Below are 243,793 nucleotides of genomic sequence, written 5' to 3' on the forward strand. Positions count from 1 at the left end.
TATGGAAATCATTTGCTGTCATGTAAATATCGACTCTCTGCTTGAACTCTTTATAGTTCTCTGCGATATTTTCACTGAATTCCAGTGGTGCTGGAATTTTTGTTTCCATCTTAGCTGCGAGGTTCGCGTTTACATACGACTCTCCTAACCTTTCGTCGTGAGTACGATTTTATTCTCTGTTTTGCTGGCTATCAGTACTATTATTGACTTAACGACTGCGCCAAGTTATGTCGTGTATACTAGTATATGTTTAACAATAAACAAGACTGATATAGACTGATATTAAGTTTATAAATATATTAAATAAATATACATAAGTGATGTCAACATAGAGCGCGTCCAAAAGCTAAAACAGTTCAGTGCCTCGTGCTCACACTCACAAACGCACTAACTATACTTCATACGGCGCCACCTATCTATCTTACTTCTACAACACTTTCTATTTTCACTTTAGTGATTCGATCCATTATGATCAAAATTAGAACCTTCGGGGGACTTTTAGTACACAGAGATATTGGAGATATTCGCAAAAAAAATTTTACTAAAAAATTTCGAACTTTGACTGATATAAGTCTTTCGTCTTTTACTTTAGCGACTCGATTCATTATGATAAATGTTATAACTCTTCTCGGGGCTATCAAAACACAGAGATATTGGAGAAATTCGCAAAAAAAATTTTCCTCAAAATTTTCGAACTTTGACTGATATAACCATTTCGTCTTTCACTTTAGCGATTCGATCCATTATGATAAAAGTTAGAAATCTTCTCTGGGCTATCAGAACACAGAGATATTGGAGAAATTCGCAAAAAAAATTTTACTCAAAAATTTTGAAATTTGCCTGATATAAGTCTTTCCTTTTTCAGTTCAGCGATTCGATACATCATGATAAAAGTTATATCTCTTCTGTGGGCTATCAGAACACATAGATATTGGAGAAATTCGCAAAAAAACCTATTTTACTAAAAAATTTCGTACGTTGACTGATATAACACTTTCGTCTTTTACTTTAGCGATTCGATCCATTATGATAAAAGTTATAACTCTTCTCGGGGCTATCAGGACACAGAGATATTGGAGAAATTCGCAAAAAAAATTTTACTCAAAAATTTCGAAATTTGCCTGATATAAGTCTTTCCTTTTTCAGTTCAGCGATTCGATACATCATGATAAAAGTTATATCTCTTCTGTGGGCTATCAGAACACATAGATATTGGAGAAATTCGCAAAAAAACCAATTATTCTAAAAAATTTCGAACTTTGACTGATATAACTTTTACGTCTTTTACTTTAGCGATTCGATCCATTATGATAAAAGTTATAACTCTTCTCGGGGCTATCAGAACACAGAGATATTGGAGAAATTCCCAAAAAAACCAATTTTACTAAAAAATTTCGAACTTTGACTGATATAACTTTTTCGTCTTTTACTTTAGCGATTCGATCCATTATGATAAAAGTTATAACTCTTCTCGGGGCTAACCGAACACAGAGATATTGGAGAAATTCGCAAAAAAAATTTTATTCAAAAATTTCGAAATTTGCCTGATATAAGTCTTTACTTTTTCAGTTCAGCGATTCGATACATCATGATAAAAGTTATATCTCTACTGTGGGCTATCAGAACACAGAGATATTGGACAAATTTGCAAAAAAATCAATTTTACTAAAAAATTTCGAACTTTGACTGATATAACTTTTTCGTCTTTTACTTTAGCGATTCGATCCATTATGATAAAAGTTATAACTCTTCACGGGGCTATCAGAACACAGAGATATTGGAGAAATTCGCAAAAAAAATTTTACTCAAAAATTTCGTAATTTGCCTGATATAAGTCTTTACTTTGTCAGTTCAGCGATTCGATACATCATGATAAAAGTTATATCTCTTCTGTGGGCTATCAGAACACAGAGATATTGGACAAATTCGCAAAAAAATCAATTTTACTAAAAAATTTCCAACTTTGACTGATATAACGCTTTCGTCTTTTCTTTAGCGATTTGATCTATTATGATAAATGTTATAACTCTTCTCGGGGCTATCAGAACACAGAGATATTGGAGAATTTCAAAAAAAAACAATTTTACTAATGAATTTCGAACTTTGACTGATATAACACTTTCGTGTTTTACTTTAGCGATTCGATCCATTATGATAAATGTCATAACTCTTCTCGGGGCTATCAGAACACAGAGATATTGGAGAAATTCGCAAAAAAAATTTTCCTCAAAATTTTTGAACTTTGACTGATATAACTATTTCGTCTTTCACTTTAGCGATTCGATCCATTATGATAAAAGTTAGAAATCTTCTCTGGGCTATCAGAACACAGAGATATTGGAGAAAATCGCAAAAAAAATTTTACTCATAAATTTCGAAATTTGCCTGATATAAGTCTTTCCTTTTTCAGTTCAGCGATTCGATACATCATGATAAAAGTTATATCTCTTCTGTGGGCTATCAGAACACAGAGATATTGGAGAAATTCGCAAAAAAACCAATTTTAATAAAAAATTTCGAACTTTGACTGATATAACTTTTCGTCTTTTACTTTAGCGATTCGTTCCATTATGATAAAAGTTATAACTCTTGTCGGGGCTATCAGAACACAGAGATATTGGAGAAATTCGCAAAAAAAATTTTACTCAAAAATTTCGAAATTTGCCTGATATAAGTCTTTACTTTTTCAGTTCAGCGATTCGATACATCATGATAAAAGTTATATCTCTTCTGTGGGCTATCTGAACACAGAGATATTGGAGAAATTCGCAAAAAATTCTATTTTACTAAATAATTTCCAACTTTGACTGATATAACGCTTTCGTCTTTTCTTTAGCGATTCGATCCATTATGATAATTGTTATAACTCTTCTCGGGGCTATCAGAACACAGAGATATTGGAGAAATTCGCAAAAAAGATTTTCCTCAAAATTTTTGAACTTTGACTGATATAACTATTTCGTCTTTCACTTTAGCGATTCGATCCATTATGATAAAAGTTAGAAATCTTCTCTGGGCTATCAGAACACAGAGATATTGGAGAAATTCGCAAAAAAAATTTTACTCAAAAGTTTCGAAATTTGCCTGATATAAGTCTTTCCTTTTTCAGTTCAGCGATTCGATACATCATGATAAAAGTTATATCTCTTCTGTGGGCTATCAGAACACAGAGATATAGGTGAAAATCGCAAAAAAAATTTTACTCAAAAATTTCGAAATTTGCCTGATATAAGTCTTTCCTTTTTCAGTTCAGCGATTCGATACATCGTGATAAAAGTTAGATCTCTTCTGTGGCTAACAGAACACAGAGATATTTTACAAATTCGCAAAAAAATCAATTTTACTAAAAAATTTCCAACTTTGACTGGTATAACGCTTTCGTCTTTTCTTTAGCGATACGATCCATTATGATAAATTTTATAACTCTTCTCGGGGCTATCAGAACACAGAGATATTGGAGAAATTTGCAAAATAAATTTTCCTCAAAAATTTCGAAATTTGCCTGATATAAGTCTTTCCTTTTTCAGTTCAGCGATTCGATACATCATGATAAAAGTTATATCTCTTCTGTGGGCTATCAGAACAAAGAGATATTGGAGAAATTCGCAAAAAAACCAATTTTAATAAAAAATTTCGAACTTTGACAGATATAACTTTTTCGTCCTTTACTTTAGCGACTCGATCCATTATGATAAATGTTATAACTCTTCTCGGGGTTATCAGAACACAGAGATATTGGAGAAATTCGCAAAAAAAAATTTACTAAAAAATTTTGAAATTTGCCTGATATAAGTCTTTCCTTTTTCAGTTCAGCGATTCGATACATCATGATAAAAGTTATATCTCTTCTGTGGGCTATCAGAACACATAGATATTGGAGAAATTCGCAAAAAAACCAATTTTACTAAAAAATTTCGAACTTTGACTGATATAACAATTTCGTCTTTTACTTTAGCGATTCGATCCATTATGATAAATGTTATAACTCTTCTCGGGGCTATCAGAACGCAGAGATATTGGAGAAATTCGCAAAAAAAATTTTACTCAAAAATTTCGAAATTTGCCTGATATAAGTCTTTCCTTTTTCAGTTCAGTGATTCGATACATCATGATAAAAGTTATATCTCTTCTGTGGGCAATCAGAACACAGAGATATTGGAGAAATTCGCAAAAAAACCAATTTTACTAAAAAATTTCGAACTTTGACTGATATAACTTTTTCGTGTTTTACTTTAGCGATTCGATCCATTATGATAAAAGTTATAACTCTTGTCGGGGCTATCAGAACACAGAGATATTGGAGAAATTCGCAAAAAAAATTTTACACAAAAATTTCGGAATTTGCCTGATATAAGGCTTTACTTTTTCAGTTCAGCGATTCGATACATCATGATAAAAGTTATATCTCTTCTGTGGGCTATCAGAACACAGAGATATTGGAGAAATTCGCAAAAAATTCAATTTTACTAAATAATTTCCAACTTTGACTGATATAACGCTTTCGTCTTTTCTTTAGCGATTCGATTCATTATGATAAATGTTATAACTCTTCTCGGGGCTATCAGAACACAGAGATATTGGAGAAATTCGCAAAAAAGATTTTCCTCAAAGTTTTTGAACTTTGACTGATATAACTATTTCGTCTTTCACTTTAGCGATTCGATCCATTATGATAAAAGTTAGAAATCTTCTCTGGGCTATCAGAACACAGAGATATTGGAGAAATTCGCAAAAAAATTTTACTCAAAAGTTTCGAAATTTGCCTGATATAAGTCTTTCCTTTTTCAGTTCAGCGATTCGATACATCATGATAAAAGTTATATCTCTTCTGTGGGCTATCAGAACACAGAGATATAGGTGAAAATCGCAAAATAAATTTTACTCAAAAATTTCGAAATTTGCCTGATATAAGTCTTTCCTTTTTCAGTTCAGCGATTCGATACATCGTGATAAAAGTTAGATCTCTTCTGTGGGCTAACAGAACACAGAGATATTTTACAAATTCGCAAAAAAATCAATTTTACTAAAAAATTTCCAACTTTGACTGGTATAACGCTTTCGTCTTTTCTTTAGCGATTCGATCCATTATGATAAATTTTATAACTCTTCTCGGGGCTATCAGAACACAGAGATATTGGAGAAATTTGCAAAAAAAATTTTCCTCAAAAATTTCGAAATTTGCCTGATATAAGTGTTTCCTTTTTCAGTTCAGCGATTCTATACATCATGATAAAAGTTATATCTCTTCTGTGGGCTATCAGAACACAGAGATATTGGAGAAATTCGCAAAAAAAACCAATTTTAATAAAAAATTTCGAACTTTGACTGATATAACTTTTTCGTCCTTTACTTTAGCGACTCGATCCATTATGATAAAAGTTATAACTCTTCACGGGGCTATCAGAACACAGAGATATTGGAGAAATTCGCAAAAAAAATTTTACTCAAAAATTTCGTAATTTGCCTGATATAAGTCTTTACTTTGTCAGTTCAGCGATTCGATACATCATGATAAAAGTTATATCTCTTCTGTGGGCTATCAGAACACAGAGATATTGGACAAATTCGCAAAAAAATCAATTTTACTAAAAAATTTCCAACTTTGACTGATATAACGCTTTCGTCTTTTCTTTAGCGATTTGATCTATTATGATAAATGTTATAACTCTTCTCGGGGCTATCAGAACACAGAGATATTGGAGAATTTCAAAAAAAAACAATTTTACTAATGAATTTCGAACTTTGACTGATATAACACTTTCGTCTTTTACTATAGCGATTCGATCCATTATGATAAATGTTATAACTCTTCTCGGGGCTATCAGAACACAGAGATATTGGAGAAATTCGCAAAAAAAATTTTCCTCAAAATTTTTGAACTTTGACTGATATAACTATTTCGTCTTTCACTTTAGCGATTCGATCCATTATGATAAAAGTTAGAAATCTTCTCTGGGCTATCAGAACACAGAGATATTGGAGAAAATCGCAAAAAAAATTTTACTCAAAAATTTCGAAATTTGCCTGATATAAGTCTTTCCTTTTTCAGTTCAGCGATTCGATACATCATGATAAAAGTTATATCTCTTCTGTGGGCTATCAGAACACAGAGATATTGGAGAAATTCGCAAAAAAACCAATTTTAATAAAAAATTTCGAACTTTGACTGATATAACTTTTTCGTCTTTTACTTTAGCGATTCGATCCATTATGATAAATGTTATAACTCTTCTCGGGGCTATCAGAACGCAGAGATATTGGAGAAATTCGCAAAAAAAATTTTACTCAAAAATTTCGAAATTTGCCTGATATAAGTCTTTCCTTTTTCAGTTCAGTGATTCTATACATCATGATAAAAGTAATATCTCTTCTGTGGGCTATCAGAACACAGAGATATTGGAGAAATTCGCAAAAAAACCAATTTTACTAAAAAATTTCGAACTTTGACTGATATAACTTTTTCGTCTTTTACTTTAGCGATTCGATCCATTATGATAAAAGTTATAACTCTTGTCGGGGCTATCAGAACACAGAGATATTGGAGAAATTCGCAAAAAAAATTTTACTCAAAAATTTCGAAATATGCCTGATATAACTATTTCGTCTTTCACTTTAGCGATTCGATCCATTATGATAAAAGTTAGAAATCTTCTCTGGGCTATCAGAACACAGAGATATTGGAGAAATTCGCAAAAAAAATTTTACTCAAAAATTTCGAAATTTGCCTGATATAAGTCTTTCCTTTTTCTGTTCAGCGATTCGATACATCATGATAAAAGTTATATCTCTTCTGTGGGATATCAGAACACATAGATATTGGAGAAATTCGCAAAAAAACCAATTTTACTAAAAAATTTCGAACTTTGACTGATATAACTTTTTCTTCTTTTACTTTAGCGACTCGATCCATTATGATAAATGTTGTAACTCTTCTCCGGGTTATCAGAACACACAGATATTGGAGAAATTCGTGAAAAAAATTTTACTCAAAAATTTCGAACTTTGATATATGGTGTCCCATTTTAATTCCTCCACGCAAATATTTCCGTTCCCTCGCATTTTACAAGAAAATATTTAAGACAAAAGTTGTATGGTTTCGAGGGGGACATAAGATGGTGTCATTAATTTGACCTCGAATAGTTTCTTAAAGGTCACTTGAAGGTCAACTACAATTTTTTAAATGGACCTCCCTATTTTTTATGGCATATTCTTGTAGCTTATCTCGAGACGTTTCCAAAACACTATAAACAAATGTCTTTCCGTTAAGTATTTTGCGAGTTGTGAAGTTTGAATGTTGGTGGGCCATTTTAATCCATCCACGCAAATATTTCCGTTCCCTTGCATTTTACTAGAAAATGTTTCAGACAAAAGTTGTATTGTTCAAAGGGGGCCAACTATTGATGACCTTGAACTTGACCTTGAAGTCGATTTTCAAAGTCATTTTAAGATTAACAAGTGTTTTTTCATTGGGAACCCCTATTTTTGATCCCGGATTTGGAAAGAGCACAAAGTTTTGCGTAAAAAATATGTACCCATGGTAGGGCCTAAAAGTGGACTATAGAGGACTTTTAGACGAAAACATGTGATTTTATTTTAGCACTACTTTTAGCATAACCCAGGAACAACGACGTGGACGTAGTAGATTTCTGTTCCCCTTGGGGTGCTTGATTAAAGTGTGTAGTGCTAAATACTTTACCACAAAAAGTAGTGCTAAAATAAAATCACCTGTTTTCTTCTAAAAGTCCCCTATGGTCCACTTTTAGGCCCTAACATTGGTACATATTTTTTATGCAAAATTTTGTGCTCTTTCCAAATCCGTGATCAAAAATACGGGTTTCCAATGAAAAAACACTTGTTAATCTTAAAATGACTTTGAAAATCGACTTCAAGGTCAAGTGCATGGTCATCAACGGTTGGACCCCTTTGAACCATACAACTTTTGTCTGAAACATTTTCTTGTAAAATGCAAGGGAACGGAAGTATTTGCGTGGATGTATTAAAATTACCAACAAAATTTCAAGCTTCACAACTCGCAAAATTCTTAACGGAAAGACATTTGTTTATAGTGTTTTGGAAACGTCTCGAGATAAGCTACAAGAATACGCTTTAAAAAATAGGCATTTCTATTTAAAAAATTGAAGGTGGCCTTCATGTGACCTTTAAGCAACTATTCGAGGTCACATTAATGACACCATCTTATGTACCCCTCGAAACCATACAACTTTTGTCTAAAACATTTTCTAGTAAAATGCAAGCGAACGTAAATATTTGCGTGGACGCATTAAAATGGGACACCCTGTATAACTCTTTCGTCTTTCACTTTAGCGATTCGATCCATTATGATAAAAGTTAGAAATCTTCTCTGGGCTATCAGAACACAGAGGTATTGTAGAAATTCGCAAAAAAAATTTTACTCAAAAATTTCGAAATTTGCCTGATATAAGTCTTTCCTTTTTCTGTTCAGCGATTCGATACATCATGATAAAAGTTATATCTCTTCTGTGGGATATCAGAACACATAGATATTGGAGAAATTCGCAAAAAAACCAATTTTACTAAAAAATTTCGAACTTTGACTGATATAACTTTTTCGTCTTTTACTTTAGCGATTCGATCCATTATGATAAATGTTATAACTCTTCTCGGGGCTATCAGAACACAGAGATATTGGAGAAATTCGCAAAAAAAATTTTACTCAAAAATTTCGAAATTTGCCTGATATAAGTCTTTTCTTTTTCAGTTCAGTGATTCGATACATCATGATAAAAGTTATATCTCTTCTGTGGGCTATCAGAACACAGAGATATTGGAGAAATTCGCAAAAAACCAATTTTACTAAAAAATTTCGAACTTTGACTGATATAATTTTTCGTCTTTTACTTTAGCGATTCGATCCATTATGATAAAAGTTATAACTCTTCTCGGGGCTATCAGAACACAGAGATATTGGAGAAAATCGCAAAAAAAATTTTACTCAAAAATTTCGAAATTTGCCTGATATAAGTCTTTCCTTTTTCAGTTCAGCGATTCGATACATCATGATAAAAGTTATATCTCTTCTGTGGGCTATCAGAACACAGAGATATTGGAGAAATTCGCAAAAAATTCTATTTTACTAAATAATTTCCAACTTTGACTGATATAACGCTTTCGTCTTTTCTTTAGCGATTCGATCCATTATGATAAATGTTATAACTCTTCTCGGGGCTATCAGAACACAGAGATATTGGAGAAATTCGCAAAAAAAATTTTACTCAAAAATTTCGAACTTTGACTGATATAAGTCTTTCGTTTTTCACTTTAGCGATTCGATCCATTATGATAAAAGTTATACCTCTTCTCGGGGATATCAGAACAAAAAATTTCGAACTTTGACTGATATAACTTTTTCGTCTTTTACTTTAGCGATTCGATCCATTATGATAAAAGTTATAACTCTTCTCGGGGCTATCAGAACACAGAGATATTGGAGAAATTCGCAAAAAAAATTTTACTCAAAAATTTCGAAATTTGCCTGATATAAGTCTTTCCTTTTTCAGTTCAGCGATTCGATACATCATGATAAAAGTTATATCTCTTCTGTGGGCTATCAGAACACAGAGATATTGGAGAAATTCGCAAAAAAACCAATTTTACTAAAAAATTTCGAACTTTGACTGATATAACACTTTCGTCTTTTACTATAGCGATTCGATCCATTATGATAAATGTTATAACTCTTCTCGGGGCTATCAGAACACAGAGATATTGGAGAAATTCGCAAAAAAAATTTTACTCAAAAATTTCGAAATTTGCCTGATATAAGTCTTTCCTTTTTCAGTTCAGCGATTCGATACATCATGATAAAAGTTATATCTCTTCTGTGGGCTATCAGAACACAGAGATATTGGAGAAATTCGCAAAAAATTTACTCAAATTTTACTAAAAAATTTCGAACTTTGATACAGGGTGTCCCATTTTAATTCCTCCACGCAAATATTTCCGTTCCCTCGCATTTTACAAGTAAATATTTAAGACAAAAGTTGTATGGTTTTGAGGGGGACATAAGATGGTGTCATTAATTTGACCTCGAATAGTTGTTTAAAGGTCACTTGAAGGTCAACTACAATTTTTTAAATGGACTACCCTATTTTTTATGGCATATTCTTGTAGCTTATCTCGAGACGTTTCCAAAACACTATAAACAAATGTCTTTCCGTTAAGTATTTTGCGAGTTGTGAAGCTTGAATGTTGGTGGGCCATTTTAATCCATCCACGCAAATATTTCCGTTCCCTTGCATTTTACTAGAAAATGTTTCAGACAAAAGTTGTATTGTTCAAAGGGGGCCAACCATTGATGACCTTGAACTTGACCTTGAAGTCGATTTTCAAAGTCATTTTAAGATTAACAAGTGTTTTTTCATTGGGAACCCCTATTTTTGATCCCGGATTTGGAAAGAGCACAAAGTTTTGCGTAAAAAATATGTACCCATGGTAGGGCCTAAAAGTGGACTATAGGGGACTTTTAGACGAAAACATGTGATTTTATTTTAGCACTACATTTAGCATAACCCAGGAACAACGACGTGGACGTAGTAGTTTTCTGTTCCCCTTGGGGTGCTTGATTAACGTGTGTAGTGCTAAATACTTTATCACAAAAAGTTTTTGTGATAGTTTATGTGATAGTTGTGACAAAAAACTTTTGTCTAAAACATTTTCTAGTAAAATGCAAGCGAACGTAAATATTTGCGTGGACGCATTAAAATGGGACACCCTGTATAACTCTTTCGTCTTTCACTTTAGCGATTCGATCCATTATGATAAAAGTTAGAAATCTTCTCTGGGCTATCAGAACACAGAGATATTGGAGAAATTCGCAAAAAAAATTTTACTCAAAAATTTCGAAATTTGCCTGATATAAGTCTTTCCTTTTTATGTTCAGTGATTCGATACATCATGATAAAAGTTATATCTCTTCTGTGGGATATCAGAACACATAGATATTGGAGAAATTCGCAAAAAAACCAATTTTACTAAAAAATTTCGAACTTTGACTGATATAACTTTTTCGTCTTTTACTTTAGCGATTCGATCCATTATGATAAATGTTATAACTCTTCTCGGGGCTATCAGAACGCAGAGATATTGGAGAAATTCGCAAAAAAAATTTTACTCAAAAATTTCGAAATTTGCCTGATATAAGTCTTTCCTTTTTCAGTTCAGTGATTCTATACATCATGATAAAAGTAATATCTCTTCTGTGGGCTATCAGAACACAGAGATATTGGAGAAATTCGCAAAAAAACCAATTTTACTAAAAAATTTCGAACTTTGACTGATATAACTTTTCGTCTTTTACTTTAGCGATTCGTTCCATTATGATAAAAGTTATAACTCTTGTCGGGGCTATCAGAACACAGAGATATTGGAGAAATTCGCAAAAAAAAATTTTACTCAAAAATTTCGAAATTTGCCTGATATAAGTCTTTACTTTTTCAGTTCAGCGATTCGATACATCATGATAAAAGTTATATCTCTTCTGTGGGCTATCAGAACACAGAGATATTGGAGAAATTCGCAAAAAATTCAATTTTACTAAATAATTTCCAACTTTGACTGATATAACGCTTTCGTCTTTTCTTTAGCGATTCGATCCATTATGATAATTGTTATAACTCTTGTCGGGGCTATCAGAACACAGAGATATTGGAGAAATTCGCAAAAAAGATTTTCCTCAAAATTTTTGAACTTTGACTGATATAACTATTTCGTCTTTCACTTTAGCGATTCGATCCATTATGATAAAAGTTAGAAATCTTCTCTGGGCTATCAGAACACAGAGATATTGGAGAAATTCGCAAAAAAATTTTACTCAAAAGTTTCGAAATTTGCCTGATATAAGTCTTTCCTTTTTCAGTTCAGCGATTCGATACATCATGATAAAAGTTATATCTCTTCTGTGGGCTATCAGAACACAGAGATATAGGTGAAAATCGCAAAAAAAATTTTACTCAAAAATTTCGAAATTTGCCTGATATAAGTCTTTCCTTTTTCAGTTCAGCGATTCGATACATCGTGATAAAAGTTAGATCTCTTCTGTGGGCTAACAGAACACAGAGATATTTTACAAATTCGCAAAAAAATCAATTTTACTAAAAAATTTCCAACTTTGACTGGTATAACGCTTTCGTCTTTTCTTTAGCGATACGATCCATTATGATAAATTTTATAACTCTTCTCGGGGCTATCAGAACACAGAGATATTGGAGAAATTTGCAAAATAAATTTTCCTCAAAAATTTCGAAATTTGCCTGATATAAGTCTTTCCTTTTTCAGTTCAGCGATTCGATACATCATGATAAAAGTTATATCTCTTCTGTGGGCTATCAGAACACATAGATATTGGAGAAATTCGCAAAAAAACCAATTTTACTAAAAAATTTCGAACTTTGACTGATATAACTTTTTCGTCTTTTACTTTAGCGATTCGATCCATTATGATAAATGTTATAACTCTTCTCGGGGCTATCAGAACGCAGAGATATTGGAGAAATTCGCAAAAAAAATTTTACTCAAAAATTTCGAAATTTGCCTGATATAAGTCTTTCCTTTTTCAGTTCAGTGATTCGATACATCATGATAAAAGTTATATCTCTTCTGTGGGCTATCAGAACACAGAGATATTGGAGAAATTCCAAAAAACCAATTTTACTAAAAAATTTCGAACTTTGACTGATATAACTTTTCGTCTTTTACTTTAGCGATTCTCTCCATTATGATAAAAGTTATAACTCTTGTCGGGGCTATCAGAACACAGAGATATTGGAGAAATTCGCAAAAAAAATTTTACTCAAAAATTTCGAAATTTGCCTGATATAAGTCTTTACTTTTTCAGTTCAGCGATTCGATACATCATGATAAAAGTTATATCTCTTCTGTGGGCTATCAGAACACAGAGATATTGGAGAAATTCGCAAAAAATTCTATTTTACTAAATAATTTCCAACTTTGACTGATATAACGCTTTCGTCTTTTCTTTAGCGATTCGATCCATTATGATAATTGTTATAACTCTTCTCGGGGCTATCAGAACACAGAGATATTGGAGAAATTCGCAAAAAAGATTTTCCTCAAAATTTTTGAACTTTGACTGATATAACTATTTCGTCTTTCACTTTAGCGATTCGATCCATTATGATAAAAGTTATAACTCTTGTCGGGGCTATCAGAACACAGAGATATTGGAGAAATTCGCAAAAAAAAATTTTACTCAAAAATTTCGAAATTTGCCTGATATAAGTCTTTACTTTTTCAGTTCAGCGATTCGATACATCATGATAAAAGTTATATCTCTTCTGTGGGCTATCAGAACACAGAGATATTGGAGAAATTCCAAAAAACCAATTTTACTAAAAAATTTCGAACTTTGACTGATATAACTTTTCGTCTTTTACTTTAGCGATTCGTTCCATTATGATAAAAGTTATAACTCTTGTCGGGGCTATCAGAACACAGAGATATTGGAGAAATTCGCAAAAAAAATTTTACTCAAAAATTTCGAAATTTGCCTGATATAAGTCTTTCCTTTTTCAGTTCAGCGATTCGATACATCGTGATAAAAGTTAGATCTCTTCTGTGGCTAACAGAACACAGAGATATTTTACAAATTCGCAAAAAAATCAATTTTACTAAAAAATTTCCAACTTTGACTGGTATAACGCTTTCGTCTTTTCTTTAGCGATACGATCCATTATGATAAATTTTATAACTCTTCTCGGGGCTATCAGAACACAGAGATATTGGAGAAATTTGCAAAATAAATTTTCCTCAAAAATTTCGAAATTTGCCTGATATAAGTCTTTCCTTTTTCAGTTCAGCGATTCGATACATCATGATAAAAGTTATATCTCTTCTGTGGGCTATCAGAACAAAGAGATATTGGAGAAATTCGCAAAAAAACCAATTTTAATAAAAAATTTCGAACTTTGACTGATATAACTTTTTCGTCTTTTACTTTAGCGACTCGATCCATTATGATAAAAGTTATAACTCTTCACGGGGCTATCAGAACACAGAGATATTGGAGAAATTCGCAAAAAAAATTTTACTCAAAAATTTCGTAATTTGCCTGATATAAGTCTTTACTTTGTCAGTTCAGCGATTCGATACATCATGATAAAAGTTATATCTCTTCTGTGGGCTATCAGAACACAGAGATATTGGACAAATTCGCAAAAAAATCAATTTTACTAAAAAATTTCCAACTTTGACTGATATAACGCTTTCGTCTTTTCTTTAGCGATTCGATCTATTATGATAAATGTTATAACTCTTCTCGGGGCTATCAGAACACAGAGATATTGGAGAATTTAAAAAAAAAACAATTTTACTAAAGAATTTCGAACTTTGACTGATATAACACTTTCGTCTTTTACTTTAGCGATTCGATCCATTATGATAAATGTCATAACTCTTCTCGGGGCTATCAGAACACAGAGATATTGGAGAAATTCGCAAAAAAAATTTTCCTTAAAATTTTTGAACTTTGACTGATATAACTATTTCGTCTTTCACTTTAGCGATTCGATCCATTATGATAAAAGTTAGAAATCTTCTCTGGGCTATCAGAACACAGAGATATTGGAGAAATTCGCAAAAAAAATTTTACTCATAAATTTCGAAATTTGCCTGATATAAGTCTTTCCTTTTTCAGTTCAGCGATTCGATACATCATGATAAAAGTTATATCTCTTCTGTGGGCTATCAGAACACAGAGATATTGGAGAAATTCGCAAAAAAACCAATTTTAATAAAAAATTTCGAACTTTGACTGATATAACTTTTTCGTCTTTTACTTTAGCGATTCGATCCATTATGATAAATGTTATAACTCTTCTCGGGGCTATCAGAACGCAGAGATATTGGAGAAATTCGCAAAAAAAATTTTACGCAAAAATTTCGAAATTTGCCTGATATAAGTCTTTCCTTTTTCAGTTCAGTGATTCGATACATCATGATAAAAGTTATATCTCTTCTGTGGGCTATCAGAACACAGAGATATTGGAGAAATTCTACTCAAAATTTTACTCAAAATTTTACTCAAAATTTTACTCAAAAATTTCGAACTTTGATACAGGGTGTCCCATTTTAATTCCTCCACGCAAATATTTCCGTTCCCTCGCATTTTACAAGTAAATATTTAAGACAAAAGTTGTATGGTTTTGAGGGGGACATAAGATGGTGTCATTAATTTGACCTCGAATAGTTGTTTAAAGGTCACTTGAAGGTCAACTACAATTTTTTAAATGGACTACCCTATTTTTTATGGCATATTCTTGTAGCTTATCTCGAGACGTTTCCAAAACACTATAAACAAATGTCTTTCCGTTAAGTATTTTGCGAGTTGTGAAGCTTGAATGTTGGTGGGCCATTTTAATCCATCCACGCAAATATTTCCGTTCCCTTGCATTTTACTAGAAAATGTTTCAGACAAAAGTTGTATTGTTCAAAGGGGGCCAACCATTGATGACCTTGAACTTGACCTTGAAGTCGATTTTCAAAGTCATTTTAAGATTAACAAGTGTTTTTTCATTGGGAACCCCTATTTTTGATCCCGGATTTGGAAAGAGCACAAAGTTTTGCGTAAAAAATATGTACCCATGGTAGGGCCTAAAAGTGGACTATAGGGGACTTTTAGACGAAAACATGTGATTTTATTTTAGCACTACATTTAGCATAACCCAGGAACAACGACGTGGACGTAGTAGTTTTCTGTTCCCCTTGGGGTGCTTGATTAACGTGTGTAGTGCTAAATACTTTATCACAAAAAGTTTTTGTGATAGTTTATGTGATAGTTGTGACAAAAAACTTTTGTCTAAAACATTTTCTAGTAAAATGCAAGCGAACGTAAATATTTGCGTGGACGCATTAAAATGGGACACCCTGTATAACTCTTTCGTCTTTCACTTTAGCGATTCGATCCATTATGATAAAAGTTAGAAATCTTCTCGGGGCTATCAGAACACAGATATTGGAGAAATTCGCAAAAAAAATTTTACTCAAAAATTTCGAAATTTGCCTGATATAAGTCTTTCCTTTTTCTGTTCAGCGATTCGATACATCATGATAAAAGTTATATCTCTTCTGTGGGATATCAGAACACATAGATATTGGAGAAATTCGCAAAAAAACCAATTTTACTAAAAAATTTCGAACTTTGACTGATATAACTTTTTCGTCTTTTACTTTAGCGATTCGATCCATTATGATAAATGTTATAACTCTTCTCGGGGCTATCAGAACGCAGAGATATTGGAGAAATTCGCAAAAAAAATTTTACTCAAAAATTTCGAAATTTGCCTGATATAAGTCTTTTCTTTTTCAGTTCAGTGATTCGATACATCATGATAAAAGTTATATCTCTTCTGTGGGCTATCAGAACACAGAGATATTGGAGAAATTCCAAAAAACCAATTTTACTAAAAAATTTCGAACTTTGACTGATATAACTTTTCGTCTTTTACTTTAGCGATTCTCTCCATTATGATAAAAGTTATAACTCTTGTCGGGGCTATCAGAACACAGAGATATTGGAGAAATTCGCAAAAAAAAATTTTACTCAAAAATTTCGAAATTTGCCTGATATAAGTCTTTACTTTTTCAGTTCAGCGATTCGATACATCATGATAAAAGTTATATCTCTTCTGTGGGCTATCAGAACACAGAGATATTGGAGAAATTCGCAAAAAATTCTATTTTACTAAATAATTTCCAACTTTGACTGATATAACGCTTTCGTCTTTTCTTTAGCGATTCGATCCATTATGATAATTGTTATAACTCTTCTCGGGGCTATCAGAACACAGAGATATTGGAGAAATTCGCAAAAAAGATTTTCCTCAAAATTTTTGAACTTTGACTGATATAACTATTTCGTCTTTCACTTTAGCGATTCGATCCATTATGATAAAAGTTAGAAATCTTCTCTGGGCTATCAGAACACAGAGATATTGGAGAAATTCGCAAAAAAAATTTTACTCAAAAGTTTCGAAATTTGCCTGATATAAGTCTTTCCTTTTTCAGTTCAGCGATTCGATACATCATGATAAAAGTTATATCTCTTCTGTGGGCTATCAGAACACAGAGATATAGGTGAAAATCGCAAAAAAAATTTTACTCAAAAATTTCGAAATTTGCCTGATATAAGTCTTTCCTTTTTCAGTTCAGCGATTCGATACATCGTGATAAAAGTTAGATCTCTTCTGTGGGCTAACAGAACACAGAGATATTTTACAAATTCGCAAAAAAATCAATTTTACTAAAAAATTTCCAACTTTGACTGGTATAACGCTTTCGTCTTTTCTTTAGCGATTCGATCCATTATGATAAATTTTATAACTCTTCTCGGGGCTATCAGAACACAGAGATATTGGAGAAATTTGCAAAAAAAATTTTCCTCAAAAATTTCGAAATTTGCCTGATATAAGTCTTTCCTTTTTCAGTTCAGCGATTCGATACATCATGATAAAAGTTATATCTCTTCTGTGGGCTATCAGAACACAGAGATATTGGAGAAATTCGCAAAAAAACCAATTTTAATAAAAAATTTCGAACTTTGACTGATATAACTTTTTCGTCCTTTACTTTAGCGACTCGATCCATTATGATAAATGTTATAACTCTTCTCGGGGTTATCAGAACACAGAGATATTGGAGAAATTCGCAAAAAAAAATTTACTCAAAAATTTTGAAATTTGCCTGATATAAGTCTTTCCTTTTTCAGTTCAGCGATTCGATACATCATGATAAAAGTTATATCTCTTCTGTGGGCTATCAGAACACATAGATATTGGAGAAATTCGCAAAAAAACCAATTTTACTAAAAAATTTCGAACTTTGACTGATATAACATTTTCGTCTTTTACTTTAGCGATTCGATCCATTATGATAAATGTTATAACTCTTCTCGGGGCTATCAGACAGCAGAGATATTGGAGAAATACGCAAAAAAAATTTTACTCAAAATTTTCGAAATTTGCCTGATATAAGTCTTTCCTTTTTCAGTTCAGTGATTCGATACATCATGATAAAAGTTATATCTCTTCTGTGGGCAATCAGAACACAGAGATATTGGAGAAATTCGCAAAAAAACCAATTTTACTAAAAAATTTCGAACTTTGACTGATATAACTTTTTCGTGTTTTACTTTAGCGATTCGATCCATTATGATAAAAGTTATAACTCTTGTCGGGGCTATCAGAACACAGAGATATTGGAGAAATTCGCAAAAAAAATTTTACACAAAAATTTCGGAATTTGCCTGATATAAGGCTTTACTTTTTCAGTTCAGCGATTCGATACATCATGATAAAAGTTATATCTCTTCTGTGGGCTATCAGAACACAGAGATATTGGAGAAATTCGCAAAAAATTCAATTTTACTAAATAATTTCCAACTTTGACTGATATAACGCTTTCGTCTTTTCTTTAGCGATTCGATCCATTATGATAAATGTTATAACTCTTCTCGGGGCTATCAGAACACAGAGATATTGGAGAAATTCGCAAAAAAGATTTTCCTCAAAGTTTTTGAACTTTGACTGATATAACTATTTCGTCTTTCACTTTAGCGATTCGATCCATTATGATAAAAGTTAGAAATCTTCTCTGGGCTATCAGAACACAGAGATATTGGAGAAATTCGCAAAAAAATTTTACTCAAAAGTTTCGAAATTTGCCTGATATAAGTCTTTCCTTTTTCAGTTCAGCGATTCGATACATCATGATAAAAGTTATATCTCTTCTGTGGGCTATCAGAACACAGAGATATAGGTGAAAATCGCAAAATAAATTTTACTCAAAAATTTCGAAATTTGCCTGATATAAGTCTTTCCTTTTTCAGTTCAGCGATTCGATACATCGTGATAAAAGTTAGATCTCTTCTGTGGGCTAACAGAACACAGAGATATTTTACAAATTCGCAAAAAAATCAATTTTACTAAAAAATTTCCAACTTTGACTGGTATAACGCTTTCGTCTTTTCTTTAGCGATTCGATCCATTATGATAAATTTTATAACTCTTCTCGGGGCTATCAGAACACAGAGATATTGGAGAAATTCGCAAAAAAAATTTTACTCAAAAATTTCGAAATTTGCCTGATATAAGTCTTTCCTTTTTCAGTTCAGCGATTCGATACATCATGATAAAAGTTATATCTCTTCTGTGGGCTATCAGAACACAGAGATATTGGAGAAATTCGCATAAAAAACCAATTTTAATAAAAAATTTCGAACTTTGACTGATATAACTTTTTCGTCCTTTACTTTAGCGACTCGATCCATTATGATAAATGATATAACTCTTCTCGGGGTTATCAGAACACAGAGATATTGGAGAAATTCGCAAAAAAAAATTTACTCAAAAATTTTGAAATTTGCCTGATATAAGTCTTTCCTTTTTCAGTTCAGCGATTCGATACATCATGATAAAAGTTATATCTCTTCTGTGGGCTATCAGAACACATAGATATTGGAGAAATTCGCAAAAAAACCAATTTTACTAAAAAATTTCGAACTTTGACTGATATAACATTTTCGTCTTTTACTTTAGCGATTCGATCCATTATGATAAATGTTATAACTCTTCTCGGGGCTATCAGAACGCAGAGATATTGGAGAAATTCGCAAAAAAAATTTTACTCAAAAATTTCGAAATTTGCCTGCTATAAGTCTTTCCTTTTTCAGTTCAGTGATTCGATACATCATGATAAAAGTAATATCTCTTCTGTGGGCTATTAGATCACAGAGATATTGGAGAAATTCGCAAAAAAACCAATTTTACTAAAAAATTTCGAACTTTGACTGATATAACTTTTTCGTCTTTTACTTTAGCGATTCGATCCATTATGATAAAAGTTATAACTCTTGTCGGGGCTATCAGAACACAGAGATACTGGAGAAATTTGCAAAAAAAATTTTACTCAAAAATTTCGAAATTTGCCTGATATAAGTCTTTACTTTTTCAGTTCAGCGATTCGATACATCATGATAAAAGTTACATCTCTTCTGTGGGCTATCAGAACACAGAGATATTGGAGAAATTCGCAAAAAATTCAATTTTACTAAATAATTTCCAACTTTGACTGATATAACGCTTTCGTCTTTTCTTTAGCAATTCGATACATTATGATATATGTTATAACTCTTCTCGGGGCTATCAGAACATAGAGATATTGGAGAAATTCGCAAAAAAAATTTTCCTCAATATTTTCGAACTTTGACTGATATAACTATTTCGTCTTTCACTTTAGCGATTCGATCCATTATGATAAAAGTTAGAAATATTCTCTGGGCTCTCAGAACACAGAGATATTGGAGAAATTCGCAAAAAAAATTTTACTCAAAAATTTCGAAATTTGCCTGATATAAGTCTTTCCTTTTTCTGTTCAGCGATTCGATACATCATGATAAAAGTTATATCTCTTCTGTGGGATATCAGAACACATAGATATTGGAGAAATTCGCAAAAAAACCAATTTTACTAAAAAATTTCGAACTTTGACTGATATAACTTTTTCTTCTTTTACTTTAGCGACTCGATCCATTATTATAAATGTTGTAACTCTTCTCGGGGTTATCAGAACACACAGATATTGGAGAAATTCGCGAAAAAAATTTTACTCAAAAATTTCGAACTTTGATACAGGGTGTCCCATTTTAATTCCTCCACGCAAATATTTCCGTTCCCTCGCATTTTACAAGTAAATATTTAAGACAAAAGTTGTATGGTTTCGAGGGGGACATAAGATGGTGTCATTAATTTGACCTCGAATAGTTGTTTAAAGGTCACTTGAAGGTCAACTACAATTTTTTAAATGGACTACCCTATTTTTTATGGCATATTCTTGTAGCTTATCTCGAGACGTTTCCAAAACACTATAAACAAATGTCTTTCCGTTAAGTATTTTGCGAGTTGTGAAGCTTGAATGTTGGTGGGCCATTTTAATCCATCCACGCAAATATTTCCGTTCCCTTGCATTTTACTAGAAAATGTTTCAGACAAAAGTTGTATTGTTCAAAGGGGGCCAACCATTGATGACCTTGAACTTGACCTTGAAGTCGATTTTCAAAGTCATTTTAAGATTAACAAGTGTTTTTTCATTGGGAACCTCTATTTTTGATCCCGGATTTGGAAAGAGCACAAAGTTTTGCGTAAAAAATATGTACCCATGGTAGGGCCTAAAAGTGGACTATAGGGGACTTTTAGACGAAAACATGTGATTTTATTTTAGCACTACTTTTAGCATAACCCAGGAACAACGACGTGGACGTAGTAGTTTTCTGTTCCCCTTGGGGTGCTTGATTAACGTGTGTAGTGCTAAATACTTTATCACAAAAAGTAGTGCTAAAATAAAATCACCTGTTTTCGTCTAAAAGTCCCCTATGGTCCACTTTTAGGCCCTAACATTGGTACATATTTTTTATGCAAAATTTTGTGCTCTTTCCAAATCCGGGATCAAAAATACGGGTTTCCATTGAAAAAACACTTGTTAATCTTAAAATGACTTTGAAAATCGACTTCAAGGTCAAGTTCAAGGTCATCAACGGTTGGACCCCTTTGAACCATACAACTTTTGTCTGAAACATTTTCTTGTAAAATGCAAGGGAACGGAAGTATTTGCGTGGATGTATTAAAATAACCAACAAAATTTCAAGCTTCACAACTCGCAAAATTCTTAACGGAAAGACATTTGTTTATAGTGTTTTGGAAACGTCTCGAGATAAGCTACAAGAATACGCTATATAAAATAGGCATTTCTATTTAAAAAATTGAAGGTGGCCTTCATGTGACCTTTAAGCAACTATTCGAGGTCACATTAATGACACCATCTTATGTACCCCTCGAAACCATACAACTTTTGTCTAAAACATTTTCTAGAAAAATGCAAGCGAACGTAAATATTTGCGTGGATGCATTAAAATGGGACACCCTGTATAACTCTTTCGTCTTACACTTTAGCGATTCGATCCATTATGATAAAAGTTCGAAATCTTCTCTGGGCTATCAGAACAAAGAGATATTGTAGAAATTCGCAAAAAAAATTTTACTCAAAAATTTCGAAATTTGCCTGATATAAGTCTTTCCTTTTTCTGTTCAGCGATTCGATACATCGTGATAAAAGTTAGATCTCTTCTGTGGGCTAACAGAACACAGAGATATTTTACAAATTCGCAAAAAAATCAATTTTACTAAAAAATTTCCAACTTTGACTGGTATAACGCTTTCGTCTTTTCTTTAGCGATTCGATCCATTATGATAAATTTTATAACTCTTCTCGGGGCTATCAGAACACAGAGATATTGGAGAAATTTGCAAAAAAAATTTTCCTCAAAAATTTCGAAATTTGCCTGATATAAGTCTTTCCTTTTTCAGTTCAGCGATTCGATACATCATGATAAAAGTTATATCTCTTCTGTGGGCTATCAGAACACAGAGATATTGGATAAATTCGCAAAAAAACCAATTTTAATAAAAAATTTCGAACTTTGACTGATATAACTTTTTCGTCTTTTACTTTAGCGACTCGATCCATTATGATAAATGTTATAACTCTTCTCGGGGTTATCAGAACACAGAGATATTGGAGAAATTCGCAAAAAAAAATTTACTCAAAAATTTTGAAATTTGCCTGATATAAGTCTTTCCTTTTTCAGTTCAGCGATTCGATACATCATGATAAAAGTTATATCTCTTCTGTGGGCTATCAGAACACATAGATATTGGAGAAATTCGCAAAAAAACCAATTTTACTAAAAAATTTCGAACTTTGACTGATATAACTTTTTCGTCTTTTACTTTAGCGACTCGATCCATTATGATAAATGTTATAACTCTTCTCGGGGTTATCAGAACACAGAGATATTGGAGAAATTCGCAAAAAAAAATTTACTCAAAAATTTTGAAATTTGCCTGATATAAGTCTTTCCTTTTTCAGTTCAGCGATTCGATACATCATGATAAAAGTTATATCTCTTCTGTGGGCTATCAGAACACAGAGATATTGGAGAAATTCGCAAAAAAACCAATTTTACTAAAAAATTTCGAACTTTGACTGATATAACTTTTTCGTCTTTTACTTTAGCGATTCGATACATTATGATAAATGTTATAACTCTTCTCGGGGCTATCAGAACGCAGAGATATTGGAGAAATTCGCAAAAAAAATTTTACTCAAAAATTTCGAAATTTGCCTGATATAAGTCTTTCCTTTTTCAGTTCAGTGATTCGATACATCATGATAAAAGTAATATCTCTTCTGTGGGCTATCAGAACACAGAGATATTGGAGAAATTCGCAAAAAAACCAATTTTACTAAAAAATTTCGAACTTTGACTGATATAACTTTTTCGTCTTTTACTTTAGCGATTCGATCCATTATGATAAATGTTATAACTCTTCTCGGGGCTATCAGAACACAGAGATATTGGAGAAATTCGCAAAAAAACCAATTTTACTAAAAAATTTCGAACTTTGACTGATATAACTTTTTCGTCTTTTACTTTAGCGATTCGATCCATTATGATAAAAGTTATAACTCTTGTCGGGGCTATCAGAACACAGAGATATTGGAGAAATTCGCAAAAAAAATTTTACTCAAAAATTTCGAAATTTGCCTGATATAAGTCTTTACTTTTTCAGTTCAGCGATTCGATACATCATGATAAAAGTTATATCTCTTCTGTGGGCTATCAGAACACAGAGATATTGGAGAAATTCGCAAAAAATTCAATTTTACTAAATAATTTCCAACTTTGACTGATATAACGCTTTCGTCTTTTCTTTAGCAATTCGATCCATTATGATATATGTTATAACTCTTCTCGGGGCTATCAGAACATAGAGATATTGGAGAAATTCGCAAAAAAAATTTTCCTCAATATTTTCGAACTTTGACTGATATAACTATTTCGTCTTTCACTTTAGCGATTCGATCCATTATGATAAAAGTTAGAAATCTTCTCTGGGCTCTCAGAACACAGAGATATTGGAGAAATTCGCAAAAAAAATTTTACTCAAAAATTTCGAAATTTGCCTGATATAAGTCTTTCCTTTTTCTGTTCAGCGATTCGATACATCATGATAAAAGTTATATCTCTTCTGTGGGATATCAGAACACATAGATATTGGAGAAATTCGCAAAAAAACCAATTTTACTAAAAAATTTCGAACTTTGACTGATATAACTTTTTCTTCTTTTACTTTAGCGACTCGATCCATTATTATAAATGTTGTAACTCTTCTCGGGGTTATCAGAACACACAGATATTGGAGAAATTCGCGAAAAAAATTTTACTCAAAAATTTCGAACTTTGATACAGGGTGTCCCATTTTAATTCCTCCACGCAAATATTTCCGTTCCCTCGCATTTTACAAGTAAATATTTAAGACAAAAGTTGTATGGTTTCGAGGGGGACATAAGATGGTGTCATTAATTTGACGTCGAATAGTTGTTTAAAGGTCACTTGAAGGTCAACTACAATTTTTTAAATGGACTACCCTATTTTTTATGGCATATTCTTGTAGCTTATCTCGAGACGTTTCCAAAACACTATAAACAAATGTCTTTCCGTTAAGTATTTTGCGAGTTGTGAAGCTTGAATGTTGGTGGGCCATTTTAATCCATCCACGCAAATATTTCCGTTCCCTTGCATTTTACTAGAAAATGTTTCAGACAAAAGTTGTATTGTTCAAAGGGGGCCAACAATTGATCACCTTGAACTTGACCTTGAAGTCGATTTTCAAAGTCATTTTAAGATTAACAAGTGTTTTTTCATTGGAAACCCCTATTTTTGATCCCGGATTTGGAAAGAGCACAAAGTTTTGCGTAAAAAATATGTACACATGGTAGGGCCTAAAAGTGGACTATAGGGGACTTTTAGACGAAAACATGTGATTTTATTTTAGCACTACTTTTAGCATAACCCAGGAACAACGACGTGGACGTAGTAGTTTTCTGTTCCCCTTGGGGTGCTTGATTAACGTGTGTAGTGCTAAATACTTTATCACAAAAAGTAGTGCTAAAATAAAATCCCCTGTTTTCGTCTAAAAGTTCCCTATGGTCCACTTTTAGGCCCTAATATTGGTACATATTTTTTATGCAAAATTTTGTGCTCTTTCCAAATCCGGGATCAAAAATACGGGTTTCCATTGAAAAAACACTTGTTAATCTTAAAATGACTTTGAAAATCGACTTCAAGGTCAAGTTCAAGGTCATCAACGGTTGGACCCCTTTGAACCATACAACTTTTGTCTGAAACATTTTCTTGTAAAATGCAAGGGAACGGAAGTATTTGCGTGGATGTATTAAAATAACCAACAAAATTTCAAGCTTCACAACTCGCAAAATTCTTAACGGAAAGACATTTGTTTATAGTGTTTTGGAAACGTCTCGAGATAAGCTACAAGAATACGCTATAAAAAATAGGCATTTCTATTTAAAAAATTGAAGGTGGCCTTCATGTGACCTTTAAGCAACTATTCGAGGTCACATTAATGACACCATCTTATGTACCCCTCGAAACCATACAACTTTTGTCTAAAACATTTTCTAGTAAAATGCAAGCGAACGTAAATATTTGCGTGGATGCATTAAAATGGGACACCCTGTATAACTCTTTCGTCTTTCACTTTAGCGATTCGATCCATTATGATAAAAGTTAGAAATCTTCTCTGGGCTATCAGAACACAGAGATATTGGAGAAATTCGCAAAAAAAATTTTACTCAAAAATTTCGAAATTTGCCTGATATAAGTCTTTCCTTTTTCTGTTCAGCGATTCGATACATCGTGATAAAAGTTAGATCTCTTCTGTGGGCTAACAGAACACAGAGATATTTTACAAATTCGCAAAAAAATCAATTTTACTAAAAAATTTCCAACTTTGACTGGTATAACGCTTTCGTCTTTTCTTTAGCGATTCGATCCATTATGATAAATTTTATAACTCTTCTCGTGGCTATCAGAACACAGAGATATTGGAGAAATTTGCAAAAAAAATTTTCCTCAAAAATTTCGAAATTTGCCTGATATAAGTCTTTCCTTTTTCAGTTCAGCGATTCGATACATCATGATAAAAGTTATATCTCTTCTGTGGGCTATCAGAACACAGAGATATTGGAGAAATTCGCAAAAAAACCAATTTTAATAAAAAATTTCGAACTTTGACTGATATAACTTTTTCGTCTTTTACTTTAGCGATTCGATCCATTATGATAAATGTTATAACTCTTCTCGGGGCTATCAGAACGCAGAGATATTGGAGAAATTCGCAAAAAAAATTTTACTCAAAAATTTCGAAATTTGCCTGATATAAGTCTTTCCTTTTTCAGTTCAGTGATTCGATACATCATGATAAAAGTTATATCTCTTCTGTGGGCTATCAGAACACAGAGATATTGGAGAAATTCGCAAAAAAACCAATTTTACTAAAAAATTTCGAACTTTGACTGATATGACTTTTTCGTCTTTTACTTTAGCGACTCGATCCATTATGATAAATGTTATAACTCTTCTCGGGGTTATCAGAACACAGAGATATTGGAGAAATTCGCAAAAAAAGATTTACTCAAAAATTTTGAAATTTGCCTGATATAAGTCTTTCCTTTTTCAGTTCAGCGATTCGATACATCATGATAAAAGTTATATCTCTTCTGTGGGCTATCAGAACACAGAGATATTGGAGAAATTCGCAAAAAAATCAATTTTACTAAAAAATTTCCAACTTTGACTGATATAACGCTTTCGTCTTTTCTTTAGCGATTCGATCCATTATGATAAATGTTATAACTCTTCTCGGGGCTATCAGAACACAGAGATATTGGAGAAATTCGCAAAAAAGATTTTCCTCAAAATTTTTGAACTTTGACTGATATAACTATTTCGTCTTTCACTTTAGCGATTCGATCCATTATGATAAAAGTTAAAAATCTTCTCTGGGCTATCAGAACACAGAGATATTGGAGAAATTCACAAAAAAAATTTTACTCAAAAGTTTCGAAATTTGCCTGATATAAGTCTTTCCTTTTTCAGTTCAGCGATTCGATACATCATGATAAAAGTTATATCTCTTCTGTGGGCTATCAGAACACAGAGATATAGGTGAAAATCGCAAAAAAAATTTTACTCAAAAATTTCGAAATTTGCCTGATATAAGTCTTTCCTTTTTCAGTTCAGCGATTCGATACATCGTGATAAAAGTTAGATCTCTTCTGTGGGCTAACAGAACACAGAGATATTTTACAAATTCGCAAAAAAATCAATTTTACTAAAAAATTTCCAACTTTGACTGGTATAACGCTTTCGTCTTTTCTTTAGCGATTCGATCCATTATGATAAATTTTATAACTCTTCTCGGGGCTATCAGAACACAGAGATATTGGAGAAATTTGCAAAAAAAGTTTTCCTCAAAAATTTCGAAATTTCCTGATATAAGTCTTTCCTTTTTCAGTTCAGAGATTCGATACATCATGATAAAAGTTATATCTCTTCTGTGGGCTATCAGAACACAGAGATATTGGAGAAATTCGCAAAAAAACCAATTTTAATAAAAAATTTCGAACTTTGACTGATATAACTTTTTCGTCCTTTACTTTAGCGACTCGATCCATTATGATAAATGTTATAACTCTTCTCGGGGTTATCAGAACACAGAGATATTGGAGAAATTCGCAAAAAAAATTTTACTCAAAAATTTCGAAATTTGCCTGATATAAGTCTTTCCTTTTTCAGTTCAGCGATTCGATACATCATGATAAAAGTTATATCTCTTCTGTGGGCTATCAGAACACATAGATATTGGAGAAATTCGCAAAAAAACCAATTTTACTAAAAAATTTCGAACTTTGACTGATATAACTTTTTCGTCTTTTACTTTAGCGACTTGATCCATTATAATAAATGTTATAACTCTTCTCGGGGTTATCAGAACACAGAGATATTGGAGAAATTCGCAAAAAAAAATTTACTCAAAAATTTTGAAATTTGCCTGATATAAGTCTTTCCTTTTTCTGTTCAGCGATTCGATACATCATGATAAAAGTTATATCTCTTCTGTGGGCTATCAGAACACATAGATATTGGAGAAATTCGCAAAAAAACCAATTTTACTAAAAAATTTCGAACTTTGACTGATATAACTTTTTCTTCTTTTACTTTAGCGACTCGATCCATTATTATAAATGTTGTAACTCTTCTCGGGGTTATCAGAACACACAGATATTGGAGAAATTCGCGAAAAAAATTTTACTCAAAAATTTCGAACTTTGATACAGGGTGTCCCATTTTAATTCCTCCACGCAAATATTTCCGTTCCCTCGCATTTTACAAGTAAATATTTAAGACAAAAGTTGTATGGTTTCGAGGGGGACATAAGATGGTGTCATTAATTTGACGTCGAATAGTTGTTTAAAGGTCACTTGAAGGTCAACTACAATTTTTTAAATGGACTACCCTATTTTTTATGGCATATTCTTGTAGCTTATCTCGAGACGTTTCCAAAACACTGTAAACAAATGTCTTTCCGTTAAGTATTTTGCGAGTTGTGAAGCTTGAATGTTGGTGGGCCATTTTAATCCATCCACGCAAATATTTCCGTTCCCTTGCATTTTACTAGAAAATGTTTCAGACAAAAGTTGTATTGTTCAAAGGGGGCCAACCATTGATGACCTTGAACTTGACCTTGAAGTCGATTTTCAAAGTCATTTTAAGATTAACAAGTGTTTTTTCATTGGGAACCTCTATTTTTGATCCCGGATTTGGAAAGAGCACAAAGTTTTGCGTAAAAAATATGTACCCATGGTAGGGCCTAAAAGTGGACTATAGGGGACTTTTAGACGAAAACATGTGATTTTATTTTAGCACTACTTTTAGCATAACCCAGGAACAACGACGTGGACGTAGTAGTTTTCTGTTCCCCTTGGGGTGCTTGATTAACGTGTGTAGTGCTAAATACTTTATCACAAAAAGTAGTGCTAAAATAAAATCACCTGTTTTCGTCTAAAAGTCCCCTATGGTCCACTTTTAGGCCCTAACATTGGTACATATTTTTTATGCAAAATTTTGTGCTCTTTCCAAATCCGGGATGAAAAATACGGGTTTCCATTGAAAAAACACTTGTTAATCTTAAAATGACTTTGAAAATCGACTTCAAGGTCAAGTTCAAGGTCATCAACGGTTGGACCCCTTTGAACCATACAACTTTTGTCTGAAACATTTTCTTGTAAAATGCAAGGGAACGGAAGTATTTGCGTGGATGTATTAAAATAACCAACAAAATTTCAAGCTTCACAACTCGCAAAATTCTTAACGGAAAGACATTTGTTTATAGTGTTTTGGAAACGTCTCGAGATAAGCTACAAGAATACGCTATAAAAAATGGGCATTTCTATTTAAAAAATTGAAGGTGGCCTTCATGTGACCTTTAAGCAACTATTCGAGGTCACATTAATGACACCATCTTATGTACCCCTCGTAACCATACAACTTTTGTCTAAAACATTTTCTAGTAAAATGCAAGCGAACGTAAATATTTGCGTGGATGCATTAAAATGGGACACCCTGTATAACTCTTTCGTCTTTCACTTTAGCGATTCGATCCATTATGATAAAAGTTAGAAATCTTCTCTGGGCTATCAGAACAAAGAGATATTGTAGAAATTCGCAAAAAAAATTTTACTCAAATATTTCGAAATTTGCCTGATATAAGTCTTTCCTTTTTCTGTTCAGCGATTCGATACATCGTGATAAAAGTTAGATCTCTTCTGTGGGCTAACAGAACACAGAGATATTTTACAAATTCGCAAAAAAATCAATTTTACTAAAAAATTTCCAACTTTGACTGGTATAACGCTTTCGTCTTTTCTTTAGCGATTCGATCCATTATGATAAATTTTATAACTCTTCTCGTGGCTATCAGAACACAGAGATATTGGAGAAATTTGCAAAAAAAATTTTCCTCAAATATTTCGAAATTTGCCTGATATAAGTCTTTCCTTTTTCAGTTCAGCGATTCGATACATCATGATAAAAGTTATATCTCTTCTGTGGGCTATCAGAACACAGAGATATTGGAGAAATTCGCAAAAAAACCAATTTTAATAAAAAATTTCGAACTTTGACTGATATAACTTTTTCGTCTTTTACTTTAGCGATTCGATCCATTATGATAAATGTTATAACTCTTCTCGGGGCTATCAGAACGCAGAGATATTGGAGAAATTCGCAAAAAAATTTTACTCAAAAATTTCGAAATTTGCCTGATATAAGTCTTTCCTTTTTCAGTTCAGTGATTCGATACATCATGATAAAAGTTATATCTCTTCTGTGGGCAATCAGAACACAGAGATATTGGAGAAATTCGCAAAAAAACCAATTTTAATAAAAAATTTCGAACTTTGACTGATATAACGCTTTCGTCTTTTCTTTAGCGATTCGATCCATTATGATAAATGTTATAACTCTTCTCGGGGCTATCAGAACGCAGAGATATTGGAGAAATTCGCAAAAAAAATTTTACTCAAAAATTTCGAAATTTGCCTGATATAAGTCTTTCCTTTTTCAGTTCAGCGATTCGATACATCATGATAAAAGTTATATCTCTTCTGTGGGCTATCAGAACACAGAGATATTGGAGAAATTCGCAAAAAAACCAATTTTACTAAAAAATTTCGAACTTTGACTGATATAACTTTTTCGTGTTTTACTTTAGCGATTCGATCCATTATGATAAAAGTTATAACTCTTGTCGGGGCTATCAGAACACAGAGATATTGGAGAAATTCGCAAAAAAAATTTTACACAAAAATTTCGATTTTGCCTGATATAAGTCTTTACTTTTTCAGTTCAGCGATTCGATACATCATGATAAAAGTTATATCTCTTCTGTGGGCTATCAGAACACAGAGATATTGGAGAAATTCGCAAAAAATTCTATTTTACTAAATAATTTCCAACTTTGACTGATATAACGCTTTCGTCTTTTCTTTAGCGATTCGATCCATTATGATAAATGTTATAACTCTTCTCGGGGCTATCAGAACACAGAGATATTGGAGAAATTCGCAAAAAAGATTTTCCTCAAAGTTTTTGAACTTTGACTGATATAACTATTTCGTCTTTCACTTTAGCGATTCGATCCATTATGATAAAAGTTAGAAATCTTCTCTGGGCTATCAGAACACAGAGATATTGGAGAAATACGCAAAAAAAATTTTACTCAAAATTTTCGAAATTTGCCTGATATATGTCTTTCCTTTTTCAGTTCAGCGATTCGATACATCATGATAAAAGTTATATCTCTTCTGTGGGCTATCAGAACACAGAGATATAGGTGAAAATCGCAAAAAAAATTTTACTCAAAAATTTCGAAATTTGCCTGATATAAGTCTTTCCTTTTTCAGTTCAGCGATTCGATACATCGTGATAAAAGTTAGATCTCTTCTGTGGGCTAACAGAACACAGAGATATTTTACAAATTCGCAAAAAAATCAATTTTACTAAAAAATTTCCAACTTTGACTGGTATAACGCTTTCGTCTTTTCTTTAGCGATTCGATCCATTATGATAAATTATATAACTCTTCTCGGGGCTATCAGAACACAGAGATATTGGAGAAATTTGCAAAAAAAATTTTCCTCAAAAATTTCGAAATTTGCCTGATATAAGTGTTTCCTTTTTCAGTTCAGCGATTCGATACATCATGATAAAAGTTATATCTCTTCTGTGGGCTATCAGAACACAGAGATATTGGAGAAATTCGCAAAAAAACCAATTTTAATAAAAAATTTCGAACTTTGACTGATATAACTTTTTCGTCCTTTACTTTAGCGACTCGATCCATTATGATAAATGTTATAACTCTTCTCGGGGTTATCAGAACACAGAGATATTGGAGAAATTCGCAAAAAAAATTTACTCAAAAATTTTGAAATTTGCCTGATATAAGTCTTTCCTTTTTCAGTTCAGCGATTCGATACATCATGATAAAAGTTATATCTCTTCTGTGGGCTATCAGAACACATAGATATTGGAGAAATTCGCAAAAAAACCAATTTTACTAAAAAATTTCGAACTTTGACTGATATAACTTTTTCGTCTTTTACTTTAGCGATTCGATCCATTATGATAAATGTTATAACTCTTCTCGGGGCTATCAGAACGCAGAGATATTGGAGAAATTCGCAAAAAAAATTTTACTCAAAAATTTCGAAATTTGCCTGATATAAGTCTTTCCTTTTTCAGTTCAGTGATTCGATACATCATGATAAAAGTTATATCTCTTCTGTGGGCAATCAGAACACAGAGATATTGGAGAAATTCGCAAAAAAACTAATTTAACTAAAAAATTTCGAACTTTGACTGATATGACTTTTTCGTCTTTTACTTTAGCGACTCGATCCATTATGATAAATGTTATAACTCTTCTCGGGGTTATCAGAACACAGAGATATTGGAGAAATTCGCAAAAAAAAATTTACTCAAAAATTTTGAAATTTGCCTGATATAAGTCTTTCCTTTTTCAGTTCAGCGATTCGATACATCATGATAAAAGTTATATCTCTTCTGTGGGCTATCAGAACACAGATATTGGAGAAATTCGCAAAAAAATCAATTTTACTAAAAAATTTCCAACTTTGGCTGATATAACGCTTTCGTCTTTTCTTTAGCGATTCGATCCATTATGATAAATGTTATAACTCTTCTCGGGGCTATCAGAACGCAGAGATATTGGAGAAATTCGCAAAAAAAATTTTACTCAAAAATTTCGAAATTTGCCTGATATAAGTCTTTCCTTTTTCAGTTCAGCGATTCGATACATCATGATAAAAGTTATATCTCTTCTGGGGGATATCAGAACACAGAGATATTGGAGAAATTCGCAAAAAAATCAATTTTACTAAAAAATTTCCAACTTTGACTGATATAACGCTTTCGTCTTTTCTTTAGCGATTCGATCCATTATGATAAATGTTATAACTCTTCTCGGGGCTATCAGAACACAGAGATATTGGAGAAATTCGCAAAAAAGGTTTTCCTCAAAATTTTTGAACTTTCACTGATATAACTATTTCGTCTTTCACTTTAGCGATTCGATCCATTATGATAAAAGTTAGAAATCTTCTCTGGGCTATCAGAACACAGAGATATTGGAGAAATTCGCAAAAAAAATTTTACTCAAATGTTTCGAAATTTGCCTGATATAAGTCTTTCCTTTTTCAGTTCAGCGATTCGATACATCATGATAAAAGTTATATCTCTTCTGTGGGCTATCAGAACACAGAGATATAGGTGAAAATCGCAAAAAAAATTTTACTCAAAAATTTCGAAATTTGCCTGATATAAGTCTTTCCTTTTTCTGTTCAGCGATTCGATACATCGTGATAAAAGTTAGATCTCTTCTGTGGGCTAACAGAACACAGAGATATTTTACAAATTCGCAAAAAAATCAATTTTACTAAAAAATTTCCAACTTTGACTGGTATAACGCTTTCGTCTTTTCTTTAGCGATTCGATCCATTATGATAAATTTTATAACTCTTCTCGGGGCTATCAGAACACAGAGATATTGGAGAAATTTGCAAAAAAAATTTTCCTCAAAAATTTCGAAATTTGCCTGATATAAGTCTTTCCTTTTTCAGTTCAGCGATTCGATACATCATGATAAAAGTTATATCTCTTCTGTGGGCTATCAGAACACAGAGATATTGGAGAAATTCGCAAAAAAACCAATTTTACTAAAAAATTTCGAACTTTGACTGATATAACTTTTTCGTCTTTTACTTTAGCGAATCGATCCATTATGATAAATGTTATAACTCTTCTCGGGGCTATCAGAACGCAGAGATATTGGAGAAATTCGCAAAAAAAATTTTACTCAAAAATTTCGAAATTTGCCTGATATAAGTCTTTCCTTTTTCAGTTCAGTGATTCGATACATCATGATAAAAGTTATATCTCTTCTGTGGGCTATCAGAACACAGAGATATTGGAGAAATTCGCAAAAAAACCAATTTTAATAAAAAATTTCGAACTTTGACTGATATAACTTTTTCGTCTTTTACTTTAGCGACTCGATCCATTATGATAAATGTTATAACTCTTCTCGGGGTTATCAGAACACAGAGATATTGGAGAAATTCGCAAAAAAAATTTACTCAAAAATTTCGAAATTTGCCTGATATAAGTCTTTCCTTTTTCAGTTCAGCGATTCGATACATCATGATAAAAGTTATATCTCTTCTGTGGGCTATCAGAACACAGAGATATTGGAGAAATTCGCAAAAAAACCAATTTTACTAAAAAATTTCGAACTTTGACTGATATAACTTTTTCGTCTTTTACTTTAGCGATTCGATCCATTATGATAAATGTTATAACTCTTCTCGGGGCTATCAGAACACAGAGATATTGGAGAAATTCGCAAAAAAAATTTTACTCAGAGTTATAACATTCATAATAATGGATCGAGTCGCTAAAGTAAAAGACGAAAAAGTTATATCAGTCAATGATCGAAATTTTTTAGTAAAATTGGTTTTTTTGCGAATTTCTCCAATATCTCTGTGTTCTGATAGCCCACAGAAGAAATGTAACTTTTATCATTATGTATCGAATCGCTGAACTAAAAAAGGAAAGACTTATATCAGGCAAATTTCGAAATTTTTGAGTAAAATTTTTTGTGCGAATTTCTCCAATATCTCTGTGTTCTGATAGCCCCGAGAAGAGTTACAACATTTATCATAATGGATCGAGTCGCTAAAGTAAAAGACGAAAAAGTTATATAAGTCAATGTTCGAAATTTTTTAGTAAAATTGGTTTTTTTGCGAATTTCTCCCATATCTATGTGTTCTGTTAGCCCACAGAAGAGATATAACTTTTATCATGATGTATCGAATCGCTGAACTGAAAAAGTAAAGACTTATATCAGGCAAATTTCGAAATTTTTGAGTAAAATTTTTTTTACGAATTTCTCCAATATCTCTGTGTTCTGATAGCCCCTAGAAGAGTTATAACTTTAATCATAATGGATCGAATCGCTAAAGTAAAAGACGAAAAAGTTTTATCAGTCAAAGTTCGAAATTTTTTATTAAAATTGGTTTTTTTGCGAATTTCTCCAATATCTCTGTGTTCTGATAGCCCACAGAAGAGATAATAACTTTTATCATGATGTATCGAATCGCTGAACTGAAAAAGGAAAGACTTATATCAGGCCAATTTCGAAATTTTTTAGGAAAATTTTTTTTGCGATTTTCTCCAATATCTCTGTGTTCTGATAGCCCAGAGAAGATTTCTAACTTTTATCATAATGGATCGAATCGCTAAAGTGAAAGACGAAAGAGTTATACAGGGTGTCCCATTTTGATGCATCCACGCAAATATTTACTTTCCCTTGCATTTTACAAGAAAATGTTTTAGACAAAAGTTGTATGGTTTCGAGGGGTACATAAGATGGTGTCATTAATTTGACCTCGAATAGTTGCTTAAAGGACACATAAAAGCCACCTTCAATTTTTTAAATAGAAATGCCTATTTTTTATAGCGTATTCTTGTAGCTTATCTCGAGACGTTTCCAAAACACTATAAACAAATGTCTTTCCGTTAAGTATTTTGCGAGTTGTGACGTTTGAAATTTGGTTGGTTATATTAATACATCCGCGCAAATACTTCCGTTTCCTTGCATTTTACAAGAAAATGTTTCAGACAAAAGTTATATGGTTCAAAGGGGTCCAACCGTTGATGACCTTGAACTTGACCTTGAAGTCGATTTTCAAATTCATTTTAAGATTAACTAGTGTTTTTTCAATGGAAACCCGTATTTTTGATCCCGGATTTGGAAAGAGCACAAAATTTTGCATAAAAAATATGTAACAATGTTAGGGCCTAAAAGTGGACCATAGGGGACTTTTAGACGAAAACAGGTGATTTTATTTTAGCACTACTTTTTGTGATAAAGTATTTAGCACTACACACGTTAATCAAGCACCCCAAGGGGAACAGAAAACTACTACGTCCACGTCGTTGTTCCTGGGTTATGCTAAAAGTAGTGCTAAAATAAAATCACTTGTTTTCGTCTAAAAGTCCCCTATAGTCCACTTTTAGGCCCTACCACGGTTACATATTTTTTACGCAAAATTTTGTGCTCTTTCCAAATCCGGGATCAAAAATAGGGGTTTCCAATGAAAAAATACTTGTTAATCTTAAAATGACTTTGAAAATCGACTTCAAGGTCAAGTTCAAGGTCATCAATGGTTGGCCCCCTTTGAACAATACAACTTTTGTCTGAAACATTTTCTAGTAAAATGCAAGAGAACGGAAATATTTGCGTAGATGGATTAAAGTGGCCCACCAACATTCAAGCTTCATAACTCTCAAAATACTTAACGGAAAGACATTTATTTATAGTGTTTTGGAAACGTCTCGAGATAAGCTACAAGAATATGCCATAAAAAATAGGGAGGTCCATTAAAAAAATTGTATTCGACCTTCAAGTGACCTTTAAGCAACTATTCGAGGTCAAATTAATGACACCATCTTATGTCCCCCACGAAACCATACAACTTTTGTCTTAAATATTTTCTTGTAAAATGCGAGGGAACGGAAATATTTGCGTGGAGGTATTAAAATGGGACACCCTGTATCAAAGTTCGAAATTTTTGAGTAAAATTTTTTTCGCGAATTTCTCCAATATCTCTGTGTTCTGATAGCCCCCAGAATAGTTCTAACTTTTATCATGATCGATCGAGTCGCTAAAGTGAAAAACGAAAGACTTATATCCGTCAAAGTTCGAAATATTTTAGTAAATTTTTTTTTGCGAATTTCTACAATATCTCTGTGTTCTGATAACCCCGAGAAGAGTTACAACATTTATCATAATGGATCGAGTCGCTAAAGTAAAAGACGAAAAAGTTACATCAGTCAAAGTTCGAAATATTTTAGTAAAATTGGTTTTTTTGCAAATTTCTCCAATATCTATGTGTTCTGATAGCCCACAGAAGAGATATAACTTTTATCATGATGTATCGAATCGCTGAACAGTAAAAGGAAAGACTTATATCAGGCAAATTTCGAAATTTTTGAGTAAAATTTTTTTTGCGAATTTCTCCAATATCTCTGTGTTCTGATAGCCCCGAGAAGAGTTAAAACATTTATCATAATGGATCGAATCGCTAAAGAAAAGACGAAAGCGTTATATCAGTCAAAGTTGGAAATTTTTTAGTAAAATTGATTTTTTTGCGAATTTCTCCAATATCTCTGTGTTCTGATAGCCCACAGAAGAGATATAACTTTTATCATGATGTATCGAATCGCTGAACTGAAAAAGGAAAGACTTATATCAGGCAAATTTCGAAATTTCTGAGTAAAATTTTTATTGTGAATTTCTCCAATATCTGTGTACTGATAGCCCCGAGAAGAGTTATAACATTTGTCATAATGGATCGAATCGCTAAAGAAAAGACGAAAGCGTTATATCAGTCAAAGTTGGAAATTTTTTAGTAAAATTGATTTTTTTGCGAATTTGTCCAATATCCCTGTGTTCTGATAGCCCACAGAAGAGATATAACTTTTATCATGATGTATCGAATCGCTGAACTGAAAAAGGAAAGACTTATATCAGGCAAAATTCGAAATTTTTGAGTAAAATTTTTTTTGCGATTTTCTCCAATATCTCTGTGTTCTGATAGCCCAGAGAAGATTTCTAACTTTTATCATAATGGATCGAATCGCTAAAGGGAAAGACGAAATTGTTATATCAGTCAAAGATCGAAAATTTTGCGGAAAATTTTTTTTGCGAATTTCTCCAATATCTCTGTGTTCTGATAGCCCCGAGAAGAGTTATAACATTTATCATAATGGATCGAATCGCTAAAGAAAAGACGAAAGCGTTATATCAGTCAAAGTTGGAAATTATTTAGAAAAATTGATTTTTTTGCGAATTTTTCCAATATCTCTGTGTTCTGATAGCCCACAGAAGAGATATAACTTTTATCATGATGTATCGAATCGCTGAACTGAAAAAGGAAAGACTTATATCAGCCAAATTTCAAAATTTTTGAGTAAATTTTTTTTGCGAATTTCTCCAATATCTCTGTGCTCTGATAACCTCGAGAAGAGTTATAACATTTATCATAATGGATCGAGTCGCTAACGTAAAAGACGAAAAGTTATATCAGTCAAAGTTCGAAATTTTTTAGTATAATTGGTTTTTTTGCGAATTTCTCCAATATCTCTGTGTTCTGATAGCCCCCAGAATAGTTCTAACTTTTATCATGATCGATCGAGTCGCTAAAGTGAAAAACGAAAGACTTATATCCGTCAAAGTTCGAAATATTTGAGTAAATTTTTTTTGCGAATTTCTCCAATATCTCTATGTTCTGATAACCCCGAGAAGAGTTACAACATTTATCATAATGGATCGAGTCGCTAAAGTAAAAGACGAAAAAGTTATATCAGTCAATGATCGAAATTTTTTAGTAAAATTGGTTTTTTTGCGAATTTCTCCAATATCTCTGTGTTCTGATAGCCCACAGAAGAGATATAACTTTTATCATGATGTATCGAATCGCTGAACTAAAAAAGGAAAGACTTATATTAGGCAAATTTCGAAATTATTGAGTAAAATTTTTTTTGCGAATTTCTCCAATATCTCTGTGTTCTGATAGCCCCGAGAAGAGTTACAACATTTATCATAATGGATCGAGTCGCTAAAGTAAAAGACGAAAAAGTTATATCAGTCAAAGTTCGAAATTTTTTAGTAAAATTGGTTTTTTTGCGAATTTCTCCCATATCTCTGTGTTCTGATAGCCCACAGAAGAGATATAACTTTTATCATGATGTATCGAATCGCTGAACTGAAAAAGGAAAGACTTATATCAGGCAAATTTCGAAATTTTTTAGGAAAATTTTTTTTGCGATTTTCTCCAATATCTCTATGTTCTGATAGCCCAGAGAAGATTTCTAACTTTTATCATAATGGATCGAATCGCTAAAGTGAAAGACGAAAGAGTTATACAGGGTGTCCCATTTTAATGCATCCACGCAAATATTTACTTTCCCTTGCATTTTACAAGAAAATGTTTTAGACAAAAGTTGTATGGTTTCGAGGGGTACATAAGATGGTGTCATTAATTTGACCTCGAATAGTTGCTTAAAGGTCACATAAAGGCCACCTTCAATTTTTTAAATAGAAATGCCTATTTTTTATAATGTATTCTTGTAGCTTATCTCGAGACGTTTCCAAAACACTATAAACAAATGTCTTTCCGTTAAGTATTTTGCGAGTTGTGACGTTTGAAATTTGGTTGGATATTTTAATACATCCGCGCAAATACTTACGTTTCCTTGCATTTTACAAGAAAATGTTTCAGACAAAAGTTATATGGTTCAAAGGGGTCCAACCGTTGATGTCCTTGAACTTGACCTTGAAGTCGATTTTCAAAGTCATTTTAAGATTAACTAGTGTTTTTTCATTGGAAACCCGTATTTTTGATCCCGGATTTGGAAAGAGCACAAAATTTTGCATAAAAAATATGTAACAATGTTAGGGCCTAAAAGTGGACCATAGGGGACTTTTAGACGAAAACAGGTGATTTTATTTTAGCACTACTTTTTGTGATAAAGTATTTAGCACTACACACGTTAATCAAGCACCCCAAGGGGAACAGAACACTACTACGTCCACGTCGTTGTTCCTGGGTTGTGCTAAAAGTAGTGCTAAAATAAAATCACTTGTTTTCGTCTAAAAGTCCCCTATAGTCCACTTTTAGGCCCTACCACGGTTACATATTTTTTACGCAAAATTTTGTGCTCTTTCCAAATCCGGGATCAAAAATAGGGGTTTCCAATGAAAAAATACTTGTTAATTTTAAAATGACTTTGAAAATCGAGGTCAAGTTCAAGGTCATCAATGGTTGGCCCCCTTTGAACAATACAACTTTTGTCTGAAACATTTTCTAGTAAAATGCAAGAGAACGGAAATATTTGCGTTGATGGATTAAAGTGGCCCACCAACATTCAAGCTTCATAACTCTCAAAATACTTAACGGAAAGACATTTATTTATAGTGTTTTGGAAACGTCTCGAGATAAGCTACAAGAATATGCCATAAAAAATAAGGAGGTCCATTAAAAAAATTGTATTCGACCTTCAAGTGACCTTTAAGCAACTATTCGAGGTCAAATTAATGACACCATCTTATGTCCCCCTCGAAACCATACAACTTTTGTCTTAAATATTTTCTTGTAAAATGCGAGGGAACGGAAATATTTGCGTGGAGGTATTAAAATGGGACACCCTGTATCAAAGTTCGAAATTTTTGAGTAAAATTTTTTTCGCGAATTTCTCCAATATCTCTGTGTTCTGATAGCCCCCAGAATAGTTCTAACTTTTATCATGATCGATCGAGTCGCTAAAGTGAAAAACGAAAGACTTATATCCGTCAAAGTTCGAAATATTTGAGTAAATTTTTTTTTGCGAATTTCTACAATATCTCTGTGTTCTGATAACCCCGAGAAGAGTTACAACATTTATCATAATGGATCGAGTCGCTAAAGTAAAAGACGAAAAAGTTACATCAGTCAAAGTTCGAAATTTTTTAGTAAAATTGGTTTTTTTGCGAATTTCTCCAATATCTATGTGTTCTGATAGCCAACAGAAGAGATATAACTTTTATCATGATGTATCGAATCGCTGAACAGTAAAAGGAAAGACTTATATCAGGCAAATTTCGAAATTTTTGAGTAAAATTTTTTTTGCGAATTTCTCCAATATCTCTGTGTTCTGATAGCCCCGAGAAGAGTTAAAACATTTATCATAATGGATCGAATCGCTAAAGAAAAGACGAAAGCGTTATATCAGTCAAAGTTGGAAATTTTTTAGTAAAATTGATTTTTTTGCGAATTTCTGCAATATCTCTGTGTTCTGATAGCCCACAGAAGAGATATAACTTTTATCATGATGTATCGAATCGCTGAACTGAAAAAGGAAAGACTTATATCAGGCAAATTTCGAAATTTTTGAGTAAAATTTTTTTTGCGAATTTCTCCAATATCTGTGTACTGATAGCCCCGAGAAGAGTTATAACATTTGTCATTATGGATCGAATCGCTAAAGAAAAGACGAAAGCGTTATATCAGTCAAAGTTGGAAATTATTTAGTAAAATTGATTTTTTTGCGAATTTTTCCAATATCTCTGTGTTCTGATAGCCCACAGAAGAGATATAACTTTTATCATGATGTATCGAATCGCTGAACTGAAAAGGAAAGACTTATATCAGGCAAAATTCGAAATTTTTGAGTAAAATTTTTTTTGCGATTTTCTCCAATATCTGTTTTCTGATAGCCCAGAGAAGATTTCTAACTTTTATCATAATGGATCGAATCGCTAAAGGGAAAGACGAAATTGTTATATCAGTCAAAGATCGAAAATTTTGCGGAAAATTTTTTTTGCGAATTTCTCCAATATCTCTGTGTTCTGATAGCCCCGAGAAGAGTTATAACATTTATCATAATGGATCGAATCGCTAAAGAAAAGACGAAAGCGTTATATCAGTCAAAGCTGGAAATTATTTAGTAAAATTGATTTTTTTGCGAATTTTTCCAATATCTCTGTGTTCTGATAACCCCGAGAAGAGTTATAACATTAATCATAATGGATCGAGTCGCTAACGTAAAAGACGAAAAGTTATATCAGTCAAAGTTCGAAATTTTTTAGTATAATTGGTTTTTTTGCGAATTTCTCCAATATCTCTGTGTTCTGATAGCCCCCAGAATAGTTCTAACTTTTATCATGATCGATCGAGTCGCTAAAGTGAAAAACGAAAGACTTATATCCGTCAAAGTTCGAAATATTTGAGTAAATTTTTTTTGCGAATTTCTCCAATATCTCTATGTTCTGATAACCCCGAGAAGAGTTACAACATTTATCATAATGGATCGAGTCGCTAAAGTAAAAGACGAAAAAGTTATATCAGTCAATGATCGAAATTTTTTAGTAAAATTGGTTTTTTTGCGAATTTCTCCAATATCTCTGTGTTCTGATAGCCCACAGAAGAGATATAACTTTTATCATGATGTATCGAATCGCTGAACTAAAAAAGGAAAGACTTATATTAGGCAAATTTCGAAATTATTGAGTAAAATTTTTTTTGCGAATTTCTCCAATATCTCTGTGTTCTGATAGCCCCGAGAAGAGTTACAACATTTATCATAATGGATCGAGTCGCTAAAGTAAAAGACGAAAAAGTTATATCAGTCAAAGTTCGAAATTTTTTAGTAAAATTGGTTTTTTTGCGAATTTCTCCCATATCTCTGTGTTCTGATAGCCCACAGAAGAGATATAACTTTTATCATGATGTATCGAATCGCTGAACTGAAAAAGGAAAGACTTATATCAGGCAAATTTCGAAATTTTTTAGGAAAATTTTTTTTGCGATTTTCTCCAATATCTCTATGTTCTGATAGCCCAGAGAAGATTTCTAACTTTTATCATAATGGATCGAATCGCTAAAGTGAAAGACGAAAGAGTTATACAGGGTGTCCCATTTTAATGCATCCACGCAAATATTTACTTTCCCTTGCATTTTACAAGAAAATGTTTTAGACAAAAGTTGTATGGTTTCGAGGGGTACATAAGATGGTGTCATTAATTTGACCTCGAATAGTTGCTTAAAGGTCACATAAAGGCCACCTTCAATTTTTTAAATAGAAATGCCTATTTTTTATAATGTATTCTTGTAGCTTATCTCGAGACGTTTCCAAAACACTATAAACAAATGTCTTTCCGTTAAGTATTTTGCGAGTTGTGACGTTTGAAATTTGGTTGGATATTTTAATACATCCGCGCAAATACTTACGTTTCCTTGCATTTTACAAGAAAATGTTTCAGACAAAAGTTATATGGTTCAAAGGGGTCCAACCGTTGATGTCCTTGAACTTGACCTTGAAGTCGATTTTCAAAGTCATTTTAAGATTAACTAGTGTTTTTTCATTGGAAACCCGTATTTTTGATCCCGGATTTGGAAAGAGCACAAAATTTTGCATAAAAAATATGTAACAATGTTAGGGCCTAAAAGTGGACCATAGGGGACTTTTAGACGAAAACAGGTGATTTTATTTTAGCACTACTTTTTGTGATAAAGTATTTAGCACTACACACGTTAATCAAGCACCCCAAGGGGAACAGAACACTACTACGTCCACGTCGTTGTTCCTGGGTTATGCTAAAAGTAGTGCTAAAATAAAATCACTTGTTTTCGTCTAAAAGTCCCCTATAGTCCACTTTTAGGCCCTACCACGGTTACATATTTTTTACGCAAAATTTTGTGCTCTTTCCAAATCCGGGATCAAAAATAGGGGTTTCCAATGAAAAAATACTTGTTAATTTTAAAATGACTTTGAAAATCGAGGTCAAGTTCAAGGTCATCAATGGTTGGCCCCCTTTGAACAATACAACTTTTGTCTGAAACATTTTCTAGTAAAATGCAAGAGAACGGAAATATTTGCGTAGATGGATTAAAGTGGCCCACCAACATTCAAGCTTCATAACTCTCAAAATACTTAACGGAAAGACATTTGTTTATAGTGTTTTGGAAACGTCTCGAGATAAGCTACAAGAATATGCCATAAAAAATAGGGAGGTCCATTTAAAAAATTGTATTCGACCTTCAAGTGTCCTTTAAGCAACTATTCGAGGTCAAATTAATGACACCATCTTATGTCCCCCTCGAAACCATACAACTTTTGTCTTAAATATTTTCTTGTAAAATGCAAGGGAACGGAAATATTTGCGTGGAGGAATTAAAATGGGACACCCTGTATCAAAGTTCGAAATTTTTGAGTAAAATTTTTTTCGCGAATTTCTCCAATATCTCTGTGTTCTGAAAGCCCCCAGAATATTTCTAACTTTTATCATGATCGATCGAGTCGCTAAAGTGAAAAACGAAAGACTTATATCCGTCAAAGTTCGAAATATTTGAGTAAATTTTTTTTTGCGAATTTCTCCAATATCTCTGTGTTCTGATAACCCCGAGAAGAGTTACAACATTTATCATAATGGATCGAGTCGCTAAAGTAAAAGACGAAAAAGTTACATCAGTCAAAGTTCGAAATTTTTTATTAAAATAGGTTTTTTTGCGAATTTCTCCAATATCTATGTGTTCTGATAGCCCACAGAAGAGATATAACTTTTATCATGATGTATCGAATCACTGAACAGAAAAAGGAAAGACTTATATCAGGCAAATTTCGAAATTTTTGAGTAAAATTTTTTTTGCGAATTTCTCCAATATCTCTGTGTTCTGATAGCCCCGAGAAGAGTTAAAACATTTATCATAATGGATCGAATCGCTAAAGAAAAGACGAAAGCGTTATATCAGTCAAAGTTGGAAATTTTTTAGTAAAATTGATTTTTTTGCGAATTTCTCCAATATCTCTGTGTTCTGATAGCCCACAGAAGAGATATAACTTTTATCATGATGTATCGAATCGCTGAACTGAAAAAGGAAAGACTTATATCAGGCAAATTTCGAAATTTCTGAGTAAAATTTTTATTGTGAATTTCTCCAATATCTGTGTACTGATAGCCCCGAGAAGAGTTATAACATTTGTCATAATGGATCGAATCGCTAAAGAAAAGACGAAAGCGTTATATCAGTCAAAGTTGGAAATTTTTTAGTAAAATTGATTTTTTTGCGAATTTGTCCAATATCCCTGTGTTCTGATAGCCCACAGAAGAGATATAACTTTTATCATGATGTATCGAATCGCTGAACTGAAAAAGGAAAGACTTATATCAGGCAAAATTCGAAATTTTTGAGTAAAATTTTTTTTGCGATTTTCTCCAATATCTCTGTGTTCTGATAGCCCAGAGAAGATTTCTAACTTTTATCATAATGGATCGAATCGCTAAAGGGAAAGACGAAATTGTTATATCAGTCAAAGATCGAAAATTTTGCGGAAAATTTTTTTTGCGAATTTCTCCAATATCTCTGTGTTCTGATAGCCCCGAGAAGAGTTATAACATTTATCATAATGGATCGAATCGCTAAAGAAAAGACGAAAGCGTTATATCAGTCAAAGTTGGAAATTATTTAGAAAAATTGATTTTTTTGCGAATTTTTCCAATATCTCTGTGTTCTGATAGCCCACAGAAGAGATATAACTTTTATCATGATGTATCGAATCGCTGAACTGAAAAAGGAAAGACTTATATCAGCCAAATTTCAAAATTTTTGAGTAAATTTTTTTTGCGAATTTCTCCAATATCTCTGTGCTCTGATAACCTCGAGAAGAGTTATAACATTTATCATAATGGATCGAGTCGCTAACGTAAAAGACGAAAAGTTATATCAGTCAAAGTTCGAAATTTTTTAGTATAATTGGTTTTTTTGCGAATTTCTCCAATATCTCTGTGTTCTGATAGCCCCCAGAATAGTTCTAACTTTTATCATGATCGATCGAGTCGCTAAAGTGAAAAACGAAAGACTTATATCCGTCAAAGTTCGAAATATTTGAGTAAATTTTTTTTGCGAATTTCTCCAATATCTCTATGTTCTGATAACCCCGAGAAGAGTTACAACATTTATCATAATGGATCGAGTCGCTAAAGTAAAAGACGAAAAAGTTATATCAGTCAATGATCGAAATTTTTTAGTAAAATTGGTTTTTTTGCGAATTTCTCCAATATCTCTGTGTTCTGATAGCCCACAGAAGAGATATAACTTTTATCATGATGTATCGAATCGCTGAACTAAAAAAGGAAAGACTTATATTAGGCAAATTTCGAAATTATTGAGTAAAATTTTTTTTGCGAATTTCTCCAATATCTCTGTGTTCTGATAGCCCCGAGAAGAGTTACAACATTTATCATAATGGATCGAGTCGCTAAAGTAAAAGACGAAAAAGTTATATCAGTCAAAGTTCGAAATTTTTTAGTAAAATTGGTTTTTTTGCGAATTTCTCCAATATCTCTGTGTTCTGATAGCCCACAGAAGAGATATAACTTTTATCATGATGTATCGAATCGCTGAACTGAAAAAGGAAAGACTTATATCAGGCAAATTTCGAAATTTTTTAGGAAAATTTTTTTTGCGATTTTCTCCAATATCTCTATGTTCTGATAGCCCAGAGAAGATTTCTAACTTTTATCATAATGGATCGAATCGCTAAAGTGAAAGACGAAAGAGTTATACAGGGTGTCCCATTTTAATGCATCCACGCAAATATTTACGTTCCCTTGCATTTTACAAGAAAATGTTTTAGACAAAAGTTGTATGGTTTCGAGGGTTACATAAGATGGTGTCATTAATTTGACCTCGAATAGTTGCTTAAAGGTCACATAAAGGCCACCTTCAATTTTTTTAATAGAAATGCCTATTTTTTATAACGTATTCTTGTAGCTTATCTCGAGACGTTTCCAAAACACTATAAACAAATGTCTTTCCGATAAGTATTTTGCGAGTTGTGACGTTTGAAATTTGGTTGGATATTTTAATACATCCGCGCAAATACTTACGTTTCCTTGCATTTTACAAGAAAATGTTTCAGACAAAAGTTGTATGGTTCAAAGGGGTCCAACCGCTGATGACCTTGAACTTGACCTTGAAGTCGATTTTCAAAGTCATTTTAAGATTAACTAGTGTTTTTTCATTGGAAACCCGTATTTTTGATCCCGGATTTGGAAAGAGCACAAAATTTTGCATAAAAAATATGTAACAATGTTAGGGCCTAAAAGTGGACCATAGGGGACTTTTAGACGAAAACAGGTGATTTTATTTTAGCACTACTTTTTGTGATAAAGTATTTAGCACTACACACGTTAATCAAGCACCCCAAGGGGAACAGAACACTACTACGTCCACGTCGTTGTTCCTGGGTTGTGCTAAAAGTAGTGCTAAAATAAAATCACTTGTTTTCGTCTAAAAGTCCCCTATAGTCCACTTTTAGGCCCTACCACGGTTACATATTTTTTACGCAAAATTTTGTGCTCTTTCCAAATCCGGGATCAAAAATAGGGGTTTCCAATGAAAAAATACTTGTTAATTTTAAAATGACTTTGAAAATCGAGGTCAAGTTCAAGGTCATCAATGGTTGGCCCCCTTTGAACAATACAACTTTTGTCTGAAACATTTTCTAGTAAAATGCAAGAGAACGGAAATATTTGCGTTGATGGATTAAAGTGGCCCACCAACATTCAAGCTTCATAACTCTCAAAATACTTAACGGAAAGACATTTATTTATAGTGTTTTGGAAACGTCTCGAGATAAGCTACAAGAATATGCCATAAAAAATAAGGAGGTCCATTAAAAAAATTGTATTCGACCTTCAAGTGACCTTTAAGCAACTATTCGAGGTCAAATTAATGACACCATCTTATGTCCCCCTCGAAACCATACAACTTTTGTCTTAAATATTTTCTTGTAAAATGAGAGGGAACGGAAATAATTGCGTGGAGGTATTAAAATGGGACACCCTGTATCAAAGTTCGAAATTTTTGAGTAAAATTTTTTTCGCGAATTTCTCCAATATCTCTGTGTTCTGATAGCCCCCAGAATAGTTCTAACTTTTATCATGATCGATCGAGTCGCTAAAGTGAAAAACGAAAGACTTATATCCGTCAAAGTTCGAAATATTTGAGTAAATTTTTTTTTGCGAATTTCTACAATATCTCTGTGTTCTGATAACCCCGAGAAGAGTTACAACATTTATCATAATGGATCGAGTCGCTAAAGTAAAAGACGAAAAAGTTACATCAGTCAAAGTTCGAAATTTTTTAGTAAAATTGGTTTTTTTGCGAATTTCTCCAATATCTATGTGTTCTGATAGCAAACAGAAGAGATATAACTTTTATCATGATGTATCGAATCGCTGAACAGTAAAAGGAAAGACTTATATCAGGCAAATTTCGAAATTTTTGAGTAAAATTTTTTTTGCGAATTTCTCCAATATCTCTGTGTTCTGATAGCCCCGAGAAGAGTTAAAACATTTATCATAATGGATCGAATCGCTAAAGAAAAGACGAAAGCGTTATATCAGTCAAAGTTGGAAATTTTTTAGTAAAATTGATTTTTTTGCGAATTTCTGCAATATCTCTGTGTTCTGATAGCCCACAGAAGAGATATAACTTTTATCATGATGTATCGAATCGCTGAACTGAAAAAGGAAAGACTTATATCAGGCAAATTTCGAAATTTTTGAGTAAAATTTTTTTTGCGAATTTCTCCAATATCTGTGTACTGATAGCCCCGAGAAGAGTTATAACATTTGTCATTATGGATCGAATCGCTAAAGAAAAGACGAAAGCGTTATATCAGTCAAAGTTGGAAATTATTTAGTAAAATTGATTTTTTTGCGAATTTTTCCAATATCTCTGTGTTCTGATAGCCCACAGAAGAGATATAACTTTTATCATGATGTATCGAATCGCTGAACTGAAAAGGAAAGACTTATATCAGGCAAAATTCGAAATTTTTGAGTAAAATTTTTTTTGCGATTTTCTCCAATATCTGTTTTCTGATAGCCCAGAGAAGATTTCTAACTTTTATCATAATGGATCGAATCGCTAAAGGGAAAGACGAAATTGTTATATCAGTCAAAGATCGAAAATTTTGCGGAAAATTTTTTTTGCGAATTTCTCCAATATCTCTGTGTTCTGATAGCCCCGAGAAGAGTTATAACATTTATCATAATGGATCGAATCGCTAAAGAAAAGACGAAAGCGTTATATCAGTCAAAGCTGGAAATTATTTAGTAAAATTGATTTTTTTGCGAATTTTTCCAATATCTCTGTGTTCTGATAACCCCGAGAAGAGTTATAACATTAATCATAATGGATCGAGTCGCTAACGTAAAAGACGAAAAGTTATATCAGTCAAAGTTCGAAATTTTTTAGTATAATTGGTTTTTTTGCGAATTTCTCCAATATCTCTGTGTTCTGATAGCCCCCAGAATAGTTCTAACTTTTATCATGATCGATCGAGTCGCTAAAGTGAAAAACGAAAGACTTATATCCGTCAAAGTTCGAAATATTTGAGTAAATTTTTTTTGCGAATTTCTCCAATATCTCTATGTTCTGATAACCCCGAGAAGAGTTACAACATTTATCATAATGGATCGAGTCGCTAAAGTAAAAGACGAAAAAGTTATATCAGTCAATGATCGAAATTTTTTAGTAAAATTGGTTTTTTTGCGAATTTCTCCAATATCTCTGTGTTCTGATAGCCCACAGAAGAGATATAACTTTTATCATGATGTATCGAATCGCTGAACTAAAAAAGGAAAGACTTATATTAGGCAAATTTCGAAATTATTGAGTAAAATTTTTTTTGCGAATTTCTCCAATATCTCTGTGTTCTGATAGCCCCGAGAAGAGTTACAACATTTATCATAATGGATCGAGTCGCTAAAGTAAAAGACGAAAAAGTTATATCAGTCAAAGTTCGAAATTTTTTAGTAAAATTGGTTTTTTTGCGAATTTCTCCCATATCTCTGTGTTCTGATAGCCCACAGAAGAGATATAACTTTTATCATGATGTATCGAATCGCTGAACTGAAAAAGGAAAGACTTATATCAGGCAAATTTCGAAATTTTTTAGGAAAATTTTTTTTGCGATTTTCTCCAATATCTCTATGTTCTGATAGCCCAGAGAAGATTTCTAACTTTTATCATAATGGATCGAATCGCTAAAGTGAAAGACGAAAGAGTTATACAGGGTGTCCCATTTTAATGCATCCACGCAAATATTTACTTTCCCTTGCATTTTACAAGAAAATGTTTTAGACAAAAGTTGTATGGTTTCGAGGGGTACATAAGATGGTGTCATTAATTTGACCTCGAATAGTTGCTTAAAGGTCACATAAAGGCCACCTTCAATTTTTTAAATAGAAATGCCTATTTTTTATAATGTATTCTTGTAGCTTATCTCGAGACGTTTCCAAAACACTATAAACAAATGTCTTTCCGTTAAGTATTTTGCGAGTTGTGACGTTTGAAATTTGGTTGGATATTTTAATACATCCGCGCAAATACTTACGTTTCCTTGCATTTTACAAGAAAATGTTTCAGACAAAAGTTATATGGTTCAAAGGGGTCCAACCGTTGATGTCCTTGAACTTGACCTTGAAGTCGATTTTCAAAGTCATTTTAAGATTAACTAGTGTTTTTTCATTGGAAACCCGTATTTTTGATCCCGGATTTGGAAAGAGCACAAAATTTTGCATAAAAAATATGTAACAATGTTAGGGCCTAAAAGTGGACCATAGGGGACTTTTAGACGAAAACAGGTGATTTTATTTTAGCACTACTTTTTGTGATAAAGTATTTAGCACTACACACGTTAATCAAGCACCCCAAGGGGAACAGAACACTACTACGTCCACGTCGTTGTTCCTGGGTTATGCTAAAAGTAGTGCTAAAATAAAATCACTTGTTTTCGTCTAAAAGTCCCCTATAGTCCACTTTTAGGCCCTACCACGGTTACATATTTTTTACGCAAAATTTTGTGCTCTTTCCAAATCCGGGATCAAAAATAGGGGTTTCCAATGAAAAAATACTTGTTAATTTTAAAATGACTTTGAAAATCGAGGTCAAGTTCAAGGTCATCAATGGTTGGCCCCCTTTGAACAATACAACTTTTGTCTGAAACATTTTCTAGTAAAATGCAAGAGAACGGAAATATTTGCGTAGATGGATTAAAGTGGCCCACCAACATTCAAGCTTCATAACTCTTAAAATACTTAACGGAAAGACATTTATTTATAGTGTTTTGGAAACGTCTCGAGATAAGCTACAAGAATATGCCATAAAAAATAGGGAGGTCCATTAAAAAAATTGTATTCGACCTTCAAGTGACCTTTAAGCAACTATTCGAGGTCAAATTAATGACACCATCTTATGTCCCCCACGAAACCATACAACTTTTGTCTTAAATATTTTCTTGTAAAATGCGAGGGAACGGAAATATTTGCGTGGAGGTATTAAAATGGGACACCATGTATCAAAGTTCGAAATTTTTGAGTAAAATTTTTTTCGCGAATTTCTCCAATATCTCTGTGTTCTGATAGCCCCCAGAATAGTTCTAACTTTTATCATGATCGATCGAGTCGCTAAAGTGAAAAACGAAAGACTTATATCCGTCAAAGTTCGAAATATTTGAGTAAATTTTTTTTTGCGAATTTCTACAATATCTCTGTGTTCTGATAACCCCGAGAAGAGTTACAACATTTATCATAATGGATCGAGTCGCTAAAGTAAAAGACGAAAAAGTTACATCAGTCAAAGTTCGAAATTTTTTAGTAAAATTGGTTTTTTTGCGAATTTCTCCAATATCTATGTGTTCTGATAGCCCACAGAAGAGATATAACTTTTATCATGATGTATCGAATCGCTGAACTGAAAAAGGAAAGACTTATATCAGGCAAATTTCGAAATTTTTGAGTAAATTTTTTTTGCGAATTTCTCCAATATCTCTGTGTTCTGATAGCCTCGAGAAGAGTTATAACATTTATCATAATGGATCGAATCGCTAAAGAAAAGACGAAAGAGTTATATCAGTCAGAGTTGGAAATTTTTTAGTAAAATTGATTTTTTTGCGAATTTGTCCAATATCCCTGTGTTCTGATAGCCCACAGAAGAGATATAACTTTTATCATGATATATCGAATCGCTGAACTGAAAAAGTAAAGACTTATATCAGGCAAATTTCGAAATGTTTGAATAAATTTTTTTTACGAATTTCTCCAATATCTCTGTGTTCTGATAGCCCCTAGAAGAGTTATAACTTTTATCATAATGGATCGAATCGCTAAAGTAAAAGACGAAAAGTTATATCAGTCAAAGGTCGAAATTTTTTATTAAAATTGGTTTTTTTGCGAATTTCTCCAATATCTCTGTGTTCTGATAGCCCACAGAAGAGATATAACTTTTATCATGATGTATCGAATCGCTGAACTAAAAAAGGAAAGACTTATATCAGGCAAATTTCGAAATTTTTGAGTAAAATTTTTTTGCGATTTTCTCCAATTTCTCTGTGTTCTGATAGCCCAGAGAAGATTTCTAACTTTTATCATAATGGATCGAACTGCTAAAGTGAAAGACGAAATAGTTATATCAGTCAAAGTTCGAAAATTTTGCGGAAAATTTTTTTTGCGAATTTCTCCAATATCTCTGTGTTCTGATAGCCCCTAGAAGAGTTATAACTTTTATCATAATGGATCGAATCGCTAAAGTAAAAGACGAAAAAGTTATATCAGTCAAAGTTCGAAATTTTTTAGTAAAATTGGTTTTTTTGCGAATTTCTCCAATATCTCTGTGTTCTGATAGCCCACAGAAGAGATATAACTTTTATCATGATGTATCGAATCGCTGAACTGAAAAAGGAAAGACTTATATCAGGCAAATTTCAAAATTTTTGAGTAAATTTTTTTTTGCGAATTTCTCCAATATCTCTGTGTTCTGATAACCCCAAGAAGAGTTATAACATTTATCATAATGGATCGAGTCGCTAAAGTAAAAGACGAAAAAGTTATATCAGTCAAAGTTCGAAATTTTTTAGTAAAATTGGTTTTTTTGCGAATTTCTCCAATATCTATGTGTTCTCATAGCTCACAGAAGAGATATAACTTTTATCATGATGTATCGAATCGCTGAACTGAAAAAGTAAAGACTTATATCAGGCAAATTTCGAAATTTTTGAGTAAAATTTTTTTTGCGAATTTCTCCAATATCTCTGTGTTCTGATAGCCCCTAGAAGAGTTATAACTCTTATCATAATGGATCGAATCGCTAAAGTAAAAGACGAAAAAGTTATATCAGTCAAAGTTCGAAATTTTTTATTAAAATTGGTTTTTTTGCGAATTTCTCCAATATCTCTGTGTTCTGATAGCCCACAGAAGAGATAATAACTTTTATCATGATGTATCGAATCGCTGAACTGAAAAAGGAAAGACTTATATCAGGCAAATTTCGAAATTTTTTAGGAAAATTTTTTTTGCGATTTTCTCCAATATCTCTGTGTTCTGATAGCCCAGAGAAGATTTCTAACTTTTATCATAATGGATCGAATAGCTAAAGTGAAAGACGAAAGAGTTATACAGAGTGTCCCATTTTGATGCATCCATGCAAATATTTACTTTCCCTTGCATTTTACAAGAAAATGTTTTAGACAAAAGTTGTATGGTTTCGAGGGGTACATAAGATGGTGTCATTAATTTGACCTCGAATAGTTGCTTAAAGGTCACATAAAAGCCACCTTCAATTTTTTAAATAGAAATGCCTATTTTTTATAGCGTATTCTTGTAGATTATCTCGAGACGTTTCCAAAACACTATAAACAAATGTCTTTCCGTTAAGTATTTTGCGAGTTGTGACGTTTGAAATTTGGTTGGTTATATTAATACATCCGCGCAAATACTTCCGTTCCCTTGCATTTTACAAGAAAATGTTTCAGACAAAAGTTATATGGTTCAAAGGGGTCCAACCGTTGATGACCTTGAACTTGACCTTGAAGTCGATTTTCAAAGTCATTTTAAGATTAACTAGTGTTTTTTCAATGGAAACCCGTATTTTTGATCCCGGATTTGGAAAGAGCACAAAATTTTGCATAAAAGATATGTAACAATGTTAGGGCCTAAAAGTGGACCATAGGGGACTTTTAGACGAAAACAGGTGATTTTATTTTAGCACTACTTTTTGTGATAAAGTATTTAGCACTACACACGTTAATCAAGCACCCCAAGGGGAACAGAAAACTACTACGTCCACGTCGTTGTTCCTGGGTTATGCTAAAAGTAGTGCTAAAATAAAATCACTTGTTTTCGTCTAAAAGTCCCCTATAGTCCACTTTTAGGCCCTACCACGGTTACATATTTTTTACGCAAAATTTTGTGCTCTTTCCAAATCCGGGATCAAAAATAGGGGTTTCCAATGAAAAAATACTTGTTAATCTTAAAATGACTTTGAAAATCGACTTCAAGGTCAAGTTCAAGGTCATCAATGGTTGGCCCCCTTTGAACAATACAACTTTTGTCTGAAACATTTTCTAGTAAAATGCAAGAGAACGGAAATATTTGCGTAGATGGATTAAAGTGGCCCACCAACATTCAAGCTTCATAACTCTCAAAATACTTAACGGAAAGACATTTCTTTATAGTGTTTTGGAAACGTCTCAAGATAAGCTACAAGAATATGCCATAAAAAATTGGGAGGTCCATTTAAAAAATGGTATTCGACCTTCAAGTGACCTTTAAGCAACTATTCGAGGTCAAATTAATGACATCATCTTATGTCCCCCTCGAAACTATACAACTTTTGTCTTAAATATTTTCTTGTAAAATGCGAGGGAACGGAAATATTTGCGTGGAGGTATTAAAATGGGACACCCTGTATCAAAATTCGAAATTTTTAAGTAAAATTTTTTTCGCGAATTTCTCCAATATCTCTGTGTTCTGATAGCCCCCAGAATAGTTCTAACTTTTATCATGATCGATCGAGTCGCTAAAGTGAAAAACGAAAGACTTATATCCGTCAAAGTTCGAAATATTTGAGTAAATTTTTTTTTGCGAATTTCTACAATATCTCTGTGTTCTGAAACCCCCGAGAAGAGTTACAACATTTATCATAATGGATCGAGTCGCTAAAGTAAAAGACGAAAAAGTTACATCAGTCAAAGTTCGAAATTTTTTAGTAAAATTGGTTTTTTTGCGAATTTCTCCAATATCTATGTGTTCTGATAGCCCACAGAAGAGATATAACTTTTATCATGATGTATCGAATCGCTGAACAGTAAAAGGAAAGACTTATATCAGGCAAATTTCGAAATTTTTGAGTAAAATTTTTTTTGCGTATTTCTCCAATATCTCTGTGTTCTGATAGCCCCGAGAAGAGTTAAAACATTTATCATAATGGATCGAATCGATAAAGAAAAGACGAAAGCGTTATATCAGTCAAAGTTGGAAATTTTTTAGTAACATTGATTTTTTTGCGAATTTCTCCAATATCTCTGTGTTCTGATAGCCCACAGAAGAGATATAACTTTTATCATGATGTATCGAATCGCTGAACAGAAAAAGGAAAGACTTATATCAGGCAAATTTCAAAATTTTTGAGTAAATTTTTTTTTGCGAATTTCTCCAATATCTCTGTGTTCTGATAACCACGAGAAGAGTTATAACATTCATAATAATGGATCGAGTCGCTAAAGTAAAAGACGAAAAAGTTATATCAGTCAATGATCGAAATTTTTTAGTAAAATTGGTTTTTTTGCGAATTTCTCCAATATCTCTGTGTTCTGATAGCCCACAGAAGAGATATAACTTTTATCATAATGTATCGAATCGCTGAACTAAAAAAGGAAAGACTTATATTAGGCAAATTTCGAAATTTTTGAGTAAAATTTTTTTTGCGAATTTCTCCAATATCTCTGTGTTCTGATAGCCCCGAGAAGAGTTACAACATTTATCATAATGGATCGAGTCGCTAAAGTAAAAGACGAAAAAGTTATATAAGTCAATGTTCGAAATTTTTTAGTAAAATTGGTTTTTTTGCGAATTTCTCCCATATCTATGTGTTCTGTTAGCCCACAGAAGAGATATAACTTTTATCATGATGTATCGAATCGCTGAACTGAAAAAGTAAAGACTTATATCAGGCAAATTTCGAAATTTTTGAGTAAAATTTTTTTTGCGAATTTCTCCAATATCTCTGTGTTCTGATAGCCCCTAGAAGAGTTATAACTCTTATCATAATGGATCGAATCGCTAAAGTAAAAGACGAAAAAGTTATATCAGTCAAAGTTCGAAATTTTTTATTAAAATTGGTTTTTTTGCGAATTTCTCCAATATCTCTGTGTTCTGATAGCCCACAGAAGAGATAATAACTTTTATCATGATGTATCGAATCGCTGAACTGAAAAAGGAAAGACTTATATCAGGCCAATTTCGAAATTTTTTAGGAAAATTTTTTTTGCGATTTTCTCCAATATCTCTGTGTTCTGATAGCCCAGAGAAGATTTCTAACTTTTATCATAATGGATCGAATCGCTAAAGTGAAAGACGAAAGAGTTATACAGGGTGTCCCATTTTGATGCATCCACGCAAATATTTACTTTCCCTTGCATTTTACAAGAAAATGTTTTAGACAAAAGTTGTATGGTTTCGAGGGGTACATAAGATGGTGTCATTAATTTGACCTCGAATAGTTGCTTAAAGGTCACATAAAAGCCACCTTCAATTTTTTAAATAGAAATGCCTATTTTTTATAGCGTATTCTTGTAGATTATCTCGAAACGTTTCCAAAACACTATAAACAAATGTCTTTCCGTTAAGTATTGTGCGAGTTGTGACGTTTGAAGTTTGGTTGGTTATATTAATACATCCGCGCAAATACTTCCGTTCCCTTGCATTTTACAAGAAAATGTTTCAGACAAAAGTTATATGGTTCAAAGGGGTCCAACCGTTGATGAACTTGAACTTGACCTTGAAGTCGATTTTCAAATTCATTTTAAGATTAACTAGTGTTTTTTCAATGGAAACCCGTATTTTTGATCCCGGATTTGGAAAGAGCACAAAATTTTGCATAAAAAATATGTAACAATGTTAGGGCCTAAAAGTGGACCATAGGGGACTTTTAGACGAAAACAGGTGATTTTATTTTAGCACTACTTTTTGTGATAAAGTATTTAGCACTACACACGTTAATCAAGCACCCCAAGGGGGACAGAAAACTACTACGTCCACGTCGTTGTTCCTGGGTTATGCTAAAAGTAGTGCTAAAATAAAATCACTTGTTTTCGTCTAAAAGTCCCCTATAGTCCACTTTTAGGCCCTACCACGGTTACATATTTTTTACGCAAAATTTTGTGCTCTTTCCAAATCCGGGATCAAAAATAGGGGTTTCCAATGAAAAAATACTTGTTAATCTTAAAATGACTTTGAAAATCGACTTCAAGGTCAAGTTCAAGGTCATCAATGGTTGGCCCCCTTTGAACAATACAACTTTTGTCTGAAACATTTTCTAGTAAAATGCAAGAGAACGGAAATATTTGCGTAGATGGATTAAAGTGGCCCACCAACATTCAAGCTTCATAACTCTCAAAATACTTAACGGAAAGACATTTATTTATAGTGTCTTGGAAACGTCTCGAGATAAGCTACAAGAATATGCCATAAAAAATAGGGAGGTCCATTAAAAAAATTGTATTCGACCTTCAAGTGACCTTTAAGCAACTATTCGAGGTCAAATTAATGACACCATCTTATGTCCCCCACGAAACCATACAACTTTTGTCTTAAATATTTTCTTGTAAAATGCGAGGGAACGGAAATATTTGCGTGGAGGTATTAAAATGGGACACCCTGTATCAAAGTTCGAAATTTTTGAGTAAAATTTTTTTCGCGAATTTCTCCAATATCTCTGTGTTCTGATAGCCCCCAGAATAGTTCTAACTTTTATCATGATCGATCGAGTCGCTAAAGTGAAAAACGAAAGACTTATATCCGTCAAAGTTCGAAATATTTTAGTAAATTTTTTTTTGCGAATTTCTACAATATCTCTGTGTTCTGATAACCCCGAGAAGAGTTACAACATTTATCATAATGGATCGAGTCGCTAAAGTAAAAGACGAAAAAGTTACATCAGTCAAAGTTCGAAATATTTTAGTAAAATTGGTTTTTTTGCAAATTTCTCCAATATCTATGTGTTCTGATAGCCCACAGAAGAGATATAACTTTTATCATGATGTATCGAATCGCTGAACAGTAAAAGGAAAGACTTATATCAGGCAAATTTCGAAATTTTTGAGTAAAATTTTTTTTGCGAATTTCTCCAATATCTCTGTGTTCTGATAGCCCCGAGAAGAGTTAAAACATTTATCATAATGGATCGAATCGCTAAAGAAAAGAAGAAAGCGTTATATCAGTCAAAGTTGGAAATTTTTTAGTAAAATTGATTTTTTTGCGAATTTCTCCAATATCTCTGTGTTCTGATAGCCCACAGAAGAGATATAACTTTTATCATGATGTATCGAATCGCTGAACTGAAAAAGGAAAGACTTATATCAGGCAAATTTCGAAATTTCTGAGTAAAATTTTTATTGTGAATTTCTCCAATATCTGTGTACTGATAGCCCCGAGAAGAGTTATAACATTTGTCATAATGGATCGAATCGCTAAAGAAAAGACGAAAGCGTTATATCAGTCAAAGTTGGAAATTTTTTAGTAAAATTGATTTTTTTGCGAATTTGTCCAATATCCCTGTGTTCTGATAGCCCACAGAAGAGATATAACTTTTATCATGATGTATCGAATCGCTGAACTGAAAAAGGAAAGACTTATATCAGGCAAAATTCGAAATTTTTGAGTAAAATTTTTTTTGCGATTTTCTCCAATATCTCTGTGTTCTGATAGCCCAGAGAAGATTTCTAACTTTTATCATAATGGATCGAATCGCTAAAGGGAAAGACGAAATTGTTATATCAGTCAAAGATCGAAAATTTTGCGGAAAATTTTTTTTGCGAATTTCTCCAATATCTCTGTGTTCTGATAGCCCCGAGAAGAGTTATAACATTTATCATAATGGATCGAATCGCTAAAGAAAAGACGAAAGCGTTATATCAGTCAAAGTTGGAAATTATTTAGAAAAATTGATTTTTTTGCGAATTTTTCCAATATCTCTGTGTTCTGATAGCCCACAGAAGAGATATAACTTTTATCATGATGTATCGAATCGCTGAACTGAAAAAGGAAAGACTTATATCAGCCAAATTTCAAAATTTTTGAGTAAATTTTTTTTGCGAATTTCTCCAATATCTCTGTGCTCTGATAACCTCGAGAAGAGTTATAACATTTATCATAATGGATCGAGTCGCTAACGTAAAAGACGAAAAGTTATATCAGTCAAAGTTCGAAATTTTTTAGTATAATTGGTTTTTTTGCGAATTTCTCCAATATCTCTGTGTTCTGATAGCCCCCAGAATAGTTCTAACTTTTATCATGATCGATCGAGTCGCTAAAGTGAAAAACGAAAGACTTATATCCGTCAAAGTTCGAAATATTTGAGTAAATTTTTTTTGCGAATTTCTCCAATATCTCTATGTTCTGATAACCCCGAGAAGAGTTACAACATTTATCATAATGGATCGAGTCGCTAAAGTAAAAGACGAAAAAGTTATATCAGTCAATGATCGAAATTTTTTAGTAAAATTGGTTTTTTTGCGAATTTCTCCAATATCTCTGTGTTCTGATAGCCCACAGAAGAGATATAACTTTTATCATGATGTATCGAATCGCTGAACTAAAAAAGGAAAGACTTATATTAGGCAAATTTCGAAATTATTGAGTAAAATTTTTTTTGCGAATTTCTCCAATATCTCTGTGTTCTGATAGCCCCGAGAAGAGTTACAACATTTATCATAATGGATCGAGTCGCTAAAGTAAAAGACGAAAAAGTTATATCAGTCAAAGTTCGAAATTTTTTAGTAAAATTGGTTTTTTTGCGAATTTCTCCCATATCTCTGTGTTCTGATAGCCCACAGAAGAGATATAACTTTTATCATGATGTATCGAATCGCTGAACTGAAAAAGGAAAGACTTATATCAGGCAAATTTCGAAATTTTTTAGGAAAATTTTTTTTGCGATTTTCTCCAATATCTCTATGTTCTGATAGCCCAGAGAAGATTTCTAACTTTTATCATAATGGATCGAATCGCTAAAGTGAAAGACGAAAGAGTTATACAGGGTGTCCCATTTTAATGCATCCACGCAAATATTTACTTTCCCTTGCATTTTACAAGAAAATGTTTTAGACAAAAGTTGTATGGTTTCGAGGGGTACATAAGATGGTGTCATTAATTTGACCTCGAATAGTTGCTTAAAGGTCACATAAAGGCCACCTTCAATTTTTTAAATAGAAATGCCTATTTTTTATAATGTATTCTTGTAGCTTATCTCGAGACGTTTCCAAAACACTATAAACAAATGTCTTTCCGTTAAGTATTTTGCGAGTTGTGACGTTTGAAATTTGGTTGGATATTTTAATACATCCGCGCAAATACTTACGTTTCCTTGCATTTTACAAGAAAATGTTTCAGACAAAAGTTATATGGTTCAAAGGGGTCCAACCGTTGATGTCCTTGAACTTGACCTTGAAGTCGATTTTCAAAGTCATTTTAAGATTAACTAGTGTTTTTTCATTGGAAACCCGTATTTTTGATCCCGGATTTGGAAAGAGCACAAAATTTTGCATAAAAAATATGTAACAATGTTAGGGCCTAAAAGTGGACCATAGGGGACTTTTAGACGAAAACAGGTGATTTTATTTTAGCACTACTTTTTGTGATAAAGTATTTAGCACTACACACGTTAATCAAGCACCCCAAGGGGAACAGAACACTACTACGTCCACGTCGTTGTTCCTGGGTTATGCTAAAAGTAGTGCTAAAATAAAATCACTTGTTTTCGTCTAAAAGTCCCCTATAGTCCACTTTTAGGCCCTACCACGGTTACATATTTTTTACGCAAAATTTTGTGCTCTTTCCAAATCCGGGATCAAAAATAGGGGTTTCCAATGAAAAAATACTTGTTAATTTTAAAATGACTTTGAAAATCGAGGTCAAGTTCAAGGTCATCAATGGTTGGCCCCCTTTGAACAATACAACTTTTGTCTGAAACATTTTCTAGTAAAATGCAAGAGAACGGAAATATTTGCGTTGATGGATTAAAGTGGCCCACCAACATTCAAGCTTCATAACTCTCAAAATACTTAACGGAAAGACATTTATTTATAGTGTTTTGGAAACGTCTCGAGATAAGCTACAAGAATATGCCATAAAAAATAAGGAGGTCCATTAAAAAAATTGTATTCGACCTTCAAGTGACCTTTAAGCAACTATTCGAGGTCAAATTAATGACACCATCTTATGTCCCCCTCGAAACCATACAACTTTTGTCTTAAATATTTTCTTGTAAAATGCGAGGGAACGGAAATATTTGCGTGGAGGTATTAAAATGGGACACCCTGTATCAAAGTTCGAAATTTTTGAGTAAAATTTTTTTCGCGAATTTCTCCAATATCTCTGTGTTCTGATAGCCCCCAGAATAGTTCTAACTTTTATCATGATCGATCGAGTCGCTAAAGTGAAAAACGAAAGACTTATATCCGTCAAAGTTCGAAATATTTGAGTAAATTTTTTTTTGCGAATTTCTACAATATCTCTGTGTTCTGATAACCCCGAGAAGAGTTACAACATTTATCATAATGGATCGAGTCGCTAAAGTAAAAGACGAAAAAGTTACATCAGTCAAAGTTCGAAATTTTTTAGTAAAATTGGTTTTTTTGCGAATTTCTCCAATATCTATGTGTTCTGATAGCAAACAGAAGAGATATAACTTTTATCATGATGTATCGAATCGCTGAACAGTAAAAGGAAAGACTTATATCAGGCAAATTTCGAAATTTTTGAGTAAAATTTTTTTTGCGAATTTCTCCAATATCTCTGTGTTCTGATAGCCCCGAGAAGAGTTAAAACATTTATCATAATGGATCGAATCGCTAAAGAAAAGACGAAAGCGTTATATCAGTCAAAGTTGGAAATTTTTTAGTAAAATTGATTTTTTTGCGAATTTCTGCAATATCTCTGTGTTCTGATAGCCCACAGAAGAGATATAACTTTTATCATGATGTATCGAATCGCTGAACTGAAAAAGGAAAGACTTATATCAGGCAAATTTCGAAATTTTTGAGTAAAATTTTTTTTGCGAATTTCTCCAATATCTGTGTACTGATAGCCCCGAGAAGAGTTATAACATTTGTCATTATGGATCGAATCGCTAAAGAAAAGACGAAAGCGTTATATCAGTCAAAGTTGGAAATTATTTAGTAAAATTGATTTTTTTGCGAATTTTTCCAATATCTCTGTGTTCTGATAGCCCACAGAAGAGATATAACTTTTATCATGATGTATCGAATCGCTGAACTGAAAAGGAAAGACTTATATCAGGCAAAATTCGAAATTTTTGAGTAAAATTTTTTTTGCGATTTTCTCCAATATCTCGTTTTCTGATAGCCCAGAGAAGATTTCTAACTTTTATCATAATGGATCGAATCGCTAAAGGGAAAGACGAAATTGTTATATCAGTCAAAGATCGAAAATTTTGCGGAAAATTTTTTTTGCGAATTTCTCCAATATCTCTGTGTTCTGATAGCCCCGAGAAGAGTTATAACATTTATCATAATGGATCGAATCGCTAAAGAAAAGACGAAAGCGTTATATCAGTCAAAGCTGGAAATTATTTAGTAAAATTGATTTTTTTGCGAATTTTTCCAATATCTCTGTGTTCTGATAGCCCACAGAAGAGATATAACTTTTATCATTATGTATCGAATCGCTGAACTGAAAAAGGAAAGACTTATATCAGCCAAATTTCAAAATTTTTGAGTAAATTTTTTTTTGCGAATTTCACCAATATCTCTGTGCTCTGATAACCCCGAGAAGAGTTATAACATTAATCATAATGGATCGAGTCGCTAACGTAAAAGACGAAAAGTTATATCAGTCAAAGTTCGAAATTTTTTAGTATAATTGGTTTTTTTGCGAATTTCTCCAATATCTCTGTGTTCTGATAGCCCCCAGAATAGTTCTAACTTTTATCATGATCGATCGAGTCGCTAAAGTGAAAAACGAAAGACTTATATCCGTCAAAGTTCGAAATATTTGAGTAAATTTTTTTTGCGAATTTCTCCAATATCTCTATGTTCTGATAACCCCGAGAAGAGTTACAACATTTATCATAATGGATCGAGTCGCTAAAGTAAAAGACGAAAAAGTTATATCAGTCAATGATCGAAATTTTTTAGTAAAATTGGTTTTTTTGCGAATTTCTCCAATATCTCTGTGTTCTGATAGCCCACAGAAGAGATATAACTTTTATCATGATGTATCGAATCGCTGAACTAAAAAAGGAAAGACTTATATTAGGCAAATTTCGAAATTATTGAGTAAAATTTTTTTTGCGAATTTCTCCAATATCTCTGTGTTCTGATAGCCCCGAGAAGAGTTACAACATTTATCATAATGGATCGAGTCGCTAAAGTAAAAGACGAAAAAGTTATATCAGTCAAAGTTCGAAATTTTTTAGTAAAATTGGTTTTTTTGCGAATTTCTCCCATATCTCTGTGTTCTGATAGCCCACAGAAGAGATATAACTTTTATCATGATGTATCGAATCGCTGAACTGAAAAAGGAAAGACTTATATCAGGCAAATTTCGAAATTTTTTAGGAAAATTTTTTTTGCGATTTTCTCCAATATCTCTATGTTCTGATAGCCCAGAGAAGATTTCTAACTTTTATCATAATGGATCGAATCGCTAAAGTGAAAGACGAAAGAGTTATACAGGGTGTCCCATTTTAATGCATCCACGCAAATATTTACTTTCCCTTGCATTTTACAAGAAAATGTTTTAGACAAAAGTTGTATGGTTTCGAGGGGTACATAAGATGGTGTCATTAATTTGACCTCGAATAGTTGCTTAAAGGTCACATAAAGGCCACCTTCAATTTTTTAAATAGAAATGCCTATTTTTTATAATGTATTCTTGTAGCTTATCTCGAGACGTTTCCAAAACACTATAAACAAATGTCTTTCCGTTAAGTATTTTGCGAGTTGTGACGTTTGAAATTTGGTTGGATATTTTAATACATCCGCGCAAATACTTACGTTTCCTTGCATTTTACAAGAAAATGTTTCAGACAAAAGTTATATGGTTCAAAGGGGTCCAACCGTTGATGTCCTTGAACTTGACCTTGAAGTCGATTTTCAAAGTCATTTTAAGATTAACTAGTGTTTTTTCATTGGAAACCCGTATTTTTGATCCCGGATTTGGAAAGAGCACAAAATTTTGCATAAAAAATATGTAACAATGTTAGGGCCTAAAAGTGGACCATAGGGGACTTTTAGACGAAAACAGGTGATTTTATTTTAGCACTACTTTTTGTGATAAAGTATTTAGCACTACACACGTTAATCAAGCACCCCAAGGGGAACAGAACACTACTACGTCCACGTCGTTGTTCCTGGGTTATGCTAAAAGTAGTGCTAAAATAAAATCACTTGTTTTCGTCTAAAAGTCCCCTATAGTCCACTTTTAGGCCCTACCACGGTTACATATTTTTTACGCAAAATTTTGTGCTCTTTCCAAATCCGGGATCAAAAATAGGGGTTTCCAATGAAAAAATACTTGTTAATTTTAAAATGACTTTGAAAATCGAGGTCAAGTTCAAGGTCATCAATGGTTGGCCCCCTTTGAACAATACAACTTTTGTCTGAAACATTTTCTAGTAAAATGCAAGAGAACGGAAATATTTGCGTTGATGGATTAAAGTGGCCCACCAACATTCAAGCTTCATAACTCTCAAAATACTTAACGGAAAGACATTTATTTATAGTGTTTTGGAAACGTCTCGAGATAAGCTACAAGAATATGCCATAAAAAATAAGGAGGTCCATTAAAAAAATTGTATTCGACCTTCAAGTGACCTTTAAGCAACTATTCGAGGTCAAATTAATGACACCATCTTATGTCCCCCTCGAAACCATACAACTTTTGTCTTAAATATTTTCTTGTAAAATGAGAGGGAACGGAAATAATTGCGTGGAGGTATTAAAATGGGACACCCTGTATCAAAGTTCGAAATTTTTGAGTAAAATTTTTTTCGCGAATTTCTCCAATATCTCTGTGTTCTGATAGCCCCCAGAATAGTTCTAACTTTTATCATGATCGATCGAGTCGCTAAAGTGAAAAACGAAAGACTTATATCCGTCAAAGTTCGAAATATTTGAGTAAATTTTTTTTTGCGAATTTCTACAATATCTCTGTGTTCTGATAACCCCGAGAAGAGTTACAACATTTATCATAATGGATCGAGTCGCTAAAGTAAAAGACGAAAAAGTTACATCAGTCAAAGTTCGAAATTTTTTAGTAAAATTGGTTTTTTTGCGAATTTCTCCAATATCTATGTGTTCTGATAGCAAACAGAAGAGATATAACTTTTATCATGATGTATCGAATCGCTGAACAGTAAAAGGAAAGACTTATATCAGGCAAATTTCGAAATTTTTGAGTAAAATTTTTTTTGCGAATTTCTCCAATATCTCTGTGTTCTGATAGCCCCGAGAAGAGTTAAAACATTTATCATAATGGATCGAATCGCTAAAGAAAAGACGAAAGCGTTATATCAGTCAAAGTTGGAAATTTTTTAGTAAAATTGATTTTTTTGCGAATTTCTGCAATATCTCTGTGTTCTGATAGCCCACAGAAGAGATATAACTTTTATCATGATGAATCGAATCGCTGAACTGAAAAAGGAAAGACTTATATCAGGCAAATTTCGAAATTTTTGAGTAAAATTTTTTTTGCGAATTTCTCCAATATCTGTGTACTGATAGCCCCGAGAAGAGTTATAACATTTGTCATTATGGATCGAATCGCTAAAGAAAAGACGAAAGCGTTATATCAGTCAAAGTTGGAAATTATTTAGTAAAATTGATTTTTTTGCGAATTTTTCCAATATCTCTGTGTTCTGATAGCCCACAGAAGAGATATAACTTTTATCATGATGTATCGAATCGCTGAACTGAAAAGGAAAGACTTATATCAGGCAAAATTCGAAATTTTTGAGTAAAATTTTTTTTGCGATTTTCTCCAATATCTGTTTTCTGATAGCCCAGAGAAGATTTCTAACTTTTATCATAATGGATCGAATCGCTAAAGGGAAAGACGAAATTGTTATATCAGTCAAAGATCGAAAATTTTGCGGAAAATTTTTTTTGCGAATTTCTCCAATATCTCTGTGTTCTGATAGCCCCGAGAAGAGTTATAACATTTATCATAATGGATCGAATCGCTAAAGAAAAGACGAAAGCGTTATATCAGTCAAAGCTGGAAATTATTTAGTAAAATTGATTTTTTTGCGAATTTTTCCAATATCTCTGTGTTCTGATAGCCCACAGAAGAGATATAACTTTTATCATTATGTATCGAATCGCTGAACTGAAAAAGGAAAGACTTATATCAGCCAAATTTCAAAATTTTTGAGTAAATTTTTTTTGCGAATTTCACCAATATCTCTGTGCTCTGATAACCCCGAGAAGAGTTATAACATTAATCATAATGGATCGAGTCGCTAACGTAAAAGACGAAAAGTTATATCAGTCAAAGTTCGAAATTTTTTAGTATAATTGGTTTTTTTGCGAATTTCTCCAATATCTCTGTGTTCTGATAGCCCCCAGAATAGTTCTAACTTTTATCATGATCGATCGAGTCGCTAAAGTGAAAAACGAAAGACTTATATCCGTCAAAGTTCGAAATATTTGAGTAAATTTTTTTTGCGAATTTCTCCAATATCTCTGTGTTCTGATAACCCCGAGAAGAGTTACAACATTTATCATAATGGATCGAGTCGCTAAAGTAAAAGACGAAAAAGTTACATCAGTCAAAGTTCGAAATTTTTTAGTAAAATTGATTTTTTTGCGAATTTCTCCAATATCTCTGTGTTCTGATAGCCCACAGAAGAGATATAACTTTTATCATGATGTATCGAATCGCTGAACTGAAAAAGGAAAGACTTATATCAGGCAAATTTCGAAATTTTTGAGTATAATTTTTTTTGCGAATTTCTCCAATATCTGTGTACTGAGAGCCCCGAGAAGAGTTATAACATTTGTCATAATGGATCGAATCGCTAAAGAAAAGACGAAAGCGTTATATCAGTCAAAGTTGGAAATTTTTTAGTAAAATTGATTTTTTTGCGAATTTGTCCAATATCCCTGTGTTATGATAGCCCACAGAAGAGATATAACTTTTATCATGATATATCGAAACGCTGAACTGAAAAAGTAAAGACTTATATCAGGCAAATTTCGAAATGTTTGAGTAAAATTTTTTTTACAAATTTCTCCAATATCTCTGTGTTCTGATAGCCCCTAGAAGAGTTATAACTTTTATCATAATGGATCGAATCGCTAAAGTAAAAGACGAAAAAGTTATATCAGTCAAAGTTCGAAATTTTTTATTAAAATTGGTTTTTTTGCGATTTTCTCCAATTTCTCTGTGTTCTGATAGCCCAGAGAAGATTTCTAACTTTTATCACAATGGATCGAATTGCTAAAGTGAAAGACGAAATAGTTATATCACTCAAAGTTCGAAAATTTTGCGGAAAATTTTTTTTGCGAATTTCTCCAATATCTCTGTGTTCTGATAGCCCCGAGAAGAGTTATAACATTTATCATAATGGATCGAATCGCTAAAGTAAAAGACGAAAAAGTTATATCAGTCAAAGTTCGAAAATTTTATTAAAATTGGTTTTTTTGCGAATTTCTCCAATATCTCTGTGTTCTGATAGCCCACAGAAGAGATAATAACTTTTATCATGATGTATCGAATCGCTGAACTGAAAAAGGAAAGACTTATATCAGGCAAATTTCGAAATCTTTAGGAAAATTTTTTTTGCGATTTTCTCCAATATCTCTGTGTTCTGATAGCCCAGAGAAGATTTCTAACTTTTATCATAATGGATCGAATCGCTAAAGTGAAAGACGAAAGAGTTATACAGGTTGTCCCATTTTAATGCATCCACGCAAATATTTACTTTCCCTTGCATTTTACAAGAAAATGTTTTAGACAAAAGTTGTATGGTTTCGAGGGGTACATAAGATGGTGTCATTAATTTGACCTCGAATAGTTGCTTAAAGGTCACATAAAGGCCACCTTCAATTTTTTAAATAGAAATGCCTATTTTTTAAAGCGTATTCTTGTAGCTTATCTCGACACGTTTCCAAAACACTATAAACAAATGTCTTTCAGTTAAGTATTTTGCGAGTTGTGACGTTTGAAATTTGGTTGGTTATTTTAATACATCCGCGCAAATACTTCCGTTCCCTTGCATTTTACAAGAAAATGTTTCAGACAAAAGTTATATGGTTCAAAGGGGTCCAACCGTTGATGTCCTTGAACTTGACCTTGAAGTCGATTTTCAAAGTCATTTTAAGATTAACTAGTGTTTTTTCAATGGAAACCCGTATTTTTGATCCCGGATTTGGAAAGAGCACAAAATTTTGCATAAAAAATATGTAACAATGTTAGGGCCTAAAAGTGGACCATAGGGGACTTTTAGACGAAAACAGGTGATTTTATTTTAGCACTACTTTTTGTGATAAAGTATTTAGCACTACACACGTTAATCAAGCACCCCAAGGGGAACAGAAAACTACTACGTCCACGTCGTTGTTCCTGGGTTATGCTAAAAGTAGTGCTAAAATAAAATCACTTGTTTTCGTCTAAAAGTCCCCTATAGTCCACTTTTAGGCCCTACCACGGTTACATATTTTTTACGCAAAATTTTGTGCTCTTTCCAAATCCGGGATCAAAAATAGGGGTTTCCAATGAAAAAATACTTGTTAATTTTAAAATGACTTTGAAAATCGACTTCAAGGTCAAGTTCAAGGTCATCAATGGTTGGCCCCCTTTGAACAATACAACTTTTGTCTGAAACATTTTCTAGTAAAATGCAAGAGAACGGAAATATTTGCGTTGATGGATTAAAGTGGCCCACCAACATTCAAGCTTCATAACTCTCAAAATACTTAACGGAAAGACATTTATTTATAGTGTTTTGGAAACGTCTCGAGATAAGCTACAAGAATATGCCATAAAAAATAAGGAGGTCCATTAAAAAAATTGTATTCGACCTTCAAGTGACATTTAAGCAACTATTCGAGGTCAAATTAATGACACCATCTTATGTCCCCCTCGAAACTATACAACTTTTGTCTTAAATATTTTCTTGTAAAATGCGAGGGAACGGAAATATTTGCGTGGAGGTATTAAAATGGGACACCCTGTATCAAAATTCGAAATTTTTAAGTAAAATTTTTTTCGCGAATTTCTCCAATATCTCTGTGTTCTGATAGCCCCCAGAATAGTTCTAACTTTTATCATGATTGATCGAGTCGCTAAAGTGAAAAACGAAAGACTTATATCCGTCAAAGTTCGAAATATTTGAGTAAATTTTTTTTTGCGAATTTCTACAATATCTCTGTGTTCTGAAACCCCCGAGAAGAGTTACAACATTTATCATAATGGATCGAGTCGCTAAAGTAAAAGACGAAAAAGTTACATCAGTCAAAGTTCGAAATTTTTTAGTAAAATTGGTTTTTTTGCGAATTTCTCCAATATCTATGTGTTCTGATAGCCCACAGAAGAGATATAACTTTTATCATGATGTATCGAATCGCTGAACAGTAAAAGGAAAGACTTATATCAGGCAAATTTCGAAATTTTTGAGTAAAATTTTTTTTGCGTATTTCTCCAATATCTCTGTGTTCTGATAGCCCCGAGAAGAGTTAAAACATTTATCATAATGGATCGAATCGATAAAGAAAAGACGAAAGCGTTATATCAGTCAAAGTTGGAAATTTTTTAGTAACATTGATTTTTTTGCGAATTTCTCCAATATCTCTGTGTTCTGATAGCCCACAGAAGAGATATAACTTTTATCATGATGTATCGAATCGCTGAACTGAAAATGGAAAGACTTATATCAGGCAAATTTCGAAATTATGAGTAAAATTTTTTTTGCGAATTTCTCCAATATCTCTGTGTTCTGATAGCCTCGAGAAGAGTTAAAACATTTATCATAATGAATCGAATCGCTAAAGAAAAGACGAAAAAGTTACATCAGTCAAAGTTCGAAATTTTTTAGTAAAATTGGTTTTTTTGCGAATTTCTCCAATATCTATGTGTTCTGATAGCCCACAGAAGAGATATAACTTTTATCATGATATATCGAATCGCTGAACTGAAAAAGTAAAGACTTATATCAGGCAAATTTCGAAATGTTTGAGTAAAATTTTTTTTACGAATTTCTCCAATATCTCTGTGTTCTGATAGCCCCTAGAAGAGTTATAACTTTTATCATAATGGATCGAATCGCTAAAGTAAAAGACGAAAAAGTTATATCAGTCAAAGTTCGAAATTTTTTATTAAAATTGGTTTTTTTGCGAATTTCTCCAATATCTCTGTGTTCTGATAGCCCACAGAAGAGATATAACTTTTATCATGATGTATCGAATCGCTGAACTAAAAAAGGAAAGACTTATATCAGGCAAAATTCGTAATATTTGAGTAAAATTTTTTTTGCGATTTTCTCCAATATCTCTGTGTTCTGATAGCCCAGAGAAGATTTCTAACTTTTATCATAATGGATCGAATCGCTAAAGTGAAAGACGAAATAGTTATATCAGTCAAAGTTCGAAAATTTTGCGGAAAATTTTTTTTGCGAATTTCTCCAATATCTCTGTGTTCTGATAGCCCCTAGAAGAGTTATAACTTTTATCATAATGGATCGAATCGCTAAAGTAAAAGACGAAAAAGTTATATCGGTCAAAGTTCGAAATTTTTTATTAAAATTGGTTTTTTTGCGAATTTCTCCAATATCTCTGTGTTCTGATAGCCCACAGAAGATATATAACTTTTATCATGATGTATCGAATCGCTGAACTGAAAAAGAAAAGACTTATATCAGGCAAATTTCAAAATTTTTGAGTAAATTTTTTTTTGCGAATTTCTCCAATATCTCTGTGTTCTGATAACCCCGAGAAGAGTTATAACATTCATCATAATGGATCGAGTCGCTAAAGTAAAAGACGAAAAAGTTATATCAGTCAATGATCGAAATTTTTTAGTAAAATTGGTTTTTTTGCGAATTTCTCCAATATCTCTGTGTTCTGATAGCCCACAGAAGAGATATAACTTTTATCATAATGTATCGAATCGCTGAACTAAAAAAGGAAAGACTTATATTAGGCAAATTTCGAAATTTTTGAGTAAAATTTTTTTTGCGAATTTCTCCAATATCTCTGTGTTCTGATAGCCCCGAGAAGAGTTACAACATTTATCATAATGGATCGAGTCGCTAAAGTAAAAGACGAAAAAGTTATATAAGTCAATGTTCGAAATTTTTTAGTAAAATTGGTTTTTTTGCGAATTTCTCCCATATCTATGTGTTCTGTTAGCCCACAGAAGAGATATAACTTTTATCATGATGTATCGAATCGCTGAACTGAAAAAGTAAAGACTTATATCAGGCAAATTTCGAAATTTTTGAGTAAAATTTTTTTTGCGAATTTCTCCAATATCTCTGTGTTCTGATAGCCCCTAGAAGAGTTATAACTCTTATCATAATGGATCGAATCGCTAAAGTAAAAGACGAAAAAGTTATATCAGTCAAAGTTCGAAATTTTTTATTAAAATTGGTTTTTTTGCGAATTTCTCCAATATCTCTGTGTTCTGATAGCCCACAGAAGAGATAATAACTTTTATCATGATGTATCGAATCGCTGAACTGAAAAAGGAAAGACTTATATCAGGCCAATTTCGAAATTCTTTAGGAAAATTTTTTTTGCGATTTTCTCCAATATCTCTGTGTTCTGATAGCCCAGAGAAGATTTCTAACTTTTATCATAATGGATCGAATCGCTAAAGTGAAAGACGAAAGAGTTATACAGGGTGTCCCATTTTGATGCATCCACGGAAATATTTACTTTCCCTTGCATTTTACAAGAAAATGTTTTAGACAAAAGTTGTATGGTTTCGAGGGGTACATAAGATGGTGTCATTAATTTGACCTCGAATAGTTGCTTAAAGGTCACATAAAAGCCACCTTCAATTTTTTAAATAGAAATGCCTATTTTTTATAGCGTATTCTTGTAGATTATCTCGAGACGTTTCCAAAACACTATAAACAAATGTCTTTCCGTTAAGTATTTTGCGAGTTGTGACGTTTGAAATTTGGTTGGATATTTTAATACATCCGCGCAAATACTTACGTTTCCTTGCATTTTACAAGAAAATGTTTCAGACAAAAGTTATATGGTTCAAAGGGGTCCAACCGTTGATGTCCTTGAACTTGACCTTGAAGTCGATTTTCAAAGTCATTTTAAGATTAACTAGTGTTTTTTCAATGGAAACCCGTATTTTTGATCCCGGATTTGGAAAGAGCACAAAATTTTGCATAAAAAATATGTAACAATGTTAGGGCCTAAAAGTGGACCATAGGGGACTTTTAGACGAAAACAGGTGATTTTATTTTAGCACTACTTTTTGTGATAAAGTATTTAGCACTACACACGTTAATCAAGCACCCCAAGGGGGACAGAAAACTACTACGTCCACGTCGTTGTTCCTGGGTTATGCTAAAAGTAGTGCTAAAATAAAATCACTTGTTTTCGTCTAAAAGTCCCCTATAGTCCACTTTTAGGCCCTACCACGGTTACATATTTTTTACGCAAAATTTTGTGCTCTTTCCAAATCCGGGATCAAAAATAGGGGTTTCCAATGAAAAAATACTTGTTAATCTTAAAATGACTTTGAAAATCGACTTCAAGGTCAAGTTCAAGGTCATCAATGGTTGGCCCCCTTTGAACAATACAACTTTTGTCTGAAACATTTTCTAGTAAAATGCAAGAGAACGGAAATATTTGCGTAGATGGATTAAAGTGGCCCACCAACATTCAAGCTTCATAACTCTCAAAATACTTAACGGAAAGACATTTATTTATAGTGTTTTGGAAACGTCTCGAGATAAGCTACAAGAATATGCCATAAAAAATAGGGAGGTCCATTAAAAAAATTGTATTCGACCTTCAAGTGACCTTTAAGCAACTATTCGAGGTCAAATTAATGACACCATCTTATGTCCCCCACGAAACCATACAACTTTTGTCTTAAATATTTTCTTGTAAAATGCGAGGGAACGGAAATATTTGCGTGGAGGTATTAAAATGGGACACCCTGTATCAAAGTTTGAAATTTTTGAGTAAAATTTTTTTCGCGAATTTCTCCAATATCTCTGTGTTCTGATAGCCCCCAGAATAGTTCTAACTTTTATCATGATCGATCGAGTCGCTAAAGTGAAAAACGAAAGACTTATATCCGTCAAAGTTCGAAATATTTTAGTAAATTTTTTTTTGCGAATTTCTACAATATCTCTGTGTTCTGATAACCCCGAGAAGAGTTACAACATTTATCATAATGGATCGAGTCGCTAAAGTAAAAGACGAAAAAGTTACATCAGTCAAAGTTCGAAATATTTTAGTAAAATTGGTTTTTTTGCAAATTTCTCCAATATCTATGTGTTCTGATAGCCCACAGAAGAGATATAACTTTTATCATGATGTATCGAATCGCTGAACAGTAAAAGGAAAGACTTATATCAGGCAAATTTCGAAATTTTTGAGTAAAATTTTTTTTGCGAATTTCTCCAATATCTCTGTGTTCTGATAGCCCCGAGAAGAGTTAAAACATTTATCATAATGGATCGAATCGCTAAAGAAAAGACGAAAGCGTTATATCAGTCAAAGTTGGAAATTTTTTAGTAAAATTGATTTTTTTGCGAATTTCTCCAATATCTCTGTGTTCTGATAGCCCACAGAAGAGATATAACTTTTATCATGATGTATCGAATCGCTGAACTGAAAAAGGAAAGACTTATATCAGGCAAATTTCGAAATTTCTGAGTAAAATTTTTATTGTGAATTTCTCCAATATCTGTGTACTGATAGCCCCGAGAAGAGTTATAACATTTGTCATAATGGATCGAATCGCTAAAGAAAAGACGAAAGCGTTATATCAGTCAAAGTTGGAAATTTTTTAGTAAAATTGATTTTTTTGCGAATTTGTCCAATATCCCTGTGTTCTGATAGCCCACAGAAGAGATATAACTTTTATCATGATGTATCGAATCGCTGAACTGAAAAAGGAAAGACTTATATCAGGCAAAATTCGAAATTTTTGAGTAAAATTTTTTTTGCGATTTTCTCCAATATCTCTGTGTTCTGATAGCCCAGAGAAGATTTCTAACTTTTATCATAATGGATCGAATCGCTAAAGGGAAAGACGAAATTGTTATATCAGTCAAAGATCGAAAATTTTGCGGAAAATTTTTTTTGCGAATTTCTCCAATATCTCTGTGTTCTGATAGCCCCGAGAAGAGTTATTACATTTATCATAATGGATCGAATCGCTAAAGAAAAGACGAAAGCGTTATATCAGTCAAAGTTGGAAATTATTTAGAAAAATTGATTTTTTTGCGAATTTTTCCAATATCTCTGTGTTCTGATAGCCCACAGAAGAGATATAACTTTTATCATGATGTATCGAATCGCTGAACTGAAAAAGGAAAGACTTATATCAGCCAAATTTCAAAATTTTTGAGTAAATTTTTTTTGCGAATTTCTCCAATATCTCTGTGCTCTGATAACCTCGAGAAGAGTTATAACATTTATCATAATGGATCGAGTCGCTAACGTAAAAGACGAAAAGTTATATCAGTCAAAGTTCGAAATTTTTTAGTATAATTGGTTTTTTTGCGAATTTCTCCAATATCTCTGTGTTCTGATAGCCCCCAGAATAGTTCTAACTTTTATCATGATCGATCGAGTCGCTAAAGTGAAAAACGAAAGACTTATATCCGTCAAAGTTCGAAATATTTGAATAAATTTTTTTTGCGAATTTCTCCAATATCTCTATGTTCTGATAACCCCGAGAAGAGTTACAACATTTATCATAATGGATCGAGTCGCTAAAGTAAAAGACGAAAAAGTTATATCAGTCAATGATCGAAATTTTTTAGTAAAATTGGTTTTTTTGCGAATTTCTCCAATATCTCTGTGTTCTGATAGCCCACAGAAGAGATATAACTTTTATCATGATGTATCGAATCGCTGAACTAAAAAAGGAAAGACTTATATTAGGCAAATTTCGAAATTATTGAGTAAAATTTTTTTTGCGAATTTCTCCAATATCTCTGTGTTCTGATAGCCCCGAGAAGAGTTACAACATTTATCATAATGGATCGAGTCGCTAAAGTAAAAGACGAAAAAGTTATATCAGTCAAAGTTCGAAATTTTTTAGTAAAATTGGTTTTTTTGCGAATTTCTCCCATATCTCTGTGTTCTGATAGCCCACAGAAGAGATATAACTTTTATCATGATGTATCGAATCGCTGAACTGAAAAAGGAAAGACTTATATCAGGCAAATTTCGAAATTTTTTAGGAAAATTTTTTTTGCGATTTTCTCCAATATCTCTGTGTTCTGATAGCCCAGAGAAGATTTCTAACTTTTATCATAATGGATCGAATCGCTAAAGTGAAAGACGAAAGAGTTATACAGGATGTCCCATTTTAATGCATCCACGCAAATATTTACTTTCCCTTGCATTTTACAAGAAAATGTTTTAGACAAAAGTTGTATGGTTTCGAGGGGTACATAAGATGGTGTCATTAATTTGACCTCGAATAGTTGCTTAAAGGTCACATAAAGGCCACCTTCAATTTTTTAAATAGAAATGCCTATTTTTTATAATGTATTCTTGTAGCTTATCTCGAGACGTTTCCAAAACACTATAAACAAATGTCTTTCCGTTAAGTATTTTGCGAGTTGTGACGTTTGAAATTTGGTTGGATATTTTAATACATCCGCGCAAATACTTACGTTTCCTTGCATTTTACAAGAAAATGTTTCAGACAAAAGTTATATGGTTCAAAGGGGTCCAACCGTTGATGTCCTTGAACTTGACCTTGAAGTCGATTTTCAAAGTCATTTTAAGATTAACTAGTGTTTTTTCAATGGAAACCCGTATTTTTGATCCCGGATTTGGAAAGAGCACAAAATTTTGCATAAAAAATATGTAACAATGTTAGGGCCTAAAAGTGGACCATAGGGGACTTTTAGACGAAAACAGGTGATTTTATTTTAGCACTACTTTTTGTGATAAAGTATTTAGCACTACACACGTTAATCAAGTACCCCAAGGGGAACAGAACACTACTACGTCCACGTCGTTGTTCCTGGGTTATGCTAAAAGTAGTGCTAAAATAAAATCACTTGTTTTCGTCTAAAAGTCCCCTATAGTCCACTTTTAGGCCCTACCACGGTTACATATTTTTTACGCAAAATTTTGTGCTCTTTCCAAATCCGGGATCAAAAATAGGGGTTTCCAATGAAAAAATACTTGTTAATTTTAAAATGACTTTGAAAATCGAGGTCAAGTTCAAGGTCATCAATGGTTGGCCCCCTTTGAACAATACAACTTTTGTCTGAAACATTTTCTAGTAAAATGCAAGAGAACGGAAATATTTGCGTTGATGGATTAAAGTGGCCCACCAACATTCAAGCTTCATAACTCTCAAAATACTTAACGGAAAGACATTTATTTATAGTGTTTTGGAAACGTCTCGAGATAAGCTACAAGAATATGCCATAAAAAATAAGGAGGTCCATTAAAAAAATTGTATTCGACCTTCAAGTGACCTTTAAGCAACTATTCGAGGTCAAATTAATGACACCATCTTATGTCCCCCTCGAAACCATACAACTTTTGTCTTAAATATTTTCTTGTAAAATGAGAGGGAACGGAAATAATTGCGTGGAGGTATTAAAATGGGACACCCTGTATCAAAGTTCGAAATTTTTGAGTAAAACTTTTTTCGCGAATTTCTCCAATATCTCTGTGTTCTGATAGCCCCCAGAATAGTTCTAACTTTTATCATGATCGATCGAGTCGCTAAAGTGAAAAACGAAAGACTTATATCCGTCAAAGTTCGAAATATTTGAGTAAATTTTTTTTTGCGAATTTCTACAATATCTCTGTGTTCTGATAACCCCGAGAAGAGTTACAACATTTATCATAATGGATCGAGTCGCTAAAGTAAAAGACGAAAAAGTTACATCAGTCAAAGTTCGAAATTTTTTAGTAAAATTGGTTTTTTTGCGAATTTCTCCAATATCTATGTGTTCTGATAGCAAACAGAAGAGATATAACTTTTATCATGATGTATCGAATCGCTGAACAGTAAAAGGAAAGACTTATATCAGGCAAATTTCGAAATTTTTGAGTAAAATTTTTTTTGCGAATTTCTCCAATATCTCTGTGTTCTGATAGCCCCGAGAAGAGTTAAAACATTTATCATAATGGATCGAATCGCTAAAGAAAAGACGAAAGCGTTATATCAGTCAAAGTTGGAAATTTTTTAGTAAAATTGATTTTTTTGCGAATTTCTGCAATATCTCTGTGTTCTGATAGCACACAGAAGAGATATAACTTTTATCATGATGTATCGAATCGCTGAACTGAAAAGGAAAGACTTATATCAGGCAAAATTCGAAATTTTTGAGTAAAATTTTTTTTGCGATTTTCTCCAATATCTCTGTTTTCTGATAGCCCAGAGAAGATTTCTAACTTTTATCATAATGGATCGAATCGCTAAAGGGAAAGACGAAATTGTTATATCAGTCAAAGATCGAAAATTTTGCGGAAAATTTTTTTTGCGAATTTCTCCAATATCTCTGTGTTCTGATAGCCCCGAGAAGAGTTATAACATTTATCATAATGGATCGAATCGCTAAAGAAAAGACGAAAGCGTTATATCAGTCAAAGCTGGAAATTATTTAGTAAAATTGATTTTTTTGCGAATTTTTCCAATATCTCTGTGTTCTGATAGCCCACAGAAGAGATATAACTTTTATCATTATGTATCGAATCGCTGAACTGAAAAAGGAAAGACTTATATCAGCCAAATTTCAAAATTTTTGAGTAAATTTTTTTTGCGAATTTCACCAATATCTCTGTGCTCTGATAACCCCGAGAAGAGTTATAACATTAATCATAATGGATCGAGTCGCTAACGTAAAAGACGAAAAGTTATATCAGTCAAAGTTCGAAATTTTTTAGTATAATTGGTTTTTTTGCGAATTTCTCCAATATCTCTGTGTTCTGATAGCCCCCAGAATAGTTCTAACTTTTATCATGATCGATCGAGTCGCTAAAGTGAAAAACGAAAGACTTATATCCGTCAAAGTTCGAAATATTTGAGTAAATTTTTTTTGCGAATTTCTCCAATATCTCTGTGTTCTGATAACCCCGAGAAGAGTTACAACATTTATCATAATGGATCGAGTCGCTAAAGTAAAAGACGAAAAAGTTACATCAGTCAAAGTTCGAAATTTTTTAGTAAAATTGATTTTTTTGCGAATTTCTCCAATATCTCTGTGTTCTGATAGCCCACAGAAGAGATATAACTTTTATCATGATGTATCGAATCGCTGAACTGAAAAAGGAAAGACTTATATCAGGCAAATTTCGAAATTTTTGAGTATAATTTTTTTTGCGAATTTCTCCAATATCTGTGTACTGAGAGCCCCGAGAAGAGTTATAACATTTGTCATAATGGATCGAATCGCTAAAGAAAAGACGAAAGCGTTATATCAGTCAAAGTTGGAAATTTTTTAGTAAAATTGATTTTTTTGCGAATTTGTCCAATATCCCTGTGTTATGATAGCCCACAGAAGAGATATAACTTTTATCATGATATATCGAAACGCTGAACTGAAAAAGTAAAGACTTATATCAGGCAAATTTCGAAATGTTTGAGTAAAATTTTTTTTACAAATTTCTCCAATATCTCTGTGTTCTGATAGCCCCTAGAAGAGTTATAACTTTTATCATAATGGATCGAATCGCTAAAGTAAAAGACGAAAAAGTTATATCAGTCAAAGTTCGAAATTTTTTATTAAAATTGGTTTTTTTGCGATTTTCTCCAATTTCTCTGTGTTCTGATAGCCCAGAGAAGATTTCTAACTTTTATCACAATGGATCGAATTGCTAAAGTGAAAGACGAAATAGTTATATCACTCAAAGTTCGAAAATTTTGCGGAAAATTTTTTTTGCGAATTTCTCCAATATCTCTGTGTTCTGATAGCCCCGAGAAGAGTTATAACATTTATCATAATGGATCGAATCGCTAAAGTAAAAGACGAAAAAGTTATATCAGTCAAAGTTCGAAAATTTTATTAAAATTGGTTTTTTTGCGAATTTCTCCAATATCTCTGTGTTCTGATAGCCCACAGAAGAGATAATAACTTTTATCATGATGTATCGAATCGCTGAACTGAAAAAGGAAAGACTTATATCAGGCAAATTTCGAAATCTTTAGGAAAATTTTTTTTGCGATTTTCTCCAATATCTCTGTGTTCTGATAGCCCAGAGAAGATTTCTAACTTTTATCATAATGGATCGAATCGCTAAAGTGAAAGACGAAAGAGTTATACAGGTTGTCCCATTTTAATGCATCCACGCAAATATTTACTTTCCCTTGCATTTTACAAGAAAATGTTTTAGACAAAAGTTGTATGGTTTCGAGGGGTACATAAGATGGTGTCATTAATTTGACCTCGAATAGTTGCTTAAAGGTCACATAAAGGCCACCTTCAATTTTTTAAATAGAAATGCCTATTTTTTAAAGCGTATTCTTGTAGCTTATCTCGACACGTTTCCAAAACACTATAAACAAATGTCTTTCCGTTAAGTATTTTGCGAGTTGTGACGTTTGAAATTTGGTTGGATATTTTAATTCATCCGCGCAAATACTTCCGTTCCCTTGCATTTTACAAGAAAATGTTTCAGACAAAAGTTATATGGTTCAAAGGGGTCCAACCGTTGATGACCTTGAACTTGACCTTGAAGTCGATTTTCAAAGTCATTTTAAGATTAACTAGTGTTTTTTCAATGGAAACTCGTATTTTTGATCCCGGATTTGGAAAGAGCACAAAATTTTGCATAAAAAACATGTAACAATGTTAGGGCCTAAAAGTGGACCATAGGGGACTTTTAGACGAAAACAGGTGATTTTATTTTAGCACTACTTTTTGTGATAAAGTATTTAGCACTACACACGTTAATCAAGCACCCCAAGGGGAACAGAACACTACTACGTCCACGTCGTTGTTCCTGGGTTATGCTAAAAGTAGTGCTAAAATAAAATCACTTGTTTTCGTCTAAAAGTCCACTATAGTCCACTTTTAGGCCCTACCACGGTTACACATTTTTTACGCAAAATTTTGTGCTCTTTCCAAATCCGGGATCAAAAATAGGGGTTTCCAATGAAAAAATACTTGTTAATCTTAAAATGACATTGAAAATCGACTTCAAGGTCAAGTTCAAGGTCATCAATGGTTGGCCCCCTTTGAACAATACAACTTTTGTCTGAAACATTTTCTAGTAAAATGCAAGAGAACGGAAATATTTGCGTTGATGTATTAAAGTGGCCCACCAACATTCAAGCTTCATAACTCTCAAAATACTTAACGGAAAGACATTTATTTATAGTGTTTTGGAAACGTCTCGAGATAAGCTACAAGAATATGCCATAAAAAATAAGGAGGTCCATTAAAAAAATTGTATTCGACCTTCAAGTGACCTTTAAGCAACTATTCGAGGTCAAATTAATGACACCATCTTATGTCCCCCTCGAAACCATACAACTTTTGTCTTAAATATTTTCTTGTAAAATGAGAAGGAACGGAAATAATTGCGTGGAGGTATTAAAATGGGACACCCTGTATCAAAGTTCGAAATTTTTGAGTAAAATTTTTTTCGCGAATTTCTCCAATATCTCTGTGTTCTGATAGCCCCCAGAATAGTTCTAACTTTTATCATGATCGATCGAGTCGCTAAAGTGAAAAACGAAAGACTTATATCCGTCAAAGTTCGAAATATTTGAGTAAATTTTTTTTTGCGAATTTCTACAATATCTCTGTGTTCTGATAACCCCGAGAAGAGTTACAACATTTATCATAATGGATCGAGTCGCTAAAGTAAAAGACGAAAAAGTTACATCAGTCAAAGTTCGAAATTTTTTAGTAAAATTGGTTTTTTTGCGAATTTCTCCAATATCTATGTGTTCTGATAGCAAACAGAAGAGATATAACTTTTATCATGATGTATCGAATCGCTGAACAGTAAAAGGAAAGACTTATATCAGGCAAATTTCGAAATTTTTGAGTAAAATTTTTTTTGTGAATTTCTCCAATATCTCTGTGTTCTGATAGCCCCGAGAAGAGTTAAAACATTTATCATAATGGATCGAATCGCTAAAGAAAAGACGAAAGCGTTATATCAGTCAAAGTTGGAAATTTTTTAGTAAAATTGATTTTTTTGCGAATTTCTCCAATATCTCTGTGTTCTGATAGCCCACAGAAGAGATATAACTTTTATCATGATGTATCGAATCGCTGAACTGAAAAAGGAAAGACTTATATCAGGCAAATTTCGAAATTTTTGAGTAAAATTTTTTTTGCGAATTTCTCCAATAACTGTGTACTGATAGCCCCGAGAAGAGTTATAACATTTGTCATAATGGATCGAATCGCTAAAGAAAAGACGAAAGCGTTATATCAGTCAAAGTTGGAAATTATTTAGTAAAATTGATTTTTTTGCGAATTTTTCCAATATCTCTGTGTTCTGATAGCCCACAGAAGAGATATAACTTTTATCATGATGTATCGAATCGCTGAACTAAAAAAGGAAAGACTTATATCAGGCAAAATTCGTAATATTTGAGTAAAATTTTTTTTGCGATTTTCTCCAATTTCTCTGTGTTCTGATAGCCCAGAGAAGATTTCTAACTTTTATCATAATGGATCGAATTGCTAAAGTGAAAGACGAAATAGTTATATCAGTCAAAGTTCGAAAATTTTGAGGAAAACTTTTTTTGCGAATTTCTCCAATATCTCTGTGTTCTGATAACCCCGAGAAGAGTTACAACATTTATCATAATGGATCGAGTCGCTAAAGTAAAAGACGAAAAAGTTACATCAGTCAAAGTTCGAAATTTTTTAGTAAAATTGATTTTTTTGCGAATTTCTCCAATATCTCTGTGTTCTGATAGCCCACAGAAGAGATATAACTTTTATCATGATGTATCGAATCGCTGAACTGAAAAAGGAAAGACTTATATCAGGCAAATTTCGAAATTTTTGAGTATAATTTTTTTTGCGAATTTCTCCAATATCTGTGTACTGAGAGCCCCGAGAAGAGTTATAACATTTGTCATAATGGATCGAATCGCTAAAGAAAAGACGAAAGCGTTATATCAGTCAAAGTTGGAAATTTTTTAGTAAAATTGATTTTTTTGCGAATTTGTCCAATATCCCTGTGTTATGATAGCCCACAGAAGAGATATAACTTTTATCATGATATATCGAAACGCTGAACTGAAAAAGTAAAGACTTATATCAGGCAAATTTCGAAATGTTTGAGTAAAATTTTTTTTACAAATTTCTCCAATATCTCTGTGTTCTGATAGCCCCTAGAAGAGTTATAACTTTTATCATAATGGATCGAATCGCTAAAGTAAAAGACGAAAAAGTTATATCAGTCAAAGTTCGAAATTTTTTATTAAAATTGGTTTTTTTGCGATTTTCTCCAATTTCTCTGTGTTCTGATAGCCCAGAGAAGATTTCTAACTTTTATCACAATGGATCGAATTGCTAAAGTGAAAGACGAAATAGTTATATCACTCAAAGTTCGAAAATTTTGCGGAAAATTTTTTTTGCGAATTTCTCCAATATCTCTGTGTTCTGATAGCCCCGAGAAGAGTTATAACATTTATCATAATGGATCGAATCGCTAAAGTAAAAGACGAAAAAGTTATATCAGTCAAAGTTCGAAAATTTTATTAAAATTGGTTTTTTTGCGAATTTCTCCAATATCTCTGTGTTCTGATAGCCCACAGAAGAGATAATAACTTTTATCATGATGTATCGAATCGCTGAACTGAAAAAGGAAAGACTTATATCAGGCAAATTTCGAAATCTTTAGGAAAATTTTTTTTGCGATTTTCTCCAATATCTCTGTGTTCTGATAGCCCAGAGAAGATTTCTAACTTTTATCATAATGGATCGAATCGCTAAAGTGAAAAACGAAAGAGTTATACAGGTTGTCCCATTTTAATGCATCCACGCAAATATTTACTTTCCCTTGCATTTTACAAGAAAATGTTTTAGACAAAAGTTGTATGGTTTCGAGGGGTACATAAGATGGTGTCATTAATTTGACCTCGAATAGTTGCTTAAAGGTCACATAAAGGCCACCTTCAATTTTTTAAATAGAAATGCCTATTTTTTAAAGCGTATTCTTGTAGCTTATCTCGACACGTTTCCAAAACACTATAAACAAATGTCTTTCCGTTAAGTATTTTGCGAGTTGTGACGTTTGAAATTTGGTTGGATATTTTAATACATCCGCGCAAATACTTCCGTTCCCTTGCATTTTACAAGAAAATGTTTCAGACAAAAGTTGTATGGTTCAAAGGGGTCCAACCGCTGATGACCTTGAACTTGACCTTGAAGTCGATTTTCAAAGTCATTTTAAGATTAACAAGTGATTTTTCAATGGAAACCCGTATTTTTGATCCCGGATTTGGAAAGAGCACAAAATTTTGCATAAAAAATATTTAACAATGTTAGGGCCTAAAAGTGGACCATAGGGGACTTTTAGACGAAAACAGGTGATTTTATTTTAGCACTACTTTTTGTGATAAAGTATTTAGCACTACACACGTTAATCAAGCACCCCAAGGGGAACAGAAAACTACTACGTCCACGTCGTTGTTCCTGGGTTATGCTAAAAGTAGTGCTAAAATAAAATCACTTGTTTTCGTCTAAAAGTCCCCTATAGTCCACTTTTCGCCCTACCATGGGTACATATTTTTTACGCAAAATTTTGTGCTCTTTCCAAATCCGGGATCAAAAATAGGGGTTTCCAATGAAAAAACACTTGTTAATCTTAAAATGACTTTGAAAATCGACTTCAAGGTCAAGTTCAAGGTCATCAATGGTTGGCCCCCTTTGAACAATACAACTTTTGTCTGAAACATTTTCTAGTAAAATGCAAGGGAACGGAAATATTTGCGTGGATGGATTAAAGTGGCCCACCAACATTCAAGCTTCATAACTCTCAAAATACTTAACGGAAAGACATTTGTTTATAGTGTTTTGGAAACGTCTCGAGATAAGCTACAAGAATATGCCATAAAAAATAGGGAGGTCCATTTAAAAAATTGTATTCGACCTTCAAGTGTCCTTTAAGCAACTATTCGAGGTCAAATTAATGACACCATCTTATGTCCCCCTCGAAACCATACAACTTTTGTCTTAAATATTTTCTTGTAAAATGCGAGGGAACGGAAATATTTGCGTGGAGGTATTAAAATGGGACACCCTGTATCAAAATTCGAAATTTTTGAGTAAAATTTTTTTCGCGAATTTCTCCAATATCTCTGTGTTCTGATAGCCCCCAGAATAGTTCTAACTTTTATCATGATCGATCGAGTCGCTAAAGTGAAAAACGAAAGACTTATATCCGTCAAAGTTCGAAATATTTGAGTTAATTTTTTTTTGCGAATTTCTACAATATCTCTGTGTTCTGAAACCCCCGAGAAGAGTTACAACATTTATCATAATGGATCGAGTCGCTAAAGTAAAAGACGAAAAAGTTACATCAGTCAAAGTTCGAAATTTTTTAGTAAAATTGGTTTTTTTGCGAATTTCTCCAATATCTATGTGTTCTGATAGCCCACAGAAGAGATATAACTTTTATCATGATGTATCGAATCGCTGAACAGTAAAAGGAAAGACTTATATCAGGCAAATTTCGAAATTTTTGAGTAAAATTTTTTTTGCGTATTTCTCCAATATCTCTGTGTTCTGATAGCCCCTAGAAGAGTTAAAACATTTATCATAATGGATCGAATCGATAAAGAAAAGACGAAAGCGTTATATCAGTCAAAGTTGGAAATTTTTTAGTAAAATTGATTTTTTTGCGAATTTCTCCAATATCTCTGTGTTCTGATAGCCCACAGAAGAGATATAACTTTTATCATGATGTATCGAATCGCTGAACTAAAAAAGGAAAGACTTATATCAGGCAAAATTCGTAATATTTGAGTAAAATTTTTTTTGCGATTTTCTCCAATTTCTCTGTGTTCTGATAGCCCAGAGAAGATTTCTAACTTTTATCATAATGGATCGAATTGCTAAAGTGAAAGACGAAATAGTTATATCAGTCAAAGTTCGAAAATTTTGCGGAAAATTTTTTTTGCGAATTTCTCCAATATCTCTGTGTTCTGATAGCCCCTAGAAGAGTTATAACTTTTATCATAATGGATCGAATCGCTAAAGTAAAAGACGAAAAAGTTATATCAGTCAAAGTTCGAAATTTTTTATTAAAATTGGTTTTTTTGCGAATTTCTCCAATATCTCTGTGTTCTGATAGCCCACGGAAGATATATAACTTTTATCATGATGTATCGAATCGCTGAACTGAAAAAGGAAAGACTTATATCAGGCAAATTTCAAAATTTTTGAGTAAATTTTTTTTGCGAATTTCTCCAATATCTCTGTGTTCTGATAACCCCGAGAAGAGTTATAACATTCATCATAATGGATCGAGTCGCTAAAGTAAAAGACGAAAAAGTTATATCAGTCAATGATCGAAATTTTTTAGTAAAATTGGTTTTTTTGCGAATTTCTCCAATATCTCTGTGTTCTGATAGCCCACAGAAGAGATATAACTTTTATCATAATGTATCGAATCGCTGAACTAAAAAAGGAAAGACTTATATTAGGCAAATTTCGAAATTTTTGAGTAAAATTTTTTTTGCGAATTTCTCCAATATCTCTGTGTTCTGATAGCCCCGAGAAGAGTTACAACATTTATCATAATGGATCGAGTCGCTAAAGTAAAAGACGAAAAAGTTATATAAGTCAATGTTCGAAATTTTTTAGTAAAATTGGTTTTTTTGCGAATTTCTCCCATATCTATGTGTTCTGTTAGCCCACAGAAGAGATATAACTTTTATCATGATGTATCGAATCGCTGAGCTGAAAAAGTAAAGACTTATATCAGGCAAATTTCGAAATTTTTGAGTAAAATTTTTTTTGCGAATTTCTCCAATATCTCTGTGTTCTGATAGCCCACAGAAGAGATAATAACTTTTATCATGATGTATCGAATCGCTGAACTGAAAAAAGAAAGACTTATATCAGGCAAATTTCGAAATATTTAGGAAAATTTTTTTTGCGATTTTCTCCAATATCTCTGTGTTCTAATAGCCCAGAGAAGATTTCTAACTTTTATCATAATGGATCGAATCGCTAAAGTGAAAGACGAAAGAGTTATACAGGGTGTCCCATTTTAATGCATCCACGCAAATATTTACTTTCCCTTGCATTTTACAAGAAAATGTTTTAGACAAAAGTTGTATGGTTTCGAGGGCTACATAAGATGGTGTCATTAATTTGACCTCGAATAGTTGCTTAAAGGTCACATAAAGGCCACCTTCAATTTTTTAAATAGAAATGCCTATTTTTTATAGCGTATTCTTGTAGCTTATCTCGAGACGTTTCCAAAACACTATAAACAAATGTCTTTCCGTTAAGTATTTTGCGAGTTGTGACGTTTGAAATTTGGTTGGATATTTTAAAACATCCGCGCAAATACTTACGATTCCTTGCATTTTACAAGAAAATGTTTCAGACAAAAGTTATATGGTTCAAAGGGGTCCAACCGTTGATGACCTTGAACTTGACCTTGAAGTCGATTTTCAAAGTCATTTTAAGATTAACTAGTGTTTTTTCAATGGAAACCCGTATTTTTGATCCCGGATTTGGAAAGAGCACAAAATTTTGCATAAAAAATATGTAACAATGTTAGGGCCTAAAAGTGGACCATAGGGGACTTTTAGACGAAAACAGGTGATTTTATTTTAGCACTACTTTTTGTGATAAAGTATTTAGCACTACACACGTTAATCAAGCACCCCAAGGGGAACAGAACACTACTACGTCCACGTCGTTGTTCCTGGGTTATGCTAAAAGTAGTGCTAAAATAAAATCACTTGTTTTCGTCTAAAAGTCCACTATAGTCCACTTTTAGGCCCTACCACGGTTACACATTTTTTACGCAAAATTTTGTGCTCTTTCCAAATCCGGGATCAAAAATAGGGGTTTCCAATGAAAAAATACTTGTTAATCTTAAAATGACATTGAAAATCGACTTCAAGGTCAAGTTCAAGGTCATCAATGGTTGGCCCCCTTTGAACAATACAACTTTTGTCTGAAACATTTTCTAGTAAAATGCAAGAGAACGGAAATATTTGCGTTGATGGATTAAAGTGGCCCACCAATATTCAAGTTTCATAACTCTCAAAATACTTAACGGAAAGACATTTATTTATAGTGTTTTGGAAACGTCTCGAGATAAGCTACAAGAATATGCCATAAAAAATAAGGAGGTCCATTAAAAAAATTGTATTCGACCTTCAAGTGACCTTTAAGCAACTATTCGAGGTCAAATTAATGACACCACCTTATGTCCCCCTCGAAACCATACAACTTTTGTCTTAAATATTTTCTTGTAAAATGAGAGGGAACGGAAATAATTGCGTGGAGGTATTAAAATGGGACACCCTGTATCAAAGTTCGAAATTTTTGAGTAAAATTTTTTTCGCGAATTTCTCCAATATCTCTGTGTTCTGATAGCCCCCAGAATAGTTCTAACTTTTTTCATGATCGATCGAGTCGCTAAAGTGAAAAACGAAAGACATATATCCGTCAAAGTTCGAAATATTTGAGTAAATTTTTTTTTGCGAATTTCTACAATATCTCTGCGTTCTGATAACCCCGAGAAGAGTTACAACATTTATCATAATGGATCGAGTCGCTAAAGTAAAAGACGAAAAAGTTACATCAGTCAAAGTTCGAAATTTTTTAGTAAAATTGGTTTTTTTGCGAATTTCTCCAATATCTATGTGTTCTGATAGCAAACAGAAGAGATATAACTTTTATCATGATGTATCGAATCGCTGAACAGTAAAAGGAAAGACTTATATCAGGCAAATTTCGAAATTTGTGAGTAAAATTTTTTTTGCGAATTTCTCCAATATCTCTGTGTTCTGATAGCCCCGAGAAGAGTTAAAACATTTATCATAATGGATCGAATCGCTAAAGAAAAGACGAAAGCGTTATATCAGTCAAAGTTGGAAATTTTTTAGTAAAATTGATTTTTTTGCGAATTTCTCCAATATCTCTGTGTTCTGATAGCCCACAGAAGAGATATAACTTTTATCATGATGTATCGAATCGCTGAACTGAAAAAGGAAAGACTTATATCAGGCAAATTTCGAAATTTTTGAGTAAAATTTTTTTTGCGAATTTCTCCAATATCTGTGTACTGATAGCCCCGAGAAGAGTTATAACATTTGTCATAATGGATCGAATCGCTAAAGAAAAGACGAAAGCGTTATATCAGTCAAAGTTGGAAATTATTTAGTAAAATTGATTTTTTTGCGAATTTTTCTAATATCTCTGTGTTCTGATAGCCCACAGAAGAGATATAACTTTTATCATGATGTATCGAATCGCTGAACTGAAAAAGGAAAGACTTATATCAGGCAAAATTCGAAATTTTTGAGTAAAATTTTTTTTGCGATTTTCTCCAATATCTCTGTGTTCTGATAGCCCAGAGAAGATTTCTAACTTTTATCATAATGGATCGAATCGCTAAAGGGAAAGACGAAATTGTTATATCAGTCAAAGATCGAAAATTTTGCGGAAAATTTTTTTTGCGAATTTCTCCAATATCTCTGTGTTCTGATAGCCCCGAGAAGAGTTATAACATTTATCATATTGGATCGAATCGCTAAAGAAAAGACGAAAGCGTTATATCAGTCAAAGCTGGAAATTATTTAGTAAAATTGATTTTTTTGCGAATTTTTCCAATATCTCTGTGTTCTTATAGCCCCGAGAAGAGGTATAACATTTATCATAATGGATCGAATCGCTAAAGAAGAGACGAAAGCGTTATATCAGTCAAAGTTGGAAATTTTTTAGTAAAATTGATTTTTTTGCGAATTTCTCCAATATCTCTGTGTTCTGATAGCCCACAGAAGAGATATAACTTTTATCATGATGTATCTAATCGCTGAACTGAAAAAGGAAAGACTTATATCAGGCAAAATTCGAAATTTTTGAGTAAAATTTTTTTTGCGAATTTCTCCAATATCTCTGTGTTCTGATAACCCCGAGAAGAGTTATAACATTGATCGTAAAGGATCGAATCCCTAAAGTAAAAGACGAAAGTGTTATATCAATCAAAGTTCGAAATTCTTTAGTAAAATTGTTTTTTTTCGAATTTCTCCAATATCTCTGTGTTCTGAAAGCCCCGAGAAGAGTTATAACATTTATCATAATGGATCGAATCGCTAAAGAGAAAACGAAAGCGTTATATCAGTCAAAGTTGGAAATTTTTTAGAAAAATAGATTTTTTTGCGAATTTCTACAATATCTCTGTGTTCTGATAGACCCCAGAAGATTTCTAACTTTTATCATAATGGATCGAATCGCTAAAGTGAAAGACGAAATAGTTATATCAGTCAAAGTACAAAAATTTTGAAGAAAATTTTTTTTGCGAATTTCTCCAATATCTCTGTGTTCTGAAAGCCCCGAGAAGAGTTATAACATTTATCATAATGGATCGAATCGCTAAAGAGAAAACGAAAGCGTTATATCAGTCAAAGTTGGAAAGTTTTTAGTAAAATAGATTTTTTTGCGAATTTCTCCAATATCTCTGTGTTCTGATAGCCCACAGAAGAGATATAACTTTTATCATGATGTATCGAATCGCTGAACTGAAAAAGGAAAGACTTATATCAGGCAAAATTCGAAAATTTTGAGGAAAATTTTTTTTGCGAATTTCTCCAATATCTCTGTGTTCTGATAGCCCCGAGAAGAGTTATAACATTTATCATAATGGATCGAATCGCTAAAGTAAAAGACGAAAGACTTATATCAGTCAAAGTTCGAAATTTTTTAGTAAAATTGCTTTTTTTGCGAATTTCTCCAATATTTCTGTGTTCTGATAGCCCCCAGAAGAGTTCTAACTTTTATCATGATCGATCGAGTCGCTAAAGAGAAAAAAGGAAGACTTATATCCGTCAAAGTTCGAAATCTTTGAGTAAAATTTCTTTCGCAAATTTCTCCAATATTACTGTGTTCTGATAGCCCCCAGAAGTGTTCTAACTTATAGCATAATGGATCGAATCGCTAAAGTGAAAAACGAAAGAGTAATACAAGGTGTCCCATTTTAATACATCCACACAAATATTTCCGTTCCCTTGCATTTTACAAGAAAATGTTTCAGACAAAAGTTGTATGGTTCAAAGGGGGTTAACCGTTGATGACCTTGAACTTGACCTTGAAGTCGATTTTCAAAGTCATTTTAAGATTAACAAGTATTTTTTCAATGGAAACCCGTATTTTTGATCCCGGATTTGGAAAGAGCACAAAATTTTGCGTAAAAAATATGTACCCATGTTAGGGCCTAAAAGTGGACCATAGGGGACTTTTAGACGAAAACAGGTGATTTTATTTTAGCACTACTTTTTGTGATAAAGTATTTACCACTACACACGTTAATCAAGCACCCCAAAGGGAACAGAAAACTACTACGTCCACGTCGTTGTTCCTGTGTAATGCTAAAAGTAGTGCTGAAATAAAATCGCCTGTTTTCGTCTAAAAGTCCCCTATAGTCCACTTTTAGGACCTAACATGGGTACATTTTTTTACGCAAAATTTTGTGCTCTTTCCAAATCCGGGATCAAAAATACGGGTTTCCATTGAAAAAACACTTGTTAATCTTAAAATGACTTTGAAATCGACTTCAAGGTCAAGTTCAATGTCATCATTGGTTTGCCCCCTTTGAACCATACAACTTCTGTCTGAAACATTTTCTTGTAAAATGCAAGGGAACGGAAATATTTGCGTGGATGCATTAAAATGGCCCACCAACATTCAACCGTCACAACTCGCAAAATCCTTAACGGAAAGACATTTGTTTATAGTGTTTTGGAAACGTCTCGAGATAAGCTACAAGATTATGCAATAAAAACTAGGAAGTTCCATTTAAAAAATTGTAGGTGACATTCATGTGACCTTTAAGCAACTATTCCAGGTCTATTTAATGACAGCATCTTATGTCCCCCTCGAAACCATACAACTTTTGTCTGAAACATTTTCTTGTAAAATGCAAGGGAACTGAAATATTTGCGTCCATGTATTAAAATGGGACACCCTGTATCAGTCAAAGTTCGAAATTTTTGAGTAAAATTTTTTTCGCGAATTACTCCAATATTTCTGTTTTCTGATAGCCCCCAGAAGATTTCTAACTTTTATCACGATGGATCGAATCGCTAAAGTGAAAAACGAAAGACTTATATCAGTCAGAGTTCGAAACATTTGAGTAAAATTTTTTTTGCGAATATCTCCAATATCTCTGTGTTCTAAAAGCCCCCGAAGGTTTTAACTTTTATCATGATGTATCGAATCGCTGAACTGAAAAAGGAAAGACTTATATCAGGCAAATTTCGAAATTTTTGAGTAAAATTTTTTTTGCGTATTTCTCCAATATTTCTGAGTTCTGATAGTCCCCAGAAGAGTTCTAACTTTTATCATGATGGATCAAATTGCTAAAGTGAAAAACGAAAGACTTATATCAGTCAAAGTTCAAAATTTTTGAGTAAAATTGGTTTTTTTCTTAATTTCTTCAATATCTCTGTGTTCTGATAGCCCTAAGAAGAGATATAACTTTTATCATGATGCATCGAATCGCTGAACTGAAAAAGGAAAGACTTATATCCGTCAAATTTCGGAATTTTTGAGTAAAATTTTTTTTGCGAATTTTTCCAATATTTCTGTGTTCTGATAGCCCTCAGAAGAGTTCTAAATTTTATCATGATCGATCGAATCGCTAAAGAAAACCGAAAGACTTATATCAGTCAAAGTTCGAAATTTTTAAGTAAAACTTTTTTCGCGAATTTTTCCAATATTTCTGTGTTCTGATAGCCCCCAGAAGAGTTCTAACTTTTATCATGATGGATCGAATCGCTAAAGTGAAAAACGAAAGGCTTATATCAGTCAAAATTCTGAATTGTGTGTAAAATTTTTTTTGCGATTTTTTCCAATATCTCTGTGTTCTGATAGGCTCCCGAAGAGTTCTAACTTTGATGGTAATGGATCGAATCGCTAAAGTGAAAAACGAAAGTGTTATATCAGTCAACGTTCTAAATCTTTGAGTAAAATTTTTTTTGCGATTTTCTACTATATCTCTGTGTTCTGATAGCCCCCAAAAGAGTTCTAACTTCTATCATGATTGATCGAATCGCTAAAGTGAAACTCGAAAGAGTTATATCATTCAAAGCACGAAATTTTTGAGTAAATTTTTTTTGCGAATTTTTCCAATATTTCTGTGTTCTGATAGCCCCCAGAAGAGTTCTAACATTTATCCTGATGGATCGAATCGCTAAAATGAAAAACTTAAGTCTTATATCAGTCAGAGATCGAAACTTTGAGTAAAATTTTTTTTGCGTATTTCTCCAATATTTCTGAGTTCTGATAGTCCCCAGAAGAGTTCTAACTTTTATCATGATGGATCGAATTGCTAAAGTGAAAAACGAAAGACTTATATCAGTCAAAGTTCGAAATTGTGAGTAAAATTTTTTCTGCGAATTTTTCCAATATTTCTGTGTTCTGATATCCCTCAGAAGAGTTCTAACTTTTATCATGATCGATCAAATCGCTAAAGTGAAAAACGAAAGACTTATATCAGTCAAAGTTCGAAATTTTTGAGTAAAATTTTTTTCACGTATTTCTCCAATATCTTTGCGTTCTAAACGCCTCCCGAAAGTTCTAACTTTTATCATGAAGGATTGAATCGCTAAAGTAAAATTCGAAAGAATTATATCAGTCAAAGTTTGAAATTTTTGAGTAAAATTTTTTTTGCGAATTTATCCAATATTTCTGTGTTCTGATAGCCCCCAGAAGAGTTCTAACTTTTATCATGATGGATCGAATCGCTAAAGTGAAAAACGAAAGACTTATATCAATCAAAGTTCGAAATATTTGAGTAAAATTTTTTTGCGATTTTCTCCAATATCTCTGTGTTCTGATAGCCCCCAGAAGAGTTCTAACTCTTATCATGACCGATCGAATCGCTAAAGTGAAAAACTAAAAACTTGTATCAGTCAGAGTTCGAAATTTTAGAGTAAATTTTTTGTTGCGAATTTCTCCAATATTTCTGTGTTCTGATAGCCCCCAGAAGAGTTCTAACTTTTATCATAATGGATCGAATCGCTAAAGTGAAAAACGAAAGAGTTATATCAGTCAAAGTTCCAAATTTTTGAGTAAAATATTTTTGCGACTTCCTCCAATATCTTTGTGTTCTGATATCCCCTAGAATAGTTCTAACTTTTATCATAATGGATCTGTTGGGTTTAAGTGTTTGTAGATGGCAATGATGAGTAGTTCTTTGTTAGTTCGTGAGACTATCTAGCGTACTGTTGTATCTCTATGCACTGTGTGTACGGTCGTTCTTTATCTTCTTTGTCTAATCGTAAGTGTGATAAATCAAAATTTTTATACGTGCAAGTGCATAGCGTGCAATATTCTTTTAATTACTAAGTTGCAATATTTTTAGTTTAGTTTGCGAGAAATGAATTACTTGTATTCTTGTTGCAGGCGCTATCCCATTGAATGTACATTGAGTATAATTTTAATAAAATTTCAAGTTTCGTTTCTATCTCAATCGGTCCGATTCAAGATTCCCTGATTTTTGCACGGTTTCCTATACATCAATTGTATCTCATAATAACGACAAATGGCGAGGATGGCGATGATGGTGATGATGGCGATTATGGCCATGTTGGCGATGATGGCGATGATGGCGATTATGATCGGGCAATCGTATTGTCACTATTGTGACGGCAATGGAAATGGTAATGATAGAAATGATAACAATAGTGGGAATGATGGCAATTGTGGCGTTAGTGATAGTCCACTAAATTTCTGCAAAATTAAAAGAACTTGAAAAAAGATTCACTTCTGACATCTATACTTGTCAAAAATTTTACCAAAGTTGGACTATCTTTCACCGTTTTTCCGGTAAAGATCATTCATGTCATTATAGTGGCAAAATATCGGTCACGACGTGTGCAAGACTTACGAGCGTTGAATGGGTATCGGAAAATCTCGAACAAGCCTACCAAAAACAAGTTATGTATTATAATCAGCGTCGGCGTGGTACAGTTTATGTAGTGGGAGCTCGTTTTGAAGAGATACCACGTCCTATCGTCCGCGGCTCATAGCATTACGGCAAAATTGTTACCGAAATTTTATGGACCATTCCGCGTTTTAATAGCCCTTTCGCCTGTCGTATACGAAATGTCAGAAGTTAATTTTTTCCAAGTTTTTTTTTTAATTTTAAAAATATTTATCATTTTTCGTCAAGTTTTTGTCAAAAAATCGACTAAAGGTCTCTGGTCGATTTTCTCACCATTTTCCGCACTTACTGTTCCGCTTAATCTCAAGAACAGTAAGTGAAAATGACATCAAATCTTAATTGATCGAAAAGTGACTTTTAATGATCATTTTGATATTATTTTGATGTAGTGATGACTCCCTGTTCTGCTTGGAATATATGAGATAGTCTCTCATTTACAGCATTCCCATTATTGCCATCATTACCTCTGTAACGCTGGTACTTTCTCGGTGTCGGTTACGGGAATTTGGTTCAGGATCGGATGTTCGGATGTGCTCGCCGGATGTCCGGGTTCGTGTCAAAATGATAACGCCGTGGTTTGTTAGTGAAAACGATATAGTGTAAATATATTTTGAGACGTTGGTCTAATACAAAAATAATCATACAGTTCCGATATCGTTATCGGATAATACTGAACTCCTCGAATAGTATTACGGCACTCAATTGCGCGGTCGTCGGCCCGCGTGAAATCAAGAGAACGATCACAATGTATTCGAATAGTGTTACGGCACTCAATTGCGCGGTCGTCGGCCCGCGTGAAATCAAGAGAACGGTCACAATGTATTCGCGCGGTACTTAATATCTAAACACTTAGAAGAAACGGTCTCGACGGCCAGGTAAACGACTGACGAGTACTTAATATCTAAACGGAACGGACTTTAGAAATTCCGGAAACGGACGGACAGTGACTAGGCGCTTTGCGCTCGGAGGTACCAATCGGGGTTGCTCGGTTCGACAACATATATATATATATACATAACTCGCGGCGGAACGTGCTATATCAGAACGGACTCGCGGTTATCGAAGTGTACGGACTCGGATGAGTCGTGCGATATACGGACGGATTCGGCTTACGCTTTACGCGTATGGTATCCGTATTTAGAGTGGTCGCGCGGCGGTCCACTCTAATGCCGTGCTCGGGGCGCGATTGGCCCGTGCGGTTGACCGGTTACGGTCTCGGATGCGACGGCTCGCGGCGCGACGGACAGTTTCGCGCTGCGCGAGGGTCGTCGCCGGTGTCGGCCTGGGCGGCCTCATCTCGAGGGGAAAACTCCCCCACGAGGTACGGTAGGCGGACACAGGAACGGTGTCGGCGCGGACAGTCCCCGAGAATTCCCGGGGACACTCGGAACGGTCTGGTCGGAGTAGCCGGACGACGAGAATGCCCGTCGCCCGGCTGAACGGAACGGATAAGCCGTGCGGTGAGAATTCCCGCCGCACGGTGCAACGGATGCGGATTGGACCTGACCGGACGCACGAGAATACCCGTCGTCCGGCTGAACAGTCTGATTGGCCGCGCGACAAGAATGCCCGTCGCACGGCTTCCGCGGATTGGATCGTCAGCGCGACGAGAATGCCCGTCGCGCGTCGGAGCGGATCGGAGCGGCCGAGCATACCCGGCCTCGGGGACGACGGTTTTACCCGTCGCGGGAAGGCAGGAACGAGTATGCCCGTTCCCGAGGAGGTGCTCGAGAATCCCCGAGCTAGGAGACGCCGAGTATGCCCAGCGCTGGAGATGATCCGGGGAGATCGGATGTTCGGAAGGATCTCTGGTACGTTGCCCACTGCCGGCTTATATATCGTTCCGCGCGGCTGGACGCACCAATCAGCGCGTGCGGACGGGCCGGCTAGAGTGGGAGCGCTTTCGGAACGCGGCGCGTAGCGCGTCGGTCGCGCGCGGTAGCACGCGGTGGTCTTATGTAGAGTCCCTAGAAGTAGAGAGTCTGGACATTTGTTGATTCCACGTGATTGGATGCACGTGACTGTGCACCTAAAATGGCAGCACCAATACGGATCCCTGTTTAATCCTCTTTAGCCAATGCGATAACAGTATACAATACGTTCAAGTGCACACAATGATAAACATACACACACATAAAGCTCACATACATACACTGACATATTCATCACCGACATTTTAGGGGCAAATGTCCAGACTCTCTACTTCTAGGGACTCTAGTCTTACGTAAGCCGATCGTACGCGCGTGGGTCTTACGTAAGATACACGTGCTCGGCTGCGGTGCGTTCGACGGTTGGTTGGTCTGGAGTGGCGGCACGATGGAGGGGCGTATTGTTACACCACCTCCCCCGTTTAAAGTGGCGAACTTAGGCCACTACGCCGGGAATTCCCGCACGTAGTGGCATTGCCCGTCATGGCCAAAGCGGAGGGTGTATCGCATCCCCCTGATGCGCGCCTTATACTTCCGCGTGATGTGCGCGGCGTGGTACGGTACGCTAATGGTGATGTCGTCGCGTATCGGTACTACTACGGGTAGATGCGTCGGTCGGTTGGTGGCGGTGGTTTCCTTGATTGCAGCTGGAGGTGGCGGTAACGCGGTTGCGTCGGTGGCGACCGTCTGCGGCGCGGTCGCTGGTGCGGTAGTTGTAGTTGTTGATGCCGGTGTCTTTCTGGTGGCCGTGCCCTTCTGGTCCGGTGATGCAGCGGCGGTCGCGTTGGGTCGCTTGATGCTGCCTGGCGTCTCGTCCAGGTCGGATAAATCCCCGAATAGGTCACGTAGCTTGTCCCTGGTCTTCTCCGGTACTATAGGCGGGATCACAGGCCCGTCTGGTTGTTTCGGTGCCAGTGTCGGTCGTGTCTTGACCTTCGTTCGGTCATGCGCTTGTCGGCGGTTCGGCTGCTTTGGCGGTGGCGGCAACACCTCCAAAAGACTCTGCCGTGGTGGCGGATGATCGCTGTATAGCGCAGCCTACCGCCGGGGGCGGACGCTTGTCTGTTGCGGGTGGCCGCGGTCGCGTCGGTTTCCGCGTGGCAGCATCCTCTGCTGGCGGACGGTCGGTGCTCCCTCGGATGAGGCTGGGGCCAGGGGCGCGAATCATCGGCACCTTCCGTCGCCTCCTTGACGGTGCGGTCATCAAATTCCGCAGGCGGTCGGGAGTCATCGACGCGGCTGCGGTTGTTGGGCATGGTGGTGCGTGCGGTCGGAGCGTGCCCCGGGTGTCCCTGGGCCAGCTGCTCGCTGATGGCTGGTGGTGTTGGTCGCCAGTCTCTCTGTGGTGAACAGATGCGCTTGCCCTGTTGCTGTGGCCATTGCTTGTTCCCACAGCAGCTCGAACTCGGCGTCGTCGGCCGGTGCGGTGAGTAGTGCGTCCAGTGTTTCCATGTTTGGAGAGAACTTTCTGCGGTTTGTCGTCCTGCGGAATGCTCCTTATATACTCGTCCTGGACCGGGAGAGGTACCCCCTTCTCCTGGGGGTGCCATGTCCTGGACGCGTGTCGTTCACGAGGTCCGTTTTTTAGCGGTGTCAATGCCCCGGTTAAAATCTGCCGCTTCATCTTTCGCGGCATGAGTGTCGTCTGCTGGAGTCTTCTGCTCTGATGACGTCAGAGTCGGACTTGGTTAGATCGGAACGGTACCCCAGGTGCGCTTGAACTCGGTCAAGTATCCTCGGTGTGTTCGAGTTGACGGTTTTCGGTGCGGCGGTCACGGTTTACCGGTGGAAACTGTCCTGGTCGGTCGGTAAAAGCGGTCACCGTTTTAGCGCGGAGCAACATATGGGACGGAGACGGTCGCGGTTTGCCAGAAAGGAAAAGAAGAGAAAAAAAAATTCGAGGGGAAGGTCGGTTAGGGTTTATTGCCAACAACAAGTAAACCAGGACATGTACGGACGTGAACGGTTGGCGGGAACGGTCAACGGGGACGGTCGTCGGAAGTGGTCGTCGGAAACGATCATCGGAAGCGGTCCATGTTTCCCGGGGGGGGATACAATCAACACGAAACGGTCACGGTTGGCTAAACATAATACACAAAAAAAAATTTTCTAAGCAAATCGGTCGCGGGCAAAGGAAAAAAAAAATACGCGCGAAAGTGACTGGTCATCGGAACTGGTCTCGGTCGGTCGAAAACGGTCCCAGTCTATCTAATCGGCAGAGGCGGTCGGATAGCAAAAAGATCAGTCAAGGTCGGTGGGAACCAATGACGTGGTTCCGTTTTATTAAAAGAACATCGAAGCGAAAAATTGTTCGGAGACAAAGAAAACACGTATGGAATTGAACGGTTATCGAAAAAACGGCCGTCGGAAACGATCATCGGGAATGATCAGACAGTAAGAAACGGTGACGGTTGGACACACAAGATGCACAAAAATTTAAAAGAAAATCGGTGGCGGTTTATCGCGAAAATTATGCACGGAAGTGATCGGTCAACGGACAAACGGTCCCTGTTCGGGCGCCATGTAACGCTGGTACTTTCTCGGTGTCGGTTACGGGAATTTGGTTCAGGATCGGATGTTCGGATGTGCTCGCCGGATGTCCGGGTTCGTGTCAAAATGATAACGCCGTGGTTTGTTAGTGAAAACGATATAGTGTAAATATATTTTGAGACGTTGGTCTAATACAAAAATAATCATACAGTTCCGATATCGTTATCGGATAATACTGAACTCCTCGAATAGTATTACGGCACTCAATTGCGCGGTCGTCGGCCCGCGTGAAATCAAGAGAACGATCACAATGTATTCGAATAGTGTTACGGCACTCAATTGCGCGGTCGTCGGCCCGCGTGAAATCAAGAGAACGGTCACAATGTATTCGCGCGGTACTTAATATCTAAACACTTAGAAGAAACGGTCTCGACGGCCAGGTAAACGACTGACGAGTACTTAATATCTAAACGGAACGGACTTTAGAAATTCCGGAAACGGACGGACAGTGACTAGGCGCTTTGCGCTCGGAGGTACCAATCGGGGTTGCTCGGTTCGACAACATATATATATATATACATAACTCGCGGCGGAACGTGCTATATCAGAACGGACTCGCGGTTATCGAAGTGTACGGACTCGGATGAGTCGTGCGATATACGGACGGATTCGGCTTACGCTTTACGCGTATGGTATCCGTATTTAGAGTGGTCGCGCGGCGGTCCACTCTAATGCCGTGCTCGGGGCGCGATTGGCCCGTGCGGTTGACCGGTTACGGTCTCGGATGCGACGGCTCGCGGCGCGACGGACAGTTTCGCGCTGCGCGAGGGTCGTCGCCGGTGTCGGCCTGGGCGGCCTCATCTCGAGGGGAAAACTCCCCCACGAGGTACGGTAGGCGGACACAGGAACGGTGTCGGCGCGGACAGTCCCCGAGAATTCCCGGGGACACTCGGAACGGTCTGGTCGGAGTAGCCGGACGACGAGAATGCCCGTCGCCCGGCTGAACGGAACGGATAAGCCGTGCGGTGAGAATTCCCGCCGCACGGTGCAACGGATGCGGATTGGACCTGACCGGACGCACGAGAATACCCGTCGTCCGGCTGAACAGTCTGATTGGCCGCGCGACAAGAATGCCCGTCGCACGGCTTCCGCGGATTGGATCGTCAGCGCGACGAGAATGCCCGTCGCGCGTCGGAGCGGATCGGAGCGACCGAGCATACCCGGCCTCGGGGACGACGGTTTTACCCGTCGCGGGAAGGCAGGAACGAGTATGCCCGTTCCCGAGGAGGTGCTCGAGAATCCCCGAGCTAGGAGGCGCCGAGTATGCCCAGCGCGGGAGATGATCCGGGGAGATCGGTTGTTCGGAAGGATCTCTGGTACGTTGCCCACTGCCGGCTTATATATCGTTCCGCGCGGCTGGACGCACCAATCAGCGCGTGCGGACGGGCCGGCTAGAGTGGGAGCGCTTTCGGAACGCGGCGCGTAGCGCGTCGGTCGCGCGCGGTAGCACGCGGTGGTCTTACGTAAGCCGATCGTACGCGCGTGGGTCTTACGTAAGATACACGTGCTCGGCTGCGGTGGGTTCGACGGTTGGTTGGTCTGGAGTGACGGCACGATGGAGGGGCGTATTGTTACACCACTATTACCATCATTCCCATTATTGCCATCATTTTCATCATTGCCATCATAACATTCATTCCATTATTTCCATCTCATTTCCGTCATTTCTACAATTGCCATCATTCCCATTATTGCCATCATTGACATCTTTGCCATCGTCGTCGTCTCATTGCCATCATTGCATTCATTTCAACATTGCCATCCCATTGCCATCATTACATTCATTTCAACATTTCAACAATGCACATGATTGACATCAGTGCCATTAGTCAGCCTATAGCCTGACAATCTTAAGGCAATGTTCTCGATAATTTTAATGATGGCAATGAAATGGCAATATGGAAGTGGAATGGCACATTATGGAATAAATGCTTGGTAACGTTATCAAAAAGATGGCAGTGATAGCAGTAGCAGAAATGATGGCATTTGTGACAATGATAGCAATGATGGCAATTGTGGCAATGGCTTAGTTTACACCGGTTGTTTGATACGCGTACTAAGTACAATATACGTATTAAATTAATTTAATTCGATGGTGTAAACGATGACGTATAGTCTGGTACGATACAAATCAAACAGACGTATCGTATCAAAATAGTACGCATTTTCAGCACACTTGTAACGGTGTAAACATTTCCGTATTATGTAATAGGCGATTTAGGTTTTCTCAAGTTTTCTTCAGTTAATAGTTAATAATGTCTTCGTCTTGTGAGAATAAATCTGCGATAATTAATATAATGTGTTAAAAAAGACAAAATTGGGAAGAAGAGGAGACGCGTGTTTTTTTAGAATTATGCACGGAAAAACAAATATTATCAATAATGGATGGAAAAAGACATAAAATTTTGAAATTTTCCGGCTACTTGTTTCAGAAATGGAACAAAGAGGTTACAATAAAACTGCAAAGCAGATAAAGCTAAAATTAAAAAATTTAAAACTTGCATACTTTAAATGAAAGAGATAATAATGTTAGTAGAGCTGCAATTAAACGTTGTCCATTCTATGATGAAATGGAAATATTATATGGCTGCAGACTAAATACAGCAGCAAGCTCATGTCATTCAGGAATCGATAATTGCATTCCATAATTGCATTCTTTCCATCATTGCCATCCAATGAGATGGCCTACTTTTCATCTTTTCCATCATTGTCATTATTGCCATCGTTGCCATCATTGTCATCCCATTTTCATCATTGCCATTATTATTACGCCATTGCCGCCACTGCCGACATTGCCACCATTTTTATTATTGCCATCATCGCCATCTTTTTGATAACATTTCCATCATTGCATTCATTCCATTATGCGATTCTATTTCCATATTGCCATTCCATTGCCATCATTAACATCGAGAACATTGTCATAATTGCCATCCTTTCCACCATTGCCGTCATTGCCGTCGGGCTATATATATTGTCATTGTCATTATTTCCAAATTGTCATTATTGCCATTCCATTAACATCATTGCATTCATTCCAATATTTCCATCCCATTGCCATCCTATTTCCATCATTTCCACAATTGCCATCGATTAATATCGAGAATAATTTGATTAAAATCCGTTACTTTACTGATTAACACTTTAATATCTTATATCATATATTATTATATAATTCTTTGTTAATTTTTTTTTGTAAAGTTTTGATTAATCTTTACGTAATATTTCGTAAAAGCTGTTGAAAGGTTGTATTAAAATCAGATCAATAATCTTCACGTTTGTAAGTTAGAGAATAAAAATAATACTCAAGTATCCATATATTTCATTGATTTTTATTACATTATTATTATTATTATTATTATTATTATTATTATTATTATTATTATTTATTGTGCCATATTAATCGCGCGTATTGTCATTTGTAAATCATGCGTATGCATGTATATGCCATTGTAACATAATAAAAAAAGAGTGGGCGCTTTCTAGTCTCTCTACGTCCCTGCGCAGAAATCGTCCGAAATCCTCTTTCTAAATTTTACAGCCTAAACGTAGCACGGAAAACGTAACGGGTTCGAGAGAGGAGTGAAGAGGAGGGTATCCATAGAGATAACATCGCCGCTTGCTCCATGTCTATCACCGCGATGCTTTCTCTCTCTAACTGAAGGCCTAAACAATTAAAGGACAATCACGTTAAAAGAGAAAGAGAGAAAGAGAGAGAGAGAGAGAGAGAGTTGCGTCAAGATTTAAAAAAATTAAAAAAGCTAATTTTTTCAAAAGCATAATTTGAAGACATTTAAATAATAAAGAATTATGTAAAAATAAAAAGATGGTATATTTATTTGTGGAAAGACATTTATTTCTTCTTCATCATATGATGCGATGTTAATTACAATTATTTTTTAAGTACTGCGTAAAATGAATGTTTCTTTATTAAAGAACCAAATTCTCTGTTACTATTAAACATCTTTTTTAAGTAAAAATATGAATGTGCAAAATATGGGCATAAACGTATTGATATGTATTAATATCAATGTTAATGTAAATTATTCAGACTATAATAAATAAAAAATTACACGAAAGTAGACGTAATTAATCATTTGTGCACATTCTCGACCCCTGTTCTGGACGCAACACACGCGATACGCGTCATATTTTATTTACAGCAAAATGGATGTTAGCACGGACAACAACCTACATCCATTTCTCGAGAGATGGATGTGGGTTGTTGTGCGTGCTAACATCCACACTGTTTTTAACGGCGGGTTGCAAAATAGATGTGACACGTAGTTCCCATTCTGGCCAGAATAGATGTGCGTCACTAGTACGGGAGTTTCGAAGCGTTATAGGAAAAAGGCCGCTGTGGCCGCTCTCAGGGTGTTTACGATAACTAATCGGATCTCGGATTGGATTGAACAATGGTACTCAACGTAAGTATAGAAAATTTCCCTAGGCTAATCGGATTGACGATTGCTGTCTCAAATGTAATCCGATTGATGACGAAGCGTGGAGACCGAGAAGCATGCTTGAAAAGTAAGTCTCTTTATTTTTTTAAATAATAACACAAAAAATCAAAGATTAAGTTAAAAAGAATGATTTGAATTTAGATTTATTGTAATTTTTTTGGTCTAAACACTGGATTTCGTTTAAATTTCTGTTTGTAAAAATTAATTAATCTATTCTAAAGTTTGTGGTTATATCGGAAACAAATCAAAATTAATAAAACAATTATTAATTATTAGGTACATATTAAAGCATATAATATTTCAAGCATATCATATAGAATTCCTGTTTATTATAAACTTAGTAAACATAACTTTGAAATTATTCAACTACATTATACATTAATCAATATTAATTTATATGTTAAAAATCAATAATGTTTCTAAAAATGTTTTTTTTATTCTTTTCCAGATCGTAAATAAACTTCAATTCTATGAATAAATAAAAATTACTGGAAAATGGATTTATATGAAGAGGGCATTATTGAACAATATATCAATTTGTGCTAACTTAAAATTTGTAAAATCTACTTTTCTTTATTAGTTGTTTATTAGAGAGTAATAATATAAAAATGTAATATACGCATCATATATGCATACAATTATTTTAATTTTATTTATGTATATTCCGTTCTTATATTATTACTCTCTAATGAACAACTAACAAAGAATAGCAGATTTTACAAATTTTAAGTTAGCACAAATTGATAATGTTCAATAATGCCCTTTCAATCCATTTTCCAGTAATTTTTATTTATTCTTGGAGTTGAAGTTTATTTACGATCTGGAAAAGAATAAAAAAAACATTTTCAGATACATTATTGATTTTTAACATATAAATTAATATTGATTAATGTATAATGTAGTTGAATAATTTCAAAGTTATTTTTACTGAGTTTATAATAAACAGGAATTCTATATGATATGCTTGAAATATTATATGCTTTAATATGTACCTAATAATTAATAATTGTTTTATTAATTTTGATTTGTTTCCGATATAACCACAAACTTTAGAATAGATTAATTAATTTTTACAAACAGAAATTTAAACGAAATCCAGTGTTTAGACAAAAAAATTACAATAAATCTAAATTCAAATCATTCTTTTTAACTTTATCTTTGATTTTTTGTGTTATTATTTAAAAAAATAAAGAGACTTTTCAAGCATGCTTCTCGGTCTTCACGCTTTCGTCATCAATCGGATTACATTTGAGACAGCAATCGTCAATCCGATTAGCCTAGGGAACTTTTCTATACCTACGATGAGTACCATTGTTCAATCCAATCCGAGATCCGATTAGTTATCGTAAACAAGGTCCGTGGATTGGCGTTGGAAGGGAAGGAAGGTCGTTGCATAGCCGCCATTTTCGAGACAGCGAGTCAGTGTTAGTGTATGTACGTAGATAGTAAGGTACTACAGCTATTAGTTGTGTGAGTGAGCGAGTGTGCAGTAAAAGTATGGCCGCCGCCATTTTCGTTCCACATCGTTGAAGTGGATGCAACGACCTTCCTTCCCCTCCAACGCCAATCCACGGACCTTGATCGTAAACACCCTCAGGTTCCTCTCTGCCCCTACCTTATTGTAATTAATTCGAGTCGTGTTATCAACTGTAGGATTTATTGACCCAAAAAAAGTTGCTTTATCTTATATTGACTAAGTAGGATCTGTACGCATTTCCGACTGCAAAGGTTTATCGACCTAGGCGAAGCTATACTTTATCTTCGACAATTAAAACTTATCGACTACGAGCGTGTATTATCGGCAGGATACGGCTCACTCTACTTCCGGCAAATTTGAAATGCGAGATTAAATATTTAGGGAGTAATGGTTCTCTGGCGGAACATAACGTTTGATACATCAAAAAGTTTGCAAACTAGCTGCAAACTGGGATCCGACACCCGTGCATGTGTTTCGACTAGCTGGTCATTTTATAGTTTACTGGGCAAAGGCTACGATAAGTTAAGGTGCGTAGATATAATATCCAGATATTTACCCCCACTCTACTGAAATTATGGAGCTTTATGGGGAATTGTGGGAAGTTTCGGTAGAGTAGGGGTAAATATCTGGATATTATAGCTACGTGAAATCGCACCTTTATTCACTTTACGAAAGCAACGTTCATGTTGTCCGATGCTGTTTCGACCAGTCGATCGCTAGATTTTCTCCGATCTTTTTCCAAAAATTTACTCAAGTAATAATTATTACTTCGAGTCAAGTATGCGATAATATACGACTTTACCAATTATTAAATAATTTGTAGTAGCATTTAATAAATAATTATTTTTAATAATCAATTATATTTATACAAAATTTCATCAACTATTTATAATAAATACCTATCGAATTACCTACACGGTTCTCAAAATAGTGCTTTAATTACGACGAGTAAAGTAGCACGTGTCCTATCCTCTACATTTATTATAAAAAGCGTGAAAATAATTGCAGTAAAATTAATCGATTTAATTAGTTTTTCTCTATTTTTAAGTATATAAATAAAAAATTCGTAGTACCACTCAAGTATCGAGAACTTTAAGCGTTGAAATCGCTGGTTATCGACCCAATATAAAATCGCTTTGGTCATTGACCAAGAAATGGTACACAAACGCAGCTTTCTTCTTATCGAAGGTGATTTGAGTCGCGCGACTTCTCTGATGGCGATCGTCCCTACTTCTCGGCGGATCTCTTAAAAATATCGATCCGAACAGCGTTGCTGCAGACACAAATAATATTAAGGTTTTACAGTTGCTTCGTCAATGTTCACACGCATGATTTTGGCGAGTGAAACGATAAATTAAACGCAAGGCAGAAATGGATGATAACAAATATAAAAAGAATTTTACCGAGGGTCTTAGCATCGAGTTCATTATCCTGCGTATGGCTCAATAACTCTTGCAAAAACGAGCTGATATAAAGAAAGACGGTTCTTCTAGTCTCGGGTAGCTGCATTACAATCTGTAGATGAAGAAAATATGATCGGAATTTGATTATAGTATAAAAAAAAGTTACGAGTGCTAAAATGTCAGTTTCCAATTTAACTTACTTGTTTGCATTGTAAATAATTGGTTGCCGCGGACAGACAAACGCTATGCAAATTGTATGGTATCAAGGGTTCAGCGGTAGATTCCAAAAGCAATAGTAATGCCTCTGCTACCGAATGTACACCACCGGCTATGCAAAGAGGAATTAATGTCAAGGAATAAAGAGGGTAGGTATATCGTACATATCGAAATACCAAAAGGATACGCATTGGATCTTGGCTCCACTCATCCAACCAATCTCGAATAGCTATTATCTCACTGTGAAGACCCGGTGTTTCAAAAAGCCCTGACGTTTTAAGACCGTGTCGATACAACCTGTCCACTAAATGCCAGATTTCTTTTGGCACCGGATATGGTTCTTGCGAGAGATTTTTATTATTCTCCTGCAGATTAAAATCGAATTTTAAGTATAGAATGGATTGTAAAAATATACTTTCGGAATGATAGTTATACAAGCCAATTTTTAGATATTTACCAATTCGACTAATCGTCCAATAGGAATTTCTCTAATTGGAACAGAAATGTGAACCAACGCTTCCATGGATGAGCCGAAACAGCTTCTCTCGTAAGTACCTGAAATATATTATTAATTTACATATCACTAATTATTAATATTAAATTAATAAACTCATACAGCACATGGAAAGAATGTTACTTTTTCTCTAAGATGTAGCGATATTGAATGTTCAAGTACGAATGTTTCTTCGAGATTGAATCAATACTGATTTTTCTCATTAATTATTATTGGGCATAGTTGTATGTGCTGTTACTATTACGCGCATTAAATTTACCTGTCACGGTAATAAAAATATCTTTGCCTCCCTCGAGGTGTAACACTAAAATATCGTACAACTTGTCTTCACCGGAATTTAATTTACACGCAGACTTTTTGTCCACATATACTTCTAGTTTAATATCGCATTTTTCACCTACACATGGCGAGAAAAGGAAAATGTATGATTGTAAATATATTCGCATAGAGATATTTAACAGATGTATCGTAAAAAAATATTTAACTGAACATATACCTGGTTTTATAAAGCCTGTATACGGTTCTATATGCAACCAATCCTTGCAGTAGCTCGTATCGTCCAACTTTTTTATAAATTCAAATTGTACTGGTACCTAATTTTCAGAAAATAAAAAACCCCAAAAAATTATACTCTTCCTCTCCCCCCCTCGCTCGCGCGTTTTCTCTTTGTGTAAGCATGTTATAACAAGGATTTACTCTACCTGGCCTGTATTGGCGATAATAAGTTCCTTACTGCTAGGTTCGAGAAATCTCAAAGTGTCAAAGATAATATCGGTGGTGTCAACCATTACTTGAGGTAAAAATTCATTCTCCAATTTATCTAGCTTCTTCATAACTTCCTCATGGATTTTACGATACTTGGCTGTATCTATAATACGTATCTGTTTTGGAAAAATATGCAAGATATAATATATGTCATTTTTTCAAGTAACACATGCATAATTAACCAGGTTAGAAGAATAGTAAATAGTTGAAAAGTTAAAAATTATTAACTTTTATTCACTGATTATTTTTAATAAAATATATTAAACTTATTGATTTCTTTCACCAAAATTTACCCAGGTAAAAAAAAACAAATTATAAAAGAAAAAAATACAATCACAAAACAATATTTTGTTGCTTCATATAAATTTAATTTATACATTAAATATTAAATTTATTTGACGATACTGTAATTATTTTGTTATTTAGAGTAATCTAACATTTAAAAAATATGATATTCTAATTAATATAATCTAATGACATTCTAATTAATATAATCTAATTAATATAATACTCTTCAAAATTATCTTTTGAATTAATTTAATCTTAACGCACTTTTAAGTGAATTAGATTTTTGTTCTTACAACTTTACAATTTAATTTCACATGTTCTTAACTTAGTTTACAAACATATTAACTTATCCTTGATAACTAAATCTTGGTATAGAAAAAATTATTTGCATATTTATTATATACTTACTTGAGAATCAAAACTCGCGGTAACTGGCTTGTGATCAGATATCTTTAACTCTGGGTAACTTTTGTAACTAACCGACTTGATCACATCTCCCTTCCATAATACTCGATCACACCAAGCTGGAGCTCTGCATTTCTCACTATATATCGTAGATATAAAAACAATTATATAAAAACATTAGATTGATTGTTCACTTAATAAATGTTTGAATTTTGGAAATTTAATTGTGTATATATATATATATATATATATATATATATATATATATAAAATAATTATTATTATTATTTATATAGTTGTTATATATACACATAATATATAATTTATTTTTTAGGATACCTTGAATCCCAGTTGTCGGTACCTGGATCATATTTGTACGTAGGCTTAAAATCAATTTCGGCCTCCTGAAATCCTTGAAACACACGTCCCGCTTTGCGTTGGTGTCCAAGCTGATCGTACGCTAGGACGGGAGCGTAATTACCATCTGAAATTAACTGCTTAGCCGTCGCAGCATCCATGTCCGTTATTCGATAATTCAAATCTCCCAACCAATAAATCTGGCTACACAAACACATATGCTTACGTAAATAAACATTATATACATATATATATATATATATATATATATATATATATATATATACACACGCACGCACGCACACATAATATACAGCGTTTCAAAAATAAATGGTCAACCCTTAAGGAGGTTTTCCAGTCTTCCCTTTCACATATTATAATATAAGATCTTGAACAAATTTTTATAAATAAGTTTACGATTGATATATAATAGATATTCCAAAATTTTCTTAAACTTTTTACCGTCCAGTTTTTTTTAAACTTAAAATACAACTTTTTAATAAAATAGCATTCGTCCTTATAGGAAGGTTTCAAGTTCCAAGTAATTGAATCGTAGACTAGTTGTTATCCAACTCTGAATGTAATGTAGTTACGTGTGTAATGATTGATATATAGAATTATAAAGAAAACTTATGTACTCGTGATCCTTGAAACTTTTAGGAGGCACGTATTTCGTGAAAGATAATCTCGCACAAATATCGGCATAATCCTGGTTGCGTCGCTCAAATTCTTCGCAATGTGCAGCTAAATGAGCATTGACGAAGCAAACGGCCGTGTTGTGAATACAACAGCTTACCGCAACACCACCTTTGTTGCCCTGTAAAAATTATAATCGAATAGTAAAATACAAAGTCAATCGTTTATTAAAATTACAAACCAAGAAACACTTTTGCCCTTTTGACAAAATAAGATTAGTTTGTTTTTTTTCTTTTTAAACATTGTGTTCAGTTTTTTCAAAAGTGCTTTCATCATTATTTTATGTCTTTTAAAAAAATTAATATTTTTAATTTTTATTTCACACATATAAACTTTTCTTATTAGGTTTATACGTCTAAATGATACATAATTATTTAGAACGGTACAAAACTCACCAATTTTCCCATAATTCCCGTTCCTACTGTATCGGTACATACGTTCTCAATAAACGGCACATGAGTTTCGAGTGCATATACTAACAACATTATGCCCACCAATCTGACAAGAGCGACTTGCGTATAAATCCCTCCAGGATGAAGCGAATTGACTATAACCTGCCTGTGATAAAATTTTCATCATAAATTTTTGTAAATTTACCTAGAAAATTATTATTAAGCACTAAAATCTGTTTTCGATCGGTATAGCTATTCTTTCACTTTAAATTTGTTTAATACATTTCCGGATCGTTTCGGGATATCGTTTATAAAACTTTTATGTTACGTAATGACGTTAAGTAATTGTTACGAGTTAATGTATTATTTTTCCAAGTTCAGCACAAACGACGAGGATTATACAAGACAATTTTTTTTACCTAAATTAATTTAATGACTAATTGAATTAATTTAGTTACGTTAAAGAAAGTAACTCAGTCAAAAGTTGTGCTGGAATTAAATTAACTTAAAGATAAATTAATTTTAAAAAGTATTTATTCATCCACAGATATCAAATAATTTAATATTTTATTTCTAAACTAAATTTGTATGAAGTAACGAAAAAAGTGCTTGTATAGGAATGTATCATTTCTTTTACACAAATGAATTTTTACTTTCAGAAAAGTCAAGTTTGCGTTTTAAAAACAACTGTCGAATTGAAGTTCAAAAGTAAGTCATTTAAAAATAATCAAATTAAAATTTGTCAACTTTTTATTATTTAACTTTTTAACTAATTATTATCCCCCACCCTGCGAATAACGTACCTCCATTCTTCTTCTCTAGGAGTTTCGTGAAATAAAAATGCTTCTTTGCTCAAATCTAATTCCTGGAATCCGATGGCATATATGTCCGGTGGTGTTTCGTCCGCGCTCAACCATTGATCCAATTTAATACCATTTGGGGGTTGTCCATTTACATTCCATGTGCAAGTAAGTATACTACGAGTGTTGATAATAATTATTATTGAAACAATCGCAATGTAAACGCAATTTTTAACTAAAATATGGGGAATTTTCATTCGGAGTAGAAAATGGAAATTCTTCAAACTACTACCATTTATTTATTGAACGAAATACAAAATTCTAGTTTCGATGACAATTGCAAATGTTTTGATCAAAATAACGTTTGATTTTTCAATTTTAGTTTACTGGGAAATCCGGAATTACGATCGATAGTCGATGCAAACGCGCGCGCGTGTCGAATGGATCTATTAATTATTTGTATTTTGAAAAAAAATCAATTTTCAAACAATAATAAATAAAAAACGATAAGTAATCGAGAGATATTTACACTTTTTCCCCCAAAAATACCTATAAATAAAAAAACGGTGCAACAAAGTAGAAAAACTTGTAAAAAACCTTGGGATATGTATATTCATAATATAGAATAACGAACCGAAATGTTTTACTATACGTATAATCATCTTCCTTACAGGCCATCTGATATCGTACCACTGATTCTCTCGCAGCCACTGGGGATCTACCCGAAGCGATGCTCTGTCTCGGTATCGCTAAATCATGATTCTCAAGATTGAGTAGCTGTAAAGAATAAACATTTATTTACATTAAAAACATTCCATTGTTTCTCTGTTTTACATCGTCCACTGCATTATTGTTATACGCTACAACTTACAGAATCAACAGCATCCTGCGCGTCTTTTCCTCCGGTAGCCAGATTTCTCGTACTTCTCGTTAGTTTTTCAATCCACGAAAATTCCGCTGCTGGACTTTTAGCCGTCTGATATACTAAAATTATTAATTATTCTTCTATTTAATAGATGTCTTCTATGTAAAAATTATATATCAAAGATACATGTATACGCACCTTCGATCGCTCGGAATATCTCTGATACTAAGGAACTAGTCGCTTCTCCGAGTTTCATTTCAAATATCAGACGAAGTTTTCTCGATGTAATATTCATGTATATATCAAGGCCATCCTGTGTTTGTCCATTAGTATCTTTGATTTAAAAAAAATTAATTGAAAAATCAATTACATTTAAATAGAAAAAAAAGCACACGTTTCAATGATTAATTTATAATAATTATTATATTTTAATAACAGTTGTTAATCCTAAATCCACAAAGCCTTTAAAAATACCTATGCTACATTTGAAATCCTGATCGATAGGTAATATTCCTTCCAGGGTGAGATCGCTGTACACTTGTGGTGGCGTTCTTGAAGTTAGAAAAATCGCTAAAGCATGAGTCGTACCTTTGTAAATGAGAGCGATATATCTCGACGACTGTATCCAGCCTTGTATCAAAGACGCTTCTGTAGCCTGAGATTATACAGTTAAGGTATTGCAAAAATGTATTTTATACAATTGAATCGTCGAATCGTGACGATAGGATTTCTAATGAAATAATATCTAAAGATTTTAATCGACACTCGACACACCTTGGAACATGCATGTTGTACGCATACACTTTTTTATACATAATTATAGATACTTGTTAAAGATGTTAAGATAGGTAAGAGTTATTTAATAAGTTTTATATACTTGTAGGTGATGAAAATTGACGATGGACACAATGTGAGTCTCGTCGACTCACGATATGTAGTAATGACGTACGCAAGGTGTATAGTACAACATAAGAAAAGTGTGCTTCGAGTGTTAACGATAAATTGCTGCTGATTACAAAGATAGAATATATCCGCTGTCGAGTTCGGAAAAGGATACGGTTACTACAGTTTCACCGGACACAAATTTTGACTGCACTATTGCTAATGGCTCGGATATTGACATCTTGTTCACCATATAAGAGTTATCGATTAATAAAACGTAACCATCTGAAATATAGTACAATTCGTATATCTGCTCTACATGCCGTAACATGTAGCGTAATGAAAATAAGGAAAATAAATAAAGCCACTTTTGAATAACTCACGACTCTTGATAAAATTTCGAGCGAACAAGGACTACATAACAGGCCTAGTTTACACACCCTTGCCGTCCAATCCCGAACGTTGGTGAACGTTTACACCAGATTGATCTTATGGCTATTGAAAGCAGAAAATTTCAGATAACTCGTTTATACTCATATATGTAATATATATTATGTATTGCTAACGCCAATTAAGAATTGGCGAAAACATCATAGTGTAAACTGCTGCTGGTGCAGACGATCGCTTCTCGCTTCTACAAATCGCGTCCAATCGTGTCTTTCCAAGCCATTTTAAGCGCAATGCGCATGCGCTAATGTGCATGCGCGTTTACATAGCACGAATACGCATTAAAGGGCCTCGCACGTGAAATGCATAACAGGGGGTCAATCAAGTAATTTCACGTGGAACTTTTCACGTTTCACTTTTCACGTTTCACTTTTCACTTTTCATTTTTCATTTTTCACTCATAGAGAATTCACGTGAATCTTTTCACGCACAGCGATTATGTATGAATAATGCGCGGAAGTTTAGTTTGCGTTCCGAAATTCATCATTAGAGGCTCTGTCATTGCAACTATCAAGCGATCGTGAAAAAGGTTTCTACCTGCTTTTACAGTATAACTTTTACTGTAAAAATTTTATTATATAAAAAAAATTGTAAAAAAAATATTCATAAATAAATAGCAATATTTCTTAGTTATATTGCATAAACTTAATTTACAAATATAATATATATTACATTTATTTTTAATGATCCATATATTGTAACAACTATTTTATTATGTAGTAATCTAATACTCAAAATTACATTGTAATTTAATTCAAGCATTGTTTTTCAAAATTAATTTTAATTAGTTTTTTATGTGTGCAAATTTTAAAGTAAATTAATTTCATTAGTCATTAAATTTAACTTTGTTTAATTAAAAAGTATTGAATAATTTAGAATATGGACCTTGATCAAAACTGAATTCACGGCTCACACATGTATTTTCCAAATTTATAAGTTATAAACACTTACATGATTGATTAATATTCTATTTCACAAGGCGCACCTTTCTTATATCATTATGTATCAAAACGCGTTTAAAGTATATTTTTATCTAAATTTGCATTTGATGAAACCTCATTCTATATAATTATCAAAATATCAATTTGTCAAATATAAATATCAAACCTAATTACATCACAAAAGCATTATTTTTATTTATGTATGTATTACTTTATCCTATCAACGCAATGCAATACCAAAAAGGTTAACCTCTTCAATAATTCCTCTTCAAACTGTTACCACACTGTTACCACACTTTCATTCTTATTTCAAAATACATACAATTTATTAATTCCCTAAATTTTCACCTTTTCGCCATCACGGCTGATGGCGAAAAAGTTCACGTGAAAAAGTTCATATTTCCGCTCATGAGTGAGTAAAGCCTGCCGCAGACGATACGTTTTTTCTTACTGGATTTCTAACTGGATTTTCTTGCTTGCTACCGTACGGGCAATGGTACTGGCAGTGCTACTGGCCGTGGCTTCACACGGTGTGAGTTTTCGTATGGGCTGAGCAACTGAAATTTGTTTCATAGAAGCGGCACGCTTAAATATGGATGAAATAAATGAGATGGATGAAATTATTGCAACAGTTGTAAATTGTCGTAAAATTGCTATTGCATTATTTTTAATTATTGAAAAATTGCGACAACAAAATAAATATCGCCGACGTTTATGGAGTCGACAGTCAATACATTCTTTAATGCCTCACTTTTACTGTGCTTATTATGATAATTTGGTGTGTTTATCGCTTATAAACATGGTTCCCATTAGTAGGCCTCTATTAAACATAAAATACTTTTTTTGGACTATTTTGAATTCTTTTCATTTTTGCACGACGTCATGTTTGCGAAGTGAATTCACGTTTGAACTTTGACAACACTTCGACAGTATAACCTGGTATAACCCAGTATAACCTATACAGACTGCGTCCTGATTGGCTTTCACAACCAGTACAGAATCACGTAAGAAAAATAGGACATGATCTATTACGAAAATCCAGTACGCGAGCCAGTAGCGTAGCCCGTAAGCTACCCATTTCCAGTACGGGAGCACGTAAGACTGCCAGTATAGGAGCACGTAAGCAATCCCGTAAGAAAAAACGTATCGTCTGCGGCAGGCTTTACATGATTCCGTGGAATCGTACATGATCGTGCAGTTCACGTGAAACTTTTCACTTTTCACGTTTCCGCCCTAGGGGAAATGTTACATGATAAACCCCCTGAGCGTAAACGTAGCATAACTAGCGTAAGGCCTCTGGACCAATGGGAATCTTATGTAAATCAATATGGCAACTTTACGCTGGATGTTCATTGGTCCATCGGTCTTACGTTGTGCTTATGTTATGTTATGCATTTCATGTGCGAGGCCTTTTATAGGCTTTCTACAATGAGCTTAAAGGTTGGTTTATGCAAACCGTAACCACTAACTTATGCCGGAATCTGTAAGAAATTGACCAATCATAGTTGATTATTCTTGTATAAATTGATTATGATTGGTCATTTTCTTATAGATTCCGGCATAAGTTAGTTGTTACAGTCTGCATAAACCAACCTTTAAGGGCCTCGCACATGAAATGCATAACAGATCATAAGCGTAGCATAAGGCCTCTGGATCAATGGGAATCTTATGTAAATCAATATGGCGACTTTATGCTGGATACTCATTGGTCTATCGGTCTTATGTTGTGCTTATGTTATGTTATGTATTTCATGTGCGAGGCCCTTTAAGGGCCTTGCACATGAAATGCATAACCGAGCATAAGCATAGCATAAGGCCTCTGGACCAATAGAAATCTTATGTAAATCAATATGGCGACTTTATGCTGGATGCTCATTGGTCCATTGGTCTTATGTTGTGCTTATGTTATGTTATGCATTTCATGTGCGAGGCCCTTTAGTCGGTATCATAAGTCAGGCTGTGTTCCGTTTTTACTGGCAGTGCAGTAAATGTGACGTCATGACAGTACACTGTCACAACTGTTCCAATATTACTGCATTACTGCCAGCACTGCTATAGCATCGTATTTCGGAACAGCATAGTAGCCATATTGCACTGTAGCTACCTCACCTTGGAAGCTGCAGTAGCACAGTGGCAATATGGCTACCATTCATGACGTCATTGATGTTACTAGATGCTGTCGCAGTGCGCTGCGTACCAATAACGGAACGGATTTTTCACCACTGCCAGTACTGGCAGTTATATCGGAACACAGCCTCATAAGCCATAAAAATCAATCAATCACAGTCGAATATTCTTTTCATATTTGACTGTGATTGATCAATTTTTATGACTTATGATACCGACTAAGTAACAGCTGTCAGTACTGAAAATCTATAAGTTACATTTCGTATTTTCAGTACCGGCAATGAATTTCGGAACGCAGCTTAAGAAAGCGTGGTGGGAGTATCATAATTTCCCACCACGCTTTCTAGTATTTCTGTTGCGTCTGTTGCCCGCTCTCTTTTCTCTATGTGTATGTATACATATGTATATTCGTACCGGCATCGGAGAAAAATCTAGAAAAATCCGTAGATCTGCAATTTCAACAGGTAATTATTACTGTTTAGTATTAATAATACCGATACGCTTTAAATCAATTTATACAGATTACATTATACGAATGAAATTTTAGTCATGTGTATTTGTTAATTATAAAAATCTATATAAACATCCAACGCTTACTTACGCGTGACCTTTCTGGAAGATAAACTTGAAAACAAAACAGCATTTATCATTTTCAATACGTTAATTGTATTGTAGCGTTACTCAAATTTTCTTCAAATAAGCAAAAAATATGAATTTTAAAATTTAAAGGTTAACTATAGACGCATTTATCTCGTATATTCGAGCTAGACATACATATATTCTATTATAATCATTAGTATGTTCCTAATATGAATTTTTTTTTGTTATTAAATAAGAAATTTACAATAGAGCGAAACAAACGAGAGTACGATACGTGTAACTGTCTGAAGGACAACTTCGAGACGATGCCTTCTCGAGAGGATCATAGCCACGGACGCATAGCAAATTTCAAGTTCAATAATAGACACGAAGTAAGTGTAAACTATAAATTACCCTCAATTTACATCAATTATTTTTATTTTTATTTCAATTCTATTTCATATTATTCTCAAGATATAACTTTCTGTGTAAAAACACCATATACACGCTCTTCTGTGTGTTAACCTTGTAATTTTTCTTAAAATATTTTAATTATTATTTGATATAGATCGCTACATGTATAAGAAACACTTTGTATATTTGATAAATATGTACGTTAGGAGGCACGAGTGAGAAGGAACGCGTTATCGGTAGAGCTACGTAAAGCCAAAAAAGATGATCAATTGTCGAAACGGCGTAATCTCAACAGCGAGCAAGAATCTTCTAGTTTATCGGATAAAGCTATAGTTTCGTCTACTTGCATTTTTTCTATAGAAGAAATTGTAAACCACTTAAATTCATCGAACGAAACGTTACAATTGACAGCGATTCAAACTTGCAGAAAATTATTGAGTAGAGAAAGAGATCCACCTATAAACGACATGATAGAAGGTGGCATAGTACCACTGTGTATTAAATTCTTGGATAATGATGACAAGTATGTATAAGAAAACTGAAACAAAAAAATGATTTATATATCGAAGCAATTTTTTTTTCATTTATGTATGTATGTACATATATATGATTTTTCTTTGTTTCTATTTAGCATTTCTTTGCAATTTGAAGTGACATGGGTATTAACCAATATAGCTTCGGGTACATCCGTACAAACGCAGAATGTTGTAAAACATGGTGCAGTACCGAAATTAGTGAAGCTACTCCAGTCTGCGTCGCCTATGGTTGCGGAACAAGCGGTGTGGGCCTTGGGAAATATAGCCGGAGATGGACCGTATGCGCGCGATCTTGTTCTCGGACATGATGCTCTACCTCGTTTAGTCGATTTAATTAAACCTGACACTCCGGTGAGTAATACAATGCATATTTAACAACATCTGGTTACGTTCGTCTTGCTTGCTTCTACGTTGTCATTGTTATAACTCTCGAAAACAATATTTTTGTTCATTTATCTAGTTCATTTATATAGCGCACAAACTTTATTTACAAGCCTAACGGTAATTAATGTGGCATTAGTTAACGGAAAACGCTTATGTTTTTGTTGCACTACCTCCTTTGAGAAAAAAACAAATGTGAATAGTAATGACATATCTGCTAGGAAATTGTAACGTTATCTTTTCTGTGCTTAAAGTCAAACGATAAGTAGCGATATTTGCAAGTTCTTTCTGCTTAAAAGCAAGACAAACTTGGTCTTTGTGACGAGTAAAATTTAAAACTATGTTTCTTCTCAGAAACAAACGATATTTCAATATTTTCTCATGCTAATGAAATATGTAGATGACGTTCACGCGCAACATCGTATGGACTCTGTCTAATTTATGTCGAAATAAGAATCCTTCTCCATCCTTTGAATTGATTAGACCTCTGCTACCAGTATTTAATCGTCTGCTTAGTTATACAGATCGAGACGTACTTGGTAAGATATTCATGTTTTCGCGATTATCGTTATTTTACACATTATATAATTTATTTTGCGAATCTAAGACACTTATATTATCATTTGTCGTAGCCGATACCTGTTGGGCACTTTCTTACCTTACCGATGGAACCAACGACAAAATACAAGCGGTATTGGAAACTGGCATTATACCGAAACTCGTAGAGTTGCTAGCATCGCGGGAAGGAGCTATCCTTACTCCAGCATTGCGTGCAGTTGGAAATATAGTAACGGGTAACGATGCTCAAACGGATGCTGTAATTTCCGCGGGAGGATTATCGCATTTCGGTGCCTTGTTGCGATATCCTCGCGCCAACATTGTGAAAGAAGCTGCTTGGGCAGTCAGTAATATTACGGCTGGTAACCCGGATCAAATCCAAAGCGTGATAAATGCTGATCTGTTACAACCATTGATACAAATACTACAATTTGTAAGTGTGTTTTCTCATACTTGAAAACATGAGCCAAAGATTCGTTTTAAATTTTCCGATGAGAAATTTTCTACACACGCGCGCGCGCGCGCGCGCGCGCACACACACACACACACACACACACACACACACACACATACATATATCTCCATATTTTTCAGGGAGATTATAAGGCACAAAAGGAGGCTGCATGGGCTGTAACTAACCTGACAACGGGAGGAACGGTTCAACATTTAACTCGATTAGTGGGAGCAGGTGTATTGCCCCCTTTTTGTAATTTACTAGAATCAAAAGATTGGAATATTATTCTTGTTGTCTTGGATGGATTAACTAATATTTTGCACGCTGCGGAGAAAGTGGGACAAGTGGATAAACTCGCCATTATGATCGAACAAGTTGGAGGATTGGATAAAATAGAAGCGCTTCAAAATCATGAGAATGAGGAAGTTTATCAAAGATCTATGGCTATAATCGACGCGTTTTTCTCTCAAAAGGTTTGTACACTTGGTTTATGCTCATAGATCAAAGACATTCTTTCTATATAGAAAAGCTCTATTTTTCTCAACATAGGCCAATTGGCTTACTTGACGCTATAAACGCTTCGAAACATGTCTAGCGTTAAATGTACCGCAGTCAGTTTTACATTTTATGGGTCATATATGATGTATGATATATATTATAAATAAAATTATAATTTGCTCTGTATTAAATTGAACATATCAATTTGATCCGTTTGATTAAATTAGCCATATAATTTAATAAAAATACTCGTATTTCCTGTTCGACGAATAAAAAAAATTATTTTTTCCATAGGACGTCGAAGAAGAGGCTCTTGTTTGTCAGGTTAAAAAGAACGATGATGAACAGTTTGAATTTAATACAACGGAGGATTCGTCGATAAATGAATTTAATTTCTGAATGAATACATCTATGTATTTGGATTGAGACGATGTAAGTTAAAGAATTCATCGATATGAGACTTAATTATCAGTTTGTTGCGACAACTGCGATGCGATAAAAATTAAAACACTTAAACCGACCGATCAAGTTTCAACAAAAAAAAAAGAAAGTTTTAGTATCGCAAATCTATTAATCAATAAACAATGATCTTATCTTTTTCCAAGAATGAAATTGTATTAAATAATTTTATTTCGATAATCGAGTCTCGCATCTTTTATATTAGACGTTTCTATACATATACATTGTGTGTGCGCGTGTGTATGTGTGAAATCTCTTTGTTACATTGGTTTCTTGAAAAAGCTTTTAATGTTAATCATTTGTGTATTTCATAAACTTTAGAAGCATTTTGTAATAAGAATAATCAAGTGTACCACTTTAATGGAAAAAAAGAAAACAATGTGGTTTAATCATGATTTAATTTTTTTTGCAAAAAGAACGATGTGTTTTTCTTGAAATGTTATGTATTCTTACTATTCGATCTTTTTTGTACGACCTATTTATTATTCAAAATTATTGTTATTTTATATGATTTTGCAATAAATATTTTTGTATCCTTATAAATATATATTTTTAGTAATTTTTCTGTATTTTATTATTTTGTTTCAATTTATTAAAAAAAGAAATTATAAATTTAAAACACATTATTTATTAAATTTCACTACATTTGTAAGAGAATATTCAATATGATACAATACATAATTATAAGTGTAGTATATGTATATAAGAAATTTATATCAAAACATTAGACAATAAATGCTGAAAATATATTATTTTGTATTATACGGATAACTTATTTCTATAGTAAGAACTCTCGCGTATAATCTCTATTAGTTATATATTACACAAAGTATTATATATTACCTGTTATATACAACACAAGTATAAATGTTCCATCATTTCTTTCGTATATTACAATTTATTTATATATTTAGAACGTATTAAATTTTTCTTTTAGACATAAAGTATAATCAATAAGTGTTACAAAACGACTCGAGCATTAACAAATCGAAAAATTTAAATAATACATTGGTATAAGAAATTTTACGAAGAAAAAGAAAGCTTGCTCGAGTGAAAAAAAATTTCCTGAAATAAACAATTGCTGTTTTCATGTAACACAAGCTTCCACAGTCTTTTTGACAGCGTCACGAGCGTATGGTATATACGATAGGGAATACCACGTCATAGCCAGCGACTGAATAATTATAAATAAAAGAGCTAGGCCAGGCTTGTGCAGCTGAAAGCAAAAATATAAATTTCGAAAGGCGTATCGAGTAACGGCAAGTAACATGCGAGTACTTACATGTAAAGCAGCGAACAATGTTAAACCGATAGAAACGAGTACTAATATAGTTGCAATTATTCTTGTCGATGCAAACATCTTCTTAAGTTGATTAAATGGACCCATCAGGAAACATGTACTGAAACACGCAGGTTAATACATATGTATTATAAAACACTGTATACATCATAAAATTTATCGCATACAGTAGCCCACGTAAAACGAAAAGTACAAAGAACTTGACAAATAAGCCCTTTACGAAAAAAAATTTGGAATAAAAGTTGTATGTACCTATCGTTCGTTCAAAGGGAGAGGAATCAATTTTTAAGAAAAGTTGGTTTTTTCAAAATCGCATGAGCATCGTTATTAAAAAAAAAAAAATAGAGTTATATGGTCTTTTTTTTACATGACGATTCTCTTTAATTTATTCTGCATATGAAAGTTTGTTAAAGTAGACTTGTTAAAAAGGCAATTTATGAGATACTTTGTTTTGACATATTTCGATGTAAAAAATGAAATATCTCGTAATTAAAAAATATCGATTAATTTGCAATTTATTATTTTTAAGTCGTATTACTTAAATATTCTTCTAAACAGTTGCTTACTAGTGATTAAAAAGTGAATAAGCATATATTGTATGATAAAAAAACAATGATAATTATATCCAGCATTTTACCTGGCTAAAGAAATAATGTTGCCTAAAGTATAGAATACAGCAAACACGGCGAGGCCTTTCTGTAAGAACAAGGCAAAGGATCCAAGGAATGAACATAGTATGCCTACGATGAAACAAATTGCAAAACCTTTTATCCTTGTAGACCAACTCAACGTTGTTTGATCCATGACCTGTCGATCGGTAAAAGTACCACAAATTTTCTATAATCTTTCATGAGAGAAATCAAATTGAATTATATACGCAACATTACATATGATACGATGTTACGAGTATCCAAGATAAGAAATATCTCAGCAAATAAGAACTACTTAATAATTCTCTATAATTATAATTAAAAAATCTTTATAACTTTTTAATAATTTACCGTAAAATCTGCATCAACCTTCCAATGGCGACCGCGTGTAAACATTTATTAAAATGATAATTTTAGTTTACAAATAAAATAAATTCGTTAGGTTATTCATATAAATTCGTTATGTTATTCATATAAAAGTGATCATTGATTGAAACGTTGGTCAACAAAATTTGACCCTTTTTTTGTTATATCAAGTTTTTATGTCCAAATTATTGACAGGTGCAACATATTGATAACATATCGCTATCTTGTATCTTATGAAAATAAAAGCGAGATAAAATTTTTATCGACATATTCGTTATCAGCACCATAAAATTAATAAGAATCGATTATTTTGGCATTATAGGATATATTTGTTTAGTTGATCGGTGTGATTAATAACGCTGTTTACTAAACGTAACATTACCTGGGTAATAATACCGCTCTCCTCATCGTTCCGTTCATTGCCATTCAAGGCTCTCCTCAACTTGTCCATTTTTAATTTAAAAATAAAAACGAATAAACGTGCCGGAGAAATTAAATGTAATATTCATTAAAATATGTACTCAATATGTGAGGTTATCGAGCTCAACCTGCAAATACTTCCTCTGTCACTTTTATCTCTCATTCATGTTTCAGATGTATACTTCTAAATGTTGAATTTATCAACAAATCCGTATACGTTGAATTAATTTTTAAATAAAGATACCTACATCGGCTATCATATCGTATTTATTTACGCGTCTTCGTATACATATGTATAAATTCTATAAAGAAAAGAACGGTCGTAATCAACAGCATGAGCAGCAGGCCAGAGCAGGCTCAACAGTTGGGCAACGTTATTAGATTTCTATTGAATCTGATTAAATCTCGACGTTGATTCATTGGTTCTAAAAGTAAGAGCCAATCACGTTCGATTACTGCGAGAGGCTCGTTCTAGAGACCCTCTCTTATTAGAGGGTCTCTAGCTCGTTCTATCGAATGCATTCAAATGCGGTATGAGGTTACGTTTAACGCACACAACCAGTTTTATGCAAAACTTGTGATACAAAATAAAACTCAATAAAAATTAAAGAATAATTATAAATACTAAAGCCCGTATCAGACTACGCATTGAAGATTGAGATTGAAGATTAAAGATTGAAATTTGACCAATCAAAACAAGGAAATTTTAACTCCTTTTATTTTGATTGGCCAAAGCTCAATCTTTAATCTTCAATCTTCAATTTGCAATGCCTAGTCTGATACGGGCTTAATACTAAAGAGAATGTATACCCACGGAATTTGATTCTGTCCATGGGAAAATTTTCTAAATTGAAAAGTCACCACTTTCTACATACTCGCAGTTTATGATTAATGTAACAACTAGATTTTATTGGTCGTTACGTTAATCATAAACTGTAAGTATGTAGAAAGATAGCGACTTCTTAGTTTGGAAAATTTCCCTACGGACAGAATCAAATTCCATGGGTGTATTGTAATACATAACATACATACCAGAGGGAATTGTCGTTTAAATAAGTTGTCCAATTCGAAGACTAACGATGAAAATGGTTTAAGGCTACCTTATCAGGGGGTCGATCATGAAACTTTTTTCCTAGGGCGGAAACGTGAAAAGTGAAAATCTTTACCATTGAAGTTAATGGAGAAATTTTTCACTTTTCACGTTTCCGCCTTAGGGAAAAAGTTTCATGATCGACCTCCAGCAGCAGAGAGTGGTAGGTTTTGACTTATCGACCGTTCAAAGCAGATATTCTACCTTATTAAGGCTGCGTTCCGAAATTCACTGCCAGTACTGAAAATCTATAGTATACGTAACGTGAACTATAGATTTTCAGTAATTGCATATCGGAACGCAGCCTTGTAACTAACTAATTGACTAACTAACCGCTCTCACGAGTGCGCTGAAGTTCCTCGGGATTTCTCTCTGCCCATCACAGAACATATATATGTATGTACATACACCTAAAGCACAAACCTGCATAAACCGCCCTAATGCCCTAAACTAAACTTGTTTTCGAACGCAAGGATCGTTATAATATTAATATTAAATTCTTTAAAATGTGAGACAATATGAGGATTTGCAAAAAATGTTTAATGAATATATTTAATCTCTATAATATGCTTGAACATTGAAGCGATAATTTTTTTAATCAAGTATCAAGGATATAATAGAGGAAGGGAAGAACCAAGGCGCGAGGTAAGTGTTTTCAGTTGGCGGACATTTATTTATGGATATTAGCATTTAGATATTGTACATTTATTCGATTCCTCTGAAAAACAAAGGTTTCGAAGATTTAAAGTTGCTCAACACTGTGATTAAAAGGATTAGTAGTTATTTTTTTAGGTTATGTTAAATCAGTAAAGTCGTCGTATTCACATCAAATTTCAATAAAAAATTTATTCGCATATAATATTTTTGCATACGAAGTACAAGATTGGAAAAGAATAAAATTTGTTTTTTGACTTTGCTAATATTTTATCTGTGAAAATTTACATTTATTGACACTGGATAAACATTTGTGTTTTCTAAATCCTTACCACTTGTACATCGCACAAATTACTCACGTTTATCGATAATTTTCACATTTTATTCTTATTATTTAAAATTCTTCCGTTTTTCTATGATATATTAGACTGCATTCAGAAACAGAGATATCATTTTAGTCTTTGTAACACTTAATTTTTACAATTTACTTTTTTTGTCTATAGATCGATTAATGCATTATTATTAAAATGTAAACCAAAATTGTTAAAGCAAACATTTTTTCAGATACAGAATCGAAGGTGACATATGTCATATATTTAGACGATGAATTAAAGATATTTGAATAAAAAAAGATCACAGAATGGTGATATATGGAGTTTACATTGTATCCAAATCTGGTGGTTTGATCTTTAATCATGATCACAATGTCCCAAAAATTGAAGTCGAGAAACCCTTTAATTTTCCACTCAATATTAAATTAAATTATGAAAACAAGAAAATAGTAGTAGCTTTCGGACAGAAAGATGGAATACATGGTAAGGATATCCGTTACGATATATATCTATAATATATATATATATTTTTTTTTTGTATATATAATCTATAAAATTGGAATTATATAGATTTAAAGAAAAATAACGGTTAAACTTTGCAACGTTCATCCATACATTCGAATGGTGATTGAAAAAAATTTGTACAAGCAAATATTAATTTTACATGATTCCAAGAATATTATACATCTACTTTAGTAACACTTTTAAATATTTTTCTCATCGTGAAAGTAAAATGTAACGTCCAATACTTTGATATTTGCCAAAATATATTATTGTGAATATCAGATGTATTAAAGACAATTGAACATAAACTAATAATTATAAATAATATACAATTATTTAATTATTAGAGAATACCATTCGAAAGCAGCGATTCGTTGGATTGGAACCGAAATATAAAATATAAATATGTAAACTGTAAAAGTCCCGAAACTTCCCGAACTTTGATAAGATGCTAAGAGAGAAGAGCGAATAAGAGAGTCGAACATTTTTCAGTGGGACACGTATTAACAGCTGTGAATGGAATTGCGATCACGGGACGCGAGCTCGAAGACGGAAGAGACATCTTGGAGATGTTGGAGCAACCAGAAAATTTCCCCGTAACGTTGAAATTTAGTCGGGCAAAAATGACGACGAATGAGAAGATATTTCTCGCTTCGATGTTCTATCCTCTTTTCGCAATAGCGAGTCAACTGAGTCCCGAACCGCGAAGTTCCGGAATTGAGATTCTCGAAGCGGACACATTTCGTTTATATTGCTTTCAGACGTTGACAGGCATCAAGTTTATGATTGTGGCGGAACCGTCACAGCCAGGCATGGAAATTTTGTTAAAGCGAGTGTACGACTTGTATGCGGATTACGCCCTAAAGAATCCATTTTACGCGCTGGAAATGCCTATTCGTTGCGAATTATTCGAAACCAATTTACAAACGCTGTTAGAAACCGTAGAAAAATCTGGGATAAGTAACGTTTAGTTTATATTATAATTTACATGTATTGTGTTAATAAATTTATAGTAATTTAAATAAAAATATTTAAGAAAGTATTTTTAAAAGATTACTTTATTACTCGGTCTGTTTTGTGAAATCTAATTTTATGAATTAAATTTTAAGTTTGCTCGTAAATTTCTATATTTTGTTCGACGATATACTCTCGTTCTTTCTTTGTCGATTAATATTTTTCTCTATCGAAATAAAATCGAAACGATTTATTGGCTACTAACTGAATAAAAAAATTTGTAAACTTTTTATTTGGTCCAACATTAAACTATTATTTTACAGAGGGTATCTCTAAAATCGTATACCTTTCTAATATGATAACTCGGGAGAGATTTGACTCGACGATAAAAACGGATATACAAATAAAATTGTTATATCGACAGCTTTAATATTTTTTATCCTTGAAACAGTCAAAGCGCAACTCGAGGACTCGATTCACGGCACTATATTCCATTGCCGTTTAATATCAGGCTCTGCAACCTGCAAGCAAGAAAAATTTCTCAAGTAAGGATTCGATTGGAAGATTCAACGAACAACTTAATATTTGGATACCTTCGTTGTTAAATCATCTATGCAGGCATTACGTATACGTGAGGCAGTCGCAGGGGCATCGAGTCTAAAATAACCATGAATATTCATATCTCTACGCGCAGCCTTAATTGCCTCCTTAATGGCAAAAAACGTAGATGATGCCAAAAATAGTGGTGGCTCGCCAACAGCCTGTTACATTATATCTTAATATAATGAAATTATTAATATAACGAGTAATATAATAAGTATTGCTTCGCTATAATTTCATCGCCATTTTGTTCCTTTTCTTTGAAAGTAAATTACACGTTTACATATATATATATATATATATATATATATATATATATATATATATATATATAAGGATTATCATTAAAAAAAAATAATATTTAATTCCACTGTATGAAGTAAAATCAAACTTGTGCATTATAATTTAACACGCTTTTATCACTTTACTCATTTACTTGTGTTAATAATGACATAAAACAGTATAAATAATAATAAGTAGTGAAAAGCTAATTTTGTAGATATTTTGTGCTGTAGGATATCCTATTGTATAATAATACCTTGGAAGAGTATACTGCTCTTGGATTAGAAGTTCCTTTTAATAAGGAAACATTAAATTCCTGGGGTATATTGGTAAAGCCTGGTAATTTGTATGCGCCAGGCCCTCTACTGAATAAAATTCCCGTTGGCGAGTAAATCATTTCCTCCAACGTAAATAAACCGTATCCTTGAACGAAAGCACCTTCGATTTGTCCTATGTCAATGGCTGGATTTAAACTCTCTCCCAAATCCATGACAATGTCAGTTCGTAAAACCTATGTAGAAGAATCGTTGAATTATACATTTATAATATATCACCACACGCACATATACATATATATGTATATATACTTTTTTGCTATGATATATTTGGAATCTATAAAGTTATTGCACTGTCCTTTACATCCATTGATGTAAAATCTGCGACAAAAATAACGTGAACCAAGTAATCGTGAAATAAAAAAACGGATATGTCAATTGTACAAGGAAAACGAGAATTTAACTTTAAATAAAATTAAAAAAAAATTCCCTAAAAACAGATAAGATTCCATGATAATCCCTTAGGGCGCGAGACGCGACCGCGCCTCTTGATTTTCGTGAAACATGCATTCTGTAATTATTAGTGACATACCTCATGGTCACCGGTAAGACAATCGATCTCCACCTCTGTACAAGCAACGCCATATGTGAAATAATTAAAGGGATTTCCCGTATTAGTTTCGAAGGAATATCCAATGTTCGGCGTTTGAAAGAAACCAGTAGCGGACAAACTTATCCTTTGGCAATACGCCAGTTTTATCCATTCCTCCCAAGTACCTTCCGGATTACTGTTTATTATCGGTTGTAATCGTTTCATGATTTCCTCGCATGCACGCTGTAAAATGTATTTATATATTATTTAATCTACTTGTATTCGCACTTGTATTTGCGATAAAATATTATCACGCACCATAACAGCCATGCCATTGAGATCGGATCCGCAGCTCGCCGCGGTAGCGGATGTATTGGGGACTTTATCGGTAGCCGTTTCAACAATATGTATCTTGGTAGGATTCACTTTTAACATTCTGCTGGCAATCTGTAACACGATATAATGAATTCATAATCTCAATCACCGTATATAGATTGAGTGTTATTTAACAATTTACTTTAATCGTGTGCCATTAATTTCATAATCGAGCTAATTGCTTATTTCTTTATATGTAATTTTTCTATAATTTTTTTATTTTATTTTATAACTCAACTATCATACACTATTTCATAGTTGAAAAAATCTTTTGTTCATATACAACCATTTATATTTCATACACACTTTATACATGATTATTATATTTTGTAAGAAGAATTTACAACATGCAATTCGAGTTCTTCCTATTCGTTTTTTTACACTTATGGAAAAATCTTAAATAATATAAAGAATAATTTTTAGAAATTTATCACGGCACGGAACATTTTTCAATAATGTTGCAACGGGATGTTACGTGTAAAACAAAAACAAATAAATATAATATAAATATTCATACTTGAATCATTTTTGTATGTAAACCCTGTCCCATCTCGACGCCACTGTGACTGATCAACACCGAACCGTCGGTGTAGATGTGCACCAATGCACCCGCTTGATTCAAGAATAATGCGGTAAACGCTATACCAAACTTCGTAGGCACAATCGCGAGTCCTTTCTTCTTAAACCGATTTTCTCTACAAAATTTATCGTCGATTTATTAATTTAACCATCTAATTTACACGACGTGGATTTACACAAAAACGATTACTTGCCTATTGTAACGTTGAACCTCGACTATTCTTTCGTTATAATGGGAAGACGCTAGACACTCGCGCCAGCAGCGATTTAAAGTACAATTGACCAATTGTTGGTTGTAATGCGTTAAATCGCCTTCCTTGTACAAATTTAATTCGGACAACTGTTGCGAAAGAAAATTTTTTTCGTTTATTAAATTGTTTCCATCCGCGTTGTTGGATGGAAACCGCCCGTACACGGCGACGTACACAGAATGTTCCAGCAACACGATGTAAAAACTAATAACGTTGCAAAGATGCTGCAACGTTGCTGAAACCTTTGATGCTGTACTATTTCACTCGCACAATCTAATATTAAAAATTACCTTGACGATATCCAGATGCAGATAATCGGCGATTTGTCGTATGACGGTTTCAGCTACAAACATTCCTTGCGGTCCACCGAAACCTCGGAAAGCTGTATTCGATGGCAAATTTGTTTTACACACGTACCCATATACTTCCGACACTGGAATTTTATACGAATTTTCAAAATGGAACATGGCGCGTTCCAGTACCTGAAGATATTTGAAATAGAGTCATCTTTCTTTGCGCGGTATATGTATACTACACGTAAAACTAACGTACAAAATGTGTGTAATAAAAAACTTTAATTTAATCTATTTAATTTAATTAGACTTGATCTATTTAATATAATTTTTTTTCAATCTATTACATCTTATCACTTACCGATACTGATAAATCGTGAGAGATGCCTCCATTATTATATATGTATACTTTCGCCACTTTGATACGACCGTCGTTATCAAATCCAACTTTGTACTTGAATAAAAATGGATGTCGCGTTCCACTTATCATCATGTCTTCGTCTCTATCCAGCATGCAACGAACCGGTTTCTGCAATCTACATTTATATTATATACATTAATGCAAATTTAACTCTGATAAACAAACGATATAAAAGTTTAATTTCAATCACTCTTGGAACAATGTAATTTTGTTACAGTCTTATTAACTCGCGAGGCTGAAATATTCTGTACTGTATGGGAAATGCAAACTTTTCATTAGCTCATTCACTTTGCATGTATATGTGCGTGCGTGCGTGCGTGCGTGCGTGCGTGTGTGTGTGTGTGTGTGTGTTTGTATTTTAATCAATATAAATTTGTATACGTACCTGTGTGCTGCGAGTGCCACTGGTATTGCGAGTAACGCCGCGCGAGATTCTTTCCCTCCAAATCCACCTCCTATACGCTTTACGCGAACGTTAACTCTATTCAGGTGTATATTTAAGACATGAGCAATCAATTTCTGAATCTCGGTAGGATGCTGCGTGGAGCAAAATACTTCCAATTCGTTTTCTTCGCGAGGCACGACGATAGCAGCGATTGTCTCCAAGTAAAAGTGCTCTTGTCCGCCTATGCGTACTTCTCCTTCTAAAATATGATCCGCTTCCGCAAAAGCTTTAACCGCATCGCCTTTAATAATACGCTTAGGGAAGCCTGGGAAAAACGATTTATGCGCGATAGCATCCTAGAAGAAAATTGTAAGGTGGAATCAATCTAATGTTCAACGAATACTCTGTCTTGACTATATGCATTTCTAGATATATTCTGTCGATATATAACATTACGGATGGTCCGCGACAAATCTATAGCTTTCCCATCGACACAATTTTTAATAAATACTTTGCGAAATCTTTTCTCGGCAGATTTTACATTTTACTGTGCTGCGTACATGTTAATAGAAATGTAATACGGCACACGTAAAGAATTACGAATAAAAATCTCTTCCAGAAATTTGACGCGAATGATATAGCCATCTCGATGAGCGAGCTATATTACAATTCTATTAATGCGAATAGTATTCTTTCATATTAGTATGAAATACCTCGATAGATATGATAATAGGTTGTAAATCTTCATATTCTATTTCAACCATTCTTGCCGCAGCTTGAGCAATCATCTGATCAACGGCAACAATCGCACCAATTATTTGACCTTGACTAGTAACCTGAAAAAGAAAAAAAGGGAATAAGTTAATAAAAAAAAAAATAATAAATTATTATTATTAAATTTAATTAATAAGAATAATGAAAACATTAAATTTCTTCCATGAAATTATTCGAAATATCTGCGATTTTAATACGTTACTTCATATATAGAGATCACCGATTGAGAAACCAAGTTGTGTATTATCACCATTGTTCGTCATTTTTCAAAAAAGTGAGTTTAGAAATTTCCGATTTAAGTTTTATACATCCGTTAAAACATGAAAATAAATTTAAGTAATTGTAGTTTAGTGATAAATTTAAATCGCTTTCGCATTAAAAATTGCTTTTTGAATGCAATTTTGTCATAAGAAAAGATTGTTTTTGCGTAGAGAATTTCATTTATGCACAAACGTTCGACAAGGATGATTCATACTTATTTTTATTCGACGTACCTTTTCTGACGCAAATACCTCGTCGTCGTGAAATACAGGGCCCACCCATCTTCTATCTTCCGCTATATCTTTCGAAGAGAAAAATGATACAACTCCTTCTACGGCTAGTGCTTTAGACGGATCGATTTTTACAATTTTTGCGTGTGCTCTGGTAGAGAGAACCAATGCCAAGTATAATTCATTTGCAAATTTAGGCATATCGTCGCAATATATCGCTTCTCCCGTCGCTTGCTTGAATGCACTAGCGTGCACAATAGGACGTCCTAATAGATCGTGTGAATCTTGATTTTCAGATATCTGTCCGAGATTAAAGAAATAAATTTAAATAAGAAGAATTTTTTAATTTTGATCGAGAGTTATTGGCATTTGAGTTCAGATATTACCACTTGGTAATATTGCGAGCTTTTTGGTGCTTTGTAATGGAAACAATCCGAAGCGCTTTCCAGTTCCTTCGACGTATACTCTACGTCTGAAACGTGATTCTTTGATAATTCCTTCGAGATGAGAAGGAATCCTTTAAAAAATAAACTGAAAGAAAATATATGAATTTGAATTATTCGTGGCACGTTTTGCTAACTTATCTCTCAATTATTAATGTAACAATGTGATCTAATATGGAACCTGAGAGTGAGAGATCGACGATATTTAATCATTCCTCCTGGTGCATTATCCGCTAATGGTAGTTCTTCGAGTAGGGAATCGTAAACCTCTTCCAAGATCGATTTATTCCATTTCCTGAAATTACAATGTTTAAAAAAAAAGAAAAAAACTAACATTTCTAAACTCCATAAAAAGAAGAGAAAAATTTTCCTTGGTTTCTATATGTTGAACATTTTAAAAGTTTAGCTTTCAAAATGTTCTATTTTACTTAAATGTTTAAAAAGTTTGAAATTAAATCTGTTGAAACAACTATTTTGTATAACGTGCTGCAACTGTGCTTCATATTTGTAATTGATGATATATCGCGCAAGATTTGCAGTTTCTCCTCACAGCTTTTGCTGCTAATTTGTCGTCAAATTGTGTGAGCAAACTAATCGAATAGATAGCTATAAATCTGCAATTAAAATTTGATCGATCTGTTGCTAATCTACTAGCAAATTACCAACACCTATCTCGGTATCCGAGATACAGCACAAAAGCTTGCAGCACAAGACGCTTATGAAACACAAGTGTACGTATAATCATCTGATGACGTTAATAATATTACCTTCCAATTATTTTCTGACAAGTTTGACTCGCCAAGACAGTAGTAGGCGCCATCCCACCAAAAGCAATATGTACCTCTTGAATTACGTTTGTATCAGGAATGAAACGTACATTTAAGGCCATATTGACTATGGCGATATCATCATCTCGCCTCTTCGCTTGTTTATAGGCAATAAAATATTGATTCTGCAAAGATATACGATAAGAAACCAAATTGCTCGTAGCAAATTTATTCATTACTATATTTATTGTATTAATTATTAATAATCTTTTACCTTTTCTGTAAACGGAATATCAATGGAAACTAATATTTCTTCAGGCAATACGATGTTACGTCGGTATCCGACGAAGAAAGTGTGGTCCATCGGTATAGTTCGACTGTCATATTTTAAACTACGTAAATTTAATTTAACACCCGCAGCCATAAAGATTGGATTTAAATCCGATATTGGGCTCCCAGTCATTATGTTACCGCCCACAGCCTGATTATTAATCAATTAATCATAAATATATGTAATACTACGTCATAAATAAATATCAATAATATAACACATCGAAAAGATATACACGTACTTACAGCAACATTTCTTATCTGTTTTCCAGCAAACCAATGTAACATATTTATTATTTCCGTAAAGATTTTTGTAGTATATTCTATTGGGAAACATTACAATTGTATATTATAACCAATATTTAAATAATAGTTATTTACTTATTATTTATTATTAATATTATATAATTGCTATAATTTATTTGTCCTTTTTACGTTAAATAGGATTATTATCAAACAACAGGAACATGTAGCACTAATTAAATCGCAAAATTGTATTATAACGAGTACAATTGTAATTGTCTGCGTAAATCAAATCTTTAATTATAACATTAAAATAAATCTAATTTTAGATCTATTCTAGATCTTACCATGTTTTATATTAACATAACGTCTCAATGTTTCCTCGAGTTCGACTAAAGTCACATTTGCGCCTATTCTCAGTGCCTCTGGTGTTTCAATAATTTCACGCATCTCTTTTACTTGCGTTGGCTGTACGAGTATCGGGTATATTAAATGTTTAAATTTCATTTCGACCCCTGTAATAGAGTATAAATAATTTTTTCTATCTTGATGTGTCTCGCGATATGTACATTTATATATACCTGAAAATAAGAATAAAATATACAAACCAATTTCTGTGTTACCAATGACGAGTTTGGCATTTGGATACTGTTCCTTGAGGGCGAGCAATGTCTTGAGATTCGTTGGCCTGTACCAACTGACATTTTTCCCTTTTATTATCAGATATTGCTTGTCCAGTTTAGATTCAAGCTGAATAAAGAAAACATGTTATTTAAATAAAAGTGCGATATTACATCGTGATACGTCGCAATGTGATATCTTTCTATAGGATATCCGTAATATTTTATTATAATTTGTGATATTACTATAATATTGCTGACGTATTACACGCTGTGTGAATTCTATTCTGTATCTTATGTTATTTGATTCGAAATCTTCTCAGCGGTAACAATTTACTTTTAATTTTGGCGGAAATATTGGTTCCTGAGTGGGATCGTACGGACGGAATTCTTTAGAATTGAAAATCTCGGTTGGTTCAGACGTGAAAGCCTTTTTACAACAAGCATCGCCCATCGAACAAACTCCCACACCATTTGTCTCTTCTCGTATATTAGTCATCAATCGCGATCGTTCCCATTCCTCCGTAAAAGTCTTGAATCCTTCTATAATCGGTCTGTATCCTGTACATCTACACAGATTACCTACGAGATACGTCATTATTATTATCGTGTAATTTATATGATAATATAATACAAATTACAATGTATATATACCATATAATCATAGATGTAATACATTTATAGTTATTATATATTAATTATAATTATTATGTATATAAATATATACAGTTTTATAATAATTATTATTATTATTATATATATGTATATAATCATGTTGTACATTATGCGTTTATATGTCAATGGTATAATAGTCAATTTTATCTATAGAAAATTGTTACACACATACATATACACACACACACACACACACACACATACACACACACACCTTGAAACGCAATTTCTAAATTTTCCATCGTCGGTTTCGGTATGGTACGCAACAGAGCATACATGGACATGACTATACCAGGTGTACAAAATCCACATTGAGATCCGTGTGCCATGGCGATACGTTCTTGTACTGGGTGCAATTTGGTCTTTGTGCTGCCAATACCTTCCACGGTGGTGACAGCTAAGCCGTGTACAGCGCATATTGGTGTTAAACATGCGTTAACAGCCAAATGACTGTTTGAATTTACAACAGGATATTAAGGAGATAGATTTTTTCATCATCGGAAACAGCCATCGAATCATTTTGTACAATGTATCTATTATATAAATTTATTACGTCAACAAGTAGCAGGATGTAGACGACGTAGATCACTAGATCAATCTAGCGGTAATACACCAAAATCATTGCTATGTCACTACGTGATGTATCATTCTATACAACACAGAATAATATATCGGTATAACATTGCAAAAACGTTGCAAAATTGCAACATTGCTGGAAATCTTGGAATGTTCTGTATGTCGACGTATGAGGTCTTTCGACGTACGTTATTCCGCTACTTGTGCCTTATTGTTATATACGATAAAAAGGATACGTAACTTTTCCAGTGGCACGATTGAATTTTGAAATCATAACCGTGCAGGCTCCACATCCTCCTTCCGCACAACCAAGTTTTGTACCAGTCAATCCAACTGAATCGTTATATATTAAGGATGAATAAAGTAATAAAGTAATATCGCCAATAATGTTGTTACAATATAGGCGCGAATAAATTCATAAATTTATAAAAGGATACGTTTGTTGCGAAGATACCACAAAAGCGTCCATTGCGGCTCTATATTCTTATCTAAAATCTGAATCACGAAATACATTATGTACAACGTTTAACGTATAATACGTAATATTTATACAATATACAGAATGCCTCTGACAGTCGAGAAGTAATGAGAAAAATTTATTTTTTTCAAAAGATAATTTTATTATTATTTATTTCCCTCGAAATTTCCTACAACTTTTGTCTGAAATATTTATATATATATATATATATATATATATATATATATATATATACATATTTTTTTTTTCTAAAATTAAATTTCCAGATATTCGAAAATAAAACTGAATGTTCAGAATAAATCAGAATAAATTAAAGACATTCTAGTATTTTATATTTTTATAAGAATTTGTTTATATTTTCAATTTATAAAGATTTCTAAAAAATATCTTAAACTTTTTCAAATTTTGTTATGTTTATTTTTTATTTTATTTTTTATTCTAGAAAATATGTAGACTTTCTGTGCGTTTCTGAAAATTGTTTCAATCCGCATAAAGAGTCTGTGAAATTTTCTAAAAAATTGGAAAATTCTGAAACAATTCTGAAAAATTATATGAAGAATTTGAAAACATACCCGAGTCATTAAATATATAATTTATAAATTGATTAGAATACATTTCTCTGCCATCGTACCTCTTTTCCGTTCACATAAAAGACAAGAGTGTCCGATATTAATGTTTCCTGGGTTTTATCGCCGTTGGAATCATCTTGATAAAATTTGTCGTGATTTACGTTCCCATTGTACACAAGCAGTTTCTCGATAGAGTTCTTTTCCATTTTCTGTCTGTCACAAACTGGCGGTACACTATTGCATTCCTTTGATCCGCTGTAACGCACTCGTATAATATCAATACGATATACAGAGGTATCTATTGTACGAATGTCAGATGTTATTCTACGAGACAAAAATATCGGCAGCAGTTTAGATAATAATATTCAACAATTTTGCCACGTCAAACTGCAATCTTCGATGTAATCTTCATTATACTGCGTAACACTCGATTGAGAACACGAGGCGAACGAATAAAAGTCGTTCTTTTCAGCTTGCGGGAGTAAACAATTGTAATCACAAATATATCACACTCGACAATCGAGCGTACAAATAAGATACGTGATATACGTGTGTCTATTCAGATAATGATTCTTTTCCTCTTTTCAATATAGGCGCATTCGCAATTGTTATTTACGTTAATCGCGATGGACAGCGACCCAGCTTCGCTACTTACAGCAGCTTCCATCACGTTAGAGGCGGATTACAGATGATTAAGTTAATGAACGGTTGCTGCTCTGTACGCTCAACATACATACATACATACATACATACATACATACATGTAATGGTACTCTGCAGAGTAATAGCAGCGAAACGTCTTCCGTCGGAATGACAAGTATGAAACGTCTTTGGATTTATTTTGGTTTATGACACCATTCGATCGAAACTCAAATGCACAAAGCTTCTTTGATTATCATCGGTATCAATATAAGTGATATGTGAATTTCAAATACAAATGACGTATCAATATTAAAAATATATAAATTAATATGTTATTGTTAAAACGTTACTAATATTTTTTAAACATTGTATACAGATTTTCTTGTATTAAAGGTGTATACATATAAATAAAAAATTACGACTCTCCTCTGTAAGAATATTATAATAGAATCAATGTAATATTCGCATTACTCGCGCGCAAAATAAAACTTTCAACCTTATCGTTTAGTACAAATCGTAAAGAAGTGAATACCGTAAAATTTTAAAAATCTTTTTTACGCATCTAAAAATTAACAATTTAAGATTTTTCTTTTTTATGATTTGTACTAAACGTTAAGTTTAAAAGTTTCAAGTTATACGCGCGAATACTGCAAAGATCCCACTGTAATATCCTTCCAATCCACTCGCGATACAATCTTCCCCTTACCAAATAACTTTCAAAGAAACTTTAAAGCTTCTTTTCGACAATATTTAATTAAAAATATCGTTTAGAGTGTTTTGAGTTTATCGCACAATCTGACAAATCCTTCACAGATATTATTATCAAAACACTCTAAACGGTATTTTTAATTAAATACTTTAAATACTTAAAAATATAAATTTGTGAAATTTTTTATTATTCTTGGATACGTATTGAAATGTTAAGGACGAAAGTATTCGTTCGATCCCATCTCAGAGATTTTATATCAAGTTGAAGAAATTAACCTGGAAGCTCTCCAATCTTTTCACATAATATAAGATTTTATGATTAAATGTTGAGAAAAAGTTTATGATTAATATACAAGTATGAATTGTTTCCAATTTTTTTAACTGTACAGTTTTTTTCAAATAACTTTCCAAAGCATTTAGTCTTATGAGAAGAAGAGTAAGTAGTCTCAAGTAAATTTAATCACAAACAAAATATAAGAGTTTTGAAAAACTATTCATAAAGAACAAGAGAGTTTATATAAAAAGAACATTTTGAAATTAAAAAAAAAAAAAATAAACTTTTACATCATCTTCGTGTAAGAGTATTAAAATATTCATAAATTATATTATATACAATTCTCTTTAAATGTAATCACACTAGTAAAAATGTATCGCCTATTTTTTAATCATTAACAAACTTTTTTCAATTTTTTCCATATGAATATTTATTAATAAAAAAAATTTTTTAATAATAAATTATCGTTTTCATTGTTTAAATCTTATTCGTTTTGAAAATAAATGAAAAGTCACGTAACACCACTTTACTTATATAAGATGAAGAACTCTCTTAAGATAAAATTCTATTTACAATTTTGCGCGATTTACAATTTTTCGTGTGATATGACAAAAAACACTTGAAAAATGAAAAAAAAAATATATATATATTTCAAAACATTAAAAACATTAAAAACATATGTATTTCATTAAAATGCGTATGTCAAAATCATATAAAATTACGAATAGAATTTCATCCAGATCGGATAAGAATCATAAATCATGTGTAAAGTGAGTAATATTTACTATCTGATTTCACGTGGAATGTTGAGAGATATATGTATAAAATGTTGCTCGCGAGGCGAGCACGAAAGATTGTTTTCAATTTTCAGTGCATTGCACTTCCTATATTTTTATCTCATTCATACATACGCGTGTCGCGATAAAGTCAAAATTTAAGATGCATTTGAACTACCACTAAAATCATGATAAAATGTACGTCTCATTGCACTTATTTATGTTCGATTTGTTTGCGTTCGAGATACGTGTTGTACGATTTATAGAATGTAAATATAATAGCGAGAAAGAATGTTATTTTAAGCAATTATATCGTACTTTATATCGTACTTTCCTAAACAAATTGTAAGCGATACATCGAGTTCACAAAAGACAGATTTTTAATGAATTAGGCATAAAAAAATTACATAAATGTTTTTATTTTTCTATTAATTGCAAATAAATTTTATTATTAAAAATGCCTTTTATAAATTGTAATATGACTGATGGAATATTCGATAGCAATTTAAGAAACGAGCACACACGGGGAAAATTGTCTCTTAAAATTTTCTCTTAAAATCGTACGTAGGACTACATAAATATCGAAAAATTTTTAAAGTAAAAGTTTTTTCTGAGAAAAATTTTGTATGTGCAATAAACAAACATTTTATTTAAAATTTGCATGAAAAGGAAAACTTGGTTATAATACTGTTAAAAAATATATAGTACTTATGTATTATATATTGCTACCGTTAGGCGTTTGGATGTTTTTCAAATGCATATTACGCATATAAAACAAATATTAAGAATGTAATATGTAATTCTCACGTAATAAATTACATATGTTTATGTAAATGTGTCGCAATGTTATAAAATAACCGATACAAACGCGTATCCGGCGTATCTCTACGAAGTGTAACGAGAACCGTTCAAAAAAAAAAAAACCGAGCTAAAAAAACCGCTTAAATATGACTTTCATCGAACGGACACAAACACGCGAAGCTCGAGGAGGTCGCGATTGCGTCTGATCGTACTTATTGCGACATTTGTACAACGTCAGGAACGATTAGATGAAGTAACGTGTGACGTTCGATAGTAACCGATACACGATAGAACAAATTTTGTATTTATGTTAAAACCGATCCTTATTAAAATAACAAAATTTACGATTAAATCAAATGTATCATTTAAAACTAAATTCTAAAATAAAAACAAATAAAATGTACGAATCGATATATCATAACTGTTAATTTTACTAAAGAAATGTTTTCACAATTTATTTCTAAATTATATCAAAATGTTACTTTTTTACATAATACGTGTTGCTTACCAACATATTCCTGCGTTAAATTTAAATCAATAGAACAATTTGAGTGGAGCGTTTGAAATATAATATAAAAAAATGTATTAAATCTAACACAAATTTTTTAACTGTGTACCCAATGTTCCGTCAAGATCATTCACAATTGAACGATACGTAGCGTGTCGTCGATGTATGCCGGCGTATTGATGCTTGTAGAAAAAAATGTGTACATACCGTTATATTCTGCCTTTTAACGCATAGATACTTGAACTCTAGAACGAACTCACGCACTCGTCCAATGTTACCACGCTCGTCGCACGCGCTAGACTAATCAAACGGATCCTCAGGAAGAATATCGCGAGGGTTATCATCGGAAGATATACTATATCTACCGAATGACGTATTATTGACAAAGATGTAACCTCATGAGAAAATAAGTCGAGGACTCCTTTCGAAATGCGCTTCTCCCACTTTGCCTGCCGAGAGAGAACAAACAACTTTTCTCAGATACTTATCAACGAGTTAAATCGATGGCTATGGGAAGAATTTACGTTGCAAATATCATTTGACAAGGAAACAGCCACAACTGTCCGAAACAAATTCGATTCCATACAATACCGAATATAATGTTAACGTTTCAGCAATATTGCAGAAAAGTTAAGATTTAATGAGAGACATGACTCCTTAAAACTGTAGAAGAAAGAAAATATGTTTTTAAAAAATATTGAATTTTGAAAAAATCTACATTAGTTGTAAAGTACATAAAATAAATCATAAAGTTTTGTCAAAAATATTTTACATATCTTATCGTTTAGTTGATAACTGCTCGATCGAATCAAATATAAGCGATACCATCGATTGTTTCACTCCTCGAATCTCAAATTGGGCCGATAAAAAAAAATACGCGTCTTAAATTCTTGTGTTTAACAATGCTTTTTCATAAATTAAAGAGAATCGGTTCCAGACTGTTACGGTCAGTTCCTCGTGAGAAAAAATCGAGCCGTTTGAGCGTGAGTTACACAATTGTTTTATCGCGAGGGTACTGCAGTGCTAGAGCGCATAACGTTCCAAAACAATAGCCATATCGGTAGCATAATGGCACTGGCGACGTTGTAAAACCAATTGCCATATATCATGGAATCTACAATACTGAATACGAGCGCCTGCTTATTGGCGCGGTAGCCTCTGAGTAGCAAAGATGGCACGGGGTCGGCGGGGAAATTAAGATATGTATAGCCCATCACAACGATCGCCGACGAGATAAACGGATGCAGCATAATCCACGCGATATACTGACTATAGCGAAATCTGAAAAAGCAAAATACTTTTAATCGCGATAGCGAAATAGAGTCATATACAACATAGAGAATATTGAAAGAATATTGCTCTCTAATAAAGTGTCAAAGTTTTTGCAACTAATCTTCATTGATTATTAATGCTGCTGCTACTTTGAAACAACATTGAACAAATTATCTTTTAAAAATTGGAAAGATATATATGTATACATTTTATTAAACAAAAAATTAATTGTTAAACATAAAATATATTAATTTGATTGATTTCCAGCAAGAAAATGTCATCATTTTGATGTTTATAGTTACTCATTGTAAATTATTAACATCATGTTACTTGTGTGAATAATATGCTATAAAAAATATATAATTTTTAAGCAAAAACAATATTACACAAATTTAATTTGTTAATCAAATTAATCCTAATTACATAAAATAAAAGATTCTTAATTTTATAAAGATTTAAGACTATGATTACTTTTATATTATTCATAAAAAAAAAATAAAATAAAATGTTTAAAACATTTTCTAAATTATGAGAAAAAAAAATTTTTTTAATAATATAAACTCTTATTATTTAAAATTGGTTTCTTCAATTTCCTAAAATATACTTAATATATCTAGATATGCATATAATATTGTAATTCAATGTTTCTGAAGTGTCGCTTCAACGTTCGTGTGCCAAATGAAAAAAGAGATGCTTGCAACAAAATGGAATTCAGTCACGCTTACCTAGATGCAGACTCGTGATGCGGCGTTATCAACAATATAATGGGCACATACACAACGGCTGTTACTAAAGCCAATGAAAAATTATGCATGGCTATGCACATTAACGCGGTAGCTAGCTCGATCAGTGCAATGACACAGACGAGTGATATATTTTCGTATTTAATCGACCTACAAATTATATTCATTAGTAGCATACAGTCGAATCGTACAAGTGATATCTTTATTAAGAAAAAAGCTGTTTATTTTCTATATAGTTAAATAAATATTTAAACTGAACAAATTTAATCAAGTTAAATACATTAGTAAAGTTAAAACAGCTTTTTTCCTCAGTGTTTTTACCTTCTTAAATTAAAGCGCCATAACAACGTCAGAATCGTGATTAGAATGAAACTGATATATAGTGAATCTTCTGTACGTAGATTGAACATGTGTGATCCAATTGAGGTAAAAGATCGAGGACAGGCCATTATTAATACTCCAAATATGTGAGCCCACAGCACTTCGGAAGCGATACTTCCGATGTCAAACTCTTCAATCTGTTTAGTAGAATAAAAATCAGTCTTTTCACATAATAGGATATATAAGCTTCCCTAAATTTTTTCAAATATACTTTTAATTATACAGAATTTTGCAAATAAGTATTTTCTCTAAAATAATATTTATAAAAAGCAACATTTTCGCTAACAACACGTGAAAACTATATTTACAAGAATAGAATTTAAAAAACATTTTGAAATTGAAAAAATCAAGTCCCACGGTATCTTTGTGTATCTGTGTAAGAATATGAAATGTTCATAAATTACATAATTCGCTTTAAAGATGATTACACTAATAAAAATATGACAATGTCGTTTGTTATTGTATTTAAATAATTATTACATTTATTATAAATTCTTTTTCAATTTCTTCCGCATCAATATTTATCAAACCTATAAAAATATTTTCAAGTAACGAAATTAATGTTTTTATTGGTTAAATTTATTTATTATTTTGAAGATGACAAGTGCCAAAAGTTCCTGTATTAAAAGATGTATATAAATAAAAAGCCACATGACTTTTCTCCATTTTTTTTTAAGCTGAAGAATCTCCTTAAATATATAGAGGATTACCTTATTTGATGAATCTTGTTTATTCTTCGTCGTTTCATTGGAACTATTTGGTGTTTGTAATCTTTGCCAAATGGAAAATGCCTTTATGAATACACTAGCGATTATTAGTACCAAAGGCCGCATGTATAAACCTGCAAAAAAATTTTTATTTATTTATTTATTCGCGTTTGAAAGATTGGAAACGTGTTTGAAATTTATCTATTTTTCTTACCAATAGAAATATATCGATCGGTGGAAGGTAATAAATAGAAAAAATACGACTGATGAAAACGCTCTAATAAATTATTAAGTGATCTCACTATACTCTCCACTATGCGTCCCACTTGATAAAAATTTGCCTCTGTCTCTTTTCCAGACTTTTTGAAACCTTCCAACGTAATGGCCTCAATACCAAACCTAGTAAATAAAAATGTAGTTAAATATAAAAATTAACATTATTGAAAAACACAAAAAAAACTAGAAAATAGAAATAACATATTAAATCAAAAGTTTCTAATTGACAAGTCTGTTCATAAAAATGTTATATACCTATATACATATAAAGTAATTTATAATTTGTGCGTTTTTTCTTGTCCAATTACACAAAATTGATTAGAAATCTTCAAGTTAAAGATATGATATCTATATTTCAAAAATCTAAAAATCACAATGAAACTTTGCATAAATCATTTTGAATACTTAAATTACTTGTAAAAAAAAATTTAGATTTTTTATCAATGTGTTTTAAAATAATTTAATTTTTAATAATAAATTTAAAAAATGTATTGTTAAATAAAATGTTATTTACATAATCTTGATATGTGTGTAGTTTGTTTAAAGTACAAATACGCGCGCGCGCGCGCACACGTTTCAAATTTCAATTTACTTTGCAAGAATTATTGCACAGGTGACACATCCTTAATTCTGCTAATATAATCTCACTTTATTAATTGTACCTATGAAAGAGTCCATGATTGCCAGTTGGCACCCCAGTGGCCTGTGTCGCTACCATACTCATCAACGTGTTAAAATGATACCACCAACTCTTAAATTTATCCCTGTAGTTGACATCGAATCGACGTTGAAAGGACTGTCGGATTCCTTCTTTAGCTATCATATTTTGTGCCAAGTTAAAGAGATCTAGATTAGGTAGCTGCCCATTTAGTCCTTCTATCTGAGAACAACAATTATTTTGCAGGCAAAAAGTATCGCGTATATATGCACGAACGTATGTGTATGTGTTCACTGTTTATGTACTTTGACGTCGATCGATGTAATCTTCATTGCATGAAACTCGAGATTGATAGCAGCTTGAATAGAGCCAGCCCTTCCCGATAAGTCTCCTGGTATCAAAATTCCATCCTGACCACTAGTAACACCATGATACGCATCTAGCCATGCTTGCATGCCCAACTGCTCATGCTCCGTTACAAGGAATATTATATCCTTTGCCCAATATTTTTGCTCTATACATGAATGACCATTTACAATTACTAAATATAATATTACGATGTTATTTGATATATATAATTTCATATATTAATATATTATTCGATATATTATTTATTATAGAGATTTATAAAAATATACTTCTGCAAAACTTTGCAAAGGCAAGTAACAGAGCTATGGAAGGTGCGGTATCTAAATAAATGCTATTGATGGGTCTATATGGTACGCTGACTACAATTGCTTCGGTACTGGATGCTCGTGGAGCTCTAACAATGCCGTAAATATTTTGCCCTGCAAACTATAAAATTTTGCATATATATGCGCAAAGAGAAAATTAATATAAAAGTTATAATTATTGCTACCTTCTGTTTCTGAAATGGATAGATCAGAGAAAAATTGTGAACGAATACGTCCAAGTGAAGCTGACTGAATTTCGCCGAGAGCCAAGCGTAAGGCGTGCTATCCGGATATCTTTTCATTTCGTGAATTAGTTCGTGGTAGTACTGTTTTGACGTTTGTTCCAGGTTGCTCTCTTTTGTAACCAGCCCAGGTAGCAGAGCATTCTCGGAAAAATAGGTATCTGCACAAATTGATTAATTTTGTTAATTTATATATATTAAAGTCTAAAAATTAAAATTACAAAATTGTGTCTTTAATTCATCTCATTAAGAAAAAAACACACACGTACTGTCATTGAACGCCGGTAATGCCAACAACATTAACCATACGACTCCTCCTACGTACAATACAAAGCACAGAAATTTCTCCCATTTTAATAATAATTTGATTATTTTGCCGGTTCCGGCTCGAGGATCCGTAAGTAAACCCATCTCGTTCGTATTGCAGAGAGATGCAATTCTGAAAACTTAAAAGTCAACAATTTTATTCGCTACGACTTTGACACTTAACCTATTGAAACAACAGCTGATAACAGCCCGCCATCTGGCGGCATCTGGTAAAAGCTTTTTCATCCATTTAGCTCGAATGAGCAAAAATCGATCGATTGATCAATGTTCAATGTTTGTTTCTATATCAAGTAATCGATTAGTTTTCGATGCTTTTAAAAATTTAAAGTAATTATTTATAGAGGCCTCCCCTCGAATTTCGATAAAATTGGGCTCATTCGAGCACTTTTGCGCGAAACGAAAGAATCCAGAATCGTAGAAAATAATAATTGTGTCGCTCTGCTCCACGAATAAATGAAATAAATTGTTAAAGTTGACAACTTATATATATACTATTTTTGTCATACCAACGAAATGTAGCATATGTATAGCGACGTGAACGTGCAGGTCACACGCGCATGGTCAAAAGTGCAAAATAATGTAAATTAAACGCGTGTAAATAAATATTCTCTGCTTTAAAACATAAATCTTCGTCTTAAAAAACACAAAAGTTAAGAAAATAATTTGTATTTTTCAAGTCAAAAATTTTCTGCTTTTTTAAAGCAAAAAATTTTTATTCACACGCGTGTTTCAAATTCTTGCACTTTGTGGCCATGTTCACGTTGTTACATGTTACACGCTGCACACGTATGCTGCTGATATGCTGCATCTCATCGGTATAAGTGGTATAACAACTAGAGGTTTCCTAACCTAAATTTGCTTGAATTGTTGTTAACTTTAACGATATTTTGTTTTGCGAGACAGAGCGACAATTATTTCTGCCGGATTCTTTCGTTTCGTGTAAAAACGCACCGAATGAGTCTTATTTTATCGAAATTGGAGGTGAGACCTCTAAACTGTATAATTACCATTAAAATAATAGAATATTAATTTATTTCTTTATTTAATTAATTCTTCCTACATTGCAGTTTTCAATTAATGGAAGAAATTATATGCAAAACTGAAAGAAATAGATAAATAATAAACCAAAATTTATTATTAACTAAAATCTCAATGCAGTTGACTGCAATGGAAATATGGAATATCGAATGGACAATATTCTCTAAATACAAACTAAAATTATTTTGGAATACCCTCTCACAAATATATATCATTCATTAATTATTCATTAAATTAAAAAAACAAATATGCACGTTGGACAATATTTTGTAGCTCTGATTTTGCAAATTTCAAGTTTAAGTGTTGCAAATTTATGTAATATAATTAAATTAAGACATAAATTTTAAAATGAGAACAATCAATGAAATCATATACCCAACAAGATCATACAGTTAGAGCCTAATGCTCTGAGTTAAATGCGTTAAATGCGTTATGAAATTGAAGAGAGAGACTCGTAGCTTGTATCTCTATAATCAAAGATACTCATAATTATTCTTTAGGTTTTGTCTTTTTTTCTTTAACTTTTACGTTGGAGAGATTAAGCAAATTTATTGAAACTTTCTTATTTCTAGAACAATAAAGGTACAGCTCATGATCGGAAAACGCAATTTACATATGTGTACTGAGATTATGTTTTGCTCTCTCTCTCTCTCTCTCTCTCTCTCTCTCTCTCTCTCTCACTATTTATAATCTTTCGCTTGGTCACACAAGGGCACATAAATTATATCTGATAAAGAACGATGCAAATGAGAAAGTAATAAAGATTACAAAGAGGCTCGCTTGTATTTTTCTGCTTGTTACTTACTGTACTTTCCAATGCAAACATATTGTTTGTTCTCTGTACGATAATCTACAAATCTGCCTAATTGTTATATGTCATTACTTCATTTTTTCCAGTGCGTAATACATCGATAATTGATTTATCCAAGTGTAAGGTATCTCAATTAGGAACCGAATATAGAGGTTTTATTACGACAACCGTTGGTGGTTTTCGTTGTCAATTATGGACGGTTCAACAATCGCTTCATAAAGTTAGTTTACGACATAAATTTGTATTCTGTGACAAGCATAGGACATTAAAACGTAATAAACGACTCAAATTTTGTTTTGCATACAATTTTTTTATATAACAATATTTTTAAAACGTTCAATTCGTAATGAAGGAACTAAGAAATCCAATATTTAATTCTTTTATATTTTTGTATGTAACAATTGTTGCATATACTAATACTACATTACTCATTTGCGTTATTGTAATTTTTTATATTATGCGTAACATTTAACCGTCGTATTTAAACCTGTCTATGCGTAGCTAATTAATATCTAATGTAAATTCCATTGTTATTAGATTACCAATAAGAATATAAGTGACATAGATTTTCCAGAGAGATCTATGAAACTTGCTAAAAATTACTGTAGAAATCCTACTCGAGATCCTAGAGGTCCTTGGTGTTATACGTTAGATCCTATGGTAATTGATGATGAATGTGACGTTCCTCTTTGCAATTACAAAGGTAAATATTGCTGATTTAATGATGAAACATAAATAAACTGTCGGTAATGTGCTAATCCAAATGGCACACAGGATATCCTTAAAACATTTTATGATGGATGTATTTAGGAGATCTATACTACTGGGAAATAGCTAAATAGATAAAAAAAAAAAAAAAAATAGATTTTCGAATAAAAGTTGTAACAGATTAGCTTTAATGACGTGTATATTAAAAATAAGTTCTATTTGCAAATGTAACATAAATGGCACATTGATGATGAAAAATGCATTTTTCATTTCTAATAAGAGCTCAATAGCTATTCGAATCTATGTCACATTGTTCAAGTTTGTTTGATTTCCTTCATTTACACAATTGTATTTTGCTCGTATATTTTTCTGTTATATGCATATTATACATACATATGTATATACGTTGCATATGTATGTATATAATCAATTTAAGAGTATTGTATAACTTTCGTATTAGATAAATAGTTTCTTTTTTTATATAAATTACAACAGATATTTTTCAAATCTGTCTTTGACACGATCTCGATTGTTCAGATATCCCAATTTAATAAATATTCAATTCGTTAATACAGTTTGCAGCGTTTACGCGTCTTATTAGGTCTGGGCGAACGTCTGGGTCTAGCAACTGGGTTTTGTTCATAACAGTTTTCGTAAATAAACAAATATCGAATACAAATGTTTTATATAATTGCGTGGTAGATTGCATCGTAACGGGATTGGGAGTCGAGTATGGCGGAAGTCGTAGCGTCGGTGCTTCCAAAAGAAAATGTAAATCTTGGAACAGAAAATATAAACTTGACGACACAAAAGTGAGAAAATTTAATCAACTAACTACAAAAATTATATATATTTGTGTAAAGATTTGTATTTTACATTTTTAATATTTGTCATTTACTTCTAGAAGTCTGTCAAATTCCATGATAAAAATTTTCCAGATGGATCAAGAGTGAAAGCAAATAATTTCTGTAGAAATCCAAACGGTGACACTGGTGGTCCTTGGTGTTACGTGGAAGAAAAGAATTATGAACTAGTAAAAAGAGAATATTGCGACATTCCATTTTGTGATGCTGAAGGTTAGGATTATCCAATAATATAATAAAAAATCAAAACGTATTACAATAATTACAAATTAACGACAAATTACATAAAAAATTACGCGTAAATTACGTCCACTTTTATTTAAAATAATTAACGTTTCTAGATTGTTTGACATATTCACAAAATTCATTAATCTATACCATATTATCAAGATTAAATACTACTTATGGAAACGTATCTTTTTGGATTAAACTTTGGAATCCTCTCAATGAACAAAACGTATGTCAACGTTGTTAAGTGTATGAACGTTATTACGATAAATCTAATAAATCCAAGCAGCATAAATCACATAAGACAATCGATAAAATAAATCTATGTATATTTAGGCAGAAGCCAAAATATTATTAAGTTTGCTTCCAATCCCATCTTCTGCCAAAAAGATTGCTCAGGATTGGAAGGCAGGAGTTGAACTTTTGATTTCGAATAATGGCAGCGGTCAGACGTATCCAATTACCAACGTTAGTGTGGACAATATAACAAAAAGAAAAGAATAATTATATTTACTTTCTAAATTCTTCTAAATTCGATACTCTTTGAATCTCAAAGAGTGCGGAAATCCCCCTAACCAGAGTCGGGGACACCTTACTTTATTATTTCTAGCTTCGGTTTTCGATTACGGTTTCAAATTTAAAAATCATATGTATATCGGCACCCAGTTTATAATCCTGAAATGTGTTTGTAACAATAATTGACTTAAAGAGAAAATATTATCCAGTAAGATCCACCTTGACTGAAAAATATCTCTATGCTCACTTGTTATTTCTTTCGAAAGCATGTGATAAACGCTTAATTTGATTGTTATATTTTTAGACGTATATTTTCGAAGATACACCTGAAATATTACTCAGTACCGAATGGACTGGCCTGTGGATTGCATGGGGTGGTGGTTTTATCTCACTTGGAATACATGGTGTATCTAAACCGTTAATTATGGATAAGTATAAAATGGAAAATAGTATATCGAGTTTATATCCTGACAGCTTTTTGCACTATGGTATCATGGGCACTGGTATCTTATGGAGAACAGAGTTTTGTCAAAAATGTTTAGTAGCATACTTAAATTTATGTTTGTGTAATACGGAAGCTCGTAGCTACGTTGCAACAACATTGCAATTTTACATATTGCAATACAATGTTTCAGAGACATTATTAAAATATAAAACAAATATGCAGTATGATTTTAGTAACGTGTCAATATTTTAAAAACATTGTGAAAATAAACTGCTAAGATTTTATGTACAATTATATAAAATATGTACTCGTATGTATACGCGTATGCACATTTTTCGATTCTTTGAGCTTACGAACAATTGCATACGATAATCTCGTTGCAACTACTGTTGCGATAAAACGTTGCGATAAAACGTTTCTGCAATCTTTCTTACTATATATTGTGTGGAAAATCATTTGTTCCACAATTACTACGTCTATTAGACTTGTCACTCTGTTTACATACTATTGAATTATTTTTACCAAGTTTTCTTTATTTCTTGGTTATTTAGATTGTGAAAGTCACATAACTTTTGGAAATGAATTTTTAAGAATTTGGCCTATGCAAAAGAGTAATGACACACGGGATATTCATTTTTACGTTCGAGCTAGCCGTAATATAGAGATACGATTGTATCAAAGTCCTGGAGCATTGTTTCCTTGTTTCACAGTAAAATAAATACTTTCATTTCTTTATTATGTTTAATATTCAAACATCAAAATTAGATGTGGAAAGTATAAATGACAGCAAATATTTATTTTAGGTAGAAATTGGACATGAAGATGTTACAGCCTTGTTGTATCAAGAAAATGAGAAATCAGTGAAACAATATTTGAAAGAAATTACAGTTAAAGGCTTGATAGACTATTGGGATTGGAAAGAGTTTACTATTAGGTCAATATATTTTAATATACCGAAACATTTTCGGTTTAATCTATTGAGAAACTTGTATTTTTTTTCCATAATAAATATTTATGTGCAATATTTTTAGTATTTTTGGGACGCATTTGCGTTTATTTTCGCAACGTACGTATGGAAGTGAGAAAATTATAAATGTAAATCATGATTTATTAATTACCTTACGTTGGTTCAGTGTTGGAAGCAATCGAACGATAGCACATTGGACATTCTTTTGTCCACCCGATGGTATATATCTATTTTTTAATTAGTTAATTTTAGGACATTATATCGTGTATTGCAATTTACTAATGTTTTACAAGTTTTCGTTTCAAATTTAATTTTTATCATGTTAGCAACGGATACGATAGAAAGTCCTCAACCTCCAAATTGTATTCACAATATCGCAGATTATCAATATCGAGGAGCACAATGGACGAGTGAAAGGGAACTTCCGTGTATTCCATGGATAGCAGAAGAGGTTTAAATACTGTATTTTTTTTACAAAATATTTCAATAAAACTATAACGCGTTTGCTTTATCATAAATTCTCTATCCGATAAAGTCTTTTTTTAAATTCAATTCTTCCTGTTTTCTCAACGAAAATATCAAGTTATTTATTTTTTCTAGATAATTTGTAATTTTTGAAAACATAGGACTTTTGACAAATTAAAGCTTTAAAAATTATAATGCACGATACTTTCGTATGTAGCAATAAATTTTAATATTTAGGTATTTTTATATAAAATTATTTACAATTTATAATTAAGATCTAATATATTTGAACTATCAGTGACATTGTTGTTACAAAACAAAATATTGTAAAAAAATTTTCTGCGTAAATATTATATATTAAAAAACAAAGAATTATAAAACTTGTGAAAAATTTTGTTTTTTTTCTAAAATGAAAACAAGTAAAATATTTAAAATGTTTACTTTGTATATAATTAGAAATAATTTAACTGTAAACCGTAATTCGTTAATGTTTATTTATTTCACTTTCTGAATTTATCGTATCCAGATTTAGTATAATATTGGAAAGAATGATATGCTTATATTTCTAGTTGTAAGTAAAATTGTATGCTTTTTAGATACCGTACATGGAGAAAATAGCTGATAATTTCGTAGATAGATCCATAGTGAAAGCTTTAAACAAATGTAGGAATCCGACACACGATCCTAACGGACCATATTGCTATACGATTTCTACTTCGTATGCCACTGATGTTACGAAACAATTTTGCCCTGTACGAATTTGCAGATCATCAGGTATTTACAGTAATTTACATTAATATTTTTTATGTGTTGCTTAATTAGTAAATTACGAACAATAGTCTGTTTTTATCTTTCTTTAGGTAGAGATTTTTTTAAAGAATCGAAATATTTCTTCTTGCAGAATGTCGAATGGCAGGAACTGCTAACGACTACATAGGTACATTATCGACCACTCGTTCAGGACGAACTTGTGCAAAATGGTTGAAAGATGATGATTCGAAACAAATACAAAGATTGAATGCAACATTGAAAATAAAACCTCTTCCTAGGTCTTTAAGATTGATTCGCGCAAAATCTCGTAGAAAACGTCATTTGATTACAAAACGAAATATGTTATCGGGATTATCACAATCACTTGTGAAACCATTATTATCAAATTTATCATCGCAGTCAGAATTTATAATTGCCAAATCTATTCATTTTGTCAACCGAGCATATTTAAATGATAGTCTTTATCCTGAACGTAGTGTGCGAGATGCCAGTAATTATTGCAGAGATCCTTCGCGCAATATTGCTGGCACGTGGTGTTACACAACGGATCCACTAGTGCCGCAGGATCTGTGTGATGTAAGGGATTGCGATAAGCCAGGTAAAATTTTAATTGTTAAGCAGAATAAAATATTGTTTAAAAATTGAAAACAATAAAATATTTTTTCAATTGGGACAGATGTACAACTCGAAGAAATTAATACAGACTAAATATTTTCTCCCATATTTGTAACAAACTTGTATTTCAAACATTTTATTCCTTGTTATTTTATTATTTCATGTTCATCATTCGCGTCACATGGTCGCGCATGCGATCATGTAAGTGTGCATGCAAATATGAAAAAAAGATAAATACAATTGATGCAAGAGTAGTAAGAGAAAAAAAGATTTTAGAAGTAAAAATAATATGTTTCTGTTATATTAAAAATATATGGAAATGTTTGTATATTTGTTTAAGTGTGCTTCTTTGTATTTATTTATTTATTTTTAGAAATTTTCCAATTTACGTTTAGAAATAACATTTTTATTACTGAAAAATAAAGAAATTTGCAGAGAGAGAGAGAGAGAGAGAGAGAGTGTGTGTGTGTGTGTGTGTGTGTGTGTGTGTGTGCGTGCGTGCGTGCGTGCGTGTAAATAACCGATTGATAATGTAAATACTTGTTCTATTAATTCATAGAAGAATGTACATTTTTCGTAAAAGGACATGGTATTGGACGACGATTATACGTTTTACCAGAATATCGTACGGAAGGCTTACATTTTTCATTGAAAGCATGGGAACCTGACCAGCCAGATTCCATAACATTTGTGTTCACTGCTGATGACGGATTAAAATCTCGTTACATTCTCAAGATTGGAGCTTTAGATAACGAAAAAGTTCTTCTATATTATCAATCGGAAGAACAAGGTAATTAGAAATTATGTTGCGGTAATGAAAATATTCGTTTACAAGTTAATCTCTTTCTCGATCATTCATTAGATATAATTTTGGTGAAGAAAAAAACATTACCGCATTTATTATATCTTGGCAAGTGGAGTAGCTTTGTTATTCGCATACCTCGTGGACACGTTCTTCTTTATTACGAAGGAGGGTTAAATCCGCTATTCGAATGGAAACATCCCGAACCAGCTAAAGCATTCTTACCAATTTATTACTACTATAACAGCGAGAAAGGGCATGCGATAGGAGTTGCTTTCGATTGTGCTTCGAGTACTGGTGTATCTTGCTATCGAAAATGCGTGCTTACGATTGCTTTGTTTTTCATTAAACTGCTTTCGTTTTATTGTCTTTTATATAGGATGCCATATAGAGAATACACAAACCGATCGCTATACTAGAATATTACCATTGTCGACATGGTCCAAAGAAGAGGTAGTCAGACCAAATAAATTAATGTTGATGATCCGCGCGAAAGGAATCGTTCTAATACCGTTACTTTTAATGCCCGCAACACCAGGGTATAAATAAAAATAATTATTTAAAAAAATCTTTTACTTTCTTCAATCATAAAGCCATTTTCATTTACATTTTGCAGATTTTACGCGCTCACACTCGGCGAACGAAATCAATGGATATATTTTCTGAAAATTACATATCCCAGAGTAAGGATCTATCATAAACAGAAGTCACTCAAGCCTATATTTAATACAAATTTCTGGACAAATGTTACTATAAAGTAATCTAATTAAAAATATATTTATATGCATTGAATCTAGTTTGAATGTGTAATTAAAATTCATTTACGATTTCGTCGAAAAGATGGTCCGAATATACGATTCAAGTATTTTGCAATGAGACGAACGTATTTCATTATGTGCATCGTCAACCGCTCATTTTTTATTTTTTCTCACTTGTCGTGGGTCCGAATGGTGGTTGGGCCACTTGGAGTGCGAATTGCATACCATCAGGTACACAATTGAAAATAAAAAAATTTAATTAAAAAAAATAAAATATATATATTCAAAGATAATTATAATATTGACAATCTCTAATAATTTATTTATTTATAAAATTAGATTTGGATAATTTATTTACAAAAAAATCACAACCACTGTTACTTTATCACTAAACTATTTATTTAGCGCCTTATCGTTCAATCATTTAATTGCATACAGATATAGATGGGCCTCCTTTGGACGGTGGATGGTCCGAGTGGGGGCCATGGACGTGCAGTGCTAGTTGTAACGGAGGCATAGGAACTAGAAGACGTTACTGTAATTCGCCGGCACCCAACGTACGGGGCGAGCCTTGTACAGGACCTAGTAGCATGACGGGTCGTTGTAATACGATTCTTTGTGGCGACATAACCGAAGGTTATTTTTCTGGCTAAAATTAATATTTGTAGTATCGTAAAATTGTTGACGTTCTTTACGAGAGGTAACGATAACTAGGAGAAGGAAGAGAGGATTATTAAGTATTACGATATCTCCTTTAGTTTGCGCTACACTTTTTCGCTAGTAGTCAAAATTCTTATTTAATTCTTTACGTTTATTCACTATATGTATACTTACTTCTTTTTTTTTATGCGAGTCGTTCGTGAGAATGCTCATATAATAATGAAGTTTATATACTTTTTAATTTTTTAATTTTAATAGATACCATAACTTTAGTAAAAAGAGTAATCGCATCTAATCACACTGCTCTTACCGTCAAGGAACATGAGTCAATATCGTTTCCTTTGAATTCTGACATAGTAAATTCCATCAAAATTGAATCACCCGATTCCGAAATACACTGGTCTCACAATGGAATTTTTATTCCAAACAATCGTCAGAGATTGCAAATTAAAAATTATGAAGTCAGTACGTAATATAATATTTATTCGCATCAGTTGTTAATTAATTAATGGGTAACGATTTATCATCTGCAAATTAACGTATGTATCTCTATTATTTTTCGCAGTAATAAATAGGGCAGAATCAAACGACTCGGGCGTATATACTCTCACTGTACATCGAATAGATGGAACATATATGATAATTCAAGTGATAACTTTGGCAGTGTTTCCGATTAGGGAAAGTATTATAATTCGCGAAACTCTACCTATGCACGTAGTGTGCCATTGTGTTATTCTCGGTTATGTATATTCTGATTTGAAAGTTTATTGGATGATCGAAAATAACGTATGGAAGGACTATGGAGTCACATTGCCCATAGCTGTAAATGTCGATTATGTTCCCATTGTAAATAAATCTCATCATGGTACATGGAAATGCATTGTAGAGCAAAGTGATTTGAATTTTAAATGGACGACAAATGTAATCCGCGTAAAAGGTACTATGAAATAACATACTCGTATATGTAAATATTTTTTCATTTCTAAATAATTATGTTACAATAATTCAGTATTGAAATATATTTGATCCAGTAACATGTTCACAAAATGTTCGATTTGTCAAATATTCCATATATATTGGAATAGAAGAATGTTCAAATATTAATGAAATGTTCAGTATATTGTGTGTACGCTTGTTGTACTAGCAGTCGCTCTCACCACGAGCATCCCAAGCAGAATAAGGAGTCATCACGACGTCAAAATGATGTCAAAGTGACTACAAAATGATCATTAAAAGTCACTTTTCGATCAATTACGATTCATTTTGATGTCATTTTGACTTGTTGTTTTGCTTGAGACACGTTCTTAGCATATAGAATAGAATAAAAGACGCAACACGTTGTGAGATATATATATATATATATATATATATATATATATATATATATACAGGGTGCGAGAAAAGTTCCAGGACGGCGAAATATCTCGAAAACTAAACATTTTAGGAAAAAGTGTTTCAGACAAAAGTTGTAGGGTTTAAAAAGATCTATTTACTGATCTTATCAGTTTGACCTTGGATGGCGTCGCCAAGGTCAGATCGAAATTACATTAACTTTTTTAAATGGAACACCTAACTTTTTATTACATATTCTTGTAGCTTATCGAGACCTTTCCAAAACATTACAAGAAAGTTTATTTTCGTTGAGTACTTTCCGAGTTGTGAGGCTTGAAAGCCAGTTAAGGCAAGAGTGGCGTGTGGGTCCGGCCAGTTAAGGCAAGAGTGGCTGGACCCACACTACAGTACACTGTAGCTTTCAAGCCTCACAACTCGGAAAGTATTCAACGAAAATAAACTTTCTTGTAATGTTTTGGAAAGGTCTCGAGATAAGCTACAAAAATATGCAATAAAAAGTTAGGTGTTCCATTTAAAAAAGTTAATGTAATTTCGATCTGACCTTGGCGACGCCATCCAAGGTCAAACTGATAAGATCAGTAAATAGATCTTTTTAAACCCTACAACTTTTGTCTGAAACACTTTTTCCTAAAATGCTTAGTTTTCGAGATATTTCGCCGTCCCGGAACTTTTCTCGCACCCTGTATATATATATATATATATATATATATATATCTCCTTGCGTCGTAATAAAAAAATTCCTAAAAAGTGAGCTCAAAAACTGGGCTTCTAGGTAAAAATAAATGGATTGTGTCTTGACGGTACAATTTCGCTTCAGTTCAGTTTAAAAATTAAATTAAGAACTTGACGTTCCTAAAACACACACACACACACACCCACTCACACACACACGCGCGCGCACGCGCACACACACGCACACACATACACATCCATCTACATAAAATTTAATTATTTAGATATTGAATACTCTGGGTATATTCCAAGATAAATTAATAAATATTATACGTATCTTTTCGTTGGGTACATATCTATGAAATATATCCTCCAAGTGTGTAACAATCATTCTATGCGTACGTGCGTTTGTGCGTATGTATGTATCTCGAACATATCAATAAGAGTGAAATGCGTGTTTTCATCAACATTTGAACATTAATTTTACGTTATGTAAATATTTTAAAATGAAATATTCTTGGAATTGATACTGATTCTTGAAATGTTTGGGACATTATGAACATTTTATGAATATTTAAGGGATATAAATAAAGAGGTTGTTAAAATTAATAATATTTATAATAGTATCAATCAACAAAAAGTAAAAAATAATTTTTCACAAAAAGATAACTAAAAGATTAACGATAAAATATTTTTATACAAAATTTTTATATTGTGCATTGTAATATGAAACACTTTTTTTTTGCGGATAAGTTCTTGAACCTCCAAATTGGCGTACTCATTTAATGGAGGACAAATTAACACGACCCATTTTTGGATGGATGCCAAGTGAGAAATTTGTCGCTTATTCAGCGTTGGCAATGATTCTATTTTTAATGTGCTGCATTATAATAGGTCTCGTATTTTATTTCAGGTAATACTTAATTATATGATAATTTGTATTAATTGAGTATTGTAGAATGTATATCAGAATTTTACTTTTTAAAACATACACATTTAACATTTTTTTCAAAATTTTGAAAAGTATTTCAAATGTTTTTTTTTTATAACTAAATTAAGCGTTACTTTAATATGAATTCAACAGTGTATAATAAAGTTACTTTCCATCATATTATTTTCAAGATGCAAACGCCTTTACATAAATATACATACACACACACACGCGCGCGCGCGCGAATACACTTACGTACGTACGTACGTAATATTTAAATTTTATAATAGAAAAATTAATTTTATATCTGCTAAAAATTCTATAAATGATATATATCGTCCAATTGATAGTTATACATGTAAAATAACGTACTATATTTGTTTGCGACAAGGTTTCGAAAAAGTTTGCAAATGGATATAACTGTAAAAGAGAAGACACACAAAAGAAAATCCGTAATCAAGAAGAGAAATTCTGTTATTAATGATATTTTGAAGGAAACGGAAAATGAAAATATGCTCGATTTTGCTAAACCTAAAAAATTACGTAAGACATTTAAAAAACGATGGTTTCGAACGAGAAAAACGAAAAATTCAAGTCACACCAATTGAAGCGATAATCGAGGCCAAGAAATATTTGATAAACGATCTTTGGAATTATTCAAGAAAACTAAATTGGTATCTAATTAAATAATTGCATAATTATATTTGTAAATAATTTTTTTATCAGTTGTATTTAAAATTGCAAATTGCAATAGTTAATTCACGATAATATGTAAGAAAAAGACGAGTATAATCGTTGAAAGCTATACTAACAAATAAATAACATCTTACAATACGCATAAAGATCAGATAAGTGAAAAATTCAACATTTTTTTATTTTTTATTTTTATTTTTCAAACAATCACTCAAATTTTTGTGTTAATTCAATATAATGTGAATACATAAAATAATTCTCATACTGTGTTAACATTTCTATAACACAAAAAGACTCTGTACTCTTTATTGCAATTAAAAATTAATTACATGTAAAATTAACATTATTTTGTATGATAAAATTAGCTTTAAAACATAATTATTTTTGTTTTACATGTAATTATCTAAACTTTATTCAATTAAAATAATACGTAAAAGTTATATTATTTTTTGTTATAAACATTTTCTATTTTTATTATATTATATTATTTAATTATATTAATGTAAGACAATTTTCTAAACAAATTTTATATTCTTGTCACTTAAATAATAAATATATAAAAATGTTATTCTTATATTCAAGGTAAATGATACAATTTTCTAATGATATATAATATTATATATGATATTAAAGATTTGCCACAAAAATATATAAACTTTTTTTAACTGTACGTATATACGCAAATATACAAATGTATTTTGTTTTAATTCCATGCAACTTTGAATTTTCAGAAATGGAATATCAAGCGCGATGATTTTCCAACGGTTACGTGTATTCGAATCGTTCACGGTTTTGATCGAAATGTATGAACGAAACGTAGTTACCAATGCGAATCAAATGTGATGAAGGAAGGAGGTGAATAAGAGAAAAGAGTCTTGGAAAAAGAGCATGAGGAATATGAGGATCCTTTCTGTGTGCCTGTAGGGCGGGAAAGATTTGCTTCACAGGGAGAAGAAGTGATTGGTGGGGAGTGAGCAGTTGCCAGAGCGGATCGGTAGGACAGGCCTGAGGGAAGCGCAACGAAAACAGAGAAAAAGGGATGATGGAGGCTATTTGCTGGAAACAGTAGGGGAGACAAGAACGGCATTCTAAGAAGATTGAGAGCGAAGAAGGGGAGGAGAAAGAGAAAAAGAAAAGGTTAGGCTAAAGAAAAATAAAGAAAGGGCGAGCGAAAGAGGAGGGAGAAAGGGACAGAGAGCGACAGGTGCGCGGGCACCCACGTGGGTTCTTTGAAGTATCGTCGCGGATAGTGGAAGAGAGATAGAGAAGAAGAGAAGGAGGAAGAAGAAGAAGAAGAAGAAGAAGAAGAAGAAGACAACGATGACGACAACGACGGCAACGACGAAGATGACGAAGAAGACGAGGAGGATTACCGGCCGGCTTCCTTGTGCCGGCTGAACAGACCGGCACTCGTCTTCCACATTCGAATTGCCATGGTGGGGTGCATACTGCACTGGCGTAGAATCATGTTTCTTTTCACAATTACATGCAAATGTTTACAAATGTATCGGTTACTTAAATAACGTGAATTAAAGAGGGACATACACACACACACACACACACACACACACACACACACACACACACACACACACACACACACACACACACATCTCTAGGACGTCCTTTGAATAAAGCGCGGTCGTAGACAGCATATCGTGATATACATCTACAGAATATAGGATAAAATGAGGTCCAGCTTTTGGGGATATAGAGTACTGCGTGGGTAGTTTTTTCACATCTCATTTAATCGAGGATGTAAAGAGTGATTCGATCGCATGACAGCGGACGGCTGGCGAAGAGAGAAGAGAGTGGAGAAATCCAGTCGAGTCCGGTCGAGTATCCCTAAGGCTATTTCTCGACTACGCCGATGAAAAAGAGGAGCGAGCAGCGAGAGCACGATGCGGCGAGTGGGAATAGGTAGTCTCTCTCTCAGGTGGGGAAGGGCTAACCATTCGGTAGCAAATGCTGGTAACCCGTCGCAAGGTCAAGATCAGTCGGTTAATCCCGTCCAGTCGGCTGAGGGCCTTGCACCTTGCACAACGAATGATTCTGCCTCTCCGTTTCTGCGCATTCTCGTTTACGCGTATGTGTTATATCGACGTGCTTCGATACGATAGATGATAAATACGCGAATTAACTAACGCGTGATAAACGATTTATCATTGCGGTACAGTAGCGCTCGGAGATAAACGGTTCGTTTTTAAAGAAAGCATAGCACTGTTTGACTCGCGTTGAAATTCATTAGCAATGGACTTTTCGTTTGGCACGCTGATACGTTATTTGCAAATCTAGTGTTTTACGAGACTGTAATAAATGCGTTTCGATTTTATTCGACCACTGAAAAAAATTCCGACTTGACAGTGATACTGCGGATGTACGTACCTGTACATGAAATAATTGTTCGCAAAGTGCAAAATATCACTGTAGTGTGCTAAAGCCTCAAAGTACTTTTTGCACGTGGGTCTCTGTTATGGAAACTTGCGTATTGATACCTAGAGAATTTTCCTTGGTCCTTACGAACGATCAGTCGTCCTGCAAGAATCTCTTCAAGAATGATTCAAATGCGTTAGATGTGAGAATTTCGGTATGGTCGAATGTATTTATTCCCTCGGGAACCTTGATTTATCCATTTCAAGGATCAATTAGGTTCGACAAAATCGATCTTTATTCCCTCCTCGATGACAATGACGTAAGTATGATTGTGACGCTAAATATTTTTTACAAATGTATAATATAATTTAATATATAGAAAAACTTTTTTATTTAATCTTTTATAATTTGATTATCTTACGATACAATACGTCACGACATTAAGAGAATGCATACAACTCGAGTTATTTTTGTATTTCTCATTTGGTATTGATTTGTATGTATGTAAAGAAACGTTAAAAATTTTCACCTGATGTTTCAGATACCATTATATTACAATGTTTAATCCTTTACCAATAACAAATTAGTTTATTACTCATTTAGTAATTTAAGCGATTGTTTGCCTGAATTATAATTGCGAAAACTCTTAAATCATTTGGCTTTTAACAATATAATTTATGAATTAAAATAATAAAAAATATAAAGAGAGATAGAGAAAGAGAGAGAGAATTATTAATACCTTTTTATTAATAATTTATCGAAAAAGGATAAATATATTATCTAAAAAAAAATTAAGTTTTATACTAAATTAAAGTTATATAAATGTTTTAGTTATAATTTTACACTCAACAATGTAACTATTATATAACACCCTTTTTAAAGCGGAATAATTAATATTTGTACAACTGACACGATGTTTGCTAGGATATAATTTGCTAATAACAATAAATTATTATTGGTAAAAGGTTATAGTAATAGAAACCTAAAACATCATCAAGTATATGTTATGTATATTCCAATATTTATTTGCGTACAAATCAGTACAACAAAATGGAAAATATGATGAAAAATGGCTAAAAAGTAATATGTATAGGCTAACTTGTAGTTTATGTGTGTTATGCGCGGGCGCACACGCGCGCGCACACACACACACACACACACACACACACACACACACACGCACACATACAATCAAGAAAATTCGACATCAATACGTGTATTATCAATGTGCTTTTAGATCAGACGCGAATACGGTTGCTACGATGAAGTCTTCTTCTCGAATTACAATCTTAACAAGCGTCAATGCAATTGGATAAGATTTCTCCGTATCGTTCAATCGTATGATGAACAAGTTAATCTAATCGGTACAAAGGTAAAGGGTAAGTTGAAAGCTTAAATAGTTTGACAAGTTTTTTTAATTCTGTAATGTTATATGGAATTTATCAAAAGGCGCGATCGCGTCTCGGCGCCAAGACAATTCGCGATAGCGAGAGTTACTATATTTACGTAGTTCTCCGTGTCATGGCTTATTAATGGATACATTAAATATGATATACCCAACTTTGATTGCTTGTACCTTTCATAAAAATGAACATATTGCAACAAATTTTTTTTCAATCAAACATTAAGGAATAAAATGATAGACAGCAAATGTATGTATTTCTTTCTAATAAAAAGTACAATAAAAAAAAAAAAATTTGAAAAATTGTTCTTTTCACATTTATATTTTAGTTGAAAAAATTAAAATAAAAAGCTTGTTAAGTAGTGTTCTAAAAATTAGAATATTTTATAATATTTGAAATTAAAAAAAAATACGCGACAATTGAACAATTAAAAATTATAATTGTTTGAACAAATAAAAGATGAAGAAAAACAATTTAGAATCTTAAGAATGACTCTTTATTTGCTTAATGTTTATACTTTTCTATTTTTGATATCTTGTTTTAAATTTTTCTCTTTTCTTTTCCTTTTTTAGGTGAACCAATATTTGAAGTGATAAAAAATGTTCAACCGGACACGGAATTGGTAGCATGGTTCCTACCGGTAACGCAGCAGGATTTTGTTATCATATCTCATGATGTATGCTCCAGATCGGCAATTTACAGGTGCACGATTGATTCTATTCTAGATGGTGAGTGAATATGTATATGAATAAAATTATAGGTAAAATTACTCTCTGGTAGAAAATGTTTTCATATATCTCATAATATTTTTAAGAATTTTTCGTACTTTAAATGCATAAAGATTTTTTGTTAAATATCTTTAATTTTTTTAATTTTTCAAGTTTTTTCAGAAATTATAAAATAAAAAAAACTTTAGAATATATTAGAATAATCACGCGCGCGCGCACACACACACACACACACACACACACACAGTTTTTTTTTCCAGAAAAAAAATTTAAACTTTTTCATGTCTTTTTATATTTTTCTAATTTTATATGATTTCTTCAGAAATTGTGGAATAAGAATTTCTTAAAAATATATAAAAATTTACCATGTGTAAAGATTTCTAGAAAAGATGTAATATATATTTTCGTAATTACTATAAAAGAATTTCTTTTTCTGTTGTGATAGAATGGAACAAACAATAATAAATTTAAAATTGATTTATATATTATTTCTGAAAAGTGTTTGAAAGGTCCAAGTTTCAAAGAAAAGTAATAAAATTTATATAGAAAAAATTCTAGAAACAAAGAAAAGAAGAGTCAACGCAGGACAGTCGCATGTACAATATATTAAATTAACATTTGGGTTTCTTACAAATTCAATTTAATATAAAATATTTTTTATCGTTGTTAAATCATATTGGATATCGTATGTATCACAATAATATAATTTCATACATTTCAGCAATATTATAGCAACATTATAGTATTTTTCGTAATCGTTTTCTCATGGTAAATGTGTATTATACGCGTAAAGATATTCTATAAATTCTAAACTATAATTATGCGTCATACTTACGTACTTGGATACGAAATTTATCATTTGTATCTAATTCTTTCTGTTCCGCGCTCCCCCCCTCCCCCCTCCCATGCATTTTAAGATTCACAAAAAATATGGCGTTTCAATGGCGTTGTAACTAAAGATCGTCTAGCCTGCATCCCGCGGCCATTGTACTGTCCTTTATCTCCGATTTGCGCCCGCGGGAATGGCGGCAGCCCCACGCATTTGAATCGGAAATCGCGAGCTTTGTGATCCGTCCGACAAAAATGCCACGGCCGCGTATTTGCATTTCAGATCGTTTTCAACGATCCTGCGTTGTTCTTTTTCCGATCGCACCGCGATTATCGCTAAATGGTGCCGCAACGGTGATCGATCGGCGGGGAGATGAAAGATCAACGACCAACGTGGAACAACCGTGACTCTATTTCTTTTCCATTTTCACTTGATAAGTAGTTTAGAACGAATAAACATAATTTTGCTTTGATTTCTATAGTATATATCACTTGTACTTGACTTGTAATATTTGTACAATATTATATTTAAAATAATTGAATTAAAAATTTTTTCTTTATTAGGGTTTCTCTATTAGAGCAAAAATGAAAAGCTTTGAAGCTCATGACGAAGATCAACGCATCGTCAAGTTGACCTTCGCCACATGTCACTAAAGAATTTTGATTAAAAATTCTAGTCTAGTGATGTATAGGTATCAATAGAGTGCTGCTGCAACATTGTTAAAATAATTGCTGAAATGCAGTTTCTGCAACATTGCTCTCTGTAATATATGAAATGTTGTAACGTTGCAACAATGTTTCTGTAAACTTGTGTGGGTGTTGACTTGAATTATTATTTGTTACATAGAATCCCCGCTGGACTTGTCGATGACGTTACTCGCTCATCATTCTCTACCACCGATATCACATTCTTATTACGAGCTAGATGAATACGAATCGACGTCTGAGGAATCCTCGTCGTCAACGCTGTCGTTGGCCGGTGATCACCTCGATTGCAGTATCTTGACGACGATTAAGCGAGGGGAAAGAGTTTTATTACCCTGCGAGGTTTGCGGCAAGTCCTTCGATCGACCATCTCTCTTGAAACGACATATGAGAACGCATACAGGTAACTCTCTTAAAATTTAATCCTAAAACTCACGATTAACGCGAGTAATGAGGTTTATTTCTATTTATATCGTATTAATTTGTTGATAGTTATTTCTAAACATGTTCGTCCAACTATTAATTTGGCAATTTCCAAATATCTCTGCAAATTTTCCTAAATTTCACCACAATCGGATCATCTCCTAGGTCGTCGAAGGGTGATTCGTCAAACGACTTTTGAGCTCTAAAAAAAAAATCTGAAAAAATTGTAATATACTTTTTCAAGATTTATAAATACGAATATATTTGTATGCGAGACTCAAACGACGTTCCTTACACGTTTTGGGCGTGTGTGTGTGTGTGTGTGTGTGTGTGTGTGTGTGTTGTCTGGATTGTGGCATGATTTACGGCCAAATTTTTGAAATTATGATCGCTTTAGTTTAGTAACCCTGATGAAAAAAACCGATAGAAAACGATAGAAAGTGCCAGAAACCTGATTCAAAAACAATAGCATACTATCGTTTTGACAGAATTCTATTGTTTTTAAATCAGGTTTCTGGCACTTTCTATTGTTTTCAATCGGTTTTTTTTTATCAGGGAAGTTTAGTTCAATGATCGATATAAATGGCATGCATTTGAAGAGAAAAAACCATTGCGCTACCATTGTCCATACAAGTTGAATCAGAAATCATAAAACGTGAAAGATTGGCAGGATAATTCACGAACGATGTTGAAATTGAAGGGGAGAAACCGCATGTCTGCATGGTGTGCAACAAGGGTTTCTCAACCTCGAGCTCGTTGAACACGCACAAGCGTATCCACAGCGGCGAAAAACCTCATCAGTGCCTTGTCTGCGGAAAGAAGTTTACAGCCTCGTCGAATCTCTACTATCATCGGATGACTCATATCAAGGTCAGTACTTGGCACATATTCGTTATTTATACCTTCTTAAACATTTGCACAATCAAATGTCTTGGATTCTGGATCTGAAACAAACAATGTCCTTATTCTTCATGGTTTTTTATTTTATTCCGATGATACATGGAGAATGAAATTGTTGCTGTCATAATACGCGCATTTTTATTTTATGAATGTACAGTCGGTTAGCAAATATAAGTAATGATGAAAAAATAGCAAAAAGGAAAAAAGCTGAAAATTTGATGTACATAGTTAAAAATGAATTTAATTAATTCTCAATTCATATGATTAAATACACGCTTCTTCGGCAGAAGAAGCTTTCGCGTCTCGAATGTATGGATTTAAATTTTGAAATTTAAATTTTGATTATGTATTACAATAAAAAATAAAAAAAAATCTTTTACTCACATTACTTAACGAAATAAAGTCTAATAATAATCTAATAACAGAAACATGAGCCACTGACGTTGGCAAAAACAAAATACTTTGCCAGGCCACTTGAATTGTTGACGACACATATTTGATTTTCGTCCATCGTTGCATGAAACATAACTAATTAAACATGCACGAAATCCTTTAACTGACAAGTCTCCATTATTAACATGTTTTTTTTTAAGAGGGAAACCGATCCCTTTTGATCCTTTACCGATCTACAGAGTAATTCAAAGTCGAAAAATCATCTAGATCTTTAAATTTTCACGTGATCTGTGGAGAGGGTCTGTTAAATTTCTTTAGTTGAAATATGTATTTAACTTAAAATGCATAAAAAAGAAAACGTAAATTACATAAAATACTTGAACTCGAAGAACAGAAATAAAAATGAAATAGTAGCTCGGCGTTTTCAAGCTGTAAACATCAATTTGAAATTGATGAAATTAATTCGAGCGTTTGCGATTTACTCGCGTATTATCAATCTCTTTCTCTCTCTCTCTCTCTCTCTCTCTCTCTGATATCTCACGTAAACCTCGAATCGACTCGGAGTATTCGATAAATTAAAAAAAGCGAAGCGATCGTAGAAACAGGCGAGGAAAGAGTCAAAGAGGGAAGAGCGTGCGTACGAGAAGAGAGCTAGCTCGGTAGCGAGGATGCAAAGTTTTTATTTATCGCAGAGCGGAAACTGTATGAGTTTCTCTAATCCCAGCCGAAGTAATGATATCTCGGTAGCCATATAGGTTGGTCTGTGCCATCAGCTACTGTAATTGGCCCATTACTTGCTACCGCATGGAATGCGATCCAATTAGAGAGACAGAGAACGTACGGAGCCGGAGGCTCCTTGCCACGTTACTCACCCTCCTGCTCTCTTCTCCTCCCGCTGCTCTCGCACATACACACACACACACACACACACACACACACACACGCGCGCGCGCGGATCTGCAGTCTGCAGTGACTGCAGTCTGCAGTCATCCCGCCGCTGCACGCTGCTCCTTCCGCGCCAGTCATTTTGCTCTGATTTTCCCTTTCCGCCTCGTCTCTCGATCTTCGTCTCGGCTCTCTTCGCACTCTTCTCGCCACGAGATTCTTCCGAATTTCATCTTCTTGTCCGTCTCATGAAATTCTTAGCGTTACAAGTGCTTCAATAAAAATTGGACGTACTCATTTGCAATGAGTGTGTGTCTAGTACTCTGTCGTTCCGTTGTAGGACCGCTGCTCTTTTTTAAATAGAAAATGTTGACGTTTATTACTGTGTTGTTTCTTATATCTTACGTTATTATTATAAAAAATTAATACAACATATATTAATAATAAATTAATGTTTAATACTTTTCACTTCTTTCTCCTTGTTTAAAAGTTAGAAAATGACAAAGACAAATTCAAAATTTTGTTATTGGAAAAAAGATGTCTATTTTTTTAATTATATATATATTGTTTTTATTTAAACGTTTAAATATTTATTTAAATATACAATTTTCTGTATTACTACGTAGTATATCCATTTTGATTAACACAATATAAACTTAATGTTATTATTTCTAATATATTCATAAATTATAAAAAGCAATTGTTCAAAATGGTTTAAATGGTTTAAAAAGTATAATCTAAAGAAGTCAAGTTAGTTTTTATCGACGTATAGAATATAATATGTCAAATAGAAATCTAAAATAAATTATAAATCAAAAATCTGTTATACTTTACTTTCCATATACCTTTTTAAATTTATATAGAGTAGGATTAATATTAAACCAATCACTTAATATAGCGTAGTATAATATAAAAAGATGTAATATGAAGATTTTAATATAATACTCGATATTTTCATAAATATTTAATCATTCTTTGTTCAGTTGTTACAACATGTCTCGTAATTTTTCTAATCAATAATGTAAAAAAAATGCATTTCTTAATTATTACAAGTAATGTAAATAAGGCTTAGCTCTAGAAATATATTTTCAAACTTGTTTGAAAAATATTTGAAGAATAACTAATTAAAATTGTCGACTAGTCCCTTTCGAATATGTACGTAATTATTCTGTCATTCGCAGTTCGCTTCTTTTACGTAGCTATGAATATCGACCAGACCTGCAAGAGCAAGAGGATATTCACATACAAACACACGTTCGTGCGCGTATCACACCCCATACCCACCGGCAGGTGCATCCGAGATTACGCGTGTAAACGAGAGAAGGTATATCTCGTGTAACGCATACACGTGCATCACGTAGGAGCGAGAAGAAGCAACGCGTTGCAGCGTTGCAGGCAGCCTTAACGAGCCGCGTATACACCGGTTTTAGTTTAGCAAGGTTATTTGCTAAATGGCCTTCCTGCCTCCGTGAATAATTGCCACTGGAATCATCGAGAGCGTGGCCGAACCATTTTTAATCGTTAGTCAAAAGAAAAAGCCTCGCCGCGCCGCTAAATCTTCTCCCATGTGTGTCTTCAGAAATTACGTGCTTTTTATTTCTTATAAATTCTTCAACAGAATTGAAGTATATTTATCTTTAATAAAAATTTAGTAATGAAATAAAATACTTTGATTACATACGGAGAAAATTTTTTCTTAGAATTTACCTTTAAAATCATTATTAATCGTGAGACAACGTGGCCATTGAAGAATTTCACTACAACTTTAATCAAATTTACTATAATTTTAGTAAAATTTAGTACAATTTTATTAAATTTTACTTCTATTTTTTAAGTTTCAATTTATTACGAAAGTGATTAAAATTTTAATATTTTATTATTTCATATTTAAGTAACGTCATGACTTCCTTATCTTCTAATAACAAAAATTTTAATATAAATAAACAACAAATTATAAAAATCAATTGTAATTTTATTAATACTTAATCACGAACGATCAAAGTACAGCAAAAACTGATATTTTTTTAAACTCTAATTAAAATCTAGAAAGAATTTATTTAAAAAAAAGCGTCAATTAAAATATGATATAAACGATTGTATATCTAAAAAATAAATAAAAATATTGTAATATTTCAGAAATATGCTGAAATATGCTAATATGACAATATCACAATGAAATGCTATATTTCATTGTGATATTGTCATATTACAATGATATAGAAAAATAATATTATTATTGCGTTAGATTATGTCCTATAGATCATGTTTTTTTTTTCCAGGAGAAGCCACACAAATGTTCGCAATGTTCAAAATCATTTCCAACACCAGGTGACCTGAAGAGTCACATGTATGTGCACAATGGACTGTGGCCATTCAGATGTCACATTTGCAGTCGCGGTTTCAGCAAGCCGACTAATTTAAAGAACCACATGTTGCTCCATCTGGGCAGATGCTCCAGTAAAAAGTATATCAAATCTATATCTGATTTTTGACCGCGTGCCAATTTGTAATAATTTCACAAAAACATTTGAGAAGCACTCGATATGCATATGTACGAATAACGTGCCATTGTTGGTCAAACGCGCAATTTGACTAGAGGACAATTATATATGTATAGATACAATTCTTTTGCATTGCAATTGATTTAAATCGTATTCAAGTCTAAAAGCAGACCTATTCGTGGATGTAAATTTCTTAATTATTCAATTCATTACATTGTACATGTACTCTTACAATTATTTCTTTATATATATATAAAATCTTTTGAAAAAGCATTAACTTATCCACAAGTATTACGGCCTTTGCAGGACGCTCTGTGTATATATGTATACAGATATCCGAATATCTATTTTAAACAATACATAAAAAATTTTGTTTTTATGCAAATCATTACAACGCTTTATGCTCTTGAATCGACTTTATCTTGTTTTTACTTCAACTTTTTTTAGCGGAAAGTTCAATCTTATAAAGTTGAATATTAAGTATATAAATGTTCAATGTATCAGGCACCCGGATACTCGCTCAAGTAATTAATTTTTCGCAAATGTGAAAAGTCGAGTTATCTGAGGAATCGATGGAACTTTTAATAATAACTTTAAATATTTTTCTCTTTCTTTTGCATTAAATCTAAAATTATAATAATAATTCTAGTAGTAAATAATGTACAAATATTTTAGTTGATGCCAATGCTTGAAAAATTAGTTTTTTTTTTATGACTCGCATATAAACGATCTTTCTTTTCTATGCACCTGCCTGCAACAACTCTCGAGTTAATAATATTTTTTGTAATATCAAAATCATAATTTATGATTAATATAAAAATTAGCACGAAAACAGTTATACACTGCAAAAACGTACCTATAGCAACGGACATACGCTTCGTACTCGTCAAAAATTGCAACACGCGTGAGGTGTATAAAGTTTGTTTTGGCACAGAAAGTAGGTGTACCAAGAGTTTTATTTTGTTCGGAAATTCTTTAAAATACAATAGAAGAGAATATATTCAAGGCTTAGTAGTGTTACAACGGCATTTTTATAGAATCATATATTGAAATACGCAATACAGAAAGAAAGGTTTTGCCAAGTATAAAAAAATTTAGCTGAATACAGAAAACAATTTTGTTCGACCATGAAAATAATTACGAGAGACGTGCAGCATGATGAGCAAAAAGCTTTGACATTCTAGCAACCAGTTTAAGCATCGCACTCTCTAAATCTCGTAGAGTTAAATGTCACTTTAAAAGAATAAAAATTAAGTCTATGCAATTTTTCAAATGATTTTTTTCAATCTATGACATTTTAGAAATACAATAATTATTTTGATAGTCTAATAAAATCATTTTCATATCTGTATCCAACTAAATTGTTGGATGCTTTAACAAAACCGTTCTATGCAGGTATCCGGGTACCAGGGGTACCGATAGAAGGATGAAAAATTATGCGTTGACAAAATGCGTTAAACTGTGGTAACTTTTTTTGCGCCATTGATACATACATGGTGCGATTGATATGTACACGGTGGAATGATATTTTGCTTGACTGATTAAGATAATTCTATACTTCTTTTCCTTTTCCGTCTCTTTTTCCTTATGTTTAATGATATGTTTAAAAGAATATATCCTTGTGAAAAAATGGTTAAAAATAAGAGTTTTCATTATAAAAATAAGCTTCATTCAATTAGTTAAGAATATTATTCATCTCTTCACAAAAGTATCATTTAAAATTACCCAAGTAATTAAAATATATATAAATCACACTATGTACAAACATAACAATTCTTCCTGAAACAAAGAGTGCAAGTTGCCATTTCTTTAAATAATTATAAGTAATGATCGTTATATATTTTAAGAAATATATTAAGTGTGTGTGTGTGTGTGTGTGTGTGTGTGTGTGTGTGTGTGTGTGTGTGTCGCACATTGTGTAAGAAGATTGTCATTATAATGCTATTATTTTCTTCTATTTCGGCGAATTCCGTTGTAGCGAATTTTATCTAATGTTTAGATATCTTTAAATAAATATCATCTGCATATCTTATAGATAATTTATTTGATTAAATGATCGATTCGTGCTTTTTTAACCGGTGTAAACGCACTGTAAATCATGCACGGGATGATTGTACATACGTCTCATTGCACTTAATAATTTCGAGTATTGGAGTACAAAACGGGTCATGCACATATCTTCTTTAAATATTCTATTAGACGGAACACAATTTGGAGATATTTAGATTTTCACAATTTTCTTTGTTTTCTCTTTTCCTTTTTTTATGCAATTTTAAACAACTCGTAGATATCTATACATAATCGTTATCTCTCTTAATATTAGTACATGCCACCAGAGCCGCCGCTGCCAAGTCCAGCTTTCGTGTCAGCAGGTACTTGTTTTAGAAAACAGTCTTCCAAGAACTGTTCCATGGAAAGGTACAAGTGTCCCTTTACACCCGCCAAAGTATGACTCACATCCGGATAAACCTGTAAACAAATTAACAAGTATATGTACTTCCTAGTTACAAGCGATAAATTTTTTTTTTGTTTGTTTTTTTGTTAGAGGAAAAGAGGGGGATTATGAAACACCACGATATCTTTTCTAGTTAGCAAATTTTAGATCGATATTTCAGCAATATTCGATATAGTTGTCGAAGTAGAGAAAATAATGTCAAGTACTTATTGGAGTAAGCCAGGTAACAATCGGCAAATGGATTGATGAGACAAGTATGTACAATACGTACAAGTATGTACAAGAAAAACACGCGGTACAATAACAACACGAATGTAAAGAAAAAGAGCGGGAACCGGGCAGCGAACGAGAAGCAAAGATGTCCGCGGGACATATGCGTGCGCGCTAGATCGTTAAGACGGCTTTAACAATTTGTACCGTTTAATATTTTTTTATTTACACTTTGGTAAAAAAAATTATTTGAAAATATATTGAAATGTTACATTTATATAAAGAAATGTGTCATAATACCTGTTGTCGGAAAAGTATGCCTTCTTTAGCGAGATGACGGGCAAGTGCCATAGACTGTTGGAATTGAACGTTGTCATCCGCAGTCCCGTGTACTAAATAAAACATCTTATCACGAAGATACCTTACTTTGTCATAAACGTTGGATTCGGCATAACCTTTGTAATTGGATGTCACATTCGGTAATCCCATGTACCTCTCGGCAAATGCAGAATCTGTCGTGTAATAAATTATTTGTGTTAAATCGTAACGTAATAAATGCAAATCCAAAATTTATATTAAAGATATAGAGTCGAGAATTATGTCTTTGGAGAAAATTTCTTAAAATCTTTATTAATTCTTTATAAAGTATTTTTTTTTAAGTTTCTGTAAATTAGGAAAATAAAAAATTATAAAATATTGTGACAAAAAATTGCCAGAATATAATGAAACATAACGGATCTAAAGAATCTTATGAGACGCGCACGCGCATACATTTTTCATTCATCCAAACTCTAGTAACAAAACACATCATTCCTATATCTTGGTAGACCTTATTAGCTCAATCCAGTGAGAAATGACCTGTCGATTCGACATCGAAACGATATAAAAGGAGTTTGCCGATTCGACGTCAATTCCATTATCATTTCTCACTGGAAAGAAACCAATTGACTTAAATCCAGAAGTTTATCAACAATCCTGTATTTTGTGGGTCAATTGTTTTCGACATTCTTTATATTTTAAATCTCGAGAAGCGACGCGATAAGTGTAATTATCAAACATCTATAAATATTCTTTAGTACTTATCTACAGTACCATAAAGCTCCCATGAGACGATAGGCGCGACGCTTATTCCACACTGGAACACCTTTTGTTCCGGATGAGCTAGGACAAGAGCAGCAACGAAACCGCCGTAACTCCAGCCCCATACGGCGACTCTTCGTTTATCCACGAAATGCAATGAATCCCTTAAGTATCTGGACAATTATAATCTTATTGACAATAAAGACATATTCAATTTAACACTCTGAAAAATTTGTGATACATTAATACAATGTGTGTGTGTGTGTGTGTGTGTGTGTGTGTGTGTGTGTGTGTGTGTGTGTGTGTGTGTGTGTGTGTGTGTCTAATTTATACAGATAGTATAGTGAAAAGTTGAAAGAATTATTTATTAAAATATCCTTTTATGGAAATGGAAAATTTTTTTAAGCTCAAGTATTTGTATATAAGTCTAAAATGTTTTAGGCAAAAACACTTTAAGAAGTAAAAAGATATTTTGATTAGTATCTTGCTTACTCTGTAACTTCGAGTTGGTCAGCCACTTCTACAGAACCTAGTCTATAATAAACCTCGTGAAGCAATTTATAACCTTGTCCTCCGCTTCCTCTGCCATCGATCTGTGCGACAATAACGTTTCTCCGACTAGCCAAATACGTGTTCCAATCTACTTTAAACATCTCGGTGACTAATTGCGATCCAGGAGCACCATATCTGCAAAAATAAGTACTTTGGCGTGTCTCTAGATAAATGTTCAAATTTTGAAAAATTTCATAAAAATGTTAAATGTTTTTTTTCTTAAATGAGCAATTATATAAATACACATACTTAACTATTTATTACATATTTATTGTTTATTATTTAATTTATAAGTAATAATATTTTAAAATAATAACTTGTTTTAGAATTTATTTGGATACACTCATAAAAAATAAATACGAATAGAAATGACTTCCCACTTGCTACTACATAATCCAACAAGGAAACCTACAGAAGTGTCCTCTTTCGATTGTAATATGGTGACTTTTAATATGGTGCAGTCTGGGTCAAAATAAGGAACACAATTTTTATTTTATATGTGCCGTAATGTACTTTCAGAGGGTAAAACACCCCTTTAAAGAAAATCTATTGTTTTCTTTAAAAGCAAACATTATTAAAACTATAAGAGATAGTAAAAAATATTGTTAATGAAAGAGTTGAATGGCTTGAAGAATGCTGACTTAATAATGGTGACTTTTAAAAAGACTTTTTATTAATAATAAAAAATCAAATAAAAAAAATTTTTATCCAATCATACAGCATAGAATATAACATTTCAGCAATTTTTCCGTTTTGAAAGTGATATAGTGTCACAGTATGTCGTTGATATGCTTACACCTGAACAACCAACGGGTAACGAGTAATCTCGTCTTCTCTTAGCCCGGGTGGTAGATGCAATCTCACTTGGGCATTGTAGCCGCCACTTATCTGCACGGGGAATGTCTTTACTTGCGGAAGTGCGATGCTTCCTATTCTTTCCTGTAACAAAAATTTATAATAATATATACATATTATTATACATGGAGGAAAGTTATTTATACCGATATACCACTTTGTTTTTGGATTAAACACGCAAAAATTAAAAATAAAGCTTTGGAAACACAAATACAAACTAGAAAATGTCTTCCATTCCAGATGATGCGACAGATTTTGTATCGTTCCGAATTTTTTGCAATAATGAAGTTTTTCGTAAGATAAGCAAAAAGAAACATTTAACAAAATGGTGTCTAAAACCGACGTAATAGGCAATCTTGCGACATGTTTTTTTCTTTCTCTTACATTTTCTTTTTCTTTTATTTATACAAAATAAAAAAATGCAAATAAATGTTCGTGAGGATATCTAGAAAACCTTTGACTTCGATGTGAAACATTTTTTGTGTGGATCATTTATGCCTGCCTTATGCTGTTCCACAAGACGCAATATACAGCGTAACAAAATTATATAAATTAATTATTGGATTACTCATTTAATTTCAATAATACATTTCATAATGCTGTGCCTTTTATTCTATCCTACATCGAAAGAACAATTCTGCTGCAGCATCTAAAATTTTAGCCAGATACAAATCGAAAAATAATTTTACGTTAAACCATCAAAATAATTATGTAGGCTGCCCAAGCACGATTGAATGTTTCTGCAAATACATTTTGATATCTAGCAACCAAATTAAATATCCGATACAATTTTTAAAATTTTTAATGATTCAACATAATTATTTTCTAAATTTCAACAAAATTGTTTTTTCCGTGTATACAAAATGTTTATTATCTTACAGTCTGTCTTATCGACTCGTGTCAGTTTACGCTGTATCTCGCTAATCTGCACAGTTCATATTATTGTAGCTCTATATTTACTTACTCTATACTTAACAACGCTGTATTTAATTTACATTTTTGTCATAACGGTCTGCTTGTAATCGAAGAAAGGAAACTCTTTGTACGGTAGAACCAATATGGCCTAGATCAATAATAAGTACACCTACACATCGATTGCAATGTTTGTTACTTTTATTACTTTAAATCATAAATTTCAATTCGCTTACTAAACGCTACTCCGATTCACAAGTTATAATTTTAAGGAGGAAAAGTTAAAATAAATCAATTGTTTATTTATTAGATTATTTACGAAAATAATTCCTTGTGTACTCGTATAATAATATATCAATAAACATGTCAATGCGTTAATAAACTTTTAAATGTGACATTGGACATGGATATTGGACTGTATTGGACTGTATCATTTTTCTAACGCTTTTTGTGAAAAAGAGGAAAACATACAATTAGGCTTAAATATCACTTTTTCTAAAAATATTCACTGCATTCACGTAAATATTTGATAAAAATCCATATTTTCCAAATTAATGTTTACAAATGTTCCTACTTTGAATTTGGCTATTTTAATTTTAGCTCTGCAAAAAATTAGAAAATTAGAAAAAAAATCGCAAAGCCATTAGGTAGGCCATACAGGGTGCAGCTACCTTATTATTGCAATAATATATACTCATCGATGTTTAAATCAATGTTCGCAATTTGCAAAAGAAAATCGTGCAAATTTTATTCTCGTTTTTGAAGAAATCGTTTATAGCAGCTTTTATGTAGAAGAAAAAGGGACGGATATATGAATTATGGATTCTTACTTCTTCAATTATACTCAAGCAGATTATGTTTTTATCAGTAGATAAAGTGCAATTTAATTTTTGAGAGATAAGGGAATGTCGCTTCAAAAGATCTATATCGGTATTGGCGACTTTCCTTTACATTGTGCGGTATATTTTCAAGACAGAGAAAAAAGAACTGGCAGATACAAAGAGTGAAGAAGATATAAAGAGATTAAGAAAAATTAAAGGTAATTTAAAATTTTAAACTTGAGCGAAAACGTACGCGTAACAACGTGTTATTCTGCAATGTTGCAATGAGTCGCGGCACGGACATTTCCATTTTGTAAAGGCCCACGGTAGGTATACCAGGTCCAAGGCACTCGAGAACGAAATATTCGAAATCCGCGGACGGGAAGATCGCGTTGTGATATTGACAAGGTGGATCGCCGCTTTCTAAAAGACATACAGAACATGCAGCATGGGGCCGATTAGTGTTATATCCATATATTGTATCATCGAACGACAATATTATTTATGATTCAGTATAATTGTTGTTATAAAATTATTAAAAAAATATATACTATATATTTATTACTACTAAATATACATCAAATATACTATTCGCCGGGAAATAATTTTGGAAATTCGCGATGGCTTGCGAATTTCTCGCATCTCGTATGAAACGTATGAAGAAAAAGTAGACGAGTTTTCAAAAACGTAGTTTAAAAAGAAGAGACAGAATTAAAAATTTGTATTTTTAATTCCGTCTCTATACAATGTATTGTGTTTTTTGTACTTAATTTATATAAAAGTTGAAAATTTCAATATTTTAATGCTTTATCGTACAATATTTTAAAAAAGCGTTTGTACAGTTTGACGAGACATCGAATGAAAATCAACGATAAAGTATAATTAAAATAAGCCTCCTTATTAGACTGCCACAATATTATTAGGACATTAGGATATTTCATGTTAACTCAAGTTTATGTTTTTAGTTTTTTATCTTTGTACACTGAATCAACTGATTAATCAACTTTGTATTCTGATAAAATAGATATTTTAATTAAGCCGTAACAGTATGTTAGAACAGTATTTTCAATATGTTTTAAATATATTTCCCACACACACACGCGCGCGCGCGCGCGCACACGCACGCACACGCACACGCACACGCACACACGCACACACACACAATTTATTCTTTCTTCATGGAAAAATACTATAACAAATTTTTAACTTTTGAAGCAAGATAAAAAGATGAGAAAAGATGAGAAAAATAATATAATGGCACTCACTTAAAGCGTTCCTCTTTTTCAATTTGTCCTTTTTGGAGATATCCTTCGTTTGACGATGTTCCTTACTGTTGATATTGTCGGTTGGAATTTCATGATGATCGTGCCATTCGTTCCGATTGACGAGACCATTTTGCCAATTCGAAGAACTAGTCCGACGTCCGCTCTCGTCATCATTTGTTACATCAGACGAAGTGGTGCACGTAAGGCAGACAGCAGGACGCAAAGGCGATCCCGTATGCGGAAGAGTGGCGCTTACACGATAGAGATGTCTCTGACCCGGTCTCATATACGGAATACCGATGAAATATCTAGTTGAAAATGCACATTGTTTTACATTGTTACGATGTTAAATTGTAAATGTTAATTTAATGGATTACTCTCGTTCTCTCACATAGTATTATTCACTTGGTCCCATACTAAAAGTTTAACGACCTCAAATTTTCCATGCGTCAAAGGCACTACTTGTTTTCGGAGCACGTTAGCCCAAACGATGTGCTTGTAATATCCCGCCGGTCCATCTTTTACGGGACTTATTGCGATGTAACTGGTGCTATTTGTTGAAAAGAGAGGAGCTTCGGGTGGAGTGTCCACCCATCCACGATTCTCGCCCGATATCCTTTGTATTTCCTATAATCGTTCATTAACACAACTTTAACAGAAAAAGTGTTAATTAAACGTATCTTGTTTTTCATGTATCAAATATATTTAAACTTATACGTAATATAAATGGAAAATGATCAAAAACGCAGAAAATTTAAAACTGGAAAAATGTTACAAAATTATAACTTGTATTTATGAAAGGATGAAACTCGTACTCCTCGGACACTCAAAGATGTCAATCGACGTTCGTATGTTCTAAAACCCTAAAATGTTGCCGCGATTTGAACGAAAAGTGCTGTGTGAGAAACGAGTATACCCTGAATATTCACGTACGTACATACATACCTGACAGTGCCACATTGGACTTTTACAGATGGTAACTACTGAAAAATTTTGAGCACGCGTCAACCACGTTATACAGACTTCCGTCAGAGATATCCAGGAAGCAGTTGAGAAATAATGGTCCCTGAAAGAAAAGACGGAAATGCATTTCAAAGATAATATCAACAATGACAGATAACTGTTCACACTCGAGAAATTTCTACAACAATAAACATACATTTTCAAAGAAATAATTTCACAAGAATTTCAAATAACTTGACACTAAGGAAAATTTTTGAAATATTTTACGTTTTTGGAATATAAAATATAGTAAAAATTAAACTGTTTTATACGATATAACTGTTCTTAAATTATCGATAAAAATTGAACGACATAGGAGGTAAACATTGAAATAAAGAAAGAAAGTCATCAAACTGATTGATGTATAGTAATATATTTTATTACTATATATTTTTAACAATAATATATATTGATTGATTCTAAAACATTATTAAGATTCTAGAATTTACTAAAAATTTTACACACACAATTAATTGATTAATGATCGGTAACTTTTCATAGATGTACTGCAATAAAAAGTAAAATAATTGATAAAATTAAAAAGAATAATATTTATTCTTAATGAGATTAAAATAAACTCACGTATGCTCGATGATTGGTGGTGGCTTTACTATCCTCGTACGAATATTTTTCGGGTCAACTAAATCGGCAACGTACAGTTGTACAGAAGGATTTGGTGTTCCTGGCTAGTAAATGAAACATCAAACTTTTATAGAGACTTCTGTATCCTTCTTCTTTTATCTTGTTAGTAAAATACAAATAATATAAAAAAATCTCTCGTAGTTTTCGTAAAACGTTACAAAATAATTATTTTATACATATATCATGTACCTTGGGATATCGTAAAGATCGTATATCGGGATATAAAGCTTTGTTTCCCTCCCCAAACCATGAAATGTGCATCTCTTCTACAAGAGAATCATTAAACGAGGCATAAAGCATCATGTGACCATCTGGCGACATCCAAATTGCTTCTCCACTATGCAATATTTCCTCTAGAAATAACAATTAGATAATATTAGTGAATGATTTATGTATCTCGTATTAAAAATTGTGTGTGTGTGTGTGTAAGGCATGTTCTTAATCTTAATTAATTATATCTTTTATGACTATAATATATATATATATATATATATATATATATATATATATATATATATATATAAGTTAAACAAATTGATAGCTAAATATCTTACCTTCGTACAACCAATCTGGTACGCCATTGGTCAATATACCGGGCACTGCACTGTTCGTTACACGATACGCAGTATTACTAATGGGACTTGTTCTGTAATAAATATCGTAGTCCTGTATCATAACGAGTCCATGACCACGTGGAGTCCATTGTGCTAATAGAAGATACGGATGACTGTCTTTCTCTGGATATGGTGTTAACACTATGCACTCTCTGTGAAATTGTTGATAAAAATTTCTTATTCATGCAGTGGCCATGATAGATATTCAATGTGTTATTTCTGTACATGCGAATTATACTGACCGTGAATTAAGATCATAAACGACATATTGCGCCAAGTACGAGTAGCGAAATAGTTTCTTCACATTTTGAGCAAGAAGCAAGAATCTATGATCCGGCGATAAAGAGAATTTTACTGGATTCAATCGTCTCTATATACAAAAAGTATTAATTTTTATGTGCAATAAACTGAAAACAATATAATTGAATTTATTTTTATGACATATTTTTAAACAAGAACTTACGAATGTCTCGTTTGGCATTAAACTGCGCGACATCATGTTCGAAACATCTAACAAAGAAATACCACCCCAAACATCTCGATAACATATATGGCGGTTACTCGCCCAGGATCCATTGAACAATAAAGGAGATAATTCATTGGAGAGCACCTGAGAGACAGAAATACATACGTATATGTATATGTATATCTCTTTGAACCAGTCCTGTTTATTCCACGAGTGAAAAAAGTGTGTCAATTTAAATAAATGTAAAAGAAAAAAAACATTTCTGAATATAAATAATATAAAGATACAAGTACATCAGGCACACGTGTGAAGAAACAGAAAGAAGAGGAAAGAGGAAAGAGAGAAAGAAAAAGTGAGGACGAGAAGAGAAACAAAAGTAAAGGGAAATTGAAGAGAAAAGGTAAAGGAGCGTGCCGTCTGAATTCCCCAACATAATACAATGTATTATTGTATTATGTTTTGAAATGTATAACAATTCTTTGATATGCCTAAATATTTGAGAAACGACTTAAAAATATTATTCTCGTACAGTTTGATCGAGCAATTAGTAGCGTATGATCGAGAAATAGAGAAATAAATACATTTTGCTTTATTTCTACTTAATTTATCAGCTAGTAAAAATCAAGAAAGAATAAATTGTTACAAGGATTGCAAGATCCGTCACTAATACTTACCTCGGAGAGACGTAATCGTGTCCCTCGTACTCTAGGGCCATCATCAGGGGGTGTGAGCAAAGCTACAGATGTGACGATAAGAGCTAGGACCGCGACGATCACGAGCAACGCTATTAAAATCCCACGCCAGTTCCTTTGATTTGGATTCGTTGAAACTAGCTCCTATCACAAAGGTCTTTACTAACGCAATGGCACAGATAATAGAGTTATCATGTGTATGTACTATCGTTACTTTTCATAGTTTAACATAGCACATCGTAAAAAATATTGTCGATATAAGTAATTGTTAAAAATAAATGTAAATTTACACATGTTATTTTTTAAGTGAGCGTCGACCACGTTATTAATTGCAATAATATTGCAATTCGGGATATACGAATATATGAATATCTTATCGTATAACATTGTATCGTATTTAAAATTCGGCAATTTAATTTTACAACTAGAAGGCATCCTAGATAGGCACCAAAATCAGAACACATCTTCCAAATTTAAATTTACGTATGTTAAAACTTCTCTATAGTAAGGGTGCTAAGGGGTAAAGGAGCATTCAAATGGGAAAAAAAAAAAAAAAAATCTAAACGATTCAATATATAAATAGAGATAAAAATTTTGTGATCATAGTAAAACTTTTTTAATATATAACATTGGAAAGCTGTGTGTAAAAAATTACATGCGAAATATTATTTCAGCACCAAGAGCTTGCTATGAGTCATACCCATCTTCTATTTAATTTGTTGTATACAAATTATTTTATTCAATTTTTATAATAAATCTTCAACGTATATATTTTTTTGGTTAAAAAATAAATTGCAAATAGGCAGTTTAGATTATCAGTCGAATGAGATAAAAATGGAAATCGCAATATACTTATTACGTAGTAAATTGACGAAATTGTGTATTGTTATTATATAAATACGTTTATTACATGTTTCCATCTTTGGTATTATATACTTGAAAAGAGTGTTAAAAATCGCTGATACTGCAATACTAATTGTGTATAGACAAGGCATTCGGTTACAGGAGCTTTGCGTTTCACGGTGAGAGTAGCTAGTCAGCTGCTGTAGCTAAAATCAATAGGGAGAGCGAAGCGATGTACTGCGCTGTGTGCGTCAACGTGTTGAGAAGAAAATACGTATTGATGTGTGTCACACTCTTAAAAATAGGCTTCGAAGCAAATTTAATTTCAATGTGACTCATTTTTTACACGTACATAATCATAGAAAACTCTAATCTCAACAGTATCTATAATAACTTGTCGACACTATAATGTACAGCAGTACTCATATAAAATAACTAGGTAACAATTTATTATTCGATATTAATTGTTGTGCCGTTGCATTTATCTGTTTCGTTAATATACTTATAATCAATATTATCTTTTTTCTATAATTCTTCATTCCTAGAATAAATTTATTATCTTTTACTTTTGTTCAGCAAAGTTGAACAAGCATTATAAGCACAAATATTCTTGGCAATTATTTCTATTAGTATAATATGAAAAGATTTAAAAATTCACAATAACGTAATGTTCTTCATATCAATCGACGATGAAAATCTATGTATCAATTTACACATAATTCTTGAATACCAATAATTTTTTATAGCGATTTTCAGATCTGAAAACATTCATGCCAGTGCCTGTTATTTTATAAAATTTCAAACAAAATTTAGAAATTTTGTTTATAAGAAATTTAAACCTTGTATTTGTTCTGTGCATTTTATGTTATATATATATGATATATTTATATATAAAATAAATAAAATATTTGAATTTCTTACAAACAAAATTTTCCTAAATTTTGTTTATTTATTATATTGCATAACTGCATTTGCCACATCTCTAATGCCTAATTATAAGATTATTTATATTTGCTTGCAAGCAACTAGAGATAAACAGGATAATACACATTATTGTTCATTATGAGAAACATGTTATTTTTTAAGTAAGACTACTCGTATAGCTTCTTGGATTATATTTGTGAATGTTGTAAAACAAATGAAAACGCGCAAACTTTTCACATCATATTGTAAATTGTAAAAAATTCAAATGTACAATAATATATGTCAGAAGGATGATTGAATTAATTACCTCGTCGTCGTAAATATTGTCGTGATCTGCCATCGATGGTGCAAATCGAACACTCCGTGGCTTTTTTTTTACCCGAGACGCGAAACGACGCAGTCCCTTGCACTTATCCCATTCGATGTTGGTAGTAATTTCTGCGATTGTAATTTACTCTTTTCACAATTTCGAATTTACAGCAAGATTGCCTCGTTTGATAGTTATAAATGTCTTATAACTATGCTTGCATCCCGTGCACGAATTTTCGATACTGAGCGACTGATCACCCCTTCCGAGAGATGCTGCAAATGTAGAGTTTGCGCATTCGACGGTGGATCGGGTGGATGCTGCGTTATACAAAGATGGATAGAAGGGAGAGAGAGAGGAAGAGAAAGTAAGGGAGAAAAAAGGAATGGCGCGAGAGGAGAAGGGAGTGAGAAAGCCGATATATAAAAATATTCTTGCGCATATAGCTTAAGAAATAATGAACAACCGTGTTATGTGTGTTGTAGAATAAGTAAATACTATATTTTCCATATATCGAGCAAATCACTGGCCTAATGCTAATTTATTATTTATAAATATTCGCTTGTACTTCGAATTATACTATTATGTTGAATTACTGCTAGATTTATTTCACATAGCATATAAATATTTCATCCTTTTTTACAGCTTAACAAAAGAGGTATTATTAAACAATGTTCACCAATCAGCGGTGTTCTTTAAACACACACACACACACACACACACACACACACGTATATATATATATATATATATATATATATATATATGTATATATATATATACGTGTGTGTGTGTGTGTGTTTAAAGAACACCGCTGATTGGTGAACATTGTTTAATAATACCTCTTTTGTTTATATATATATATATATATATATATATCCGTAAACCGTAATACGCTTGTGAATTATAAAGAATAAACACGCGTTCAAGTAAATGATTTATAAGGCTGCACGTTCAGAAACACCGCCCGGATGCACTTTGATATCATTTTATCTTTGTTTCGGTAAACAAAAAGGATAAAATGACATCTCCGATGTTTCTAAACGCAGCTCAATTTAAATAATAATTACTAATTGCTCTGTCGCAGCAGTTATTCGAATTGCATATTTTATATTTTATCTTCACTTTCTAATTAATAATTAATTTAAATTGTTAGTTAAATTATACTTAATTGTTTTTTAATTAAGAATCAAATATTTTCTATTATTTAATTTATTCTGTAAATTTAATATTACTTTTATTTTTATTTATGTACGTCATTTTGTAACTATAATAATTTTATATTTTATTTTTATTATGTAATTTTAAAAATGTATAATTATAAAGTCAATCTTGTGTATTTTACATAATAAGATTTTGCAAAGACGAAACAGTCGTCTAATTATGTATGTTGTATAATTGTATATGTATAAATGGAGCAATAAACATGTAAATATGTTCTTTATTTATTTAAAAGTTGTTTATTATGTATACTAGCCAATTTATTATGCAAGTGTGTGTGTGTGTGTGTGTGTATAACAATAACAGCAATGTAAATTGCATAATTTAAGTTGCTTTGTTTTACAAACTGTGCAGCTAAAATCTGTGGAAAATAATGTGAACGAATAATCTTATCCTTTTATAAAATTATTTTGCTTTTTATATTTTATAAACTATTAAATTTTTTTGACACTTGGTTGTGGTCAAAACTTAATGTCAATTGTTATGCATAAAATTATATTCATAAACTTTATAATTAAATTTAAAAGTTACAATGTGTTGCTGATATTTTAAAATATTGAAGTAAATAATATTGCTTCTTTATATTCATGTAATATATCAGAAATAAGGATTAGAAACATATAACCATTTTTATTAATATTTTAGAAAATTATTTAAAATGGAGTAATATCAAGAATTAATATATTTCATACATGATTGTAAAAAATAATAAGATTATAAAAAAAAATAACTCAATAAACAATATCATGTTTATGTTTATGAGTAATTATATTTATTTTATTTTTGCAATTAATCGAAAAGAGAAAGCGGTAGCAGAGCAGCAGCAGTAGCAACAATCAGTGAGTAAATTAATTAATTAAGACAATCCGTTTACATACAATTAGCTAACAAACCAACTAAAGTAGAAGATGTATTATTTCCACCGTGCATAACTCAATAAAAAAAATTTTAAAAAAATGATTTTATTAAAGTATCTTTAAGCTAAACATTTAGCTATAAATAACAGATTAGAAAATAATTTTATTGAACTATCAAAATAATTATGAAAAATGTTCAAGCATGATGAGCAATGCTGCAAAAAGATGTTGACATTCTAGTAGTCAGTTTGAGAATCCAACATCATTATTTTGATAGCCCAACAAAATTGTTTTTATAGCTCTTGATCGTAGTACGAAAGAAAACCACGAAATCGTGGACATTATCTACGAGTTTTGTAGACATTGGCTACGTAACTTAATATCTACATTTTATGGACATAGAGGCGCTCCAAATTAAAGTCACAAATATAGCTAACGTGGCCACTCTCATTTCTCACTGCTCTCAGGCCTCGAGACTCGAGTCACTCGAGCTTCTCCCATTCTCCCATCTCCCTACAAATAAATGTATCTCTACGGTTTATACTTTTTTATAACTTCAATATGAATGTGAACATACAAAAGGATGACTTGAATTTTTCACATCAAGTATATAAAAATGATCCTACTCTATTCAATGATTACATCGGAAAGATGATTAAGATAACGACGAAGGACGAAAGTATTTACTGTGGTATCGTTTATACTGTCGATCCAGTATCAGAAAGGTTAGAAAAATTTGAAATTATCTTACTATTAATCGAACATGTATAATAAGATTCTCTGAGGAAAATATCTAAATTTTCAATTTTAAATTTAACTGTAATAATTTTGAAACAAAATGTAAAATTTCTATACGTCCATGGACTACTCTTATTTTTTATTTATATAAAACGACGTACACCCTGATCTTTAGATTACATTATGAATTTATAAAATATTGAATTATAAAATATTGCTTTGTAGAGATACTTTTAACTTTGGTTTATAATACGAAAAAGATATGTGTTTCAACTTTATATGAGTTACACATTTTTCTTATTTATATGTATTCTCATAATTATTTTTTACTTTGTACATTAAGCAGATGTTAGCTTTAAATAAAAAAATTGTGATATTTTGATCATTTTATAGATTCTGTCGTACCTTTTTTGCATATATAATACTTTGTAGTTAATTTTAATATAATTTTTTATGACTTTTTAGTTTATCAATTTTCACTATTATAAATAACGATATATTATTTAACAGCATTGTACTCCTACAGTCAAAAACGTCTATGCATCGTTTGAAAATAATATTCAATCACTCCATAAAAAATGTCGAAGTAACATCGGAAGCCAAAACGTTTGTGCCAGAATTATTTTCATTGTCATCTGCAAAACTTTCAGAGGCAATGATCGCTAAAAGAAAGGACATTATTATGCAATTATTATTGGAGAATCTATTTCCAGTTACAGAGAAGGATGGTGTCTTACTGATAGAAGATACAGTTTCTATAGAACCCCCGTATTATTCTGATAATTGCACATGTACTAACAGCATTATCCTTAGTAAAGTACAGAATATTTTAACCTATGCGAATGTTAAATAAAATTGACAAAATCGAAATCTAAAGACAGTCTGCCATGTCTTATCCTAAAACCATTAAGTATTCTTACAGGGATAACTCGAAAACAAAGATATCCAAGTGTGTATTTTTTTCTTTTTTTTTAAAAAAAACTAAACTGTTATTTATTTAAATTTTATAGCAATTTGTAGTCAATTTTTTAAATAAAAATTTCAATCAATATTTTTCCAATTACAAGCGATTAAAAAAGGACTTTACATGAATTTCAGAGAACCAAATTAAGAACAAATCCCTATATTCTTCAATTGATTTTAATTGGATACCAATTACAATGAAAAAAAAGTATGTGATATAAAAACTATGATTATTTTTATTCAGTGTGCAATTCAAGTTTTACACCCTTTTGAATGCACTTATATCATTTTTGTTACATCAATTGATTCATTTTATTATTCTATTAATAAAAATATTGAAATAGATAAAAATATAAATGTTTCATGTCATAATGTATCATATTTTGTTAAAATTGAAATAGTTTATCGTAAAATGTTGACTTTTTCACACCTGCTTCAAAATATTTTTATAAGAAGAAAATTATTAAAGGAATAAATCTTAAACTATGTAAAAAAATTATATAGTTTTACTTAAAAAAATTATTGACGATTAAAAATTTTTGAATTGGACTGTGTACAAAATTTTTAAGTTTTACACATATCGCATACATATATTAAATATACGGGAAAGTTATAAGTCACAATCGTTCATAGTAATAATAATATATTTTGCCATAAGCGTTCGCTTTGTTAATTACAAAAATAGCCTTGTTGATCATTAGGAATGTATACATTGCAAAATCGAGGAATGTTGAAAAAACTGGCGACTTAACAATTTTCTAATTAATATTTCTTATCCATTTCCCAACAATCTTTGTATATAAGCTTTAAAACTATCTCCTTTCATTTTCCTAACATAACATTCTTTATGAAACGATATATTTTGCTTAAAGCACGACGCTAATGCACTTTAAAAATTGCTAATTAGAAAGTAGACTTGATTTGTGACAATTGATTTGTACATGCGATATTTCTTACACTTTCAGATTTGCAATAGCAAATACAGCAAAAATTGTGAAAAATTATTTTAAAAAATTGCAATAAATGCTTATATCAATGAAAAATGAAGTTTAAAATAGTCTAAGATAAAATTTTACTGGTAAAACTACGGAAAGTGTAAGAAAATGCTGTTAGGAAAAACAACGCTTACTACAATGCTTACATATTATTACAGAAAGATATTTAAAATTAGATATACATAATTTTTCGATTTAAATCCAATATAATTGTATCGAATGAGAAATTTACATTATATAAGATTCATAATTTTTCTGCATTAAATGTAACACTGTCGTGTGTGCGCGCGCGTGTGTGTGTGTACATATTTGTAAAATATAATTCATACATATTTATCATTTAGTGTTACAAGCATATTTTGTATTAAACACATAGCTAAACGTAACTATTGGATTGTTCATATCGCGATGCATTTTAAATTTAATGGATTGTCAAGAATTCCTTATTGTTACTGTGTATCTTTGTGTAATGCAAGACATATATATATATATATAGAATTAAAATTCAATGAAGCATTTTGTGCCAGTAAACAGCTTCATTTAGCGAAAAGTTTACTAGTACCTAAGAACAAGCCCTTTAACACGATTTAATTTTTGCAACGGTTCGGACAGCACGTATGTTCAAAATCGCAAGACATCTTAAAGATGTCTTAAAATTGCTGTCTCAGCGATGACGTAATGGGCGACATGTCCTCTCGCAAATTAAAGATTGCGAACATACAACGTAATACTACAGCTTTTGCTTGTAATAAAACATCAATATTTCTTTATCGCTCGCATGAAGGAACGATATTGAATGCGTGCTATGTTAGTAAGTAATATGATCACAAAAGAGTGACTGATATGCCTATACAGCCCCATTTTTATATGTTCGGTTAGTACTATTATACCAAAATGTTAGCTGTTATAAAAAATATAATCTATTTCTACGTAAATTTTAATAAACGAGTTTTAATTGCGAATATGTTAAACAAGTGAATCTTTTCATTTATTCGTATTATTTCAAACAGCAACAAGTAATGCCCAGGATTTTTTGACAATGAGTAACTCAAATAAATTGAATATAAAGCTCGAGTTTTAAATCGTTGAGATTATTCAATTCCTAAGATATAACTGAACAATTTAATTTGAAATTTAGATAGCAAGGTAGACAGTATATAACAACAAAAAATAAAAGTTGATTATGCTTGTTTGCAATAAAAACAATTTTTGCTCAGATTTTTCTCGATGCTTTAACTTTGCATACTTGTACTTTTGACTTTTGACTACTGCAAGTCGCGACCAAACGACTCGGTTATTTCTGTTCAATATGTTTGAATTGTTCGAACTTTCGAAAACTCGAGTATTTTTTTGTTCCGACCTATGGAATCAATTTGGCCACACAATTCATTTGAATCTATATATAAATCTTAGTAATAAAAAACAATAAATTCAAGATATTTTACATTATTTCGCAACAAACATGAATATCACGAAGTAATTAAGATCGTGTTTTTTGTATTTATCGTTTTGTATATTTTTTTATTTTAATTATGACAGTGATTAAAGAGTAATTGAAACTTTCATGTAAATTGTAATAATCATGATAATTTAACAGTCACACATATTTTGATAAATATTACGAGATCATTATGTTACAAGGGTGGCAGTACGCTTAATGAAATGACAATGGAATTCCAACCGTGATTATTGATATTTAACTCGATAAAGCAACAATTTAAAATATTTTTTTTATTGTTCCATTGTGTCATCATGTTACGTATTATCTCTCGTTTAGTACATCAAAAAAACAAAAAAAAAATATATCTAACTTGTTACAAAGAAAAATGGTCAAACATTAAAATTTTAAAAAGCGACGTCGACGATAAACACGAAATATTAATTTAGAAAAATCCATATTGATATGTATTACGTGTCTAATTTTCATATTGAAATAAGTTTGAGAAACTTTACTATCGATTTGAATATTGAAATCTATATTAACGATCTCGGAGCTCATTGTTTTATTAACTCAATTCAAAATAACCAATATTTGCTTGATTTAAATTTTGATTTGATTCTGTTGAAGATAAAAATATTGTATTTATAAATATGTATTTACGTTCGTCTACTTTTTGAAATTTAAGTGATTGCTATGAACTGATTATGAGAGACCGACTTCTGTAATTACAAGAAATGTACACAAAAATAGTTTTTTAGCGTATAAAAATATTTCTTTTTAATGATCAAAAAAGCGTCTATTTAATTATCCAATAATATAAAGATATGAATATATATTTAGAATCTTATATTTATACATGCTTATAAAAAATCATGAATGATAAAAAAAAGTATGTATATGTAATGCATTATATCTGATCATCTATTACATTTGGACCTTCCGATACATAATCTTATCTATCAATCATATAGCATGTATAGCATTATATAGCTAATATAAAATGGAATAAAGTAAATAAATATTAAATGATTTTACAGCGAGACGTAACATTTCCAAAAATATAACCAAAGTTGAAAAAATTTAGTAGCTTTAAATTTAGTGTTTTCAATATTTCTAATTTATATTTCGACACAATCTTAGAATATTTCAAATATGCACGAATATTGAGAATGTGTAAACAACAAAATTAACAGTACATACAATATACAATTTAATGACATTTAATGTAATATCGATCGAATTCGTTTGTTCGTTCAATGCGTGTGAAACGAAAAAAGTAAGAAGATATCTGGAGGTAGTGTAATTCCTTATTTTAGTGAAAAGTGAATAGAAAGAATGACGAATCGTAACAGATTTATATAGTCACATCATTTTGCACTTATCTCGTGAAATGAAGCGCGATGTACTTCTGGAGTTGTAATTATAACACACGTAAAATATGATGAATGTTATTTCTGTAAAATGCTTGTAAACAGCAAAACTTTTCTTTGGCATAAAACTGATGTTAGAAAAAAAAACCCTACAGCAAAAGTTTCGCGCGTATTTGATCATATGTGTGTGTGTGTGTGTGTAGTACAATGTATTTGAATCCTCCTTCTCTCCTTACATTTATTCAGGTAGTTTCGCACGGATTATACGTCCTCCAGTTATTTGTTAGCTTCATATACATAAATCACGTTCGTATGTTTTCATGAAAAATTTATGTAAGCACTAGCTTATTATTGTAATTGTAATTTTAACATAGCCTTTTTGTTTGATGTATTGTATGATGTATCATACGATACAATGAATTATATGTTACCCCTTACCGAGCTATGATGATATTTAAAGCTCTCAGCTATTTTGTGTGACACTCGTCACTAATATAAATTATCTAACGGTTCGTTACTTTACGAGGTAGGTCATTCCGTTTCGCTGTCGGAATATTCTATTTTCGTAGAAGTGCGAGGTTTTCTCGAATATTTTAATCCTAACATGTCCGCAATCTCCTCGATATGCGACAACACCTGGGATTTGATAAAGTTGTGATTATATAATGCCAAATCTTTTGGTTTACCAATGTTACTTACGTAATCTAATTGTTCCTTTGTGTGCGCGGCAGAGAGACAAAATCGGATTCTACCTTCCATTAACGGCGTCGCTGGGAATCCAACACCAACGGTCGCGATGTTACGAGTTGTCAGAATACGAATCACCGCACTGTGTTGAACATTGTGGAGAAAAAGAGAAAAAAAATATAAAATAGCAAATTCGGATTTTAGGTAAAAGTTGTCAAATGCGTACCGCTTGCTCAAGGTTGACAAAATTCCACATTTTTTGGGTAAAGTCCATACCAGTGATAAAAATCGATATATTCCGAAAAAAAAACCGGGAAAGAATGGTCTTTTTTATTAATATAACGATAGACGGAAAACAATGAGAGAATATTGTGGATTGAAAGAAGCTCTTTTCAATTAAGTTTTATCCAAAATAAAATTCGTATAAAATTTTTCTTTGAATCACAGTGATTCGTATGTGTGACATAAAGAAAAATGATTTAAGCAGAAATATCTTTTGGCATAAAATTATCCGTGAAAAGAACAATTTCACTGCCGCATCTGTAAACTTGGCTAGATCAGAAAATAATTTTGTTAGACCATCGAAATAATTATGTACGACACCTAATGTGCAAACATGTTGCTGCAAACAGTTTTATCATTCTAGCAACCAAGTTAAATATTCAATACAATTTTTTAAATGGTTCACAACATAAATTATTTTTAGATCTGTATTTCAATAAAATTGCTCCTTCCGTGCGTTAATATATTATTTTATGTTACAGATTAGTCAATTTTATTTAGTCATTTTTTTCATTTTATATTCCATTGAATAAAATTCGGGACGATAAAATTCGGAATTTACGATTTGTTTTTTCTCCACTTATTGGACTTTTCCGGCAAACCGTACGGTCACCTAATATTTCATCGATATTTTATATTTTTACTTAATCTAATAAAATGTAATTAAAAAATAACTCTCTAGTGGTTACGCATTCGGCAACTCTTCCCTAATATTTCGATCCGCTTACCCGATCTTAGAAAATAGGTAAACTAGCATAGGCACAACGGGCGAATCCTCGTTTCCGTAAATTATAACTCCGATCTGATTCAATCTACGTCTGAAGTATCTCGTATTCTTAGCTAACTGTTTGATACGTTTTTCACCAGCGTCAGTTCCATCTTCTCCCGCGATAATTCGCATTGACGTGATAATTTGTTGCGTAACGGGTGGAGACATCGATGCTGCATATGTATGCGCGTGACCGTATATTCTTATGTGATTTATCAGTGTCTGAAACATGTCAAATTAATCATTCTTTCCATATTATCGAGACCATATAGGTGTAAGTCGATAAGTTAACGATCCGAAGTTCCGATTGAGTTTATCGAAGTTTGTTCAAAATTATTCTCATGTCAATGTCTATCAAGTAGACAGTAGATTAACTTTTCTATATCTCCGTTTGATTTATTTTTCATCTTTTTCTAGTTAAAAAAATTAGAAAAAAAAGCATAAGCTAAACTGAGATTAAAGCTAAGCAACTACTTTGGTAGAAAAATGGACATTAAGAAATCTTTCTTTGTGTCTGCAGAAATCACTAGAAAAATTTTCAGAGAATTTTGAAATTTACTAACGAGTTTTATTGAAAATTTATCTTTATTCTATGAGCATTCATATCTCTACAACAGATAACAAGTAACTAGAATTTTTAATTATTATAGTATTATATACAAGAGTATTTTAGAATAATATTTTAATATAAAGTATCTCGTGATATATTGTTAGATATTTTATTTAGGTTTATATATAAATAAATTGTATTTTTTATTTTTTAAAATATTCTTTTCAAAATTAAATGTTGAAATTTTTGTTATGTTTATGACTTGTACAGACTTTCTTTTCCTGCACTTAATCCATAATACTTAAATTTAAAAAATTACAAATATTAAATATACCGCAGATGAAGGATGATTAAAATATTACCTTTGTCCCGGCTATATATCCGCCGGCCGACCCAAAGCTCTTCGTAAACGTTCCCATGAGTATATCCACTTCGCGAGGATCAATGCCATAATAATCGCAAACTCCTCTCCCATGTTTTCCCATAGCTCCTGTGCTGTGCGCTTCGTCCACATAAAGATAGGCCTGTTAAAAAATTTATATTAATCATAATTATTAATTGAGAAAATTAGAAAAAAATAGGAATGGGGTATTTGACGATTATAATCCAAGTTACAAACTTTATATTTCTTCTTTAATTCTACTATTTCGGGCAAATGAACGATTGAGCCTTCCATGGAATAAACACCCTCGACAATGATGACTATCTTCTTCCAGGGTTTGCCGGTCTTTGGCTGCCCGAAAACAATAGCCTTCTTCAAACATTCCTCCAAGTGTTTCACATCTGTGGTAAATTGTAACTTTTTTATACTTTTAATCTTAAAAGATAATTTATAATTTCCCTGGTGGAAAAATTTTAATAAATTTTAATAAAATCTTGACAAAATTTTAACATTTTGTAACATTTTGACCAATAATTCCATCGATATTTCAATATAATTTCATGAAAAAGTCTACAAACTTGTAACGAAACAATGTAATGTTAGATTGTTGATATTTTTGAATGAGATGTCAATACAGAGTATCTGCGATTTTTCATTGCAATTTCATCAAAAATTAATTACAATTTCAATAAAACTTTATTACTTCGTTAAACAGAGAATGAATAATTTTTTGTTGAAATTTCATTATATTTTCATTGAATCTTCATTAAAATGTAATTTTCTATTTTTTTCGAGTTAAACGCAGACAATAATATTTTCAGATTATAATAACAATTATATTGTTAAAATGTAATAACAATTTTGTTGCCTGTTCGTTGAAATGTTATTAAAATTTTTCTACAGGAACGCGTACGATGTAAATGACGATTGCATACTATTGTGCTTGAAGATCTGTATCACTGCACCGGACAATCGCAGTCCGAGGATCAGCGATGCGTGATTTTTCTCGTCGCTAAGAACTAGACAGCCTTTGCTGACCAAAGAGGGCAGGTTTAAAGAATTCGTGGCAAATCCCATTCCAAATACTATAGCGTCTTCCACTCCCAAAAATTTCGCAGTCAACTTTTCTAGTTCATCGTGTATCGGCATAGAACCTTAGCGCGATAAAAATGATTCGTTCAATTTCTTTTTATTATATTGAGTCTCGATTTTTAAAAAAAGAGAGAGAAAAGAACAAATAAACGTATTTTTTTCCACCCAAGTATGGCAGAGCAGCTGTAGGGGGGGGGGATTAAATACATTTTTAAACAATCGAGTTTAAAGATTACGGGATAAAAAATCGTCGTTTTCTACAAATTAATTTATTTAAATAGACCAGTAAAATCATAGCTAATGCTCTCTCAAGTTATTTACCTAATTCAAGACGCGTGCTGCAAGTGGCACAACCGAACTTTCTGAGCGTTTCGATGCTCTCGTCGGCGCACTTACCACTCGCTTCGGCGAACCCTAAATAATTGTAAGAGCCCAAATTTATACATTGCGTTTCAGTTCCAGTAAATCTGTCAGGATTAGAAAATTCGAGATTTTAATTTTATTAATATGACGTGACGCGTGATTGTGGCTTTCGTACGTAGTCAAACTTACTGAAACGTCCATCCGTAATCGTGAGTTATCCGATCTTTTAATGTCACTGTTGCGCCGGGAACAGAGCAAATCGGCCTGTTCCAGCAATCTCTAACTCTTCTGTAGACATATTTGAGATAAAATTTCTCAAAATTATCGTAAAGCGGAGCGTATCCCTAAAAATACATATTCAACATAAAAATAAATATTTAAATGTTGCATGAATAAAATATTATAAAATATTACATTGCTTATATAAAAGGAAAATACATGTAGACAAAATTCAAAGATTTTTAACGTGGAATAAAGATAGCTGTTGTACAAAAATTATTTTCTACAATATTATATACATAGATCAAATATATGGACTAACAAGGAAACACAGGAAAGTGTCTGCCTCAGATTAAAACGAGCTTTTAATATGTTGTAGTACAGATAAAAATAAAGGATACATATTTTTTTATACGTGCCCATACGCACTTTAAGGGGGTGAAACACCCTTTTGATGAAAATCGAGTTTTTTCTCTCGAAGCGTGTATCGTCGAAATTATAAGAGACAGAGAAAAACGTTCTAATTGAATGCATGTTTTTCTCGCATAATAATTTACAAAAACATTTCGAGGACAGTTGCATAAATATCATAAAAACGCAAAATATAACATTTATGTAACTCTTGAATTTATAATAATCAAAGTCAATACTGCCGAGACGTAAGAATTAAATTTCAAGATATAAATGATCTAAAGTGCACGCGCCCAGTGGCGTGATTATGCATATTTCTACACTAATTGAATTTAATAAACACATTAATTGAATTGTATAAATGCAGTATAAAAGATGAAATTTCTAACTAATTTTTGAATTAGTTTTACAGTATAATAGATCTTAAAGGATTTCGTATTTGTGAATAATAATCAATTTAACAGTAAGTTGGAAAATAATGTTTAATTCCTTTGTTATTTTCAATTTACTTTTAATTCGGGCCTTATTAAAAGCACAAGAATTTAATAAAATCCAATCTCAGAGTTTATAAACATTTCTTTTTATTTATTTAAAAATGTTTTATGTAGATGATAATTTTATTTTGGCGAGTGGTTAAAATAAACATTTTATTCTCATTTAATTTATTTCAATATCTTTGTAAATAGAATTTATAAAAAATAAAATAAGTTAGGTGAGCCTTATTCAGCTCGGATACTTTACTCTTCGAGCCATTTAACTTTCATTTAGAACATTTTTCTCTATCTATTATAGTTTCGACGGTATACGCTTCGAAAGAAAAAAACCAATTTTCTTCAAAGGGATGTTTCACCTCCTTAAAGTGTGTATGGGCACGTATAAAAAAATACGTGTCCCTTATTTTTATCTGTACTACAACATATTAAAAGCTCGTTTTAATTTGAAGCGGACACTTGCCTGTGTTTCCTTGTAAGTAGAATTTTATAAGATATTTTTACATAATCATTTACATAATCAATTTTTACACAAAAAAAATAAATTCTTAATTCACGTATATTTTTTTATGTGAATAGTATACAACATATACTTTTATTTACTCATATATTTAGAAGAATCTTTTAATACACGTTACTGTTAATAACGTTGTCTAAAATTTAGAGTTTTTATTTTTACTTTGTCGTTTTTCACTCAATTCATTTACTTACATTGCAATGAAAATGTTTAGTAAAATATAAATGATTATTGCCGTACTTCTCTATTTCTTTCGGTGGCAATCTTCGGAACGAAGAATAACTCACTGATAAATCCCAGGAACATAAGGATATAGAAACCGAGATATGTAAGCGCCGCTGTGATAATCGGAACTTTTTCGAAGGACTCTTTGGACCGTCGTGTTTTTTGTAAATCAGCTTTCGTTGAACCACAGGCAGACTGCAATAAATTAAAAATCTGTCAGTCTACAAAAATACCATTGATAGATGGAAGTGTTGGTTCAAATTTTCAAGATGTTCGAAATGTTTATTTGATTTTTTACTCCAGAAGAAAATTTCTTGCAGGTTTATTTAATTTGTTGTATAATGCCATTTGCAATTTTTTTTGTAAAAGCGAAAAATCATTAAATGAATATTTCAAATAAATATGCGTAATTATATAAGCTTCTTAATTTGCATCATGCTTCTTCTCTTTTTCCAACTTATATATCATTAAGGATAAAAATTTAAAGTTGGACCCGTTTCAAATATCAGACTTGAAAAAAATATTTAAAAAAAATGGAAAATTATCATAAAATAGAAATTTTACAGTTTTACATTTTTTCAAATTTTTAATTTTCAAGAAGTGTTACGTAGAGAAATAAAATATCTGTGTCATTAACATTAAAAAAATTTAATATCATTGCGGTATTAAAATGTTACACGTTAAGGTGGGTCGAATAATGATTCGAATATTTTACAGTTGTATAATACAGTTAATCTGATAAAGTAAACTACCAAGTACATAGAAAAGACAATTTCATTTATTATAACCTAACAAACATGTAATTAGATGTTTAACAACGAGTCATTATGACCCAATCTCAATGACGCTGCGTTAACATTTGTTTTAACATTTAATTTTGAAAAGAAATTATTTAAAATACAATGCAATTTAAGAAAAGTAATTGTTTCATATACATTTAAATAACTGTTACAAAAATATTTGCAAACTAATTGTAAGTAAATATATTACAAAATTATACGCTTTTAAAATGTTGAATTCTTTTTATTTGTGTTTTTCACTCACAATCAGTTCTTTTTGAAACATGGTCATTTGTGTGTCAAGTCCAAATACAATAGTGAAAGCATTATATTACATAGAAAAATCTATGAGCTAGATTCGACTTAAGATGACATAATTTTACATTTCAATCACATTGAAATCACAATAATTGATAGATTTGTTCAACTTATCAATCATAAGCACGTCGGAGCATGCATTACATGTGTATATGTCGAAGATGTAATACCCACACACAGGCCCCATACAGACCTTGGAATACGTCCCTAGAAAGTATCTCTGACTTAATTTTTTTTTCCTGTTTTTCTGAGAGCGATGAAAAAAATAAACACAATGTTATTACATGTGTGTTCATCTCTCTCATGTTTATTCAATTTAAATAAATCTCCACACATATTAAAAACACATATTTCTTTTTTTATATTCTTTTCACATTACGAATCAATTCGTATCAGAATGCAGCACTTTTTTTATTATCAGTTATTGGAATATGAGGAGATTGAGATATTTAATATAAGAATCGTCATCATAATCTCGAAAGTTGATTATAGCACTGATAGTGATTTCCGCGAGTAGATTACTCATTGACGGATCACTTATCACGTTTCACGGACAAGCAAGCGGTAATCTTATAGTCGTATGTTAGAATGCTCAGTGTCGTGTTGGAAAAAGCTAGCTTACCGCTCGCATTATTCAATATTTTAAAATGGGAAACAAATTATTATATTGATCGATAATGTTTACTGTATAACAACAATAATGCTATTACACATATATAAACGTGTGTTTCGAATATATACACAATGATATAATAATGATAAATGCATATATGAATAAAATAGGAGCTTGATTTTACATAGATTTACACAAATCATTCATCATTTCTCACACACACACACACGCGCGCGCGCGCATACGTTAATCTTAATTATTTTTGGCATACTTCTTTAAAAGCAAGCTCGATTTCCTGATGAATTCGAAAAACTATACTACAACGTTGTTTTTTGTTTACTTTTAACTACTTTACCAAGTTAGATATAATGTTTTTATAATTGAAATTTTACATTATTTAATTTTTATGTTTACAACTGAAGAAGATTGAAACGTATCGTGATTAAAATGTATTTATTGGTTTAAAACATATGTTTAAACTAATAATGAATTAAGCGCTGCCATCATATCCTCACTCTTTTGCTCGTTGTGGCTTTTTTTTTATAAAACAAACAATACTTTTCATTAATAATTAAGTAATGCGTGTGATTAAAATAAATACTAAATTAAATTAGGAATAATTAATATTTGAAGTTTCGCAATTCTCAAGTTTAATCGGAGATGGTGAAACCGGTCCTAAGTATTGAAAGTACTATAAGTAGTGCAATTGGCCGAATTCACTAGGGGCGACTTGTATCAAACTCCGAATTATTTAATGGATTTAAACACATTTAAATAACAACAAGGCTATTAATGGATTTATTTGTCACATATTTATAACACTTGATTAATATGGCTAATATTATCAATTATTCTTGTCTTATAAAAAGGATGCGTAAGAGGTGTATGAGAGAAAAGACAAGATTAGTGGCGACGAATTATATAAACAATTTTGAAACTAGTTAAATTAGTTTAAATTGGTAGAGATCATCCTAAAGATTTATACTTGCATAAATGTGCTCTAATCAACTTAAAAAAGATTAAATTAGGATTAGAAATTTTGTTGTTTCTCTAGTTCAATTAAATTACCGATCAACCTAATTGAAATTTTGTCAAATCGGGGCCTAAGAGAGTTTATAACGCTGTACCCACACTGTAAAGAAAAGTTGAAACTGAAATTTAAGTATTTGTTATGTATTTAAATTGAATATGTAAATATTTGAAGTAGAAATTTAATAAGTTGAAAATGTGATTAACAATTTTTTTTTCTAAGTGCAGAAACAATTAAAAGTATTTTATTGGCGAAGAAAAGGAAATGAAGAACGAGTGTAACTCGCAACGTTAATAATAACGGTCCGTCCGTGTGTGCGTATGGCACCAAGTGAGTGAAAGAGGAGAGGGTGCCGCGGAGACACCGTGAAACCGAGGGGCTATATATCGTATATCGCGCCAGCTCGTTACGTTGTTACTTACGTGTACGTGGCCGTTACTTGTCAGCGTGTAACCGTTGATACCATTCTTGCCGGTATCCTCGACGCCGCGCGAGGAGATTAAGCCATTCCGCAATGGTGACGACTGCAGCGTCTTCTCATCATCGCACGTGCCAACGACGGCACGCAACCTCGTGGTCGTCGTCGTCGCCGTCGCCATCGCCGTCGCCATCGCCGCCGCCGTCGCCGCTGCCGCCGTCGTCGTCGTCGTCGTCGTCGTCGTCGTCGTCGTCGTCGTGTCGTCGTCGTTGTCGTTGTCGTTGTCGTTGTCGTAGTCGTAGTCGTAGTCGTAGTCGTAGTCGTAGTCGTAGTCGTAGTCGTAATCGTAATCGTCCTCGTCGGCTCGATCACATTCACCCTCGAGCCGAGGATGGAATGATTCCGTCGCGTCTAAAGACTCGAGCCAACAGGGCCAATAGGGCAACGGAGACGAGACGGAGCAGCGAATGTCGTGTGCTCGTCTCTCACCATTCACCGCTCACACACCACACACCGTCACATCGCCTGCCTGCGCTGGTCTGCGCTGCCTGCGTGTTCGCTCGGCTGCGTCCGGCGTCCGGCTGCAAGTGCAGTGTACGCGGTGTACAGTGGTGTGATCAGGCGTCGTCGTTGATCGGCGCCTGCGCCGCGCGCCGTAGCCCGAAAGATAAGCTCCTTCCGCACCGACGATGTGTCTCTTGATGTCAAGCAGCAGGCGTTTAAAAGGAAGGGCGTTGTTCCGTACCAAAATCCGTTCACAGTTACGCTCAACGTTTCCCTTCCCCGTCTCCTTCTCGTCCTCTTTGCTCCGCTCGACGGAACTCTATTGAAAATTAAGTCACACGCTTAAATCTTGTTTCGCCATCTTTTAGGTACACCTTTGATTTCATCATCTCCCCAATTATTTAAATATTTAAGTGAAATACGTAAATACTTAAAGTGAAGAAATTGGATCGAGTTAACACGCTTATTTTTTCAGTGTACAATTAGCTTTATCCGACCTTGCGATAAACTCGAAAATCTCGGAGCACGATAGGAAAAGCCAAAACCGATCTGTCGTTTAGCCCCTAGTTCAGCCGGCACGGCGCGGCAGCGGTGGCGGCGTGGCTTGGCTTGACGCAGCGCGGCGCGGTGCGGCGAAACGAGACGAGGCGAGGCGAGGCGAGGCGAGGCGAAGCGAGGCGAAGCAAGGCGAACGCAGAACGCGAACAGTAATATAATCGGATACCGACCACGGCTGCCGTTCTCACTTTGGTGGGGACGATAGCGACCGCGCGATTGGTTCACGGCTACACGGAACAACGGCAGTGCACGGGAGAGGGCAACCCCTTCGCGAGGGGAGTACATCTCACGACGGTCAAATCTACCCGTCTACAACGATCGCATCGAATCGCAACTCAACACCAGTATTCGGTTCTATCGTTTTGCGTTTTGCACGCTCGCGATTGAGACTCTCTTCCAGTTTTCCACCTTGCCAGTCTCTCTTTCCACTTTTGTTGTTCCGTGTCTCTTGGTCAGCTGGTCGACGACGACGACGACGACGACGACGACAACGACATATGACAAGTGGTTGGTACTTGTGGGCGCTCGCGCATCTCTCTCTCTCTCTCTCTCTCTCTCTCTCTCTCTCTCTTTCCAAGTTAGGAAAAGAGGCCATAGCGAGCTGCGAGCTGCAATCAGAGAGAGAGAAAGAGAGAGAGAGAGAGAGAAACGGTGGTGGTTAGTTAGGGCGGCAAGGATGTCGGATTTGCCCCACTGAGACGAGTCGTGCGACGGCACTAACGACAGCGGCGACAGGTGGAAGTAGTGCCGCTCTTCTCATACCTGACTTTTCTGAGAGTAGGAGGAGAGGGAGCGTCGCACAATACTCGGCGCAACATCGACACAGACACCGAGTGCGGGGATCGAAGCTTCAACGGCGGCTATCGGCCAATTCGCTCAGATCCGGTGAGTCATCGCGTTGATCACCGTTAAAGGAATACGAATACTCGCCGTTATCCCGTGAATAACCGCGTGAGAATGGACCCGCGGATCCAGGACACTCTCAACGACGTCCTTCTCAAGAGGGATCACGATTCGGTCGACGATTTCGAGCATCTCGGCCACGACGGCTCTCCGGACGATCGTTCGGAGCAGCAGCAGCAGCAGCAGCAGCAGCAGCAGCAGCCGCCACCACCACCAACGCTACCGCATCCAATTGATGCGCCACGTGTCGACGATCTGCTGCACATCGGTGATTCCTTTCAGCCGCTGGACTCGGTGCTGCCCAGCGCGCTTCTCGACACCGAAGCGAAGCCCGTGCCGGCGACACCGCCGCCTTCCGCGGACTTTGACAAATGTACGGCCATGGCGCAGTCGTCGGATCCGTTCCAGCAGCCGCTGGACCCGGTCGATCCCAAACTGGCAAGTATGACGTTCGTTGAGACTGAACGGGCCTACCGTCACCAATTTGACGACGACGACGATGACGATAACGACGACGAGGATGAAAATGACAACGACGATAACGACAACGAGGAGGACGAGATACGTCTCCAGCCGCCGTTGTTACCAATCTCGACCGCCAACACCGTTCAACCTGCAAGCGACCATCGTGACTTTCTACTCTCATCGTCGACGAAAGCTCCAACCGACAGCGAGATCCAACCGATCGAGGAACGCGACGATTTCGCTGCGACATTGCTTACCGATTACGAAAAACGACACGAGCGTGACGTTAATTTGCCGCCGAGCAGCATCAATGTCGACGACAACGTCAGATCGTCGGTGCTGCCGGCTCCGGACAAGTCCCCGCTGATAGATTTTCTCGGCGATGACGGCGAGTCGTCGTCGTCGTCGAGGGAGGACAAAGTTAAGAATATTGCTGACGATGATTCATGGAACGTCGTAGAAAGAACGGATCTGAAGCGAGAACAGGCGAGGGCATTCGAGCCACCGACGAAACCGCTACCTCCGTTACCCAAGGAGGCGCGGTACGAGACATCGTCGAGTGACTTTTCAACCGCCGCGGAAACAGGCCACATCGGGGCCAGGCCATCGCCGCCGTTGCCGCTGTCGCAGCAGATCGCCGAATCGAAGCACGACAGTGTTATTAAACGACGCGAACTACCGAAACCCAAAGAAACCGATCACTCCGTCTCCTCTCGCGCGCCGCCGATCGGTAAGAAGAAACAGGAAATCGAGATCGCGCCAAAAGAGATATTCAGAGATATGGGATTGGGTGAGTACGACAGAACTCGACTTTTCGTTTCATTTCTTAACGATAAATACGTATTATCGCGATCTCATCCGACTCTACGCGAAACTTGGCTAACCGCTACCGACTATTCTCTAAAAATATAATTTTATTAGAGAAAAGAAGAGGGTAGTGGAATACTATTTTGTTTTTTCAACATAACTCTAAATATTAACGCGACACAATTCTTATCAACATCAGTTTATTGGCCATAGAATTCTATAGAATCTAATCACTCTATAGATACAGTCATCAGGAACATGTATAGACCACAAACGTAATTTACAATTTACTCAAGAGGGAAAAAGGATGCGTATGTAAGATAACAAAGGGGGTTATGGAATACTAACGACTAATGTCATAAAAGGCATTTTTAATTATAAAAAAAATAAATTAATAATCCTTCCTAGATTTTGCACATTAACAATTCAAAACATCACGAAACAAGATTCTATGAACATTTTTTTTATAAAATCATCAGACACGTGTCATTTAATTAACAAAACTTTCATCAGATTTATTACTCTTAAATTGGCCGCCATTTTTCGAGAATAATATTCCTAATAATAAAATTAATTGTAAACTTAATTAACAGTCTTAAAAATTATCCTTGAAGGAAGAAAGGAAGAGAGAATAAAAAAACATTACTCTAGATAATTTGAATAACTTGGAAAACTTAAAGAAATCAGGGAAAACCCAGACAATATTCGAATATTCGAACAGAATTCCGTATGTTACGTATGTATTTAATATTTGTACACCGAAATTAATTTAGTAGCAGTGCACAAATCCGACCATGTGGAAGTACTTCCGCCTGGTTACAGCGTCTCTTGTTCATTGTGATACTTGCTCAGCTATCTTTCGTGTGTTGTATGCACGATTAAAATAGCTGTAACCCGCGTCCTTTTTTTCTCTACATAACGCCACGCTCTACTTAATAATTAAGGAACAATGCATTCCACGGGGTGCGTCGACGCGCGGAAAATTGATCATGTCGGCACTGACTGCAAGTCCCAGCCAGTTACGAAGCGATTAATAATAATCGCAGATCGATATCGACAAAGATAATAATCGTGCGAGCGACTTTTGTAGGAAATTTAAATGTCGATATTAGGTCATATACATACATGTATGTTAATATCTTTTTAGTAACAACAGTAAATAAATTCTTTTTAAAGATGGTACGAAGCAACTTTTCTTTTATAATTAAAATGTATTCTTAAAATCATGGGATAACATGGACATTAAAGAATTTTACTATAATTTTAGCAAATTTTACTTTAATTTCGTAAATTCGATGTAAAGTGGTAAATTCTAAACGAAAATTCTCTCTCTCTCTCTCTCTCTCTCTGTATAGAGACTGTGCCGATTATTTTCTGTCTATAAAAAAACAATTGAAACTTATTTATAAGAATGTAATATATTAGTGCTGATTTTGTTGTGTTTTGTAACCGATAATCGTGTCGTTCCGTATGACTGATATCATGAGCTGAAGTTACCTTCTGTTTTGTACTATATCGATCCGTCGAGATACCTTTCGGTTCCCCCATTTGTTGCGTGTCTTATGAAAACCGAAAAGTGCAAACCCGTTACGTTATATTACGCATGTTGAGATATTTCTTTCTAATACTCTTTTTTTTTGTACATTTAATTCTATGGATTGTGTAATCTATTTATTTACACAGAAAAAATTTTCTCTTAGAATTTACTCTAAAATCTATTTTAATCGTGAAATAATACGAATATCAAAGAATTTTACTATAATTTTAGTGAAATTTTAATAAAATTCTTTGATATTCACGTAGCCCTACTTATCTCAATAAAAAGAAAATATTCTTGTAACTCATACAAAATTCACTAAAAAATTTTTATCTTATAGTCTATATTTTTATCTAATATACGTTGAATTCCTAGAGTTTAGCTAGAAAAGTCATTTTTTGAAAGTCGAAAAATTGAGGTTAAAAACTGATTAATATCATATACATTCATAATTTTGCTTTTAAATTGAGTCAACCAAATAGCTACGTGTGGATTTTTCACTGGCATACGTTTCATGGTTCGTAATATTAGTCATCGACTGTTATATGCTGCGCACATACAGCTTTGTTTCCCGCATGCTATACTCGATGAATGAATATTTTTATACGTGATTCACGCCACACGACCGTGTGCACACCCTTCTCTCTCTCTCTCTCTCTCTTTTTTTTTTTTTTTTTTTTTTTTTTTTTTTATAGAGACTTTCTTACAATTCACAATACATATCGCAAAAATATACACAAGATAGTTGAGAATAGCATTAAAATATTAGGTAGGAGTGTTTATGTGATATAATTGTGAGATGCGAGAAGGAATAAATAGCTTGAAAATTTTCATATTATATTTCAAAGTTTATAAAATTATTTTCATAATTATTAGTACTGCACTTTTCCGAAAGATAAGTCAAAGTAAATTAATTATGTAAATATTCAATAAATTATTTTCACTTGTAGTTTCAATTGTATCTTAATTCACAGTTTTTAAAATTCTATAACGAATTAAAAACATAAGCTATAAAAAATTCCTTCCTGATTGTACTAAAACATATGTTTTAGTACAATCTGTACATGATATATTCTGATAGTGTAACTCTGATAATACACTTTTCATGTACACGTGCACTTAATTCGACTTAATAGATAACTTCGTGTTTGTATCGATAAACATTATTAATGTCACGATTTGTTTTACTAATTCACTTTTTTTTACGAACAATCTCTCGATTTTTATTCTTGTATGACTAATAAACAGTAACTTGTATGTATTGCGAATGCGTATTTCGAAATAATATAAAATTAAAAAATTACCGACATATATAATTAAAAAATTGTTTTCATTCTCAAACTCTTAAATTGAGTCATCCGATATTTATTCTTGTGTGTGTTTTATACATGTGAAAGGATTTTCAATTCTGTAAAGCTAATTCGAGGAAAATTCGAGCTTGTCGGTAATTACGTCACTCGGCATTCCCAAAAATAGATTGCTATCTTTTGACAATACCATATCTTGTTGGCCAATTGAATACTGCCAATATTACATTTCTGTAAGGATTCTAATATATAAATGAAAAATAGTTCAACTACATATAAACAATATTATTAACCCTTAAACACACCGATCCTGTAAAATACGGAAACACATTTTTGGGTCTGGGAGACTTTTTCAACTTTGAGAAGCTATAACTTTGATTACAATCAATATTTTTCTACGATTTTTTTTTTAAACGAAAGTTTAAAATCTCAGGAGTGTGACTGCACAATTGGCATTGCCGAAAAATAATTTATTGTGAAGTTATAAAAGAAAAACCATTAAGCAAAAATGAGAAATTGGTCAAAAATTCAGTTTTCCTTCAAAAAATCATATCTTCGCAACACAAAACGTTTAAGGAAAGAGTCTTTCACTTTCAAAATAAAATTTGGCAAAGTCATTCTTTTTAAAACGTAGAATTATGTAACATGGAGAATATGAGGTATTTTTTGGGCATTTAAAAATCCACTTAAAAAAAATCATATCTTTGCAACAAAAAACTTTGAAGAACTTTACAATACGGCGTTTTAAAGCTAAAGATTCATACTTTCAAAAAAAAAAAAAATTATATCATTGCCATTTCTATTAAAAAATGTAACTTATGTAACAAGATGAATATGAGGTATTTTTGATTAAATCGTGTCTAAAATTGAAAATTGATGTGAAAATTCATGATATATTTTGGAAAAACTCTTTTTTCTACAGCATTTTATAGTATTTCAACTTTAGACAGAGTATATCCGCAAACCGACCTGTTCGAACGTATTTTGTCCAGCTTTTTTATATAAAATGCTCACAAAAAAAGTTTCGCTTACACACTATATGGGTCGCATTGACCCTAACAAAACTTTGCTGCCGTGCCGTTTGAATTCTGGTTGATCAAAAAAGTTGATCAACCATATCAATGGAAAGAGGAGATTTCGAACTTTTTTTACGTCTTGGTCCGAATCTTCTATCACATTCCGTCTTCACATAGCAAGCGTTTAAAACTTCATATGGGGTCTCTCAGACCCACTTACGTGTTTAAGGGTTAAATTCAAAGTAGACATTAACTGACATGTATTTAATAAACAAATTAAAATAATAATTAATTAAATAACAGTTTTGTTAGTTAAATAAATAAAGATTAAATATATACATATCTACTACATAGTTACATAAGAGTTTATTCTTAAAATTATAATAATCTTGAGATAATGAGAACCAAAGAATTTTACTATAATTTTAGTAAAATTTAATAAACTTTTACGTAGTTGCTTTTATAAGAGAAATAGTAATAAAAAAATTAGATTATTGAAATGTACGTATAAAGCATATTCTTTTATTGCATCGCAAACGTTTTTTCTTCCCATTTTCTATAAAAATATAATATAATAAATTTTTTATGTTTGTAAGAGTATTTGCGGACCTTAAATGGCTCAATATACAACCTTCTTGCAGTGTAATAGATCCAATATTCGATCATGAAAATTATATTGACCTTAATCCGCACAACGAATTCCTTTCGTAGATCAACAGTTCTGACAATAATATTTAATTCTGTGGAATAAAACCTTTTAAACATATAGTAGTTTAATGATAGTACGTTTCATATTTAAAAAATCTTTTTTTTTAACTTTCTATATAATTAAAGAGAAGAACAAATTTGAAAAACAATACAAAGTCCAAAATTAGGTCATAAGACGACTAAAAGATGTTTTAAAGATATCTTTGCTAAAATTATCTGTAAGGTATCTTTAAGACATTTTATGACTTAATTTTCGACGTTATAATTATCGAAAAGTGTTTTTCATTAATTTCAAATTATATTGGCATAATAATTATTTCGAAAACCGAAACCATTTGGCATTTTAAAAATTTAGAATGAATAATTATTCTTTTGCGATTTTCTTTTTTATCAAATTTATGTTACTTTAAGGTGTAAACGACTTTATTCTATCACATTTTTTGGTTTTATCTGTATAAAAAGATTTTAAATTAATAATAAACTATACAATGAAAAAAAGTTGTTTCAAACTTGACGAAATTTTTTAACTCGATGAAATTTCTTCAGTTCAAGTATTTATATATTTAAGATAAATATATAAATGCTTGAACTTGAAAGAAAAATTTAATGAATAAGAACGTCTCAATGTGTACATATTTATACTGAATGGAAAGGTTATATAGTACAAGAATCTTTTAAATCTCATTAAATATTTACGGATCATAAACAATAGGAATTATAAATTCTTTAAAAGAACGTGATCTTTTAACTTTTATAATAATATAGTTTAGAAAAATCAGAGAAGAGAAAAAGTTGTTCCTTATTCTTCCAGTTATTACGTAGCATGTACACTCTAATTTTTTTACTTTTAAATATATTTCAAAATATGTACATATAGTCCAATCCACTTTTTTTCTCAACTCAAATAAGTTTGTTTACCAAGTTACTTTTCGATAGATAATTGATCTTTTTGTCAATATATTTGTAAATTATAACGTACAATGTGTATTCAAACCTTTTCAATTCTTTTTTCCCTTGAACTGCTTTCGATCGAATTTTCAATACGACGAAATTGTTTCGCTGAAAGTAAGAGAAAACGTAGATTCACAAAGTAACGATAGTAAAAACGTACCGACGCGTCAAACTGTAGTCGAGTAAAGACTGGTCGTAGCTCGACGACTCCACTATTCTTATACTTGAGAAACATATTTTCGACCCCACTAAGATACGGTACGTGTTTTCTTTTTTATCTTCAAGTTTTTATCTTCAATCATAGTTATCGTTTGACGCATAAATTTTATAAATTGCGTGAGTTGGATTTCATAATTTCTTATCGAGACACTTTTACCAAAATTGCTTTGCTTTTGTTTTTGTAAATTTAGATATATATATTTTTGCGCACTCTATTTAAATACCTACATATTTTAATCGTTGCATTATTATTCAATTATATATTGTAAATTGTTTAAAATACGCAATACGCATGCGTGCGTGTGTGTGTGCGTGTGCGTGCGTGCGTGTGCGTGCGTGCGTGTGCGTGCGTGCGTGCGTGTGCGTGCGTGCGTGCGTGCGTGCGTGCGTGTGCGTGCGTGCGTGCGTGTGCGTGCGTGCGTGTGCGTGCGTGCGTGTGCGTACGTGCGTGCGTGCGCGTGCACACACAGAAAATATTTGCTAATCTTTTATATTTAATTTTTTTTTTTTAATTATTTCAATATACTATATATAAATGTTACCTGTGTGCCCATACTGTGCGTGCGTGCATGCGTGCTTATACAGTGTTGTGTAAAAAAATTATATATAAAAGCGAACGTGTATTCGATATGTATAAAATGTTAAAAAAATATAGGTCTAATACACTTTAAATATATCATGTAATTATCCCTGACTGATTGAAAAATATTTGCTCAATGTCAGTTGAACAATTAACCTTGCAAAAATATAAGTGATCTTCGATTTTGATAAATACGAATTACTTGCCCGAATTTTTGCATAGAACTACTTATGTGTAATTTTGTCACATTTAATTAATAACATAAACTCTTTACGGTAATCACACTTTAATTATGTATTGTTTGTAGTTTTTGTTTATATTTTATTTGTTAGTAATTAAAAAAAAATTTATGTGTAGATTATAACTCACAGAGGTTAGCAAGTCAAATGTCAGCAAGTAACAGATATAACCGCAAAGAAATAATTCGTCCGGAATAATTCATCGCATTACACGTGACATTGCTTTAATCAAGTGTCAAGACCATGATCCTTACGAAATTGAGAATTTTTTTTATTTCTTAATGACGATAAAAGAAGCTGCGGGTACGTAATAAAGTTGAATATGAGTTGCGGTTATAGCTTTCGACTATCAGCAAAACAACGCATTACAATTTGAATATCTCTATGGAATATTTGATAATATTCCATAACACAATTGTATAACTTTTATCGAAAATTAAAAGAATCGCTCTAAGCAGAAATATTACTAGAATTTTTTTTGCAGCAAATTTGTATACATTTAAATTAAATTAAGAGAAAGTTTTTTTCTCAAAGTAGTATAAGTACTGGGTACTGTAATGATTTACGATAAATGCATTTATTATATTTTGTATTTTAATTTAGTTAAATATTTGGGAACACTTCCCTCACTTGTGCTTCCATATACACAGATAGAGAAACAATGATTCTAATTACTATGGAGAAAGAACAAAGTGGCAAAGTGTACTCGATAACTTGAAAACAAGTAAAGTAAAGAAAAAAGTTATGAAATACTTTTTTTTTAACTGTCGTCATCAAAGTATACTAAAAAAGTTACTGTGATATTTCTCTAACCCCCACCTATTCTATAATTTCCTTTCTTTCTCTATTTATACATTGTTGAACAATAAGTTTTAATTGCGTTAGTTTTCGATTTTTTTTTTTTTTAATACGCGATTTCAGTCGATCAATTTTTTATTGTCGAGTTAGACAAAAATTTGTCAACATGGGTTTTTCAATCAATCGTCCATTTAAAGGACAAATTATATACGTTTGTTATTTATGGAGAACGCCAACAGTGCACACTTAAAATCATTTTGCATATTCGTTAAACCGAACTTTTAACTGATAAATACAATAAAGCTATATTAATTTGTTTAGAATTGAACAGGTATGTAAAGTGTTCTATTCATTTAGTATTCTTCCTAAATTAATTACATTATATCGTTTTAAATAAACAATATGCAGCATTGCGTACTGCGTATACGTGCTCGTAACTCACTTGTAACACTGGCTCTGCACTACGTGGCCAAACTTACCATTGATCAGAATGTTAATCATTTAAAAAAAAACTTGAAAGATTTGGAATTTATGGGAAATTTTTGCGAAATTCGAGAAAACTTCTCAAAAATATCTTTTAAAAAATTTTATTTTTATTCTGTGAGAATCAAAGCGCTACGTTTTTAGTATCAAAATACTATGTATGACGTACATAATTTGCACTTTGAATAATTTATAAATTACACTGTGACTGTACAGTCGTGAGCTAAAAGGTTGCAACACATTTTCTTCGATGGTTAGATGGTTTGATGCTTAATTGGTTGGATCCACAGGTAAGAACCAATGACGTTCGCCGTTCGATGAGCAAGTCTACATTTCAAAAACAATCGAAGAAAATGTGTTGCAACCTTTTAGCTCACGACGTACACTGAAAGTTCTTCTCATTATTTTTTATCGCAAAAGATACTAGAAACTTATCATGTTTAATGATAAGTTAGTGGGACAGTCTCGTAACCAAATTTTGTAATCAAATGTCAAGAATGACGATAGAAATTTTTTTAATATACATACAAAAGACATTTTATAATTTGCATAATAAAAATTACGAAACCGATTGTAAAGTTTATCTAAACATTTTATGTTTTATTTTGGTAGATATTAATAAATTTGTGAAAAAAATCATATAAAATTTTTTGAAATAGCATGTTGCTCCACGACTACTATTTTAAACGTAAATTTTAAGAGAAAATTTTCTCTCTTAACATATTTTTTAAACATTTAAATAAGCGACATAATTAAATTGTTCCTACATTAAAAAAAAAACATTATATAAACGCATTATTACAATTCTTATACTCTTTAAAAATTGTTTACATTTATTGTAAAAAGTGACATCACTAGTTTCAAGTTTTGAAATAATACATAAACAGTAAAAATTAGAATCTTTTCTTTGTAAACTGCTGTTTTATCGACATGTGATATTGTAGAAATTCACTAATGAGATTATCTAGATGCTAATGGATGAATCAAAGTGCACATACACGCGCACATCAATTTAGATTGGCAGTCTGCTCAATGAGAAACCTATCCTCTTTATTTTACATTACGTTACATTATTATTTATTTCTTAAACAGATATAACAGTCTTCTCATAATATTTTTTAACTATAAAATTTATTTTACCATTGTAACTTTTACATTACAATTTGTCTAGTCATTTCTTTTTAACCACGATGAACATGTTATATTTCCATTTATAACCGACGATTTCAGTGATGACATAATGGCTGCGTTCAGCAGAGAAAACGATCAGTGAGCGCTCAGTGAGCGCTCAGTGATTCTTTAATATAATTGGTTCTTGCCCTTAATTCTTCAGAATCATTATCATCATTATCATCAGATTTTGAAAGTGCAAACGAGGTATGAATTCGCTTGTTTTTATATTATATATTCGCGCGCATACGCACGCATACACACACGGCAGAGAGAATTTGAAGTGATAATATATCATCACGCGAGTGACGAACTGTGGGGTCTGGGTCGACTGAGTCCCGATTTCAAGGAATACTGAGCGGACTATATCTTTGCGTGGTGCATCCTAGATAGCGCTAAAGTAATCCGCGATCTTTAAATGCAGTATGTACCCACAATTTTAGCTAAAATCATAGTTTTCCAATTATTAACCGTACATGCGGTTATTTTACTATATTTAAGCCATTCTTGCAATGTTCCCACCACTTCTCTCGGACAAATAATTATTTTTTCTTATTATTTGATAACCCAAACAATGATTTTTCAAGGTTTATTTAAAAGACTGCCTTGGCGGCCAAAAATGACACTTTTTTACAAATACCCTCCTTTGTCTGGCCATTTGAATTATGGAATTATAGAAAATTATGGATCATTTTGTATTTCGTCGAACAAACAACAAAATCAGATTGTTACATTCATATTTCGGATTCAATCAATTTTGTTTTTCAGCGTAAGATACAAGCTGTTTTTTTTTTACTTGGACAATTTTTCCCCGTACTTGATTCCTGAGGCATTTTTTTAAAATAATTATTAAATTAGCAAGCTATCACTCGTGAAATCTTTTTTAAATATCGCTATGATTAATCGCTCGATCATGATTAGTCTGTCACAACCGTTTTACATTCACGGACCTTTAAATACGAAGTTCCGAGCAACATGGCGATGAGCCTGTAGAAGGTGGGGGAGGAAGGTTCGGAAGGCGGGGAGAGGGCTCGGAAGACCTCCGGTGGGTCGATAACAGGCCTCAGTCCTCATCTCGCTGTGTACGAGCTACGTGTTGTCCGCAATAGTTGTCCTCCTTCCTCCAAGCACTCCGGACAGTCCGAGTGTGAATCGTCAAGTCGAACGTTTCTTTCTCGACTCTCATTATCAAGAACTGTAAAGAGAGTCACGCCCCTGTCGTCATCCTCGTTGTCATTTTCGTCGTCGTCGTCGTCGTCGTCGTCGTCGTCGTCGTCGTCGTCGTAGTGCGTCATTCAGTACGCGCGCGCGCGCGCGCGTGAGTGTGTGTGTGTGTGTGCGTGTGTGTGTGTGTGTGTATGTGTGTGTGCATGTGCATGTGCGTGTGGCAAGATACGCCATTGCTTCCGTAAACGTTCACCAGGCGCGCTAACACGCTCAGGAGAGAACATTCCGTACCGTCGGACGCGCACACAGCTCGGTGGCGAACAGTGGAGGGAAGTGCGCGTCGCGTAAGGACCTCGGACAAGTGTGCGTAAGGATGGCGGACTCGGACGTAGCGTACTCCGCTAAGAACTTCGATGAGGGCAACCAGATCTGCAAGCGACCCGGCGCCGGCGCCAACGCCAGTCCATGTTTCTGGAACATTCTGAACCCCCGTAAGATTTTTCTCGACACAATTTCTTCCTTCGCGTCCTTTCGAGAGAATAATTTTTTTTTCTCTCCCTTGTACGCTCGATACTTGAAGCTCGCGTGTTAAGACGGGCGCAAATAATTCGTACGAAAATTATATATATATATATGGGAATACCCTTTTCGTTTTTTTTCTACCCCTGAGCAATTTAGGATAAACGTTCCTCCATTGGCGAGATCTCTCGCTCTTCTCGGCTCCTCGTCAAGAAGAACAGGCGAAATCGGATTGCGAACAATTTTAATTAATCCTCGTTGGCTGTTTCATGTCGGTGACCCGGGCTTCACCGCCCTGCGCAGATGCTACCTGCTCCGTTATCGGAGAATCTCCGATCGAAACTAGGTTATCGATCGGTCGGCGGCTACCTGCAAATAATATTTATGCCAACTCTCTACCGTTCGCATTCATATTGAATCTACCGGTCCGTTTGGGTTGAACCCACGAAACTCGCGTCGTTCGTCGATTCGTACCTTAGATGGAGTATGTGTACAAAAAATGCCAATACTTATAGATACGAAGCTGGTTGTCATTTTTGGTCGCACCTATCGCAGAAATGGCTCTGAACCATTGATTCTGAATGATGGGAAAAGAACAATTAATATGACTTTGTTTCTTTTATCGGTGACATTAACCCATTAACCCTTTGTTGCATAGTGTATCATACGTGGATATATCTCTTTGCAGTTTTTTTACGTCTTTACGTATTTTATAATAAATATGTAGACAATTGGTACTGTTAAATTCTTACAACTTGTATGTATACAAATATGAATAACGTAAACATGTTATACAATTATTTTGTATTACGAATAAGTTATAAGCAAAAGAGATATGAGTCAAAATTGGCACACTTTTTCAAAATTTACGTTGAAAAATGAGCATACCTTGAAAATTTCTATGTTAATGTTTTTGAAATCGCCAATTTTCAAATCTGCACTCATAACTGGAACATTTTTTTATGGCAAGTACAATATAGCGCTCAAAATGACTGTGAGAGAAATGTTCAAGTCTGATTTAATGCAAGTTTACACATTTTTAAACGTTGACCTTAGATTTGCAGTCAGCGACCCTAAAAAGCCTACGCTAAAATTTAACAAAATATGCTAAAGAGAAAAAATGATGATGAAAAGTGACAAAGAGTTAAAGATTTCATGCCTATGAATAACAATTGCGATTTAATTTTTGTAGATTAGGACCTGAGTTACAAGCTGATTTGAAAACGCACAGGGGTCATCTGGCGTTCAATAAATTAAATTAGCGCCGATTTAATGAAAAAATATATTTTAACAAATTTGAAATGTACAAGTTTCTTTTAAATGCGACGTGTCGCGTTACATTTGTACATATGTGGTACTGCATACATACAGGTATTACCAAACGAACATTGAAAGCTCTGAGGTTTTTGAAATTTTTGAAATTTTATTCTGCGGAAACACAGCGCAGCGTCGAGTAATTGGCATTCGTTACATTAATTATTGATACTAGTATTTTGAGTATTTTTATTGAATCGCAATACGTTAATAAAATGAGCATAATTCATGCTTTTCTTATAATACACGTTTGCGCTCGAGTAGTAAAATTCTGCTTTCGCAGCACTCCAAGCAAGCACGGTGTGCGTTACGATTTCTTGCAAAGAATAATTATCATCGCGACCTTGGATTATGTAACGCCACGAGATCCAACCGTGACCGCGACGTGCATATGTGTATAATCGACTTTCGAACTTTATCCCAAAGTCATTCCATCACAGCTTTTAAGTACGACGGTGGCGACTGGTCGCTAAGAGAAAATTGCATAACTGAATTATCGTTATAATATTATCGAATTAACATGATGGGAAGATAACGATAATTTTGCTTATTAAGTCTATCTTTGTATCCTGCTCATTGAGTAGGTTGATATTTTCTTTCGAAAAAATTGCATTTCTCTCGCCTTCTGTACTACGTGCTGTATTTATACTGCCGACTGCAGAACAATCAACTTGTATTACTATGCTAAAATATTTAATTTTCTATACAAAATTAATTGGAAATGATAATAATCTAGTGTTAATCTTGGACAATTAATGAAAGAAATCTTACACAAATAAATAAAAATAAAAATATTTTTGCGAGTAGAGACAACAAATACTTTACTGACAATGAAGCGTGCGCGTCTGATAACAACGTTATACGAGGCTAGTGATATGCGAACGCTATATATATATATATATATACACATACACACACACACACACACACACACACACACACACACACACACACACGCGATACATACGTAATTTACATGTTTAGAATCATTGATATGCACTGCAAAAGGCTATTTTTACAAATGCCTAATCGCACTCGCTTCACAAACCGCGATACGAGTGAAACCTAGCACTTGTCAAATTTTCATCGATCATGAAAAAGCGATTCGCTCGATTTCAAAGTCAAAAGCAAAAGTCGAGTCACCGCGCCGTTTCAAGGCAACAAGAGTCGTCATATTGCGCAGTGCACATACGATCGATTGGCTCAACCTGGCTCCCCGCGATTCGCGCGCGTGTCTATAATTTGCTTGCGTTGTAGTTTGAGATTATTTCCCACGCGATACATGTATATATATACACACACACACACACACACACATATATAAAGCCGGGATATATGCGACATTGAAGGAAATCATGTTGACGTTTCCGTCATTATCGAGCTATACATGTGTATGTATGTACACCTTGTGCATTTTCATCTGGCGAACAAATCATCTTTATCTGTCCACTTACCGCATCGATACTTGGAGTAGTAATAAAGTGCCTTTTTCAACCTCGTTGATTGAGGCCTATATATAGTAGTGCTATAAAATTACTCACTCGAGTGACAAGCTTGCTTTTTTGTTCGATAGCCTATCTCATTGTCTTGCAAAGAGACCGATAATATTTTCGGCGATGTATCGAAGATATCCATCCCGCTTTCTCCCTTAACCCTTTTGTATACTTTTCTCATACTGCTAAATTCGCTTTCAATTTAATTCTTTTTTAACAATTTACAACTTAATATTTGAATCGCGCGCTAGCGCGATTGCTGACGCTGCTGAGACTAATGGTAACTATTAGTGTTACTTATTATTAAATAACAAGAGAAATTTGTTCGTTTAAAAGACTTGTATGTATGAATCACGTGCTTTTAAATATCGTTCACGTAATATTGTTTTCGAATACCGTTCTAACGACACGAGGAGAAGATGCACGCACGAACGATAAAAAGATTGTACATTTGTATGCACTTGACACGTAGAGCGCGACGCAATATCTAAATGAAAGGGTATTGACTCCTTTAACCTCTTCCTGTCTCGTGCACTCGCTTCGTTCGTCTTTCGTCTTTCGTCTTTTTCTATGGAGTAAAGTGAGGAGAACATGGTTTTACATGAGGAATTGTGATGGACGGACTCGTTGTGTGAACGAGTAGCTCGGGTCCAATATTAATAGACTCTTTAGACTCCCCTAAAGTAATGCAGCCAAATTTGCTTTCAATGCAACCAGTGTGATAAATAGCGATAAATTATTAATAAACATAATTTAATGATAATTCTACATTGGTTTTAACCAATAAAACTTGATAATATTTGACAAGCGAATAATAAAATTTGCCCTTTTTCGAACTATTACGCTAGGCACTTTGATAGCCTTTAGCAATCTCCTATCGGCATGTATTGATTTATTATATAATTATTAATAGCAGCGTAACCTGAAAAATAAGCTCAAAGGAGAACACACATCGTGCATCGATGATTAACTACTGCTTAATCTCTCACATTTCTCGATTTTACTTAATCCTTTATTTCGTGCATATGGAATTCTACTTCCGTTTCAACGAACGATTCTTCCCTCATAAAGAAATTAATCGAGCAATTTTCACAAATAATAATAATAACATTATAAGCATGATCTTGAATGCGATTGTGAGAAGAAGGAAGAAATTTTCATTGCATTCATTGATGCAGTACTGTGAACTCGTTTTATGATTCTATCCCAAGGACGCTAACAAAATCATATAGATCTATAACGCTTGTTCTATAACAGCTTCAAATGCATGCAAATACCTAGAGCTCTTTCGTATGGATTGTCGCACTTGATTAAAATCGCTTCAAAACTGTTAGCATTCTGGGATTATATTAATTGAGGCAGTCGAGGGTAAAATTTTAAATTTTCCAAAGTTGGACTTTGGGAATGTTGCCTTTGGTGCTCAAAGAGAGTAAAAGAATAAAAATTATTATTACCGATAAGAATATAGTTTACAAATGTTGATCAGTCAAGTAAATGCTCAGTCAAAAAGAATAAAATAAAATAATTGTATTGTATATTTTTAAATTTAAACAAAAGTAGACTTTACGTATCACAAAAAAAATGCTAATTTGGTTACTCGAGAGATTTTGCAACCAAACGCTTCAGTTATTGAAAATGAATTCATAACAATTTGCACTTTATATGTTAACGATGGAATCTGTACTAATGTACTTTTTAATTGTATTGTTCGCAGACGCATGGTTTAATCCTGAAAGACTGAATCCAAAAGGTAAGAAAACAGAAAAGAAATATATAGTTTTTTTTTTATTTTTTTGCATTTATGGCGTGTAGCAATGTATTATCGATTCAATTAGAGATGTTTGCCATCGTGGTTACATTGTAGTTTTGAAATTGACTTCAAGGTCGCGAAATACTTTTCGATTTCTAAGCGGTTCTCAAATCATCACCGAAATCAGTCACCGAAATTATATTAATCCCCTTCGAGGAGGTTTTTCTATTCACAATGGGCATAATTTTAATATTCCACGAAATTAATCTCACAAATCTCATGTGAAACAACTTATTATTACTACAAACATTGCATTGAATTTTGAGAGAGCGGATAAATACTAATTAAAGAAACTTTAAGTAACGTCACTTGGGAAATGCGAAAAAAGAATAATTTTCAAATACTGTAAAAAAAAAAGTCTAAATGTCACTGTAGCATTTTAAATGTCATTGTAGTTAGTTATTTTCGAATTATTAATAAAGAAAACATTGTAAAAACACAAATGTCAAAGGCAAAATTAACTAAATTTAATGTTAATTTAACTTGTATCATATTATTTGTTAAAAAAAATGAAATCAAATTAGATTACATTAGGTGAGATACAATTTAATTTTAATTTTAATAGCTGACATGTATAGCTATATAAAAATATTTAATTTATTTCATATATTTTTCATCATATATAATTAATAGTGTTTTCTAATTCGAAAACTGAAAGCCTCAGCTATTGGTAGGACCTTGTATATTGTTATTTTACTGCAAAAATATTGAAAAATTGTATAAATTGTCAAAATTGAGAATTGTGTTTACGTAAGCGGGATGTAGTTCTTCTCGATTAAGTTTTATCAAGGCAATGAAACTAGTTGATAGTTGATAGACAAGTAATATTGTAATAATGCTCGTGTGCCGAGCGTTGAAACATGTTTATTATCAACAACAGATACGGTAACAATTTATGTTCGAGACAAATCTTCATTTTTTAATTCTTTGTTGCGTACTTGTTTTTCAACATATTTTGTTGAATATTAGCACATGGAGGAATTTTTTGAAGGATTGCACTAATTGCAAATCTGAAATCAAAATTTAAAAAAATCAAAATAACAGATTCACAATGATGGCCTAAATAAAAAAAATTTAACTATATCTTATATGTATACACATATGTATAACTAAAATTTTGTACGTAAAGATTTTTGTAATCTTCCGATTTCAAATCTGCAGTAAAAATTTGAAAATGTAAAACAATTGGATCCACAGCACCGCCTACACAGCACAGAACATTCCAGCAATGTTGCTGCATATTGCTGAAATGTTACAATACACTCTGTATTATATGAGATATAAAAGAAAAATCTTTGCTATTGCTTAAGGATAAAATCTCGTTCTTGGCGTAACTCGAAACATCGAAGATGTGGCAAGAGATCTGTAATCTCTAAATGTAAATATTCTTCAAACATAACAGGTTTCTGACTTGAAATCAGCTATTTAAAAAATATTAACGTAAAGATTTTTTTACGCAATCGAATCAAAGTAGTGATTCGATACTTTTCAGTATTAAATAGCGATAACAAATAAGTATATATATATAATTTTTTTTTCCACTTACGAAAATGTTTTGGAGAAAGCTCAGGAAATGTTCAAGTCACACATAACAGGTCGAAAATGCAAATTGTAAAAGAGTTTTATATATTATTTTCTTAGATTTGGTCTGTCGAGAGAGAAATTTGTTTGAGAAAAAGACTTTTTATAAGTGTTGTGTGAAAATGTTAAAAGTGTTAAAATCTTGAGATAGAAGGTAACAATGTCCACTTGGGCGTAAATGGCGAAGCGCGTTGCGACGGCGCGGCGCGGACGACGGATCGAAATACAATAATTAGTGCGGCGACGAACGCGATTTTACATTTCGGCGGCATCCCTTCTATCGGTCCGTCGTTCTCGGACGGCTACCTAAATATAACGTCCAGGCAACCTCTCATTGGTTCGGTGCCAGGTTTCCGAAGACCCTCGTCGGGGTTTCCAAACCAACGGAGCAGTCCCCTCGGTTACGAAGTCGTTGGAAACCGGGACGAAGTTCGCTATTCACTGCTTCTCCGTTTGTCGTACTTCAATTCTTCCGGAAAACCCTTTCCGGATCACTTTCCTATCGTGCCGATATTATTCGAATTCAGACGGAAATTACGAGATTTTGGTGTAAACAATAGAGTGATAGAGCGCATCCGGATGTTCATAGAGAAAATGGCCATCACGAAGGAGGAATGTGAGTAAGGTCTATCCGTGAGAGCGATGATAATTTGGCACATGCGTGTGTCGTACGAACGCAAGAAGAAAGATTGAGGGTAACGACAGATATGAAACTGTATAAATAAGAAAATAATAATCTAATCACTAGACAAGATGTGACGCGAAATTTGCTCTAATTATTATAAGAGAGAAGGTCGATTGGAGAGATTAGCAGACCGTGAATTGTTACAATCGAGTGTATACAAATCTGAAAATCGAAACTGCATCTCTGCATCTTTGCATCTACATTATTTTGCATATATCTATATATCTATATATCCTTTGTATTTTATGTCATATCTCAGTTTCAAGCGTATTGCTATCGCAATTACCGAATACCAAGTTTGAGAATCCCTGCCTCAGATATATTACAATACGTTACGTATTATGTACAAATATTTGTGCATACATTTTCGTTTAATTCCATCAATACCTTTTTCAAGGAGGTATTTTGACACTTTATTCTCTTTAAGACAATTATTTAGTGTTTCAAGTCGAGGATTCAACTTGAAACAGACCGAATTAATGTTACAACTCTCTGAGAGGAATCCAATAATAGCTGATAACTTGAAAGATTGTTGCAGATGTTTCGTTAGTATCGGAAAGTGCTGTTTCTTTTCTTCTAAATATATATCAATTTTATTCGATTTTCTTCTGTATATGTATATTTGTATCTGTATCGATGTAATGCCAATTTTATTGTTCACGTACGACCAGAAATCATGAAACTCTGCAACTATGTGATATCTATTTTCTTTGTATAACAAACTACTTATTATTTGAGTCTTAACCAAGTTTGCAGTACACAACAGTATAAAGAAAAAGATATTTTCGATTTTTGTGTTTTTGTTTTAATAGATTTTAATGTCTTTGTAACTTGTCTTGTAAAAAATTGCTTTAAATTGTTTTAATGTAAAATTCAAATTGATCGTAAGCGATAAAATAGGGATTTCTCAAAAGCGTTCTAAAATAGTAATTTATATTTTGATTGAATTTAAAGCCGAGTGAACAATTTTCATTTTTGATATAAGGCTTCCTCAATTTTGATAAATAAATAAATTTATTCATTTAAAAATCATACATATTTTAAGAAATACGTCTTAATTTTGCACACAAACTTGAATGTTTTAATAAGTTTTTTTCAATCTTAAATCAAATTCTGTTTTCAAAAAAATTCGAGTTGTTATTTGTTCTGTTCAAGTGGTAAAACTTTCGTTTGAAATACTTAATGTATTTTTCTTAAATTTTCCCAAGGTATTTGTCTGTGACATTTAAAATGAAATGTGCATACATGTACGTTTAATTTTGTATATGATATTTTACAACTGTCTCTTCACCGCGTTCACGATGTTTAATTTTCCGCTGTATCATTGCAACCTGACTCATTATATTTATCTCAGGTTTATTTTAATTTCTCATTCATGAAAATTATTGTATGTGGTTGTTGGTTTTTTCAAGATATCTCATTTATCAACAGTTTCTCTTTTAAACCTTGGATTAATGGACAACTAAATTTTGATTGGCTGCCACAAAATTAATTTTTGTTAGAAAAGTAAAATACGTACAAAATAAATTATATCTTTATTTAATAACGAACTAGAAGTGAAATTTTCATTACATTTTATCGATTGATATTCGATACTCGAATGCAAATGACGATACGCAAATAATTACTCGATTTAACATTATAATGTAAAGTCTAAAGAGAAAAAAGTATACGATTTCTCTCTCTTTTTTTTTTGTTTTGTTTCTATAATCTAATTTTTCGCAACAGTGAAATATCGTCAATATTAGAAATGTTTAATACATCCCAAAAAATGATGTGATTTTGACACAGCAATGGGAGCGTGAATTTAATCATCGTAACATTATCATTGTTTAGAGCGTACTAATTTAAATCAATAAAATTTTTAATCATGTATTTGTAACGGTAAGTTTTTTTTTTTCTAAATTACTACTGCTTGGGAATCGCAATAGAATTTTACATTTTTTCCAAAATATAGATTTTATTCTATTGGCGAACACAGCCAACGCAACCGCTAAAATGGCAGCTTAGCCCTGTCTTTTTCTTTCCGCTGGATGACGCACAGTGTAGATAAATCCGAAGGGGAACTCTCGTATACGAATCGATAAAGCGGCGCCATACACGCCGTACGACGTCTCGCGTCGACCTGTAATGCATAATTCTGTACCATAAGCACGATAGTCACGAGAATCGGAGTAAATGCATTTCATTTCCCCTCTTATCACAAGCGCGGTTATACATAACCAGCGTATTCCAATCGAAAATCGTATTCCTTCCGAAAATCGAAATGCCATTTCTGTCTTTTAATAATAAGAGGTAAGTGCCCCAAGCAGTAGAGATGATTTTATAAGAGAGATTTCATATACCACTAGCCCGTATCGCAGATCCGCGCCAGTGCGGCCACAAGTGTCAATTGATCACCTTTGGGCGTCCTTCGATGCATTATACTCTGGTATCATTCGAGTATGTTAGCATTAATTAAAAATGTTGTTAAATTGATTAAATTTTTTCACTTCAAGTTTTTATGTATTTAACTTAAATGTAGTTTATGTATATAGAAACACATTCATCATACTCTATATTTTCATGCATAACGTAACATGCAAAAAATTATGTAAAATCTTGTAAAAATTTTACGTGCCTACACGTAGACAACTATATAAAGTATATAAATCACATACATAAAAAACGAATAAATTAATACTTGATTATAAATATTAGTGCTTGCTCGTTGTATTATTAGCGCGATAAATAAAGGTCGACGAAAGGTAAATATCAAAAGATGTAATCGGGGCAATACTAATAATATGCCATTATACATACAAGTTACTGCATATAATTAAATTATCGGAAAATATTGAACGGCTCTCTATACATGGCTATTTGAATTTATATCTATTTTAAGACACTGCGACAGACAAAAGACAGACTAAAAACGTCCACTGTTGATTACTCGATCGACTCGATCGTTACTTATTTTTCAATGTTGATAACAAATATTCATTGTTCCATGTCAGAAATTTATAAAGCTCCCCATCCCAAAACAGAATATTTCAACTACTATATTGAAATAGCATGTAAAAAAGCATAATAATATAATATAATTCTATCCTTTCATAAGCTTCACACAAAAGAAGCAAGAAGAAAATTGTTAATGATTTGCAAATAAATTCAAATAGAGTATTGTAGTAAATTGATATCAATTATATATGCAGCATTTAACTCGAATCGTCTTTTAGTAGATTTTGTCGACATAAATCCGCTGTCATAAACAAAGTCGATTGCCTGGATAGTTACGTCCCTGTGCCACGTTCGCCACCTTCCTCCCGTTCTTTCGTCTTTCCCCTCTCTTTCTCTCTCTCTCTCTCTCTCTCTCTCCCCCTTTCTTTCTTCGTCGCTATCAATGAGGCTGTCTTCTCGTATAGCGTTCAGAACCTGAACGTTGGAACGGTAACGCTGAGACAGTCGCGTGTGTAACTGCCGACTGTGCGGACACTCTCGGCTCTCTAACGAGAAGAAAGGTCTCTCCGCGTGACGCTTTATAAGGATGAAACGAAGAAATATTCAGAGAGGACCCGTGCAAGTCCTTCCAGAACGCGGTCCCGGTAAGTCCTATGTCCCTATGCGTCTTTACGCGACCCTACGATCGCGGAAGTAGCTGGCCCGGCATACTGCTGATCATTGATCGAGGAACATATGGTTGGCAACTTGCGACGCTAGTTTTGCACCTTTTGCATCGTGATCATGAAAACTTTACACTTATACTACAAGTATAACAGATATAACAGATATAATAGGAAAAATTGTATTGTATTTGTGATTACGCTCGCTTTAGATATAATTTATGGTGCATTGAGAGAAAAAAGTTGTTACTATTGTTACTGTTATTTATATTATATTGTATACTGTTTAGTATAATAGTATTTAAATCTATATTTAATCAGTTTTGTTAAACTGTACGTAAAGTTGATCGAATAAACCAGCTACCTATGGGAACTCGTTTTAAAACTCTCCAAACCGGTTAATATATCTAACTGTAATATTTTTTACTAGTATAGAATTTACTCGTAATGATAATAGCTACGTTCCCAACATATTACACATTGTGGTATTAACTATCAACGTTCAATCTCATAATTGATGTACAATAATGATATACAATAGTATACAATACTTGATAATCATAATTTTACGTACCTATATATGTATATATTGAACATTGATGTACATTATATTAAAATGATTATATTAAAAAAACAAAAACAAACGTACACTTACAACCATTCATATAAAGTGTTCTGAAAATTTCTGTCTATTTAACGACACATTCTTCAATTAACTTCAAGTCATTCTTTTTTTTATATAAAACGACAATAATAACGTATTAAAAGAAAGAGAAAGGTTTCTCTAAAAAATTAAACTTTGAGATACTTTCACATGAATAAAATATATTTTAGTAGAATTAAATTTGAAGCTCTCAATTATTAAGATATGATGCTATAAGTTGAAAAAAGCAACTAAAATAAAGATCTTTGCTTCTGCTTCAATATAATTATTAAAAAACAATTGATTTAAAAAAAATCTATTATAAAAAGTTTTAATATTCTTATTTTCTGACATAGAGAATTTTTTTGTAAAAAAATAGATACTGAATAAAACGTGATTTTTATAAAATATATATTTGAGAATACACTTTGGTAGAAAGTAAAAATTAAAATTACATAACAGCCATTTTACTTTTCTATAAAATAAACGTGATTTTTATTTATCATCCTTTAATTTTTCTAATAATATATAATATTTTTATTTATTTCTGATATTTGTAATATTAAAAATACATTTAAAAAATAGTGCAACATCAAAGATAATAAAAATTGATTAATATTAATTTTCATTTCAATTGTGAATACTTCTTATCCTGTTTTATCTTATCCACGTTTCGATGCAAAATATTTGATACTTTAATTAAGTCACCACTCTTCGCACTATATTTTTTTTACATATTTTACATTATTGCCAAGCCACATTTTTTTTAACTTATATTGAGAAGTAGCATTAACGCAAATTATATATCTCAAAGATTTTATAAAAAAATTGCAAGATTTCTTGTTTCTAGATATAGATCGCACTGTTGCGTATACTGAAACAATAAACAATAATAAAATTCGCTCGTGTAACTGTAAATATTCACAGTTCTGAAAAATTCTCAAATGTTAAGACAAAATCTTGTTTTGGTTTTGTTCCTTGACCGTATTTTTCTTTTTCTTTTTTTTTTATTTAAGATAATATCATCTTTGTTGTCCAATTCGTCTCAATGCGGTTTTAAAATTTCTTTCATATTTAAAAGAGCTTTAATAAATAAATAATTTATATTTATAAAGCCCGTGTGTGTGTCACAATCATTTTTTTTTTAATCCAAAAGAACCAATTAAAAATATTAGTTTCTCATTATCATAGTCGTTTACTTTTTTATATTTTTCGAAAAAAGTAGAATGAAAACTGTGTTTAATTTTCGATTTTATTTTACTAGAAAATTAAAAATTATACTGAGCTGTACTTATAACGATTATTACAATTTATTAAATTCTAAATGTTGCTCATTATGTATGTGACGTTGGCTTATTTGCAGACACTGAATATTATCTGTACAAATAATATTACTTTGCATTTGCAGATACATAAAGTATCCAAAGTTACAGATATGAAAGAGATCGTCTGCAGAAATAAAATAATCGTCAAGTGATTTGGAAGATGTGTTGAATGGCAAACACCTTTTTAATGATAAAAATTGTCGGATCTTTAGCCTTAATATTCTTTTTAAAGGAATATTTCAACGGTCGTTATCTTTATTGACATCTGAGCAGCGAAAGAAAACTCGTATTAAAAAAAAAGACATGAAATTAATCGAAAGATCTGTAATAATGTAAACAGTAATGTAAATATGTTATGCAATATCGAATTGATACATTTATCATTACCAAGAAAATATTATTTAAACGTGAACTGTACAAGTATGCACATTCTTGTATTAAATAATACATTCTTAATTCGTCGACAATGTTAAATTGAAAAAAATTAGCATTTGAGCAATTGAAATTGTATTCGCAGGATCGTATTAATCCGATTTTCTCTCTCCCTTCTCTTTCGTAAAACGTCTTTATTTGTTTCTGTTTTCAGTGGCAGCTCTAATATATTGGCGCGATCCGAAAAAATCGGGCATCGTATTCGGCACGATACTAGGCGTGCTCCTGTCATTGGCCTATTTCAGTCTGATCAGCGTGCTGGCTTACATGTCGCTTCTCGCCCTTAGCGGAACGATTCTTTTCCGTATTTATAAAACAGTACTTCAAGCAGTCCAGAAGACCTCAGACGGCCATCCATTCAAGTAAGCAATAATGAGAAACCTTTTTAAGAACGCCACGTACATATATCCTTCCGTTTAGTTTGATTTGGCTCTTTTTTTATGGCATATTTTCTAAAAAAAAAAGTTTGTAATTATTGTACATATTGCAAATTGCATAATTTTTTAAAAAGCAACCGTTTTCTTTAATTAATTTATACAAATGTATACGAATAATGTGTAAAAGATTAGCATAATATTTTTAAATATCATAAATGTTGAAACAACTTGCAGTGTTATGTGGGTGAGAAATTTTATCTTGTTACAATATCGGAAAAACTAGACTTTAAATCATCAAACAAACGTGTCTGTATTGCAGGGACATCCTTGATCTCGATCTAGCGTTACCAGCTGAAAAAGTGCACGAAGTCGCAGATGTCGCAGTTGCACACGCTAATGCTGCTGTTAGCGAACTACGCAGACTTTTCCTCGTTGAAGATTTCGTCGATTCTCTTAAGTTTGGCGTTTTGCTGTGGTGTCTCACCTACGTGGGTTCTTGGTTCAACGGCATGACTCTCATTATAATCGGTAAATTTTTCTGCACGTTGCATGGTATCGTGAATCTCTGAATCTCGCGATTGATTGTATAGAATTGATTCATTGATAATACTTAATCTTTCAGGAGTAGTTGCTCTCTTCACGCTGCCTAAGGTTTACGAAACGAACAAGGAGCAGATCGATCAGAATCTGGCCTTGGTGCAGGCGAAGATCAACGAAATTACCGCCAAGTGAGTTGAGCGGAGATTTTCTTTATGAAAAATTTTGCAAAGGACATCTAGAAAATAATGCAACGAGTTTTTTCTTTCTTTATTACACAAAAATATGTCGCATCACATTATCGTAAACCTTCAGTTAAATCTATTTCAATACTTAATTTTCTCTTGTAATTCTGTACAGAAATTCGCTGTTCGCTATACGTATATGATATGTATATTTGCTTTGGTGACAAAAATTGCAATTGATATTATTCTGTGACTTAAAATTCGAATGTTCTAAACAAACATAAATGACTCATACAACATCAGATTCTAGCAATATCGCATCAACTTTACAGTATTTCTGCAATATTATAAAAATGCCCAAGTATTATACTCTGTGCTACGTGGGAACTTAATATTATTTAAAATATTAAAAATCTCTTTTGTGTGCCTTTTCTTAGGGAATTTCCCTGTTAACAGGGAAAATTAAAAATTCACCAAAGATATATTTTTACTTCGTAACGATGTCTAATGAAAAATTTCAATTGAAGCCTTGCAACGTATAAAATATTATTTCTATCCAACGACATTCTGCGAAGAGAGAATAAAGGCGTTGCGTTACTTTTTTGTTGCCTCTCATATGTTTTTCGGTACAACGTTTCTCAAAAGTCGGTTGCTCGATTGTTTTAGAGTGAAGGCGGCAATTCCTCTTGGCAAGAAGGCCGAGCCAACTAAAGAGGAATAAAGGAGAATCATGCGTGGCGACAGTTCAACAGACAGTCGAGACAGCAGAATATAGAAAAGATTAAATTAGAAGCAAAAAGCAAGAGAAACGTGAAAAGTGAGAGAAGAATTTGAGAGCGCGCGTGCGAGCAGACCAATACACGACCAGGAGACTTGTATTATTCATCAAGGATCGAGCCCAGGAATCATGGAGGATGAGAGAGAGAGAGAGAGAGAGAGAGAGAGATTGTTAGCGGTATCTTTATGAACTTGGTGTCGTATTTCCAAAGAGGGATTGATTTTTCAAAGCACAAACAGTCGGCAAAGCCAACCAAATGGCCGTGCACGCGTACATCGACATTCTAATCACAAGAGCAATCTTTATCGGGAAAGTAAACACCGCGAGAAAAAGAAAGAGAAGAGCAACACTTAGTGATTAATTAATCGTTTATTATCACGATAAAAAACGACGCATGTTTCTAGCCAGCAGCAAATGGTGCAATGTGCGCGCGGGGCTGCTTTCGAGGATGGATCAGCCCTCCGTCTCTCCCTTCCTCCTTTTTCGTCGTACTCTTTGACAAATGTGTTTTACGGTCATAAACTTCGTGTTTTTACCTACCCGATAATGTCCTTTGTTTTCCTCTTTGCGAAGAGAGAAAAGAGAGAGAATGAAAAAATAAGAATGAATGCCTGTGAATAGGTGGGAGAGAATGAGCAATAAGGCTGTATGTGATTTATCTTAGTCCCGTCTTCGTCGAAACGTCGTATTTCGATTAGCTTGGATCATTATTTCACGGATTGGACGCCACCGAAACAAAATCGTTTAAACTGCGTCGCGATGAAATGAAAAATGTAATGAGAAATGGGGGTGTCGAAAGATAGTAATACTTTAAGGATTAATGGACAAGAAAAGGGAACGAATATGAGATATATCTAGCATATAAATAGAATCGTTTATCCCTCAACGGTAGAGATTTTAAGTCCCATACAGTACGGAACATTCCAGCAATATTGCATTGCTGGAATGTTATGTATTCTGTGGTGTATGAGTAATTATCTAATTTATGGCGATATCCCCCATCGTCTCGATGTTTTAAGTTGTTGTGTTTGGGAGAACTGAATGAAGATTTAATGACGAATTAAATTATGCAAAAGTATATATATATGTATATACATATATATGCATACATATATATACATATATATATACATATATACGTTATATATAATATATTGTATCTGTCTCAATGACGTTGACGTTTGCATAATATTATTGCTACCGCATCATTAATTGTAATTATACCGTTATGTACGCACACGCATATATATATAAACACACACACGCACACGCGCACGCACGCACGCACGCACACACACACACACACACACACACACACACACACACACACACACACACACACACACACACACACACACACACACGTATGTATGTATGTATGTATGTATGTATGCATATATGTATGCATACGTCGCATATCGCTTGTGTGCATATGTATATGTGTACACAAACGCGCGCGCGCATGGTGTGTGTGTGTGTGTGTATATATATATATATATGAAAAGGACGGTTATTATCGAAGAAAATGCGATTCCAAGTGATAACAAGGCACGGAATATATTGAACAGTGAACGATAAAGATGCAACTTTATATCATAATATCTATAGTTATCGAGAACACGTGTTTTTATCGGGACCGACATGGCAAAATGTTAAGAATGTGAATTGTAATATGCGTAATATGCTTCTTGTCGTTTTTCATTATTGCATCTGCATCCGCATCCGCATTAATTTATAAATAAATGATATTAAATAAAATAATCGTGGTTATTTTTTTACATTTAGCCTGTATCTTCTGCATCTTTTTTGAGATATTTTTTTCAATAAATACACAATCCGAGATAATTTGTAAATTATTTTAGTTTAATATAATAATAGTAAGATTTTTAGTTTCGAGTTATTGCGTAGATAATTTAAGAACTTGTATTTTTCATGAAAGTTATATACATTTCTCATTAATGGTAACTCGATCGTCTAACAAACATTCCTTTATTGAAATTAATCCAAAATTATTGACAATTAAAAACCATATTTTTTCATATGTGAAATTATTTCTCTTTTCTAAAAATTTTCTGATGAAATAAAAATTGATTTTTACAAGTAAAAATTTGACATTACGTTACCTGATAATTGTAAACTATAAAACACAGAAAATAATTTAGAAGAGTTTTCAATTGGTGAAACTAAATATATCATATTGTGTATTTAAATATTCGAATTAGTAAAATATATAACTATTAGTTAAAGGTCCAAAATCTTGGAAATCTCAAATTCATACACACACACACACACACGGAGAGAGAGAGAGAGAGAGAGAGAAATTAAAAACAAACATTTGTTCTTGATGTAAGGCTTATTCTTTTTCCATACTCCAGGACCGAACTTCTTGCATGGTTCACCTTTCCTCTTTTTCTTCACATTGAAGAAAAAAAAGAAAAGAAAAACCATGCAAAAAGTTCTAGAATGTGAAGAAAGAACAAACCTATAACCTTGACTCAATTCCAATATAATTTTCAACCAAATTTGTATAATAACTTTCAGACATCTTTTCAGAAAGACATTTAAACTTGAAGATGTCCTTTGATAAAGTCTAAAGACATCTCAACTCAATTTCAATACGCATGTCTTCTCGCAGAAATAAAATCTGTTGAAACTTTTGCCGCCGTGCATACGTAAGCATATGCTCGTACGCATGCGTCACCTTGGAGCAAGGTGACCACTACCTCTTGCACTGGCAGCGCTCATCATTCGCCTTTGGCGAGCCGCTTGTGTCACTTCTTACCAGTCGGTTGTGCGTTATAATATTGCAGCTTGTAATCTTTGCCAATTAAAATCCAAATCGTCATGTCAATACCGAACAGCGATCATGAGAAAAGGAAGCAGATCTCGGTGCGTGGCATCGTTGACGTCGAGAACGTCGGAAACTTTAAGAAGACCTTCAACAGGCATCTCCACTACACCCTAGTGAAGGATCGCAATGTCGCCACGAGCCGCGATTACTATTTCGCCCTGGCTCATAGCGTCAAGGACAATCTCGTGTCACGATGGATTCGCACTCAACAGTACTATTACGAGAAAGATCCCAAGGTATCCATTTACATCTCGCATATAACACTGAAAAACAATACTGGAACACCGTCACCGTTGGTTGTTATTAATTTTACGCTGCTGATACATGACAAATATGTTAATAACAATTCTTACATTATCTTAGCTCTAATTTTCATAATGTACTGGTCGATAGTTTTTACATGAAGATTTGTATTCTACTCTATTTTGCAATGTATTTTCGTGTAACAAGTTTCCCGTTTGTTGCTATTAATTTGATATAAGTGCATTGCCTCTAAGTTACTATATTTGTTTAAAAAAGAGACTTCCAATTTTACTTATCATATTGTCGGACACGTATGCCATGTATACTTATTTATAATAAATTATTGGAAATTTCATACTAATAAGTTCTGTATGGTATTATTCTTCAATTGCCTAGGAAATTCAGTTTCCTTTCTGTTGCCTTCAAATAACCTTGTACAAAGGCATTAGCGTTTCTGTTATAACAATGTGATTGCAACCCAAGGGAATAAACTTGTAATTTGAAGCATTTCTCTTTTTGTGTAAAGAATACTTTACTATCTGGATTAATAAATCACACACACACACACACACACACACACACACACACACACACACACACACACACACACACACATATAAAAGTATGAAAAACATTACTTAGTTTTAGTTTAAGAAATACATAATATATTATACCTTCAGATTTCTATATCTCCAAAACGACAAATTATAACGAAAAATTATACGAAATAAAATGCATTATAAAGTTAAAAGTTGATAATTTCGCGTGGCATTAATCAAAGTTAATTATAAAAAAATTTGTTGCTGGTGTTAAACTATAAATATCTTGAAAATTTTTTCGTTTTTTTTTTTTAATTAAAAACTGATAGTTAAATTTGAACAAAATATTTGTGTTTAACAGGTAAAAATATATCTAATAAAATGATCAAACACATTCGCGCGCATGAATACTCATACAGTACAAAACATTTATCACAAACATTTATAAATATTCTGAAAATTTATTTAAAAAAAATATGTTAAAATTTTACAGAAATTTTTATAAAGATTTTGGAATATATAATGCAAAAATCATTACTACAATATATAAAATATATTTTAAAAATGTATTAAAAAAATATGTTTTATTTACATATGTATTCATATATAAATACTTATTATAAAAATATATATATTTAAAATCTTCCTTTTAATCTTCCTTATAAATATGTTAAAAATATTTTATAAATATTTTGTTATTTAAACTATCTTTGAAAAGTCAAATTTTGTTGTCTAGTGTAATTAACGTCTTCAAAGCTTTATAATTTCAACAAGTTTCAACAAGCATCTCATTATCACGATCATACAACAAATCTCTTTACTTACTGTCTCTCTGTTTTTATACTCTCATTGACAATATTTTGCATTACATGAAATTTTCTGTATTTATAAAGTCAAAAATTATATAAAAATGATTTGAAGAAATGAATTGTTCGATATTCGTCCAAATAATACCCAAGAAAATTGCACCAGCAATTTTTATTCTATTTCTGCAAATGTTACGTCAGATTTATATATAACGAAAAATAAAGAGATAACATCTATATCCATAATTTTTCAAGCAAAATTGATCTAAGACCTAAGAGAATCTACAGGCTTAAGGCAATTTTATTTATCGTTTGATAAATTTTTCAAATGTGTTGACTGTTTACACCTACAGGATACAGACTTTCTAGAGATTTAAAAACTTTTTTATCCTGCAATCAAACAAAATGCTTGAAAAAACTGTCATACAATAACTGAAATAGAACTGAATCCTTATGCAGAAATTCTAAATAACCTTGGAGATTCAATATTGTTTGCTGCATTTTGCATATCTCAGAGATATTTCGCAATCATACGCGAATAGGAAGTCATTATAGTTCACAAGTCGATTATAATTCTTTAAGAAGTTAAAGTCAGAGCATACGGCAAGAAACTATACCGGATAAGGCAATTATGTGCGTAACAGACTATTATTTTATCAGTAATACTCACACATGTAACCTCTGCGTATACGTATCTGGAGAATTTTTATAAGAATTCAGATAAGGGCCGCGTCTTGCATAATAAAGATTTAATAATGACTTGAAATGCATACGTAAACAAAATATGCGTCGTTTTTCAATGATCTTTTTTTAAGACCTTTGTACACGCAATATCATTAATCCATTGATATGAAGGAATTTAAATATATAAATATGCGTAAGAAAAATATACGGTCTGCAATACTTTTCTTTCACATCGATCGAATTATCTCTGTTCTGTGCATAAAAATGTTAAAATATACACATATCAGATATTTTACATATTACATCAAAACGTATCAAAATGTCTCATAAACTATTTTTTAATAAATTGGATACTCTTATACGTATAATATACATATGTGAGACTGATGTATCATTTTGTGGAAACTTGTTAAGGGAATTCTTTCTTCATGAAATTAATTGATCTTTAGATACAGAGATACAATGGCTATATTTACGAGTTATAGTATCGAGCGACCTCGTACGAATTCTGTTTCATTTTGAAATGAAGATGCTGCGACAGTATTTTTATTTGCACGGCCATTGTTGCACAGGAACTATTTATGCTATTTGACTTTGTGTCATAAATGGCAATATAATAAAATAACATTAATTCATATGTCATTAATTTAGTATCGCGCTTATAGCGAAGAGATTCAAGAAATCGAAATAATTCTAGGGATGCTAGCGATGTCCAAGGGAAAAAAGGGGGAAAAATGGCTTTTTTCACAAAAAAAAGTGGCAAAAGGGACGATAAATAAAATACATGGTAGTATCGTTTAATTATTACTTTGATCGAATTCAATACAATTCTTTGGTGTCATATTTCATCTAAAAAAAAAAAAAATAAAATAAAATAAAAATTGATAAATCATTTTAACAAAATAAAATAACTCTTATTATATATTACAAAAATAAACATTTACGTTTTCACTAAGCAGAATTATTAGGTACGTGCATATCATTGTTAGAAACAGTATCACTCTCAATTTGAGCTTTCTTAAAAAAATTAGTTATAAGAGCAGTTTTATATGTCTCTTTAATTTTTTTATATAATGACTCAACCTGAGAATTATCTAAATTTGATTTTATTGCCCGAGTCGCTTCAAGCAATCCGTGAGCAGTTTGTAATTTTTGAAAGTCTTTTTCCTTTAGAGCACTTTTAAGCTTATTAATTCCCTCTTCAAGTAGTTTTTCTGTAGCCTTTATATTGTTATTATTTTTTTGTTTCACGTCTTTATATTGAGTCTCAAGTACAGAAATGTCATTTCTCCTTTTTATCTGGTCTTTCATAAGCTGTTCCTGCATTTTCTTTTCTTTCTCTTTCTGCTTTTCTTCTCTTTCTTTTTCAGCTTTCATTTTTCTTTGTTTTGTTCTTCTAAATAGGCTTTGTACCTACTGTGTGCTAGACGTCCTATTGTAATAAGTTATTTCGTGATGAGAACTCAATCTTGTTATGTTTTTTCAAATCATCCTAAATTATTATTATTCCGGCATTGAGTACACAACGCCGGAATGATAAAATTTTATTGACACAAAGGCTCTTTCTTCTGTTAATTGATTACCAGAATCACTAAAACGCCTCTCTACATCAGCACTACCATGGTACGAGACTCAAACTAGCTTTCACAATTTTCATTATCAATGGAAATTTCGGTTCTCCCATCAAAATTTTTTCCCAGTAACGATCTATTCGCTCGTGTTCAGCAAGAGCTGGCATATCTTCAAACTGAAGAATAAGCCATTCATCTGAGAGATGAACCTCAAAAATCCCTAGTGGAAAGACTCGATTGATGTTTGCAATACCAGAACTAGTTTCGGGTTTCTTCAACTTATGAGATTGAAGAAATTAAAAATGTTTAGCTGTCTCAAATTTTAAAATAGATTTTGACAATAGATGTTCAGCAACTGCTTTGTAATGCTGTTGAATATTATTGAGATTTCAGCTTATGAATAATAAAAAAAAAGAGAAAAGTGATCAAATTTGAAACAAAGAGACTCGCTGGCATCTCTATAATTCTTGTTTGAATTTATAACATTGATTCTTTGTACGATATAATATGATTAAATGGTGATTTCTATTTCCGTTTTACTGTAAATCTTGTTTTTTCTTGTAGAGAGTGTATTATCTGTCCTTGGAATATTATATGGGAAGATCGCTACAAAATACGATGATCAATTTAGGAATACAGGGAGCCTGCGACGAAGCTATGTATCAGGCAAGTATATTTTACTTAATTAAGTAAAATATGGAAATAATAAAAAACATAAAAAAATAACACATTAAAAAATCAATTTTTTTTATCTCCACATTTCATAAAAATACTTGTTAACTGGACTACATTTACTACAACTAAATTAAATTTCTTTAATTTAAGTATTTACTTATTTAAGTTAAATATTTAATACTTGAATCGAAGTTCAAGTATATGGAAAACGTTTTTTTTTTATTATATATTATATATTTTTTAATGACAATGATTGTTACAAAAATCTGTGAAAAATTATATATTTCCAAAAATAGAAAATAGAAAAAAATTATTCACAAATTATTTTTTTCAAATGTTTCGAATTTTACAAACATTTCGGATATTTTACTTGTATATTGTAATTAGAATTCAAATGTTTAACATTAAACTCCGGGGAATTTCACTTTTTTTTTTTTTTTTTTTTTTACATGGAGTAGTTCTTTGCTATTATTCTTTACCTTTGCTTAGGAAACAGTAGATATCATCCTAGTTAGCTTATAGAATTGTGACCACTTTTCATTCATTTTTCACAGATGGGTTTAGATATAGAAGAACTGGAAGAACTCGAGGAAGATGCCGGACTCGGCAATGGAGGACTTGGTCGTCTAGCTGCTTGCTTTTTGGACAGTATGGCCACGTTAGGTTTAGCGGCTTACGGATACGGTATACGTTACGAGTACGGTATATTCGCACAGAAAATAAAGAACGGCGAGCAGATAGAGGAGCCCGACGACTGGCTCAGATATGGCAACCCCTGGGAGAAAGCTCGGCCAGAATTCATGCTGCCGGTGAACTTTTATGGCCACGTGATTGACACCCCGGAGGGAAAAAAGTGGGTGAATACGCAGGTAATAAATCATTTTAATGATTACTGTGGAATGTGTTCCAAAAAGCTGCCAAATGTTACTTTTACAGTCAATTTGGATCGGTTTTTCTTTTTCAAAGAAAACGCCGAGTCATTTATAGTTTTTGAACAAGTAAATGGAAAATTAAAATTAAAAATTTTGCGAGAGAAAAATATGACAAAGTTACATGTAGTTTATTTCAACAGAATTTTAATTCAAAACTTGTTTATAAAAATGTATAAAATAAGACAGAAAATAATAAAATACTTTCTCAATATAAAAAATATTATCTCTAAATTTTTTAGATGTGAGAGAGAGAGAGAGAGAGAGAGAGAGAGAGAGAGAGCAAGAGCTGTTGTGATTTAAAAAAATGTTGGATAATTTTTAATAAATTTTGGGACACTCTATATAAATAATCTAATATAATGATTAATTATGCTACTTTATTTAATATTTCTTGCGATAGGTCATTTTTGCCATGCCTTATGATAGTCCAATTCCCGGTTACAAGAATAATGTTGTTAATACATTAAGGCTGTGGTCCGCAAAATCACCCACAGAATTTAATTTGAAATTCTGTAAGTATCGAATCGCGCAGTAAGTTTCTGCGATACGACAGTTTTTGCCATATGCTACTAACTTTTAAATACTTTTTCAGTTAACGACGGTGACTATATACAAGCTGTGATTGATCGTAATCTGGCGGAGAATATCTCCAGAGTTCTTTATCCCAATGACAATTTCTTCGAAGGCAAGGAGCTTAGGTTGAAGCAAGAATATTTTATGGTAGCCGCTACTCTGCAAGACATTATCCGAAGATACAAGTCTAGCAAATTCGGTTCGAGGGAGCATCATAGAACAGACTTCGCAGCTTTCCCCGATAAAGTAGCTATTCAACTCAACGACACGCATCCTTCTCTAGCTATTCCCGAGCTAATGAGAATCCTCATCGATGTCGAAAAACTTTCTTGGAAAGAGGTGTGTTTGTTATATAAGAACATTATCTTCACATATACAATCGCTCAAAAGTTTTAGCACGCTTGGTAGTATCTAGTATCTTACGAATAGTTAAGTCTCGGTGAAAAAAAAAACTCATAAAAAAAATCAAATCATAAAATTATATTTAAGATACTTTTTTTTTCCTTCCAAAAATGCATCTCAAAGGAGAAAGATAGAATTTTGAATCTGTCTTTTAGTTTCGTCTCTTTGATATTTTGTTTTCAATTTGTTTACATAAAATTGAAAACTTGTATTTTTTTCATTTTAAAATGCTATAGCTTGATAAAACATCTTCAAATAAAAATTTACAAAAAATTAAATTTATTATTTAAAAAAGGCTTTCTATTTCTTCATTATGCTAATTAATTTATACAGCTATAATACTTTTTACGTATTCAAAATTTTTAAGGTATTGAAAGCTTCAAAGACTTAAAAGCTTTTGTGTTTTAAATATTTGCAATTATTCAAGATGATTATCATAGTACGTCCATCATAATTTGATATGAATTTATTTTGTTTACTATTGACGACAAACTTTTTTTTTTGATTCCCGACTTTTATCTAATTGTACATTTAATAGTACACTTGACATTGTTACAGTAACAGAATAAATACGTCTTTGTCATATGCATAAAACTTAAGACTATTTTGGAATACCTTAACTTTTAGGCTTGGAACATTACGACGCGTACATGCGCTTATACAAATCATACGGTTCTTCCCGAAGCATTAGAGAGATGGCCCACCAGTATGTTGGAGAGCATTCTCCCGAGACATCTGCAAATCATTTACGAGATAAATCATCTACACCTTCAAGCGGTAGGAGCCAAATGGCCTGGCAATGTAGATCGCATTCGTCGAATGTCCTTAATAGAAGAGGAAGGCGAAAAGAGAGTCAATATGGCTCATCTATCGATTGTCGGTAGTCATGTTATAAACGGAGTCGCTCGCCTCCATTCAGAAATTCTCAAAGAGAGTGTGTACGTAAAAGTTTTTTCATGAAAATTAACAATGCTTTGAGAAAATTGATTGAAAATTGGAATCTTTAATTTGTTCTTTTTTCATTAGCTTCCGAGACTTTTATGAATTAACACCAGAGAAATTTCAAAACAAGACGAACGGTATCACACCAAGAAGATGGCTACTGCTTTGCAATCCAAATCTGTCCGATATAATCGAAGAGGTGAATATATTCACATAAACATGTAATGTTATTTTAGTAACTATAACTTGCATATCCCAATAAAAGTTTTTTTTAGAAGAGCTTCTACATAAATTTTACAACTTTTCATGTGTTCTGTATAATTTTATAACTCTTAAAAAAACTTGTTAGACCTTTTACATTACTGGGAACACTTTTCAGTGCTAACAAGGCTACATCTTCTTTTTTTAGAATTCTTTACACATGTAAATTCTGAATTTTAAGATTTTTCATTCTATAATTCCTGAACAAAAATCTATAAAATCTAAAGAAGTTTAAATTACTTATTAAGATGTTTTTAATTATTTATAATTTTGAAATATGAAAAATTCTGAAAAATATAATACAAGCATTTTTTTCATCAAGATATCTTTTATATACGAGTATACGTGTCCGTGTATAATTTTATGATTTTTCGTATAATTCATAGAAAATCGGTAGCGAATGGACAGTTCATCTGGAACAATTGGAACAATTAAAGAAGTGGGCAAAAGATCCGGTATTCCAACGTAACGTTGTCAAAATCAAACAGGAAAACAAATTGCGATTAGCTCAAATATTAGAAAAAGAATATGGTGTTCAAATTAATCCAGCATCTATATTTGATATCCAGGTAAACAAAAGACAATAAAGAGGCTTCCCTCTAAATATCGTTTCATGTCCTTTTCCATTACAACAGGACTTTAATTTTTAATCAATTGATCTTTCAGTAAAAACATCGAAACATTCATTATTCATTTTTAAATAATTAACAATTAAAAATATAAAACGTTAACAAATAAATTTTAAGGTGTTAAAAGATAATACTACCGTTTTTAGTTACATAATTTCAATGGGACTTTTTTTAATTTATAAGATTTTATAAAAATTTATAAGATTTTTGTTATGCAATATAAAATGTTAAAAAATTTTTTAAATATAGGTTACAACGTGATATTTTTGTTAAAGACAAATCGTTTTCAAATTGATCAAAGAAGCTGTAATAAAATCGTAAGAATACGTTGATTTTTTTAACTGCTCTATATAATATTGTACATAATGGCACATGACTGCAGTATATATACAGTGACGTATTCATATGGTTTAATTCAGGAAATTTTGGAATAAAATGGTACGGAATTGAATTGTGATATTTTATTGACAGGTGAAACGTATACACGAGTACAAGCGACAATTGTTGAATTGCTTACATGTCATTACTTTGTACAATCGAATAAAAAAGGATCCGTCCGGTCATTTTGTTCCACGTACCGTAATGATAGGCGGTAAGGCAGCGCCGGGTTATCATCTAGCGAAGAAGATTATCAAGCTTATTTGCAGTGTCGCTAATGTCGTCAATAATGATCCGATTATCGGCGACAAACTCAAATTAATCTTTCTTGAAAATTATCGAGTAACCTTGGCTGAAAAGATCATACCAGCAGCGGATCTGAGCGAGCAAATTTCGACCGCTGGCACCGAAGCGTCTGGCACCGGCAACATGAAGTTCATGGTCAGTTTAGTATTTGACAATGAACATAAAATTGAAATTGTCCATTTGTTCAGCGAAATAATAAAATAATCTTAATGATAAATTTATTTGACAAACACAAAGTCACGAATAATCTTAATTGTTTCCTGCTGTCTTATTTAATTTATTAATATGTTTGATTGTAATTATAATTATTCTTGTTATAAAACTGGGTTTATCCGTATAATAGAATTTTGCTTTTTTTCCAGTTGAACGGTGCGTTAACCATTGGTACCTTGGATGGTGCAAATGTAGAAATGGCGGAGGAAATGGGTAACGAAAATATTTTCATTTTCGGTATGACGGTAGAGGAAGTGGAGGCTTTGAAAAAAAGAGGCTACAATGCATATGATTATTATAACAAACTACCGGAAGCTAAACAGTGTATCGATCAAATCCAAGAAGGATTCTTTAGCCCAAACAATCCCGATGAATTCCGAGATATCGCTGATGTGTTGCTCAAATGGGATAGATTCCTACTTTTGGCTGATTACGAGAGTTATATAAACATGCAGGATTATGTCAGTAAAGTCTATCAGGTAATTGTTTCTTAAAAATTTTTGTAAGTTTTTTATAAATAAAAGTTCATGTGAAAGTTAATTACTATTAACTTTAATTCTAATTAAATTTCACGTAAGCTTATATTTATCAAAAATTTAACAAGAAAATTTACATAATTTTATATAAAAATAAGGATAAATTATTTAGAGAAAAAGATTTTGAAAAGAATTCAAATCACACTTTTTCTTTATATAAAATAATGCACTTTAATTATAATTGTTGCTGAAGTAGTTAATAGTTTTTTTTTTAATAACATAAAGGAGTTTTGTTTTTATACATTACATTTTTTTTCTCTTATTCTACATCTTTTTTTTCACACAGTTTTTTTTTGTTATGCAATCTTAATAGACTTATTTAATTATCTTATCAGTTTTCTTAAATTTAATAATTCGATAAGATCTCCGTGGTACACAATCGCTTGTTAATTGTTTTAGGATGAGAATAAGTGGGTAGAGATGGCTATTCATAACATAGCATCGTCGGGGAAATTCTCATCGGATCGTACAATTGCGGAATACGCACGCGAGATTTGGGGCGTCGAACCGAATTGGCAGAAACTCCCGGATCCACATGAGCCTCGAGATATTTAAGCAAATCACGCCATGACTTTTTTTCCATAAAATATTTCAATACTCGTCCGTTATCTTTTGTGTTACTAACAATCTCCTCTTGTCATGAACGATGTTCATGAGGATAACCAACGCCACAATTATCACAATTGTACAAAACAGTAGGAATTATTAGATGTAAGAAGTATACATTTTGATTATCTCTTACAATGTTCTATAAATATTTGTTTAAAAAAAAACGAGGACTTTTTAAATGTTACCTAAAAATGTGGCGCAGGTACTAAAATTTTTTTATATTAAGCTTTTTCATGACGGTGAAACTACACAATGTTACTCGAATTATTAAAGTATTTTTCTTCTTTCTACGTATAAAATTAAAAGAAAGATTTATTGCATAACGTAACGTTTGTCTAGATTAACACAACGTCTTTTCCAATTATCATAATTTGATGAGTGAAAATTTTATGAATTAAATTATAAATTAAATTAGTTGTGAATTAAAATTGAAGATTGGATGAGTTTATATGACACGATATACCATGTTACAATACACATTCGGATGCTAGAGGTAATTTGAATATAATTTTATTTAAATTTAATTTTTATTGGCAACATCTATATTTTAGTATACAGAAATTCTTTTACATAATGGCAATTAAATGGTCAAAATTAATAAAAATACTATTTGTGTTAATCTAAAAGGAATTTTTTTTTAAGTTATGATTTTACGATATGACGTTACAAATTTTCCTGCAACATGTCTTCCGTACGAGATGATTACACAAATATAAATAATATATAAATAATATATTTCGGATATTAACTCATCTCTAATTACGTTCGATTTATTTGCAATCGTGTATAACTTTTTTTAAAAATAATGGATGAAAACGCTTTTTCAAATGTAACATATTCTTAATCTCTATAAGTAAAAATAAAGGAATTCAATGAATCATCTGATTGTCTCATCTTCAATATTAATGATAGAGATATATATATTTTCTATTTTATTAGATTTTCTGCACATTAATTATCTCGTGGCATAGTGCTTATAAGCACTTACATAATGTTTAAAAAATACATATTATAAAGGATATTGTAATTTGTTGAAAATAAAAAAGAATCGGTGATGAATATTTTTGGATATGTGTGTTTTAGAAAACATATAATTTTAAGAAAAAATTTCTCAACGTAAAGTTTTTTCAAAGTAAAATTATTTTACGTTGACTAAATACACTCGACTGCAAAAGTAAAGCATCATCTACGTGTTCTGACTCCGAAAAATAGGCAAAATTCAAGAGAGTGTAACTTTGTCAAAAATGATTGTAAAAAAATGTTCAAAAAAGCATTTTAAAGCTTGAAATCTCCAATTTCAAGATTGATAATTCATTCAACGATTTACAGATTGTTTACTATAGCTGGTAGCTATACTGGTAGCTATTACCAGGGAGGAACCTGATAGCGGCCATGGCGGCATTTTTCCTATAACGCTCGAATTCCCGGCACACTAACGACTTACTTTATAACGTATAACTTTATTACATATTTAGAAAAGAGAGAGTAACATTATTTTACGGTGACACCAAATACATTCGACAGCAAAATTAAAGCATTATCTATCCTGACTGACCCCCCAAAATAGGCGAAATTCAAGAGAATGTAACTTTGTCAAAAATAATCGTAAAAAAAGTTCATAAAAACATTTTAAAATTTGAAATCTTTAGTTTTAAAATTGATAATTTATTAAACGACTTACAGATTGTTTACGAAGTTACGCGGATTCAAATGGAGACGCATTAATTTTCAAAATTTTTTACAAACTTTGCAAAGTTCCACGGCGAGAAATAAAAATTGCTTGCAAATACGGTTTACAGCATTCGAAAGCGCAAATCTTTATCTTTAATTTGCGTATTTGTTGAGCGCTGTACGATTTTTTATCACCAAGTTATTCAACACAGAAACAACAATAATCTGGGTTAAATGCCCCACTCGGTTCGTTGACCGCGCAAGGTGCGGCACGCCGCACGCCGCACGCCATCTGACCGGCATCCCCACTCTTCTCGGTCGCTCGGTCATTCGCACTACTCGAGGTGCACGTAGTCGCGCGCGGCGTGTCGCACCGTGCGAGGTCAACAACCCCAGTGGGACATTTAATCGAGACGGCGCGCGGCGCGGCATGCTCGTGATGCGAAGTCTCTCTCGCTGCGCGAAACTATTGTTGTTTCAGTGTTGAATAACTTGGTAATAAAAAATCGTACAGCGCTCAACAAATACGCAAATTAAAGATAAAGATTCGCGTTTTCAAATGCTGTAAACCGCGTTTGCGAGCAATTTTTATTTCCCGTCGTAGAGCTTTGCAAAGTTTGTAAAAAATTTTCAGATTTGACGCATCCCCATTTGAATCAGCGTAACTTCGTAAACAATCTGTAAATCGTTTAATAAATTATCAATCTCGGAATTAAAGATTTCAAGCTTTAAAATGCTTTTATAAACTTTCTTTACGATCATTTTTAACAAAGTTA

At 32.8% G+C, this 243,793-nt stretch overlaps 14 protein-coding genes across 30 annotated transcripts; 7 read left to right on the top strand and 7 right to left on the bottom strand.

Annotated features, from left to right (window-relative positions):
- Nucleotides 1-96,396: 96,396 nt before the first annotated feature.
- Nucleotides 96,397-97,502, bottom strand: LOC105204397 (non-classical arabinogalactan protein 31). Its single transcript, XM_039449255.1, has 2 exons — nucleotides 97,075-97,502; nucleotides 96,397-96,976 (listed from the first exon to the last, which is right to left on the bottom strand). Exons 1-2 carry the CDS (start codon nucleotides 97,500-97,502, stop codon nucleotides 96,397-96,399), a joined length of 1,008 nt encoding a protein of 335 aa, XP_039305189.1.
- Nucleotides 97,503-105,270: 7,768 nt separating this feature from the next.
- On the bottom strand, nucleotides 105,271-112,685 carry LOC105195069 (inositol polyphosphate 5-phosphatase OCRL). 5 transcript variants are annotated; one of them, XM_039449293.1, is made up of 18 exons: nucleotides 112,466-112,685; nucleotides 112,201-112,310; nucleotides 111,618-111,798; nucleotides 111,342-111,476; nucleotides 111,150-111,262; nucleotides 110,913-111,055; nucleotides 110,282-110,455; nucleotides 109,482-109,644; nucleotides 109,029-109,207; nucleotides 108,373-108,594; nucleotides 108,037-108,172; nucleotides 107,277-107,456; nucleotides 107,072-107,168; nucleotides 106,835-106,972; nucleotides 106,519-106,616; nucleotides 106,046-106,426; nucleotides 105,846-105,957; nucleotides 105,271-105,715 (listed from the first exon to the last, which is right to left on the bottom strand). In XM_039449293.1, exons 2-18 carry the CDS (start codon nucleotides 112,276-112,278, stop codon nucleotides 105,555-105,557), a joined length of 2,691 nt encoding a protein of 896 aa, XP_039305227.1. In that variant the 5' UTR covers nucleotides 112,279-112,310; nucleotides 112,466-112,685; the 3' UTR covers nucleotides 105,271-105,554. The 5 variants fall into 5 exon arrangements, with proteins under 5 accessions (XP_039305227.1, XP_039305225.1, XP_039305228.1 ...); XM_039449291.1 differs by having other exon boundaries at nucleotides 112,409-112,685; XM_039449294.1 differs by having other exon boundaries at nucleotides 112,394-112,685.
- A 3,082-nt stretch (nucleotides 112,686-115,767) lies between these two features.
- Nucleotides 115,768-120,156, top strand: LOC105195071 (importin subunit alpha). Its single transcript, XM_011160290.3, has 8 exons — nucleotides 115,768-116,004; nucleotides 116,377-116,511; nucleotides 116,740-117,056; nucleotides 117,165-117,420; nucleotides 117,851-117,989; nucleotides 118,083-118,441; nucleotides 118,603-118,935; nucleotides 119,255-120,156. The coding sequence occupies exons 2-8, from the start codon at nucleotides 116,446-116,448 to the stop codon at nucleotides 119,357-119,359; spliced, it is 1,575 nt and encodes a 524-aa protein (XP_011158592.3). The 5' UTR covers nucleotides 115,768-116,004; nucleotides 116,377-116,445; the 3' UTR covers nucleotides 119,360-120,156.
- Nucleotides 120,143-122,549, bottom strand: LOC105195072 (vesicle transport protein SFT2A). 3 transcript variants are annotated; one of them, XM_011160292.3, is made up of 6 exons: nucleotides 122,404-122,549; nucleotides 122,118-122,283; nucleotides 121,721-121,738; nucleotides 121,357-121,526; nucleotides 120,702-120,819; nucleotides 120,143-120,635 (listed from the first exon to the last, which is right to left on the bottom strand). In XM_011160292.3, the coding sequence occupies exons 2-6, from the start codon at nucleotides 122,184-122,186 to the stop codon at nucleotides 120,507-120,509; spliced, it is 504 nt and encodes a 167-aa protein (XP_011158594.1). In that variant the 5' UTR covers nucleotides 122,187-122,283; nucleotides 122,404-122,549; the 3' UTR covers nucleotides 120,143-120,506. The 3 variants fall into 3 exon arrangements, with proteins under 3 accessions (XP_011158594.1, XP_011158597.1, XP_039305135.1); XM_011160295.3 differs by lacking the exon at nucleotides 121,721-121,738; XM_039449201.1 differs by having other exon boundaries at nucleotides 122,118-122,513.
- Nucleotides 122,550-123,594: 1,045 nt separating this feature from the next.
- LOC105195074 (trafficking protein particle complex subunit 4) lies at nucleotides 123,595-125,777 on the top strand. Its single transcript, XM_011160298.3, has 3 exons — nucleotides 123,595-123,890; nucleotides 124,464-124,714; nucleotides 125,228-125,777. The coding sequence occupies exons 2-3, from the start codon at nucleotides 124,540-124,542 to the stop codon at nucleotides 125,704-125,706; spliced, it is 654 nt and encodes a 217-aa protein (XP_011158600.1). The 5' UTR covers nucleotides 123,595-123,890; nucleotides 124,464-124,539; the 3' UTR covers nucleotides 125,707-125,777.
- Nucleotides 125,778-125,954: 177 nt separating this feature from the next.
- On the bottom strand, nucleotides 125,955-139,758 carry LOC105195075 (xanthine dehydrogenase). 5 transcript variants are annotated; one of them, XM_026133470.2, is made up of 25 exons: nucleotides 139,625-139,758; nucleotides 135,771-136,032; nucleotides 135,099-135,156; nucleotides 134,898-134,994; nucleotides 134,300-134,535; nucleotides 133,748-133,992; nucleotides 133,399-133,540; nucleotides 133,138-133,305; nucleotides 132,794-132,870; nucleotides 132,492-132,698; nucleotides 132,218-132,402; nucleotides 131,632-131,745; nucleotides 131,394-131,538; nucleotides 131,011-131,307; nucleotides 130,456-130,578; nucleotides 129,743-130,098; nucleotides 129,298-129,472; nucleotides 128,934-129,125; nucleotides 128,587-128,732; nucleotides 128,331-128,508; nucleotides 127,757-127,885; nucleotides 127,439-127,681; nucleotides 126,828-127,082; nucleotides 126,283-126,450; nucleotides 126,166-126,210 (listed from the first exon to the last, which is right to left on the bottom strand). In XM_026133470.2, exons 2-25 carry the CDS (start codon nucleotides 135,912-135,914, stop codon nucleotides 126,166-126,168), a joined length of 4,125 nt encoding a protein of 1,374 aa, XP_025989255.1. In that variant the 5' UTR covers nucleotides 135,915-136,032; nucleotides 139,625-139,758. The 5 variants fall into 5 exon arrangements, with proteins under 5 accessions (XP_039304977.1, XP_039304979.1, XP_025989255.1 ...); XM_026133469.2 differs by having other exon boundaries at nucleotides 135,771-135,963; nucleotides 139,625-139,755; XM_026133471.2 differs by having other exon boundaries at nucleotides 135,771-136,006; nucleotides 139,625-139,713.
- LOC105195076 (glycosylphosphatidylinositol anchor attachment 1 protein) lies at nucleotides 137,997-144,781 on the bottom strand. The gene is made up of 10 exons (XM_011160300.3): nucleotides 144,640-144,781; nucleotides 144,314-144,531; nucleotides 144,093-144,249; nucleotides 143,760-143,968; nucleotides 143,459-143,676; nucleotides 142,735-142,919; nucleotides 142,524-142,654; nucleotides 141,754-141,950; nucleotides 141,415-141,582; nucleotides 137,997-140,698 (listed from the first exon to the last, which is right to left on the bottom strand). The coding sequence occupies exons 1-10, from the start codon at nucleotides 144,779-144,781 to the stop codon at nucleotides 140,419-140,421; spliced, it is 1,905 nt and encodes a 634-aa protein (XP_011158602.1). The 3' UTR covers nucleotides 137,997-140,418.
- Nucleotides 144,782-146,619: 1,838 nt separating this feature from the next.
- Nucleotides 146,620-158,006, top strand: LOC105195293 (the record flags this gene model as incomplete). Its single annotated transcript, XM_039449256.1, has 23 exons — nucleotides 146,620-146,766; nucleotides 147,084-147,249; nucleotides 147,957-148,066; nucleotides 148,159-148,330; nucleotides 148,459-148,574; nucleotides 148,682-148,813; nucleotides 149,166-149,402; nucleotides 149,824-150,015; nucleotides 150,110-150,240; nucleotides 150,338-150,492; nucleotides 150,600-150,724; nucleotides 151,335-151,512; nucleotides 151,640-152,107; nucleotides 152,684-152,914; nucleotides 152,987-153,217; nucleotides 153,306-153,465; nucleotides 153,543-153,683; nucleotides 153,752-153,915; nucleotides 154,123-154,332; nucleotides 154,549-154,809; nucleotides 154,910-155,281; nucleotides 157,123-157,282; nucleotides 157,692-158,006. Coding segments are annotated over 23 exons (4,476 nt in total), but the record flags the coding sequence as incomplete, so codon positions are not given.
- A 757-nt stretch (nucleotides 158,007-158,763) lies between these two features.
- LOC113003561 (zinc finger protein 664-like) lies at nucleotides 158,764-171,164 on the top strand. Its single transcript, XM_026133500.2, has 6 exons — nucleotides 158,764-160,685; nucleotides 161,604-161,745; nucleotides 162,342-162,497; nucleotides 164,173-164,433; nucleotides 165,154-165,323; nucleotides 168,911-171,164. Exons 1-6 carry the CDS (start codon nucleotides 160,467-160,469, stop codon nucleotides 169,121-169,123), a joined length of 1,161 nt encoding a protein of 386 aa, XP_025989285.1. The 5' UTR covers nucleotides 158,764-160,466; the 3' UTR covers nucleotides 169,124-171,164.
- LOC105195077 (dipeptidyl peptidase 4) lies at nucleotides 171,158-183,050 on the bottom strand. 2 transcript variants are annotated; one of them, XM_011160302.3, is made up of 16 exons: nucleotides 182,773-183,050; nucleotides 180,681-180,839; nucleotides 180,004-180,150; nucleotides 179,783-179,910; nucleotides 179,481-179,692; nucleotides 179,116-179,279; nucleotides 178,867-178,970; nucleotides 178,228-178,348; nucleotides 177,674-177,909; nucleotides 177,283-177,590; nucleotides 176,271-176,440; nucleotides 174,226-174,368; nucleotides 173,370-173,564; nucleotides 172,890-173,050; nucleotides 172,098-172,309; nucleotides 171,158-171,601 (listed from the first exon to the last, which is right to left on the bottom strand). In XM_011160302.3, exons 1-16 carry the CDS (start codon nucleotides 182,803-182,805, stop codon nucleotides 171,452-171,454), a joined length of 2,643 nt encoding a protein of 880 aa, XP_011158604.1. In that variant the 5' UTR covers nucleotides 182,806-183,050; the 3' UTR covers nucleotides 171,158-171,451. The 2 variants fall into 2 exon arrangements, with proteins under 2 accessions (XP_011158604.1, XP_011158603.1); XM_011160301.3 differs by having other exon boundaries at nucleotides 180,681-180,842; nucleotides 182,773-183,049.
- A 2,240-nt stretch (nucleotides 183,051-185,290) lies between these two features.
- On the top strand, nucleotides 185,291-186,464 carry LOC105195079 (gem-associated protein 6). The gene is made up of 2 exons (XM_011160303.2): nucleotides 185,291-185,575; nucleotides 186,099-186,464. Exons 1-2 carry the CDS (start codon nucleotides 185,412-185,414, stop codon nucleotides 186,439-186,441), a joined length of 507 nt encoding a protein of 168 aa, XP_011158605.1. The 5' UTR covers nucleotides 185,291-185,411; the 3' UTR covers nucleotides 186,442-186,464.
- A 713-nt stretch (nucleotides 186,465-187,177) lies between these two features.
- Nucleotides 187,178-221,001, bottom strand: LOC105195080 (serine palmitoyltransferase 2). 4 transcript variants are annotated; one of them, XM_039449838.1, is made up of 11 exons: nucleotides 219,598-221,001; nucleotides 199,508-200,326; nucleotides 196,361-196,540; nucleotides 194,672-194,826; nucleotides 194,441-194,586; nucleotides 193,963-194,181; nucleotides 193,265-193,428; nucleotides 193,008-193,169; nucleotides 192,055-192,317; nucleotides 191,057-191,186; nucleotides 187,178-190,993 (listed from the first exon to the last, which is right to left on the bottom strand). In XM_039449838.1, the coding sequence occupies exons 2-11, from the start codon at nucleotides 199,694-199,696 to the stop codon at nucleotides 190,889-190,891; spliced, it is 1,713 nt and encodes a 570-aa protein (XP_039305772.1). In that variant the 5' UTR covers nucleotides 199,697-200,326; nucleotides 219,598-221,001; the 3' UTR covers nucleotides 187,178-190,888. The 4 variants fall into 4 exon arrangements, with proteins under 4 accessions (XP_039305772.1, XP_039305771.1, XP_039305770.1 ...); XM_039449837.1 differs by lacking the exon at nucleotides 219,598-221,001 and adding an exon at nucleotides 208,303-208,656; XM_039449836.1 differs by lacking the exon at nucleotides 219,598-221,001 and adding an exon at nucleotides 200,974-201,096.
- On the top strand, nucleotides 201,268-229,954 carry LOC105195081 (reticulon-1-A). 3 transcript variants are annotated; one of them, XM_039449834.1, is made up of 6 exons: nucleotides 201,268-202,723; nucleotides 217,956-217,991; nucleotides 226,474-226,681; nucleotides 227,016-227,224; nucleotides 227,319-227,424; nucleotides 228,064-229,954. In XM_039449834.1, the coding sequence occupies exons 1-6, from the start codon at nucleotides 201,523-201,525 to the stop codon at nucleotides 228,137-228,139; spliced, it is 1,836 nt and encodes a 611-aa protein (XP_039305768.1). In that variant the 5' UTR covers nucleotides 201,268-201,522; the 3' UTR covers nucleotides 228,140-229,954. The 3 variants fall into 3 exon arrangements, with proteins under 3 accessions (XP_039305768.1, XP_011158608.2, XP_025989311.1); XM_011160306.3 differs by having other exon boundaries at nucleotides 228,085-229,954; XM_026133526.2 differs by lacking the exons at nucleotides 201,268-202,723; nucleotides 217,956-217,991 and adding an exon at nucleotides 223,722-223,901 and having other exon boundaries at nucleotides 228,085-229,954.
- A 279-nt stretch (nucleotides 229,955-230,233) lies between these two features.
- Nucleotides 230,234-242,226, top strand: LOC105195294 (glycogen phosphorylase). Its single transcript, XM_026133524.2, has 11 exons — nucleotides 230,234-231,283; nucleotides 235,455-235,556; nucleotides 236,120-236,434; nucleotides 236,898-237,009; nucleotides 237,090-237,409; nucleotides 238,100-238,410; nucleotides 238,499-238,613; nucleotides 239,062-239,244; nucleotides 239,776-240,123; nucleotides 240,351-240,680; nucleotides 241,137-242,226. Exons 1-11 carry the CDS (start codon nucleotides 231,041-231,043, stop codon nucleotides 241,290-241,292), a joined length of 2,535 nt encoding a protein of 844 aa, XP_025989309.1. The 5' UTR covers nucleotides 230,234-231,040; the 3' UTR covers nucleotides 241,293-242,226.
- The last annotated feature ends 1,567 nt before the right edge of the window (nucleotides 242,227-243,793 follow it).

Source organism: Solenopsis invicta, chromosome 5 (assembly GCF_016802725.1).
Source record: "Solenopsis invicta isolate M01_SB chromosome 5, UNIL_Sinv_3.0, whole genome shotgun sequence".
In the NCBI taxonomy this organism is placed as follows: domain Eukaryota; kingdom Metazoa; phylum Arthropoda; class Insecta; order Hymenoptera; family Formicidae; genus Solenopsis; species Solenopsis invicta.

What these genes read in the sequence shown, in the direction of transcription:
- LOC113003561 (XM_026133500.2), top strand. Translation starts at nt 160,467, where the DNA reads ATGGAAACTTGCGTATTGATACCTAGAGAATTTTCCTTGGTCCTTACG. An exon ending in CCCTCCTCGATGACAATGAC is followed by an intron (nt 160,686 to 161,603) that starts GTAAGTATGATT and finishes ATGTGCTTTTAG; the next exon opens with ATCAGACGCGAATACGGTTG. An exon ending in ACATATGAGAACGCATACAG is followed by an intron (nt 164,434 to 165,153) that starts GTAACTCTCTTA and finishes TTGAAATTGAAG; the next exon opens with GGGAGAAACCGCATGTCTGC.
- LOC105195081 (XM_039449834.1), top strand. Translation starts at nt 201,523, where the DNA reads ATGGACCCGCGGATCCAGGACACTCTCAACGACGTCCTTCTCAAGAGG. An exon ending in ATTCAGAGATATGGGATTGG is followed by an intron (nt 202,724 to 217,955) that starts GTGAGTACGACA and finishes TATTGTTCGCAG; the next exon opens with ACGCATGGTTTAATCCTGAA. An exon ending in TGAAAGACTGAATCCAAAAG is followed by an intron (nt 217,992 to 226,473) that starts GTAAGAAAACAG and finishes TTCTGTTTTCAG; the next exon opens with TGGCAGCTCTAATATATTGG.
- LOC105195071 (XM_011160290.3), top strand. Translation starts at nt 116,446, where the DNA reads ATGCCTTCTCGAGAGGATCATAGCCACGGACGCATAGCAAATTTCAAG. An exon ending in TGATACAAATACTACAATTT is followed by an intron (nt 118,442 to 118,602) that starts GTAAGTGTGTTT and finishes CATATTTTTCAG; the next exon opens with GGAGATTATAAGGCACAAAA. An exon ending in ACGCGTTTTTCTCTCAAAAG is followed by an intron (nt 118,936 to 119,254) that starts GTTTGTACACTT and finishes TTTTTTCCATAG; the next exon opens with GACGTCGAAGAAGAGGCTCT.
- LOC105195077 (XM_011160301.3), bottom strand. Translation starts at nt 182,805, where the DNA reads ATGGCAGATCACGACAATATTTACGACGACGAG. An exon ending in ACAATATTTACGACGACGAG is followed by an intron (nt 180,843 to 182,772) that starts GTAATTAATTCA and finishes CCTTTGTGATAG; the next exon opens with GAGCTAGTTTCAACGAATCC. An exon ending in ACCAGATTGGTTGTACGAAG is followed by an intron (nt 179,280 to 179,480) that starts GTAAGATATTTA and finishes TGTTATTTCTAG; the next exon opens with AGGAAATATTGCATAGTGGA.
- LOC105195076 (XM_011160300.3), bottom strand. Translation starts at nt 144,781, where the DNA reads ATGGGTTTACTTACGGATCCTCGAGCCGGAACCGGCAAAATAATCAAA. An exon ending in AATCATGGACTCTTTCATAG is followed by an intron (nt 142,920 to 143,458) that starts GTACAATTAATA and finishes TTTATTTACTAG; the next exon opens with GTTTGGTATTGAGGCCATTA. An exon ending in AACAAGATTCATCAAATAAG is followed by an intron (nt 141,951 to 142,523) that starts GTAATCCTCTAT and finishes TCTACTAAACAG; the next exon opens with ATTGAAGAGTTTGACATCGG.
- LOC105195080 (XM_039449838.1), bottom strand. Translation starts at nt 199,696, where the DNA reads ATGGCGACGGCGATGGCGACGGCGACGACGACGACCACGAGGTTGCGT. An exon ending in CAAGTAACGGCCACGTACAC is followed by an intron (nt 196,541 to 199,507) that starts GTAAGTAACAAC and finishes AATTTATTGCAG; the next exon opens with TCTGCCTGTGGTTCAACGAA. An exon ending in TACCTATTTTCTAAGATCGG is followed by an intron (nt 191,187 to 192,054) that starts GTAAGCGGATCG and finishes TGTTCAACACAG; the next exon opens with TGCGGTGATTCGTATTCTGA.
- LOC105195072 (XM_011160292.3), bottom strand. Translation starts at nt 122,186, where the DNA reads ATGGACAAGTTGAGGAGAGCCTTGAATGGCAATGAACGGAACGATGAG. An exon ending in AACATTATTTCTTTAGCCAG is followed by an intron (nt 120,820 to 121,356) that starts GTAAAATGCTGG and finishes TGCGTGTTTCAG; the next exon opens with TACATGTTTCCTGATGGGTC. An exon ending in CATTGTTCGCTGCTTTACAT is followed by an intron (nt 120,636 to 120,701) that starts GTAAGTACTCGC and finishes TTTTGCTTTCAG; the next exon opens with CTGCACAAGCCTGGCCTAGC.
- LOC105195075 (XM_039449043.1), bottom strand. Translation starts at nt 135,914, where the DNA reads ATGGAAAAGAACTCTATCGAGAAACTGCTTGTGTACAATGGGAACGTA. An exon ending in CATTGGTAACACAGAAATTG is followed by an intron (nt 133,306 to 133,398) that starts GTTTGTATATTT and finishes ACTCTATTACAG; the next exon opens with GGGTCGAAATGAAATTTAAA. An exon ending in GAGGTTCAACGTTACAATAG is followed by an intron (nt 128,509 to 128,586) that starts GCAAGTAATCGT and finishes TAAATTTTGTAG; the next exon opens with AGAAAATCGGTTTAAGAAGA.
- LOC105195079 (XM_011160303.2), top strand. Translation starts at nt 185,412, where the DNA reads ATGAATGTGAACATACAAAAGGATGACTTGAATTTTTCACATCAAGTA. An exon ending in GTCGATCCAGTATCAGAAAG is followed by an intron (nt 185,576 to 186,098) that starts GTTAGAAAAATT and finishes ATTATTTAACAG; the next exon opens with CATTGTACTCCTACAGTCAA.
- LOC105195074 (XM_011160298.3), top strand. Translation starts at nt 124,540, where the DNA reads ATGGTGATATATGGAGTTTACATTGTATCCAAATCTGGTGGTTTGATC. An exon ending in ACAGAAAGATGGAATACATG is followed by an intron (nt 124,715 to 125,227) that starts GTAAGGATATCC and finishes AACATTTTTCAG; the next exon opens with TGGGACACGTATTAACAGCT.
- LOC105195294 (XM_026133524.2), top strand. Translation starts at nt 231,041, where the DNA reads ATGTCAATACCGAACAGCGATCATGAGAAAAGGAAGCAGATCTCGGTG. An exon ending in CATCTATATTTGATATCCAG is followed by an intron (nt 239,245 to 239,775) that starts GTAAACAAAAGA and finishes TTTTATTGACAG; the next exon opens with GTGAAACGTATACACGAGTA. An exon ending in ATGTCAGTAAAGTCTATCAG is followed by an intron (nt 240,681 to 241,136) that starts GTAATTGTTTCT and finishes TAATTGTTTTAG; the next exon opens with GATGAGAATAAGTGGGTAGA.
- LOC105204397 (XM_039449255.1), bottom strand. Translation starts at nt 97,502, where the DNA reads ATGGCACCCCCAGGAGAAGGGGGTACCTCTCCCGGTCCAGGACGAGTA. An exon ending in CATCCGAGGGAGCACCGACC is followed by an intron (nt 96,977 to 97,074) that starts GTCCGCCAGCAG and finishes TGCGCTATACAG; the next exon opens with CGATCATCCGCCACCACGGC.
- LOC105195069 (XM_039449289.1), bottom strand. Translation starts at nt 112,356, where the DNA reads ATGTTACGGCATGTAGAGCAGATATACGAATTGTACTATATTTCAGAT. An exon ending in CCTAGAGAAGAAGAATGGAG is followed by an intron (nt 109,645 to 110,281) that starts GTACGTTATTCG and finishes ATTTTATCACAG; the next exon opens with GCAGGTTATAGTCAATTCGC. An exon ending in CCGCGAGTTTTGATTCTCAA is followed by an intron (nt 107,457 to 108,036) that starts GTAAGTATATAA and finishes TTTCCAAAACAG; the next exon opens with ATACGTATTATAGATACAGC.